Raw genomic sequence first — 222045 nt, 5'->3', positions numbered from 1 at the left:
CCATTCAGGCTTTTAATTTCATAATTTAGGGACACCATGTCATCTACTTAAAATCTACAAAAAGCTTTTGTAGTAGCTTAAAAGCAAGGAAATGAGGGATTTCAAATGTTTTGCATTGCCCACATAAGCAGGGTTTTTTCTCCTGAAGTACATGCATTTATTCACAATGCAATAACCTTCATGTTAACTCAAAATTAATACTGTCGTGTCAACCACAAGGCTGAGAAGGAATGCAGATGTACCTTCAAGGGTTATGATTGCTTCTAGAAACAAACTGGTCATTATGACAGGACTGATCTCATGTAACTTTAGCCATATGAAAGATGACTATCTAGTTTAAGTGTGCCCAAAAGACTGTTTTTCTTCAGCTATGCTGACTGATCTGTAAGTCAGATTTCCCTCGCTTACAACCCTGCAGTGCCCTGGACCTTACACCCTCCCACCTACAACACCACTGCCAATAAACAAAAGAAGTCATCTGGGTTCCCTCTGTAGCTGGAGGCAAGAGTATGCACTTCAGAAGACCTTGTTTGTCTTCTGAACCCAGGAGCAGCTCCTGGGTCGGTCAGCATGAATGTCCCTCTGGGGTACCTGGGTACCTCTAACATCAGAGGGAACCTGGACAAGTTGCAAGGAAGGCTGCTTCCCTTTTAGATAGCTAGGGATGGCTGGGAGGAATTGCTTTGTTCATCAAGCGTTGGGAAGCTGCTGCTGCTACACCTTGCTTAGTGCATAGCCAATTATTTCTTAAAGTAAGCTTCTCACATATGTTGTGCTTGTTAGACTGCTCTAAGACCTTCCAATTATCCATACTGATCATGAAATGAAAGGCAAAATAAATCCCCAGATGCAGGAGTCTCTAATTATATATCACAGTTCTTTATAGGGAAGTTCATGGCCCACATTTGTTTACCCTTCCTTTTATGTTTCTTTCGGGGTTCTTGCAGGTAAAGGTAGGTGGTGGCTTCAATGTGTCTAAAATGACCAACATATCAAAACAAACTAATGGTAAGCTGTGCTAATGTGGATATACCTTATACCAGTTAATTCAGAGCAGGCAGTTTCTTTCCTTTCAGTTTTTTTGTTACCTGGCCACACAAGAAATTCCCAAGTTCTCCAGCAGCACTATACTTGCCCAGCCTTTTTGATAATTGGTGTCCCTCATTGTGCAACATGAAGGTCACACAATTAAAGTACCCACCAGTCAACAAAGTGGGACGTTCGCATTCCAGTAGTAGCATTTTGTTTACATTGCACTTCTTGAGAAAACTGGGGTTTATACTTGATGGTGTAAACAACAGATACTCCTTTACATAGGAGAGGAATAGAAGTCCCTGCATAGCACGTGTGCGATATGGCTGAATTAATTGTAGTGTTTGAGCGCAATGGGTTTTATCCCTATGGTTCTACTGATAAATCTCAATGGTCATTAGTCCAAAATCAAACTTTTCCCACAAAATAAAAAAGAGAACTTATTCAGATCTGAGGTTGCATTTCTGGTGTCTCTTGTGACTCTGACAAACCCCCATCACCTTCATATTGAAACGAAGGAATAATGAGTTTGCACATTTAGAAAAAAAAGAAATTAATCCTAAAGAGTAAGATCTTAAAATCTAACTTCGAAGTAGTTTCCCCGTGATTTCTGGCACAGAGGGATTTTTGAACTCAGTTTATGCAGCACAATAGCAACAGGCACTGCACTGCAACTGAGAAGTGGGTTGCTATGCTGAGGTGCTGCAAACTAGCCTGCAGATGCTTTCTGACTCTAAAAGAAAAATATTCCAATAACTAAGAGAGGCGTTGTTTCACTGGCACCAAAATCACTCTGCTGCCTTCGGTTCATTACCACTGTGCAAATACTGCATGTGTAAGGTGGTTTATACCATGTTCAAATTTGGAATGCCCAAATTTAACATAACGAGCTGGGGAGAGATCAGTTTGAGATTGTTGGTATTAGGCATTTTCTTTGGTGGTTATAGTCTCCGTGTGACCTTAGGTTATAATACCAAGAGGTGTAAACTAAAAAACTTGGAGGCAATCAAATCCAAACTTATGTAGTGAAAACCTGTATGCTGGAAAATACAACCTGAAAAAGGAAAATAAATCAGACTGGCTTCTTTTGATAAGGAATGTGGTCATATATGTTGAAATGACTGTCAAGTACAGATTTTTAAAAAGCGTGCAGTAACTGACAGTTCCTCTCTAAGCAGACAAAGCAAATTCTAGAAGTTCCTCATGGCTGTGTGCAGGGGAGCGCAGGATATCTGTTTCCTCTGCAACAGACTGGCTTTTGAAAATATTTGAGAGAAAGAGTCATTTGCCTGTGCAGGTAAGGTTTAATGTCAGTGTGCCCAGCTGTGCAAGAAGCGGTGCTGAGTGCAAGCAACTAATACATTTGCCAGCACACCAACTGCAATGTCTAATTTATTGCTGTGTGGGCTGTCTGTTTAGCTCAGCCCTGCAGCCTTTTATTCTGCCAGATGCTGATCACCTCCTGAGAGGTGCTAAGACATCTCATTTGTCAATGGGTGCTTGGCGCCTTGCAGAAAGTGATCAGCGCCTCGTTGGGTTTGACCCACGAGTACTGAAAAATAAAGGTTATCCATCCTCTTGCATACAGAGACAGCTAACACAAAGCCGGTGCCCTTGAAAGAGCCACTGTGACCTCTGGTGTGAGCAATTTAGAGGATGAGACATCACTCAGTCGGCTGAATCTGCTCATTAGCTGCTGGAACAAAGATTCACTGTGAATAAATAGTCCTCTTAGCTTCTCCTACTCCACCATTTCAAAGCTAGAAAGTATTTTTCTGGAAGTGGCATAATGGAAATGAACTGAGTGCCACCAGCTTGAGGGTCTCCCTGGGTAGCCTCAGGCATGGGGCAAGCTCCAAGGGAGGCTGTGGAAAATCACCCTCATGCTTTGCCCTCCCGCCTGCCTGCATGCATGGGTTGGTTTGTGCTGGGGAGGCCTCTTTTTCCTGCCAGAGAGCCCCAGCTTGTGTGTAGCACCAACTCCATTGGAACACATCACCTGAGGCAGGGGTCAGCTGGATTGTCTCCCCATCTTCACTAGAAACTACACCAGCAGCTTGTACCATGCTAATTAAACAAGTCAGTGCAGCTTTCAGGAAAAAAACGGATGCTGATGTCCTACAAGGAGCATTTAAAATGAGTTCATTTGCCAACCTGTGTTGCTGTTCCTTTGCTGATTGTAAGAAAAGTACTTCTTTTAAGTGAAGAAACAAACAAGTATATTTACTATTTTCTCCCTTCTGCTAGCAAGCATTTCTGCTGCAGGTTGTATGGCTTGCAGCATCAGCCGGTGGGAAAAACATGGGGTTCCCTGAAAAAATGCTGACAAAGGAGCAATTTATTTTCTTGTTTCTTTGCCCTCTCCTTGCACTGTGAGCCTTAAACAGTGGATGAATCTAGGAATTATTTCCGTAGCTCAACAGGGACGCAGGGCAGGGTGCTGCCTCCCTGCCATCAGCACCTCCAGCAGAGCCAGCTCCTCTTTCTGGGTGCCAACCGCATGCAGCACATTTGCATGGGACTGCCATGCTGCGGCACCATAGCTGGCACCCTGGTGCCGGGTGACTACCTGGTATTTATCTTCTTCCCATGGAGGGTTATTTCCACCCAGAATTTCATAGGACTTGGAAAGGGACTGAACGTTTAAAGGCTAGCAGGGGTTTCCAGAGCAAGGAAGAAAAGCCAGTACATGCGTGCTGTTAGATCCATCACCAGTTGTGTGATCCACAACTGGTTGTGAGCAAGTTGTATGGTTTCACTTACAATCATTTATATTACAGTACTGTCTAAACCAGCACCAGTCAGTGAAAGGATTCCAGTAGGGAATCTCAGTGAAAGCAAGTTTTGCCTGGTTTCACTATGAGACTTGTCCTGCAGTCCTAGAGGAGATCCCAGATTTCTTTGCAGTCTCCCAGTCACTTCATTGTGCTCCTGGCTCTGCTGCTGCTGCTGGCAAACAGGCTGCTGAGTCCTTCTTTTTTTTTTTTTTTTTTTTTTTTTTATGTACCTAGCAAAAAACCATAGGTTCAACAAGTTTGGTCTAGATGCACTGGCTGAGATCAGAGTCCTGTTTCATTAGGCTTCATATAAAGACAGGATTATACTCAGCCTGTCTCACAACGTGCTTGCAACTTGACAAACTGGAAGGGAAACAGCTATAAAGAGAAATGCCTTGCCAAAATTCATGCAACAGATCAAATGCTGAGCCAGAAACATTAGCCAGGTAGAAACATTAGCCACAGACTGGGTAGCAGGTGGATCTGTGTATTTATTCATACCAGTGGCTGCTGCCTCTTAAGAAATGTGCTCAGAAAATTACACTGCTAAATTAAATATATTTCAGAGGAATTGCTGGCCCCTGGCTGAGCAATACTTCAGCCAAGGAACAGCTCTAGCAGCAGCTGCTCATGCTGGATGATTAACATCACCTTCCCTGAATTTTGCAAAGCTAACAGCATACAAGGACCTACCGAAGGGCCAGATGGCACCATTCACTTCTAGTCCACATTCACCCTTGATTTCAACAGAGAATTCTACCTAAAAATAATCTCTGTGACTTGGCCCTGGCTTTGGAGAAAAAAGATGCATAGATTTTTCAAGCTATAAGGCTAATTCAGTATTCTAACCACTCGTTCTGCAGGAGGACAAATCACTGGATTTTACCTAGTCATTTCCACATCAAGATCATGACTTTTGGTCATATGAAAAATTATACTGCTATAGTATGCATGCTAGCTGAGAGCCTCTCACTTCAGCTGCGATTAAACTGTGGGAGTGGAAGTCCTCCTCCCCAGCCCCCTGTCCTCCTGAGTGACTGTGGTTTGTCCCAAAGTATCACAAATTATTTTAGCTCCTTGTATATGTGACAGATTCTAGCTGCTCTGGACCTTCCACTTTATTAATCAAAATCAGCTCCCTGTGAAGGAGGATTAGGTCTAGCATTTGCTTTTGACTGTGTTGCCCATTAGGCCTGCCAGAAAAGAAGTACTGCTGTAACTCAAGAAACAACCTTGGAGAGAGATTGATAGACTGGATCCCTGGACAGACACTTAGAATTATGTACTTAAGAGTTCTGTTGTGGTTAACCTGCTGCATTTTTAGTAAGGGAATTCAAAGTCCTTAATACTAGTCAATCTCTTTTAAGACTATTTTGCAATGAGCTGATCCAAATCATTTCACCTCAGCTTGCAGCCTTTTTGGACAGTACCAGGATATAGTGCAATGTGCCAGTGAGACAGACAGAGGGACAAAGGTGAGGTCCACAGAATGAAAAGGAGGGAAACAGGGATCTGAACTATGGAGGTTACGTACGGTGTTAAAACCCCACAGCCAACTGAGGGAAATCAGGGGTGATCCTGAAGATGATAACTGAGCAGCTTGGCTGGAAAAAAAAAAGAAGAAAAATCAGAACTCAAGGGTTGCCTGTGCTGAGAAGGTGATTTTTTTTCTGTGATACATAGTAATTGGGATTGGGATTGCTCAGCAAGGTTTAGCTGCCCTGTAGGGCTAGCGCTACATGGGTTGCTGGTTGCTGTACTACCCAGGCTGCCTTGACACAGCTTCCCCTGAGAAAACTGTTCTTGTGGCCATGGCACTGAACAGTTATAAGAAAAAGATGTGTGCGGGACCAAAATGACGTGTTTCCATCTACTTCATCAGCTCAGGTAAGGAGATGTCGTATTTCTGAACCAGACAGAGTTTGCAAGTGTCTGCCAGGAGCGCAGAGAGCAGAGCAGGCAAGCAGCCACGTGCAGGGGAGCCCCGCCATGCCGTTTAATTGTCATAAGGCGGGCACTTTCTCATGCCTCAAGTAGAACAAATAAAGTTTCTATCAAGAAAGTGACTTGCTGCCAAGAGGGACAAGGAGCACAGTTGTTGATACAGCAACAGAAAAAGACTTGAAGTAAAACTAAGTCAGCACCCCACTGAGTGACAAGTGGTGATAATTTCTTCTGCTGCTGCCCTTCTTTCTAGGTTAGTGAAAGGGACAGGTCTGGTTTCAGGGCCGTTACATCCCCATGTGGCCAGATTATTCTTTTTTCTTATTTGGGTGCCAACCATCGGAAACAAGCTCTATTCACTGCACAACTTTTACCATTTTGGGGTTCTTTTTGTTTGGGCTGTTATAAAATTCTGTATGGGATGAGCATCAATAGGGCAAGAATCACACTTGCCAGAGGCAACAGCTGTTATGATTGTGCTTGAAGAGGAAGAAGGAAAATCTTTTTCCAATGACTGCCAACAACTTCTTCCTGCTTTTTGGATAAGTGAAAAAACAGCTGGTGCAGACACGTGTTGCTCTCCCTCCTCATCTGGCATTATTAGCAACTGTTAGTGCAAGTCAAAGTAATAGTCATTTACTGGTAATAAGTAATTTTATCTGAAAATAGTTTATTCCCTACATGTGCGAACACATTCTCAAATAGAAAGGTACAAATTAGTCATGGTAATTTTGCTGAAGTAAATGGCATTTTAGGCTGTTTGGACTGAAACTTGCACAGCATCTGATGTTTATGGCTATAGCAATAAAAGAATCCTGATATTTTCATCAAATCATTTGAATGAGAGGTTAGAAACTTGTAATGCTCTGAGAAACCAGTAACGTGACAACACTCTGCATTAAGCAATTGCAGAATTGCAGTTGGTAGGAAGTGAGACTGTCGACATCTCCTCAGACTGAGGGACAAAAACATCACCAAAACACACTTTGCTGTGACTGAGAAATCCTTCTGGTGAAGAGAAATAAAAGACAATACCAAAGGGTTTCAAACCCAGCATCAAAAGCAGGTGACACGCAGCACTTGGCATGACTCAGGCAATGTGCTACTAATGAGCCGCTCCTCCAGCCACCTGCATTCTTCACTCCTTGCTCCTCAGAGAGGAACAGGCCCAAAACACCTTTGCTTTCACCATTTCCACTCAGGATAATATATCATTGCTTCTGTTACCTTTCTCAACTCAAGCAAGGGAGGCGGAGGCGGGGGGGGTATAAATCCATGTCCTATCTTGGGTGCCTTTTTTTTTTTTTTCCAGGGGAAGGAGTCTGCTTTACTCTTTGAGCTCTTCTGAATACGTTTCTTAGCCCTTCCTGCCATTTCCCATGGTAGCAGCTGGGCAACATGTTTTCACACAGAAGGACTGTCTCCAGCAGGATGGGGAGGGCATTGCATCCACCTCAGGAGAGTGAGTGTGCATCTGGCTCTCACAACAGCTTCCCTATGACAGGTCTGGCTGGAGGATGGTACCAAGAGCTGAAGCTGAGGAGTTCTCCAGGCTGGACAAAGCCTCCACAGGAGGTCCTTCCAAGTTCCACAGAGATACCTTGAGCAGGTGTCATGGGTGGTCACCATGGTGCATTAATCAACCACAGGACTACGATGAGTACCCAGTGTGATACAGATATGAAACAAGGTAAATATAGTTGTTGGATGTGTCAGGCTGGGCTTTGGTGCTATTGCATAAAGGCAGAGGTTGAGCCCTTGCCTGCAATCCTGTGACTAAACTTGGTCACTTGTGTTCAGGGAAGATTAAGTCAGATGGAAGCAGGTGAACATTTGGGACATTTTTTAGCAGAGAATGTGCTAAAGGTTGCCAAGAAGAAGTCACTGCATCCTTTGTCGGGGTTGCTAGTGAGGAGAGTGTGCTGGGAGCTTCTCCAGCTCCAGCACTGCCTGACTCGACCACGGCAGTCCTGTGATATAAGGCTGCAGCGGGCCTGTGAGCCAGCTCCACCGCTGAGTCATTGCCGGGTCTCCAGCATTGCCATGAGTCATCCCTCCTTGGCTGTTCCTCCTCTCAGAGTTTAAGCACGGCAGGAAACCCCAAACAAAAGGGTGTTGGGTAGAGGAAGTGTGGTGCTCTTGTCAGAAACCATCACACACTCGCTGCCCTCCTGAGGGATGCCCAGACAGACTCGCTGCCGCGGTTAAGATCTTTCCCTCTCTGTAATGCACCAATTGCCCAGGGCATCTGGCATAATCAAAACCATTCCTTTGATTTACTCAAATTCCAGTTTACTCAGATCCCAGTCACTGTTTCACCCAGGGGAGCAGGGATGGCTGGGGCTGGCGAAGATCTTGTCATGTCCTCTGAGCAGCAGCAGTGACGCAGTGTCAGTAAGCCTCAGACGAGATGTGCTCACAGCTAGAAAAACTGAGGAAACACGGTGCTATGGCACCGGCTGGCCCGTAAAGCCAGGGCTTGGCCAGAAGGTGGGGATCGGTTTTACAGAATATTGGTTCCAAAGTAATGATAATGATTAGTTAGATATTGCCAGATGATGTCTGGATTACAAGAACAGAAGAAATTTAGACAAATGAGTAAGTTTGGGGCAGCATCAGAATCTACCTTATCTTATAAAGGAAGCCCAACTAGTAAACATTTTCTTGGTAGCCTTTCTAGCCAGGAGTCATTCATCTAGTCTGGGATAAGTCAGAGATAGACTGAGTCTAAACAGAGCCTTGGCCAACAGAGAGTCTGTTGTGGTTTAACCCCAGCCAGCAACTAAACACCACGCAGCCACCCACTCACTCCCCCTCACCCAGTGGGAGGGGGTAGAGAATCTGAAGGAAAAAAGGTAAAACTCATGGGTTGAGATAAGAACAGTTTAATAGAACAGAAAGGAAGAAACTAATTGTGATAATAATAACAATAATAAAATGACAATAACAATAATAAAAGAATTGGAATATACAAAACAAGTGATGCACAATGCAGTTGCTCACCATTCACCGACCAATGCCCAGTTAGTTCCTGAGCAGCGATTCCTCCCATCCTCACTGCCCCCAGTATATATACTATGCATGACATCATATGGTATGGAATACCCCTGTAGCCACTTTGGGTCAGCTGCCCCGGCTGTGTCCCCTCCCAACTTCTTGTGCCCCTCCAGCCTTCTTGCTGGCTGGGCATGAGAAGCTGAAAAATCCTTGACTTTAGACTAAACATTACTTAGCAACAACTGAAAACATCAGTGTGTTATCAACATTCTTCTCATACTGAACCCAAAACACAGCACTATACCAGCTACTAGGAAGAAAGTTAACTCTATCCCAGCTGAAACAAGGACATAGTCCCAGGAGACTCGCAGCCCAGCATCGACCACTAGCATCACCCCGCTTCAGGGAACATAACAGCATGCTCAGAGCAAGGATGATGCCCTGAACACATGGAGCTGTCCACTGCTAGCCATCAAAGCTGACGTTAAAGGTGCTTCTTCATCCTTAGCCTGAAGAGCTAAGTCTTGGGTTGACTTTTCTGGGCGGGGAGCACTGGCCCTACCATTGCCTTCACGCCATCCTGAACTCCCTTCTCAAAGTCCCCAGTGACCTTCCCAGCCACGTGCATGTAGCTTTTCTGTTTCTTACTGTCATTGAACCTTATATGGAGCTCCTCATCTGACCTGGACTGACCTCCCAAGCAAGCCGATCCTGCCACGGTCCATCTGCCCTGGTCCGGGAGCTGACCATTTTGTGCCCCCCAGGGGGTACAAGGAAGTCACCCCTGCGTTGTCCTCCTCCATGACCTGCTGCAGGGTGGAAATTCAGCTCTTTCATGGTCTCTTCCACTTCCTTTTAGAGCAGGAAACTCCATTAGTTTTCTTTCCTTCACTGGTTTATATTCAGCACCTGAGATTGCAGGCTGCATGCTGGGTAGGTGCATAACAGAAGTACGCAGGGTGCAGGCTTGCATTTCCCAGGGTGGCAAAATCCCAACTGCAGCATCCCAGAGAGCCTGAAACTCAAATCCTCCAAGTGGAGGGCAAATGCTGAGATCCATTTTAAAAGCAGCAGGGTGGGTGGCAAGAGGTGGCAGGGCATCGACCCCACAGAGCCAAGCCACAGCTCAGGGACTGCCAGCTCAGGTGGGGTCTGAAGTGTGACACTGGACTTGCTGACACAGACCCAAACAACACACCACGTATTTGCAAAGACTTCAGAAACCTTGGAAGGGATTGAAGGAGAGGAAACTCTTCAAGGAGGTTGTTCTTGGCACATGAACAAGAGAAAACCAATGCAAAATGTAAGTTAATCAAATAGGATCAAATGGTGCAAGGCTTTGCCATCATGGGATGCTGAGGGAGGAAGAGCTGTGTGGATTGGCCTCCACCCTGCCAGAAGGGCAGATACTGTCAGCTGGGTTGCAGGAGTGGCAGTCTATACTTGAGCTGGTGGCTAAACCAGACTGGAAAGCATTGCTCTGAAAACAAAAAGCAGGGGAAGTGTATTGGGTCTCTGTGGCCAGGTTTTGGTAGCAGCGGGGCTACAGAGGTGACATCTGCAAGAAGCTGCTGGAAGCTTCCCCTATGTCTGACAGAGCCAATGCCAGCCGGCTCCAAGACGGACCCGCTGCTGGCCAAGGCCGAGCCCATCAGCGACAGTGGTAGCGCTGCTGTGATAACAGATTTAAGAAGGGAAAAAAAAACATGGTGCAGCTGGAGAGAGGAGTGAGAACATGTGAGAGAAACAACCCTGCAGACCCCCAGGTCAGTGAAGAAGGAGGGGGAGGAGATACTACAGGTGCCAGAGCAGAGATTCCTCCGCAGCCCATGGGGAAGACCCTGGTGAGGCAGGCTGTCCACCCTCAGCCCAGGGAGGTCCACGGTGGAGCAGATGTCCACCTGCAGCCTGGAGACGACCCCACGCTGGAGCAGTTGGATGCCCGAAGGAGGCTGTGACCCTGTGGGAAGCCCGCACTGGAGCAGGCTCCTTGCAGGACCTGTGGCCCCATGAAGAGAGGAGCCCATGCTGGGACCCATGCTGGAGCAGTCCGTGAAGAACTGCAGCCCATGGGAAGGACCAACGCTGGAGAAGTTTGTGGGGTCTCCTGTCTCCTGTGGGAGGGACCCCAGGCTGGAGCAGGGGAAGAGTGTGAGGAGTCCTGCCCCTGAGGAGGAAGGAGCAGCAGAAACAACATGTGATGAACTGACCCCAACCCCCATTCCCCATCCCCCTGTGCCGCCGGAGGGGAGGAGGTAGAGAATTCGGGAGTGAAGCTGTGCCCAGGAAGAAGGGAGGAGTGGGGGAAGGTGCCTTAAAATTGGGGTTTATTTCTCATTACCCTATGCTGGTTGATTGGTAATAAATTAATTTTCCCCAAGCCGGGTCTGTTTTGCTCATGATGGTAATTAGTGGGTGATCTCTCCCTGTCCTTATCTTGACCCATGAGCCTTTTGTTATATTTTCTCTTCCCTGTCCAGTTGAGGGGAGTGACAGAGCGGCTTTGGTGGGCACCTGGAGTCCGGCCAGGGTCAACCCTACCACAGGAAGGCATAGGGGTACAAGCTCCTATTCTACTCTCCCTTGTAGGTAATGCATTGAAAGACCAAGACTTAGGCAGAGAAGAAATTCTGAAAATACCTGTAAAACAGCATTTCTGTCAGAAATGGGGGAAAATGGCAATATTGCTTTATGAAAAGAAGCTTGCCTGAGTTGCTATGGCTAACACATGGCTGGATGCTGGGTAGTAACAGTGCTGAAAATTACTGGCTACAGGCCACTAATATGTCTGAACAGAGAAAATGCGGGTAAAACCAGAGCCTTGCTGAAGTCAGGGAGAATTTCACCATTTGATGTGCTGCAAAGCACCAGTTGCCAAGCCTGAGTTCACCCAATGTTATTAGCACAGCTCCAGGGTGTCTATCTCAGTTTAGGGACACTCACTGTGTTTTGCTGTTTATGACTTTGTCTACAGATATGTTAATAACCACTTGGGCTCAGGCTCTAGCTTGCTGGCTATGAAGCTGAAGTTGTATCACATATAAAAGGACAGCTGGACATAGCTCAGTTAACACCCCCAGAAACATTTCTCAGTGTGCGAGCCTGCCAGTACACACAAGGGTAAGGTTTCACCCCACCGCACAGAAGACAGGATTAGTACTTTCAGTGCTGAAATACACATTTTCCTATTTACTATCAGAGTGCCAGTTCTAAATTCCCAGCAGAGGGAAAAGAGGCTTTATATCAGGCAGCTCCATTGATGCAAATGTATTTTAACTCCTCCAAACCAGCTTTTTATCCCAAGAGTGATGTTTGCTGGTATTTTAAAATTATCTGTAGGCCTGCCAGAGCCAGCTTCCCACATCTCCAGAAATCCACTGTGTTCCTCTATGTGAATGCTTTCCAAGTTTGTGATTGGTGAAAGGACAGGTTTTCTGTTCCTACAGAGATCTGAAACACAGATTTTCTGGTCAAACAGCAGAGATACTATTTTGGCATGGGCAGATTTCCAAATCATCTTCAAGCTGCTCTCTTGCTGGGAAGACAGGAGTCATTTCAGGAGCTTCCATCACAGAAAATAAATTCATTCGGGGCTGCGTGCATGTACCTGGCTGTGCTGGGCAAGGAGGGCTTTGCTCTGATGTAACATCCTGAGCTGCAGCAGTCCCCTATTAGGGAGGACAAGGATGAGGAAGATGAGAAAAAGGATGTGGATGAGGAGGAGGACTCTCACGGAGTTACCAGAGAGCTGAGTTCCCCTTCACAGGTGTGATACCCAGCACCCTATGGGCAGGGGGAGCCTGTGGCCAGCTCCCGAGGGCCGGTGGGCGCAGCACGGGGGCACAGGGGGCTCGTGGACCTGCTCCCCCTCTTACCACTTGGCCAGGCAGGGGAAACCCACTCTACCCAGACTCAGTTTAAGGCCAAGCAAGACTGCTGTGAACCTGTTAAAATGAACCCCCCAGCAGCCTCCTCATCTTTTACCACACAGCATAAAAATGCAACACATCGCTATATAGTGAAAGGCCTTTCCTCGTGGCAGCAACACTGCAGGGTGAAAAAAAATTCGGCCCAAACAGACATGGTGTGTTTGGTATAGTAGGGAAGTGTGGCTGTGACAATATTATGTGTAATCTCACATGGCAAACTTGGGGAAAGTAAGAAAGTAGACTGGAAGGCAACTGTGATGCTGGAGTTGATATGAGAAGCGTTCACATAGGATAACTCAGTTTCTGGGAATGACACTGCGGGTCAGAGTGCCCAAATACAGCTGTCTCCCACCTGGCCACAGGCACTGCGTATGCCATCAATGGATGGATGTGGGCTTACTGGGGTGTACTTCTAGCATCCCTGTCTCCTATGTGGGATTGAAGGCTTCCAGCCTGGGTGTTGTGAATCACTGCATGGCGGAGCTCATGTGTCCACTGGCTCTGCTGGGGGCAGAGGCCTCTGCACCTAGCTGAAAGGCATGGTGGTAGGATTATTCCAAACATTGCATCAGTTAAGGTCAGTCTGTTCTCTTCTGAATATGCAAAGGAACTTAATGAACTTCTGAAAACTGTGTCTTTGCCTTTTACCTTTTAGACTTAGAGTGCTAAAGACAGGTTCATTGGAAAGGCACTTGTAACTTGTGGTAACATAAACCAGAACCAGACCTCAACATCTTCCTTTACTTTTCCAGGTGTTACCATTAGGCACTTCTTGATATCTGCCCACCAACTTTGCTCCCACAGAGATCAAACTATCTATTTCTGTTTGTAGTGAATAATGACATATTCTTGAGCAGCTCAGTGGCCATCAATGCCTTTACTCGCAGACTATGGTAGTACTCATGAGGAACCAGCAGGCCCTGGCCCTGAATTAGTATCAGATATTTGTGTTTCCTAGATCACATTACTCATGCAGGCACAGCAGTGTTTGGGTTTGAGAGGAGACGTCTCTAGAAAAGCCTGCTCTGAGAAATTAGACCAGTTCAGGAGGACCCCAGAGGTGGCAGGAGAGAGGATATGAGGCTTCCAGGATTATGCTTGGATTTAAATGAGACCCTATGGTCATTTGCATTAGAAACAAATTTCTTAATTTGACAAATGAATCAAATAGAGGCAGGTAATCCCTCTACTGCCAGCAAGTGATCCTAAGGTTCAATGGGTGACATGTATTAGCCTTTTTCTGTGATGTAATATCACGGAAATATCTCCTTAAGATGCATTTCAGTGCATTTGGATATCTTACATGTCTTTAGGATATTTTGCAATATTATAATAACTCTGTCTCCCTAATAATATGCAACAGGATGTATCTTATTTGTGTTCTATCAGTACCTACAGGCCTCAACTGAGTTTTGGACTGCTTTGCCAAGTACTATGAAAACAAATCCTGTCCTTCAAGACCATTGCCAGAGACAAGAAATAGAAAGGAAAATGACCCCAAAAGTGGTGAGTAACTTGCTGAGGTTCGTCAGTCCATCAGTGACACCGTCGAGAGTACAAAACAGATATTCTTGAGCCCAAGGCATTAGAGCACTCTATCTGTCTAGGGAGAGTTCCTCAGTGTTTGTGGTTCCAGGACACACCGTGGTTTGGTATTTCTGCAGAAACATTCAGAGCTTCTGGCCAAGCATCAGAGGCTTCATGTTCCAGGTGAGTAAGGGAGCAGGAGTACAGCTCCCAGATGAGTGTTTTTCCTAAAGACAGTCACTCAAAGGCCAAAATTGGTGGGGTTTTTGCCTTTTGTGTAAATATATTATGTAAAACATGTACTTTAAAACAATAGCTACAAATGCCCTACGTTGCCTGGAGCTGGTTTTCTATTGTCTTGAGTGACATCTCATCTGAAGCATGGATTAAAGCCACACGAAGGCTGAAGTGTGTGTGGCACATAGAGATGGGAATGAGGGCTGGCAAGTGCCATTGTTCTCCTCTTTGCCTCCCAGTGAACAGTGTTTAATTCTGGTTTTGGCTGTCAGAAGAGATTAGATATCTAAATCCTGGTATCAATAAGTGGTCTGTCTGATCACTTAAGTGCAGAAAACACATTTCACAGAAGAAACCTTCAGATGCATGATTAAGCCATTTGTGTATTACCACAGCTGTATAGCTCATGTTTACGGAAAGTCAGCTTTTGAAAAAAGCACTCAAACAATACAAAAATAATTAAATTAACAAGAGTCCTGGGGATAAAGGATTAATCTTCCCAGCAGGCTGTCAGTGAGGATGAAGGCTGGGTTACCAGCTCCATGTAAGAGAGGTCTTCCTAGCACAGCAGCAACACCCAGAGCTGTCCTGAGGAAGGCCCTCTCCAGTGGAACAGCACCCGAACATAAATGTTCCTCAAAGATAAATGAAAACTAAAATGTGAATGATGGGAGAAAATCAAACAGAAAAACAGTATTCCAAAAGGGGGAGGAAAGGAATGAGCTATTATTTTAAATGCTTACCAGCAGAGGACACTTCTGTTAGCTTTTGGCAGAGCAAAAGGACATTGCAAAGAAAGTCAGAAAAGTGCTGCTTTTCAAAGCACTTTACTGCCAACTCTGAAATCATATGTGTACATAGCCTCCAGAGGCTTGAGCAGAGGGATATGAAAATCTCTGCTGTGTTTTTTCTCCCAGAGGCAAGGGGAATACATTTTTCCTTATAAAAATAAGGAATCATGAAAGAAATTTCTCAGGAGCATTGTGGCCCCAGGTGTGCTGCCCTGGGGCATTCCTATGCCCAGTGGGGCAGGCTGGTGTCTCTGCAGGGAGGGCAGCAGCCATCAGCCTCAGGGGGCAACTTGACATGGGGAGAGCCTTTGTCTCCTCTTCATCGCAATTAACTGCAATCATTGCTCGTAGGGAGTGTAAAGCACATGTGTGTTGCCTCTGCTCTCCAAAAATGACACGGGAGGGGGCAGAAGGAAATATGCTCCTTTCTCCCCTGCAGCCCTTTTCCACGCAACATGTCCAAGGCCCATGACAGAGAGGAAGGAGTTGCTCCTGCAAGGCATCCAGCAACTCGAGGCACCCTGTGCTTGTCCAGTACAGGGGTGACAGGCTGTGGCCCCCCCCAGCCTGAAGGCAGGCCATCTCCCACCTTGAGCCAGTACTGGTTCTCCCACCCTGATCCCCAGCTCCTTGCAATGGATATCTGGGTCTGGGACCAACAGTGGCAATAATGGTCCATCTGGTGCAAATATTAAGCAAGACAAAACAAATGCAGGGAATAGTCCTGTTATGATGGGAGGGGTATGTAGGAGGGACAAAGAAGTCTCTACAAGCCCTGTTCTGGTCCAAAGGGTGAGGAAAAGTTTGGTCCCTGCTCTCCCCCTGGCTCAGAAACAGATGGAGGAGACAGCAGCTAGAAACACTGGCACCCATGGGCTATTTGCTCTCTCATCACTTGCAAGGCTTTGGGGGGAAAAAAGCACAAGGAGGAATCATCAAGGAGGGGCTCCTGAGGTGGGGACCTCTGGGGAGCACAGCTGCTGCTCACACTCAGCATCCGCTCCCTAGGGAAGAGGCCATTCCCTCCCACCCGGCATCCTCGTCGCCTCCAGCCTTTCTGTCCCTAACTTCACACCTAGCAAGCCCCTTCCCAGTGTGTTTCTACACAGAGGATTTAAATAAAGAAACAAAAGGAAAGTATGTTTGTGGTGCTGTTGTGAAACTCACAGCCCATGCAACAACAATTCTGCCTGCACCTTTTTTCGTCCCTCCCTTACCTTTGCCTACACACAGCAAAGGATCTGGCTCTCCTGTGCACTGTACAGGGACTACTACAATGGGACCCAGCCTCAGCTGGCTGCTCTGCTCTTCGGTGATGAAGACAATTAATAATATGAGCAAAGAAGGGAGAGTTTGCCCAGAAGGAGGAAGCCAGCATGAGCAGGACCTGGAGAGCAATATCAGAGACTTGTTTTGGCAAAGAGTAAGTTATAGGCTAGCACAGGTCTGTGTTTTACATAAATTTTATTGTGTTTTGGAGAAGACAGTGTACAGTCAATCAGGTTACTCCAGCAGCAGGTAGTATGTTTAGTATGTGTGGTCTGGTCTTTTTCCTTCCAGCTGCTCAGCATAATTCTTAGCAGGATTTTATGCTCTAAAGGGTATCTAAAACTACCAGCATCTGTGGGGACGTCTTTTCCTATTGGCATTAATGACATTTTTGGGAAAATTCCTAACTGTATTCTGAAATAAAGAAGAGCCATCCTGTGTTTTTGTGAAAATTCAATAACATCTCCCTATCATTTTCTAATACAAGTATCTAAAAATGTTTTCCGTAGACAAAATGTACCGCCAGTGTTGGAGAACATTTTCTTCAACACAGAGCTTTTTATTTGTTGTAGTTCTTGTTATACATCACCATCTCAAGTCTTTTTATGAATAACAATTGAGTGGTTTTGAGTGGACAGGTTTTTTTATTCTGAAAAGAGCTCTGGATTTGCAAGAGAAAAAAACTCCTAATGGAGCTGCAATTGCTTTAACAAAGTAAATTTAAAAAAACAAACCCTGATGGCTGAAGATTAATCATCTGACAGTGAGGAGAGTATTGCTTAAGGAAGGAACACAGACATTGTGCTTGTGAGTGCTGGCTTAAGATACATCCGTCTCCATGTACTTCACATCACCTCCATACCATGGCACACTGCTCCCAGCCTTGTGCCAGCAGAACTATCCTCATGTTACATTATGGTTCTGGGAGCTAAGATGGCTTTTAGATTAAAAATAATGGGTTGAGTTATTTTCCTGGCAAAGGAGACCCCCTGCTCTTTTAAATTGTGGCAACACCTAGGGCAGTGCTGGCAGAGCAAGGGCACATGTGCTATGGTATGGAGGCAGGAAGAAGCAGCTGCAGAGGTGCTATAAATTGGAGTGGCTGCTGAAGACTTCTTCTGAAGTCATGGTCTTACTTTCTACTTTTCTGCATCAGTTTTTAGCCAATGCTTTTTCTCTGATGTCAGTGCAGTTATATACCTATTTTCCATAGGCAGAACTCCACTGACAAGCAAACATGTTTTTTGGGGAGTCCCTTTGCCCACAACTATCTGCAATTTCCCCTGTAATTCAAAATAAGAACTTCAGTTCCAGATTACCTTCTTGTCTGTTACAACCCCAGGTTATAAATTGTACAATTATTATAGTCAGACCTAACATTAAAACTAGGAATTGAAAAAAGCCCTATATAAACATAACACAGAGTCCATATTTCAGTCATTAAAAAACAAAAGGAATCAAGGCTTTCCTTGATTTTGGATAGTCCGTAAATGTCTTGAGATAGTACCTGAAAGAAAATAAGCAAGAGAGTGAACCTGCACATACAAGGAAACTGCACAGTTTCAATACAGCTCAGCTGAGGAACCTTAAAACTCCTCCAAACTTCCTTGCTTTGTGACCTCTGTGTGTTACTCTGCAAAAGAGCGTTCTGAAACTATTTACACCAGGTTATTTAATTAAGTGAAAGCTGATAATACTGTTAAGGTTCTAACAGACCTAAAGTAGAAACTTGAGGAATTCAGAGCAGAGGACCATACCTACTCCAAAGGACTGCAGAGGTTGCAAAGGAACCCTTAGGAAAGGTTCACATTTACAAGGCTCAATAAAAAAAGGCTTTAACTCAGCGGAAGCAGTGATGTAACTCATGTCAGATTAAATGACTGTCAGGCCCACTTAACTCAACATGGGCTCCAGCCAACTGCCTTACTTTCACCCAGTCACGAATAAACCGATACACTTCATGTACATCATATTCAATTTCAATTTTATCTTGAGTCCTGGCTCTGTTCCTCTGTCCCTCCCTGGTATTTTGCAAACAGCACTCCAAGAGCAAGCAGCAGCATATGGCAAGAAACAGTTTGATACCTGTGGTGGTGATAAGCACGTGGCCCAATGCAGCAAAGAGTAAAAAAGGCAAAGGCGAAGGCTGGTAGGGACCAGGTTGCTATGGCAAAACCAAACCATTCCACAATTTCTCCAAAGTAGTTGGCTCCAGAAATGTAGGTGAACAGTCCCCCTGCATCAACAGAGAAAATACGTAATTTTTACAGTCATCTCATGAACATGGAAAGTTCTTTCCCATAAAGTCAGCAGCAGAATATGCTACCTTTCTTGTTCGTAGCCCGTAACAGCAACCTAAACCCACTGCCCTGAAGCCAGTGGGGCCATGCCAAAGGAGGATCTTGTACAAGATTCGTGTACAAGTACAAGAATCAAAGGTGACTAACCCAGAGGCTTTCAGCACTTTCACAATCATTTATTTTTATTTGAAAAAGGACTTAAGAAATCCCATTATTAGATTTAAATTAAAATTATTAACATTAGTCAGTTCTCTTCAGGCCCCCAAAATATTTTGCAACTCCACTACCTTTGCAGAATGCAAAATCTGGATCTCAGTTTTGCAGTTTAGCTTGCAAATCACAGCATCTACAACAGGTAGGGATTGGAAGTGAGAAACTCTGGGGGAGAGATATTACCATCTGTAACAAGCCACCACAAGGAGTCAACACCAAAACCAGGAAACTCCTGGATCCCCGTCCATATTGCTCTACAGAGCTAGACATTTCCTGGTTCACAGCTCTAGCCCACAGCTACTCTTCCTCACCAAGCCCCACCCTGAAGGAGACGGAAAGGAAATTCTGCACCTTGCATCTTTAGTGTTATTTTTTCCCCAATTTTTACAACTTAATCTCCCTTTTGCAGTGTAAGAAGTCCACTACTTCTTCCTGGGCATGGAGAAGAATATTTCCTTCTTTGCAGTTGCCGTTTACAAGGCTAAAATCCTCTTCCTTTGTCCCACTTCAATCTTCTCTAAATTACCCAGCCCATTTCCTAAAACCTCTCCTCACAGCTCGTGTTTTCCAGATACTCTTGTTGCTTCTCATGGACTGTCTGCAGCCAGCTCACACTAATCCTCGCAGCTCAGAGGGGCACCTAAGCTGAGTACCTGTGCAATACTGGCAACTCTGCTATTGTCGTTGCTTTGCCGCGAATTCAGTCAGAAAACATTATCTAACCTGCTGCCCTACTTTCTCCAAGGAGGTGGGGGATAAGAAGAATATACCTTGAGGAATCTTGTAAGTGACTTCCCCGGGTTTCCTCAGCTGGCGCAGCAGGAGATCGCTGTGAATGTTGATCCCCATTCCCAGCAGAAATAAGAGGAGGCCTAAGAAACAAACAAGAAATGGATTAGAAAGACAGCTCTGCCTAGTTATCCTTACTCAAGCACATATGTGAGGTTTATCTTTGGAGCAGGCAGATAGGAGACCTAATGTGAAGTGGGTGGATTCTTTTTCAAGTCAAAAGATGCGCTGCTACTGAGAAGGCTACTGAACAGGAGAAGCATATGCGACTGGTGACAAATTACCCTGTATCTCTGTGTCAGTTTGGGGATCACGGTCCTGTCCTCTGGGAGCACCTGCATTGGATAGCTTCAGCGTGGGGAGCAACTCTGGACAAAATGATGACCATCCTGAGCACGCTGTTTTGCTGGTGAGATCAGAGCACTTTCAGCTGGTGTGAGAAAAAGCTGAACTTCCCAGCTGGCCATAGTTACCATTTATTGAACATCAATGGAGGGGACAAAGTACCCAACTGACACTGCTGGCTGAGGCCAGCCCGCCACAGTTGTTGGACGTTACTGCAGAGTAACCACTGAGCTGTAGGCAAGCACCATTACTCCCATTTTACAGCGGGGCAAAGAGGAGCACAGGGAACACAAACTTGTCCAGCACATCACTGGAGCCAGGAAGGGAACCTACATCTCAGCAGCAGCGCAGCGCAGCTCAGTCCACTGCCAGCAAGGCTGCTTGGACAGAGCTATGGGCATGCACATGGAGCAGTTACTCGCTGAAGGATGCTGACAGCTTCTGGCCAGAATAAATCATTGACCATACTCCATTTAGCTGACAAACGAGAGGCATTTGATTGAGAAACTCTGCAGGTGACATGCCCTACATTTAACGCCACATTAGGCTCTGAGAAAACCACCTCTGATAATGACTTGGAAGCACGGAAAGAAATAGAGCTGGTATGTGCTATGAAGTATAAAAAAAAGACTAAGTGCTGATAAAACCTCAACAATTCCAGTAGCAACAGAAAGTTGATAAGAGTGTAGAACAAGAATATACTGTTTGCTTTTTCTTTAATATTTCAAGTACTGCTAATGCTGATTTCCTTTTTTTTTTTCATTAAATACATGTTTTATTTATCATGCAAATTATGTGATGTGGTGTTTTCTTTGTTGTGTATGGGAGGTCTTTCTAAACAATGTCCAGGATTTTTAATGTGTGATGCTGTCTGAAAAGACTGAACTTGCATCCACAGCCTGAAACAGGGTACAGAAAGTACCTTGGTTATTTTGTACTTGTCATTTCCAAAACATTTCCTCAGACCTCCATGTTAATCTTAATTTCTATATGTGCATTTAAAAAACATTCTCTATGCTGCACCAAATGTGTAATGCCACCTAGCTGCTCTTGCTCAGTTATTCTCTCAGGGATTTTACAGGGTGAAATTCAGCTAGGCTATTAAGGAATATAAAGGAACCATATTAGCATACAACGAGGCTGTGCGTGATGCCTAATCTTCCCATGTGCCTCACATGAGAAAAAAGAGCCCTTTGTCTCTAAAGCCTCATTTATGCTGGGGTTTTGCCCTTCTTTTCACTCTCAGTCGGAATAGCTGCATCAAGTGCAAAGCTCCCTGGCAGGGAAAAGAAAGCCACAGTTTGCCCTTGCACACGGCCACTGCTGGGTGGACACTTCTGGCTGAGCAAGGGCACGTCCCCATTCAGCTGAGGCCTGAGATCGCATCTCTGCAGCCTGTAGCGGCAGGAGACTCTGGAGCGGTGTGAGTAAAACAAGGCTGGTGATTTGAGACTAACACATAACATCATAAGGCTTCAACGGTGGCTGCCTAGCAAAAAAAAAAAAGTCACTGCACATTTATTTGTTTTATCTGGGCCAGCAGGCAGGTTTTATGCTGATTTCCATCACAATTGATTTGACTCACATGTTCAGTAAAGATTAGGACATAGTTCAAAATGCTTACAAATTGCTTGGAGATTAGATCTTGGGAATCCTGCAGCTGTAATTACCTGATGTAAATCTGATGTCGGTGCACCAATCGTTTGGATATTCAGCACAGTAAATCAGGTAGTACCCCTGGAGGAAGCCATTATAGATACAGAATAACATGCCAAAGAAAAGCAATTGCAGTGGGAAAGGTCTGCCTCTAGTGAAGAAGGGGTAAATAAATGTCCTAAGGTAAATAAGAAAACAAAGTCAGCACATTACTCATGATAACATTGTATTTGCAATTTCTCTGCTGTAGGAAAAAAACTTTAACAAAACACAAAATATAAAAAAGGGCAATAAAGATAAAAAAAACCCCAAACCTGTAACAAAGTAAAATCAGCAACTAATGGGAACAAATAATACTGCAGATACCCACATTCATCTGGTCCTTCAGGACTGAACACAAGGGGGGAAGCTAGAAATCTCATCCAGAGTCACTGCCGCCTTGGAAATGTCTCTCTGCCTTCCTTCTCCCTTGTTGGCAAAATGAGGAACTTCTGCCCACAAACAGCATTTTCGTTTTAAGACCTTGGCTGCCTTTTGCTGTAATGCTGCAGAGCGCAGAGCAAAGGATGCTGTGGAGGCACATGCGCATGCTGATGTTCAAACCGAAGCATTTCAGGGCAGTACTAATTGCAATATTGATTCCCCAAATGAGCACTGCTATGCCACAAGCACTGTGGAGGAGTTTTGTTATGGAGAAAACGTTTCTGTTCCCACTACGAGGACCAAGCCCTGAGGGCTTTAGCCCCTGGTGCCAGATGGAGTCGAAGGCAGTGTTGAGACCCCTCTGGCTCTCTCATCCCCTGCAGTGTATAGCCTGAGATGTAATCCCCTTTCCCAGACTCTCCTGCTCCACTCAGAGACCTCTGCTCATCCCCAACACACAGCTGCTCTGTCCTGCTCCGCTTGGACACTTCAATGCAGAGGCAGAGCAATGTTGTTGGCTGCTTGGAGAAGCTGCTTTGCCTCCAGTCCCTGCCTCTCCTCCATGCTTTCAAACTTTTCTTTAAAATAAGAAGAGCTAAAAACCTAAGTTTAATATGGTAAACACCAAGATTTCCATGCCGTTCCAGCACCTAGGGCTTCCTTAGACAAAAGCTGTGCTAACACTAGCATTAACATGTGTAGGGGCAAATAGTCTGTGCTTGTATAGTTTTAATTTTCACATATCTTTGCTTCAGGTGGGTGTATCCCTCTTGACACATTGGACAATCCATATCAACCCTGGGAGAGTGAAATGGAAAAGTTACATTTATATTTGTTAGGTGTTTTCTTATCTGGCCAATTAAGTTCTGCATGTTATAAAATGTACACTCTTAATTTCTTTCTTTTGCCCTGTTGGGCTTTGGATGGTGCTCAGCATATCAGTATGTAAGCACTGTTGATAAGTAATCCACATTCCAGGTTGCCAATATCAACTTAAGCAAGCTGGGGCATAAAATTTCATCACATTATAAATCTAGATTAAATCATACTGAGTGTGTCTGAAAGTGAGTAAGCAGAATACAAGCAACAACATGTTAACGTATTCACTGCTTTCCAAAGCAAGGTAAGCCAGATTTCTAGCAATTAAGGCAGTTGTGATGCAGAAGTTCTAAATATTTCTAAATATAGTGAAATCTAAGAGGTATGCAAAAATATTTTTTAGACAGTGGTATCACATTTGTCACATTTATTACAGTATAGAAAGGAATGCTCTTTGGAGTAATGTTACCAACAATTATCAGTTTTGCCCTTCGGGAATGGGATGCTGGAGTTACAATTAGGCAAGGCCAGCTTTAGGACTCCAACCTGCCTGTTGAAGTAATATTGACAAATTGGACCTGAACATCCATGAGAAAAAGTGGGAAACTTGCTTATGGAAGCTTGGAAAAAGCAAATTGTATAGAAGAGAGAATAATATCAAACTGCACAAGGTTAATTTAGGAGGAAAATTTATACAGCAGATTGGAGTGGGACTCGCCCTGCTTTATCCTTTGTCAAAACCAGTTATGTTTGAGAGTCTCTTCATTTTTACAGCTGATGCAAACAGAAGTTTCTAGCATAAGCTGGCATTTCTCAGCTCCCAGCAAAGTTGATTATTGCTGTGGTGCTTCCCAGTGCTGCTGTTGCAGGATAAATGTTATAGGCCCTTGAAAGGTGACTTGTCCTGCAGTAACAGGAGGGCAAAAATCAGCTGTAGACCTATCTACCATGGATGCAGTGGATGCAGGACAGAAAGAACCAGCATGTAAATTATAAGTACAATCGCAGGGGAACCAGGAGGCATTGCGGGGGGGCGGTGTTGAGGGAGTGAAATCCTGGCATTGCTGAAATCCTGCCTCATAGCACTTTGAAAATCCAAATCAGGAATTCATCCAAGAATCTTTGTTGTGGAACAACTTCTCCAAGGAAATCTGCTTGGGTCTGTAAATCCAGAGGCTGGATTTGTTTCTCTTTATCCAAACAATGCCCTAAGTCTTTGTTTTAATACAGTGCTTGTCAGCTTGTACTACATAGCTACTTGAGGGTACACAAACTATGCCTGATGGGTTTTGAAAAAGCAACTGAGATAAAGCAGGGACATTTAATAGGTTTAAATATTCCATGGAGGAGTCTGCATCTCTGCTAGAATTATTTTGCAGTGTGAAAATCAAAGGGGGACTGAAGGCCACCTTTTTAGAATAACAGAACAAAAACTGGCCTTTTGGATTTAGACCAATGATAAATTTGACCTTTTTCTTTCAGTGCAGTATTGATGACTAATCCTTTATTCCTTTATTGGTTTTGCTGGCCAAAGGCACTGCATCTGACTAAACCATTGCCAACAGCTTCTTTTAAATGAGTGAATAATAAATTATTCATCTTCTTTTCCATCATTTATTTTCCAGAAGAACAGGTTTTGGAGAGAAAATAATTTGACGTTGCATCAAATTTCATCTTAAAGGTATTAGTCCAGTTCCCTGAAAACTCCAGAGACCCTCACCCAAACTGGGGAAACTATAGGTTTGCTCTTCTTGCCACAGAAGGTGGAAATCTTTTCACAAATGTTACCGTAATACGCTAAGGGTGGGGTCTCAGTTCTCCTCCAACAGCTTGTTGATTGGCGATGTTTATGCTGCTGTTGTGTCTTCTCCTCTCCAGGTGCCAGATGCAGTAGTTCAGATAGTAGCAGCTCATGTTTTCCAGTCTGGAAGCTCGAGGTGTTTCCAGTGCTCATGAGGTGTTTTACACCTGGAGCAACCGGGTCAAGAGCTCAGGGCTGGCAGCTGGGGATGGGGAGCGCCTGGCTCCCTCCCACCCACGCACTACATCACCCTGTGGGACACCAGCCCACTGCTGTATCTGCCCATCTAGCCCTCTGCCACCAGGCCCTCTCCTGGGCCTAACTGGGATGAACTAGAGGCCAGGAATCAGAGATACTGCAATAGCAGGCAGGGTTGATGAGGTGTCTTTCCCTTCGAAGGAGGTGCTGGCCATAACCCAGCTTGTCCTACCCATGCCGGGGCACTGTCTGAATGCCCTGGCCCATCCACTGTGATGCTGGCCAGCCTCCAGAAGAGAGTTCTGGACTTGTGACCAGAGCTGCTCTGAGTCCCTGCTGGGATTTTTTCAGCTCCCCTTGGAGGAGGATCCCCTGGTGAGGATGAACCAACGTGCTGAATGGTGCCTGAGTACCGTTTCCACCGGGTCTGGACTCCACACGCTCCAGTTCCTCACTTGTCCCACCCAGATGCACAAAAGGTGAGGAGGGCTGGTGGTCCAAGGGGGACCAGGCAGCCAGGCCCCCGTGAGGGCGATGCCTTCAGGGCCCTCGCAGCTCATGTGTACGCTGAGCTGACTCCCCAGCCAGCTGGGGATGTGCATTGGAAAACGCTCCACTGAGCGGTGGGTATGGCCGCAATCGTTCCAGGGGTCCTGCAGGAGGGCGAGCCGTGCCCCTCCTGCGGGGGAAAGACATCGAGAGCACATGTCACAGCCCCTTCTCTTGCTCCCCGAAACCCCCTTGCTGAGGTGCCATCTGCGCTTCTCACCACTTTATTGGTTCCTTCTCAACCAAAGGCCTCTCTAAGTCAGAGGGCACCCTCCCCAGCTCCTTCCCCCGCTGTCCCTGGCCTTGCCAGCTGTCCAGGGCTCCTGGAGAGGGAAGGCTGATGGCAACCATCCTGGTGGGCAAGGCCTGATTTCCTCTCCCTGTCCTGCCTCTGTCTGGTTGGTCCTTTCAGGAAGGGATGGGTACTGTGGCAGGCATTCAGCTCTGATTTCACCTTTGGTGCTCTGTTTTTAGTTTTGACCCTTTGACTCACCCAGTCCTTTTTGTTGTCACTGTTTGGGACTATTATTATTTCCTCCATCATTATTTGGCCTCTCTCTAGACTCTTTGCTGCAGCTCCCTTCTTAGGGAGATGCTTTTGCTTTTCTTTGTTCAGATATCTGTACCACAGGAGATAGATAAGCAAAACTATGTGATTTGTGTTACGCTAACTACAGACCAGTCAGACCTGAAAGGACTTCCTTGGTATGAAACAGTGGAGTTCTCTTTGATCTGTCTTGTGAACAGGCTGGAAAGATTGCTGTCCACACCTGGGGAGATTATACCAACCTCAAAACAGTTATATTTGCAGTGACAATTAACAGCATAGGAGTCTTCACCATGGATTGTCACAGGAATCACATTGCTGGGGAGCTGCTGGCACCCTTGGCATTCCTGACCACTCAGATGAAGGCTCAAGATGTTCACAGACATGATGGACTTCTACCTGGGTGTCCTGGTTTCAGCTGGGATAGAGTTAATTGTCTTCCCAGTAGCTGGTACAGTGCTGTGTTTTGGGTTAGGTATGAGAAGACTGTTGATAACACTGATGTTTTCAGTTGTTGCTAAGCAATGTTTAGTCTAAAGTCAAGGATTTTTCAGCTTCTCATCCCCAGCCAGCGAGAAGGCTGGAGGGGCACAAGAAGTTGGTACAGAGCACAGCCAGGGCACCTGACCCAAAGTGGCCAACAGGGTATTCCATACCATGGGATGTCACATTTAGTATAGAAACTGGGGGGTGTGGGGGCGAGGGGATTGCCGCTCGGGGACTAACAGGGCATTGATCAGCGGGTGGTGACTAATTGCATTGTGCCTCACTTGTATGTTCTAATCCTTTTATTATTACTGTTGTTCATTTTATTATTTATTATTTATAAATAAGTGTTATTATTTATATTATTATATATATCTTTATATATATTATATATATTATTTATTATAAGTGTTATCATAATCATTATTAGTTTCTTCTTTTCTGTTCTATTAAACTGTTCTTATCTCAACCAACAAGTTTTACTTCTTTTCCCAATTTTCTCCCCCATCCCACTGGGTGGGGGGAGAAATGAGTGAGCAGCTGTGTAGTGCTTAGTTGCTGACTGGGGTTAAACCACGACACTGGGACATCTGTGATGTCCTGCACAAAGCTTCTAATTATTATGGAGAATTATGGATGTCATATGATATATCCCAAAGACACCTGCTGCTGAAGAGTCTGTGCTAAAATCTGCACAAACTTTCTCTTTTTAAACCCAATACTGTAGGCTATTTGTGGACTGCAGTCTGAGGTAACTTTTAACTTTTACTATTTTTGAGTTGTGTTACACTGACTCCCATTGAATACTTATAGAAGATGACTGTCAAGTCTATTCTCCATGTATAGTCAACACCAGGGCACAATCCGGCACCTAATTTTCCTGTGCCTAATTCAAAATGTTTCTATTATCCCAGATTGGGTTGAAACAAATGTAACAGTTAATATGTCAGTTCCAAGCAGTAGGCCATCTTGCTATCAGTTGAAAGGGAAAGTAAAACAAAATATCCCAATATCCTTTCAAAAGTGAAATGAAGCATTTTAACACTCACTCATCACGCCATCTACAGATGACCTGGTGTCACAAAGAGGGGTAGAGCCTCCTCACCCCTCACATTCCTTTCCTCAGACATCTTACCCTGCGATGCTCTGCCCTTCCCCACTTACTCTTATGAACTCTGCACTAGCCCAAAAATGTCAAGAAGCCAGAAGTATTTAAACAAGGAGAGCAAGTAGGATATTAGTAGCCACTTGTACTCTGCAGGATGAACCATGTCCCTCTCGCTGAGAAGGTGTGCACAGTGAGACATGGTCTGGCACAGCCTCGGGAACAAAATCTCAGCTGCGACCCCAGGTCACACACACACCAGCAATGCTGGCAGGCAGGAATGCCAGACTGACTGTTAAGCCTCTGGTAATACCAATTGCAGGTACAGGACAGATGACAGATCTCTTGACTGCAGTATTGCAGTTCTATCTCAGCTCCTGATGTAAGGAAGGCTGTAAATTCAGGAGCTGGGCTTCTTTCTGGAGTTGATGTCTAGCTGCAGCTGCCTGTGGAGCCCACCAGTGCAGAGGGTTCACACTAGCTGTGCGTGCCCCTTGGTGACTGCCAGCTGCAGGGCACATCTTCCTCGCTGGGGTGGGGGCCGCTTTGTGCCTGGTTTCTGCATTGCTGGGAATGTATGGAACCATCAGATAACTGTAATCACTTGCTGGTCCAAGGCCCGGTTTGTAAACTCATCTTAAATCATTGTCTAGTGACTGTGATGGGAGCAAGAGAACTCCGTTTTTATTTTAATCACACAGATTTACAGATCTAGCTATGACTTTCTAAACCACAAGCAGAACATCCTACTTCCATGTTCCTCCAAAGATCTTTGGACAAACTTCTGATGACTATAATTTAAGGAACAAGAAGGATATACATATTACTGAAAAGCTTACAATTCAGCTGTATCAAACAATAGTAAACCTGTCATGTCAGGTTCATTTCCAAGTATTCTGTCTAAAAAAATGTGCTCTGTCTACAGTCCTTGGGGTGTTTGTGGCTCACTTTTGAAATTCATCCAACCTGAAGCCTGTTTGTAGGGACACTCTTTCTTTGTGGTCTCTTAGTAGCAGGTTCAGGGTTGGATGAAGACTTCTGGCAAGAGCAGACACTCATCTTTCCTGAGCAAAATATGCAGGCACACGTCTGATCAAGGGATGGGAGAAGGACTGAGGAAACCCTGAGACAGATGGCACCATGCTTGGGTTTGAGGAGTTCTTGAGAAGGGCAATGGTGAGCAGAAAGTCTGGGGAGCACTGATTTAAAGCAAAGATGGCAGAAATGCAGAAGCATTCAGTGCCAAAATAAGAAGAGGAATGGAAGAGACTGCCATACTGAACCATTGGGGCTGCTGAATTTGGACTGGAGATTAATAAGAACAGACATATTAGAGATAAAAAATAACATACAGTAATATAAAATAATTTATTTGGGAGACCTGAATAGCTGTGACCAAGAGTTTTCGTGATACTGAACAGAAGTAAGTTTGAATGCAATGAAAAGAAATTTCTGTTAAATGTAATACAGAAACAACATTGAAGTAAAGAGCTTGGTAGGACTGGGAGAAGAAGGGGGATAACCACTGGTTACAGACACAGGCAGGTCCTTTAATAAAGAGAAGAAAAAGTCTAAAGGTTTGGAATGTGTATTCATTTTCGTATTTCAGGGGATAAATTGTATTCCATTTAAGACAGGCAGACGGTAGCAGCTGCCCTCGGCAACTGACCACCATTTACTGCACTTTCTTTTGAATGATCTGATATCAGCTTCTGCCAAAACAGAATGCTGACTGTGAAGGACCTCTGCTCTAATCCAGTAAGATAACTTCAGGGTTTCGTAATGTCTCACGAGTCATCTAACATTACGCACAGACCGAACGAGTTAAAAATTATAAACTCCCTAGAACAGATAAGCAATAGCTTACCACCAGCATTTAAGAGCAAAGCTCCAAAGTGATACTCACTGTCCCAGGAAGGCTGACACCATGGATGACAGCACTTGCAGAAGCCAACTTCAAAGACTGACAGTCAAAGGGAATCAGCAACTGTGCTTGACTTCTGGCCACGCAGTTAAATACAAACTTCAGATTGAATCTTTGGTGCTGGGTCAGAAAAGCTCAGTTGCTTACAACTGCATTTGAATAAAGTGCGATTATAGGAAAAAATATACAGATATTTGCAAAAGCATGTGCATCTGATGTGAATGGCTAGAAATAAAATGCTCCTTCTATATTACTGTCAATCACTGATGAAAAAAAAAACCCATGGTACATTTGACCTTGGATAAATTTAAGGAATCTGAGCTACATAACGCTCAGTTCCAACACTATAAACACCTAGTCAGTCAGTCTGATCATCTAGTACTAGTCAGTAATGCCTCATTGATTGCTACAAATTTTAGGCATGATACACAATTAGCAAAGTAAGAAGGAAAAGTACAGTTTAGGGATGAAATTGAGTCCTCTTCACATTGCATAGAGGAATTACTAGATGTGCTATACTTAATAAAATACAAGTGGTTGAAAAAAGGAAAGCAAAGGGAAGGGACAGGACCTAAAAATGGGTATTTGGTTTTAGTTAGTAAAGAAGAACTGTGTAGGCTTGACTGCAAGGCAAAAATTTTTGCTTTTCTAAATTCACTACAACAGCAGGCAGGTTTCGAAAGTGTTTTGCAAGTTTGTTTATAAATTACTTCCTTACTCCTCTTGTTCTTCTTCCATTATTTCTGAACCTGTCACTGGAAAAATCTGGTATCTCCCAGTGACTACCGGCATCCAGTTAGAGCCAACAAAGGAGAGTTCTTCCTGGTAAAAAAGGCATTGGACTGTGAAAAGCATTGATCTTTTCTACTGGCTTTAGCAAATATAGGAACAAAACCCTATACTTCAATTATTATGCATTTCTAAAGGGAAATCAAGAACAAAATTGTTGAGTTTAGTGCATTAACAAGCTGCATCAGCAAGTCGCAATCGTTCAGCAAGTTACACTCAATATGCATTTATATTGGTATATTTGTTTCTCAAATGTTTCAATTTTGGTGTACAAACACCAAATAGGTTTTAAACACCCTTAATTACAAAATATTATTTTATTTATAGTTACAGTTAGCTAACCACTTATTTCTTCCTTTTTGTTTGTAATGTGGAAAGGAGATCTGAACGAGAGCTGAACTAAACACTGGGAAAAATTGATTGAATGCCCATAACCAAAGGCAACTAAAGCAATAGCCTAGAACCAGCAGTTAGTGTCTTTCTCGCCATCACCTGCCAAACTGGGCAAATTCATTGGAAAGATGGGGATTTGTTTTTTAAAATATTTTGCTCTTTTATAGCCAAGAAGGTAAAGTGAAGCTAACAGAGCAAAGGAGATATGTCCTCTGTACAGATCCCTGTTGAAATCAGTACCATCCCATACAGACCCACAGTTTGTCCTCAGACACTGTACAGTCAAGTATGGGAGTCCAGGATGTACAGCATGATAGACATTTTGTCTAAAAAGCCAAATACTAATACTTGTAACAGCCTCCTTGACTGGGAGTGCTATATATCTGCAACAGCAGGAGGCAGGACTCATTTCTATATTTAACTTAGGTAATCCTATTTTCTTAAAATAGGTTTGTTTTGTGAAGGAATTAACATAAATTGGATATATTATAGGATAGGGACAGTAGCAGCAGCAGGTGTCGCCCGTCGTGACCTTAGTAAGATTTTTTACACTGTCTCACCTGTTAATCTTATAAGTAACTTGGGGTTTCCTGGTTTAGAGGATGTTATTTTAAGTGGCTGCAAAAGTGATTGATAAATTATATCAAGGGATAATTCACAATTGTTCATTATCAAACTAGAAGGATATTTTGAGAGAGGCTCTGCAAAAGACTTTTCTGATACTAGTCAGGTGTTTTTTTCATGACTGATATGCCTCTGGGGAAATGTTTGTGGCTGGCACAAGTCTGGGAGATGCTGAGCACATCAAGAGTGAGGGCTAGAGTTTACAATAATCTTGAAATACTGATTTTGTAGTTTTAAAACAGTACATTTGATTCGGTAAAGACAATGGCATAATACTACACTTGGGTAAGACTGACCAAATGTAAAAGACAAGCTGGAGAACAGGCTGGATAGTAGAGGGAGTGCTGGCAGGTAGCAAACTGAGCATAAGCTAATGACGTCAGACTGTTGTGAAAAAGGCAGAGGTTAAAATGTAATGTGGGAATGGGAGTACTGTTGGAGACACCAGAAGTGATCTTTCCCCTTTGCATGGTGTTAATAGGAACTTAAATTATACTGTGCCCAGCTGAACTCTGGACTTCAAAGACAAGGACAAAGTGGAAGCAGCCCAGAGAAAAACAACTGTGGTCTAGGAAATGTGACATGTAAAAAGACTGAAGGACTCGGGGTTGTTTAAGCTAAGTGAAAACCAGTGAAAGACATTATAACAATGTACAACTGTATAAAAAGTTGCTGCAAAGAAGAAAGGAGCAGAACATTCTCCTTGTCTACTGGGAACAAAATAAGAAGTAACAGGCCTAAACAGCTGTATAGAAAATGCAGCTTAGACGTTAGGGAAGGACAGAGAAGCACTGGAACACACTAGCTGAAGGGTTGGAGGAATCTCCATCAATGGCAATTGCTAAGGACAGGCCAGACAAATGTCCATCAGGAATGAGAAGAAAATTTGAGGACTACATATGGCCAGGAACTGGCTGGGAATGGGAACTTGGAGCTATCTTGGTGAGGGAGAGGCTCTGACAAGAAGCCGGGGCACAGGAACAAGATCTGGAATTAGCTGAAAAAACCCCCTAGCATGAGCAAAACCTCTTGCTCAGGCTACAGACTGAACTCAATGTCAGGCCAGCTATCTCAGTTGAAACCGTAACTAAACTTGGTCCAGATTTATACTTGTATGAGGATTAGAGGACAGGACAAGGGTCAACATGACTAGGTGGATTGTGGTGACGACAAATGTGCAGATCTCACGGTGCTTCATGATTACCTGTACTACTTGATAGTACCTGAAGGGCAGCAGTACTTAAAGATTATGAGAATATTTGTTGTTTTATCTAAGCAATGGTGTGTCAAAAGCTTAGCCAGCCAAAGCATATTTTTCAGCAAGGTATCTCACTCTTTTCTTCTCCAGAAATAACCACTTGATATTTATGAAGACAGATCATTTTGTTCCTATTGCTAAACTGTGGGTGTCTGCCAAAAGCATGAAACGTGTGCCAGAGTAACTTAACCAGACACTACACTATGCACTTCAAAAAGCTCACTGCTCCACTGGAGCAGAGACTTCAAAGAGTTCACAGAGGCTGAGAGTGTGAGGAGAACAAAAGGACGCATCTACATGAAAAATGGTACAAAATCCAAGGATGCACAAATCTGTGCTCTTACAGCTGCACTTATCAGAGAAAGGGTAATTATTTTCCAGAACTGGTCCACGTGGGGCTGAGAAATGACCAAAGGAAGCCTGACATTTGGTAAGCTCTCCCTCTCCAAAGCTAAATCTTGGTCAGACCAACAGACACTAGACTCTAGAGTTACAAGACGCATTGCTAGTAGTCTTTAAAATACTCTTAACTGGCTTTTTCTACTCAAGTAATTCCTTCTTTTCCTCTTTTATGCCTGAACTCCTACTCTGTCTCTATTTTGCTCTACCACCCTTCCAGACTTCGTCCTTTCTTTGTCGTTCCTTCTTCAGATTCTCACATCCTTTATGGCTCTTTATGTGGGCTTTTTCCGATTAGGAGTTGTCCTTGTCACTGCCCTACCACTGCACTCTGCTTCTCTTTCATTGTAGTTCTTTCACCTTTGTCCCTCTCCCTTCGCAGTTACGACTACGTATCTTTAGCAACAGGGCTCCTCTTGGCCTTCCTAACAGGTCTTTGTTCCCTCTGCAGCAGGTTTTCTGGATCCTCTAGCTGGACAGGACTCAGCAAGGACACAGGATTAGTATGGTTTATATTGACCTGTACATGAAAATACATCACACTTCTTCTACTATTTAATTCCACATTCTGTTGGCTTTGCACTGCCTCCATAGTGTCATGTTTCAATAAACTACAAACTCTTTGCACAGTTGGGACATATAACAGCATTGATCCACACAGTTGCTACAATACAAGCTGGCTTTTTGTTCCAGAGCAATGTTGGGCACTTGTGGACGTCAGGGGAGGTGCAGACCTCGTGGGTTTCCTCTCTCCCAAATGCCCATGCAATTGGTTTGTGTGAGGCAGGAACAGGCGCGGTACTTGGTGGTAGAGGGTTTCCAGTGCCAGTCTCTAGCTGGGGTGCATGTCCACCCTTGGGGACCTGTAAGCACGTGTTCAGGATCAGAGGCAGCATGCTCACTAGTCCCACACACAGCGAGCAGGCTCCCAGCCTCTTTGCTGGTCAGCCCAAGTGGCCGTGTCTGGCAGAGGGGGTCACAGAGCAGGACCGATGATTTGGGGCTACAGGAGACTGAGATACACACCTAAGGACATGGGCGCATGAGGTGACAGCCAGCTACAGAAGTCTCACCCTCAACATGGGAGACTTGACACATCTGGGTTGTTTATTCTGCTACGTGAAGTAGTTTGAGATTATAAGCTATGTGTTGCTGTAAAAAAAAAAAAAAAAAGTCTGCGAGAAAACTGAGGTTGTAAACTAAAGCAGTTTCTCTCTAGCTCTGTTTTATAGATGCTTGTGTCAAAAAGTCTTAAGTCCTGCCTCTGCTGAGAGTGCTTCTTTCACCATGCAGCAAGGTAATGGTAGAAGGATTCTTGACCATTTTACCACAGTCCACAGAGTTCAGAAATGCATCACTGGGTCATCTTCTTCCTTATTTGTTACTGTGCAAAGAAATGCTCTAAGAAACTGAAAGATTGAGCAATAAACCTCTGCAGCAATTTAGGCCTGTTGTGTGTTGGGAAAGTCTTCTTCACAACTGAAATGGCCAGAAACACTGCATACATTTTTTTCCAAAGCAGTAAAAAATGTTAAAGCTGAAAATTATAATTTCTAAATCCTTAGGCTCACATTTCAAAGAACATTGGTTGAAATGTCTTACATTTGGAAAGGTAGTAATCCAAATTTCTTCTGAACCTGTATGAACTCATGGCATCCGTGGTAGTACATAGACACAGAGAGGAACAAAATTTGAATTGGCCAGGTCAGGTCCTGAGTTTGTGCTCACATTAAAATGATCAGAGGGCTAAATGTCCTCTTTTTTTCTAAGGAAAACTACTACCATTGGCTGACTCTGAGTCACAGTCATCTTTGCTCCCTCCCAAAATGTGTCAAAAGATTTCCTAGCACTGAAAGTTGCTACGTGAGACACTCAACACATAGAAAGTGTCAGTATTAAAGTGTCTCTTGATGTCTGGATACTAGCCTCTCACATCATCTCCTTTTCCCTTTCATTTTTCTCACTCTTGCCCCACCTTCTGCGTAGCTGTTTTTAACAGTTCTCCTACTTGTCCCTTCCTGTGCTACTCTCTTTCACCTGACCTTTTTATCTCTCCCCACCTTCTAGCCCTGACTGTAAGCCTCACAGTGCTTTTTACTTCTCTGCATTCAAGACAACTTATATTTTCCTAATCCATGCTGCCAGAACTCCAGCTAGGAGGCCACTTCTTCCCTGTTGAGTACCCTACCAACCAGAAATGCATGAAGAGTTCTGCTCTGCCCCTACAGTGCCGGCCTCGACAATACTTGGCTGGATTGCAGACTCACACACTGTGGTCCTGCTTACAGCCTCAGATGAACTAGAGGAACCGCTCTGCATGAGCAGACTCCAAAGTTGTTAGCTGACAAACTTTATGTTTGAACAGATACAAATGCATTTCTCAGAAAAATCTCTGCCAAATTTAAATTGCTTTTCCTGGGAACAGCCAGAGACACATCTCTACACTTCGGCAACCTTAACCCAGGCCAAGTTTGAAAACATGAACACTTCAATGATTCCTTTTTTAAAAAAGGATTCTAAACAGAAGCAAAACCCCACAAATGTAAATACAACTATTTTTTTCCTCTCCTTCACTGTTCTCAGGGGCCGCAAAAGTTTCAGAGATGCACATGCATTGTCCTGCCCCAGATGTGCGACAGGAGTCACTGGAAGGTTTACTTAGGACTACACTGTCCAGAGGTATTTTCATGTGCATCTCTAGCATGAGACCACGCTCATGTGACTAGACCGCTTTGGGTAGCCCAGCTAGCTTATTCAGAGCTCTCTTTAGACTTCCTGCCCCACGCCAAATGATGCCATGAAGGCTTAGCTCAAGGGGATTTGGCTTTCTAGGAAAGCCACCCAGCCAATATTTACCAGTACATCAAAGCGCTACAGGTCATCACTCTGCCCCAGGATCTGCTCCAGCATAGTCCTGCCTGGGAACTCAACTGTTTCTTAACATCTTTGATAGGCAAACCCTCTTTCTCTAGTAGACAACACATCTCTTTGCAGACAACCTTGATACAGTGACATTTTCCAAAGACATTTCTGTGAGGCAGTCTTCCAGCATGGGAAGTGTTGGATTAAGTTGGTTAACTCTAGCACAGTTGTAAGCAAAACAGTATCTTATATATGGCAAAAGTTGACCGTGGGTGTTGCTACTCTATTATGTGTTTATAAAGAGTAATTAGGAAGGAGGAGCTCAAAACCAACTTCCTTCAAACATGACCTTTTTTCATTGTTATTGCAGGTCACATTTTGATGCACCTTTCTAGGAATGGTGAAACTTTCTGCCCATCCTTAGGTATTAATATGGCAGCAATTGATGTTTCAAAAGTTCACAGCTAGATAGAATTTAGTTGGGTCTTAAAATTAATTGGGTCTATAGAAAAATATACACATTTTTCTTCTTATCAGTTGACTTTTCCCATCTTCCTGCACTGAATATTTTAACCCAGTTTTAGTATTAAATTTTTTAAATGAAATTACTTAATTGCTATTGTTGCATCTACAAGATGTTCTAAAAATAATTACAATGTCAGCTGAGTGTTCAGCAAAGATTAAAACAGCTCTTCTGTTCAAATGGTGTAGATGTACATGAATTTAATTATTTGATCAAACTCACTAAGGATCACCCTACTGATCAATTAACTTGCCACATCTAAATCAACATCTAGAGGGAGAGAAGGACACTTCAATGTGTGTAACTTAAGAATAGTCTGTTGACTTATAGTTTGAAAGTATTTATCATAATTCTTCCTGACCAAAATTACTTTAATTTTGAAGGACATACCAAGAATATAACTTACACTGAGGGAAACAGGTGCAGTGTCTGGGATGGACATTTATTTATAATCATACTACTAGGAGGTTATTTCATAAATTTTTATTCTTAACTGAGCTCCCCAAAACTGGGAAATGACCTAATTGTATAAGCTTTTGAGTACACAGAGGGGCTTGTGAAAATTTGTCCTTTTGTCAAACTATATTTATTGGCTTAGTAAAAAAAGTGCTACCTCCTCCCACAATGGCTGCTTCTCTTATGATAGGAAGTCAAACAAATAGACTTGTGGACCTTGAAAGAGCAAGGTCCATAACAAATTTCCCACTGTGCATATGGAATGAACCCTAACACTTTCCCCCTGCTTTTTATATCCTACTTAAAAAAGCAACCCCAATAAGGGAATACTACAGACATCCCATGATTAAAACAAGTGATTTCCTTGTTTGGTAAAAGCATTATTATTTTTAAGTAAAAACATTTACTGAAGCTCCTGTATATAATTTAATCTTTTTTCTCTCTGTCTTAGTATAGCCCTTTATAACTCTGCTTTTCCAATATCAACAGCAGGAATCTGGTAATGCAAATCCAGATCTCTACATCCTCATCAATCTTACCAAAGCTCAGTGGAGTTTGGTGCTCAGAATGTATCTTCCAACAATGCTTTAAACTCCCAGGATGTCAAGTGTTGTAACTTCCTCACTGGGCCCAAACCTCATATAGGTGAGGTCAGAGGGGCCTCCTTGTGCCTTGGTGACAGCCTCCTGGCTGGGACTTCAGGTCTCTGCCCAGGGACTGCAATTTGAACAGCTCTCTGCAGAGCAGCTGGGACTGAGCACCCACCAAGCCCTTCTGTATTTATCAGTGACAGGCAAATAGAAGTGACAGAGAAGTTTTGGAGCAAACGTGAATACTCCTTTACCTATGGCCCTGCTCCAGGTAGCAGAGATGGAACAAAGAAAAAACTTTGGTGACATGCTCTGCGTGTACTGTGCCGTGTGTACTTTACTTCTGGAGGACAGAATAGACATTCCATGTATGGAGCTCAGGCCAGTGGACTGACTGCAAGACAACAAATGTCGTCTGGAATCATAAATTGTAATACTGTGCTGCACACAAGCATACAAAACCTTCTTGAACAACCAGAGTAGGGAATTATGGCCTTAAGTGGCACAGTAGGAGCAGTCGGTATGATGGGGAATGGAGAGCAGGAGCATGGCACACAATAATGCTTATCTGGGAAGAAAACCTGGAGTATAAATACAAAACCAAAAAGGATTGTAAAGCTGCCTGGTAATGAAGAAATAGCACAAATGAATTAACATCAGATAGAAATATACTGTTAATAGGCATGTTGTCTTGAAAAGAAGCGAAGAAAGATAAAAGTCTTAAGTTATCTTGGCAGAAATTCTTCCAATCCAAGAGATAAAAGGGAAAATTATGTGGGTATAGTTTGGGCTGGACAAAAACTATAGGTTTCTGCAATGTCAGCCCACTTTCCAATGGGAAAGGAATGTAGTGCTAATAGCTAGGAAGGCAATCAGCTAGTGTTCTATTTTGAGAGCATAATTAGGAAGGTATTTAATAATGCTAGAGGAGACTGCAAAAAAGCAAACTCCATACCAGCACTGGGAACATGAACATTTTACACTTCTGTGGCAAAGCATACAAAGAGATATTTTTGTTGACTATTCATACGTTAATTTGAGGAACCTGGGTAAAAATAGCAAAGAATCTAGTATTTTCAGTGAAGAGAAAAAATTAGATATTAGCATTTACTGAAACGCACTGGGATGAATCACAAAGTTAAACTCAGTGACTGGGGAGCAAGGAATGCACGAAAAAGGCAGAGCAAACAGCCAGCCTCTGTTGGGGATATCGCTACCAGACCTAGAGTTACTGCTAAGTCCAAAAGGGAGGAGAGAAGACACAAATGTATTACTGTGTAGCTGGTGAAGGCCAAAAGGAATCTGGTTAGGGTCTACTGCAAAGCGTTGAGGTGAAGCAAAACAGAGAATAGCATTTGTTACTTGTCAAATACCTGCATGTTGTGTATTGGGAGATTAATGATAGAGGTTTCATGAGGCCAGTATAAAAATGTCTTTAGTTATTGACACTTAATGATGGTAACTCTCTAGGACAAAAGGATAAAAGAACTATTTCTATGGGGGAGAAAAAATAATCTCTGGATTGAATCTGGTGATTATAATGTCTGATTATATTTGCTATTAGCAAGGAGACTACCACTTAGACATATATAGCTACACTTAAAACTTAATCTAATCTCTCTGTTTATCCCCTTCTTGTCTTGAAAAACTAAAACTCCTCATGAACTAATACAGAACACCTCTAAAAATTATGAACAAATAAATGACTCGCACATCTGGGGCCCACACCCATCTGTATTTCTCTGGAGGTTTGAGCTGCTTTTCTTACAGATCACAAGTAGGCACACCTACATAAAAAAATGACCAGCATATCCAGGTAAATGTTGCACCTGCCTGACCAAGCAGGCAGTACAGGTAGACTTAAAAAGGGACTACATTCTGCAGAGCTGGGGGAGAGGAAGTCTTTTTCTTTCTCCCCCCAACTTAGTTTTGGAGAGTGGGAAACTGGACAAAAGAGGTGTAAAAAACTTATGCAGGGATATTGTTTTCAAATGCTGCTGGTTTCCCATTCTTCTGCCATGAAGCCTGCTTTCCCTGATCTTTTTAGAAAGATGTCAATTCGTAGAAAACCATGTACAGGTACACAAAAAGTCACCTACAACCAAAGGGGTTTGGGGATCCAGCTGTGTCTGAAAGAGCAGCCTACTTAATGTCTGTCAGATTCCCCCGAGTGCACTTCAGAAACTAAAACACCAATTTTTTTTTTATATATATACTAACACAGTAAAAGATTATGGTTTTGATTGGAAACAAAGTTGCAAGAGAAGAAAATAAATAACTAAATGTAATTCTAGGTGGTATTTGAAACTGAAATGCCTCTTTAAATTGCTGGTGCCTCAGCTATTATGGGCAGCAGAGTGTGGAGCAAATGCAGCATCCTGCCTCTTACACGAGTATCTTCAGCATTAGCTTTGTAGGTCAGTGAGACAAGGCCTCAGACAGGGGGACCCTCTGCCACTGTGCATGGTGGCATTTCCTCTGCTCCCTCACTACTCCTTCTCACTTCTGAGAGAAATGCAGCATTAAGGTTCACGTGGAATTTGATTGCAATGGCTTCCTCTCATGACCTTATATTTGTTTCCCACCTTGGGTTTTCGAAGCTGGACTACAAAAGGGAAATGCAGCAAACAGGCTTCTCCCTGTCACCTGAGGGCTTCAGCTGGCATTCTCACTGTATTCCTTAACCGGCACAGCCCCTCTAAAGGCTGTGCTAAACACAGCCCACAGGAAAGGCTGTATTACAAACTACGTTTCAAAGCAAAATACTTCATAAGTCATTTATCACAAGAAGTATTCCTGCACATACATCTCATGCCACTTGTCATTTTCAGCTCATAGCCAGCTTTTCACAGAGATTGCACATACAGATGGCAGACTCGGCATTCAGTGGTTTTCTCACTTTCTTCCTCCTTTTCTCTGTCTACCCACCCTATCAGTGTTGGAGGCCCCACCATCACAGGCCCTACCTTATGAAAATGAAGAAGCCATGAGCTTACCTAAACCAGATGTGACAAATTCATATTTTTATAGGATGTTTGCCTTAGCACCATAGAGCATTTGGATTTGATTAAATTCACACCATGCTCCAGTAATAACGTGCACACTGAGACATGAAGAGCTGGCTAAGGAGAGCAAAGAGGCAGAGGGTGGGATTGGGGATTCCTCCCTTTCCTCCCCGAAGCAGCAGCAGCAGCAGCAGCAGCAGCAATCCGCCTTCAGCCCTTCATGAAAGCCTCAAGCAATGCACCATCTTGTGCCTGCCACAAAGAGAGAGGCTGCTGCCTAGTGGTGGCAGAGAAAGATGGAGAGCATACTGCTGTCACAGTTCACCACAGGCTGCTGAACTGCTGCTCCTGGGCTTCTGGCTCCATCCACCTCCCTCTTGCATCCTCTCGGGCAGCAAATCCTTGTATTGGCCTGCACTAGGGGAGGGTTGGCTCTTTGGCCAGCAGTTGGTACCCAGATGACCATCTCCTTTCTCTTTCAGTAGCGGGCTGGATGGGAGCACACCACCTGCCAGACCTGGCTCACAGGGCTCCACTGGGCAAACAGAGAGGTTCTACAAAGTCCTTGTCAATGAGGAGCCATCAGCATTAACCCAGGGAGTTTCTAGAAAAGGATTAGAATGATCCTTACAACACTGCAGCACATTCCTCAACAGCCTGACAATAAATACAAAATTACCACTGATAAAGCTGGCATATGGCACAAATTCTACACAACTGGTGAATATCAATGTGGGCAGGAAGCATTACTGAGCACTAAGCCCATGCAGAAAAGTTACTTTAAAACCAAATATAGCCATACAAACACAAACCATTCCTAAGGAGTGGTAGATTGTAACCTTGGTTACAATTGTGGTTACACCAGCTCCAGGGTGCTCAAAGTAGCCTGGAAACACAGGGCTTCCTAGTGTGATTCCAAAACAAAAAGCACTCTTCCAATCTGTAAGCATGGAATCAGCATATTACAACAGGAAGGCGATGTTATCTCTAGATATGCTACAACTCTGGTATTGTATTCTACACCCAACACTCATGTCTTCATTTTAAAATGGATATAGGAAAAGAGGAGAGGAAAAAAGCCACAGAAATTATCTGAGGACTGAGGGGAAAAAAGTGTCTTGCATTGAGGGCCTTCAGCTGTGGTTCAGTGACATTATAAATCTGGTTTAGGATACCTCAGATCAAATAAAAAATGTTGCAGCTACTTGACACCATGTCCAAAAGCAGGACAAATTAATTTTGCTGGTTTAAACCTGTTCCTAAATTTATAAAAAGGTAATTTTATCCTAACCAACTTCACGCTGCATGAATTATCATGTGTCTGCACCACTCTAACGCTATGTCACATCAGGCAATGTCTGTTCCCCTCTAGCTGGCATAAATCCACCATAAAAACATAAATTCAGCATAAACACCGTATCATGTGCAGTAGCTAATTCATCAGAAATATGATCATGTGCTCCTATATTCTCTGGATCACACTAGTGCAGATGGAGGACCTGACAGCTCTGTAACAAGCAAATCGAAAGTTGATATGATTACTGTATAAGTGACATTGTGGTAAGAAAATACTAAAGGATACCAAGGAGGGCTTTAAATTAGGACAGAGTGAGAAACAGCAAGCACCACTGGGAGAAAATCAAGGCTAGTCAAATTCAAGCAAGACATTTTAAACACATTGTTTAAGTGATAGTTAAAAGAGTTCAGAATACTACACTACCAAAGAAAACAGTGGATTCTCCATAGAAAATGATGGATTCTTCATCTTCAGGTGTCTTCAGATCAAGACTTGAAGTTACTCTGAAATACATGCTTCAGTCAAACACAAGCTACTGGGGCAGCACAGCTGGTCATAACATATAGGAAGGCAGAATAGCTAGCATAGCAGTCCTTTAAAAATCTATGTTTCTCCATTATGGACTATATTGTCCTTCTGAGCATACCTCTAACCAAAAGTTCCCTTCCGCATGCATGTTTGGTATAATAGATGAGACAAAATTAGGAATGAAAAAAGCTGCCCTGTGGAGAGAAAGAAGTCACTAAATTATGCAACAATATATGAAGAAACTTTTCTCTGTTTCATAGAAACATAAAGGAACACTTAAATACAGGTGTCAGATGATCAGTGTACATGTAGGAGTAGATTAACAAAATACATTTTTAATTAAAAGTAGAACAGCTTTATTAAAAATTTTAAAGTCAGAAAAACTGCTACATCCATTAAGTAAACATAATTTTATTATTGATCAATTGTGTGTTTTACACATTATACTTGCAGTCAAGTTTAATCACGAAAGTATTTAAAACTTGTTAGATTATTTCTAGTAAAGATAACAAACTGAAAAAAATATCAAGATAAAGTTTGGCTGTTATAGCAAAGTACTGAACTTCTTTTCAAATACTATATGCCAGTGAAATGCCCTAACCCAGTGTGACACCAGTTCCCCCCTGCTTCAAACCCCTGGTAATATGGTTAGCATAACCAATGCCATTTTATAAGGCAAACAGCCATAATACGTAAGCGCGCTGATCACATATCACTCCTTTCTTCTTTCTACCCCTTTTTCACCATTGCGATAAGACAGTTTGCCCACCAGCGCTGCCACCAGGATGTGGTGGCACCTGTTATGGAGCAGGGAAGCATAACAGCCCATGAGATACTGCCTATAAAATCCAGCAGCTGCAAGTGGGCTTAGATGGGAACCGCTGCTGGACAGCAAACCTCGTGATGCCCCAGTGGTCAGGGACGCCACCATCGCCATCATCTTCTTCCTCTGAGGACTGAGTAACTCATGTTCTTCTAGCTAAAGTCTGAGTCCAGATTACAATTACTGTATCACGCACTGATTATTAAGAACTTGACCTGATCTGCAGAGGGTCTAGGTAGCTAAAAAGTCTAGGTAAATAAAAAATCTAGATAATAAGGAAGCTATGCAACTTATTAGAAATTCTGTTTAACTGTAAGCTACACTAATTGCTAAAAATTCTGCGTAACAATAAGCTACGCTAACTGCTGGAAATTGTAAATAACAATAAGCTATGCTGATTGTTAAAATTTTTATGTAATAATAAAGCTCCGATTATAACCATAACCCTGTGGCTATTGGTCATTCTACCAAGGATACCTCAAAGAACCTGCCTGTCCCAATAGCTTCAGGTGACACCAAGAAAAACTCCTAATTTTTTATTTTTGTCGCTCTTTCACATAAAAATAGAGCACTAATATTTAATACAAAACATTTCAAATATTAATTGATTCAATAGAATCTCAGAATAGCTTGCATGAGAAGAGACTGCACACTGTAAGAATAATACTGGAGCAAGATGCAGTATTAGAAACAAAATTGTTTGTTATACAGACTTGGTTAAAATGAGGGCTTTTATTTTTACAAGGAAAAAAGTATACTCTGCCCACAGATAAGAAGACCCCCAAACTATTTGGGAAAGGAAATGTATGAAAACACAGTGCTTCTACCTAAGTCTAGCAGTAATGTTGAAAAAGAAGCCAAATATATATATATAAAACAAATATATCACTAACATAGTGGTTTAGCACATTAAATCATTCTCCATTTTAAATTTATCTACAACAGCCTAGAGTTTCTATCCCTAAACTGTCTGTAGAGATACTGCGGCTGGATTTTCAACATATTGATTTTGGTTGAGTTGCAAATAATAACTTCTGATCAATTATTACATGAATGTCTTCTATTTCTAGGAAGCAAAATAAAAAACAGGAATAGGAATTGGGGTAAAGGCAAACCAAGTCAGAAAAAGTTTTGCCTCAGAAGCTACATAGCTCTTTACCACGTAATGGCATGACGTTGTCACATGCACGTGCCATTTGTGAAAAGCCAGTTTTTCCCATGAACAGAGAACCAAAAGGCAAATTCCTCATGAAAGAACTCCATAGAAAATGGAAGTGGAGCAGAAGATAAAACACACTCAGCTGACTATGTCAGAAGGTATATTCTGGTGATACATTCCAGAAGCAAGTCTGACTGCAGAACCAGGGGACAACTGTAGAGCTATGTCACTCGAAAGGTATCGCCAACAGTGGGTCAAAAGTCTACTTTTTCTTTGAACTCCTGATTAGTAAATACAGAATTAATTAGAGTTACACTGTTCATTGACATCTGATATGACAAAGTTTCTAAAAAAAAAAAAAAAAAAAAAAGAAGAGGGAAAGGGAGAGGATAAATTGGTACTTTGGTAGTAAAGTGGGAATGACGAATTGAGCGTAAAGAACAAACTTTTTGTTCTTGAGAGCCTGCAGTGACTTTGGTTTTTCCTGTGCTAACTGCACAGCAGTGCGGCTCGTTCAGTCCTTGCTCTCTCACTGCTGTAGTGGTTTTGCATTCGGGCCATCCTCACGCGTGTTCCCACGGCTTGCTTTGGCGGCCAGCGCTGCTCCCGGCGCTGCAAGTGCTGCGCTTCTCCTGCCCGCCTTAAGCGCTTCGCATGTCCCTTTACACAATATTTGGATTAGTTTCATCCAAAACTTTGCTCCATCTTAGCGAAACCTCGTCCTCTTCTTTTTTTTTTTTTTTTTTTTTTTTAAGCTAGAAATCCAAAGCATACGCCCTCTCCCCTGCTTCTAGTACCACCTGCTCCTTCCCCCGGCGGCCAGGACGGGGCGGGGGGGAGACGCCGACCCGACCGGCCCCCACGTTTCGAGCAAAGCCCGCGGCCGCGGAGCAGCCGCTCCCGCGGAGCAGCCGCGGCCGCGCCCTCCCGCCGGCTGTCATTAGAAGGACCGCGTCCGAGACGGAAGGGAGCGATGCTGCGAGCAAGACCTGCCCCAGCCCCACCGCCCAGCCGGCCCCGGCTGCGCCCGTTCCCGCAGCTTCCCCCGCTGCCCGAGGAGAGGCCGCAGCTCTCCGCGGCCGCCGCTCGCCCCCAGAGCGCCGCGGGCCGGCGGCGGGGCGGGGGAGCCCTGCCCGGCGGCCCTACCTGTAGAAGTAGTGCCAGCAGAAGAGGCAGCAGAGGAGGCGGCAGCCGAGGGGCTCGAGGCGGGGCGGGCTGCGCAGCGCCAGCAGCAGCGCGGGCACCAGGAAGGAGGGCAGCTCCTGCAGGAACCAGGCGCAGCGCGCCGGCAGCCGGCCCCGCGGCCGGCACAGCCGCTCCTCGTGCTTCCCGTAGCGGGACGGCACCCGGAGGTACAGCGAGAGCTGCAGCAGCGCCAGGGCACCCAGCAGCGAGCTGAGGGCCAGCACCAGGCTGGGGAAGCACTGCATGCTCGGGGGCGGGCGGGGGGGGGGGGGGGGGGCGCCGGGCAGCGCGGGGCACCGAGGCGAACAGCCCTCGGCCAAGCGCCGGCGCCGGCCTTTTTAGAGCCGCGGCGGACACCCCGCCCCGCCGCGCTGCCTCCCATCGCCCGGGCTCGTCAGAGGGCGCAGCCCCTCTCGCCGGCGCGGGCGAGGCGCCCCAGCCCGTCCCGGGGGGAGCTGCCCCCCGCGGGGGCCCGCGCCGGCCCCTCCCTCAGCCGGCCCGGTTCGGCCCCGCGGCCCGGTGGCGGCCCCTCCGCCGGGCGCGGCCCGGGGGCGGCGGCGGTTGGCGGGCGGCGGTTGGCGGCCGTTGGCGGCCAGCGCGAGGGCGGCGGCTGAGGGGCGCGGGGCGCGAGGGGGCGGCGCGGCGGGGCGGCTGAGGGGCGAAGGCGCAGGCCGGAGGTGTGGGTGCGGGACTCCCAGCAGGAGGCAGTTGCTCCCGCCAGGAGAGGAGCGGCGGCGCGTCCGTCCCTGTCTGCCTCGGGGAGGTGTTGCAAGGCTTGGCTCATCGGGGCCTGGCGGCCCCACCCCGGGTCGCTGGGCGACTTTCGGGTCACCGGGCACGAGGCTCTGCAGGCCGTGAAGCGGTAACTCAGCCTGCAGTGCTTCTGTCACCGCAGATGCCACGCCGCGGCTCGCCCGGTGATCGGTGATGTACTGGCCGAGCAGCCTTCGGGTAGCAGGGAGCGCCGCTCCCTTCGCATGCCGGTGGAGAGTAAAGGCAGAGGGGTGCTGGAGGCCAGATGAAGGTTAGCAAATGCAGATGCCCGCGGCGGCACTAGGGAAACCCAGTCCAAAACCTACTCGTCTGACAGCTCCAGCTCATATTTGGCACAACCGGACCATGCTTAAACTTTTTAAGTGCCCCCAAGTTTTAGCGAAGGTGGTCCTAATGTCAGCGCTAGCTTTGGGGTATGCTCAGAAACCCTTCAGTCTCAATGACGTGAAGCAGTTTTGACAACAGTTTGCCTAAAACTACAGTCCAGGAATTAGACTTTTCTTTGCCTTTTCCTCAGGGATCTTCATTTGGTAAGGATTGTCAGGGTGTTGTTGAATTACTTCGGGAAGGCTGACAGAACATTAAACTCCGTATTGTTGCTGGCCGTTACAACCTATCACCTCAAGGCCATGAATTACGGTTGCATCCATGTTGTTTTGCAGCTTTGCTGAGAAAGCAATTAGATCCAGCTCCACAAAGGATTGGACGCCACATGAAATGCTCTTGTGGAGCAGAGGTGGTAATTGCTTTTTATTCAAGGTCTGAGTGGTGAATGCACTAATCTAGGATGCGGGAGACTTGGGTTCAGTTGCCTCCTCTGCTTAAGGGGATTCTCTTCCTGCAGAGGCTGACCAAACCACCAGGCTACAGACTACCCTGTAGTCCAGGAGGCACTTGTTCTGTTCTGCTGGCTATTCCACGGGGCAGTTACTTAAAACAGAGGAGCCGAGCTCTTCTAGCCATGGACAATTTCTCCCTTATCCTTGTAGAATGCTGTAGTCGCTGAGGTCATGTTTGTTGCAGTAAGCAAAACAGGTCGAGGCTTTTCTGGCCTCAGAGATGTGTGGCATATTATGGCTGTCAGCCACATGCCAGAGCACTCTTCCCCCCCAGAAGATGCTTGTCTGCCTCCAGGCTGCCTGCTGGCACATGCCATCTCCCAGCTGTGTATAAAAGAGGGCTAGCTGGGCTGGACCAGAACTGTGCCAGGCATGCTAGCTGTAAAACAGCATAGATGATAGCAGGCGAGTGGCATCGGCACCTGTGTTCAAGCAACAGTTTCTGGCTGTGAACCATCAGTGGAGGAGGGTACCTGTAGGAAGGATTTTAGAAATCTAAGGCTGTATCTGAATTAGGAAGAAGCGCAGTCCAGAAGAAATGGCTCTGTAGCGAAACAGGTGGATATGAGGAGCCAGCGTCAATAATATGCAAGTTTCATGGGGAATGACTTCAAACTACCTCTAGTCTGATCCCATGAATTGAACACACGTTAGTGATAGAAGCACATTAGGGGCATTCATGGAGTGCATCTTCTGGCTTAGTTTCATCCGAAGCAGAACCAATGATGGACTCAGACTGTTTCATGAAGCAAAACAAAGCTTAGCAGTTAGCTGGGGATGACTGTGGGAATCGCTTCAAAAGTATGCTTTGGATTCAAACTGAAACTCTAAAGGAGGCACAGCATAAAAACTAGAGGGGCGTGTGATCTCAAACACAGCACTGGTAGCTTCAGGTAGTCCCCTGCTCATCGTCCTGGTTGGTTGAATTCAAGCTGAAGGGGCCTGGTTCTACTCATTTACAGGGGCAGACAAATGGGGTGGGAATACTAATGTTTAAACTGTGAGCTAGTCACATAGAAACCATTTCCAGTCCATGGAGAGGAGGCACTTTTAAGGTGAGATTGATTTAATCCAAAGAGGTAATAAAATGAATAAATTAATCATAATGTAGAAAAGCCTGTTTCTCTCCATTGGCTCTAAAAGATGTCTAGGTAAATGTGTCTAGGAGAACCAAATCCCACTCTTGCTCTATAAGTTAGAGCTCTGAAGTAATTTCTGTGGACAGACACTTCTCCAAGTTAAGTATCACAGTGTTTATGTTCATTGTTGGAAACAAACACTGCATGATTATTCATCACATCAGCCACTGAACAAATCTTCCCCTGAGAATTCCTTCTTCCTGCATAATGTCACATCAGGGATTGCGATGAGAAAGGTGAAAGCAGTGCTGCAGAAGCATTCTTTGTATACATCAGTGGGTTTTGAGAAGGTCGCAAGGTGCAGTGCTGAAAGAATGTGGTCTGTATAGGATCACCAAAACTTTATTTTAAACCAAACTTTATTTCTCCCATGCGTGCATGTGTCGATGTTCATTTCACCAGCGCAAAGGAGCATCAGGCAGTAATGAATCTTGCCCTGAAATCGTCTTGAGCCAGCACGATCAAGCTATAAAACACAAATGATTTAATTCAGACTTTTTCTCCTCCAGTAAATTACAGATATTCTGAATGCTTTTTTATGTCTCAACAGTAAATAATTCAGTGGGAGTATTTGTTGGAAAAAATGCTTCAACAGTAAAGTGTTTGCAGGCCTTCTGAATTTGAAGGGAGAGGGGAAAAGCATAGAGTCTAAGCCCTGTTTGCATATCTGATAAAACTTCAGAACTCTTGGCTTATTTTATCTTTGAAGAGAAAAATCTAACTCTTCTGAAGAATTGAATTGTACAAAATACACAGGACCTATGAAATGAGGTATGTGATAGGTATAAATTTATAAATAGGACTCATCTGGAGAAAAACCATGGGTAATTCATAAATCTAGAGGTCTGTGGATTTAAGAGGCTTTTTGGAAGAAAGTTATAGCTGAAAATCAAGACGGTTTTGTACTACTGCAGGTCTCTTCTCTGAGTTCAGGAAGTTGCCAAGAATCAGTATGGCCCACTGCAGAATCACAGAATGGCTGGAGTGTAGCATTCCCAAAGCACAGCCTGCCTTCTTCTGACACACCTGTGGCTCGTCTGATCCCATGCTGTATGATGTCCCTGCTCTGGTAGCTCTGGGTGAGAACAGAATGGCTCTGTTTGATTGCCTTTCTGCGGTCCAGAGAAACTTCTTATCTGAGAGCGCTCCTGTAAACCAGAATCGGAGCACAGTGGAAGTAAGAAGTGGTCTGTCACTTTTACCAAAAGGACCTGGAGCTTGGGTGTAGAGAGTACCATTAGGTGTGTAGTCCTTGCAGTTGCACATATATAATCTTTAGGAAGGGCTGCAGGATTAAGTTCTGAATGAGAACACTCAATAAGATGAACAATTGCGTAAGGTTGTTCCTTAGATCTCCCAGAAGTTATATGTGCACTGGTGCAATTTTGAACAAATCTCCTTCCAGTGCTGACATGAATGTAGCTAGACTGAAGTTAGGAAACATTGGAAGCCATCAGCTGCTGTTGACACTTCGTTTTACATCACATGTATCCTGTGCTGAATAAGAAGCTGTTCATCTCCTAGTAGTTTATTTCCTATTGTGCTATCCTCATATAATACTGCAAGAGCACAGAGTTAATAATTTGATGTAGACGTTTCCCTCTCAGTCACAAGCAGTCTTTTACTACTTAGCAGCAATTGTCATCTCCTGACATAAGAAGCTGCGTGACTATATCACTTTGCATCACATGTTAGATCCAGCAGGTGAAATTCAAAACATTTTAAAAAAGACAAAATTATTTTCATTTTCCTTAAGTCAAAGATGTTGATGCATAGAAAGAGTAGGAACCAAACAACATCTGGTTGTTTACATTACATTACTAAAGGCCTGTTCTGTGACTTGTGCAAGCAACTATAGAAAAGCAATTAGAACTGCAGAAGTATGCATTAACTTGGCTTGAGAAATTTAATAAATAAGCTGCTGCTGTTGCTTGTACTTCTAACACTGATGGAAGTGTGAGAATAGATTTTGAGGAAGACAGGGCAGATTACTCCAGCATGTGTGAAGAGGGAGGAATAAATCTCTTGCAGGATTAGCTTTAACTTAGCGCACACAGAGTTTTGCAGCAAGTTATTTTTCATAGTGTGTTTGCATCATGACTGGAATGAATATAAAAACTATGACAAACAAAACCCCACAAACAATAGGGAGAGAGTTAATATTTTAAGGCTGGCTTTCCTTTTACTTCAGATTTTCTTGAACAGCATCTATATAAATCAGCCATAAGTTCAGAATCTAACCCCCAGTTCTCTCCTTTAATTTATCTTATTTTATCTAGTGACATTCTTGCTGTGTTGTCTGGTTTTTGTATTCTGATCCCTGAGAACACAGTTCTTTCGGCAGAGAAGGAAGATATATTTACACCCACACTGCCCCACCTATTCCAGTTTGTTAGCGCTAAAACATCCTAGCCACTGAATGTTACAAGAAGATGTGGAAATACACTCAAGTTAACTGTCTGGCTCATTGAAGCTGAGCCAGAGAATCACAGAATGAAAAGCAGGGGGAGCTTGAGGAGCACAAGAGAATCTTCCTCATCTGGTGTCTGGTGTAAAGCATGGAGTCCACACAGCACAGAACTGCAGTTTCTGTGCTCACCGGAAGCTGGGATGTTGTCATTGCAGGGAGTTTCTCCCGGGAAATTAGCTATAAACTCTAACATGTTTCTCCTGATCATTGTAAACCACGTATTTTCAAAGATTTCTTGCTCGGCATGTCCCAGATGGGAAGGCCACCTCCTGACAAATTCCATGTGAACGCTGCAGAGCTTGGGGGTGCTAGCACAGCTCAAAGAAAATGTCACTATTTTTTTTAATGTGGTTAGTTACTTTCTTTTCAGAAACAGTTGAATTGTTGGCTGACCTTTTCCAAAAACTTTGAGCTGGCACCAAACTTGGAAAACTGCAGACCGTATGGTGTAGAGCTGGCAAAGTTATAAACAGTGTAAGATGGGGCCTAACAATGGGAAATGCCAGGCATCATTAATGATTTTTGTTATTTTTTCCCCCTTCCTGCCAGGTATGGAGGTAAAAAATGAGGTAGAGCAGCCCCTGTGCTGCTGCGTTTCCCTTCCTGAGTCCCAGCAGCAGGGGTTGCCCCTGTACCACTCTTGTTGCCTGCCCAGCCTATGACTCAGTGGCATGGGAGGTCTGAGCCAGCAGCACATGCACCCTGTGGAAACTCCGGCTATGCTGGATGGCAGGGCAGATGCCTTCCCTGGAGGCCCTAGGCCCTTTCCTCTTAAAATCAGGGACCTGCCTGGAGTCTGCCACAGATTCCTGCTGATGCAACTGGGTTTCTCCTCCGTGGAAATGGAGAATCCAGGAAGCGGATAGGACCTGCGCAGAATAGGGCTGGCATCCTTACACAGAGTTGGTTAGGTAGTAAATTCTGAGTACCCAGGTCCTGTAGATACATATTTATACCTCAGTTGCCTGTGTAGGGTCTGTTTCCAACCAAGTAAATTAAGAGAGGTTTGGGGTTCTGAGCTCTTATGATGGTTAGCAAGTTCAGAAACAGGAAATTTGATGAATATTTTAGGTCTGTGCCTTGCTTAACATCTAGCAATTGTTTTGTGTGACTGGGAGGCATGCAAAGTTTTCTTTTCTCACCAGCAAGCACCCACCTTCCTAGCTGGCTGTACTGTTTCGTTCTGCCTGTTTGCTCTGCACTGAGGCAGCAGTCCCACTTTGGCTTCTCTCAGCCACTCCGGTATCCAAATTACCTCCTGAAGGCTCTCCATATCTAAGGACACTCCACAGGTGGAGTCTGAACTGCAGCAATCCTCAGACGCTAGAAAACTGTAGGTAGCCTGCGACAAACCAGGGTAGACCAAGCCCTTACTCAGAGAAAGACAGGATGGGCTGCTTGGGGTAATTCAGTGTGATGCACAAGACCAATGTCATAAATATCTCTATATGATCATCTGTTTGTATTATATATATAGTATCTTGAACTCTCAGAACTGTGAAAGCACAGCAGTATTAGAGTTCTGCCTGTCAGTACTGTATGGCAAGTCAGGTCTAAATTGGGCCCTTGCGGCCAAGAAGGCTGATGGTATGTATCCTGGGCTGCATTAGGAGGTGTGTTGCTAGTAGGTGGAGGGAGGTGGTCCTTCCCCTCTCTTCAGCACTGGTGAGGCCACATCTGGAGTGCTGTGTTCAGGTCTGGGCTCTCCAGTGTCATAGAGACGGAGTTACTGGACAGAATCCAGCAAAGGGCCAGTAAGATGATGAAGAGACTGGCACACCTGTCGTGTGAGGACAGCCCAAGAGGGCTGGGACTGTTCAGAGAAGAGAAGGCACAGGGGGATCTCATCAATGCATATAATATTTGAAGGGAGGTTATAAAGAAGATGAAGCCAGGTACTTTCCAGTGGTGCCCAGTGCCGGGACCAGAGGCAATGGGCACAAACTGAAACGTGAGGCTCTGCCTGAACACCAAGAAACACATTTGCACTGTGAGGGTGACTGAGCACCAGACAGGTTGCCCAGAAAGGTTATGGAGATATCTATCCTTGGAGATAGATATTCAAAAGCCATCTGGACATGGTCCTGGGCAGCCTGCTCTAGGTGACCCTTCCTGAGCAGGAGGGGTTGAACCATATGACCTCCAGAGGTCCCTTCCAACCTCAACTATTCTGTGATTCTGTTAAATTCTGTGGCAATTTATTTAACACAGAGGTAGGGAAGTTACCAAGTGAGCCATTTACTATTTGAATGTTGTTATCACATTTATTTTAGTAACGGGATGGATTTGTTTGTGCTTTCAGTGTGTTTTCATTTTACCACAGATTTTGTGATTATAATCACAGTATATATAATACATTTATACATAAAGACCACTAGTCTTTCACTGTATTTTGTTTTCCATTTCCAATTGTTTACTCTGCCAGAATTACAAGACTTGAATGAAGCTAATGTCTTCATGTAATCTCTTGATCCTAATATTTAGGGCATTATGACAAACCTCAATTAAAGTAAAAGTTGCAATCAAATTAAGATGATAATCCTGTATCACTGATATAAGTTCTTTAGTTTGGGCGAGTGCATAAGCCTCATCTAAATCAGGATTGAAACAACTATTAGTGAAGCAGCTGAGAATACTGGCATGTGAATTGCAATCTCAAAGTATAGCTTGGAGTATGACCTGTCCCATTGAAAGGAATGGCACAGGTTGTATCTTTCAGTGATGATACTCCAGGCAGTCTGTAGACTCCTGGGCCTATTTTGCATGCAGGCTGTCTATAGGGAACAGACCCTTGCCAACACTAACTGCCAAAGCATGCATTATAATCCCAGCTGAGAGTTATTTGGTTTAGGCCAAAACTGTGCCAAGGATCGTTCTAGCAATTTAACAGTTGCCTTCTAGTGCCATTCATGGCATTCAGCAGAGTAGATGCAGCCAAAGATTGCCAGAATGTGTTTATTTTTCATGAAAGACTAAATTCCTCTACATCAGTCTGAAGCCATTAACAGTTTCTAAAACAAATTTGATAGTCACTAAATCAACATATTATTGTTTGTTATGTTTTTAAAGAGGTGGGACAATTGGCAATTTAGTAAGTCAAATCAGCAGAGTGCAAATAGTAAAAGAGAAATTTCTCCTTGAACCATATATCTGAGCAAGAAGAGTAATTACAGGTGTCTCTCATTCCAGCCTCAACTTCTGCAGAGCCACTGAGGCCCCATGTGTTAAATTGACTCTTGAAACCCGGATATCTTCCCGCCTACCTGGCAGCATAGCTCCTTGCTGATTTTTGGCTTCTTATGATCTTTTGCAAGTTTGGTCTTCACAAACTACGTAAGATCAGCACCTCGCTTGTTTCTCTAAAGAAAATATAAACAACTGTTTCAAATAAATTTGCTTTCTCTTGGTTAGACCTAATGGGATGCCTTGTAAGGTGAGGACCTTTGTTTCCTGACCTCGCAGGAAACAGAGCAAAGTTCTGTTTTCACCTTCTCAACTCTTTCCACCTTCTCAACTCTTTCCACCTTCCTCTGAGTTACTTTGGGTACTTTTAAATCCATATGGTACTTACAAGTGATTGTGACAGTTACAAGGGGAATTCTGTTTCCAAATCTGTCATTAACATTATTATAAAGAATGTTTCCAAAAGTGCTGAAATAAGCTATAAAATGACTTTAGGACTGAAAAAATCATACAGCAATATTTTAAGATTACTTGTTTTTTAAGATTGAGAGGTAACTTTATACATGTGAAAGTACCTTCACAGAAGTAAAATACTTGGTGCTAAATGGCTCTTTAGCTTATTAGAAAAATGTGTAACAAAAAACAGTATCTGGAATTAAAAACCAGCCAACTTCAAGAAAAAAAGTCATATATTTTTAAAGCTGGAGGTGGCTCTTATAGAATAAACTTCCAAAGAGAAGCAGTTGATTCTCCATTGTTTAAAGCTTTCCAAGTAAGACTGGCTGCATTTCCACAAGGTATGCTTCAGGTGAATATAATTACGGAATTCAACATGTGGGTAGTTGGATAAAATAAAGTGGCCTCTGTTAGGTACTCAAATAAGGTGAATTACGTTCTTTCTGGCCTTGAAATGAGTGAGTCTATGAGAAGCAAGAAGAAGCCATTGCTGGATCTAGTAAATCCACTTCTGTTCTGGTTATAAGCATGAGCTTATGAAGCTGCACTGCCCATACCAGAAACATTGTTCTTTGGCTATTCAAGAAGTCAGGATACAGCCTAGAAATAAAGTATTGTCCAGAACAATGTGACATGCTAACAATACCCAGCAACCTCCATCTGTCATATGGAGCATGGATGAGTTTCTTCAGCAGAAGCCAGAGAAAGTAAATAGAGGCACAAAGCCACCAATGCAACTACCAACACATATGCTTACCAGCCCAGCCTCTAGAGTTCAGCTTTTCACATACTGCATTGAATGGTTCAATTAGATTTGCAGCAACAGTAAAGATAATATAATATTAGATTATTTAAGAAAGTTTATGTGATGAAGTAATCAGGTGGATTGTTGCATGCTTACGGTTGTATACCTATTTGTAAATAATTGAATGTATTTAATTTAAATAGGGTAGTGGTGACAGTAAAGATTGTGTGATGTAGAAGATGGAAAACCAGTCTCATTTGACTCTCCTAGAGTCTGACATCCTTGATTATACCTCTAATTGTTTCTTTGCGTGGTTTTTTATCCTCACAGGTTTTTTTTATTTTGGCTCATTTACTCTTTGGCACTGATCTAGTAACAGGACACCACATGTTGCTGTGTTGTGACTTCTAAAAGCCTGGCTGGAGAATCACTATTTGCCAATTTCTACTAACTTTCACTTCTGTCAATATAATAAGCAGTGGATAGACCCTTATGAAAGTGTCATGCAGAATGAGAATCAGTTGTGTCTGGCAGTTACAGTAAGAATCTGGGTAACATGCCATCTCGATAATAAAAGGCACCCAGACCCTTGTGTTACCTTTATACAAAAATCTGGAAAAAGTAATTAGATTTCTGTCATTACAGCTAAAGACCTACAGTCCAGCATCTGAAGTGTCAGCAGGAACTGGAGAGGAGACACAAGGAGTGTTGGTCCTGGACTGAGCAGAGAGCAGTAGCTGCTAGGTCTCCAAGGGGTAAATGTGAGGAAGGAAAGGTATGTGACATGGGGGCAGAGCATCTGTGTACTGAACGTATGATTAAATATGTTTGTGGATTCAAGCAGAACGTTTGAAGTAGCTGGTATGAAGTGCTCAGTACAGGGTTACCAGGTGAAATGATTTAGCCAAAAGGACTGTTTCCTGAACTGTAAGCTAACACCAAATGCTAGGCTTTTTTTTATGTACGTGTCTGTGGTTTTCATGATTTAATCAGCATGGCATCTGTTTAACATGCGCTTAGTCTCTGCTACATGCCTCCTCCCTGCCCCCATAAATTCATTGAGGTTACTTGGAAAGACTCCTCTTGACTTCAGAAAGGTTGGATATGGCCTTTTCTTAAATGTCAAGGGAATATTATAGTAGTCACTGGCTACCATTTTGTGTTAGATTTAATCAGTACCATTCAAGAGGAGACCCTGGGGACATGTATTTTCTCATATTGTTTCTTCAGACTTTGCTGTTGTCCTAAGTAAATGCTTGAGCAGACAATAAAAGTTTAGCAAGAGAAAGAATTGTTCAGTATTTTACCCAGCACTTGGGAGATCTACATTTACTTCTCAGATCTACCAGAAACTCCCCAGGTAGTTTTGAGCAAGTTATTCAGTCACTTTTTCCCTCAGTCCCTGTTTTGTGAAATGGCAATTTTAGCACTCTATTAAGTCATGATTCCCTGGTTTATAGGAAGGCTAGTGTGTTCAGGACTATGAGTTTCACAATACTATGAGCTTCTTGTTTAAGATAGACCACAAGGAACTAAAATGAAGGAAGTATGGATCACCAACCTTGCAAGACCTTGTTGTTAGGAGCAGTGCTTCATGGCACAGCCCATACACGTATCCTGGTGCACAAAGCAAGCTGTACCAGTGATGAAGCATTTCTGACTTCACAGCCTGTGAGGCTGACATATTCCTGGCACGACCTTAAACAACACAGGCCACACTGATTTTATGACTCTACTATTGAAACAATTCTTTTATTTTACCCCCAGCAGTATTCTTTTAGGAATAGTTTGTAATTTTTCTTACTTATGTTATGAGCAGCTTTGGTTGTTCTTCTATTTCAGCATTTCCCTTTTGTGTGCTTGCAAGCCGGGTACACAAGTGCTGGTAACGGAAGGGCCATAATACTGTTTACCTGTTTTGCCAGGCTGCTCTGACTATCATATAGGAAGTAGAAATCTGTATGTTCGGTTTGATTGCTTTCTGGTTGCTTCCTTTCTGGTGCTGATGAGCATGCCTACCTAAAGTATTGGCTGTAGCTAAGGGGTGTGTCAAGCTTACACTGACTGTTCAGATTGCTGTTTTGTTTGATGTGCTCCTGATGGGTCTCATGAGGGTGTCCAGTGACACCATCCATCCTTCTGTCCATTTGGGAATTGCAAACTGCCCCAACTCTTGCAGAGTCCCTTCCACCCAACACTGACATCCTATACTCACTGCAAACATGCTGCAGAGCCCTGGGGAAGGTTCACTGCCTGGTCACTTTCACTAACCCCCAAGGACTTGTAGCAAAGGTGGGGTGAGTGGAAAGCAACAAGAGGGAGGAAGCATGTGAACCAAAAATTGCATGTCTGGAGTAGTAGCTTTAAAGTCACGTTGTTCCCTGTAAGCAGATTTCCTACCATGTAAAATGGGCTTGCAAACAGCCATCCCCAGCCATCCCCAGAGGCTTGGCTTACCTTGAATGCCTGAGCAGAGCAGGAAGGCCCTTCCTGCCAAGCCTTCTCTTGGGTCAGAGTGGCAGGATCTGTGGCTTTCCTCTACCATCTCCCTATCAGCTGCACTCTCCCTCGCAGTGAGCTTACAGACCTGGTCCAAAACCAACACAGCTCAACAGTCTCACTGAGACTTGGCATGGCCTGGGAGAAGAGAAGGGCACATGACCTCTTCTTGGGGTTATTCTGGCAACATACTCTTTAAGTTGTATCTCCTCCATGGTTGGAGACAGGGACTTGCTATTTGGGAGTACTTGAATCTAGGCTCTGTTTTAGAAATGTGGCATTTGCCATTCTCTTGAAGATCCACAAACATTTGTTCAAGTTAGAAGTGTTGTTATCATTAACTAGAGCTAAAATCAAAATTTATGGCTTTTATTAAGAGAATTAGAATAAGATCAACAAGATTCTGGTAGAATTAGAGGACAACTATAGCTGAAGTACTGACCTACATGAAGAAAAAGAACAAACTAAGAACATTTTTACTTGGTGTTATTGACAGGAGAGAAGCAACCTTGCCTGGGTTAAGCCATATGCCAAGTCCCATAACTTAGAAATTCTACATATTGGCAAGCATACAGAACTCATACACTTTTAAAACTTAACAAATGTCTGCTTACAGCTTTATAGAAACTCTAAAAATGTCTAATTGTAATAACAAGTGGAATATGAATTCCAATGGACTAAAACTAAAGTTCTAAAACTAGAACGAGCACTTAAACTTGTACACACCCAGGAACAGTTCAGGACAAATTTTAGTTTCTCTTAGGAAAACATTCTGAATTCCTATATTATACATACAAAGTAGCATGTATTTTTACAAATATGCAGGCAATTCAACATATATGAAATTGTAAATATGTGTTTCTACATGATACTTTAATATAAATCCCATCAGTCCCATTGAATTTATCTAATTGTTTACTGCTACCAAGTGAGTGGCTGACTGACCTGTGGACTTGCCGTATTGACTCAGTATGAAACCATGCCTTTTCCTTGCTATAAGACAGAACTGGATACAGAAACATCTACTTCTCTTGGACAGGCACAGACGGGCTGTTCAGTCACCAGCCAGCTGCCTGACTACATATGTCAGCTGTAGTTTAATTAATGCACATAGCTAATAGATAGCTTCTGGCTGCATTAAGAACTGGATGAGAACGGATCTGCACACAGGATAGAGTATGAACTGGAACCAGTTCATTACTCTGGAATTAAAAGACTATGATTGGAAGCCTTTGGGAAAAAAATCTGATTTAAACATCCCATTCTAACTTGAACACTGAAAAAGACAAATGTTTTCACATGGAACTAACTGAACTGCCACAAAGGCAATCAGCACGATTGGGATCTACAGAGCCACAATAACTGAATGTGCCTTTGTTGCTTGTGTTGATGGAACCAGTGTTGCAAGTAGCAGGTAGCTTTTGGTGTTGACCTACTGCCTGTTGAGGAGGGATGGAGGCATCCACACTGCTGTCACACACCATAGGTGTTTGGCAGACTCCGTGAGAAGGATGAGAAAGCTCCTATGTAATTTTCAGGCATGGGACAGAGGCTGTTGAGCCGTTTGGTGGACAAGTATATTCAGCCTGCTGGGAGGGACTAGGCCATAGTCATTACAGACAGGTGTTTGAAGAATTAGCTAGCAAACTTTAAAAAGTTTCTGAAGAGCTTACAAGTCATCGAAAGTGTGAAACTGGGACACATTTCACTATATTTCAGTGGGGATTGGCACCAGGATAAATCACTGCCAAGCGAAAACTGCCAGCCCTAAAATATGGAGGTTTTTTCTCTATTTAACAAACTAGTTTTAAGAATTTTCTATGAGGGAAAAGACATTCATTTTCTCTTCACCTCATCCTCAGAAAGTCTGGTATCTTTCTCAGAATTGATTTTTGAATGATTTTACTTTAAATTACCGTATTTTAACCAAAATATTTTGGTTTTCCTAAAACTGGAGGGAAATGTATTGTTTTTCCCATATGAATGATGTCCCCAAAAGGGCTGAACATTTCACCTATTCTTTTAATCAGTCTTTGGCAGATACCAAGCAGGGAAAATATAGGAAGAAAGAAAATAGAGAAGTATCAGCAACATTAAGCAGAGGCATTATTATTGGCATTGCTTATAACAGCTTCTGGAATAGTGGAAACAAGCTGGGTCTATGTATTCCCTTTTCCACTACACTTATTTTATTTTACTTAGGCAAATTAGTTTTCTTCATCTATGTTATAAAATTAAAATTTGAACAGAGAAGAGATACTGCTGAAACGTTATAGGCAACTAAAAAGGAACACAGTAGTAACTGGATTGTTTTTTCCTGTAGGAAAAAAAGGACTTTTACTGATATTGTCTCTTTTTTTCCAAATTAACCCATATTTTCTTCTCAAAATAATTGGAAAGAACTCTGCTGCTTTGTTAGGAGTTGAAAGCAAAATATAAAAAAATGTCATGCTGATGTGTATCCAAGCTTGAGCAACTGCTGCTACAATTATTCCTCCTTCTTCCATCCCACAAGGCCTTAGCTTGTACTAGGCTTGCCCTGCCTAATCACATTGTTCTGGCACAGCCTGGGCTGAATGTCCCACTTTTTATGAACATTATTGGCATATGCCAAAGAGTTCATGGAGGAACTTATGGAAGATCAGACTCTATCATAACAACTTGTTGAAGGGTCTTTCCATGGAGATATGCCTCCCCATTGACTTCTTCCCAGCAATCACAGAATGCTAAAATATATCAAGAGCAGTAAACCATATGTGGGATAAAAACCACTCGTGTAATGCACCAGGTGTTGTGATGAAACCAGTGAACTGCATTAGGTCTGTACAAACAAATAAGGATAATGTCATCTAATCTTCATCATCAGAACACCTCCAGTAGAACTCTTCTGACAAAGGAGTGTTAAATTAGGGCACATAACAATGGTAGAAGAAGTTTGCCAGGAGATTTAACTGGAAAAATGCCTTTCCATTTTCAGGCACTCCCCACAATGGCAAGAGCAAAAAGAAATTAAATTCCAAAACTGAAAAAAATTAACAGAAAATAACATTTTATCTATGCTGGCAATTGGCTAGCATTGTTATGCCATGTAACTATGTGGTTTCTCTGTTCTGGTAACCTCTGGCTGGGCATGGCCTATACAGAAATGCTTGTTGATCTCATGAGTCATTCCCAAGAGTTGGCAAACATGACTAAAAGACTGGAAGACAAGACACTCGCTACAGAATGAGAACCAAAAGAACTGGAGGATGATTGAAAAGCTGTCAAGAGAATATCTATGCAGTGACTATGCAAGGAAAAGGACATGAAGGAAAGATGCAGAACATGATCACAGCACCCTTTTGCTCCCATTCCTCTATAGCTGCTGTTCCTGTGCAGGGAATCCTTTGCAATCCCACGTAGAACTGAGGGGAGAGACAGTTGTCTCACTTGGTCCCAGCCCCAAGACAAGGAGACCAGCAATGGTCCCCCTGGCATATAACTACCATTCTCCATTATACACGTACCATAGCACTTTAGCAAGCTCTGCAATAGTTTGCTTGGCTTAGGATTGACATTGTCTTGCTATTTATGAAATCAATAAAAGCTTTTTGTTTATTGAGCATATGTTCTTGGTTAAAAGGTTTATTGAAGCACACTCATCCTTCATAAAACATGTGGATGTCTTTTGGGACAGACAGTCAAATTTTTAATGTCACAGGAGGTCATATTCAATTACAAATACCATGGCATATTAACAACACATGTATAGCAGCTTCAGAATTGATAATGTGCCATAACAATCTATTAAAGTTCATTAAAAAGGTTGGATGCTTTTTGTGAATCCATGCATGAAGAAGTACTGGGTCATATTTAATACCCCTACACCCTGCTTTTGAAGATAAAAGTGTCTCCACACTTGCCCAACTAACAGAGGCACTGAGTAGTCACCTCTCCTCTCCTTCTGTACTCTACTAGGAAGAGCTTTCTGCTATTCTGCCACCCACTGAGTAGGCATTTGCCTTTAGAAACTTCTGAAACACAATATGCATTGGTAACACAAGGCAGAAATTTCTCAAATGCTTCAAGCCATGCCCTGACATGATTCCATTTTTCTTTCCCTCTTCCAGAATTCATGGCCATTCTTCAAACATTGGTACTGTAGCTCAGAAGATATTTTTCTCAGATTTCCACTTACTGAAAAGCTTATCACCCTGTGAGCAGATAAAATCAGCGTTCTTAGAATAGTAGCACTATTAATATACCATTTAATGTCTACAGTAGGGGCTGTGGAAACTGGGGGGGATGCAATATTTATGCAGCCAAATGAGCTTCGAAACATCTTGGCATCAGAGACTATTCCAGTACTTTGTAGACCATGTAGCTTAAAGCAATTCAGGAACAGAAATATGAAAACATGTTTTCAGGTTCAGTTCAACATTTCAACAAAAGAGAGGCAAATGAAGAGAAAAAATTAGTCAACGTAAGTCAATTATACATTTCAAAAGAATGTTTTCATTTAAAATCTGAAAAAATAGTGTTAATACTAAAGTTGCTTAAATCTACAAAGCATAAGTTAATATATCATTCAAATTTTTTAAAAAATCCTATTTTGCCAAATTTTTGTTTTGATGAAAAAGAAAAGCCACTAATCAATTATTTGTATAGATCTATCTGAGGCTGGCTGCTGTATGACATTTCCTGTTCCTGTTTCAGTTTTAACACCTTTTTTGTACTTTCATAAACTCCATCCTATTATCTCCATCTCATTCTGCAACTTTCCTTTTAGATAAAAAAATTGAATTTTTTTACTTACTTTGAATCTAGCAGTGAAAGATGATAAGAAGCAGCTATTTTATATGGATGTGTTTGGTTTTTTGCTTGGACAACAGAGATAACATTCTCAGCTATGTTCTTTAAAAACAGTTCCTCACCCAGAATTCTGTGTAAAAAAGCAACATAAAAGTTGGCATTGAGAATTAATTCTACATTACCAAAAACAAGTTTTAAAAATACAGCAGCCTATTGTATAATATGTTATTGTATTGAGTAACTTCAGCCAGTGTGGGCTGTTGATTTTATGTTATAAGATTTTGAGAGGTGACAAAAGTATACTAACTGTATTAGAGATAAACATATTACCATTAATTTATTAATTTTAAAATGCGGATCAGTTGGAAAAAGATCATTTTCTTTTTCTTGGTGCAAAACATAATAAGAACAGATTGTAATAGATCTAAGCACCTGCTGTGTTTTGTTTGTTAGCACAATTATATTCAAAGCTTTGTCTTCATTTCCTAAAGGCCAAGTTATACATACATTCAGCCATGGTGTCAGTGGATTTCCATTTCTGTCAGTAGTACAATCAATTGAAACATTACCACATTCTTGCATTTTTCTTTGTGGTAGAAAGAAAAGCAGATTTGGCAGTAAAGGAATGTCGCAGCAGAAAGGTTCACAAGATAATAAGAGCTGGATGAAAACCAGGGCTGTCATTGTGACAAAAAAGTAATCTAAATTGTTTTTATTTCAAATGTGGTTTAAATTTAATTGCATGTTCAGGGCAGAATTTCTTTGCTTTATGTAACAGTGACTAGTAATAGTGAGTTTCACTTTAGAAAAATAAACTTGGTTTTACTTTGGGTTTGTGAAGACTTTTTTCCTTACCATAACACTGTCAGTATGGACTGAATAGGGTTTCCTTTTGTATTTTTCCATGCTTTTTGCTCATTTGAAAAGCGTCAAAGAAATTGTCGTTTTTTGAGAGACTGGCATTTAATGGTCACTGTTACAAGTCAAATGTTAAACAAACTCCTCCTCCACAGAGAATTTTAATTTTTCTAATTACAGTAATTTCTGTCATGTGTATGGCAGGATGCTGAAATAAGGTTTGCGAAGACTTCCTAGCTCTAGTAGATGTTAAACATAGGATGACTTTACATCTTTTGTTTGTTTCTGAATTTACAGTGCTTTTAAAAATATTTTCTTTTGGATTCTTAGAAAACTCTGAGAGTATGACCTGAGTCCAATAGGGATACCTGTGTGGGAGAAGGTGACACTGGACTTCAGCTTTGTATTCCTGTTTCCTGGAGTAGTGGTCATGAAATACGTGTACCTACACCACACTAGCTCCTGTGGAAACCCTGTTGACTCCCTCCCTGTGAGTGTCCCAGCGGGTGGCCTTTCCACTGAGGTCCCAGGGCTGTGCAAGCCTGAGGTGCAGGGACAGATGTGGGATGATGCAGTGACCATAGCACTCCGTGCTGACTAGTGGACACAGGGGACTGCTGGATCTGGGGCACCCTGGCAGCTGAGCTGTCCTAGACCCATGTGGCTTTACCCTCCTTTGATAAGAATATTAAGTTGATATTCCTTCCCACGTCAGAAGGAAACATGTTCCCCCTGCCCAAAAAAAAAATAAATGTATTGCCTCTTTCCGGTCATCAATAGCAAAGATGTTGAAAGGATTGCAGGAAAGCAACGTGCCATAGTCCCACTGGATGCCAGTGGGAAGTGGGTACCTAACCACTCGAGGTGCCTGGGAAAATCCCAGACAATTACGAAATCAAGCGACACTCAGCTGTCATCACACATTCCAACAAAGGCTGTACGTCTCTCATTTGCAGGCTCCAGACTGTCTCTAACAATTTGTCTCTCTCTTTTTAGCATGGGAACAGTGCTGCTTCAAGGAACAACGACACGTTCCTGGTGCATTACAAAGTAAACCCCTTGCTGTTCTGAAAGAGCCTATGGCCTGCAACGTGAGGACAACAGATCCCACTAAAGTTAGGTTCATACTCTGGGTGTCAAAATGTTTCTCAAGGACTGGGCTTCCTGTTCAAGTTTCTGCTATATTCCCTGGTTTGCATTTTGCCAATCATTTTTTCCATTCTTCTGCTACTAGCTATTTTTCATGAATATCTAGTCAGCAGGAACCTACCCTTGTTCAACTTTACAAGAATTTTGACAATTGAAATTCACCCCATCATGTGTTTCAAAGCAAATCTCAACAATTCTTCTTCTATTCCTAGCTGTGAATTGCCCAGACATCTGACCCAAATTATGGCTTCAGCTGGCAAGAACAGGAATTTGCTGAATGCAAATCAATTGCTTCCAAAGACTTTGTTTCATCCATGCAACATTTTAAAATGCAAGTTTGAAGACCAGATTGGTAAGAACTCTTTGTTATCACTTATTACCAACTAAAGACTGTGATATCCTCCACTATTTTCAAAACAGATGGAAAATTAATTTGCCTGAAATTTTATTTTTTTAATGGGAATGTATCAATTCCAATGCAGACTTTCAAAAGAATAATATTGGAATGACTTAAAATGAAAATGGAAGATTGCAGCCCAACCCTCTCAATTTATTTTCAGTCTTCTCATTTCCCTTTCACTGTTATATTGCAGGGTTTTTTATGTCAGAAATGCTGTTGTAAGGTTGTTTCTATGTTTTTGGATACATTTTTCTCGTTCTCTCCAAATTTTTATTCTAGATTTTGTTTATTCATTTAAATTTTGCCTTTTCATCCTAAATTAGAATGAAAACAAAATTCAAAATGCAAGAATTTGTCTTGGGATTAAATTACTTCCTTTCACCAGCTCTGAATTTGATCACAGATGAATCATCTCAGTAACAGGTCTTGTATCACACATCAGATTCCAAAGAACTGCCTGCAGTTCATCTCCATCTCCAGATAAATGCGCTATCTTCATCTTAGGCTGTCTGAACCTGGGTTAGTACCCATCTGCCATACTGAGGAACTTTTAGTGAGTGTCCATGTGCCTTGAGGCAGATGGAGTGCAGTTATAGCTCATCACCGATTTCAGCTCTCGGGTGCCTTCTGCCAACCTTTTCTTAGGATGTGAAATGCCATATTCAAGCTCTCCCATGTACTGAAACTAGTGGCACAAGTCACTTAGTGCCCTTCTTGCCTCATCTCATTTCTTGGAGATCCACCTATGCATGGGAATTCACATCTCATGACTTATTTCCCCCAGGATAACAGAGTAAAAAAGGTTGCAAGGCAGGTGCAACAAAGGATGCCTTAGCCACTTTAATATCCTAGGAAATTATACACAAAAGTATCCTGAGCTGTGATGTCCCGACAGCAGTTCTCATCCCTGTCTGTAAGTCTGAGACAGCAGGCATAGCAAGAGCTGTGATGGACACCTCACTGTACAGTAAAGCACCATTTACATGCCCTGTGCATATGGACAAACTCACTGAAAAGTAAACACAGTTCTGCAATGACTGTTCAGATCCTCAGGGTTTAACTGTGTCCTGCATCTCTTTTTTATTGGTATCTCAGTGTCTCGATAGTTTGTCCTGGGTTTCCAGAGAGGAGCTCACATTTTGCTCAAATGCTCTTCTTTGTGACAGCAAACAAATCCTAACACCTTGTAAAGTCTTGTGAAAGCAATACTGTCAGGTGCACCTCATTACCTGTCCTGACAGCTGTAGCCTTAGGAAAAGACTTGATCTAGCACCATAAATACTAATGTAAACAGAGCAGGGGCTGCCACAGTGTGCAGCCAGAGTGAGACAGCATTGCTGGGAGGGCCACCCGCACACAGAGGTGGAGTAACATGAGCACCAGCATTTCTTAGCTCTTTGCCCTCTTCAAGTCAGGATATCTTTGGAGGTTAGAGGAAACTAGGAAGTATAGGAAGGTTGGGATGCAGGTCCCTAAACACAGGTGTCTTCTGCCATTTTACACATAGGACCTACATGGGCTTGTGCATGACAAATAGACATAGGGTTTTATATGTCTCTCTCCCTCTCTAGCACACCTGTCAGTCCCACTTGGCTTTAATCCACCTGCACCAAACTCTAGCTACATGCCACCCCTCGTGCTTTCACAGCATGAGTCCTCCACCAGTGATAATGGCTTCCTGGTGCCAGATCAGGTGCTCATCAATACTCTCCCTGCCTGTATGGGATCAAACCTTTCCAAATCATGGCTTATCTGCCAAGGATCATCATCCAAACAATGAACAGAGGTTGTGGCTGGCACAAGGAATGGTATTTGGTGACGCCACTTGCATTTCTCTCTTCCCAGCCCGCCTCCATGTTTCTGACTGCCTACCTTGATGCATGGATTATTCTCAAACCTATTTCAGAAGAACAGTTCCACTAAGCATGAATTGAAGAGCTATTAATTTACTTGTGCTGCAATTATAAGGTTTAAAATTAACTTGCTCAAGCAAATCCTAGTACCAACTGTCAGCATCATGTTTCAGCTAACAACTGGTGCCATGTCTTACCTAGATCTCCAAAGCAATTTTCCAGCATGTTATTTACGAGTGAAGGAATTGCTGCATGGAAGAAGGTCCAGAGTCCATTGGCCCCCGACAGCAGGTGGTGCTTGGTGCATCTGAGGAAGCCTGCAACTCGCACTCCTCACACCCACCCAGGGCTTCTCTTGACACATGAGATATGAGAGGTCTGATTTTAATGGCAAGGCCCAAGGATGCTGCTTTAGAAACTTCTCTTGTGATTAATGTTAATGAAAGTATTCTCCACATGTGTCCACTCAGTGTCTAATTTCTGCATGAGTTGTGAGTTGCTGGTTTGGGTGACAACTGGCTTGGCAGAGGCTTAGAACTCTGAGCTTGGGAGCAGGGAATCAGGGATGCTTTTCGTCTCACCATGCCCTGAGGAGGATATGCTCAGTTGGTTTTTTGGGTGGATCTGAGGGTGGAATAGGCATGATATTTATTTCTGGATTTTACCTTGTTTTATTTGCCCAATCAATGTATTGTGGGAAATGTATCTATACCTAAAGCCTGGCAACTAGAAATGATACAGGCTAAAGAGAATGATAGCTGTCGTGCCTGTTGGGCCAGAGATGATGCTGGGGATTAGTGACTATCAGCTGTTTTAGTTTCAGTAGTTTGTCTGAGGCTTGGCAGTTGGCTCCTTTTTAGTCTCTGTAAAAAGTCTCTTGTGAATAACTCAAAGTATAGGTCTCTGCACATATGTCTTTTCAGAGAAACTCTTCTTTTCATAACACATGTTCCAAGAGATGATAGATTTATGTTTTGTGCCAGAGGTGCACTTGGGTAAAGACAATTATACTGACTGGTTTACTGAGTAGGGAAGGGAAGTTTTTCTTACTTGTGGTGCAGAGATTGCAGCTCTGGCTTGATTTAGTTTCTGTTCAGGAAGATATTCCAGGTTGTTTATTGGTGGTTTGAGTTCCTCTTTTGATCAACATAATATTTTCTTTAATTAATGTTTATGTTTCTTCCATAGGGATAATTCATTCTTTTGGCAAATTGTTTAATGACTGACCTTTTATTCTGAAGCAATTATTTGAAACACTCTTAACTAGATGTTACACAGGAAACATTTGGAACTGTATCCTCTCTGCTCAGTGATTTAGTCTTGGCTGATGTTTGGTGACATTTCCACCCCGAGGAAAGACAATATAACTCAGAGTTTTAGTGCCACTCTCTTTGTGGACCATTGGACAGGTTTTAATGCAATGGTAGATAATTTATTTCCTATCTTTATTGTCTCTAACAGACCTGTAGGTAAGAGTTTGAACTGGTACTTTATAGCTTGTGTTTTCTTTCAAACCTTTTCCTTACATGACTTTCTAAGACTCACCTTATGTAAAACATGTAATTTTGGTACTGTTGGGATTTCTCCTAAAGAGAGGGGTTTGCTTTGAAGGATTGCTTTTCCTCCATTTTAGCAGTGCTGGGAAGTAGGAAAGCGAATACTAATTTTCTGTAAGCAGCACATGGACTAGACAGCCCTGGTTCTTTGCCACCATGTGGATAACTCCTGGGATTCATAGAGCTAACAAAAAAAACCATTTGATGTAACCCTAGGCAGTACTAAGAATGCACAATAGCAAAAAACAATCTTATAGGAGGTGTGGTATGACAAAGTTTGAGGTAAGTGGTCTGGGCTTGGCTCCTGAGCACCGCAAATTTCTGCACCAGCTCCCTTCTGCCTTCTCTGGGCTAAAGTGTGGAACACAGAAGGCAAATGGCTGTCAAGGGCCCTGGGAGATCAGCTTTTCTTGGACCTACATTTTGCAGAATGTGTGTCCACTGGTGACTCACCAGAGCTCATCAAGGTCCTCACAGTATCTCAGCTTTGGACCTGTAAGGATTGGATGGGAGTTGATTCTCTCCGTATTGACCCTTGACTCAAGCAGCTGCATTCCCGGGATGGCACCCAGTGCTAGTGGTTTCCCACTTGAGTTTCACAAGATCTGTTAGTCTCTTTTTTCAGGCCATATGAAAGAGACTTGGAAAAAAGTTTTGCCACTTAGTTATCACCAGGCCTTTATCCTGAGGCTTAAGGAGAGATAGAGGAACCTCTGGGGGATGAAGCAGTGAGGGGTTTTGTCCCTTCTCTGGTTGTCATCTTTAGGCAAAGAATTTGGCAAATACACTGCAAACTGTGTGTGGTTTGGCTATAAACCCTCATAATTCCTTCTTTGTTCTCAGTTGGGTTTTCTCTCTGGAGCATGCAGCTTCTGCCTGAAACACATGTGGTTCTTCCACTGGGTTGACTTCTGTTGATGGTGGCTGTGTTTTGATTATGGGGATTCAGTGTTCTTGGTCTGTATTCCAGGTGCTTTTGGAGTAAAGGCTGCATTTGTCTCCTGTGTTCAGTTATTGTATAATGCCTAGGAAATGAGACAGGGCTTGGCCCTTACTGAGTTATTACAGTCTCTTTTTAACTGAGTCTTGGTTAGGAATATTGTGAAATTGCCTTTGTGGCCTTTTCATATTGCTCATTTTAGGTTGCATCTGAGTGAGCAAAAGTATCTGAAGCAGGTATCTGAAGAAAACACTATCAGCTGCAAAGGAGAAAGTTTTCACTCTAAAATAGGCAAAGAATGAGTTAGAAATTATTCAGATAATCTAGAAGTTTTCAAATGGACTAGGACTGATAAATCTCAACCTGAGTTATCCTAAAGACCTTGTGGAAGTAATGTCAGAGTGATGCAACCTCTGCAAACCCACTTAGGGCAAACAAGGTGGACTGAAGATGAGAAAATGGAGAATGTAGTAGATAACTTTAAAAAGCGTAGAATGGAGATGGGAAATCATCCACTGACCAAAGGAAATTTTCTCTAAAAAAGTCTTGATGGAAAACATTGAACAAACTGTATCTGGAAGACAAAGAAGACGAGTATCAGTTAATATAGGTTTGTCAAGTATAAGTAACATTAAACCAGTTTGCTTTGCTTCTGCAATAAGGATAACAGGTCTTGTGGAAAGTGCAAAAGCAAGAGTTCCCACATTCCATGATTCTAGCCAGGCCTTTCTTAGCACTGTTTCATTTGATATTCTCGTTATAATTTAGGGAAGCATGGTTTAGATGAGTGGTTTTCAGTCTTTTCTAATGTAGATCCATGAGGAAGCTCACAATCCTCCATAGTAAACTTTAATTACTGAAAATATGCCTACTTCTCTTTGCTATATTTCAGAAACCCCTTAAAGGTAGCCTATATCAAAGCCTAAGGACAGTAATTTCAAAATCACTGGTTTACACAGAACTACCATAGGGCCAGTACAAAGCTGGTTGCACATGTGACTACAGAGTAGCCACTGATGGCCCACTGTTTAAATGTAAAACATATGGAGGTGGTTTCTTTGGAATCTCTTCTAGGTTTGCTCTGTCACTAGGTAGTGAACCAAAAGTACATAGGTCTCTAGAGTCACAAATCGTAGCTGGGAATGCTATGAAGCATTCTAGCCAGGCCTTCCTTAGCACTGTTTCATTTGATATTCTCGTTATAATTTAGGGAAACATGGTTTAGATGAGTGGTTTTCAGAAAATATTAATAAACTAATTGGAGAAGCTTAACTCGTATCAACAGTGTTGTTCTGGAGGCAATAAAGCAAATACTGTTCTTGTAAAAGCAAGACTATAGACCGTAAGACATATGAAATGACCACTCTGCTCTACTCAGTGCTCTGTACCAGCTTAGCCTGTGCTGGTCTGGTTGCATTCCTGCAGATGGAGAAAGTCAAGAGAAGAACAGCACAAATGACTACTGATCCAGAAAATATGACTTAAGAAGAAAGATTGAATGAACTGGGTTCTCAGGCCAAAGGAAAAGAAGACTGAAGAAGTCATGAAGATCTTTTATGCCCTTAAATACAGATAGGGTTGCTGTATAAAGAAAAGGAATAAAGTTTCCCATAGTCACAATGAAAAATAATAGGCTTAAGTTCTGCGAAGGATATTCAAGATAAATGTTAAGAAAAACATTACAATACTAAGGGTTACAAAGTGGAGCCTGTGGGTTCCCCAGTGCTGCAGGTCTTTGAAACACAAGCTTGTCAGGAAAGGTGCAAGTACACTTTGATGCAGCCTTAGGGCAATGGACTGACTGGTCTCAGAAGTCCCTTTACAGCCCTAATTTCTAGAAGCCTGTGAAGTTGTCCAGTTTAAGCTAAGATAATATTTGATAGTGGATTTCATCCAGCCCACATGACCAGCTGTCTCCAGTTTAAAGAGACAGAATAATTTACAATAAGCAGTTCTTTATAATACAGATTTATAGTACTACAGTCAGGTTCGTAGATGATTTTACTTGAAAATTATGTAGACGACACCATTTATAACTCCAGATTGTAGCTGCTATTTGTTTTGCACCTGGGTTATATTTCATTTATGTCTTGAACTTTTTATTACTTTGTGCATTTTCACTGTTAAGGATCTGCTTGTAAACCATTACGTGCCTTGAAAACCTTGACTGAACTCAGATGGGCATAGTCCATCTGAATAGCTTTTATAATCAACAAACTTTGTTGCCTCACTGTTCACACGCTTATGGTTGTTTATGTGTATGCTGAAGAGCACAGGCCCTACCACTGATTCCTGAGAGATTCCACTGATGTCCTTTCTCCATCAGGAAAACTGTCTTCTATTATTCAACCAGTTACTAATACATAAATTATCTTCCTTCTAACCTCCTAGCAATTTAACTCTTTTTTAAAAGCTTCAAAGGAATCTAACACACATCCTGACTTTTCTCTGCACAGTATGGGACCTTTCCCAACATACCACATTTAACTATGTGACTACTTCTAGTCTTATCTTGTGCCATGTCCTTGAGTGGAAGTCAGGATCGCTGATCTGTTTCCTGGATTAAAAATTAGTGTCACATCTGTCATCGACCATTCCTGTGGCATAGCAGCTGGGGTATTACACCTGGATAGATTATATGTCTAAGTAATAGTTTCGTGACTTTGTATCTGAGTTCTAGCTATATTCAGAACTCCGGTGTGAATACCTTCTGGCCAGACCGGCCAGTCATTATTCATATTATCAGCTCTGAGGTCTCATTTATTCATTCTTTAGTTTTAGGAAGTTTATTTGCCATAAAGAAAGGCTAAAGTCCAACGTAGCAGACAGCAAAGTTTTTTCTGCTAACCTTACTGCCATGGCCTCTTACCTGTCTTGCTTGCTGCTTTTACTCCTTGATATCATATCAGTTCCATAGACTTTTGGCTGGTTTCTGTTAGAGGAAAATATATCATTCTGGATCTGACAGCTCGAGACAGGCGAGGCTGCCACAACTCCATGTCCCAGGCCAAACCACTAGCGAGGCTGAAAATGTATTCCCAGTAGGTACATCCACACAAAGCACCCCAGGTCACCTAAATCCCTGCCTTTTCCCACCTTTGGTTTCTCCCCTAAACATCTGGTAAGATGTCACATGCAGTTCCAAACCGCTCTTCCCCAGCATCCCGTGATGTGTCCTACAGCCCCAGGCAGTGACCTCCACAGTCCGAAAGGAGATCCAGAGAGCTGTTCCCATGACACCTTGTGATGGGTTTCAAGCCTGGACACTGGGGCTGAGGCTTTCCTGGGACAGCCCTGTGAGGGGCCTGGAGAAGCTGCTCCCTTATTCCTTGGGGATCCTTAATTTGGGTTCCCCACCTGCCCTTGTCCCTTTCTGCTCCACTGGTGGAGATGGGCCTTTGGTGGGCTGACAGCTCCTGTGATGGGCCTGGGAGGAGCCTGGCAGGGTGTTATATGCCCCTCTGCCACGTCTCTCTGTGCTCCTTTGTGGGTATGCAGACAAGCTTTTATTACATAACCTAACAATTTCCTCCTTCTGATGTGTTTAGCAACATTTAGTATTAGCTTTTGCCTTTAGTGATTTGCTCTTTAAAATCTTTTTTCTGGCCCAACTTTTTTTTGTTTTCACATTTAACTTGACTGCTGTCATGCTTTATTCCTTGCTTGAAATAACTTATCTCTCTTTTTTTTTTTTTTTTTTTTTTTTTTTTTAACCTTTGCTAGCTTCTGCTGTTTAACCACACTGACTTCTTTGGCTTATCAGGGGTCTTTCAGAGTTTTTATTCATTAGAAAGGCACGTTTATACTCAGCTTCTAAAATAGTGTTCTTAAGCAACCTCTGTGATGCCTATAAGCATATTATCCTCAGTTTCCTTTTAATTTCTTATCAAACAGCTTCTTCACTTTTACATGAATCTCTTTTTTAAAAAGTTTTAAGTCATTATTGTGGGATTTGTGTTTGTGTGTTTGTCTTTTTTGTTCCTGCCAGAAGGCTAGATTTAATACATTATGATCCCTTGTAAGGGGTACTACTTAAACAGTTACCTCTTGAACCACATGCACTGCTCAGGACTGAATCAAGAGCTGTGTCTTTGCTGCAGGTCCTCTAAGGTTGTGGCTACAGTGTGACTTCAATAACTTTAATTAGTTTGCACTGCCACTGAAGAGGGTGGTCTTGCCTTTCCTCCCTGCTGCTGCTCCTTCCCTCTGGATCAGGAAACAGAGAACTAACTCAGTAAAACTATGTGACACTTTTAACAGTGCTGTTTAAAATCTGCTGCCTTTCACTTTGGGAACAGTGTGTTAAGCAGGGGGTTGAGCTGTCAAAAGCTCCAGCTCAGATCCCTTTCAGGTTTGGCTGGGGCTGAAAGTGTTGCCAACAGCAAAACTTTAAAAACATGGCTTAGGCTCAGCTCTGGTCCAGGGTCTTGGTCCTAGCTTACTTCAGACTCTGGGCAACATGTCTTTTGATCTGTCACTTGCCATGCTTGAACAAGAGTGCCTATAACTGGCTTCTAAAAAAGCCAGTCTAAAAGTAGAGAAGGTTTATCAGGAAAAGGTTCAGCACCTCTTGGAGGAGCAGCCTTTTGCACTCTTCTGCAGTTGGCAGGGAAAGGCTTCGGCCTCTGCAGCTGGTAATTTTATTACAAAGAGAAGGAGATAGATAGAAAACATCACACTTCTTACCAGCTTTGCCAAAAGCACTTGAAAACCACTTCAAAGAAGGACACCCCCCCCCCCCCCCCTCCATGCTCAGAGTGCAAAACATCCCTTTGCAGGGAGTTAAACCAGACCAATGAAATGGGGGAGAGACATCTTCTTTGATCATTTGTTGCACAAACTCCTCAGTAACAGTTTCTAGGTTAATTAAATGTTACTTTTGTACTGACAACAGCTGAGCTTGTGTTCAAGCCTCAGAATTTGTTTCTGTGGCTGAAAGCTTGCACTCCCTCATAGTCACAGCATAAGACACAAGCCTTCCAGCTAAGTAACACACAAACATAACAGCAAACAACAAGGTGCGAGACCTGCCTTCCTAGCTTAAGCATTGGTAGTGGGGGAATGAGCTTCCCATGTCAAGAATCAGTTATTTTCTCTAATTTATAATCATGAATGCATAACTCTCCAAAATCCATTTCTTTTCTATAAGGGAAAGAAGCATGCATTCAGTTTTTATGAACTTTCCCTTTTTTACCCAACTGCTCAATTATCACACTGGCTCGGTCAACTCACTTCCTCTACACAAAAGAAGAAATGGGGAGAGAAGAGAAAACAAGTCTTGCCTACTCCTTTTACGATTAGGAGTAAGAGGAACGAGTGGATATGTGTGGAGGGCTCTGTTACTTTCCCATGTCTGTATGTCAAGTCTTGCAAAGCTTAATGATAGCACAAAAATCCTGCTGTCATGGGAAAACCATTATTTCTATGAAGTGCTACTTAGACTCTATCTGAAATAGTTCCTGTCATAAGGGAACACTTAAGACAGAAGGTCAGCTGTCACTTCGGCAGCCTCTCCTTTAGCTGTACTTTGTTCTGGGCAGTGGTTCCAAAGATTTCAAAAAGGCTTCAACTACAGGAATGAACTGAGCTTAAAAATACCCTGTGGTGCTATGAATGTCAAGCCCCTATATTGCCAAGCCTGACTGTGAATGCTACCCCTGGAAAAGTGCTTCTTTCTATAGCTAGAGACACCACAGGTAGCATCTGGTGCTACAGTGCAAATACTGACTAATGCCCAGCAGCATCTCCAGAACAGATTCAGTGCAGCCAGATCTAGGGAGGTTTAACTGACAAATGGACATCAGGGTCCTAATTTCCAAAATGTGCATATGGTGAAGCACACACTAACTCAACTAGCATATGCAGGGTAATCCTATTTACAGAATTGCCAACTACACATGTCCAAAAATCACAAATCAGGCTTTTCCTTTACATAAAGGGGCTAGTTTTAAAATAATGAGATTAAAATTGAAAATACTAATGACCTTTTGCTTGTTTGAACCCTTTAATCAAAACCAAGTAACAATTTCCAGCTTCTCTCCAGCTCGTGACAGCTAGAAACTGAAATATTACTTCTAATCAATTCTGGGCTTGTCCTGTGTTCCCTGGACTGTGGGAGTCGGGGCTCTAAGATACCCTCCAGTAGCACAATAATTGCAATAAAATGCCTCAGTTCCACAGAACACACTCTTGGCAGCAGAAGGGCAGATCTGCTTATGAATTTCATTCTAAATAGCTGTTGGATGAAATTCTTTTATCCTTCAGTTATCTAAGTTTAGGAAACTGTGTGCATCTCCAGGGATGGGCTCAGGCCTCTCACACCAGCAAAGACAGTTGAGCTTTCAGTCTGACCATTGAGGGTCATGAAAAACCATTACTGGCGTTTGTCCCCACTACAGGGCAGGATTTCTGCTGTCTTTGCGCTTGGGAAGGCACAAACAGCTGACAGTGCGGCTTTCACACAGGACCTTTTCCAATGGGGCCAGTCTCTTTTAAAGTATCTGAGTGCTTTGCAACCCTTTTGAGCTGGTATTTCCAGAGAAATGAACTGCAAGTCAGCTTTTAAATCAATATGTGGTGAACGAAAGCCTGCTGATGTTATGACCACCACTTGTGTTTTTACATAGAGACATGGAGCTCAGGACATCTGTTTCAGTGAAGGTGAAGTGCCAGTAGTTTTTACTGTAAAGGTAATAGATGGCACTAAAATGAGGGCTGTGAGCATGTGGCCAACCTCAATAACTCATACTCAGTTACAAAGCACTTGTTCCTTTTCTCCATGAGGTTTCTATCAGGGCAGTTTTATTCCAAGGCAACAATTTTAAGTACCTGTCACAGGGTCAGGAGCCACCTCCCTTGGGCAGAGGCAGTACAAACGCAGCTCTCCAAAGCACAGAAGAGACCAGGCAGGAGGAAGTATGACTCAGAAGGCCAATGAGGCTCCAATCTGTGTTTGCAAATTATTTTTGCCTTTCATCCAGAGTCTAGGGTGCCATGTGTAAGCAGACCTGCCCTCTGTGCCCAAGTGTACTCGCTCATCCCTCAGCTACAGACTTTCTTGCTGGTTCTCTTGAATGCAGGTTTGAATATTCTTCAGCTGAGAAAGGCTTAAAATTTATGTGTCTCATTTCCTGAGCATGTGTTCAAACCACTAATTTAAAATTTAGGCATTAACACCAATGCTTTTTTTTTTTTTTTCTTTTAAAGGATGCAGTGAGCATTGTTTGGTTCTGAAAATGCAAGATGTTACCACCAGCCCTGAGGATAGGACCCAGGTTTGGGTGCCCAATGTGTGGAGAAGGGCACTAACTCTGGACTTTTCCCAGTACATCTGGTAGCAAACTGTAGAGACTCTCTGACCCATAATATGCCTGGTTTCCAATCCTCTTTAAAGGGTGCCAAACTTTCCGTGTCTCCTGTATCAAAAAGGATGAGCTCCATGTTCTGGCTTTCATGTTAGTAGCCCTGACCGACTGCTGTAGCCTCGCAGTCTTGTAACACGCTTAGGAGTTTAGAGACAATCGTGCAGGCAGAGTATGATGGACCATGGATCCACTTTCAGCTCCTCCGATTCACAGGCCAGCACCCTGATGGCTTTCCCTCAACATCCATTGCACAGTGAGGCTTGGCTTTGAACAGAGCAGCCGGGAGCTATTATTTCTCACTGCCAGGGAATAACCATAGAGCATTTAAAAAGAAATAAAGTGTGTTCTAGAGCCTTTCAGATCATCCCATTGAACTTTAATAGAAATGATGCTTCTGCTGGGAGGTACTCTATAATTAAAATACCACCAGAAAAATACATGTTTAGTGAAATTATACATTTTAATAGATTGCTATTGCATAGCAAGAGCCTGATTAGTTTCCTTTTTACTAAATCACCTAAGACTTTTCCATACAGATTTAAGAGGCTAACCTGACATGGAAGTCTCAAAAAAGAAAGCACTTTCTTAATGCAAAGCAGTCTTATCTAAGGATTTAATTTTAGGACACTGTTTTTGTAGAAAAAAAATTACCGTTGCTAAGAAAACCTTGTGTATTGTCACTCTAAACATAGATCTGCTTGCTGGAGGAATGCTGAATACTCTGTTCCTATCTTCAGGGCAAAATAATATTTTTACTTCAGCATGAAACGATACTCAAACTTCAACCCCTTCATGGTTCAAGATAAGACAATCATCTTGCCTGTTGCAGACAGAAAGAACTTCTGCTGAACTGACATAGAATAAAGTTTTCTTATTCTGGGACAAATTTTAAAATGGTATTCCTTCTCAGGTTGAGTATTTGATGATGCTAAAAGAAGAAAAAATAACAGATAAATGTTTATTTTGTCATAGACAAAATGTTGCTTTATTCTCTGAGCATGACATCACATCCAAATAACATTTCAGATTCCCAGAGCAGCGTAACAATCCAGTCAAGTTCCCCAAAAACTTCAAGAGGATTCACCACTCAGGCCACCATGAGAGTGGGATCATGCTCTGAAGATGGCAAATTCCGTGTTTTATTAAAAACTCCTGTGCAACTGTTTGTTGCAGTGTCTCTCCTGCCTTCTAAACTTTTCTGAAGCTGATGCCTGCACGAGTAACATTGCTCTGTGAGTAGCAGGACTGATAAAGCCCGGTTTCAGGTGTGTTCACCTCTCTGCCTGACCCATTCTGCAGACTTTCTGGAGGGTCCCCATCTCCTCCTCCTCCTTCTCCCATAGTGCAGGCACGCAGCCCTCTGCTCCTCGGCTGCGGCTGTGCTTGGCTTCCCCCCACTGACCTGCTCCAGGCAATGCCGTGGGCATCCCAAGCTGCTGGGGCAGTCGGCAAGAGCTTCACCCCTTTGCAGCAGGTGGGATGAGTATAAAGTTGCTAGTCTGGTGGGGAAAGTAACGACAGTGGTCCATCATCATCCCTTCAGGTGTTGCACTGAGCTGGGCATGCTTGGAGCCAGAATCTCCAACTCTGCCTTTCCTCCAGGGATGCCCTCTCTCATACCAGAGACCAAGGCAGATGCTGATATGGTACCTTCCTTCAGCACTAGCCAGAGCTTGTGCAAATCTGCCCGTGAGGGGTATTGTGCTTTGTTCACAGGATTTTTTTCTTTAGAAGTATTTCACAACTATGAAAGGAGAAAAATTGCTCATGCCATCAGTTCTGTCTGCAAACTCTCTCCCACTTCTTGGCAGTAGAATTTATTAGTGGTGCTTTGGCACCATCATGCACTCCCAGGATGAAAAGATCAGTTGTTTTAGTTGTTTCTAATGAAGATACAATTTTAAATAAGTTTTCCACATAAATTAGACTTTTACACTCTTCAGTAGTGCCAGATGGACAGAGCCATCTGTCAGAGATTAACACTCATTAAAGGACCACTTAGTATTAAAAAAAATAACAATAATGTAGCAGTCCAAGAAAATTTTTGCTTTGTACATTGGTTGAACTAAACAATTGCATGTGAAGCTGCTCTTGTTTTCAAAGATCAGCATTTATGACTGCTTGTATAATACTTTACTGAATTGGAAACAAGAGATCGTTGGATGATTACCCCATTTTTACAGCTTGGGGACATTGCTGAGGGTCTCTGATCTGGGATGATGCTGCAAAAAAAAATTGGAAAGCGCGAGACGGCACGGCCATCATACAGCTGTGGGCGAGCCATAAGCAAATGGGGCATTGTTGCAGGAAAGGGAAGCCCTGAATAAAGTGTCTTTCCCTTTGAATTGAGAATAAAAACCTGTATGAAAGTTAGCAATAACATTGTTTAGCTGATGAGCATTGCTGTTGTCCTGCAGGCTCCCTCCTGGAGATCTCATTTGTATTTTCCCTCCTCACTGTCCCACTACCAGCCCAAGTCTCACACCAAGGGAGCCCAAGCCCAAGCCTTGCATCTCTCTCACTTTGCACCAAGAGCTGAGGGAAAGGCCCTTTGGCCGCGACAGCCTATGCTGGGGCTGCACTCCTCAGGCCACCACAGCCACCTCCTGCCTTGGGGACCCTTCCCCCCAGCCTCCCTTTCCAGCCACAGCCCATTTTGCCACCCAAACACTGGTGCCTGGATGCTTGCAGAGGCTGTCCACCTGGCGGGGCAGTAGCTGAGAGCACGCTGGTGCTGCAGCAATGAGTAGGAACGTAATCCTCAGCAATTAGGAAAGGCAAAAGGTAAAGCCCCAGGTCTCCAAAAGCTCAGTCTGCCTTTTCAGTGTTAGCAGTGCAGGGTAATAACTTCCTGGCAGGAACTTGTTTGTTAAAGGGGGTTTGACTTGTTAGGTGCAGCGATGTGTGTAGTCTCTGCATTATGTTATACTTTATGGCCACTGGAGGTGGGACTTACTGAACCAGGTAGTCCTTTCCCTTCCCACGTTTTTATCACTTTAATCTATCAATGCCAATAATGACAGTGTTTTTTCTGTTTCCACTGAAAGGGTGAACTGTGATCAGACAGTTGACAGAACTGCCATCAAAAGACTGAGATTTCAGGGTACTAAAAAAAGAGAAAGCTAGCTAAATTTATCTAAAAAGACCATTTAGATAAATTATATGTTTCCAAACTGGTTGTGCCTAATGAAATTCCCCATAGGTATTTCTACCACTGGCAGAAGCTATCTCAGAGCTGGCTGAGGTTACCTGAGAATTTGGGGAGGGTGACCAAGGTCACGCAAGACTGACCAAGGGCAAACGGAGTGCCTAGCTTTATAAAGGCAGGACAGATGAACAAGACAACAGGAGACCAGTTGGCTTAACTTCAGCACCCAGAAAAACACTGCAAGAACGAACCAGGCTACTTGCAAATACATGAAAGATGCCAAGCAGATGAGTGATGGCAAATGCAGATTAATGAGGAACTAATATAAAACCCATTTCAGGTTCCTCCTGTAAGAGAATAAAAGTGGAAACCATCATTGTACATAAGCAACAGATGTGCTTTGACTACAATAAAGCTTTGGCATTTTCTCACACAGTGTGCTTGTAAGGGGAGGTGACTTGAGTCAATGTGACACTAATGTAAAGAAAGTTCAGAATTGGTTAGAAAACTTGTTTCAAAGAGTCATTGTCAGTAAATCCCTGGTCAAACTGGAAGGGTGCACCAAGCACGGATTCACTGAAGCCAGTCTATGGTACTGTACTGTATCTTCATTAATGCTTTGGATACTGACAGCCTGGAGCACAATTACTAAATTTGCAGATGACGGCTAGGGTGGAAGGACTTCCAGTACACAGGAGCCAGCCTAAGAGTTCAAAATGATCTAGCCAAACTGGAGAAAGTATCTAAAAACCAGAAGGCAGTTTGATAAGGACAAGGGAAAGGGCAAACCTGGCATGTGTTTCTGGATGAGCAGACATTTGACAAGGCAACACCTGGCTACACAGCCGTTCTGCTGAATTTAGGTGTTAAGTGTGTGTCACGGCGCCTTGCTGCTGCAGGGAAGGGTGAGCATCATACTAGGTCACACCATGCAGTAGTGAGATGTGTGAAAACACAAAGTGATACTCCTCCCATTTGGCACTGGTCTGGCCTCAGCAGAAATGAGTCATTTGGGATGCTACAGTTTGAGGAAGCATTGACCAGTGGCCTGGAGGGAAGCAGCAAGAGCAACTAGTCATGGTATAGGAAAGGATGGAGAGAATTAGGGCTGTTCCTGCCAGGGAAGAAAAAAACTGAGAGGAGATGCAATAAGGCTTTCACAATCAAAAACAGTAGCTGCAAAGGAGATGGGAGACTTTAACAAGTCTGCTGGGATAGCAAGACAAATGGAATTAAATTGCGGAGAGGAGATCCCAACACAAGTGCCCCCCAGGAAGGACAGCAAAGCCCTGGCAGGACCATGCTGGGGGACTGTGGGCCACCGCACCAGAGGCTTTTCATGGACACATTGGAAAAACATCTGCCAAGGGCTATTTAAGTGTGTGGATGCTGAATGAGAGATGGCGTGGCAGACCTCCCAAGTGTCACACAATATAACACTGCCATCTCTCCACATGCCTGTGAGCAAGAAAAAGACTCTGGTAGCTGTGGTGGAGGTCGCTAACATTTCTCTCTTGCTGCTACTGAAAGGAAGTCAAGTACCATGGTTTCTGTTTTAAAGATGAGGAAACTGAGGCACATGTCCTTGCTTGGATAGAAGTTTGGCATTTGGTTGAGCACAGAGCTCAGCAAGAAGGCCAGCGCTCTCTCCTCCAGGATGTACAACCCTGTCACCAGGGATCTGGTGGAGCAGTTGCCCAGCTGGAATATGCTTTTTGATAAAATTATCAAGATGAGAGCCAGGGCTCATTTCTGTGTCTATGTTATGTTGCTCAGGGGAATAGTTAAGAAAAACATTGTGTTTTGATTTATAGAACACTTTAGAAAAAGTTTAATCCCTTTCATGAAGTGTATGCATAAGAGAAACCTGAAGATTTCATTGCATTTCATTTGTCTGTAAAATTGATGCATCCTTCTTTCTCTCCAAGGGGGTCTTTTCTACCCTGTAAATTTCTTTCTAGAGTCACACATTGCAAAAGGTGAGGTATTTGTCTGTTATGCCAAAAGGAAGAGGGCAGTTAAAATAATAGACTTAATTCTTCTGATCTGTAGATGGAAAGGCTGAAGAAGCTTTGACCTCCTTTGAAAAATCTCAGGAGGGCAGAAACTGAGAGCTATTCCTAAAACGTCCTTACAAAGCATTTTGAAATCCCTTGATGACAAATACTCTACGGCAGTGACTGTGTCAGTACCTAACTGTGCTGTATCAGCAAGACTGCAGCCAGCGATTGAGGGATGCAACTATCCCACATCACACCTGGGCACTGTTTCTGGTTTGGTCCCCCAAGGTCAAGAGGGACACTGAAAAACTGGGCAGACCCCAGCAGAGTTGGAGGGGTAAGCACACTGAGGTGGTTATGGGGTGGGAAGATCTTGGCACATGAGGAAAGGCTGAAGGGATTGGGTTCATTCATCCTAGAAAAGCGAGGGCTCAGCAGGATTTCATGCCAGTCTTTCAGTGCTGGAAACATGCAGAACTTGGCTTGGCAGTGCCCTACACCACCTAACCTAAGGCCCTGCTTTCAACATGCATTGGGCCAGCTGCTCTTTCTGGCCCTGGCCAGGCTGGGTTTTCCCCCAGTTTTTGTTTCTCTCAGTACAGCAAGTTGCTGGAGAGTCAAAGAGGCAGCGTCTTCACAGGATTGTCTCTTACCTCTGCTTTACCTTTCCTCCTACGGAGATACAGATCCACGGTAGCAACAGCTGGCAGCAAAAGGGCATCTTTAGCATCCTGTCAGCTACACCCATGCAAAGCAGCTGTATACAACACAGACACAGTAGCTACACCACCCGTTTTAACATACATCTCCCTGCTACCAAACGTAGAGCTACACCAGTGCTAGGTCTGCAGTGGCGTGTCCACAGAAAGCACTAGTGATGGCACGCTACAGCCATATGAGGTGCCAGGGCCTGGATGCTGGATGCTCACCAGTGGCAAAAGCAACTCTGCAATGGAAAGTGAAGAATATGAATTTCAAAATGTCATCATTGGCCCAATACTGTTCCAGCTGGAGGCAGTTGGAAAAAAGTGGACACTGTCTCTTTTTTTTTTTTTTTTTTCTCTTTTTCAGCCCAACTTTTTAGTCCCTCACCTTCTGACTTTATTTTGGAACGCTGCTTAAGTTATAAAATAAGCTGGATCCGGCCTGAGATTTCTCTCTCGGATAAGATCAGTTCAGCTAAAAGAAACTCTAGTAATGGAAAAGCTCATATGTCAAGAAAATGGAATCTACCAGTATTTAAAAGAAAAAGAGGGGGGGGAGGGGAAAAAAAAAGCAGCAGCTTGTCTCCTATTCCTTTTTTAATGAACAAAATAATCTCGTAAAAATCAACTAGCAGATCAGATAAATGAAACTTCTGCTTAGGGTTAGAAAGCATGGACATTTGTGTCCAGATACAATTTGCACGCATCTTCATCTCTGGTTTTGTTCCACTGCAGGAGCTGCCAGCAGCATCCTTCCACAGCCTCTCCCCAGGTTACAACAGCCAAGATATGGCTCCCTCACCACCTTCATAGCAGCTCCATATCTCCTTAAGAGTGCAAAGTTTGATCCATCTCCTACTGACTTCAGCGAGAGCTTGGTCAAATGCAGAGGTATTTTTTCAAGCTTTGAAAAAATAAGTATCTGTGCAGAGGTAGGATACTCTAACACATGTGGCTGAGTGGGTGCCCCTGGGGTGGCCGCCCTCCACTTGCCAGGCCAAACCAAAGCACACAGACCAAAGTCCAGGGACCGTCCTGCCCCCGAGTGCAAGGGTGGGAGATGCCACGGAGGATGCTTATGTCCATGCTGCCTCCCTCAGCTCAGGTGGGCGACAGCTCCAGCTGCTGTCTGGGGCCCACCCTGCTGAAACCTGGGAGACCTTTGCCACAAACTTTTACTCAAATGGGAGCGCATCCTTAACAACCTACCTGAAACACCACATGCAGCGGAGCTTGGGGAAAACCTTTCCCTTTCCTCACGCAGCCCACAGCCCAAGCTCCCACCTCACCCCTAATGGAAGAAGCCTTGAAATACCAGACAAACTCAGTGAGGTAATTTTGCATGACTTGCTAAACACCGAGAGATTACGAGAGAGCAAGAGGGTCCGTGTCCAGAGACACAGCTGGAGGTGCACCACCACTTTCCTTTGAATGTTTGCTCATGAGCTTTGTCAACAAAAAAAATTGTATGTAACAGATGCCGTTGCTATTTTTTACTGTAGCTGCTGACAGAGATAACTCATGAGGTGATGATCTCCATTGTAAAATTTTTTTTTAAGGGAATTTTTTTTTTTTTTTAAGTAACCACAGCATTGCAAAGTGACTGTTGAAAAAAGGAGCTCTTGGATATGGCCACAAAGTTCAGGACAAACTGGAAAACAACGAAAGGCTGCGATATTTTAGAAATATAACACCAACTGCTCCCGCCTCTTTCGGGCTAGAAACATTGCAAAGTGACTGTTGAAAAAAGGAGCTCTTGGATACGGCCACAAAGTTCAGGACAAACTGGAAAACAACGAAAGGCTGCGATATTTTAGAAATAACACCAACTGCTCCCGCCTCTTTCGGGCTAGAAACATTGCAAAGTGACTGTTGAAAAAAGGAGCTCTTGGATAGGGCCACAAAGTTCAGGACAAACTGGAAAACGAAAGGCTGCGACATTTTGAAATATAACACCAACTGCTCCTGCCTCTTTCGGGCTAGAAACATTGCAAAGTGACTGTTGAAAAAAGGAGCTCTTGGATATGGCCACAAAGTTCAGGACAAACTGGAAAACAACGAAAGGCTGCGACATTTTAGAAATATAACACCAACTGCTCCCGCCTCTTTCGTTCTAGAAACATCGCCCCCTCCCCGCCGGGGCCCAGGGATTTCTCCTGCCCGGCAGCTCCGTCCCGCCCCGCGGCCCGGGCGGGAGCGGCGGGAAGCACGACACTGACACCTAGCGTCGGCCAGCCCTCCCCCGCCCCAAAATAAAAAACCCTCTCCTTTCAGAAAGAGAAAAAACTCACCGCGGGGAAAACCCCCTTCTTTCCGCAGTACTTTGCTGAAGAGGGGCGGCCGGGGGCAGCCCAGTGCCGCTGGCTGAGGGCAGGGCTGACCCCGCTCGCTCGCACGAAGCCGGTCGCTGCTGAGGGCGGCAGCGACTGCGGCGGTACCCGGCCCACATTTGAGAGGGGCTTTGACAGCTGGGAAGCGCGTAGTCGGGAGAGGGAGAGGAGGTAACGGCAGCAGGAAACTCCCGTTTTCCAGTCAACGACTGTGCAATGGTGGGAACACGTCCCAGGCCCCCTGCACTTTCCATCTTGTTCAAGACCGCGCTTGCACGAGACTCCTGCTGAAGGCCTTTCTCCAGTACGAGCAAAGGCAGTTTTTCACAAGACTCGCTGATCAGAAGAGACTTCACCTGCATTTAGCGGAAAAGGCCTTTCCCTCTGGACCAGGAGCCCCGAGTCTGCCCCGAGGATCGCCTGCTCCAGCGAGACCCGCCGAGGGCACCCACCGCTCCGAGGGCTCCTGCTGCAGATGCGGAGTAGGAAGCCTCCCAACCCAGGTTCGTCCCAGCCTTTGTGAGGGGGTTAACCTTCTGGTTAGTTTTCCCTACTCTTCGTAGAAAAATACTTACACATTTTTTGAGTTTTAGGGCCTTGTTTTCCTGGGGTTTGGTCTTTTTAAATGAACAGGAGAATACTCTTGCGGTTTCCATAAAGTACAGGTTTAGACCTGCCACAATGCATCTGCTATCCACTTTACTGGAATTATTTTCCCACACAACTTCAGTGCTTTGGACTTGGCTTAGAAATACACAGGGCACACATCAGTAACGCATCCCGCTGCCCTGCCACCCAGGTAACTTCTTTGATGGTTGAAACACCAAGCGCATACCAGAGCTAAGCACTTACACACAATAACCAAGTCAGTTTATTTCAGAACAGCTTGAAAGCAGCATTTGGTTACATCTCAGCCCTGCAAGCAGAAAACCATTTCTTACAATGCAGAAAGTGTGATTTCTCCCTGAAAGTAGTTGTGACACCAGTCAGCATTTCCAGACCAGCCATTTATAGCAGACACCCTACTGACAGGTTGTTTGTAACACTGGCTCTTTGGACTGTGATCCTATAGGAAAATAAAGATTTTTATCATAAAAAATATGCATGGGCTCAACACCAGTTCATCACAGCTGAGCTTAAAGGCTCACTCTTCAGACCTTTATAACAATTCCTAGAGACAAATGGAAAGTCAAATTTTAAGTATCAGCTGACACGTCCCAGGGGACACCTTCTCCTACCTGGCCCTGCAGCCCCGCAGCTCAGTCAAGCCTCTGCCTCTGCAGCCCAGGCACTAAGACGCTAACAGTCCACTTTGTGCTCCGAGAGTTCAGCAGAAAAACATAATAAACACCTTTTACCAAAGAAGGGACTTCACCCAAGAGCACTGCTGTTTTCAGTCTTGTGAAGCTGTAGTCACAGGCTCAGGAAAGTAATTTCTCACTGTTTTAAAATTCACTAGAGAAAAAAAATCTGAGAAATTTAGGTTAAGAGAGTTCCTAGTTTAATGCTTAACACAATGTTTTATTCCTCTTGTCATTTAGGTCTTTGTCATACGCAGAGCAGATACTGTATCACTGAAGTCTAAAGTTTCATTAACAGCTTCACTCACAGCAGATCTGAGGCCCTGGATAATTCTTTAATGGGATTTAAATTAAATTACTAGAATTAGGATTATTTTTTTTAAAACAGTGATTAACTAACTTTGGTTTCACAAGCTTTGAAAAAGGTATATAGAACTGTTTGCAGTGAATACATATTTACATTAATGTCAGTGGGGATCAGAGGGCTGAGATAATTATTTCTCTTAAATCCACCAAGAACAAAACACATTGCCTTAAAAACCTGGGGGCGTGGGGGGTCCATCTGTCACCTTTAAGTAAAGGCCAAGACACCTTTATTTACCTGTAACTTAAAGATATCAGCATAGGATTCTCACCCTTGAGTTTCAACAAATTGAGCTACACTTGACCAAATACCTCCAACGTTTCTTCTCTTTGAAGTAGCAGTAACAGGCTGTCCACCACTGCATCCAGCCCACAGCTGCACTGGGCAATATTTTGCAGCATGTCAGCTCCCAAACAGGATAGCAGAACAGTTCCTGACATTAAATTGGAAAAGCAACCATTTTATTCCCCATCTAATGCCCTTTCTCCTCATTTCTCTGCCCTCTCCAAAAAAGATCCAAGCCTCTACCAAACCCACCTCTGAACCAACCAAAACCGAAAACCAGAAGCAAACAAACTGATATAATCTCTTTCTTAATTCAGAGGCATCACTACCATGGCATTTTCATTCCTGGGGTATAAGCAGTGGGAGAGGTGTCTCTGACCCTGACATTAGGGAATTCACACACTAAAGAGGTACCAGACAAACCAGGAAGAAGCCAATGCTGAGTTTTCAGCTAATGCTGGAATAAGATAACCCCCAAATGACACCAGGCATCTGGAAGTTGTCTGCAGCATGCATCGACAAATTGTTTTCAGAATTAGACAAAAATCAAATAAGAAAAAAAAAAATTGAAATAAAAGCTCTAGGCAGTTAGAATAGAGGCAATAGATTTTGCATTACTGAAAGAATAAAGTCAGTTCATCCCTACAGATCAATTCCAAATCATGTTTTGCAACCATCTGTTGAAAAGCCATCTGGCTGCACTGTGGGCCCCGAACCATCTCACATCTTTGGGGTGCACTAAACTGCATCCTGAAATTTGTTTTTCTTCACACTGAAGATCTTTTCATAGGCTAGCTTCAAGGGTTAATTTCAGAAAGTTTCTCAAAGTAGGAAGGCAAGCAGTGACCTATACAAGGGACTTTCAACATTTCTCCATGAACGTAATAGTTTTGGGCACTTTTTGAGAGTGGGTCAGACGCTAGTTAGCACACTGAACTCAGCCCAAGGAAATAACAACCGCAAATCATGGTGACTGATGTCATTTGACAGCAAAGCTTCCTTTGATGCAGAGGAAAGCATTCTTCCTGAGGGAGTAAGGGGAAAAGGACAAACACAAAGTGGAAAAACCCTACACCAACCACCAAAACGACATGCCGGACTACTGGGAGACTCCGCGTGCAGGCAGCGGGCGGAAAGCCCCCATTTCAGCACTTGAAACGCCAATTCAAAATTCCCAAGCAAAGCCTACAGAAATACCCAGAACCCCTGAGACACAGCAGGGAAACGGCGAGAGCAAGAGCTAGGCCTAGAAATGGGGCGAGCTCGGCATTTCCAAAGGTTTCCAGAAAGAGACTGCACTGGAGTAAGAGTTCAGTTCAAATAACAACATCGGATCAAACCCACTCGAGTCACGATTTTTAGAATAAATAAATGAAGCCAAACAGCCGTTATGAACTGGCAGCAATCTCTAACCAGCACCACACAGGCGTTCTCACGCTTGGTGAAAGGCGAGAGGTGGCTCCTGATGCCCACAGAGGCATTCACCGCCCAGGAACTGCTCACACCTGCGCTTTCTCCTGCTTCGGCCCATCTGAACCCAGAGCAACAGAAGACCTACTGCTCCATTTCAGTGTCAAAAACATCAAGCTGAAAAATTAAGAATTCAGTAGATGGTATTTCAAAAGCACTTTTTAAAGACAGTATTTACAAAAAATAAAATCCATTAAGTTCTTTAGTGAATAACGCAAGAACAGAAGGAGTATTTTAATCAACATCTCCACACGCTGAACATTTCTCTAAAATGCCAAAATTTTACAACGAGAATCACATCCCTGGCTGGAGTAACCGCACCAGAAGAGTGGTCAAAGCTCAGTCATCCTACGCATAGGAGAAACCTCCACAAAAGTGAGCAAAACTGACAATATTCAATATTGTCTAAAACAGACACTCCTTGTCCCAAAATGCTATATTCAAACATATATTTAAGTGAGAATAAAATGTGTGGTAAAGCTAAAATAATGAAACTATAGTCTTGAGTGAAAATCTTTGCAGGAGATTATTTACTTTTCCTTCTGACACATTTTAAACTGACACACCAGGAAACGGAGCACTGAAGTAAACTCCGTCCAACCCCACCAAAAGAGGAAAAAAAAAAGATTAGTTCTCTGAAGCTAGATTATTTTCTGCTTTCAAACAAACAGGGTTTTTACAACAAATCCTTCTAAGTTAGAACAGCTTTCACAAAGCTTTAAATTTCTCTGAGTGGGCTTCTGAACTGTTATTGCTGGTTATTATTAGTAGGCACAGAAATTCCCATTTTAATTAGAAACTTTATTTTGAAATACATTACACAGTTTACATGTGAAGTGCTTTCACTGTAAGATATTTCATAACATTGTGCTGAGCAAAATGGCTGACCAATTTCCTTAAAGCTCTTCCAGTTATGTTTTGTTTTTATTAAAACTATCTTACAGAACTAAGATGCAACTTAGGCATTTGTATTCATAAGCTAATTACTATGTTTACCTTAGGGAAAAGATATCTACTTAACCATTCCAATTAACTATGTGTTTCAATAATGATGTTAAGCATTTGGCATAAGACTAAAAGAAACTTGAGTCCTAATTAAACCTGTATTCACCAAAGATTTAAAAAAAAAAAGAAAATCTTCATGATCAAACTACTTTTTTTAATAAGGCACAGTCAGACAAGTATTTATAAAGACTGCCTACCAATTCAGTTTTACCTGCACAGCCTTCCTGCTGGTCCATCAAACATAATCTGAAAGTTGTTTGCCCTGTCTGCTGCTGAGACTTTTCAAGAACAAGGCAGAGCAGTAAGGCAACTAAAAGAACAAACATGCAAAGGACTTTGGCATTTGGGATGGATTCTGAACATCTGCAAAGTAGTTCATTTTGTAAATGGAGCATTCACCTCTTGTTATTAAATGGTGGCCAACTGTGATAAGGAAAACAGAAGTGGTGCAAGCAGTGCCTGTTTGCAAAAGGGTATTTTAATACGAATAAACAAGATGTCTGGTATGCTTTCAGGTGAAGACTTTGCACGCAGCAATTCCCATCACTTTCAGAGATAACCTAAATTGAATTCTGAAATTCCCCTCTGCCACTCAGAAAAGCTGAATGTACCAGAAGGTTGCTTGACAGCAGGTGAAATACCAGGGAATGAAATCTCCATTTAGATAATGAGCCAGTACTGCCATCCTACTTTGCATTTCTTATTAGAATGAAAGGAAGCCTTCAGGAATGGTAACTCAAATAATTACACCATTATTTTGGCTGGAAGAAAGTTCAAGAACTCTTAAGATGTGATGATGTTTAAAGAACATGAAACAATTCAACCCACAGTCAAAGAATAAAGAATAAAAAATAAAAATAAGAGAAGCCTTACTTTCCCCTCCCCATTAAATCTTTGAGGAATAACTGCTTGAGCTTAGCACTGTATGGCTTTTGTTGCCTCTGAATGCTTGACAGATACTCTTAAGAATTATCATTTTCAAGCTACTGGTTTCTTTTCAGTTTTAAGTCTTTCAAATAAAAATACTGCATCTATTTCACTTTAATAATCAAACAGCATAAAAACTATTAAAAGTGTATTTCTGATACAAATTTGTATCACACACTAAAATACTATTTTATAGCTAATTGTAAAACAAGAAGAATTAGAATTATTATATAAAAGTTTCTAAAAAATTCTTTTGCACAGCTGAACTCATAGTGCAGGTTTAAGATTTAAAAAATCTGTAAATGAAGTAGTCATAACAAATGCTGAATATAAAATACATTCTAAAATATTTTACAGAATGGCTGAATTACCAAGCATAAGAACTGAGGATAAAGGATGTTAATGACAAGCAGCCACATACAGAACACAAAGCAATAAGTTTAAATCAGACTATTTTGGTTTGTGTAGCCCTTTATTAGCAACTAAAATAGAAGATATCTGTTGTACATCACGGGTAGTAACTGACTATACTGGAGTTTTATTATATTCTAATACAGGATCATTTATAAATGCGTTGTTTTCCTTTTTTTTTTTCTTTTATTAAAAAGCTTCCACCCCTTTTTCCGTTTACAACTTGCAAAACTATTCTGAAAGCTGAGTACATGTGCACAGGTCTGCAAAGAGTGCAAATTTAGGATATGGTAAATGCTTTACATGTTGTATTTGTAGGGACTGTCTACCACCATGCCTTCATAGCCATCATCATTTAAAAAAAAATAAAAATTAAAAAAAAAAAAAAAAAAAAAAAAAAAATCACAAAATGTTTCGATACCAGCCTTCCTTCCATTGTCCTAAACAAGAAAGCATTTTTAAATGAGTTGAAACTAAGGAAGGACTACACCTACTAGAAAAGAAGAAAGTTCTATTAGTTTGAGGTTTCAGTATACCCAAAGACCAGGGACTGTATCTTTGTAAGGGCTAGGCTGGGACCCCGTATACAGAGCGTGTGCAGGTGCCATCCCTGAGCATTCAGCGGTTCAGTGGACCATAAGTGCTCCAGCTGCATAACTCACTGAGCTGTCTTGCCAGTTTCGACACTGGCTTGACTGAGCATAATTCAAAAATGAAAAGCTCATATTCATTCCATTCTTCTGGAGCTCGTTGATAGCCTGAAGAGAGAAAAAACAGGTGCTTAAAAAAAAAAGGTATCTGTGAAATTATGACATTTTCTAGATCTCAGTCCTCTCTCCTCCCTCCAGGGGTCCTTGCACATCTCTAATAGTAATATAAGCACCTCCAAGTAATTTGTGGACCTAACCCATTTCTGTGCCATTTCATTTACTGACACTCCCCCTGCTGCACTATGTACATCCATGCAGTTCTATCAAGCAATACTAAACAACCTTTCAAAATAGATCCTTTAGAAACAATGCTTTCAGTTCTATAGGGAATTTATACAGAAACACAGATGTAACAGAACAGAATCCAACTTTTTAGATGGCATTTCTGCCATTAAGGAAAAAGAATGTATGAAGATGATTTATTAAAGTGTAACAATTGGCAAAAATGAACAAACAGAATTTAGCTCAGATTCACTGCAAAACTAATCATTATCTGAGGTTAAGAGTTGGATATTTTTGAAGAGTTGTCATAGTACTGAGTTTTGATATATGCATCCCCAATATTGATATTGCTCATACAAACTTTTATATACTCCACTTTAAAAGGTTCCTCTGTATGTTATCCATATAGACTACATTTCCAGGGAATTAGGTTTTCCCTTTTAAAAAGGTTAACATGCTTCCTGTTTCAGATTTGAATTACAGTAAAAACACAGTAAGAGTCACTCAAGCAATATGACAAATCTGCAGCACTCCAGCAGTGCTGTAAAGCAGCTGTGACCCAATTTAGACAACTAAGTTAAACCAGGTTTATGTCTGCATTGCATCACCAAAGAAGAATACGGTACCAGTTAATCTGAATTCTACTTGCCATTAATTTATGAATTAATGGTGCACTGCACTAATACTTACAGATGCAATCTCTCATCATATTTGCAAAACTCAAAAACGCTGCTAGACATCACAAGACACTCACAATAGCTAGCTAATAGCAATACAGAAAAAATATATACGTTTGTAAGTACTGATTCAAAAAAGTAAATATGTACTTCTTCAGGGAGATAGATTTATATGTTTGTTTATTTAGGGCCAAGAGAAAGTGAATTATTGTATTTCATTGAAATTCAAAAGGAACGTGGTACTGAAGACCCTCAGCCCTTGTAAGAGCTTACATTTGTCTATATGCAAGACATGGAAATTGGAGACCAAATTGAGAACACTTGGAAAAATAAATTAAGACTTGTCATTTTACAACTAAGGAATACTCCAGCAATATTGTGTTTAAAACAAATGTAAGCATTTTGCCCAAAGTTACATTTTTCAACAAATCAAAAGTTACTTACGTTTAATAATACACCAATAGGATGTCTTCCACATATTGTATTATGGTATTTCTTCAAGTAATTGCTAAAAGATACAGGATCTAGCTGCTCTATAATGCTCATACCCTGAAAAAAAAATTGATAGCAATGATTACTTCACACATTCATAAGCAGGTTTATACACCACCTATTTATGACAACACAGAATACTTCAGGAGGAAAAAACCTCCACTTTCTATCAAGGGTATCAAGGGAATCTCAGCATTTGAGCTCTAGCTTGTAGTCATCTTGTTGCCATCCCTTGCCAAACTAAAAGTGCAGGAGCTCTTCCAAAGCTGTCAATGATCCACAGATCTGTGAAGCTATCTTTGCAGATACCAGTGAAGCTCATGTTAAAAAAGCTCCTCCCGCAGACTAGCTGATCCCCACCTCCAAGGATGCCCTACTTCCATGGGATTTTGTACAGCAATAACCAGATAAATTTACTAAAAGGGCAAAGCAGGAAGAAGTTTTGCCTCCATCTCCTCTACCTGATAACAGGGCTCAGGGCTGAGCACTTGCCTGGGACTTCTGGATGTCCAAAAACCCTAGACAAATCATCAATATACACACATGCAATTCAAGCATGTAGCAAGTGTAATATATCCTAGACACATCAAGCTTGCAAGGCAGTTGTTCTGGGCACAGGCTGGCCATCTGCTCAGAGCATAAAAAACAGATCCAGAACATCTCTAAAGCACTAGAAAGTTGGTGCACAGCAGAAACATAAAAGCCAGGAGATGACGCTTCCACTTTACAAGAGGCAGTCACATATATACATCATTTTCTCCATCCACAGTAAGACCCATGATCCCATGGAGTCATACTATGAAAACCAGCACACGTATGGAAAACAAAACCTTCCACATAAACATTTGCATTCTTAAAAGCAAAAAGAATCCTACAACTCCAGATACAGCCTACTCTTACCCCATTCCACAGAGTAGATCAAATACAGTGAAAGTAGTTTAAAACAAGTCTAAACCAATTATTCTCCAGGTTTTCTCATGGCTTTGCAATTTTGCCTGTATTAGACTCCATTCTCTTGTGTTTTTCCTTCATCTGAAAATGATTAATTCCCTTCACCAGGTAAATGAGCTCCAGATACTCCCTAATTCAGTAAGAGACATATCTGTGCTTCTTATATGTAGCTGATGAAACTGGAAAGTTTTCCTTAGAGACTGAAAAAAAATCCATACACTTTGCATGGGAACAACAGGAGATTGATATTAGAAAGGGAGAGAATTTCTCCTAAGGTTTCTGCAGTTGTCCCAGCCCCTTCCCCTGCTTTTGGAAAAGTATGGGTGATAAAAGGAGAAACCACAGTGCAGGAAGCAGTCAGTCTGTCTAAAGACTCCACCTCAAGAGTGAAACCTCTTGAGTACTCTGCAAGGGCGTTGGCTGATCTGGCAGATACACTTAATTATTCAGACTGGATCACAGCTTACAATGGAGGAGCTTGAGATTCCAATAAGAGTCAGGGAGGATTAGGAAACAGCAACCATAACCACCACCTTTATGTACTTTTAATTAAAAACAGACATAAGATGAATTCATAAAGAGATAAATTTTATGGAAAAATAAAACCAAACTATGCTGACCAATTGCTGGCAAGAGCTCAGTTCTTCTAGGGTCATGGAGGGGGTGTTTGGACCCCTGGCTGGTAATTACAGCTGTTACTCACTCCAGATCTACAGAACCTAAATGAGTGCCAAAAAAATAAAGGTAGCTATTCTCTAACTAGCAGTCATTACATACATAACCATTGCATTTCTAAAGTTTAAACAGCATGTCTTTGAACCATTCATTTACTTGGAAATTGTACATGTCAATACACAGCTAAAGAAAGCAGAACCAACTTAACTATATACTCAAGTGCAACTAAACACGCATTATTCAAATACTGAACAGCTCAAGAGAATATATTTTATCCATTTGTAAATCCTTTCATGACTTTTTAAAAAATGAAAATGGCTGCTCCATTGAGAGACTCATTTTATAGCTGTAAGTCACTGGAACATACTGGGCAAAGGCATTTGAGCATTTGTCTCAAATGAATGGACATGGATTTATCAGAATGCCTAGTAAGCTTATTTCAATGCACAGTTCAGCACTGCAAAACATTTAGAGCTATGCAGTTCATCCCAGAAAATGCTAACAGAGCTCCATACATCACAGATTGGAGAAAATCCATAGGAAATGGCTATTAACACATATCTGATAAGCACTCAGCTGTACTGAACTTTTCAATTTTGGGGATTTAAAATTCATTGTGGCAGAGAAGCAAAGACGACCAAGCTTGTTCCTCAGTCTAAAATGGTGTTGAGGAACAAAGGAAACATTTTTGTCAGGTTGTATTTTATTTTTCTAAAAAGCAGAAGTATGAAGCTAATCATTTTCAGTATTCAGAATAACTCAGCTGGGCATTGTTTAAAACAGTTAAAATACATGACAAAACCCACATGATAAAAATGCAAACCATCACATGGTTCTGCAGTTTATCACATGGTTATTATGGCACCACATAGAAATTGCGTATCTCAATTAACCAGACAACTGTAAATGGCATCTACAATATCCTAGCACAGTGCACATAATACGATTAAAAGCAGTTACATTCTTAAATACCATCCCCTATAGGATCAAGTATCTACAAGCTTACAAAAACAAAACAAAACACCCACCAAAAAAACCAAACCAACCAAACAAAAACCCCAACCCACAGGCTTATTTTATACTATACTCCAATACTTCTTTGGCTAGTTAAGTTTAAGTTTGCAATCAGTTACTTCAGCTGCTTCTTCAGACTTAAAAAAAAATATAAACCAGTAGCACGCTTATGGAAGTAGAAACAAACTTGGTCTTAGCACTAGCCATTCCAACTCTCTTTGCATGTGTGAGTCACTCAGACTAGAAGATAAACAACCAACAGGAAAATTACTGGCTGGGCACAGCATAGAGAGCAGGGTGCTGGCCATCCTGGCAGAGAGTCATGGTCTTGCATTATGCCCAAGCTAAGAAGCCTTCCCAGGCTGGAGCACTGTGGAAGGTGCTGACACACCGTAGTGGCACTTGCAGAAGCCACCAGAATTCAGCAGTTCATGAGAGTCACCTGAGAAGCCACTCGTGCAGAGCACGGCTCCTGCACAACTGCTGGCTGTTCCTGCACAGCTCTCCTCACCCGCATTATCCTCTCCCTTCAGCATTCAGGGTAACAGAATCCTCCTATTGACTCAAGTGAGGCATAAGGTTTCACAAATAGATATAAAATGAGCAACCTGGCAATGAAGACTGAAGCGAGCAGTCTGCATTTACTGGCTGGCCGTAATCAAAAAATAATTACTCTTCAACATCTTACAGAATACTCCCCGCTTTTATTTAAAAAGATGGTAGGTATCAGGTTATGATATACAAACAAATTATTGCACATCAGCTGCTCAATGTAACTCTTCATTTGAGGATTCTTCCCTCAGGTATCCCTATTAACCATGGGGCTGTTTACTCCTTTCACCATCAATTCACAAGGTACACTGTGGTACCCCCAGGGTAACAGTGGTCACATTAAGAGTTACCATGGAGAAACCGATGTCTGCCCAGCAATATTTACTACTCTTTTTTTTTTTTTATGCTGGAGTCTAAGGGCTCTAACTTAAAATCACAGCAAATAAGATTTCTCACAGCGGTTACCAGATTAGTAAATCTTCAATGCCCAAAGCGTTTAGCGTTGTTTATACACTAGCCAGGAAAATCATCGTGCATCTGTACTTAAGGTCCAGTCTAAATAAAATAAAATAAATAAATAAAAAAAAAAAAAAAAAAAAAAAGAGAGACCATTGTCCTCCCACAAAGGCATTTCTAAGGAAAAAGAAATTTCACCTTAACCCGGAATATCTTCCTGCTTACAAAGCGCCCACCCAACTGCTTTCCTAGTTAGGTCCAATAAAATTATTGGGCCAGTAATAGTAGAGGTTAAAACCTCTGATGGTTTTAGTACAGTTTTGTCTCTATCTTAGTATTATTTTCTCTGTGGAGAGGCCTAGTGGTTACAACAATATGAGTTTCTTTAGCATGCCAAATGACATTAAAAAATTCAATACTTATGTAAGGAAACAAGAAGTAGCTGAGTGGGGCATACAAAATTGAATAAACTCCTTCCAAAAGCTGGAGAAACATGACAGGGAGATCTTTATGGCATTGTGGATAGCGTCCCAAGTGCACCCACAATACTGCTAAAAAGAAATTTCTGAAATTCATGGAAAGTAAAACCTACTCTGTACAAAGTTTGAATACGGAGTCATGTGTTCAGACATGGCGTTATATAAACAGGCAAAAAACAACCACAGTAAACTGCTATGCAGCATGTTTAGTTTTCCAGTTAAACTTAAGACTGAAAAAAGTATTTTCATAGTTATTAAACAGTAGATATAATTTTCAATGTTACAAAAAATGTCATCTCCTTTTGGCTGAATAACTACCAAAAGAAAGAGTTGGTGCAGCAACATATTCACTAGAAGTAATTAAATGGCAAAGTCCAGTCTTTCTACAAGCTTTCACCACAGAAGTTAACAAGGGGACACTAATGTTTGCTAATGCACCTTAATCTGTTCTCCTGCAAAAAACACTCAGAGCTGCAAATTCTGGGACTTTCTAGAAAAAACACTTTTCTTTATAGAGAAACTTCTCAACTGACAACAAGAATTATTAAAAATGGGATAAACAGAATGAAGGCAAATTATTTACTGTTTCCATTCCAGTGATGAATAGTGGAAAAACAAAGAGATTAATATGGATACACAAAGCAAAAAACTCCAGAGATCTCTCCAGCAGATAGGATTTATTCCTTTCAGACAAGGAAAAAAATTAACATGCCCTGAATAATGACAGTTTTCTCTTCTAAACACATTTTACAGAAGTTACATAAATGATCCAAATAGTTTTAAAACCGATTTTAAGGTTACATATTTCCAGAAGAATTACTTCTATTCCGTGCCTTAAGTATAGTCTTGAATGCTAACACAATTTTTTCATTTAAAAATAAATCTTTGATTCCTGTGACTGCAAAGAAAATGCAACAGAATTGGCATCGTGATGTTTATGTATTTAGCATTCCTTTCAGCCATTTGCCAAACCCAGAATGAAGTATGGTCTACTGCTTTTCCCCACCACCTAGTACAGAATAAGTGGCAAGGGGAAGACTGCTCCCAAGGAAATGGCCCTACAGTCTCTCCTCCTCAAAATGGATGTTGCTGAAACCATTAGCATAATCACAATGCTGTTTCAATATGCAGGTATGATAGCTATCACGCCTGAACTAACTACCACAATAGTCAATTCATAACTCTTACTGTTTCTCTAAAACATGAGAGGGTATGTGGACAGGAATTATATTACACTAGGGCATTTTAGGTAGGTGAACATGCATTTATTCTCATAAATTATGCTTACTAGATTATACCCGCAATATATTGTGCGCAGTCAGTAAAATGGAGGATACTAGCTAAAAACAACAGCTAACTTCTTATTGTGGTAAACAAAGGAAAAGTATACATTCAATAAAATAGCTAATCTATAATATTTTGTTAGAGAAATTTCTAAAGTGTTCAAAGAAATGTAATGTACAGGAGAAATTTGTTAGTTATTTCCACCAAATCTGAAAACTTACCATTTTATCTAGGTGCTCAATGGATCTATAAATTTCTCCTTGGGATTCATCATAGTAACTGTAACGGAACCTCTGACCTTGAAACAAAAATCATGTATAAAATAAAAAAGGGAAAAATCGTAGCTAAAACACTCCCTAATACTTACTAAATAATTGAAATTATAGTATTTGTAAAGTAGTAATCTTCAGTTATTTTATACTTTTTAGCTCCACTGAGAAAATTCTAGGGCAATCATGAAAGTAGCAGCCCAAAAGCAAAGTAAAAAATACATGATGGGCAGCCATATTCCTAAAGAAAAACCTACTATGTAGAACTGACACTGCAGTATCACTTATGAATTGCCTGTTATTGCCTTGGAATCCAATCTATAAATTAAAAAGTAAAGCAACATTTAATTTTGCTATCCCTCTTGACAAAGTCAACCCTGGAGTCAGCTACTTCTGCTTTCACAACAATACCCACAGTAAATGAAGGTTAAAAGAAAAAGTTCATGATAATTCAATGAACAGTTCTAGATGATTCATTAGCCACAACAGAACTCAGGTCATTCTTATATACACCTCCACCTATTCCACAATTCAAAGACGAGTAAAATATGCACTTAATTACGTAAGTCGACCAAAGATGACAATAAAAAAAAAAGGGAAGAAGGTCTGTTGTGTAACATAAAACGTATCTTTCTGAAGCAGTCCCTTTTCCAGCTATTATCACACTTAAAACAAAAATAAAGTGTTAAAGCAGGACAGAAGTCAAGGCTTCTGGAGTCTTTATAGCTCTGCCACCAAGATGAACTGGGATAGCTCTGGTGAATTGGCATAAATACTCCATCTGCTATCTTACCCAGCAGTAAAATGTACAAAACTTAATTCCGTCAGAGGGATGTTGCCATGTCCAGTGAATTTTTAGCTAATTAGTTTTGCAAGTTGCTTTGAGGTGCTTAAAAGAAGAGTAAAAAGAGCAAGAAACTTCAGACACTTACTTCATTGCAACAGTAAAGAGATGCATATGAACCCATACACCTTCACCATTTATTTCCTCCACTACACTGAAAACACATTAATATTTTTCATCTATTGTTTCAGATTAAAAAAGAAAAATCCTTTTTTAGCTTTACAGAGGCATTTAAGTTTGAAAGATACATTTGGCAGAAGTTAAAATGTTCAATGTTTAATAAAATACTTTATTTGAAAATCACTACAAAATATTCATCATACTATTATAATGAAGAGATGTGCAACTTACCCCAATGGCAAAAGTCAGAAGAAACCACAAAGAGGTTACTAGGATCAGCTAGGTATTTACTGAAGAGTTTTCCAAATTCCTGCTCTTTTGACTCACTCAGTGCTCCGACCAACACAGGAATAATAGTAAACTCATCCTTATGGCTTATAAGCAAAAGAAAAGAGGTTGTAATTCAAGTAACAGCTGAAGTTTTTTCAGGGCTTGTTAACTGAAATTGCAGTATGTTTTAAAAGGGCACTACAGAGTTGAAGATACAGTTAATTTGGTAAGGTCATACTAGGAAGTTGGTTTAGAACCTAAAACTACTTCAATTTCAGGAAACAAATCCCCCCCACCAAACAGCATTTCTCTTTGCTGCAAAGTGAAAACACCACGTGAACAAAAAGACAAGACATAATGAAACCAGCACCAAAATAAGAATGAAATTCTCCTTGTAGAGATGCTGTACAAATGTTGGGTAATTTTCCAACGCACATGAAAATGCTGAAGATAGCACCCAGATGTACACTGATATTCCAGGGCAAATTAAAAATACTATGAAAGACAAGTTAAAAAAAAAGATTGGGGGGGGGGGGGGGGACAAAGGGGACCCAAACCTCACCACAAATTGACAAAAATTATCACCTTTAAAGAAAAAGTACTCAAAGTACTCATCTGAAAGAACAGGTGTAAACAGAACCTCTATTTCAAAATTAGTATTAAGGCTCCAAACAAACTTTAAATCCCACAGAAAACGCCTATTAGTATTTGCACTTCCTTCAGAGATGCCTTGCAAAGAGCTATTGAGAAAGATTCATGAAAGCATGTCTAATATTAACTCTATTAAACCAATATAAACATACAAACTTGTTTATAAGGGGTGTTCCAATTTCAACATTCAGGTGTTTGCTCCATTCACAGTTTTATTCCAGCAACTAATCCTAGTCTCTGACCGTCTCCTCCCTCAAATTTTTATTGGGGGGTGGGGAAGTGCGAGTATTAGACACCATATAGAGTATTATATAACATAAAGGGTATTACTTCCTACTGCACTTCACATGTAGTTCAAACATTTAATGCACATAATACTCATAATTCCTGTAGAAGAATTAATTAGCCTTATTACCTTTCCATGGCTTTAGCAGTGTAAGGCAAATGCATTTCAATACTGTGTTCATCTTCATCTGTCTGTAGGGACATACGCTCAAACATTCCAGTCTTCCACAATTCTCCATAAACTGAAATGAATTAAAGATTAATTTTTACTACTTTTTTTTTTAGACACTGTAAAGCAAGCTAGAGTGCATCTTTAGCAGAACAAGCCCACTATGCCAAATTACTTGCCTCCAAGGGCTGTCATCATAAACCACTTGTTTTTAAATAAATTCAGGATTAAGATTTTGTTCAAGTCATTAATATACAAACATTAATTGATTCAGTTTACAAAATAAGTGTGTTAAATCAGTGACACCTTGTTAGTATATTAAGAAAAAAATATCAGTTATGATACAAAATATAAGTAACACAAATAAAACACATTTGAAAATATGCATGCATTTGCCTAGTCACTGAATTCTTATTTTCACAAACTATACCATCATACGTTTAGAAAAAAACAAACAAAAAACCCTGCTGATCAGCTGAGCCATTGCTGGATGTGTTACTATTTAATACAATTTATTATTAACTGAATCATGAAATCTAGAGACAGTGAAAACTGATTACATAATCCACATTTGTAAGTTATCTTTTCTGCTCTCAAATGCACTTGGTGGTATGCAGACTCATTATGAAAACTCTCCACTTGATGAAAAATTTGATGTAGGGCTGTGCCTCCTTCTCTACTCCATAAAGGAGTTCTACAGAAACCGAAACATTTGTTACCGAAGGAAACTTCTGCAAGCACTATGTGGAAAGCCTGAACTAGCTTGCTTAATCACAGTTATGATGAAATAGCAATACATCTGCACTAAATGAAAAAGATATTGTATTATTTACCTCAAAACACATGAAAGTCAAAATATCAAATTTATCTTCATTGCACTTTTAAGCTTAGTCTGAAAAACTTGTATTTCATGGATTAACAGTTTTTAAGTTCTGTAGGCACTCTGCCAGTTGAAAAGAGTCACATGCAATAATGCACCCAAATAAAAGCAGCTTTTTGTGCCTCTATTATTCCTCTATCAGAAATAAACTCAAACCAACTAAAGCACTATTTTTTTTTTGCAGACAGAGTACTTCACAGAATAATGGAGCATGTGTGTAGTGGGCTATTATTCAAATGTAACACTTTAGTTTTGAGATCCCTTTTAAAGATCACTTGTCAAGAGGCACACACTCATAATGGAAAAGATGAGCAAAGATTGAGAATTCTTTACTTGCAAAGGCAAGAGAAATGATAAGGTTATAATATAGCAATGCCTGCAACTACCCTTCTTTCAGAAGTTAGCTTTCATTGCAGTAAAAACAGATTTATACTTGTATGCCACTTAAAAGCAATGAAGTGCCCAACAACAAGAGAGTCCTTGGCAGTGCAGTACCACAGTTAATACTCAAGCCTCAGCAATCTTCAAGACGTAAGCTTTATCATGCACTTACTCTTTTGGTCAATTCGGAGATCATACAGAGGTGTTCTATAAATGTCCACACTGGAAAGTGCACATCGGGAAAGGGGCACGTGATGGGAAGGCCCAAGAATGAAAATTTTTCGGCTACAACAATTAACACAAAAGCCCACAATTTAGACAACTGCAATTTGTAGTACAGAGACTTGGTTTAGAGTAACAAGTTTAATAAAAATGTACAAAGTGATAGTTTCTGGTGGTTACCAATAGTTTTACTTTGCTGTGTGTAAGGCCACAGATAATCCATAGCCTAGCCTTGCTTGGTAACTCAGAAATGATCATGAGATCAGTTCAATAATGCTTCCCGTAGCCTTAAATCTCTTAAGCAGGTTATACATCAGAGGACAGTCATCAGCTAGAAACCTGTCTGACTGGACTCATTTGGAGGCTGAATGATGTGCTATAGTACCTTAGAACAGATCTTTGGATTCTCTCTTTGGACCAACACAAACTTCAGTTACACACCACTTTCAACAACTACACGTATGCACCCTCAAATGAGGATTATGGATTTAACATCTATTCAGAGCTTTTCACTTATTTACTTGATTACCCTTACTTCAGATTTCACCAAATTCAAATTAAAGTCATTCTCGAATGCTGTTTTTATCCAGCTGTTGCATCAACAACAGAGACTTGGACCTGCACATTTGTAGCTTTAGCTGATACTGCAAGCTTTCACATGTCATCATGATGTTATTTCATCAAGTCCTCAGTTCCTGGCTGTTGATTAGATGTTAAGGGTCTCCTGCCACAGGACTTAAAGAAAAGAAAAAAAAAAAAAACAACCTATAGGAAATTCAGCTTTTCAAATTCAGGATCATATCATCTTGTTTCTGGCACTGAACTAAAGGGGTGGGAGACACATAAAGATTTTTTTTTTTCCCCTTACACATGAGTGCTATACTAAAACATTTTTCAAAGCTCATAAAAACAAAATATCCAAATGTGCAATACTTCGGCTGAAAGATGAACTCTAAACATCCCATGCGGTAAAATAGCAAATGATCCAAAAAGTTCAATCAACTCCATGCCACTGAAGCTGGGGAATGCAGCTTGTTCTAGAAATTTTAGAGAAACTAGTTATCTGTCACACTGTAAGTTATCTTTACTTTGTTCACAATAGTTTGAAACCTATTGTCTTTGGAAAGCATTCCAACGTGTTATCTCATAAGCAACTGATAGACATAGCCAGTTTTTATATTAACATTGCAAAATACATACTTTGAGTAAATACTGGAAATGTTTTACATTTTTGTCATTTAAAAAAACGTTGCGGTCAGCACAACACAAAAGAATTATGTTCCTTTAACCTAGAATAACTGGATTCGTATTTTCAGAGGCAGGCACAGACTACAGTAGCGTGCTGGGTTTTTTAGTTTTTCTTTTTTTAAACTGTTGTACTGTTAGAAACAAGTCCATTTAAAATTATTACAACAAGTAACTTTCACTAACTTCAAATATTATATACACACACTGGTCACTTTCTCCACAGCAGAAGAGAATCCTGGTAGCATTCAGCTCATAATCCTGCACTGAAAAACCAATGCAGAATCATGATCAAATATTTTAATACACTTAACAACCAAACAAAACCTCCCAACAAAAACAAAACAAAAAAAAAGAAACAAAGACACCCTGCGACCAGTAAAAAAACCCCACAGCTTGGGCTTTTGTAAAAGCAGTGGAACATCAAGCAATAAAGTAAATTAAATATTATTACCTGCAAAAAGAACACTTTAAACACCTCCCTTCTAAAACGTTAGTTACCAATAATTCCTCAATAATTTTTGAAAATACTGCTTTACATTTTCAATTTCAACAATATTAGTTTTTTCTTTTGTAACATCCAAACAATTTGAACATTTGTGATGTTAAAACAGAAAGGATACATAAAAGATTAAAAAGAGTATAGAATTAAAATTTGAGTACTTCAAGATGCAAGAAAGTACAAGAACATTCAACTTCTCAGAGAACTGCAATGGCATTGTCTTATACTTTGTAAAGTAAAACTTCAATACTTACGTAATATTAGGATCCACTTGTTTGTAAGCATGGGCTGCACAAGATCCACAATAGGTATATCCTGCATGGCTGCAAATCAAGGTGTACAAAATGTTAACATGTTAAATATTGTTTAACATCTTAAATATTTTGATATTGCTATTAGATGGTAACATCTTAAATATTATTTGTCCCCAGTGAGCTAGAAACAGTGATCCAAAAATCAACTCCTGAGAGAGCTGGAGGGCACTGTTGCAGTACTGACCGTAGGAGACACGTATCTGTCAAAGAACTATCCGCGACCATTTACTTGAAAGTTAGTAAGCCTCCAGGTCAAAGCACCTTTCATTACTCGTAAAAGATACCAGTAGGCACGCTACATAACTGCATATTCTCAGAAGCCCATGATAATGCTGAGCGCGCAGACAGGGACCAAGGGAACAGCAAGCTGCTGGAGAAAGCTCTGCTAACCGCACTCAGTAACTGAATACAAATGACAGTAGAGGGGTCTGGCAAAGAGAGACTACATGTTACAGCAGATAAACAGAGAATAAAAATGCTCTGCCATTGAAGAAGAATACCTCAGCATTAGAATGAACGGGCACAAGGAAAGGAGCAGAACGCAGCATGGTAGCTGTTACTGCAGAGAATGCAATACGTGCTTTATTGTTCCCCATCACTCTGGCCTGGAGCCTTTCTCCACCTGTGTTCCTGTGTGCGCTCCAAAAACATTAATAATTATTCTGACTACTTGTTTCAAGTATCACATCCAAATCGTAAGACCTATTCCCCTCCAGACTGTTAAAAACAGGAGAAGAGTCAGTTTACGCTGCTAAAAGCATTAATTCCAGAGAACGTTCATTCCCCAGGGTCCCAGGCCAAGCGGCAAAGAACAGCTCACAGTCACTCAGCAGCATGGCCACAGCAGAAGGCCATGCCCACATTGCACAGCGCTTGGGCAGTATCACCTCTGGAGCTCGGCTGGAGCACCTGTGACCCTAGCTCAATAGTTATCGTTTATTTTGAGTAAGTATGTGCAACAACACAACTAGAGCTTTCCAGATGGTCTTTCTATACAACGATACTGAGAACGAAACGTGCTGCAAGTCCTCGGACATACAGGATGTTTGAAGATACAAGTTCCCCATTGACAGGACTGGAGGATTTTACATTTATTTATACGTATGTATGCTCGCATGCATGTATATTCACCCACAGAGTGATACCTGGAGCAAGTTATCCTCAAAATTAGCCTGGGGTTTTACTTCTGTGTCACTTGCCTCACTCATTCTAAAGAGCTCATAAAGGTACTAACATACACACTAAGGGGATAAACAGGAGACTGGGACCTAGTGAACCAGCAAGGTATGTCATTTGACAATGTCAAAAAAGCCTTCTGAAATGCTTCCTCTGCTACAGCCTTCTTCAGTCTTTCACAAAAATATTATTAGCCATATCCCACTTTACAGGTGGGAAAATAAAGGCATGGCTAATGAAAAAATTTGGCGAGACCACAGGAAGACCTCCAGCAATTCTGGAAAAAGAACCCAGGTTACCTATTCTGCAGCTGAAAGGCCTCTTTCCTGACATTCCTGCGAGAAAGACTAAGGCAGATGTGGAACAATTTCTTCTGCACATATAATACTATTATGGAATACTTCAAACATTATGTCACTGCTATGTTAGCACAGGAAAAACATTGTATTTAAGGTGCTTTTTCTAGTGTTTCCTTCCAACTCATAATAAATTGGAATGACCAACATACTTTTCTTATTATACGTCTCAACTATTTTCAGGAAATTGCGTTCTACCTAAATAGTTTAGATGATCCCATTTCTGCTGTTGACAAAAAGCCCCAAACAAAACCAAACTAAAATAACAGAAGTAAACCATTTTGGATAGCTGAATAGTGTTTCATTACTTTTTGTTTTAAGCTTTGCTAAGTTTTGATTGGGGGGGGGGGGCAGAGATGCTGGAGTTTTGATTGGGGGGGGGGCAGAGATGCTGGAGTTTTGTTTGGTTTGTGTGTTTTATTGTTTTGGGGTGTTTGTTGTTTTTTTTTTAAATAGGTGTAGCTGTTCTATACTAGAAGTGCACTGAAAGAGCTGTCACCTTCGACTACCACTCCACTAATACACCTCTTACCTCTCTTACTGGATCACAAGTGAATATTATGTCTGCTGTCCATCAGCAAAAGGAAACTAATCATATACCAAAACGTGCACATTTCTTCCATTCTATGCCATATCCAAAATACTTATTTAGAAACCACACAACATTCCTTTCAGCTAAATACTAGCTTTCACCAGTTTTCAAAAATCACTCAAAATAAAGAAACATTTAACCAATCAAGTATTATATGTACTAAAAACAGATTTCAAACTTACGGTGCAATAATGGCTCTAGCAGGTCTTTTTGTGGACTGTACTTGAGAAAGCCAACCTTCTAGTTGTGCATTCAGCTGGGGTCCTATGAAGAGACAAGGAAATACTGAAGCCATAAAAGAATCTAAAATACCTAAAGAATTAATAAAGTCCCAAAATCCAACAGATTTAAAATAATCTTAAATATCAAAGCCTATGTTTAAATCTCAAAAAAAACCCCAAAATAAAACCAAAACCCAACCAAAACCAAACCAAACATGCCTGTAAAGTTGGAGGTTACAGTAGGAAAACTGCAATGTCCTAGTTCAGGAAGTTCATTTATTGCACATCCAAACACGCACTTATTGTTTCTTGCTCTGTGGACTGATGCACATACTATTTCATCATTAGAAAGGATGGCTGCTGGTCTCAAAAGAGAGGCTAACAGATGACTGATTCTTCTGGTAACCATATTTGCAGAATTCAAAAATAAAAGTTAAGATGACCTATACCAAGACAGCCCAATATGGGAAGATGATATAATACAAAGACCTTAGAGACTGACATGATAGCCAATGGCTATGGTATTTAGTACTTTATTATTATCAAGCAAGCATAACACCAGAACACAAAGGACACTGTAACCTGGAAAAACTGTAAATACACAGGAAAAAGCTAAAAGTGAGAAGACACCATGCTTATACTAATGCCTTAACAACTTCTGATCAATCAATATTTGCAAATACATCAACTTCTTGGCAACATTAACTTTGATAATTGGTCATCCAATATTTAACTTTTTTTAAAAAAAAAAAACTAAATTCTGTACCTCAACAAGTGGCAAACATTCTCAATTCAATTAGCTGACATGATAAAAATGCCTTCTAGAAATACAACATTAAAAATAAAACACATTTTGGTTATCTACCATCACAAAGAAAACTTTTTGCTGTAAAGCTGTTCCTGAAGAAGCAAGTCTGGCAAATACAGTGCAACATTCTTTATATTAAAGAACACAAACTTTCAAGTAAAACTCATTCAGCTGCTATTTTTACAAGTAACTTATCATTAACATAGAGAAAAATAGATGCACTTTTTTTCAGTTGACACTATGCTTTTGACAGAACTGTATGTCAGCAGAGTTTATCTGTAAAGTATGGTGTAGTAAGCCACTTTTCTTCTACCATGCATGTTGTAGATTTTTGTATCTTCCCCATGCAGGTGTAAAACCACCAACTGCCAGAAGAAGTCAAAACCAAATTAAATGCCTGAAACTGTTTCTCAGCTATGTTTCAAACAGCCCAAATCTCAAGCTGACAGCTCTCCAAGAAGCTAACAAGAACTACAGAGAACCAGAGCAAAGATGTCAACTTTTGCAGAATCCAATCAGTCACTCACCAGTGATAGCCAAAAAGCTTTCTCTAGAAAACCTGAGGGGGTGGGGTATCAAAGCCACCATTTTTAATACAAAACTTAAGTTCATGTGTTTCATTAAGAAAAAGGACAACTTCTGTGGTTGTAAAGAACCCTACCTTCTTACATGAACAAGGTGAACTCATGCAATGCTGTTTCCCTAAGCCTACAATCACCTTGAATGTCTTAGTTGCTGTCTACAGTTCTAACAAGGCAAAAGAGTGACGCTGATTAGCCACTGCCACTCCTGTAATAGTGACTTTGTGAAATTATTAAATTGTCAAAAAAAAAAACAGACACCAATTTTGCTCTGCTGCTTCTGTTGCTTGGTGAAATTACAAGCAGCAGAGACATGCAACAGAGATAAGGCTAATGACATCTTAGAAAATGGATGCTGTTGCGGAGGCCAAGTAAAAATAAATAGATCTCTATTTCCATCCTCTTTCTAAGTTACTAGGAGACAAAACAAACAGTACTCTATTATAGTCTTACCACTCTTATTTTTTATATACTTAAGAGTGAAGACACAAATCACTTAAAAAAATTTGACTCCCTAATTCTCCCAAAGGATGCAGAAGGATAAAGTACCTTCTGAATGAAGCTCTTTAGGACAGTTACTTCCTTTTCAAACACCTACTCCCCAGAGACTTAAACGGAACACAGCTCTGCCCCACCTGACCCTTTCTCCTCAAAGATGATGATCCACAGGCAGCACAACAGCAGAAGGGCCAGAACCTCTCAAGCAAAGCAAGACACCCTTGGGACTCTCTTCCCCAGCAAGGCACAGTGCTTGGCCCTCCTCCATCCCTTCTTTAGCAAGGATTTTTGATTAAGAAGGTGGTTAAGGCGATTTGCCTTTGCTTAAGACAAATCAGGTAACTTGCTGAACAGTTTAAAGACAAAGTTCAGAATGTCTGGTAATTTCCTAAAATTCCATATGAATATTCAAATCTGTCCAAAACTTCTGATCTGACAGTGCAGTAGCAAAGATGCCCAGATTTGCTTAGTCTGCTATTACAAACACTCTGACAAAGTAACAAACATTTTTGTCCTAGAGGGAGTAAAATAACAGATCTGTATGACCCAAGGGATGAAACTTCTGTCAGTGTTTACTTAAGGACCAGGCAACACATCTGGTTTCAGATTTTCTTCCCTTTAATGCAACTACAAGGTGCCTTTGTAAATCATTAACTCTGACCTCATCTAAGTTTCCATTTCAACTGATACTTATTTGGACTATTTTAATAAAACATGTAATCAAATCTCTCTCTCCAAAGGACTAACAGAAAGACAGAATGGAGAGTACAACATATCCACCTGACCTTTTAGCTAAAGAGAAGGAAAAAAAAAATAAATTAATTAAACAGCACCCACATGAACCTACAGGAGTGTAGCCTACCTGCAGCTTCCTATGCTTACAAATACTTTAAGGGGGATATTCTAAAACTGTAGTTTTCTTGTTACCAACTTAGCATCAGCTTTTTGTTGAAATGTTCAGAGTTTTTCTTCCAATTTCTCAAACATGGCAATGCTTAAGGCTAAAGTCAAAATATTTGAATTAAATAAAAATACAAATAAACCCACATTATCACAGTATATATGTTCTGCCATATGGATTTGTATTATAGGAGATGAGTAGCTTCTTCATGAAAAGCTCTGTAAGTAAGTTTTGTTCATATATAAATTAAGTTACACTGGAAAAATGTCTTTGCAAATAGTTACTGAGATAACTGCAGTAAATATCCATCTCCTAAGCTGACAAGCACAGATGAGGAATAGCTCTGCCGCCTATGTATCCTCCAGCTGCAGTGGTGGGAAGTAGGAGAGGTCCCTGCTCCTTGAGCCACAGGTGGAAAGCTCAGCTTGAGAAAGCTGGCAGGATGAGCGCAACAGAATTTTTAAGGCTAACCAGACAGAAGGACAGAAAGCCTTATGGATGCAACTTCTGGATGCAACAATCGATACACTTTATCATTAATACTGTAAGATCAGACCTTGTATTGATTAAAGGAAGATTAGGTGGCAAAATATGAGCTTCACTGAAGCACATAACATTCAGAACTGCATTTCAATCCTATGAAGTAAAGTATAAATGTAGGTATGTAACTAAAGAATGCTGACATTACTATCTGTGGATATTTCACATCCTGTTTTGTTTTGGAAACCGGCAGAAGTTATGCCAAATTAAAAATCATTTCAAGCACAGACCAAGCCTCCACCAGACAAATTTATGGATACAGCTACAGGCAGCATTTATTCAAATATCTTGCCTAAAAGGATAAATTATTTTTACAATCAATGTTATCCCCTCACAAAGCACTAAAGTAAGGAATCCTTCCTTCCATGTGAAATGCATTCCAGTGTTACCCAATGAATAATGGCTCAAAAGACATCTGGTAGTCACACACACTTAGGTTCATCACCTCAATTTACAGCTGTCATGGTCCAGCCTTTGTGGGTTAAGCCAAACCAGCACATTCTTTCCACAGCCAAGCTCACCTCGTCGCATGAGGCTGAAATGCTTATATGCCAGCTCTCAACACAAATATAATGGGAACTTGTTCCTGTCCCAGCAGCCACCATTACTAGTGCAAAACATAGCTTTTCAGACTGGTAGGGAAGACGCAGTGCTTGCTCCAAATCGTCAGTCTCAGTGAATGCTTTTTTTACTGGAAAAGCATAAGCCTCAACCAAAATTCAGAGCAGCACCAGGGAAAACTGCTCAGGTCTCCCTTGGTTGCACGTGTACAGCACTTGCAGTAAGGCAAGTAATGCTGGAGCACAATGACAGTAACACTGGAGTCCCCAGCTTCCACATTTCTACTTGACAGCTTTTACTTGTCTAAGCATATCTCCTACTGTATAGGAGCCAACATTTTTTTCTGAGCCTTACTCCTTTTATCTTTTAACTACCTTTACCCATTGATGACAAAGTCTACCCCTTAAAAATACTTCTAATAAATATTACAGCATATGGACTAAGAAGTAAATAAGTCTTTATTCTTGTAGGGTGTTAGAAAAATCAAGGTTAGTAACAGTGAAACCTTGGGGGCTAGCATACATTTAGTTTCATAACTGGAACTAAGGGAACTCCTCTCTCCACAACCTTGAAGGTAAATCCAAAACATTTAATTCAATTGTCAGGCAAACTCCAATCTGAAACATGACAGAGGACTAACTAGTTTTTCTTAGTTAAAATTGCAGAAAGTATAAGGATTGTTGTAAAGAACACAGGCCCCACTTAAAAAAAATAAATATCTCTTTCTCATTGCAACAAAAGCCAAATTCTTGAATAAAGAACAAGTTTTATCTATGCAAAGACTAGGATCTGTCAGGAAAAGAAGGTGATTTCCAACAACTCATGTTGATGGGCACATTCTCTTCCAATACTGAATACTGATGAAGCGGTAAAATCAGCCTATAAGCAAGGCAGAAATTTACTTATGCAAACTATAGGACTGGGGGAAAAAAAAATTAAGATACAAATAAAGATTACACTGATGCTACATAAGCTCCTATTCTACACGTTGTAAGATGAACATAAAACAGCAGGTAATGCTTGAATGGGGGAAGATAAAACTGAAGCCACAACAGAAACATTGAAATCCACTTTGGTGGCAGTTCTCACTTTTATGTCCCAGTTTTCCAGTATTCACTAGCATTTTAATTTCCCTTATGGAAGTTATTGGGAAATAAATAATCAAACTCTAATGCCACTCATTAAAAATTATCAACCAACATACACATACCTAGCTTTATAAAATATCTCAGCAGTTACGTCATTCAGAGGTCCAAACAAATGACCTTCTGTTTTATAGCTCTGAGAGAAAGTGATTTTGGCTCTAATACATGCTAAATGTAACCTGAATTTGTGAAAGTATTGTGAAGTACTTGCAGGCCCATTTTAATAATACCAGGAGTGCACCAAATGTAAAGCTCTTTTTCAACTCCAATTGTACAGTAAAAGTTGAACCTACACTCTTTACTTGGAATATCTTGATTCTGACTGTATTTAAGTGATTTGGCTAGAAAGAATAGCCTGGAAATTATATTTTAAATTATTCTGGTATACATTTGCCATATACAATGTTAAAAAATACAGTTTGCATATTAAATATTGTGTTCCATGATTAATCCATAAAAAAGCCAGTGATGACACATCCACTTTCCCCATAAAAAAGATAGAAGATCAAAGGGACAGAAACATTACATTTAGTATTTAACATTGCAAAGCAAATACCTTACAAATTTGCAAGACACTATGGTTGTTGTTGTTCACAGATTGCAAGGTAAGAACTTAAGTTAATAGCTGTATTTGCAAGGGTTCAGCTAATGTCACAACATTCAAGATTTCATGATCAGTACATTTAATTAATGCTACTGCAGAAAGCTCCTTTCACTGCAATAGAGAACAAGTTAAAACTTTCTCTCATTTCAGTGACCCTCACATCCTTTTTTATATTTTTTCCTGGATCCATTTGTCCGTGACCATCTACAAACAACACAGTGATTCATTACTTGTACGTTACATTTATGAATGAGCTGTGATGAGTTATTCCAATTTTGGGGAACATGCCAGGCGTCTTGGCACACCAGAGTTAAGCACTTTCATAAAAAGACTGGTTTATGATATAGTGACCATCTTCCTCATCTGCATTTATAGTCTAACACTGCACAAGACTGCACACATTATTTCCTTCTGGCCACTTCAGCTGCCACTTCAGATCCAACATACTACAGAGAAGGGTTTCTGCTCTAAGGTAAGGTAGGATGCAGCCCCTCAGAGGGTCAGTGAAAGACATCCCAGCAGCAGTGTTTGCCCTCAGAAACCATGGGCAGCAGGCCTGCTGAACAGATTACACATATTCAGCAACAGCACAGCAGAGCAGAAACAGCCGTAACCACTGTACACACTTTCTCTGATGCTGATGAGAAGTTCCAGCTCATGCCAACAAGCACACGAATTCTGGGATTACATCACCATTCATTAAAATGGACACTTTCATGTCACTCTCCAGGGCTCCCAAGCCCTGGAAGGTGCAAGTGAGAAAAACGGTACTATCTCAGAATCACACTGCTATTGCATGTTGAAACTGGCTACCTCAAAGAGCTATTAACAGAGAGTTAGTGTGTTTTGGAATCAGAAAAATCAGCATTTAGTACAAAGGCAGGAAAAAAAAGCATTAATGCAGGTCTTATTGGGGTTACAAAGGAGTAGAAGAGACTGCAAACATGCTAAAATACTGGCCAACTTTGAGAGAAACATCATTTCTAAACAGATCATTCATGGCACACAACTGCCTTTTTCATTTATTTTCTGATCTGCAGAAGTTCTTCAAAGTATTATCCTTTCCAGCTAATCTAGACACCATCATGCAGACCTCAGCCCGAAAGACAAGGTCTGAACATCCCTGGCCGCATGTTAGCCAGTCAGCAGAAAACCAACTCTGAACACAAGAGTACCATGAAGTTTAAACTCTCTTCAAACATTTATGTGGAGACAGACCATTTACTTGGCTCATCGTAAAAAACAGCTTTGAAGACAATAAGCACAATGGCCTTTCAAGTTGACACAGCAATTACTCTGCCAACTCACATTTGCATCAATAAGTGTATGGAAATTAAGGTTCTCCTAGTTCAAACAATTTGGCATAGGCTACCAGAAAGCACACCTCTGACCACTATGGCTTGGTTAAGGGAAACCGAGAAATAAGCCATACCTAATACAATGACAAACTCGTTTTGCAGGGCAAGTTTCAGATCATGTAATATTGTTATTCACACACACTCTCTCAATTCGATTTTAGTCCTGTGATTTGGAATAGCCTACTAAAAACCTTTGTGTTTTGTCTGTATCAGCATGCCCCTGACTGAGGAAAAGTTGAGACAAGAAGTCTTATCAAACACTTTAATGAAGAGTGGTACAGTATTCAATTAGCACTTCCAGGAGCCAGGCAAGGCAGCCCAGCTGCCAGTGGATAAGCCATGTTAAGCACCCTAATGTGTGACATCTCACTTGTAATGGCATGCTATACAGGAAAAAAGATGCACATAAGCTAATGTTTATTTTCATTTCAGAAATGTATGGATTGATTCCCCACAGAACTGCTTAGCACTTACAGAATCGACTCACATGGAGGAGTAAATCAGGAGAGAGCATCCACACACTGTCCTGCAAATAGTCCATGCTCGGGATAGCATGTTATTCCCATTATATTTCAGCTGCTCCTTTGGTATCTAGAAATGTATCTGTCCAGCATTCAAAATCATGGAAAATTATGCCATTTTTGTTTCAAACTGTCCTTAATCTTCCTCTTCCCCCTGCTGGTCAAAATCAATTTCTCAAGAGGTCTGGACACTAGGTGGCTGAATTAACCCAGCAGGAGTGGGACTTTCTTCCAAAAATAAATCAGTGTAATATTTTTCACCACACAACAGTGATACTTTTTTTTAAAACAATATATATGACAGCAGTGCAACAGGGCGATACTTCTGTTTACATGGTATGCCTTTATCTCATTTTTGCAAGTGTTTTTAGTGGCCACCATGCACCAGGCTGCCAGTCCACAGAAGCAATGGCATGCCACATACCATTTTTAACTTTTTTACAACCAGACATATAGATCAAGGTCTGCCAGTGAAAAAATAGGTTATTTAGACCAGTGGCCTACTATCAGCAATGGTCATAGAACTATGTCAGTTTGGAAGCTCAGCTGTAAAGCTTCCCATATTCAGTGCTGCTGCTAAGTAGGAGGAGGAACAACTGACCAGACTTCATTGTTAGTTTGCTGCCAGACAGACAGTCCACAGCTCCATATCTAAAGTCCATTAAGATGCTACACAAACTGACGTGGAATGAACATGAACTTCCACACACCAAGAATTCTAAACGAGAAGATACCGTGATAATTTTGGTCAAATTTTTCATACTGAACTCAACTGCAGAAACTTCTTACAGAACTTGCTTTTAAAATTTTTCTTTACAACAGCAGATTATGGATGGAGAACACATGAGATGTCAAATGCTAACACGACCGCGAAGCCCATCTTCCCCTCCCTGCTGCCATTCTCAGCTTCATCAAATGAGTAGGAAGCAGTGAGTTTTCTGCCTTGGGACCTCACTTTCCCTCCAGTAACAGAGTTGTTTACTTAGAGTTAGATGTGACATTCTAACATGTGAACATGCCTGGATGTGCATAATTGCACAGCCTCATCTGCTCTAAAATGTTAATTAGCATCATGCAATTAGATGATGTATTTGCACTAGAATGTAGTGCTTCTTTGTATTTTCCAAGGCTGAACCTAAGCAGTTCATATCCCATAGCTGGAGAAAATAGGGGAGTGAGGGTCTACCTTGAGCTGAAGCAATTGCTGCCCCACAGAAATCAGCAGTCTCTAAAGACAAGAAGTGGCATTTCTTCTAAACCCTCTTACATTGACCCTCCACGAAGAGCAGTAATTCCCTCTTACTTGGTTGTGGCTTCACCTCCGATATTGCTTCCACTCCTGCAGCGCAGAAGAGCCAGCTAATCCAGTTCAAGGACATCCTCTGGCCACGAAAGTTGGTTTGCATCCTGGATCCATCCTTTGTCCTCTTTCTCCCTCAGTTGGCTTTGGTCCTTATTTCCCAGAGCTGACTTCTATAGCCAGATCTCACAGATAAAATTTTTTTAAGCATAGCAATAGGTGCTCTACTTCTGCAGTCAACCCCACCCAGATCCAGGACGCCATTCATCATCCTGGATGTTTTGTTCATGTTTTACCCTCAGGTACCAGGCACCTCAGGATAAACTGCCACTTAAAAACCTCGTCCCCACATAGCCTCTTTAAAATGCTTTCAGCCATAATGATTTTGAACACATCCTTCAAAAATCATGTTTCTCATTACCCTTTCAGACAGGATCATCTTGACTATGGAGCAGGGTGAGGGTTTCAAGGGCATCTGCTTGCCCTGCATAATCAAACTCAGCTCTGGAGAAAGAGAGCAGTTTTCAGGAAACTGGAAGCTTAAATGCTAACCAGTTTATATATAACCCAGCAAATCGCTTCTGGGCCGAGACGGTAAGCACGAAGAGAATAGGTAGGAGGACTTGACAATGCAATCCCTGGAGAATCGTGGGAACGCACTAAAGAACTACCACAATTCAAACTCTAATCCCTGCCTCAGCTCCATCCTTGAAGCTATACAGGTTGAAACGACGTGGTAAAATCCAGATTTTCAAGTGGTACAATTGAGGAAACGAGCCTATGTTACAAGTTTGAAATAGCTGCCGACGTGTGACTTTGGACTAAAATACAGGAAGATTTTAAGTTAAGTTTCCATGGTGAACACATATCTTCTTGGCCCCCGTTTGTCTCCTCTTGAGTTTTGACGGACCCTCCTAAATGGCACACAAATACTAGCTTCCAAGCAACGAATAACAGGTAGTCCCTGTCTTGCTGAACAGGGAGAATTCCTGCTTTCACATAGCCTACGTAAACAGCACAAGATACTCTTCCTCTATAGGAAGAGACATAAATAATGCTCTTTTCTTGTTTAAGGAAAACCCTACAAAAGAAAACAAAACACACTTCCCAAAACTCCAGCCTATACAACGTTAACAACCACTTACCCCCACTACACACACTGTGACTGTTACAATTTAACTTGTCAGAAGTACAGTCTCCACAACTCATTACATGATTCAGTTTGGGTTTTTTCACACAGTATAAGTGTCTGGGCAAGCATCCCACACCTCCTCAACAAGCAATACCCAGGGGGCTGCCCAAAAGCAACAGGAGCAAAGTGCTTTTGGATGTCAGACAAGTAGTACTGGCCGAACTAGTCACACAGAATTACCAGGGTGTGGTCTAACAAAATTAGGCACTGAATTTGTATAGAAAAGAAAACAGCCAAACACAGCATCTACACCTCTTAAATTGATTATGGGGGGAAAAAAAATAAAAATCTTATTTGCAAGTATCCAGCAGTAACTTGGTATGAAGTCCAATGTCAAGCAAACTACAAAATTTATGTGTAAGGTCATCTAGCCATTCCACTTTGCAAATCACTTTTCTACCTTATTCATAAATGAAAATATAAATAGCACAAGCAAGCTGAGAAGCGTTACCACAAAGCTTCAGTGTTTTGATATCTTTGCATTGTGTTTAAATCTATACCTTTTACATGATTTTGCTTTCTGTAAACAGAGCACCACCTACCTTTCTAGACCACTGGAAAAAAACCCTGTAATTGCAAGCTATTGACAATGGATGAAGATTTGAGACCAGTTTTGTAATGGACACAACAGTTATGTTTGGAATATTACACTCGGAAGGAAAACAATCATTCTCTATTGTTGTCTCGAAACTGCCTACCCACCATTTGAAACCCAGCTACTTATCTCACAATCTGCCTCTTCCTGTGTTACCCTCCTCCCTACATTTCTTTCCTTCCCTTTCAATTTTTGCCTTATACCTCGTTCATTAATCTGTGGAGGAGAGGGGAAACTGCACCTATTATGGCCAAGAGAAGTATATGACTTTTCACATCTAGTTCTTCTTAAATGTCAGCTGAGGAACCCGAGTGCATCTCTTTATCTTTGTTTTTAAATTGTACCCCTCCCCTCCCTCTGAACTATTCTCTACCACAGCCTCTTGTTCATCTAAGCTTGTTCACCTGCAGTTTTGTAATGATCTTTACTCCTGAGGCCAGTAAAAGACCATCCCTTACAAATCTCCTTATTAACAGCTCTGAAAATACAAATGTGCATCCTATCCACAACAGCAGAGTTCTGCCCCAAAATCCAACAAAACTTATTTCCAAACATACGTGCTACCAAGCCATTATGACAGGCTTCTGTCTTTTTCTGGGAGGGCAAGGGGAGCGGTGGTCCTCCCTCCACCCCGCCACGTCTTTCTTCTTTTTCTGCAAATGCTACATTTTTAAATGGACGGAACCCATTCTGTACCACTGCTTTATAACTTTTGACTACTACTAGAGAAAGCGCTCTGGAAGAAAAGACAGAAGCTCATCTTGGACTACAAGAAGTGAAATAAACCTCCTTATTTCCCCCCCACCCCATCACCTGCCTTCTTAACCCTGCAGACACACCCCCCCCCCCAGACATCCAGGGTTCTCTCAGGAAAAAAACAAAACAAAAACCCCAAACCCAAAAAACCCACAAGAGCACTCCAAAATACCGAAATCCGTTCGTGGGCCCTCACACCGACTAAGTGCAATATTCGGGACGAGGCACGACGCGCGGGCTGGCTCCACCACCCCTGCCTCGAGGCACGGAGGGGCAGCGATGCGCGGCTCTAAACCAGGGCCGGGCACGCACCGAAAGCCCGGGGGGGGCGACCGAGCCCTGGCCACGATCAAGCGCCGGTTTTTCCGGCGACGGGTGCCGCTGCGCCGGTGCAGGCCCCCGGGCCGGGCCGGTCTGCTCAGCTGACCGAGGCGCACACGACGGCCACCGGATGCACGGCGGCACCCCCTCCCCGGTGCCGCCCGCCCCACCGGCTCCCCGGGCCTCTCTCCGCCGGCAAGCCGGGCCTGGCAGACACCCCCCCCCACCCCGCTCAGCGGACCCGGGAGGGCCGCGGCCCCCGCTCCCCCCTCGCCCGCCATGTGCACGGCCGCGCCGGCGGGGGCGTGGCCGGCGGCCCCTCCCCGCGGCCGGTACCGGCCCCGGCCCCGGCCCCGGCCGCGGCGCCGGCGGCGGAAAGTGCTGATTCAGCCCCCGCCCCCCGCCCCCGGCGGCGCTGCGGGCCGCGGCGCCGGTACCTGAGGCTGTGTACCAGCTGCCGGCGTGGCTGGCCTCCCGGCAGAGCACCCGGTTGGACATCTTGGTGCCGGAGCCGCCTATGGTGTTCGGGGGAGGCGGTGGGGGACGGGCCCGGCCGCGGCGGCGGCGGCGGCGCTGCTCCCCCTCCTCCCCCGGCACGGCCCGGGCCCCGCGGGCGGAGGCGGCGCTGCCGGTGGCGCCTCCGGGCGGGCGGGCGGGCGGCGAGCGGGAGGGGGGCGCGCGGAGGCGGCGGGCGGGGCGGCGCGGGCCGGGGGCGCGGTGCCGAGCTCGGCCGCAGGCGGTCGCCCCGCGGGGGGGGGCGCGGAGGGGGGACGCGGGGACAAAGCCCGAGGCCGAGGCCACCGCCGCCGCCGCCAACTCCGCGCTGGCAGGTGGGGGGCGGGGGAGCGAAGAGAAGAAGGCCGCGGCAGCGACTGGGTTTGGCCCGGCGCGGCTCCCGTGGACTAGGGGCCGCACTGGCGCCGCTCCCCCATTGGGCACGAAAGCAAAAGCCTCGCCGCCATTGGCCGCCCTCCCTCGCCGTTCCCGCCCACCGCTTTGACAAGCCCGGAATGGAGCGGCGCCGCCTCGTGGGGGAGGGGGCAGGAAGGCGGGGTTGGGAGGGAGAGTTCCCCTCGGATTCGCCGGCCGCGTTGCCGTGGCGATCGTTTCTGGCCCCGCTGATTGGCCGGGCTGTGTCTCCGTGGTGGCAGGGAAGATTACGAGCGCAGGTCAGATGAGGGGAGGCCGGTGCGGGGCGGGGGGAGGGGGCGAGCGGGGCCGGGGGGGCGGGGGGGAGCTCCGCCCCGCTCCGCAGCGCACCCCCCCCCCCGCCCCCCCCCGCCCCGGGTCGCGGAGGCTGGTGGCGGTTGCGCTCTCGTGGCGCCGCCGCCGCCGTTGGGGGCGCGCGGCCGCCGGGCCCTCTCCGCGTCCCCGGCCCCGCCGCCTCAGCGGGGCAGGGAGCGGGGTAAGGGGCGCGGAAGCGCGGCCGGCTGCCGGAGCTCCCCCTCTCTGGCGCGGCGTGGCGTGGCGGGCCCCTGCCTCAGGGGCCGGGGGAGGAGGTGAGGGTGGGCGGCCTTCTCGGGGACGAAGCGGCGCTTTCTGGTGCCTGGGGTTGCCCCCTTGCTGTGAGGAGAACATGGTGCCGCCTCCGCTCCCCCCGTGCCCGGCACGGGCTGCGGGAGCAGTTCGGCTTGTGAGGGCTCGAGGGGCAGAGCATCGTTTCCCTAAGGCAACGGTTTCGGGCTGAGAGAACGGAGTTTGCTGGGCTGGAGCTGCTCCTTTCTGAGCTAGCACAGTTCCTGCCCGTGCCGTTATGTCTTCGGTACCGTGGCATGCGGCGGGAGTACATCTGTGTAGAAGTCTCCAATTCTTCTCACCTTAATCCTTCCCCACCCCTTTAATTAAATGGACTGCAGACTTGGAGACATCAGGCATAGCTCAAAATAGCTAATAAGGCAGAACTGGAAAGGGGAGTGTGGCCAGTACAAAAGGGGGGAGGGGAAAAAGCAATTTTAGCCACTGACGTATGACATGCAACCAGGAGAGAGGGAAGCCACAACAGGAGAGATGAGGGGCTGCAGCCATTAAGGCTGACTGATGCTGTTGTGAGGTGGAGAACGTATGGGCCAGGTCAGGAACCGCTGTCCTCCCCCTTTATGTCATTTTATTCTTCGAAAACTCCAGCCAGTTATAAATGCATGCAGAATACAGAGCTTTTGTTGTTTTTTTTAACAGTAAAACAAAGGAAACGGGGGGGGGGGGGGACACAAAAGTATTGTTTGCAGTACGTCTTGAAGATCAAAAAGGCTCGTGTTGCAGAGATATGGCCGATGTAATTTTTATCAGTGAGGATCCTCTGCACCCATGACACTGGCCTCCCAATACAGCTGAGGGGCAATAAGGACTGGAGTCTCCAATTAATAATATTTGTAATAGGTTGTCATGAGAAAATGGGGCCCAACTATCCCAGCAAATGTCTAGTGTTTTATGTAGCCTTCACTGCTCTATCTATCCTTATAGTATTCCATTGTTATTTTACAAGTATTTTACAAGTGTTGAAAAAGGTTGATGTGGATTATAACTGCTGCCTAGACTGGAAGAACTATCCTGCCTGACTGCTTTAACATAAAACTGTATTGGCAGTTGCGATTACCCATTTATAATTCTCAAATCTTTTACATAAACTTCAGTACTGGGAATAGTTCCTGAACTGACTACTAATCACTCAATAAAGTTAACTAAATGCAGCAGAGGATAAATTCTACTCCATGGGGAAAAATAAATGTTGTGATGATATACTTACAAGAAAGGTCATGCCAGCGTGTAGTTCAAGTTTCTGATGCACCATTGTCCCAGAATCCACCAAGAACAGTTAGAGGAGGCTGCTAGGAGGAACATCTTAGGTGAACTGGAAGTTAAAATAATTTTTAATTATCTGGTATTCCTTTCTACCATTTAGAGGAAGAGCTTTCATCTCCTCTAAGTGCTTCCCCTCCAATGAAAATATAAGAACTTCCAAGTGGTAATCTAGATGGCTTAATGAGTAGAAACATTTTATAAGTATTTTCTTCTGGGTTTACCACCTTTCTTTATGTAGTGTTTTTTTCTTCTTCAGCTTGCCTTTTAAAATTTCTTAAATATATTTATTTTATTGTTTTTGCTGTATACCTCTTGTGCTGGATCCCTTTTCTCCTTATGCTTCATTTTTAAGTTTCTTTCTCCCTTGCTTTCCTTATTAACCTTTCTTTCCTCATGGGTAGTTTTTTCTCACCTGGATTAGGCATAGATTTGGATTAAGTTTTTACTTTATGTAATGTGAACAAAGCATCCATATAGATGCAGAGGAACAACTGCAGCTCAGTGTTAGCAGCCACAGAAAGCACAGGCTTTTTTGCTAATCCTTAGATTGTGACACATGCCACAAACACCGTGGCAGCCTGTTTTCCAGTGAATCTCTGTCCTTCTCTGTTATCAACTAGCACTCAATCCAGAGCCCAGTGAAACTGGAGCACATCCTCCTCAGTTTCTGCCTGTTCCTGCCAAAGCTTGTCATCCACAGTACTACAGGGGAAATTTCTGCTGTTTCCACTGGCAAGGGTGACGAGGATTTTTTTCTCTGTTCCGCATCACAGGTGGACATAATACCACTGAGCAGCGTTTAGTGATTTATGGTTCCTCTTTTTAAACTTCTGTCACCTCCTGATTGTGTGGATTGTCCAGCTCATAGTTCACAAATGAGTTTCACCATGTGTAGTGCACACAGGTGACTCAATAGGGGGTTACAAAAGCGACCCAGCCTTGGATTGCCTTGAGGCCCATCTCTCTGCAGAGACTACTCACAGGGAACTGTGTAGACAACTTCGCCCTGGGCTGTTTGACAAACCCTAAACTAAACAGGGCGGTGGCTGTGCCATTCAAAGAACCAAAACCTGAACTGAGCCTTGAAATCCCTTAACAAATAGTATGCCCTGAGTCTCAATCCAACCACTGTTCAGTTTCCTGAGGAAGTAAGGTTAAAAAAAACCCCAAAACTGGAGAGCTTCAGCTTCAGTTTCAAATTACAACCTTGTGTATTCAAACAATCACAGACCAGCAAAGGAAAGATAAGGGGAAACTCCACTCAGATATATATAATCCATTTAGGCATATATCATAATCCACTCAGACATGGTCATACACACCGTTCCACAAGTCGGGGGATAAAAACTCTTAAGATTCAGGTTGGAACTGAGGGAGTCACTTCTCCAACTATACAGTTGGCTTATGAAGGAAACCCTTCCCCCCCACACCTTGATTGGGACACCGGTCAAGGTAGCTTCCCTGGGATTGAGAGCCCTTACCTGGAGGGGTAAGTGAATATTGTTTATGCTTTAAGTTTGTAAACACGTGTGCTTGTGGTTGTAATAGTGTACTACTCTTCCCTTAAAAATTGCAATAGTGCATTCCTCCTTTGTATCTGTAAAACCTGCAATAGTGGCATGTTAAATCTGTAAGTGAAGTTCAAATAAATTGTTTGCTTGAACCTTGCAGTTAAGTCTTTCTCCATCACACTGATCATGGATTGTTTCTCTGTTTAAGGGCTGGTGCGCTCCCTCAGTACCACATAACGTAGGCAGAAACAGAAAAGCAGGCAGCTCTTCAGTTAAATAGAAGATGGCGGTGCTGGGCTTCCTGGTGCTCAGGGCATAGAGGTATGGAAAGGTTCTAGCCACAGGCTGAGAAACTTGGCTGAGCTTTCAGCTGAAGGCTGTGAAGCATGGGTTACGTTGGGAGATCCTCCTGCTTTGTCTGTAATGCTTCCAAGTACTGTTTGTGCAGGGAGAAGTAACAGGAGCACTTAACTGTTCAGAGCTATTATTTCAGTCATTTTTCTCTGATGTGCAGGGGAGAGTTCACACAATGCGTGGACAATCCCCCAGTCAGCGTACCCTTGAAGCACAGAGCACTGCTACACATGTATGTCTGTTGACAGTTTGTTCCTTACCTGGAAGAAAAGCATGAAGGCAGATTGTGGCAAGAGTGACTTGCCAGTTAGTGTGCCCTTAGCGTGCAGTGTTTTCCTGGAGTAACATCCTGTGCCCAGCATGGGTGGCACATGTCTTCAGCTGGCCCAGCTTTCAAGGTCTGTTGCTTTCTTGGTTTTTGCTCTCGTTGTCCTCTTGCATGTGGTTTATTTTGCCTTCTTTCCTATCGTGCTTTTCACATTGTCCACTTCCTGTCTCCTCCCTTCTCAGGAAGCTGTTCACTGTTACTCTAGGCTTTTTCTGTTTATGAACTGTCATTCTGCATCTGAGAAACCTGCTGTTCCTAGCAGTCTTTCCTTCTACTGTTAAAAGGAGGTCCCTCCAAACTGCATAGTCCTTACAAGGGAAATACCTCCAGTTCCTATATAAAGTAATAGCATCTAAGATAAAATCATGTAAATACATCAGTGTACACCAGAGAGAAAAGAAGGCCATGTGCTCTCCAGGAGATACTTCTCAACTACCCAGCAGCCTTTTATCAGTTTAGGCTCCTCTCAGAAAACTGGTTTATTATGCACAATTGCAAAGCAAACTTGAGAGAGAAAAGCACGTTGGGAAGAAGAACATGACACATTCCTAGTCAGTGTTGCACTAGTACTGCTGTAAACTACTCCATAATTATTCACACAGCATTTATATTTTGAGTCCTCGCTTAAAACTGTATTTGGATAGGCAACATTAGCAGAAGCGTTGCTGATACTGTTTTCATCATGCCTCTTTCTGTAGCAGCTGGCATTCTGTACTTCTGTGATCTAGGCTATGTAGTCACTCTTAAAAAGAATTCTGACTATGAAATAGAATAGGGAACACAAGCTAAGGCTTGGCTAAGAATAATTTGTTATGTAATTAGTACAATGATAAGAATAAATCAAAACCTGTATTCTATCAAGCATGGTAGGCATAGGGATTCTTCTCATATATTTCCTTTCCAATCTACTGGTTTCAACTGCTTGTATCTTTCAGAATTTTTCACATTTTTCATTTGTTTGAAAGCAGCTCTTTTATTTCTAGAAAGTCTGATGGGGAGAGAGAAGTTCTTTTGATCAGACTGCATTTACCATAGTGACAGCACCTCAGAAAATAAAATGGATAGCTCAAAGACCTGTACTGATTTTGGAGAAAGTCCCTGATAAATTGGAGATGCAAAAAAAGATTTGGCAAGTCAAACTTTATTTTTAGGTGGTAACAGGCTTGAGAATATGAAGATTTAGAACCCTTTGATCAGAATTGCTTTTAGTGGGAAATCCTTTCTTCTGTCACTGTCCCCTTCAAGGTAAAAAGATAATATTCTCGGTGGAAGCATTTAAAAAGGCAGACTTCAAAATACTGTGTATGAGTCACATATAATTCTTTCACAGTTACTGAATAGTAACTTCTGGATATTGGATCTAAAATAGTCATCTTGGAAGGTGTGCTGTGGTATTAACCAGGCATTCCGTTTTATTTTCTGCCGAATTTTACTGCCCTTCAGAGCATATACTGACTCAGCTACAGTAGTGTGGAGAAAACTGAAAAATAGTTGTTCAAGAATCAAGAGACAGTGGCTTTCAGCTACTTAGCAGGGGCCTGTCTAAGGTTGCCATTTTCAATTATTTCTTAAAGCTTTTATTCTACATCTATTAATAACTTGTAGCCCCTTACATCTGTTCTCCATTTTATTGATGAGTTCCTCATTTTTATAAATGTAAAATCACTTGGGTTTTAATTTGTACTTCAAAATTAAATACATTTTCCTTGAAGCCCTCAGAACTGGTGTTTCCTGTGGAAAAATAGTACTTCTTTCTTTCTGGATTAAATGGGGATAGCAAGTGCCTGTCAAAGTCTCTTCACAGAATTTTCATTGTTTTGTGGTGGGGAGAGTTTAAAACAAGTAAATGCTTTGATAATTTGGACTTTATCATTACTTCCCTAACTTTGAGAACTGGATTATTCAGATATGATCTGATTATCCAGATGATAGTAACTTGCTATCTTTTTCCCATTACAGAGTATTCTTGATGCAGCAGATCCCAATTGGTGAAGCCAATTTAATAAGTAAAGGAATATGGTTGCACTTTTCTTATTGACTTGTCATGCCTTTGCAAGAATCACTAACATTTATTTCTTAGAGCTGGTGAGTTCACTGCTGCTAGTAACATTTCAACTTATTTACTTGGAGGGAGCTGCCTAGAAAAACAGCTGTAGTAAATCTTCTAACATCATCACCTTGTGAACATGACTTTTTCATTCTCTTGAACTAGCTTAGATGGGAAGACAACAGCAAGTGACACTGTATACCAAAGGGTGGCACCAACAGCTGCGTCGGTGGCATGCTGCTGGCAGGGACAGCTCGCCTTAGGACTGGTACTCATACTTTAAGGTTGTAGGTTGATGCGAGAGCTGTCAGAAACCCAGCATGTTTACAAGCTTTTGTGTAGCTGCTTTGAGGGTGTTACTGTAAGCTGAGAAATCTGATGGTATTCTGAATTCAGGCATGGTGATACATTACAGGACAATTGCTCTGTCTAAGGAAGATTAAGAGTTGAGCTGCTTCTTTTTGTATGGTCTCACACAAATTCTCGACATAGAAATTGGGGATCAGCATAGATTTTTTTGTTCTCCCCATCCCCCACGTGTAACAATTCTTACAATCTTGTGATGTTGTCACCTATGGATGAAACCTTGGAATGCCGCTTTAGCAATAAAAATAGCAATACCAAGTCTTCATGGTGTCTCCTTGTCTTCACTTAAATTTTATTATTCATTCCAGAAAGTCAAAACACTGTTGTTAAAATCCTTTCAGTGTCTTTTTTAAGTGTTAGTGTTTGATGGAGACTGTGTTCACCACAATGCAATATAATTAGTAATCTCATTCCACAATTTCTTTGCATTTTCTAAAATGGAGCTTTTTAGGCTTGGGTTTGGGTTTGCAGGTTTCTTTCAATTTTTTTTGTTCCCTAATCTTGCCGCTCTTGGAATACACTAATTCAATGTTTCCCTCTTGGCATATTGTGAAATAATGTAAAATACTGAGAGCCTTCCTACTAGGAATAACAGCCAGATCTCATTCCAGCCCCTGCAATTTAGCAGAGAAATGAAAATTGAAGTTTTCTCCTTTGAAGGATCTATCTTCTGGCCACTCTTACACCCATGTATCTAAGCTATTAAAGAAGAAAAGCTGTTAAAACAAGTTAAAACAAACAAACAAAAATCTTAAGATTACCATAGGAAAGTAATCTAGATGTCAGAGAACTACGGGAAAATATCATTTGTGCAGTGGGCCACCTAATATACTGCAAATATAGTGGATGTCTTTAAGTCATTGCAGGAGCAAGTCAAATGAGAGTCCTAAGTCTCTTTTTTTTGTTAATTTATGCATAATTACTGAAAAGTTAGGCAGCCTTTAATGTCACACAGGAAAAACCCCAACCCTTGCAGCAAAGAATTTAATTTACAAGGTTTTAACTGCTTGCTATATTAAAGGAATTAGCTAAGAAATACAGAATGGAGATGGGAATGGTAAAATGGCAATATCGAAGTTTATTTGAATAAAAATTTAGGATTTTGATTAATTGAGCAACTGTTGGAAGCCAAGTTTACCATTTCTGTGACTGTCAAATAAATTATGGTCATTCTCCTGGTCTATTAAAAACTGGGCTATGCTTAATCTAGATTCCAGTATCCAGTGCTAGTGAGCAACATTGATAATGCTCCTTGTTACAAGTTTCAGAAAACAAAAATAGGAATTCTGAGGGGTGTGTCTAGTCCTTGTACCCATTGCCAATTACCTAGCAATCCAGTTCTCCAGCTACCATATTCCTGTTTTCAGAGCTTTGCTAGTATTTTTTCACAACATATTGTTTACTGTCTTAATTCTAGCTTTTTCTTCCAATCCCCAGTCTTCTGTTGCGGCTTCTTATATTGTACCCATGAGGTCTGTGGCCTCTACCCCTACTGAGATTACAGGAAAAATAAACAAGGGGTCAGAAAAAGATGTTAAGAATGGTGGGGCGGGTGCAGGGAAGAGGTGTTAGTAAACCCAAAGGAAAAAAAAATCAGAATACTTGCTATTTTACTGTGTAGATTAGGACTGTCTTGGACATTAGGAAAAGGTTCTTCAGTGAGAGGGTGGTCAGTCACTGGAACAGGCTCCCCAGGGAAGTGGTCATGGCACCAAGCCTGTCAAGAGTTCAAGGAGCATCTGGATGATGCTCTTAGTCATATGGTTCAGTTTTATGTAGTCCTGTAAGGAGCTGGGAGTTGGACTTGATGATCCTTATGGGTCCCTTCCAACTCAAGATACTCTGATTCTATCTTTGACACTGAAAGAATGCTCCAGCTAGGGGTGGTGTCGTGGTTTCAGCCCGGCCGGTAACAAAGGACCACGCAGCCGCTCGCTGACTCCTCCGCCCCCCTCCGGTGGGATGGGGAGGAGACGGAGGAGAGAAAAAGAAAAAAGAAACTGGAACCTCGAGGGTTGAGATAAAGGCAGTTTACTGGGACAAACACAAAGAGATTACAACAACAACAACGGTACTAATGAAAAAGTATACAAAAAGAGTGATGCACAGTGCAACTGCTCACCACCCGGGACCTGATGCTCCGCCACTTCCCCCACCAAAAAACCGAGACCACCCCCCGGCCCGCTCCCCATTTATATACTGAGCATGATGGCACAGGGTATGGAATAGCTCCTTGGCTAGTTCAGGTCAGCTGCCCCGGCTATACCCCCACCTCCCAGGTTCCTGTAAAAATTAACTCTATCCCAGCTGAACCCAGGACAGGTAGCAATACAGAGAATTGAATTACAGAACCTTTACAAGTCTCTTCAAGCTTTATTGTGTGTTTCAGTTAAATCCAGCACACCAGTCACAGGAGATCAATGACAAATGCTGAAGAGCACACCTCATTAATGTAAATATCTGAAATGTTGGACACTGTCTGCAGGTGATCTTTTCAGCTGCTGAATCTAATTGTTTAACTAAACCCATTTCCTGATGTTCTGAAGCAACTTTTCTGCTACTTCACAGAATAGAATCACAGAATGGTTTGGGTTGGAAGGGATCTTAAAGATCATCTAGTTCCAACCCACCTTGGCATGAGCAGGGACACCTTCCACTAGACCAGGTTGCTCAAAGCCCCATCCAACCCGGCCTTGAACACTTCCAGGGATGGGGCAGCCACAACCTCTCTGGGCAACCTGTTCCAGTGCCTCACCACCCTCACAGTGAAGAATCTCTTCCTAATATCTAATGTAAATCTACCCTCTTTCAGTTTGAAACCATTATCCTTTTCCTATCACTAGACTCCCTCTTAAATAGTCCCTTCCCATCTTTCCTGTAGGCCCCCTTTAAGTACTGAAAGGCCACTATAAGATCTCACCAGAGCCTTTTCTTCTCCAGGCTGAACAACCCCAACCCTCTCAGCCTGTCCTCATAGGGGAGGTGCTCCAGGCCCCTGATCATCTGTGGCCCTCCTCTGGACTCGCTCCAACAAGTCCATGTCATTGTTATGATGGGGGCCCCACAGATGAACACAGTGCTCCACGTGGGATCTAAGGAGAGTGGAGTACAGGGGGAGAATTATCTCCCTCAACCTGCTGGCCATGCTTTTGATGCAGCTCAGGATGTGACTGGCTTTCTGGGCTGCAAGTGCACATTGCTGGCTCATATTCAGTTTTTCATCCACTAATACGCCCGAGTCCTTCTCCTCAGGGCTGCTCTCAATCCACTCATTGCCGAGCCTGTATTTGTGCTTGGGATTGCCCCAACCCACCTGCAGGACCTTGCACTTGGCCTTCTTGAACTTCATGAGGTTCACATGGGCCCACCTCTCAAGCCTGTCAAGGTCCCTCTGGATGGCATCCCTTCCCTCCAGCACACTGACCGCACCACACAGCTCGGTGTTGTCAGCAACTTGCTGAGGGTGCACTCAATCCCATTGTCCATGTTGCCGACAAAGATGTTAAACAGCACCAGTCCCAATACCCACCACCCATGAGGAATGCCACTCATCACTCGTACTTATTACTTCCTCACAATAAATTCTAACTGCTCTTTATTTGTTTGCTTTCTGTCTAGGCGTGTTGCACATGGAGGGTGCTATATGAAATCCAATTAAGTTATATACATTATCACCCATGTGATTCCCATAATAAATTGTTCCCCTTTGTTTCATGCTTTCAGGTGATGTAGCCACATGGAAGTACTCAGACTTTCATCCAGCAGTGCAGTTTCAGTACTTTATTTTGAAAGTCTCTTAATAGCTAGTTTAAAACAAGTGAACAAATTAAATGTAAAGTGTTCTTTATTAAATAACTCAAACGGTAAAGCAAACTGTGCGATTAAGAAAGACAACATCATGGTTCCAAAGGATTTTTACAGCAGAAAACAAATTGCGGCAAATGAGCATTTCAGTCTAGCAGCCAAATTGTCATCATTTTTATGGAGTTAATTTCGGTCCTCAAATTGTGACTTGTTTTTTAAAAGATATGCTGCTAGAAATTCAATGGGATTTGGCGGTCTGTAAAGAAAAAAAAGTAAATCAAAACCAATTATTTTTTTTAATATTAAATTAGGTAGCTGAAGAACTAATCACCTTCCCTTAAAAGCAACATAACTCCTCGGAAACACTTCTAAGCATTGATTTAGGGATGACCAACTACCTAGAGTTACTCTGTAAGTTTCCAGCTTATGTCCGATAAGAAAGTTTTTAATAAGGAGTCTTAGTCACCCTTGGTTCAATGTTACTAAATTGCTAGAACAGTTACATACCTAGAACTAGGCTATAATCTGTAAACATAAGTACTGTATGTACATCATTGGAAGTTACATGCATTTGCCTATCTCTTTAACTCATGCTATATAAAGTAAAAAAATCTGTCAGTGCTTTCTTGCTTCATTTTCATCAAATGGTTATTGAGTAGCTTTGTGCTTAGAGCCGTTTTCATGGTTTCTGGCAACTTGTATGAACACAACAAAATGTCAACAAAAACTTCAAGCCTGAGAAGTGCTGTAAATTGCTAGTAGTCAATAATAAACACTTTTGATCACTGGCCTTAGTCTGTAAGTTTTTTTTAAAAAGCTCCTCCAGCCACAGTACATGAATCCTGCTAATCTGGATTCTGTCCACAGAATACATGACAAACTTACTTATTTCACACTGGGTCAGACCAAAGGTCTGGCATTGAGCAAATATGCCTATAAAGAACATTAAAAAAAAAAAAAAGGAAGAAGTGTGCAGAGATACTTCTCTGCACCATCCTGTTGGCTTCCAAGCACATACAAGTTTTCTGAGCTAGCACCTTTAATAGTCGTGGGTGGATTCCTCTACAACTTTGACCAGTTGCCCCCTGAGCCCAAATAAAATGTTAATGTCCTCAACCTGAGGCAAAAAATTATATAGCTTAATTATGTGACCTGTGAAGGATCGCTTCCTTTTGTTCATTATGAATTTACTACCTGCGTTGCTTAATTAGATTACTGTATCACAAGAGATAATAAACAACACATCCCAATTCATCATCTGATGATGACTGAACAGACTCCTAATATATTCTCTCACAGAGGTCTCTTTTCTAGGTATCATCTATTCAGTCACTTCATAAACAGATAGCAGTACATTCTTCTGACCACCTTGTCACTCTTCTTAATTTTTCACATTCTACCAGAAAACAGGAATTGGAATTACACACAATATTAAAAATACAAGAACATTATAAATTTAAATAGTGACATTATGCTTGTTTTTACCCCTTCAATTTCTAAGTCCTACCATTCAGAGTTTGTTTTTGATTGAGCAATGCACTGACATATACATTTAACAGTTTAAAGACTTTTTTTCACAGGGGTAATTGTCAACTCAGAATCTATCATCTTGTCACTTGCATTAGGGTATTTATTACCCTCCTAGGTGCATCATTTTCTGTTTATTGGTATTCAATCTTTCACTTTTTGTCATATTTTAAATTTTTCATAGCAGTCTTCCATAGTTTCACATCAAGTTTATGAAGTTCCTGTACAATTACTTATAACTGATCAACTTAAAAAAAACCAAACAGAAAACAAAACACAAAAAACCCCCCAATCTTATTCTGTAAAACTCAGTATCATTAATAAATTTTCTCAGGCACTTCTTCAAATTGTTATAAATGATCCTTTCCAGGATTCTAGTGTTGAGCTCATTTCACCATGAAAATTCACCATTTGCTTCTACTCTCTCTCATATCTTCCAGTCAGTTCCTTGTCCATATAAAGGCTTTTCCTTTAATCCCACAGCAGCTAACTCTCTCTAAAAGCTTTTATGAATGACTGTGCCAGAAACCTTTTGGAAATTTAAAGACTGTATCATTTGGATTCCTGTTTACGTGTGCTCACTGACTCCTTCAGTGAGCTCCAAGAGACTTGCAAGACCTGACAAAAGTTGTGTTAACTCCTCCTAAATATGTAATTTATCCATATGCTTACTATCCTGGATAGTAATTTCTACTGAATTCCAGGCATAGTCATCAGATGTGCTGGACTGTTCCCTGAACATCTCTATATTTCTTAGAAAAAGAAATCAGCATCCATTAGTTACTTTCCAGTTCAATTTTAAGCAGAAGATTATACAGCAGAGCCTGTAGTTCAGCTTTTTCACCTCTGAGGTTTTAATATGCTCAACTGAATGCCAATTTGACCTTGGAAATTTAATACTGTTATTTTTTTTTCCTATACATTCCCCAACCTCTTCTATCGATGTTCCAGTTTCACTCCTGTGATGAGCCCCCACAAAGAACAGCTCCATCCATAGTGAACAAAGGTTTAAAAAAAAAAAAAAAAAAAAAAAAGTTTGTCTGTAACACAAGTATCCAGACTGTAAGTGTGGGGTATCCACCCACCTCAGGCTGTGTTTTACATTCAGTCTGCAGTAGAACTCCCACAGGTGTCAACTGAAGATCTGCACACTGCTCAGGTGTACACACAGGGTGTACCTTCCTCGATGCACTTTTGCCTAATTAGCTGTCTGTACAATGCAGTTCAAATTCACAACTCCTTCTGAGGTTAAGACACCGTTAATGGTTGTTCTGGCTGTAGGTACTGTGATGCGATTATGGTCATCGATACCAGCTTTTGATAATGTTATTTCGGCAAAATTGAGAAATGCTTACATGCAGTATAACTCACCAATAGTTCGGATACACCAAAAGGCTAGAAATTAATTTGGATAAGATGAAAACCTGTTTGCTATTATTGAAGAATACTCTTCTACATTGACTAATAAGAGATTTTGGGCACCTTGACAGCATCACCTTTACTCAAAGGATAAACTACCAGTTTGCTTCTTACTGGGTTGACAGCGCAGGGTCTGCCCCATCCTTTAGAAAGTGTTTTAATCTCCGACAAAGATGCATGTCAGACCTGATGTGTCTGTCTGGTCTTTCTTTTAAATGGCAAACAGAACTCTTTACAATTCCACACTACAAAAATCTTGTTCAAAACTAGAACAACTTCTTGCTTTGTTTCTATAAGGTGAATTATGTGATAAAATTAGTAAAAAAACCCACAAACATTTTTCCCTCCAAAACCTTCGCAGTAGCATACCTCATTGGGTATTCAATAAATAACTCTTATCACAGCATATGCACTTAAGTGAAGAACATGTCCTGCGTGGTCATAGTAATTCATAGGTTCATAAACCTGCTCTAATGACTTTCTTACAACTAAAAAAACTAGCAAAACCACATCTGGGGTGCAAGGTCTGAAAAGGTGACATACCACCCAAGTTTGAGACCTACTTTCTTCCTAAGAACAAAAGGAACATTGAGGCATCTTACCTCTCTTTTGCCAGAACAGCCAGTCCCTGTAGCAAGATAGGTACAACCGTCTGATCCAAGTAGGCACGTGTGGGTAACGACTGAAGATCCACCTTCTGCTTTGATGTTTTCTCTGCATTTATTTTCTCATTTTCTACTATCCTCTGAAGTAGGGGAAAAAAAAAAAAAAAAAAAAAAAAAAAAAAGAATGAACATTGGTAATAGCAGCCACATCTACTTTGAAGAGTGAGTGCAAACAAAGTACCCATCTCTCTGCAATTCACTAGCAATAACTTTATTACACCTTTTAAGAATTCAAGTGCATATTTTTCCTTGCACAAAAACCTAATCCAGAGGAGCTTTCTGTTAAATTATTTTGGGGAAACAATGTCAGGAAGTCGTGAGTTTTCTAAAACAGAAGAGACCCAATCTCTATCATTTTTATTTCTGCTTTTGAATTCACAGATTTAAATTCCACACCACTGCAACAGGAGTGACTACTAACAATAGTGGTCTCAATTAAATGATTCCTGTATGCACGCACTTCTAACACAAAATGCTAAAAGCACAAGAAATTCAGGTGAAGTCTGACAAAGGGTACTATTAAAAGTCAAGCACTTTGAGACTGTGCTCTACTAAAGTATAGATGGACACTTTAAAGAAAACACATGCAAAATGTTTCCAGGTGCCTTTTGGTCAGAAAGTGCTGAATCATCTTACACCATTAACTGTAATTAAAAAAGGATACCCTACCACTGCTAGTAAACCAAACGTATTCAATGCAACATACATGAGTCTACCTATACGGAACCAACATATACTATGCATTATGGTTCTGTAGTGGAAGCTGAGGCATACAGACAAGCAGCTATCAGGGAGATGAGTCACAAAGGATGTTTAAGAAAAGTTTCTGCAAAAGCTTAGCATAGAGTAGGATCTTATAATGGAGAGAGAATGAAGGCATTTCTTTAATACAGAATAGTAAATACATGTCATAGAGTTATTATTCTAACCCACACCATTACCAAGAGCAGAGAGAATGGATTGTGGCTACTCTTTCTCAGCATAATTAAAGAAAGCTTGGTTTATTCTGATCCGGTATTTCTAACAATCCCTCCCTTTGATACGTCTATAGAAATGCCATCAACTCCTCCTGTTCCCCTCCCTGTAATAACATTCTGGCTGGCTTTTTGTGGCATAATATATTATATAGAGAGATACATATATATAAAATAGATAGCAATGGAATAGATAACAATCATAGGATACTTCCAAAAAACTCCACCTCATTAAAAGGTTCACTATTTACTTCAGTACCATTTAGTATAACGGAAGCAACACAACAGAAAATGTATTAACAACCAGTTATGACTCGAGACTCAACATTTTTCCCCTTGATCAGGAATGTGACTTCCACTGTACTTTACAGCAACAAAATCTTTGTTACCTCTACATTTTCAGTGAGACCGTATTCAGAATGGGGATTTTCTGGAACCTGTAAAATAACACACAGTCAGCAAAGTGAAAATGGTCCTTTCACACATGTAGTGTTATGCACATAAAACATTTCTTGCAATACCTGCGGCTGTCCCTCCATAATCTGTTCTGCCTCCATGATTTGAAAAGTGGAATTTGCTGGAAGTACAGTAATCTTGGAAAGCAATAAAAAAATTGGTCAGCAGGCTGAGATGAAGACCAGTGTTAGCTGACTTGATATTGCATCATTCGGTCACTAAGGCACAATTACTAGAGAGCAAACGGAGTGGCTCTGTGCTCCCCCCGCCAAACTTGTACCCGTTTTTCCCGCACGCAGCATCGAGAAGCGCCTTAAGGTTCGCGTGACGTCCGCGGAAGAAAACAGCACCGGGGTTAGAAAATACGGCATTTGTCATTCAAAACAAGAGTCCCAGCGGCGGCCCGCTCCCCTGCCCGGCCGGGAGCACCCGCGGGAAGGCGAAGACACCCCCTCCCTAGCTGGCTGCCTGCCAGCCTGCCTTCCCTGCCCGCCGCGCCAGGTTACGCTACAGCGCCAGTGCCCCGGGACCCCCCCCGGGCCGGGCCGGGCCGGGCCGGGCAGGGGCCCCGCCGCACCGCGGGCCACGTGCGGGCGCCACCGGGGGGCGGCCCGGGCCATACCCCAACCGACCCGCGGGGAAGAGACGACACCCCCCCAGCCGCTCTCACCCGCCGGTAGGTGCGGGGCTCGGCGGGGCGGGAGACCGATACTATGGCGGGACACCGAGAGCCTCTCCACAGCAACCCGAGCCGCTGCCGCTGTCGTAAATTGTTTTGACGTAAGTGAAACGGTCGCGCTGCTGCCGCCGCACCCCGGCAAACTGCGCCTGCGCAGGGCGAGACCCCGCCCATCCCTGAGAGCCAGCCTGCGGAGAGGGGGAAAATAGATGGCGAGTTCGAGCGGCCGGCGAATGATGTCATCCCTGGGCGGGGCCTTCTCCCTCCTCAGCGCCCTTCCCATTGGCCGGTGGGCGCGGGCGGTGCGAGACGCGCGGCGGTTCTTGAAGCGCTAGAGAGCGGCTGAGGGGCTGCCGGTCGGTGAGGTGGCTGGCGTTACGCTAAGCAGCGCTGACTGAAGCTTTTTTTTTTTTTTAAAGAGTCATTTTCCTCACTGAAGTGATGCAGAGGCTCTGGCCTGACGTCTGTTAACCGTTTTGAGGTGCAGCCGGAGGAGCCTTGGCTAAGGGCAGTCGTGGGGGAGCGGGCAGGTACTTCCGCTTGTAGGTGTCCTGCCGGGACTAAAACTGGCGAGATGTTCCTGTTCTCCAAAGACGCCTTTGACGAACACTGGCCCTTGAAAATTCTGTGGTATGGAAATCTACTGACAATCAATGCAGTCTGACGTCTGGGGAGTTCACTGGGACGTTTATGCAAAGTGACTTTGCTGAAGCTAACTTTGAACTGAAAAGGTGGCTCTGTTAGTGAAGTAACCCTTCAGAGCTGTGTACGGTTTGCAGAACAATGACTGTTGGCCATTAATTTTGCCCAGTTGCGTTATGAAAAATGCAGCTGCCCAGCTTTCTCTAGGTATCAGCTTTAATCATCCTGTCTTGACTTGAAACTATCAAGAAATGAAAAATTTACTGCTTCTTTGGTTGTACTGTTATGAATTGCACCAATGTTTGAACATCTATGCCTAATCTCTTCAGGGTTTTGGTTTTTTTTATTAGGAATTAAATTCTGTGTCTGGTAACATTTGTGCTAGTAGATTAAATGGGCCTTTAGAACCTTTTTATCTTTTTGGGTTGAGAAAGCAGTTACATTCCTGTAGTCTCTATTTTTTTTTTTTTTAAATAAACTTTGTTGTTGTTTTATAACAACATGTCTATTCCTTTTTCTGTCTTCTTGCTGCAGTGATGACAATGCATATGAATGATCTAGCTGATGCTTTTAAAAGATCAGTGACATGGAGAAAACAGAAAATGCCATGCTCTCATTAGATTATGCTCTGATGTAATCATCTAATACTTAATAGTAATGACGAAGCATGTTTACATCAGTGAATTTGAAATAACGTTTACAGAACTAACAGTGTTATCAGCGTGATAAGCAGGCTTAAAAATGGTGGTGTAGTCAGTTACAGATTTGATACTCAACTGAAGAACTTGGAATTGCAGTAGAACCGCATGCTGTCTTTGTGTCAATTTGAGTCCCTACTGCTGGCAACCTTAGCCGGTGTCAAGGAGGCTCAGTGAAAACACAGAAGGCAAAATCCTGAGATTTTTTTCTAAAACTTAAACAAAACAGGAATACAAATAAATTCTTAATGTGAAACAGGTGAGGGTGAAGAGGTGTGAGCTGCTCATTCTGTTCTGAGGCTCTCTTCTCACTTTTCCTTGTGTTCTAGCAATGATTTTAGAGAATTGCATTTAAAATACCTGAATTTGTTGTAGCAATGGCTATACCACAGGAAAAGAAAATCCTTTTACGCCAAGCCCCCTGTTTCCCCATTTATACATTTTCTATTATATTCAATTTTTGCAATGATGTCATGTTGGGAGCGAGAAAAGGTTTCCTAACTGCACCTTTTGTGCAGTGGTAAATTGTGGCATCAGGGTCGTTGCACCTTCCACAGTCATAGGAATTGGATGCTTGTCTGCTCTGATTCCAAAACATATCACTGAGATACCACATTGTACCTCCTGTATTTTGAGTCCTCAATCTTCAGGGCGAATTCAAATCAGGTGGCTGAGCTGATCTAACAATTGGTCACTCCAGAAAACATGAGTTTCACTCATGTTGTTCACTTCTTCCCCCACCCTTTTCTGCTATTCATCAGAACCCTTGCTGAGCCAGGACATCTCACTAAGCCAGCAGAAAGCTATCCATTGCTCTGATTTGTTTTTTTGTTTTGTGTTTTGTGGGTTTTTTTAGGCTTTTTTTTTTTAAGAAAAAACTGCGCTAATGTTATGCCAGATTATTAATTAGACTAGTTCACAGACAGGTCCCAATGAATGCTAGAGCCTGCTTAATATAGGAGGGTAGGGTGATTCAGCTTGCAGATCACTGCAATATTTAATTGCCGCAATAGTGAATTGATTCTGCGGGTTCTCACTAAAAGCGTTACCATTTGCTTACAATTCCTGACTGTTGCCTACTTCTGCAGCTGTGTTTTGGCTTAGCAAGCTGTATTCCCCTAACAGGTGCACTGTTTCCTAGTGCATGGGTCTATATTTTATTGCCATGGCATAGTCAGGTGGCTTACAAAGGTGGGATTCTAAATACTTTTTTAAAGTAAAAGTAACTGAATAGATTTAGTGGTCAGGATTGTTTGAGACTCATCGTCTTCCTATGGCCATGGCCATTCAATTTGTCCTTTTATTTATTAATAAAAACTTATTCCTTCACCGGCTTTTCTACTATTTTGCCCAGGAATGGGATGATACTTAGGATAGCAGATGGATAATGGAGACTGTAGGTGGGTGGTAATCTGCTGTCACATGTTTATTTCACTTGACTCCATGATATTAACACTGCTTGAAGTTTCTGGAGTTTCCTTGGTATTCCAAAACTTGTTAAATTTTTCAGATCGGCAAACAAGAGAGTTTGGGTTTTTTAAAGGACAGTTAGGTACAGTCAAAAACCCTTCCTATTAGATACTGAACTTTTTCCAGTTGTGAGTAGACTGAAAGTACTTTGTGATGTTTTCGCAACAGAATTACATCATCCTTCTTGCCAAGTACAGAAGAGCAATACTTAATGAACCTCACTGCATATTCTTTTTTCAGCTCTGACAGGTTTACGGTGTCGTTCTAATAATGGTTCTAGGTCGCGAGTAGTTATTTTTTATGTTGTATATTCTTATGTTACGTGCTGATAAAATTCTGTATTTTTATATGCAGTGATAAAATAACGAGGGTGGAAAAAGAACGAAGGTGGCTTGGGTTTTTTTTCCCCAAATGACGTATCCATGAAGTATACTCAATTACACCAGTTTCCTCCGTGCGAGGAGACAGTCTGTCCTTTCGGTTACAGCGGCGCGGAGCGGGCAAAGCACGGCAGCACGTTCTCCCGCGGCGGGCGGGCCGGCGGCCGAGGGCTTCGGAGAGGAGGAAGGCTCCGCGCAGCCTCCTCGTCCCCCCCTGGCAAACGGCTGCGGCGGGCGGGCGGGCGCCGTCCCGCCGCGGCGCTGGCGGGGGACGCGGAGCTCCCTCCCCGCCGAGGCCCGGCCGCCTCTTCCGCCCCGGCACCGCGCGCTCCTCCCGCCGCCCCGGGGCACGCCGGGAGCTGTAGGCGCCCCGCCGCGCCGTCCCCGCCTCCTATTGTCGCTGCGGCCCGTCCGCGACGGCGGCGCGGGGCGGGGGCGGCTGCGCACTCCCTCCCCCCGCCCCCCCCGGAGCCGCGCGAAAGGGGCGTCGCCGCCGCCGCCGCCATGGCCGGTTGTTGTCACTCCCTGGCAGCGGGTTATGGCGACGGCGGTGAATGAATTCTCCGGGCGGCAGAGGGAAAAAGAAGGGCTCAGCCGGCTCCAGCTCCGCGCCCCCGGCCGCCGCGGCCTCGCCCTCCTCGCCGCCCGGGCCGGCCCCCCCCGTGCCGCCGGCGGGGGCGGCGGCGGCGGCGGCGTCCCCCCACAAGCGGAACCTGTACTACTTCTCGTACCCGCTCTTCGCCGCCTTCGCCCTGCTCCGCTTCGTCGCCTTCCAGCTCGGGCTGCTCTTCGCCTGGCTCTGCGAGCGCCTCTCCCGCGGCGCCCTCATGGCCGCCAAGGGCAGCAGGGCCGGGGCCGGCGACGCGCCCGAGCCCGGCGGGGCGCCCGAGACGGTGCGGGCCTGCCACAAGCGGGCCTTCGAGTGCATCTCCATGGCGCTGCGCATCGACGAGGACGAGAGAGGTAGGGGAGCGCCGGCGGCCGCCCGGGCCTGCGCGGGGTGGGGGGCGGGCAGGGCCCTTCGGCCGTGCGCCGGCGGGGGGGGGGGGGGGGCCGGGGCCGCCGCTTTCGGTTGAAGACCAAGCCGGACCAAGCCCGCTTACGTGAGAAATACGGGTTGCGAAGGATCTGTGCGGGAGGGTGAACTGCGCGCCGGTGCTTTGCTCCCCCCCCCCCCCCCGCGCCGGGTCCGCCCCTGCTTCGCCGCAGCCGGCAGGCGCAGGCTGGATCAAAAAGCTGCGGCTCGGGCTAATTTCCCACGCAAACCAAGTCTTTGTATCTCGCTCTAACAACTTTAAAGTTTTTGATGCGGAGGTCTGGGTGAGGCGATTAAAGATCGGGGTGTGTGTGTGTGTGTGTGTGTGTATGGTTGGTGGTGTGACTGTAACTAGGTTTCAGTTTAACCGAGCCAGCCGGACAACAAAAGCAGCAGGGACAATAATAAAGGTGCATCCTTTAACGTACTGTCTGAAAAATGATGGAAGAAGTGTTGAAGGGAGGCTTCAGGAAACTTGGCTCCCAAACTGCTCGTTTGGAGTCATCTGACTTCTAAGGAAAGAAATATTTATGCCTATTTTGGCAATTTAAATAAAAAATATATTTCTTAAACTCTTTGACATGCTTGCTCTTAAGAAATCTATCACTATGTGACTAGAAGACCTTAAGGAGGAATTTTTCTTTTCTTTTTTTTTTTTTTTTTCTAGAGGATTGGGAAAAAAAAAAAGGCAATTGCTAGTGCATTTGACTTAGCCATTTATTCTAAATGCAGCAGCACAACTCTGTCAGCATCTGAAAGGTAGTCCTTAGGGGCATGCTGTGCTGGGTTTTAAAATTCTCTGGAAACATCAGAATACCTTATTATACCCTTTCAGTTGAGCTTCAGTGAAGCTGCTGTCCTGGAGAAGGGGGTTAAAAACATAGGAACAGGCCTTCAATAGAAGCTACATGCTGAGAGCACCATAAAAGCAAGGGATGTGTCTTGCTTTGCATCGACAATTTGGGAGTGGCAGTGGTAAGTAAGCTCTGGGAGGAAAAAAAAACCACGGTGTGCAGCAAGGTTAGTTCAGAACAGCTGTACAGCGTAAGAGCATTGAGGGTCATGGGAGCAAAGCATGAAAGAAGGTGAGGTAGCTTAAAACTTCAGTGGTGTTGGTGAGAGCTCTGAAGAGTAGCCACGGCTGAAATTATCAGGTGCCTGTTCCGCTGTTGTGGCTTGTAACTGTTGGTGGTTTGAAGGGTAAGCCTTCAAATACCGATTTTAATCATGGACTTGCTTTATAGCTATTTTTACAGTTGTCATATATGAATTAGCTGCACAGGTCATACATTTAGTAAGAAAAAAATCTTTGCTGCTAACACAAGCAAAGCTGTTACAACTCCGCAAATGCAATATTCGTTTCACTGAGAACTCACTTTGCTTTAATACACAGATTTGTTATTTGCTTATCTGTTTTTACTGGAATACATGCATACCTTTGAGTTTATTTTATATCTAAACAAGTGGGGTTTTTTATGACTTCCAACAGAAGGCAATTTATGAGGCATAGTATGTGAAATGGTTAGGATTTCTAGATTGCCTAATATCCTGTTTAGAATCATAGAATCATTTAGGTTGGAAAAGGCCTTCAAGTATGTGGCATTTTTGCTGTTCTGGAAGCTATGCATGCTTCAGTAATTATGATAGCACTTCTGGTAATATTTATGCTTCTGAATTATTGGGGAAATTGATATTCTTGTTTTGGTATTTTCAAAATCAAGCTTAACTTCTTTTCCTGGGACTGAGAAGGCACACGTGGTGGGTGACCCAGCCAGCAGCTAAGCATCCACATAGCTACTTGTTTACTCCCCTCAGTGGGACAGGGGAGAGAATAGGAAGAGCAAAAGTGAGAAAACTTGTGGTTCAGGATGAAGACACCTTAATAAGTGAAGGAAAGAGGTGGGGGAGGAGACGAGTGATGCAAAGGCAATTGCTTACCAATGCCCAGCCAGTTTCTGAGCAATGGCTGCCTTGGAGGACAGCCCCCAACCTGTTCTTCCTCTTCCCAAGTTATTACTGCTGAGCATGATATTACATGATGCGGAATACCCCTCTGGCCAGTTTGGGTCAGTCGGCCTGCTGGTGTCCCTTCCCAGCTTCCTGTGCACCACCAGCCTACTCACTGGGGATCTAGAGTCGGAAAAACTCTGGGACTGTGCAGGCTGTTCAGCAATAGCCAAAATGTTGGTGTTGGTCTGTGACTGTTTTAGTCACAGATCCAAAACACAGCACCATAGGGGCTGCTATGAAGAAAATTAACTCCATCCCAGTCAGACCCAGTACAGAAAATCAATTACTTCTAAGGAATGTAACTCTTTTTTTGGTTGTGCTTTTAATGTCTTAATCACTGAGAACTGGTAAACTGTTCTATGTGGATTCAGAGCACTACCTTTGCAAACAGCTCGGTAAAAGGTGGAAGTGAGGTTTTAGTGATGACCTTGGCATGTTTGCAACTGCTCTTCGGAATAGCAAAGCAATTCAGGCAATGGCAGAGGTGGCTGGGATCATCTCTAATTTGATTTCTAATAGCCATAATCAGGACTAGATTTACACTGCAGTCGAAACTGTTTCTATAGGTGATGGGGAGAAGCTTAAAGGAAAAAAGGCTGCAGAGAGGATCAAAGCCACTCAGCTTTGATGATTTAATTTACCTAGCTTTGTCCTTAACAGTCAGGATATATGAGGCTGGTGGAGAAAGGGCAGTAATAAAATGATTCCCAAGGTGTGTGAGGTACCTGACTGTAGGTAGGTGCTGCTCCTGTGGTTTGTGTCGGTAAGAAGAGCAAAGCGTGCAATCACCTGCACAGGGTGACTTGCCAAATGTTATTAAAAGATTTTGCATCTGGAGAGGAGCAAGAGAAAACCCTTAAGAGGATTCTAGAAATGTATTGAAATATTTTTACTGGCACTGAAATTTGCTAGAGAACAGGTTTGGGACTGAAGTTATCAAAAGACCTGAGTGCAGAAGCCTCACAGTCACTGGTAACTGGTACTTAGGAATAGTTTTGTGAAATGTTGTCTCTTCTGAAACTAGGGTATTTATATCAAGGTTTCATTCTACGCATTTTCGTTTTTTTCTAGCACTACCAGCTTTTTAATGCTAATCAGGTTTAAATTTTAATACCTAACATGCAGTATTCCTGTGTGGAAAGGCATAGCTACCTTGCAAAAGTATGTTTCCATATGCAGGCAAGTGTCTTTTTAATGCAGAGTATTTATAGAAGGGGAGGAATATGCAGTAGATACTCATATCTCTTCAATGGGTTATTTGCTGTCACGGTGTCAGATAGTATAGGTTAGTCCTAGGCACATTCATGGTTGTATTTGCTGTAGTATCCATGTAGGACATTGCTGGTACAGAGTCGTACTCTAATTATACATGTGTTGTACTTCATGTGAAAGTTGACATACACCTGCAATACAGCAGCTTCATGATAGAATGAACAAAGAAATACCCCCGTGACAAATGAGCTGATCTGTATAAAAGTCAACTGGAGGAAAAGTGTCTCTTGTCTCACTCATGGAGTATCTTAGACTTGTTGTTTTTCTTCTTGAGTTTCTGAGCTTCTAGTGTTACTTTGGTGTTGGCTAACACTGGAAAATTAAGAGGCATGTCTCAGTTTGATGTTCCAGAAAGAAAAACTGTTAATTTCACCATTTCTGTTGTAAATGAATACGTGTAGGGTAGCTTTTTTACCTTTTTGGTGTGTGGGTTGGGTTTTTTTGTGTGGGTTTTTTTTTAGGGGACTAATCTCTTTAAGGTGGATGGAGAAGTATTTCTGAAACAGGCAAAAGTGATTTGAGGCTGGTGTAGTACCTGTTTTTAATAGAAAAGCTTATTTGAAACTTAGTAGATGTAAAGTTGACAGTGTCCCTTTAAGTTTTTCTTTAAATCATAGGATTTTGTTCAAGTATCTCTTCCCTCCTCTTACTTGTTTTACGCAGCATTATATGGAACCATTCCTAAGCTTTAATTCATTACAGAAAATAATGGGTTCACTTCCTTTTTAAGCAGGACAAAAGGAACAAGCTGTTGAATGGTATAAGAAAGGAATTGAAGAACTGGAAAAAGGAATAGCTGTCTTAGTAATTGGTCAAGGTAAGCCAGTTTTGAGTTTTGTGGAAAAGATTTTGGTTTATGGCTTCTTCAAAGTGAGGAATCAATATTGCTGAATATGGTAGGTGCTAGGAATGGTCTGCTGTATGAATTCATTCGTAAGAGTGTTTCTTATTCCTGTTTTAGCTGTAGGTGGACACTGGTCCATTTCTGTGTTCTACCTTAATGGTCTGGTCTATAACACATGCAATTCTTGCTCCAAGTATTTTCAGACTATCCAAAATGATAAGCAGTCCATGATAATTCTAAAGTAAACCACTTGATTTCTTATATAATGGAAATGCCAAAATACTGAGTTCTGATTTGATTTGCCAAAGTTGACAGTTCATGTTCTCACTTATGCAGAATTTCATATTCCCTTCAGTGTAACTAAAAAAGAAACAACCCAGTTGGGCATGGTCTAGCATTGTGTTTCTGAATAGCTTATGCCAAAATACCTGAACATTTCAAACGAAGGAAGAAAGCCATCTGTGTATATGGAAACATTTTAAGCTGTAGTGTAGAAGCAGGTATGTACCATAGAGAAATAGGTATAGTGAAGGACTCGGAAGTAATAATATAATAGTAAACAACCCAAGTTCCCCACCCTCCTGAAACCCCAAACCTGTAACTGCTTTTGCAGACTGCTATTTTGTTCCTCAGCTATGTTTAGAAATGTTTGAACAGTGTGTGGTGACATGTTACTTATGCAGCAGTACCAGTGGCATTTGATACAGTCCATCTAAATTGCACCGTTTGGAAAAAAAAAAAAAAAAAGCTTGACTTGAACAGATATTATTTTTTAGGAAGTGGTGATATTAATGTCTGTAATTCTGTGTGTTTTGAAATGTAAAGGGACACAGTCAACTGAATTTAAATTTCTTAATTTTGGCAAAGTGAATTATTTCAAATTGTACTTGCCTCTCAGTCACTTTTCAAGCTTTTTAAAAATCTTTTTATTTGACTCCTGTTTAGAAAAATGCAGTGACAAAGAACTTATATTAGGTCAGCATGAAATGTTAGAGAATATGCAAAGCAGTGCTTGGGTTCCCACTGCTCTACGAGCAATAATGTAAAGCAGATAGTGTCAACTAACTTTAAATTCTTGATTAAACAGAAAGCTTTAGGATTTTTCCATTAGTTTTGCAATTATGTTCTTTAGTGGAGGGGGCAGGTAAGGGGTGGGAGAAAAAGGAGGGAAGGCTGGGTGTCAGTATTTTAGCACTTTAAAAAGTTAATTTGCCAGATTGTGTTTTAACATTGATTTTTCTTTATAAGGTGATCAGTGTGAACGGGCTCGACGTCTGCAATCTAAAATGATGACAAATTTGGCAATGGCCAAGGATCGCTTGCAGCTTTTAGGTACCAGTTACAATTCATGACTTTGGAAAGTTTGTCATTATTCGCACAACTTCATGTAATGCATTCTTCTAAAATATGGTTTTGACTTTTAAAGCAAAGGTGTCATTATCTGTGTAGGGTCTCTTAAGTCTGGTTTTTAGTTGAGAGTAAGTAGTATTTTTTTCAATGCTGTTGATGGATTTTGAAATTGGAATCTCATGACCCACTTGCCTATGCCTTAAGAAATTGGTGTAAAACTAACTGAGAAGTCTTTATACCATAGCACACTTGACTTATAAACTGAGGAAGTCTTGACTAACTCTTGTTGGAGTTAGTTTAGGTTTGCTGTGTTAGAGCTTTAGTAAAACTTACAATATATTGCTGATCATGAATGCTGAGTGTGCCTTCTGTGTAACTACTTCATGTTCTGTTAATTCTGTTGTCACTTACGTAATAATTCTACTGATTATTGGTATGTATTGTAATAATAATTCTTTAGCATTATGTAGACCGTAAGGTTGTGAAATCCTAATTCTTGTAATTTTTATCTAGTAGTGTTCCAGTTTAAGACTAGCGGGTAAGATCACTTCTTTCCAGAAGCACAGTTTTAGCTTTATCAAAATTAAGTGCTGTACATGAGCTCTTAATGGCCAGAGTAAAACAGGCAGGGTTGGAAATGGCATCTTTCTGTGCATGATAAACAGACAAAAATTCCCCTTCCTCATCAAACAACAAACCCACAGCTTTATGTAGTGCATCCTCTAAATTGAGTTTTGGAAATGCTTTCAGTTCAGGCAGTAAAATGAAAATAAAGATTTATTTATTTTTTTAATTGCTGTTTAAGGGAGAACTAACAAATGTACTTGAGTTCAACTTGTGTATCTGCAGCTTTAATCTTGCACTGTGTTGTTTTGAGTTCTACTAACTCCCTCTTCTAGGAGCGTATAGAGCAGACAGGAGAACTCGTGTTCTTTTCTTCTCTTACACTTTGTGATTTTGTGGCTCTGACTGGTGATTGACAGGGAAGTTGTGGCAACCACAAGAAGTGAATCCCTTTTGTTTCCCTTGAGTTCCTGGTGTCCTTAGTTCTTTTCGGGGGGGGGGAGTGAAGGTGAAGGGAACATGGGGTGAAAGAGGCTTCCAGCTTCTATGCTTTATTATGGGTGTTTGTTGGTAGAACCTTAGTATGTGCAGATATTTCTACTCATTAGGGTTAAAGGCTATCTTCTAGAGGTAATATAAACTAGAGAACAAAAAAGTGAAAGTGATTACGTGCTAGCAGCCTTTGATAAGGTAGGGCCTGTTGTTGACATCCTTAATTGCAAGTAAGTAGGATTTCTTTAAAAATTTGCTGCTGTTTGAACCTTGAAGTAGCAATGTCTGTATCTTGTGGGTAGTGCTTCATCCTTGCTTGTGTTATTGTAGTAGCACTTGCAATGTTGATAAGTTGATTGCTTGCTTGCCGTGCTCTGATTGAGAAGATAAAAAGGGTAAACACTGCAAAAAAACTAAAGTTGAAGCCAAGCTGGTACATTCATCTCTACTACCAGGATGTGTGATCGCATGCTATTTTACAAACGTTCATGTGCTTCAGAGTGCATATTGAAAGGTAAACAGAATAGTGTTTATTGCATAAGTTGATGTGAAATATGATTTTATTATATTTTTACTTTGAAATTATTAGAAGTTTAGGACTTTGTTCTACTTGGGTTCTTGTTCAGTTTGCACTAAGGATCTGCCTCAAACAATGTACCTAAGAGCAAAATTTGGATAGAAAGGAGCAAGTGAAGTCATCTGCCCTTTAGGAAGGAAAAAGATGTTGTTTGGAGAGATATTCCAGTGGATTAAAATCCCTGCAAGCTTCATCATTATGGATCTATTTGAGTAATATTTGTTACACCATCTAACAACTTTCAAGTATTGGCAACATCTGTTTCTATTACTTTATATGTCATTTTACATAGATTTTGTGGAAATTTAAGGTAATCTAGAGTTGAATTGCATGTGCAATAAACATAACTAAACATAACTTTTAGCTTGTTACTTACAGTGACAGATATTTGGAAGCTTTTAAGTGGTGTGGAGATGCTTTTGTAGTTGAACTAAACCTGAAGCTGTTAAGGTTCAATAAAGTGATTTTTCCTATGAATCCAGCTTTTAAGATCAAAGAGTAAGTGTTTTCCTCTAGCCCTGTGGAATTTTTCCATTTCTTAAGGTAGAATAGGTAAGTCCTTTATTGCATTAACTGTCAGGATAAAACAGACCTAAAGTAGACAATAATACCAATTATTTAATCCTGCTGGCTAAACAGAGATGTGATTGGAGACTGCCTAACTGAAATGCCATCCAGTCAAGCAAGTTGCATTGGTAATACATAGAAAGTGAAAATTAAATCAAATGGTTTATAACTGTCCCTTAAAAGTGCTCAGTGCTTTGATTTTTTTTTGAGGTGCATTGGATCATCAGTGTAAGTTTAAGTTGCATGACACCACTGATGGGGGTGTTTGACACCACTGATGGGAGTGTGATGTCTGATTACACCCATGTATTATCACCATGTGTCATCACACCACTGATGCTTTTTAATGTTTGACCAAGAGGATGTAGCTACTTACCTTGGATATTGGCTTTATCGTTCTGAGCCCTGTTTTCATCTTGAGTCTAAATTACTCTATTGTATTCTGTTTAAAGCTGTACTATGATACAGCCAGATAGCTGAAGTTACTCCAGGTGTGTTTCAGCGCACCTCAAGGTGACTCAATCACTTTGACAGTCCAGTGACAATATTGAGTTGTGCTAGCTGTTACGGGACTTCTGAGTTCTACCATTTGAACTGGTGGCGGCCCCTGTTTTTGACACAGTTTAGGGTGTGTTAACTGTGCAGTTATTTAGATGAGTGGATAAATCTTGCTCTAATGGTTGGTCTTTATAGACCTGGTCTCTCCTGGATGACTGATGACACATGTTAGAATCACTGTATTTGATATGTTTAGAATCAGAGGAGGATATTCGTTTCCTACAATCGATACATAAAACTCGGCAGTTTGCTGTTCCAAAGATAGATAACCACAATGTCCAGTGCAACGCTATTCAATTCTAATATTATCCATGTGTTGTAGCAATCTGTCTTCTCCCCTTTCAGAGAGACTTTCTGTAGGGGGACAGACTTCTGTCAGCACTAGTGCCTTTCTGTGTGCTATGTGTAGCTTCAGTATTTTGGTTGAAGGATGCACATGGCACATAATTAAAATTACTTTCATCAGTATCCTCTTTGGTAATAATTCTGCCCGTGTATAGACATGGGCTTCAGTGGACACCTTTTGGGATTATTCTGCTTTCTTGGAGGTCTTTTTGCTTCAGGCTTGTGTTACAGGGCAATGTTCTTTTTTGTTAGAAATCAGTTACTTTGAACTCAAAGTCTAGTATTGCCTGAATAAGACAGCAGCTGCAGTGGTTTATTTGGTAGATTTATGTCAACGTGTATCATCAAGGAGGAATAATGAATGGGATTCTGCAAATTCCCCCCCCCCCCCCCCCATGTCTGCAGACATAGGGAAAGCATTTAGATGGAAGGTGATAGGGTGTCCTGTTAGTTCCCTGGAAGGATATTTAATAGCTCAATTTATTTTCATTGTTCCAGAGGGCTCTACAGCTACACTGTCTCTCAAGAAAAGGGATACATTTGCTTTATGTAATTTTACAAGCACTATTAAAATTATGTGTTAATACATAATGTGATGGGAAGACAGTGTGTGAACTGAAACTGGACAACGGTTGGATTACATTTTTTTTGTTGCAGTTTTGGAGTTCCTGTATATGTGGAACTTGCTAAGCCATTGATAATTGTGGTAAAACCCCAGCCTGAAACTGTAATGTTGAAGCAAATAGCATTTCCTGAATTCCTGCCCAAGCCAGTTGATTTTATTGTGGTCACTCACTAGAAAGTTCTTTGTTAAGTTCAGAAATGTTCTCCAAAACTTAACTGATTATCTAATATCTTACAAAGTCTATTAATACTAATTTTGTTTTCGAAGCTTCTCTATGTGCTTTCCATTTAGATTGGATGCACTGGGCAGGGAGTAGACTATTCTGCTGTCTCCTTTGGTAGTGCTGTGCCCACTAAAATAGTACACTGTGTTTGTGGTCAGTCATACTAACAGGACTTTCCTTAGACTTTAGAGGGAGGTTTCTTAGGGTAACTTCTTGCAAGTTACAAAGCTTGTGGTTAGTTGTAGGCTGTTCTTGTGTGGCTGACTTTTTTTTTTTTTTTGCTTTACTGTACTTGACTCTTCATTGCTTTCGCTTTAAAACAAAGTAAACCCTGGGTACATGTACTAATCTTGAACTTTAGCTTTTCACATTTGCCTGTGGCTACTAAGTTTTCACTAAACTGCATCTTGTTCAGTCTGGATATTATTATTAAACCATCACTTAAACTATTGGGTCTAAAGATACTTTTCAGGGAGGTTAAGCGGTGAGTGATGACGAGCAGGCAGAAGAAGAAAGGAATGAAGTAGAAAGACTGGAAAAAGATTTGTAATAGACAAAGAAGCGGAATCAAGGAAGTGTTTACACCTGCTGGTTGTACAGTCTGCAAACTCTGAATGGCAATTCTTCCTCCAGTCAGGGCATTTATGAGCTTGGATGTGCACATTTTCAGTAGAATTCAGCTGCTTTTGCAGTATGTGCTTTCATGTTGCCAGACGACATCACTCCTCTAGCTGGCCATCTCTTTTCCTGCAGCTTCTTGGTACTGTTATCACTTGGGGAAGAGGAGGAAAAAAAAAAAGGTGGGGGGGGCTGACAATGTATGCCTTGCATCCTTACAAATTGTGTTTTGTTTTTATAAAAAAGGGGTGTGGGTGTGAAATAAAGGTAGGAGAGGCTGTAAAGTGCCCCAAAAGTAAGGCCTGCAGGTTTTTAACTGCAGTGGGAAGAGCAGGAGTGGTAGGTAAGCTGCAGAGAACAAATAGTCCCAAGACTTAATTCTTGTTTTGTGTCGTTTGCAGCCTTACACCTCTTTGACTTATGCTTTGGCTAGTTTATCATGACTTCTTAGAGTTAATTTCTTTCTCCTTAATCTTTAACCTTATAAATCTTGTGTTCAGATGTTTCTGAAGTTAATCCTTTTAAAGAACACAGCTTGCATGACAATCGTATTGATTTAATTTCAAGGCAGTTATATTTCTAAATAGAGATCTTGAAAGGCATCATCATAATGTATATATGGTGTTTTGCTTGAACAGTTGAGATTTCTGTAAAATGTTGACTGGCTGTTACTAAAGTGAAACATTTAATATGCAGGAAAGTGATGACTCTTTGCAGTTTGTCAAAAGTAACACCTTGGGGAAGACATTCAGAAATGGGTTATCAACACAAATATTTAGTAAATGAAGTTGAATTAATCCTGACCATTGCTTTTGAGAGGTAACTACAATCACGAGACTGGAAAGACTGTTGTAATTAACTCAGCTGTAAATGGCTAGTTTTAAAGCTGTTTCAGTCATGCTCACACTGACAGAATTTTCTTAGAAGCTTGCTAAACATGTAGAATAGATAGAAATATTCCTTTTATCTTTAACCCTGTATCAAGTATAACAAAGCCAAACTTGACATTTGTGTGTTCAACATACATAAATTTTCTTGGTTCATTTTTATTTTTTGTTTGTTTATTTTGTCCTTTTTCCTCCCTTCCCCTCTGTCTACTATGTAGAGAAGCTGCAGGCAGTTTTGCAAATTCCCAAGCCGCAAATGGAGGTCTATAATGACAGTACTAACCTGGCATGCCGCAATGGACATCTCCAGTCAGGTGGGTTTGGTTTTACCAGCGCCTATTGAGGGGATGTCTCTCAGTTTTTGGTGTATTACAAGGGAAAATATGCAATACTATGTTCTGGCCCCACCAACTTTTAAAAACATTGGTTTATATTTCTGTTTTTAAAGGCTTTATGTAAAATACATTCCATTCTTTCTATGACTTTCACAACACTGTGTTATTTTGTAGTATTAGGTTCTCTCTTACAATGACTGTCTTAGAATCCAAAACTATTTACTAAGACAATATTTTAGAAAATACTTCTCATTCTATTCTTAAAGGAATTAAATTAAACCTGTTTTCGAAAGTGTCAAAGTCAATATAGGATATGTAGGTTATATATTGTGCCTACATAAGTAGTTCTTCCGTTATGATAATGTGAGAGTGAATGTGCATTTGCATTAAGCTGCTTTAAATTTCAGGGTTTTTTACTCTGAGAAAGTGATACATGATTAAAATAAGGGGGAAAAAAACGCAGCTCTTGATTTTTGTCAAAGAAGGTTGTTTTTATCCTTTGCCAGAAGACTGCACCAGGTATACTAAGAAGTAAAGAAGTAAACTTGTTTGTCTATACACAAGTAAAATTACTGCGAGGTTTGTGAATTGTCTTCAGGGAATGTTTTAAGCCAGCAGTAAGCTATTGTCACAACTGCGATCTCAACTGATAATTCATACAGTAGACTATAATGAGGTTAAATAAAATAGAGAGCTAACGAGCAATGGAATTCATAAAATTTGTCTACTGAGTCAAGAGCAGTATTCGTTTTTTTAAAGTAACTAAACTTGAAACTTAGTGTAAACTACATGCTTCTCTTTTTTAGCTCCGTTTCTAGTTCTGAAGTCATCTTACTGTTTGGGTTTATTCTTTCTAATGTATGAGAAGTCAAAGTAGTGGAACAATGTCCCATTAGGCACCTTGAGATTGCTGTATGTGTGGTATTTTTGTTAACTGCGTTTATCAAAAAGCTGTAGTTAAAATGGCTCTTCAGTATAAGTTCCTGTGTAGACTGAGCTTGAGAACTCTTTACCTTAAATGATCCAGTACAACTCTTGTCTTTTTACCTGCTTGGCTAGTGATTGAATGAACAAATACATGCGTACACAAAAGTTGATAACATGCTCCATCTGATTCGATATGAACACCTTTTTCTTTAAACTCTTTCCTTTATATGTTTTTGTACCTTTTCCTCAATGTATCTCAGTATTGGATGCTGCAGGAGAAGGTTAGACTAAACGTTCACTCTTAAAACTGTTAATTTAGTTACTTAAATCTGTTAGTAGCAAAGCATAGAATATCCTTTGGCCTCTACTGGAAATGAAGAAACATTTTGCCAGTTCTGTCGCAGATGTTCTTATTTACAGAAATTCCTGGAGCGGGAGGTGGTCACTCTTGGTAAACTTGTGGAAATTGGTATTAGTCAATTTACCCATTTGGAGTTATATTCCTGGTGACTTACAGAAGATGGATAACTGAACCACTTCTGCAAAACTGTGGAGGAAAGGGTAGTGAAACAACTGCAAAGGCCTGTGGTCTTCTGGGGATGCTTTTTCCTGAGGATGTCTTCCAACTTTCTGAAAAGGAATGCAGGCTGACGGAGAAACTTTAATTTACCAGGCTCAGTGGGATCTGAGAAGAGACAGAAGAACTAAAGAGCCGGTCATTAAAAAAAAGTTAGGTACCAAGCATCTAGTGATTACTTTGAACAAGACTGCAGGAGGCTTGTTTCCTATTGCCCTTTGCATTTATATTGCCAAAGGTAAACTTTAGATTCATAACTTGTGGAAGTTAGTACCCAAAGTACTGAACTTCTCCTGCAGCTGTGGGGTAGTACCTGATAGTACCGGGAAAGTCAGCCTATTAACAGTCATCTGAATTTCTTAATTGGCTGGTGCCTATGCTCACTCTCTCTCTCTCGTGCTCTCTCTGTCTCCTTTTTTGGGGGGTGGGGGGAGGGAGTACTGTTTGTAAGATGCTGGTGCTACACTTTTTTTCTTAAAAGTACTTCCTTTATATGTGTTGTAATAAAGATGTTTTTTTCACTTGGACAGCAGCAATCATTTAAAAGCACAAAGTAGATGGCAAATTCTTAGAAAACTGTACAATATCAGCTTGCAGGCTACTTGAGTTAAGAGGGGTGCTGTTACTGAGAAAATAGAGGTGCTGCAGAGGTACTGAGCTACAGGGCTCTGGCGTAAGTTTCATTTTTCTGTCTACGTGAAGTATTACTTGGGCTGTTGCCTAATCAGGCTGGGCTTTTTAAAAGTCCAGGATTTTATGAAGTGTGAAACATTGTCATTCGTATTTTTAACATCAAGAAAGTGCCTTTTTGCCTGTTCTTTGGTCAAAAAGTGTTTTGCTTTCTTTCATTTGCCTTTGAAGGCCTAAGTCTTTAAAGATGTTTTTGCTTCTTAATTCTGTCTGATATTCTGTTCTCACAGCTATACTGCACATTTTTTATACTTCCAAAATGTTATTGAGATTATTCCTTCCAAGATACTACGTGTCAGTCTTTCACACTATTTTACTTGATTCTAGCACAAATGACTACCTATTCCTGTCATCTTCATTCATAGTTTCTTAACTTACCTGAATAGCTAGAGATTTTTCTTGAGAATTTATCTGATAGAATTATAATGATGTTTTATAAGACCTTATTACAGCAGTATCTCCTACCCTTCAGTTGCGGAAGGCTACACAGTAACTTGTCTCAAGAGTAGTAACAAGTAGCCTTGACCCAAAACTTTATTTTGAAATACATATTTATTGTTCAATATCCATCACTCTTATTCTCATAGCAGTCTTAAATTAGATGTAAAACAATTTAGCTGTTTGCTTTTTTCCCCTCAGACATGCATGTTTCCCTTTGCATTGTAGGTTGTTGGGTTTTGTTTCTAAACTAGCTTGGGAAGTAGATGATGCCAGTCTTGCCAAAGGCAGTGTTAATGAGTTTTATGAACTTACTGGGCATACAATACTGGTAGTATTACAGTAACTCCAGTGTACCATTTTGCATTTAATGTGTAAATCTCAGCATGATATACGATCAGAGAAAACATTACATTTCTCTTTCTTACTGCAACGTTAGCACTGTGCAAGTAACTCATATTTTATCTCAGTTTTCACTTGAAAGTATTTGCTGGCTTGTCTTTAATAGTAGGCATATATTGGCAAAGTTTTTCAAGTTGCAAAAATTCTACTCTTAATACCGAAGTATTTGAGGAATTTCCCAAGTGGAAGACCAAGTAGAAGAACAAGTATCAATAAGATAATTTTTAACACCATAATTTGGCCACAGTAGATCTTTGACACTGCTCTGTTGGTTCAGAAGGAGAACCACCATCCTGGATCTGTGTAGCTGTGCTACCATTCAAAACATGGACAGGCCCTTGTTAGTTGCTGACGTTTTCTGTTAGGTAGTTTTTATTACTTGAATGTACCTACTTGAAAAATCTAAATATAATCTTCAAAGGAATTACTCTTTTGGGGGCTATTGTGAATGCTAATCCTGAATAACTATTGGTCTTTCAATTGCATCATGTGTTTTGCTATGCAGTATTTGCAGAAACTGTATAGCTAAGCAGTTTAAAGATTTATTTTTTTAAAATGAAACTACGTACATAAAATTACAGACAACTTTAGACTTGCGAATTTTTTTTTTTTTCCAACATCATTTCCTTGATGATTTTTCAAGTTTCACAACTAAAGGCTGGAAACTGTTCTGCAATACTGGAACTGCTGCTGCTATTTTAAACTGGTTTTTTTATGCTTAAGAAGTTAAAAACAGCAGAAACTTGTTCATTAAGGTGCACCTTAATTGAGCTTTAGGTGCACAAAAGAAAATATAATTGGTTTGCATTTTAGAAATACAAAGCATGCTGTTATCTTTATTAAATAAATAAGCTAGAGCTGCATGTTTCCCAGATTGTTTCTATTTCCAGGTGTGTAGTACAATCAAGCTCCTCTTAAAGCTGTTCAAACATATCCTTAGTTCACTTCACCTTTAAAAACAGTTAAATATAATAAATGCATTTTAACATTTCTTTCTGTAAGGGAGTCTGAAATTGGGCACGTGTGTCTGCAGCTTATCACAATCTAACCGGCAGAAAACCTCAGACAAAATTTTGCTCCTTACTTGTTCATAATTTGTTTGTTGTTTTTATATTTGAATGACAGAGTAAAATTGCAGGGATGCTTTCAGGACCAGATAATTATTACTTCTCTATGATCTAGTGGCATTAGCTTGGAGCTTTGAAGTAAATTATTCTCTGCAGTCAAGAATTAAGAGGGTAAAATCAAAATGATCAAGCCCCTGTTACTATCCTTTAAGTATATATGAAGTAGAAAATTGAATTGTTCAGTGTTTCAAATACACTTGAAAAAATACCATGGTCTGTCTTTGTGATTAGAATGTATTTTAGGCACTTCCTACTGTTTTGTATGGAATGGTAAAACATTTGGCAAAAGGCTGCTGGAGATATTACAAAGGTTTTAAGGCCACTTGCAGCATATTTTCCGTCTTTCAGCAGATGACAAATACATATGGATAAGAAATGTGGTTTTGGGGGGGTGTTGCATTTGTTACAGCAAAATAAATATTTTTACATAATGAAATAATAGGGGCTATCAGTCTGATGAGAGATACATGTGTTCTTAAACACTCTTTAGAAATAGGTATACTTTGGATAAACTGTAATTCTGAAAAGTTTGATCACATTTTTATTTGCTGCTTCAATGAAAATTTGTGTATAAAATGAAGTTTCCCTCTGGACTTCACACTGAACAACTGTGTTCAAGAGTAGTTCATCAGTGCTACTTCCTGTGCCACCCATCAGGACTGACCACAGAACACATGTAAACTTAGTGGTCTTGATTCCTGGAGGTACAGCTAGAGTAAATCATAATTTGTATTTAAACCTTTCTCTTCCCCCACCCCCCGCCCTGTATTTCTAGCTTCCTGAAATACTCCTTACCTGTGCAATTTTATGATACTCAAAATAGTAATGTGTGTGTATTGTTCTCAATAAATGGGGGTAGTTCTGGGAAAGTGTCATAGTTGAGCAACATGTTAGGGTGAAGGAGATGGAGAAAAACTACTTCAGCTTTTTGAAACCTTCCCATGTTGACTTTAAGCTAGCTGTGCAGATGAGGCTGAAGGAAAAAAACCAACAAAACCCAACCAAACTGAGTGCTACGTTTTTGATTAAATTGGACAAAAGTGTTGAGTAGCTAGGTTAATAGATTCATATACTGCCTTTTGAACTTGAAAGTTACTAAGTATGCCTAATTTTGAAAAGTTTTTTACTTGGAAATTTCTGTGCAATAATAACTAAGTAAATTTAATCAGCTCTGGATCTGTGTGTGATTTAGTCATTAGGGGCTTCTTTTTTTTGTTGTTGTGTTGGAGGGGGAGGGCGGGAATTGTTTTGCCCTTTTTTTTGTGTTTTGGTTTTTAGGGTGTTTTGTTTTTACAAGAAATGTCTTGCAGATAAATGTAGTTAATCATATTCTTCAAGTTCTCTTGGTTTTTGCATGTTGATACACCTGCATTGTTTACGATAACCCCTGCAGAGTTTGTGTGATTCTTAAAAGGCATAGATTTGTGAGTGAAGAAAGGCTTTAGAAGCTTGTTAGCCAAGTAGTTCAGTGCATGGATAACTGCAGGCTGCATGAAGGTTTGCTCTTGGTAGTATGCAAGACTTTTTTATGTTTAAAGAGGCTGAGAACATGGTAGTAATTAATTGATCCTTCCATGTTACTGTTTCATTGAAGAATTCTTATTTGAATTTTTTAAACACAACATTCAAAATTATGAGGCTTTCTACTTAAAGTATTTTTCAATGAACTGCAATATTATGAATTAAAAATTCTTCGTCATTAACTTCCTTCAAAATCAGAGTTCTTTGGCCTCTTGCTTAAGACTAACAAGTCAAACTGAGTTGCAGATTACTAAAATCTTAGTGAAGAAACTTTTAGGTGAAATCCGTCTTGAGCTTCCTTACCTCTGACACCATATTTGTGTTATCTAATCAAAAGGCTTCTTAACCCTTTTAAAAGGATATAAAATAAGGCAGTATTTACAGTTTCCATCGCAGACGACAGTACTGTACTAGACAGTTTCCAGTACTGTATTCCCACCACACAAAAAAACCCAATCTGATGCTGTGCTCTAATCATTAACGAGCCTGACCAACCTGCGTGCTTGCTGTAGCATGTTCTTACTTCTTAGTCTCTGTTTTGATGTTTTATACTTGCCATTTCTGTGCCAGGGAACCTTATTTTATCGTGTATCCCATACAGAGCATGTTGAAATCAAGCGCTATTTCGGTTACTCTGGACAAAAATGGCCTTCCTAACTGAATTCAGTGGTATAATATAATATTTTAAGACTTAATTTTACATGTAGGAAGGTAAGCTGTTTCAGAGCTGTCTCTTCAGAATTTACTTACACCTTGAGATTCCTGAAGTACAATCAAGTTGTAAGAAAAAACCTCCTGGTAGTTGCTTGCAGGTATAACTATTTTAATTTTCCCAAATTAAAGTGCCTTAGAGAAGCTTCTGTGTGGAAGGTGCTGATAGTGTTAGCTAGCATCCAAAGTAGCTAGCCTGCTAACATCACTTAAGGAATGAATGCTCTGAATCTGAATTCAAGCTCTGAATGCTTGAATTTGGGGATTATTATAATGATTATTTTTAGGAGTTCTTGGGAAGGAAAATCTTATGGCTGGTGTTCCGTCATCTTCACTAAAGGAATAGATGGTGTTCTTCCCTTGTTACAGGATTTAGCTGTCTCCAGCTTTTCTAAGATGGCTAACTGGTGTTGGTTTTGAGAGCTCCTAAAAATTCAAAACTTAACTTTAGGAGAAAGCTACAGTTAATATCCCCTTAAAAATACTAAACCTCTTCAAAAACTTGTATTATTCTGCTATAATACTGTATTATATGTGTCAACAATACTGTCTTCAAGTTAGAATTGATGGTAGAAGTATGACTGCTGAAAATGTTCTCACAACATTGGTTTTCTTTATAGAAAGTGGAGCGGTTCCAAAAAAGAAGGATCCCTTAACACACACGAGTAATTCCCTTCCTCGTTCAAAAACTGTTGCAAAAACTGGATCCACAGGCCTTTCAGGTCACCATAGAACACCTAGCTACAGTGGGATATCAACTTCTTCTGTGTCTAGACCAGCACCTAATCCTGCAGCTTCAACTCATAAGGTATGATAAGGATAAATTTAATAGCAGTATACACTTTGAAAGTCAATGTAAACTCCAGAACAAACTTTGGATTTACTGCCTTTATTGCGGTATTGTAGTAGCAGAAAGTTTTTGGGAAAAAAAACCCTAAACCCCTAAATTTTTGGCCAAGCCTCTCGAGCTAGGTTACAGAGTGGATTTTAGAAATCGGGAGGCATTGGGTGGCTGCATGGGCAAACGGGTTTTAATTGTGATTGCAGTAATAAATGATAATACTTGTTTTGAAAACTTTATGGGAAACTAAGGGAAGCTTATCTAGGAGAAAAACAAATGTTAATCCCAGTATGTAAAAAAAACAACCCCACCCCTCTTAATCCAGAACTACAAGTTTTCCCCCTACGTGTTCCTTCTCTTCCAAAGCATGTATGCACAGGTTGTATTGCAACCACATTGGAAAACAAATTATGGTTAGATTGTGACTGAAATAAAAAATTAAGTTCTATACTAATAAGACACAAAAATGCTGCATTTCTTTTGACCCATCTTTTTCCCTCCCATCCTTATCTACCCCTGATACTCACACAGTAAAGTAGAATAAAGAGCAGTATGGACAGAACATAAATGTGGTTAAGCATTGCTGCTGCTATAATATGAAGGCTTTTAAGTGGCCTGTTAGCAAGCATGACAGCAGTAGAAATTCTTGCTTATAGGCATTGAGAATCTGAAACAGTTTGTGATGTTCTCTGACTAGACGATGCTGGGGGAAAATACCATAGTTAAATATAATGAATTATCTTTAAAAAAAAATTAAAAAATCCCCAAACCAAAATCAAACCAAAAAGCCCTTTCTCACTGGAGCCTAAGATGTTCTTCTAGTGGCTGAATATGATAATATGATTTGTAGCAAAATACAGCATCAGAATATCTGGTATGTGTTAATGTATTGGGTTTTACCAGACCATATGAAATGTAAAAGTAATTTTGTTAACAGTATCCTTTAAAGTATCAAGTTGGTTTTTGTTTGGTTTTTTTCTCCCCTGTTCTCCAGGCTGCTCCTAAAAACAGCAGAACAAATAAGCCTTCTACTCCTACCACTGCTCCTCGAAAAAAGAAAGACTTGAAGATATTTAGAAATGTGGACAGTAATCTTGCTAATCTTATCCTGAATGAAATTGTTGATAGGTAAGTCTGAGGAAAAGCAGGCTTTCCAATGCAGAAAACCAGTTTTTTGTTCAGTACAGTCTTGGTCCACTTGGAATGAAAATTAGTACTTTTTGTTTGGTTTGGGGTTTTGGGGGGTTGTTTGGGGTGGGTTTTTTTGTTGTTGTTGTTACTTTTGCAAAAGGATGAAAATTCATATCAGAAATGTTTATTATTTTAAATGCTTATTGTAAGTTGTAGATTTCCTCAAAAGGGTTCTGTATAAATAGTCAAATGCATTAAATTAGTCAGCTGCAGCTGAAAAAGAGCATCTCATTGTTAGACTAATTAGTATTCCATTTCTTTGTTAGTGGACCAGCTGTCAAATTTGATGACATTGCAGGGCAGGAACTGGCTAAACAAGCTTTGCAAGAAATTGTTATCCTTCCTTCTCTTAGACCTGAGGTAAGCAACTTATCACTCTGTCATAGAATCAAAGAAATATATTGTGCTTCACACATTAAGTAGTGATGCTTAATTCTTGTCTCTACTGGTTATGATTCCTATCGATAGCTGTGTGGTGATAGCTGTCTTGGAAAATGAGAATGAAGAATTTATGTGTTAAAATAGTACCATGAAATTCCTTGTCATCTGGTTAGTCAGTGTTGGAGAAAGTGACTGAGGCAGTAGCTTAAAATAAACAAAAACCAGCAAACCACAAACCCCTAAAAGACCAAACCAAAAAATTCCTGAAAATTTGTGAGGCTGACTGTTCCAGATAAATATAGCTGTGTCCAACCCTATATGGACATGTAAAAGACAAAGCTCATAACTGGAAGAGTAAAACAGATGAGATTTGTATAGGTAAATTAAGTCATGACACTATCTGATTTGAAAAATATTAAATTGGTATTGTGGTCAAGTTCTCTGTGTGGATGTTGGTTAGACATTCTTCTGCAGAAGGAAAATGTCATTGTACCATCTCAGTTATTACAGTGCTTTAGTGTGTCAACTTTGTTGTTCAGTAACACTATACAATGAGCTGGGTGGGAAGGACTTTTGAGATATGAGGCTTGGAATAGTTACAACTCTTTTGCAGTAACAGTTGATATTTTCAATAATGTTGTCTTTGTAGTACTGTAGTTAGCAATGGGCCTGACCTTGGCATAGGTTGAGATGTAACAAGGACAGAGAATCCTGCGACTTTTTAAACATTCCTTGGAAGAAAAGATGTTGGTTTTATTCCTTGTAAATGTACATGGTAGATGTGGCAACTATAGGGGAATGTTTAGTAAATTAAATATTAGTACAGTTTTAACCTTCAATGAGTCTTGAACTCAAATTCATATTTAAACAAGCCAATTAATGGCATTTTTTTAAGAGTGCTGGAGTTGAGGTGAATAACAGTGGCTGCAACCATTTCAGCAGTAAGATGCTTATAAAATGCTAGCAATTAGTTCAGACCTTGTTTAGTATGATTAGCCTGTTAACAAAAATTTTAAAAGCTTGGTGTGTCTCAGTGATAAATGGCAGTTGCAGCTGAACTGTGTAGGTGATGATCAAGGTGAGGGAGAGTTGTAGATTTGGTTTGGACTATCTGAAAATGGTGGAACTCCCACAGAATGATTCCAAAGAAAAAGAGTCCAGCAGGAGATGCACATGGTGGTGTGCAGTATGGAAGGCAGAAACATTTGACGAATGTAGTTATCCAGGTTAAAATGCTGCAATACATCTGTAAGATAAGTAGTATGTCTTAGTGAATAGGATCATGCTGCCTTACTATTTTTAGTGATCAAAGTCAAGCACAAACAAAATGCTGTGAATGATGAAATAATACAGAACATGCATGTTGGTCAGTTATCTTAGAAACACTACACTGGTAATGGAGCCATTTGTTATCATGGATATTGTAGAAAGGAGTGCCTGCCAACAGTGGTGTTTAGACATGATGCGTATATATAAGAGACTCCCTACTATTCCTTTTGGTTGGTTGTTGGAATTACCAGAAGCTGGAATGGAGGCCAAAAAAGGAACTCCAAAACTCTTGAGTAAAGTGGTAAAGACAAAACACTGGGGAAAACAGGCTACTAAACTAAGCTAACTAAAAGATACGTACTCTGAGAAATTGTAGATTTGCTTGCTGTGGTGTTGCATATGATGGGTGTAGTTCTACGGTGTAGGAAAGATGAATCCCATGCACAGGGAGAGGGAGGAGATTACTATCGGTAGCATTTAGGGAAAGTAGGTGGTGGTTAAGTAAGATTCTAAGTAGTTTCGGTCAAGGCCTGTCTTTTCAAGTTTCATTTAATAAAAAAAAAAAAGAGAAAGATGAAGGGGTCCTTCCATATGGAGTTAGTAGGAACATTGCTTTAATTCTCTTACTACACGCTTGCATTCCCCTCTTTTTAAATGCAGTTGGGTGCTTTAAACTTAATAGGCTGGTCTGTCTTGTGGAATGTGTTACTGCCTTTTATACTCTTTTTATAGTGCCTCTATGCACAGAATGATTATGACATAATTTAACTGTTGTGTTGGAAAAAATAGTGATGTGCATTAGGTCAAGTTAGTGATAGAATGTAGTTCTTTAAAAGTGTGTACTGTTGTAGCACTGCCTCTGTTCCTACCACTGCTAGTCAGTCAGTCTCCATCTTAAACCATTTTCTTACAAAGGTAAATCAACATCATCTTTAAGTCTTTGGAGGTAACTTATGATGATGTACTTTTCAGTTATTTACAGGACTTAGAGCTCCTGCACGTGGTTTACTGCTGTTTGGCCCTCCAGGAAATGGGAAGACAATGTTGGTGAGAAAATGTCTTCATGCATGTGTTAGTGGGCTTAAAATGTAACTATGAGGGGTCACTTTCAGTTTGGGTGTTGTAGTAATAAACCGTATATTCTTCTGGATATGTGTTATGGTGTCAATTTAATACAAAAATGCAAAATTGTTTTTAACTGGATTTTGCAGGGGAGGGAGTTGCTAAACTGTTCTCTATTTAACTCTTTTCAATATCACAAGTAATATTTTAAAATTTACACCAGCAAGTCCAAGTTTCATTTTCAGAGAGAGTAAAAGTAACATGGTTAATTGATTGTGTACAGCAATGATTAATCACAAATGGTCTGCTCTCTATTAAAACATACTAGAAGTGCATTTTGGAAATGGGGAAGGAGCGTAGTAGCAAGGGAGGAGGGGGTTGTCTCACTTCCACACTGCTGTGTGAAGAGTCTAAGTGCTGTGGAACTGTCTGGTTGCTGCTTGTTTTCTCACCCTGATGTGCTGGGTTTGGGGAACTGGAGTGAAATGGCTGTGCATCAGGCAGGGAACGTCGCATGTCCTGATGCAGCTGAGCTGGCCACATCATCCTGCATCACATGGCGTGGCTGCAGCTGCACTCTCCCTTTGCTGATACTGAAGCTGGACCAGCTCTGAAACGCAGGAGTGTGAATGTTGAGCAGCTTGCTTGGGCTCATCTGTTGTGTTTCACATACTGGAACATAATTGCTAATCACTAAAATTACAACTGTATAACCAAGGAATCATAATTTCTTGAATGTGGTGAAACTGTTAAAGAAGAGGGTGCTCTGTATGAGCATTCCGGCTGAACGGATTCTTTTTCTTAGCTTTCCTCTGAAAAAAGTTTTCTCCTTACCCTATGATAAAGATCAAAACCTCCATAATTTTTAATGTGATTTGATCCAACTGCTGCCCTAAATTACCACCCTAAATTAGTTAAAACTGTTTCAGATGTCTACTCAGGATACATTGAAAGGAGCTGGAGACTTGTATTCTTCAGTAAGCAAGTTGGAGTTGGCTATAGAGATGATGTGATCAGAGAAGTCCAAGGGAGCCTGCAAATTTCTCTAGTGGTTTGACTGCTTAGCTGTTCTTATTTGCAAGTGGCCTGTACAGAAGTTTTCTGTAGCATCTACAAAGTGTTCCCTTTGAAGGAATAGGGGTTTTCAAAATTGTCAGTCAGGACATGAGTGCTAACTACAGAAGCAGAGAGGTATCTTCAGTGTAATGTTTTAAAAAGTATTTTTTTTTTCCTCCCTCTCCTAGGCCAAAGCAGTTGCTGCAGAATCAAATGCTACTTTCTTTAATATAAGTGCAGCAAGCCTAACTTCAAAATACGTAAGTAGTAGCTGTAAATTATATTGATCTGAAAACACATGCTGTAATTGGGGCTTAAGAAGGCCAGAGACTTCTGATGAGTCCTTGGTGAACTCATAGCCTATAGTGAACAAAGTTTTTAAAAAGTGACTTATGAAGTAAATGTTGTTTTGTGCTTGTGATAACTCAATGTCAAAGGCTTTTGCAGTTCAGAATGACCTTATGAAGTAAATTTTGTTTTGTGCTTGTGATAACTCAATGTCAAAGGCTTTTGCAGTTCAGAATGACCCTGGCTGTCATATAGATGAGTGGTTGTGGGCTTTTTCTTCTTTCCCAGCTCCCTTTCACTCTGATAATTTAGGCACCAAAATCTCTTGACAACTCAATTCTGATCATAAGTGAAGTTGTAATGGTTCTTTTAAGACATAAACAATACTGTCGTATGTAATACTGAACTAGTGATAATCTAAGCGCGTATGAATGGACTGAATGTGGTTGGTTATCAGCTAGATTTTCTGTAGGTCCTTATGTTAGCGCTCTCGTAATAAACACTTTCTAAACCCCCACCAAAAACAGTTTATTGTTATTTTAGGTGGGTGAAGGGGAGAAACTGGTGCGTGCTCTATTTGCAGTAGCCAGAGAACTTCAGCCTTCTATAATTTTCATTGGTAAGACCTTAAATGTTGTTGGCTTTTGTGTATTTTCTTCAATATTTTGACTTATTAAATTGGAATAATCGGGTAAACCTCTTTGGGTAATTTCTGCAGTGCAGAGCAAGTGTCTTGGATATGACCTGCTGGCTAATCAGTAGTTCCATATAGAGCATGTTAGATTACTGTTGTGATATTTAATTGGTGTTAATAGTGGGAAGAAATGCTCTCAAAAACACAAATGCTATGCTACATTTACAGAGTAAGTCCATTTATGTATTAAATTTCAAACATTAAAATGGGTTTTGCTTGTCCTGAGTTGCAGTTTATTATCAGCAGATTTTTTTTCTTTCATCTGTGCTTGGTGTTACATATCCAAAGGACAACATGTTATACAAGCTTTTAAACTTTACTGTCTGTCTCTTAGGGAATAAAGATCTGATCTCTCTTACAGGAGCCCTGTATTAGCAAAAGAACTTAGACAAATATGAAGACTTGGATGTTGTATGCTTAATTAAGATATATTTCTTTGTTTTTTAGATGAAGTTGATAGCCTTTTGTGTGAAAGACGAGAAGGTGAACATGATGCTAGTAGGCGTCTAAAAACAGAATTTTTAATAGAATTTGATGGTGTAAGTATTTAGTCTTGGGTATTGTTTGATTTAGCTGAATTGGCTAATGTAGTGTAGTGGGTGCCAATACAAGCTACAGATGAAGCACAGAGGATTTGGCTAGCGGGGCTTAGCTCTGTCCACCTTCCCACCACCTGCATTGGCAAACAGCTTTTTTCTATTGCTGTTTATTTTTCACCTGCTTACTGTAATATTCTGTAAAACTCAGTCTGGGGTGAAAGGTAGTAATCTGGCAATGAGCTGAAATAATGGGTTGAAAGATTATGGACAGAGAAGAAAGAAAAACAAATGGCAATAATAAAGGAGCTGTGAGAACAAATGCCCTTACAGGGCAAGAGGGATGCTTGAGGGTTAGGTATAGTTGAATCCTTGCTTGCAATTGCATGTTTTGGTGAAGCACATCTCTTCATTCTGGCAAAGTAAACGAAGATTAAATGGCCTTTAAGTAGTGTCTTTTTGGTTTTTAAGGGCTACGTGTCGCAAAAGCATGTGGTCTCAAGGGGTAAGGCGAGACTTGAGGGATGAGAATTTCAAACAAACTAGTTCATATTGTTTGTATGCACAGCTCTGACACATCAGAAGGATTAATTTCTGTGTTAGTATGCTTTTTTATTGAGCTATAAATTTTTTCTTGGCATCATGACCTGGAGATGACAGAATACAGTAAGAATGTATTTATTAGCACATATATAATACCGAGGAAAAGGATCTGGGTTTCATAGGTGGGGGTGGGCAGAGAAACAAATTAATATCAGAATATTTTTCTGTCACATAGCACTGTTTTTTGTATTGAACAATCTTACTTTATATTCCACTAGCACAGTGGAATATTGCTAGAGTAGTGAAGCAATAGTAATGAGGTACAGGAGGAGAAGGTAACTATATAAAAGGACAACAAGATTGGGAAAAAATTCTCCAAAGTGAGGTGAATCAGGACAAATAATGCAATGTGACAATGATGTGCAGAAATTATTATACACACACACGGAGTTTTCCCTTAAAATGAACAGGGGAAAATTAAACACAATTAGTAAGTTTAGCAAACTTTGGATCAAGTGTAACTGTATCATACAGTATTTTTGTGGAACTGTTTGGACTCAATAAGGCAGCAATGAACTTAAGTCTATAAAGGATTGGACAGTAGGTGAATAATAACATCTTTGATACCCATATATTTTCTCTGAAGTCTGGAAGCAGTCTCCATATTCTTGGGTATAAAATCAAGTCTTGCAACTGAGTGAATTGGGGGGAAAATTACTGTGTCTGTGTACTATTGAATAGCTTCTCATTTTGATTACTAGCTTCTTGCGAGACACCTATTAGATGACTCTCTGATCTGAATTAGTGGTTCTGGCTGTACCTTAGTCTACAGTTTTGATTCGCTCTTTCTCTCTAGGCTTCAAAGCAATGTTTGGTGTTAAAACCTACAACAACAGAAAGTCTCTAGCTTTTTGAACCCATTAGGGTTTATCTCTGGATTACTAAACTTCTAAGTGCTTTTTGTAGTCTCAGTTTTCTCCCGGATTGTAACGTGCAATTCCACAGCAACATTTGTGCTCTTGCAAGACTCTTTTCAAGCATCATAATTTGGGCTTAGTGTCCTGTGTTTACATTGCTTTTTTTAATTTTTACTTCTTCCTAGTTTGCCTTTACATTTTTCTAAAGAATATTTTAAAGCTAACTGCATGGAAAAAAAAAAAAGCTTATATAGTAAGATCCCATCAGTGTGCTGAATACGTGGCAAAGTCTCTAACTGGTTTTGTTGTATTACTACCTGATGTAAACTGAAAGCTGTCTTGCCTTCCTGTATACAGGTGCAGTCTTCTGGAGAGGACAGAATACTTGTGATGGGAGCAACAAACAGGCCACAGGAGCTTGATGATGCTGTTCTCAGGTATCAAAATGTCTCTTCCTTTGTTTGAATACAGTAATACGATGTTTGTTATGAAGAGCAGGCTTTGTTACTTAGTGTTTTGGTTGTTTTAAGTTTTGGAATAAGTAGCAAAAGCTGTTTGGCAAGATTTATTTAACCTCTCAAAGAGGTGCCTGTCTTTTCGCTCTTGGCATACATCTGCATAAACATGATGGCTTTGGAATTGTCTAAAACAGCAGTACCTGTTGAGACCAAGTCAGCATTTTATAACCCTCTTGCATCTTATATATTGCTTTTTTATTATTTGGATTTTAATGGCAAGATGAAGGAAGAAATCTGGCCAGTGAAATCCAGTCTTTCTTCTATGTGAATATTGGACTTCTGATGTCCCATGCAATTATAGGTCTTGCTGTACATTTGCCTTAGGACTTTTTTGCTACAAGTTCTTATACGTTCTTCTCTTTTTATTCTTGATTGAGGAAGACGGACATGTCAGCACTGTCTGAACAAATAAAACAAGTTTTTAATGATTCCAAAGACTTTTTGTGCACAATGAAGAGATGCTTCATTTTGTTGCTGGTAGTTGGTGGTATTTCTACCCTTAGAGTGTTACCTCTCTGGGAGGACTCATATTTTCAAATAAGAGTAAGGTGACACCGGTGGCTCGTGCATATTGTTTGGTGGTTGGGGTTGTTTTTTTGTTTGGTTTTTTTTTTTGGGGGGTGGTGTTAATCTGTAGTTTTAATCCCAAGAATTTGATGATGTAAGTGAAATTTTGACACTTACCAACCCAAATATTAGATCTGTATGTGCTAAAAAGTTATAAAAGTGTCTGTGTATATATGTGGGTTTTTTTCTAGACGATTCACCAAACGGGTATACGTGTCTTTACCAAATGAGGAAGTAAGTATTGTTTTCCATGCATTTTCTTCATTTTAAGATCAATTTTATTTAAAAAACATAAAATATATTTCATAGGCTATTCTTAACTTGCCCTAGTGGATGACTACAATTCTGTGAATTAACTTCTGGCCCAGCTTGGCCTTAGACACTGTGCTTTATTTCTGGTAACTATCTTAAGTTTTTGCATATTTTTTTTTTAACATGTGCTAGTAGCAAATCTGGTAGTAGCTACTCAGTGTTTCCTGGCTAGTGGGGCATTGCTGACAAGCTGGCAGGCATGGACAAGTCTGAGGCAGGGCTTGCAGGAAAACGTTTGGTTGGCTGGACAAGAGTGTTTAGTGCAAAAGATGAAAGTAGCTTTTTTTAAAGTAATGTTGTTCAGCTCAACAGCCGATTAGGGCTTTTGATGAGGATTCTAATGTATTATTCTTGAAGCAGTTTGACCCTTGATCTCAGAACCCCGTACCAGCTACTATGAAGAAAATTAACTCTATCCCAGCCAAAACGGGCACCTTACCAAACCCCTCTCTCTTCCCTTGGGGAGACAATAGGGTACTGTCTAATCACAAAAGCACTATAGGCAAGTTTAAAGTAGTGAAGCACAAAAGCTAACCTGCCAAACACATAGTTTTGTTGTTGCAACAGAATTTTAAGTGCACCATGAAAATGAGTTTTACATCTGATAAATGTATCTTCTTTTCAGACAAGATTGATTTTGCTAAAAAATCTTCTAAGCAAGCAAGGAAGTCCATTGACCCAAAAAGAGTTGGCGCAACTAGCTAGGCAAGTATTTTGTAACAATACTAAACAAACATAGTCATCTATTTTAGTTATTAAACTGTTATTATGCAAAAAAAAAGAAAAAAATCCCCCCAAACCCAAACTAAAACCCAAATATAATAACGATAATTGTGATGAAAAGGAATATAACAAAAAGAGAGACCCAAGAAAAGACAAGTGATGCACAGTGCAATTGCTCACCACCTGCTGATTGATGCCCAAGCAGTGATCTGCCCCTTCTGGCCGACCCCCACCACCTTTATATACTGAGCATGACGTTCTGTGGTATGGAATATGCCTTTGGCTAGTTCGGGCCAGCTGTCCTGGCCATGCTCCCTCCCAGCCTCTTGTTACACCTGCTTGCTGGCAGAGCATGGGAAACTGAAAAATCTTTAATTTAGGGTAAGTGCTACTTAGCAACAATTGAAACCTCATTGTGTTTTCAACATTATTTTCATACAAAGTCCAAAACACACTGTACTAGCTACTAGGAAGAAAATCAACTCTATCCCAGGTGAAACCAGGACAGCAACTTGAGTACGCTTTTTTTTTTTTATAAATGGTTTAGCCAAAATACAAAAGCTGAGGGTCCTGCCTTCTTCATTTGCCATCTTTCTTTGTTTTGAAAGAGATAGGTATTTAACCCCCTGTGGCAGTACTCTCCCTTTGTGATTTTGTGTTCCTTTGCTCCTTTGCAACTTTTTCTATAAACTGTAACAGAATTATATCCAGAAGACTGAGCTATGAAGCTCTTGTTACAGCCAGCCACTGCTCTACAAGCTGGGTGGATGGGATTTTTTGTTTTAAATTTTTCGTTAGGCAACCCTTACTACTTGTTTTCACTTACGTTGGCAATATGTATTGGTGGCTTCCTGCTTCAGTGGAGGCAAAGTATTTCAGTGGTTAACTTGGAAATTAAGTCTAATTCTGGAAAAGCTTCCATAGAGATTGGGTCCTTGGTTTAATTCCACCCCCTCCCCCCTTGTGGTTCTGAGGATTTGAATGTCAGTTGAGTTTTTGGTTTTATATTTATCTATGGCAAATGATGACAAACTAGTGGTAGGGCATTCTTGTAAGAGAAATAGTAAATGTGCTTGAGATTAGTTTTCACCTACAAATCCTAGTTGATTGCTATCTTTTTGCTTTTCCTAGCATGTTAGTTGGGACTTGAATATATGTACTTAAATTTAATGTGGAAAAGACTTAAATATAGTTCACTTACGTTAAATGCACTTCTGATTTATTAAACTTGCAAAGCAACGTCAAAATAGTACTTCTGATTAAGTAACACTTTAATAACCTGCAATTAAAGTGAGATGGTTTGAAGGAGGTTTGGGTTTTGTTTTTGTTTTTTTTCCTCCTCCTTTCCCCCACTTTTTCCTTTGACAAAGAATGACAGATGGATACTCTGGAAGTGATTTAACTGCATTAGCGAAGGATGCAGCACTGGGCCCTATTCGAGGTAAGCTGCATAGCTTTTTATTTATGTTTTGAAAAAACTCAGTGCCCTTGATATTAGAGATATTCTCTTTTCCTACATCTTTTAAACTCTTAAACCTCTGAAATTAAGCTTTTTAGATTTGGATTTTGGTCTCTTCCTCATAATAGCATCTTTATAATATTTACCTTACACAAAACCCTTCAGTAGCTCACCATGTGAAACAGACAATTTATGTGTCTTAAGTGGAAAGCAGGGTGAAGTGTTTTTCACAGATTTGCGGGATTTTTAACTAGTGCATCTTCCCTAGGCTGATACTAGTTCACTTATATCTAAATTATTACTTGAATAGCAGTCTCTGACTGCATTACTTGTCTTATAAAGTGGGCAGATCTCCTTCAAGTCTGAAAGAAAGGAGATACTGAAACAGAAGCAATTTTGTGTTTCCTTTTGGTTTTTTAGATATGGTTTGAATGGCTTAGCTTTTTTTATTTTTAAATCTTCTTAATGTTGAAATGTGATCCAGATGACAATTGTGACTCAAGCAGAGTTTTACCTGTAATTGTTCTTCCTCTGACACTTCCAACTTTGAAAAAATAGATTTTAATGCCTCTTTTCCAAAAAAACCCCCAAAATCCCAACAGTGACACCCACCACCACCCCTCTTTGTTCTCTATTACTAGCTAGTTATGTGTCCAGTAGCCACATCTGAAGGGGATGATTTTGTGTAGTGGAGATCTGTAGTGGCAATTTGTAAATAAAAGATTGTGAAGATTTGATGTTAGTTTTCTGTTTGTCGATACATTGTCCTACCTGATAGAAAGGTACTAAAGGCAGCTGGCGCAGAAGTGTTCTGTAATATCAGCGTATTATGTGTAAATAAAAGTTGTTGCAAGTCTCTTAAATGATTTATGGGGAGGAGAGGTCTGTGCGTGTTTTGTGGGTGTGTTTCTTTTACTACTTTTTTTGAGTCAAAAATCCTATAGCATCCAGTTTTGCCAGTGTGCTATCTCTTTGAAAGCAGCTGCTGGAAAGTAATGGTTTTTTTACCCACTTCTAGCTGTTGAGAATGTAAGGCACATCTTCCAAAATCCTGCATAATAACTGGGAAACAGAATTGCATTAAATAGCTCTCGCAAGAGACATCATGTCTCCTAAGACTTTGAATATATTTATTTAGAGTGGTTGACTAAATAATGTATGCATTTAGGTATGCAGGCTTTACTTTGCTGACAAATCACTTCACACGCAAGTCCATTTTGAGAAGAGACCGTGAAATGTTGTGCAACCTGTTTCTTACCCCTGTTCCTGGCTTCCATAAAAAAAAAAAAAATAAAAATAAATTGGTTTATAAAGTCAGCCTTGCCAATCCTGCCTAGATTCTTTTTCTTGTGCCCTCTGAGCAAAAAGTTTGCTGTAGTATGTTGATGCCATAACAGTACTGCAAGTAAAAAAAAACCCCATAAAATGGTGAAGGATACAGGAATGATTAGATTCCACCAGTACTGTATGGGCAAGAAGCACTCCTGTGTGCCCTGCCTGGTTTTTATTTCTGTATTCTTAGCTGATGGTACCTTTCTGTTTCCTGAAAATTGTGCGTGTTTGAGGGGTAAGAGGGTTGCATGTACCAGGAATAATACGGGGGAAGACAGCTCTGTTATGCTTGTGTGCTGTTCCCCGTACTTTGGGAAGAAGGAAGCAGTTCTGCTACCACTTTGTACTGTATCTGCAGTGATTGAGTGTGGGAGCAGCCTGGTTGAGGAGCTGATAAATGAGGAAGAAGGAGGTAAAAAGATGATGTACCTCTCTGTACAGGAGATTATGTTGAGGCAGAGAGGTATAATCTCTACTTGTGGGTTTTTTCCAGAATAGAAGTGCTTTTAACATGCTTTAGTTGTCAGAAGTGATGAAAGTTTTCTTACGAATCTCACTGATCTTCCTTTATTTTTACAGAACTAAAACCAGAACAGGTGAAGAACATGTCTGCCAGTGAGGTATGCTGTTCTAGCAGTTTGAATAGAATGCATGCTTACCATAAACTTTTAGGGTCCTTTTATTTACACATAGTATCATACAAAATACCTAGCATAATTTTTGGGGGGTATTACCTTTTTGATTACTTCTTCACTGAAGAAAATTCTTCTGAGATTGAGAACCAAATCTGTCCTCAGATGTCTGAGGTTCTTTGTGTAGTTTGTTGGTTATCAGGTGTAAGAGTGCCTCTTCTTCTGACAGGAATTCTCTACTGTTCTTAGTTTCAGCTGACTGGTCCTATCTTTTCCTTCCCACTGAACTGCAACTTGATCTGTTGCCTATCAGATGATGTCAGAGGCCTTGCTTTTATTTTCTTGCAGTGTTACTCCCCCAAAGCACTCCCAGAAGTATTATGTCAAGTGATTTTTTTTTTTATTTTTTTTTTTTTATTTCTACCTTCCACCCCCATCTTTACGTAAAGCAAGTCATCTTAGGGAGAATCTCTTGAGGGATTTTAAAACATTTGTTTGTGTGTATGTATAATACTTAGATTCATTCATGTGGACCACCATAAAGCAAAAAAAAAAAAAAAAAAATTAAGGTCCTCACCACAAATTGCATCTGTAAACATCAAAAGAAAAGGAAGAGGTTGGTCCTGCATGTAAAAGTTTCTGTTCGAATGTGTGTGCATGTCACAGTTACTTAGGGGACAACGAAGCAAAACTTAATTCCCCTGTTGTTTTCTGTGTTTAGCCTTAGGTCATGGCTAAGGCTATGATAAGCTGAAAGGAATTGTTGCAGGAAGATGAGAACATCTGTGATAATTTGCTGTGAATGCAAGTGTATCTCCAATAGCCTATCAATGCTAGTCCCAAAGAAATATGGGCAATCTTCTCCAATTATAATGTTAATACTCCTTTAATAATGAGCTCATTTGTTCTACACACTTTGGTTATCTCCCATCATGTCTGGACATTTCTCTATAAAGGAAATGTCTGCTAATAATCATGTCCTCAGCAAACAACTGAAAGGCACGCGTTGAATCAGAGATGTTAGATAATCGGGATTACTTGTCTGACAGCATAATATGGTCTGAATACAGCTGTGGTAAGGGCAGGAACTTCCAGTGCCTTAATCTCCTGGTATGCAGAGGTATGCCATAAATGTGTTAAAAAGTCCCATGCCTTATCATTTACGCAGTTCTGTGCCCTCATGTGCACCAGCTTGCGCCACCTAGTGAAAAAGGAAGTAATAACAATCTCATGGGCTATTAAATAACAAGGCAGACATTATGATTACCAAATGTTACTTTATTAAAAATGGTAAATACCAATAGTTTTAAATTACAAGACTCTTGCACCGGGTCATACAATCATAGAACATCCCAGGTTGGAAGGGACCTTGAAAGATCATCTGCTTGGACCTTTCATGGGAAAGGGAGCCTAGATGAGATTATCTACCACCCTGCCCAATTACATCTTGAAAACCTCCAGCAATGGGGACTCTGCCACATCCCTGGGGAGGTTGTTCCACTGAATGACTGGTCCCACTGAAAAATATTTCTTTCTTATATCAAGATGAAGCCCTCATAGAATGTGCTTTGTTACAAGTGAATACTGAAGTACTTGAATAAACGGAAGTAAGTAAAGCACTTGTGATCCCGATGTCTTTCACTTTTTGTTTAGATGAGAAATATCAAACTATCAGATTTCACTGAGTCTTTGAAGAAGATAAAGCGCAGTTTGAGCCCTCAGACTCTGGAAGCATATATTCGCTGGAACAAGGACTTTGGAGATACCACAGTGTGAAACACTACTTGAAGTGAAACAAAGTGCTGCCTAAGGAGCAATTGGTACAGGCTACTGGAAAGCAGCCAGAGTTTACAGGACTTTACAGATCTTTAAGTATCTGCGTTAAAACTTGAGATTAAGAAAAAATTATACAATGTGAAATGTGTTCATCAAAGCCTCCTTGCCATTTAGTGAGGATTTACACACTGTAAGAGCACAATAGGACTTGAGATAAGATTCCTAGCAATCTGATTATGGTTTGAACAATAATGTATGTATTTTGTTTCAGCTAGAAGGCTCTGATGATATTGATCATTGGAAAACCTTTTCCCTATGTTGTGTGTGTGGCTTTTTGTTTTTATTTTTTCCATTACATTGATGTCTGGCTTGCTTCCTTATAACTACTAACTTACAATTGGAGGTTTATAAACTTTGGTTCAGTTTTTGACTTTTTTATCCTTAATGTGCCAAATAAAACAATTTCCCTATGCAGAAATGAGGAACAGCATTGGGGAATTATGGTTATTAAAATGGAAAAAGCAGCTGGTCTGTTATTATTTGTCTTTTTGTTTAGTTGTAATGTGACTGTATTGTTCACAGAACAGTTTTAAAGAAGACCTTTGATAGCAGAACAGCAAAAAAACTCAACCCTATAAAACCCATTCAAACTGTCTTTTAAAAAAATTACTAAATAAAAAAAAAAATAGACTAAGATATTCATTTACTGGCAGTATTTTCTCTTAATGCATTTTGTAACGCTTCTATTGGTAGAATGTTAGCTTACGCTTATGGTGTACAACTTGGAAGCCCAGCTGCTGTTTGAGAGAGTAAGTGATGCTAATTGTCAAGTTTCAGAAATGGCGTGTTTCTACTCTGTATTTTGGTCTGTTTATGATAATTGAAAGTAAAATTTCCATTGTGATAATTTTTTTAATCTACACATGTAAGCATTAAAATACGAGGCTACATGTTTAATACATGGCACACATTAATGTTTTTATAGCTTTCATATGTTTTGGTTTATATATTAAAGTATGAAACACTCAACTGATCTGCTTTTTTAAAAAGAAACTGCATCTTTGTACAAATACTTGTTTTTATTGTATAAATGACAAGCTATTTACAAAAAACCACTTAAGTGATAGCCTTTAAATACTGTAATAAAGGAAAACATCTTTGCCTTTACTTCTAAAGGCCTGACATCTTGTTTACAAATTCTACATGGATTAAACACAGATGTTTGCAAGGCAGAGCAGTAGTTCCTTTTTAGAGCAGGTTTGTGGGTTTTTATTTGGGTATTGTTGTTGGGGTTTTTTTTTCCTTAAAAAAAAAAAAAAGACAACTCTCCCAATTTAGTGATGTTACAAAAATGCATATTGTTTACAGTTGTTTAAACTAAATTGAGTTATAAGCTTTGTTTGGTTTTGGTCTTAACAGAAAATTCTGTTCTTAATTTTTCATTTAACTTATTTTTTATTGGTAGGAGTAAGTCAAATACTTCTGGGAGTACTCACCTGAAAGTTGACTATAAATAATATATTTTATATATATATAAATATATATGAAACAAACCCCTAGCTGATAGATGCAGGGTAAGTATAGTAATACCCAGAGAGGACTCTGTGCTCGCTGTGTAGTATTGGGTACTAAATAGCGGAAACTGTGTCAAACTTTTGAAACACACAGATGCAATATGTTTGCGATTCTTTTTTTTTTTTGACCCAGAGATGCTTTTAACTGATCTTAAGATTAAAAGCAATTAAATCAGAGAAGATTGTGTTACACTAGTATGCCTTTTGAAATAGTCTAACCAAACCTCTTCTAGCCTTCTAAGGGTATGACTCTCTCAAATGTATGTCTGATGTAAATGAAACATGTGACTTCCATTCCCCTGATTCACTTCCCTGGAGAAGTAAGAAATGCTAAAAGATTGCAGTTTCTTAAATCTCATGTATTGCTTGCTTTGCCTTGGTTCTGCCCTCAGTAGACCATATCTATTGTTGGAAATTCCTGGCTGACTTGATCTGTATTTGTCATAGACTTCATAGTGCTAAGGATGAATATTACTGTTCTATTAGCGTCTGCCAGATAGCTAAACAACTAAGAAAGGCCCTTAGTCTTCCTGTTCATAAAGCTTGTAAACTTTTCTTGAGATCCTTTGCAAATGAGAACTTTGAGAGTAACACTTCTGGTTTTGAGTCTTCCTAAATATTTGTTAGCAAATTCTGTCTTCCTCCACTTAGTTTTGAGGAACATACCAGTACTTATTTTAAATACACGCCTATTGGCATGTGATAGGTACCTGAGATGCAGAGGTACAAGTTCCCATCTGCTAGAGCACCACCAGCACGCAGCACAAAGGGTCAGAAGTCTCAGCTGCTACTTCAGAAAGAAAAGGGACTAGCCTTTTCACTTCTTTGTACAACCAGTTCAGGTCAAAAGAATCTGTGTGACTGGTACGACTGCTTTTTGGTTATCTGTTCTGCCCTGATTGTTTTCTGCATAATGGATGAACTACAACTCTATAAATTATTTCTAGAACACAGTAATAAGAACTTAATTTTGTTCTGCAACATCACTTTGCCCCACAGCTGCTGGATTTTTAACACATGACCAAGTGCCATTTGGTTCATACATCGCTTTTAAATGTCTGTCTTATGCTATTTTTTGAATAGTGTATTTTAAGAATAATTCTGTTCTCCTTAAGGCATTATCTTGTATATTCTGTTTTCTTGCTTTACATGTACTAAGTCCCAGCCCTGTGATTTTCATCTATGCATTGGATTAACTGTGTATAAAAGCCTATCTGAAAAAACCATACTAAACACCAAAAAAACCCAACCAACACCTCCCCCATATTTCCCAAATCTATGGTATTTTATACAGAACTTTGCACCTGCATTTGCCATAAAATCAGATTGTGTTCTAATACAGCATCTTGAATTAGGATAGGATAAGCAGGACAGCAGCTTGGATGCTTTTAACTTTTGAAAATATTGCCATTACATTAGCTCTCAAACAATTCCCCCCCCCCCCCCCTTGAATTGACCCACTTTTTCGAGATGATTAGGAAGCAGCTTGTCTGGCCCCTCTGCAAGTGTGTTCTACTGACTTAAAGTGTAGCAGTTACTGGAGGGTATAAAAAAAAACAATCCATGCCCGTTTTTTTTAACAACCTTATTCATACAGCTTTGCCTTTTTGGAAGAACAATGTCTTCTCAGGCAGTGGGTTTGCTGCTTTTCATGGCATAACAGGAGAGAACAACTCGGGCCCTGTGTGATGCTCTTTCTCCTTAAAACAAGAATTTGTCAAGTGTTAATGATGTTCCCTTTACTAATGTTGACTTTTCTGTAGAGTACACCAAACCTGTACAGGTTCTCTCCTTGTGGCTAAGACAAAACCAATGCTGAATATTAAAGATAAGCCTTAAAATAGGATATTTATGCACACATAATTCTCTGTCTTGTTAGTTTCTTAGATTTTACAGAGTTCGGTGTATTAGAAATAGGCATTCTGCCCCTGACTCTACTTCAGAAAATCAGTCACTAATACAGTTTTGTTGAATATGGCCCTGCAACTCACTTTATGTAGATAATAAATGTGATAGTAACACTTCAAAATGGAAAAGAATGGGATCTCTGAACTGAGAAGGAATTTGTTGTCGCTGTACTAATTGGAGGCCATTGCTGATTTCACTGCTAGATTCCCTCAAATGTTTTTAAAATGACAGTTCCTATATGTATAACATAGTTAACCTCACCTTCTGGTGTAGAATAAACAGTATTTTTTCTATTCTAAACAAGCGGGTTTTAGCACTGGCTGGCACTGCTGCCAAGTCCCTCTTGTGAAATTTAAGTACTTTTTACTGGGAATACTGAAGTTGGATATGCTGGCACATTTAACTGAGATGTCTCTTCTGCAACCAGTATGGAAAGCAGCGTTCTAGTTGGTGCTTCCTTAACCACCTATGGTGAAACTTTGTGCCCTAGATTCTTACAGTGCTTTCCTACCCAAGACATGGATAATGCATAGTTGTGCCTAAGACATGCTTATCTAGCTGCTCCAGCGCTTCAGTGATGCTTCTGCATGTGGCAGCTTTGGGAGGTGGCAAGCGCTGTTGTAGGTTACAGATCTTGATTCGTTGTCTGTGGTGGTCTCAAGCTTTTGTGATGTTTTTAGTGGCAGGGACTTATACGAGATATCAAAAACGGAATGAAAAGTAGCAAGCAGGTAGTGAATGCAACTAGGTATCTCGGTCATTGTGCTAATTAGAGGTGGTTGCTGATTTCATTGTTAGGTTCTCTTGAGCTGCTATTTAGTGTTGAAGGATGTTGTTTTACTCATCTATGTGAATTTTCATGCTTAGGGTGGTCTGCTGGTCATCCTAAGAGAAGACCAATGGATCAGTCATTTTCTTTTAGAGTTTTTTTTCTTTAAATATTCTTGTCAATATTTTTTCTTTTAAATACTGTAACTATGATTCCACAGGATGAGGAGGTTCCACTGTCACTTCCTGCAAATGCAAAATCATCTTCTGAAATATGGGGAAATGTGTATTGTGTTTTTCCTGCTTCTCATGTAAACTGTTAACTGTCTTAAAGTAGAAACTGTTTACTTTGTCAATAACTACCTCCTGAGTTTTGGCAATAATTGGCAAGGTATACACTCCTTCAGTGGATTAAATCTGTTGGCTAAATATTGTGGGTTCTTCAGAGTTTGATCTTTTGATTTGCAAATTCTTGACATGATGTCTGGAAACTACAGTGATCAACCTTGTTTTGCTGTAAGACTTTCCTTGCCTCCATAAGATGCACTTGTTAAAATCCTGTTTCAGAGAAGTGGCTTTGAGGAAAAAGGTCAATGTTCTTTGTAGTTGGTTAATATAGACATATTCTTCTAAGATACTGGGGTGTAGCCTCTTGGTTCTGTGGGGTTTTTTTACCATTAGAAGTGGGTAAGAAAGTACTTCATCTAATACTCGCACACCTGTCAAAGGGACTGGAAATACAGAAACTCTTTTTGCCACAAGATTCAATTCTTTATTCAGGTGAAGGGCTAGTCAGTATTTTTCAGAAATCTGGTTTAAAATGACAAAAACCAAAGGCGAAGACAAAACACTATACCCCACCCCCATTAAATATATTAGGCGACTCCAGTCTGGGTTAACTCTTGTATCTTGTTTTGAAGCACTTTTGTTTCATTGTTCTTTGAATGTTTTCTGAAATGTTAAAACACCATTTTATTAATAAGCAATGTAAAAAAGCACGATGAGCAGTCACATAGCTTTAGCTTCACAATAAAATGTTGCATTTGTCCTGTTCTTACTGTTTTGTTGTCTGTTTATCAGGTAAAATGCCCAAAACTAAGAGCCTTTTCATTAAACCTGAAGCTGGTTTAATTGCTGCTGGTTTTTAAAAAAAAAATAATTTTTTTTTTAAATCAGGTGTTGTATACCAGATGATGGAACAATAAATACGTAAATACCTCATTTAATTTCTAAAGGACATGACTCAAGTTCTTAAAACTAATGTAAACAGAAGTGCTAATTCCTAAATAAATGTGCTAAAACTGAAAGCGTGTGCCTATCCTCCTATCCTAGTCTTGCTAAATCACAGTGAAAACCAGGTTTCAGATAACTAATTCTGGTAGTCATGGTAAAGACCTGAAAATAGCTACTTAGAGCCAATTTACTTAATACCAAAACGTCACCTTTTGTTTTGCTGGGGGAGAGTGCTGCTGTTATTTTTGAGGTAACAATCTACATTCTTCACTTATCCTATCTCCTCACTGTTGGTAAGTCTTTCTAGCCATTGTCTTGAGGCTGCATCTGGACTCCTAACAACTACTGGGGCTTTCTGTTCTACAGTTACATCCTGATGATAAGATTAAAAAAAAAAAAGGTGGATTAGAGTAAATTTAATATTACATATCTGGCAGCATTAGGGATCTCTCAAAAAGCAGCCATGACCACTGCCTTCAACATGTCATTGTATCTATCACTGTTCAAGCAAACCAAATAAAAATCCATGCAGCAATCAGGAGAAAAAAAAATATTTTTTTTTTTTTTTGACTGAAGCATTAAGAGCTATTACTGCTTCTGTCAAGCATTAACTCCTTGGGATAGAAAGACAGCATTGTTGTCTATGCGGGATAATTATCCAGTATCTCTCTTTGGGTGAAACGTTACTACTTGGAGGCAGATTCTGAACCACTGAAATTATTTTGATTAGCAATTTTGTGTATAGGTTACAGATACTCAAATAGACTTTTATTCTTGTAGAGGAGGTGCTCAGATAAACTTAGTGAGGAAGCAAGAGCCTGAAAACAACATCCCAGCACTTGCTATGTTGAAATCGACAAAGGTTATGGACTTGGCAGCATACTCTGGCCTGAAGCATGTTAGACTCATTAAATCTTTTCCTATTCCAGCCAAGATGGTGTGAGACAAGGCTCCATGCCTCATGTCAGATGCAGGCATATTTCAGATTAAATCTGTTTATTTCTGTATTTTAATGTTTTAAGTTTGCCAGAAAAAGTAAGGAAAAATTAGTTTAAAGTTTTGTGGGGTTTGTTTTGCTTTGTGTTCTTTTCACTCAAGCCATCTTTCTGCAAATTTCCAAATACTTTGCAAACTTGTGAAATCCAGCCTGTTTCCTACAAGGGTGCCTACAGCTCTGGAACAGACAATAGTTATGCAACTTTCTCTAAGGCCATTTTTTTTATTCTGCATATAATGGTAATACAGAAAATACTATGTAGTGGTGAAGGCAGAAAGATATAATTCAGCTAAAATCCATCTCTCAACACATGCAGGTGTTTTATTGGTGCTGTGGTGTAGCTAAAAAAACCAAAAAGGTGGGAATTTCAGAAGCCTACAACCAACCTAATGAGCAAAGTGTGTTGTTTTTACCAAATGCTTTTGAAGATTCCACTTTTTTTGCAAATACACATTGTAAGCACAGTATGTTCTTTCCAATATTGTAACTTCTATTATTTTCAAATTTCATTTTAGTAATTTCTAAAAGGCCTCAAACTTGCTTCAGTTGTAAGATACCCCTGAAGACTGTGAGTTTTGTTATATGCAGCGTGCTCGTATCAGCTGTGCTATTAGTTGTAGTATTTCTCTTCTGTGAATTCTAGAAGAGTTGTAGTATTTCTCTTCTGTGAATTCTAGAAGTGCAATTTTATTATAACTGTTTTCCTCTTCTGGGAAGAAATATGCTAAGACATGAAATAATAAAAGACTGATAAGGTGTTGATAATGAAGTAACCAAACAACTTTGTATTTGTGGAGCATATCACACAGATAAAATGTTATCCCTGTGGTTCACCTGATTTCCTGGTTAAATTTGGGTGGAAGTAGCAGTTGCAGCCTGTGGAGAGTTTATGTGCTACAACAGTGCAGTTGGAATTCTCTTACCTGTCATGCAAATTTTACAGACTGCCAATATATATATTTTTTAATTGTTCCCACAACTACTTCTGTACACTGGAAAAAACTTCATTGTAGCCAACAGCTTAGACTGAGCAAGTCTGAGACACTAAACGTGTCTCATGGAATACAATTACCTGTCCAGTCACTCCCAACCACAGTTAAGTCTTGGTGTGGTTCACAGAACAGATTAGATGCAAGTAACACTTCTAACTACTCTTAACTATGGTCACTGACAACGGAGTAGACCGTTACAAGACTAAAGACAGGCAGTGTTACAGGAACTTGTTTCAAGTACCTTCCTAGGCACAATATCTAACTTCAATTTTTATTCCTACCTCTTTTCGCTTTCTTCCCAAAGGCACCAATAAATAGCCTGTCTTGTGACTAAATCTTTCTGTACATTAAATCACATGCAGGTGTTTTGTAATGCAGTTTTCCTTAAAAGGGCTAACCTACCTTCCCAGAAAACTTCAGTTTTGTATTTTGTTCCTTCTGACAGAGCCTACTGGGCATTAGTGCTCCGCCAGTCAGGTCACACAAGGAGATTACTGTCACCTTGCAGCCCTCGCCTCCCCGTGTTCCAGAGCCTCAGTAAGAGCGGTCACGCTGCCTTAAACGTGGCTCTGTGTTTTTCTTCCCGCACAGTCCCCTCTCTGCTTCGGACCACCGCAGACTTTGGGGTGGGGTTCGGCCGACTGTAGATCACGCTGGTGAACGGTAGCGCTTCCAGTATTTTAACACATTCAGAGCGACGGGAACAGTTCTCAGAACTTCAGCGCGCAAAGCAGTGACCGCGTTTTCAACAACAGCGTTCCTGTGGTTCTCAGAGCTACTGTCCTTTCCAAGGTTTGCGTATTGCTAGAAAAAAATCCACTCGGAGGTGCGTACTTGCTGCCGTTAATGCGGACTACAGCAGCAGAGGACCGGCCCTAGTGACGCTATCGCGATTTTGGGTGTACTTTTGTATGGCGGAAGCGGTGACACGAAACCGTCCTTCCTTGGAGTATCGCGACCACCGCGACAGGAGTCCGTCCTTGGAGTTCTGGCGGAGAGCGGGCAGGTAACAGGCAGAAAGGCAGCGGGATTCCACACGCAACCCGTGTGTCACGGGGGAAGGCGGTCGGGCTGAGTGAACCTCTGTCGCGCCCCCCCCCCGGCCTCCCGCCTGCGGCCGCCAGCAGACTGCCTGAGGCGCCGGCTGAGAACGAAGCGACGGGGGAGCGGGGGGTGTCCCGCCGCGCTGCCGCCGGGGGAGGAGGGGCGGGCTTCCCCGCCGCCGAAGGCGCCTCCCAGCCCAGGGGACGGGGCGGGCGCCCCTCCGCCTGCCGTCACATCCGCTGCCGCGCGTGGCCTTACGGGTCCGCTCGTTGCCGTAGCGACGGAAGCCTCCTCCGCCTCTTCCGGCTTCGCATGGCGCCGTCTCTTCCGGTGCGGGCAATAATATGGTGAGTGGCCCGCGCTTTGGGGGGGGGGGGGGGGGGAAAGTCGCGCGTGGGAGCGGGGCGAGGCTTAGGCCGTGTGGGGCGGCCGCTCCCGGGCGGGGCGGGCTGCCCGCCCGCCCGCCGCTGCGGCGGGGCCTGGCCGGGGCAGAGCGCCCCCGGGCCCCGGTGCCGACCCGGCCTAGCGGCGCGCCGCGCCGCCTCCGCCGTCCCCCGCCCCACTCCTGGCGCGAGCCCCGCCGAGCCGGCGGTGACGTGGCTGCGCGCGGGGGTCCGCCCCGCCCGGCCGGGCCTCCGTCGCGGGCGGCGTAACCCGTTACCCGCCGCCGAGCGCCGCCGCTCGCCGCCCGCCGGCGGGTCGCTGGGGAAGCGCCCCTCCCTCCGCCGCGGCGGGGGCACCTGCGGCGGGGCGGCCGGGCCTGGCGCGGTCAGTTAACGGCTCCGGCGCCCGCGGGGAGCGCGCGGGGCGGCCGTCCGCGGAGTACTTCCTCTTCGCGGCCCGCCTCCCCCGCGCTTTCCCCGGTCACCGGCGGCTCCCCGGGGCCCCGGCCGGTGGGCGGCGGAGAGGCGGCACTGCGGGCGGGGGCGGGGGGGGGAGGGTCTCGAAGGAGCGACCCGCGCCCAGGCCTGTGCTTTGGGCCTGGGCCTGGGCTTCAGGGCTGTCGTTCGGCACCGGATCGGCCGGGGAGCTGAAACCCGCATCGGGGCAAACGGGTTACGTTGCCCCCCGCTCCCGCGTGTCAGCGACCGCCACGGGACCGTCACCCCTGCTACGGACAGCTCGCTTCCCCGAGGGGAAAAGTCGTTCTTCTGGCAACGACCACCCGGCATGCTTGTTCTGCTGGGTGGCTCGACTTTCCCTTTTTATGCTGAGCACAACTAAGCTGACATCGGTATCCGTAACAGGTACCGTCACCTGTTGGCACTGCTGGAGCAGGCACTCGCGCTCCCTGTAGAAATACTTCTTGTACGGCAGTTGTAGCACCACGTACAGCGGCTGAGGTGCGGGACAGCTGCCCTCCTGCCCGGCACAGAGGTGTTTTCTCTCCGTTGTGTCGGCAGAAGTTTAGGTGCTCGGGACGCTTCAATGCCAGAGGGCAACATCGGCTGGCTTAGAGCTTGCTTCCAGGGGCGAGCTGCGGCTAGCGTGGGTTTGCACGAGGTTCTCCTCTGTTGGTGCAGCATACGCAACTTTAACGCACGGCATCCTTCAGTAAGCGGGGAGGTGTTGGCACAGTGCGGTTTGGCGATGGGCATACGGCTAACAGCATGGGAAGGCAATGGCTGCTAAGGTGACAGAGTAACCTTCATAAGCAGGCGGTCCGCTGCCTGTTAGAAAAGCTTTCCAAAGTGTTCTGTCAGCCTGTATGCCTCTATTGAGGGAAGAAAAAAAAAATCATTACGTAACAATTTGCTAGTAAAGAAAATAGTAAGTGCTAGCCTTTTGCCCCCAGTGAGCTAAACTTGGGTCTGTAGTACTGCTTTTTTAATTCGTGGCACCAAGGCGTACCTGTATGTCTACAGATAATATGAGATACAGCTGTGTCGACAAACATGTCTGTAAGTTAATTGAGTCTGTTTTGGTGACCTGCCCGTTAGTATGTCTTTTTGTTTTCTGCTGGCAGTTACAGATGCGATAGCTTACAATCAGACCTTATTTCATCCAGCCCCAAATCGCTGCATATGACTGACCATCCATTACAAGTCCACAAATTTCTATTGCAAATCAGAGGGGCTTTTCACGTGGCAAGCTTACGTCTTTGTGGGGAGAGTAGAAGGGAGGACAACTAACTAGAAGCATGGGCCCTCTGAGGAAGAGGAGCAAGTGGCATGGTTGATGAATTTTTCTGGTAGTCATAGAATCATTTAGTTTGGAAAAGACCTTCAAGATCATCGAGTCCAACCATCATCCATACCCACTAAATCATGTTCTGGAGTACCCTGTCTACTCGCTTTTTGAATACCTCCAGGGATGGTGACTCAACCACTTCTGTGGGCAACCTATTCCAATGTCTGACAACCCTCTCAGTAAAGAAATTTTTCGAATATCTTAACCTAAATCTCCCTTGCCGCAACTTGAGGCAATTTCCTCTCGTCCTATCTCCAGCCACCTGACAGAAGAGACCTGTCACACTTTCAGGAGAGCCACATAGCACCCCCTCGTCCCATCCCGCTCCCTGTATGCACATACGTCCTCTCCACCCCAGGAAAATGCTCATCTGCATGTAGTTGGAAGTTAGGAGAGGGAGACCTACAGTGACCGCATCTACTGTGCATGTTTATGTTAAGCTACAACGGAGATTGTTTGTATGTCTCATCATGTTACTGGCCTTGTGTCTACCACATTGCAGATGATACCAGCATTGTTTTTATTTCTCTGATGGGTTCTCATTTTTTTATACATATATATATATATATACACGCACACACACATTATTTTCCTGTTTAATAAGCCAGTTGGCTTTGGATAGGAAGTGAGCTTTGGTAAAGAAAAACATTTGTGTTTCCAGAACATCTGTAGTAGTTTTATTTAAATAAAAGTAAAAAAGCACTCTTTAAATGGTGTTTTGGTATGTTTTCCAGTAAACTTGAATTCTGGATTATATCTAAATGAAGCTTGATTCCAAGTAATTAATAATTTTCTAATGTAATAACCATGTAAAACGTAAAATACTGCTGAACTTAATGTTTATGGGCTATCTCTACTAACAAAAACCTCATTCTGATTCTTTGATAAAATTATGAAAATAGTTCATAAATGAAGGTTTCCTTTTTGCTAATTTAAACTATGGTTTAAGTAAAATTTTTAATTAAACTTTTTTTTTTTTTTCAGGGGACAATACACCTGTTCCGCAAATCACAGAGATCATTGGTTGGAAAGTTAACACATGAGTTTAGGCTGGTTGCAGCAGATAGAAGGGTAAGTATTTCTCTTTAAGAATGAATAATAATAAAAAAGACATCAACTGTGATAAGTTAAAATACATTATTAACTTGAGTATATTTTGAGAATATTTCTTTGAAATTTTCCAGCTGTGCTTAAAAAAAAAAATTCCGGCTGTGAAGCTGGATTCCTTCCTGTGCATTGTCCTTGTCAATTAGTGTTCTCCAGAATTGTACTTACATTTAATGTGTTCAGTAGAACTGTAAACTGAATATGCATAGATGTTTTGGGGACTTAAATTCCAGCACAAAGAAAGGAACCCACTAATATAAAGTTGTATAAAGCTGTCTTCAAAAGTCAGATGGTGTGTGCTGTATTTAAATGCAAATATTATACGGGGTGATTTTTTTAGACCAAAAAGGTATTTTAAGCATAGTGCACAAGCGTAGTTTACCAACAAGTTTTGAGACGATCTGTAGAGTTAAAAATAGCATATGGGCTTGCTCTGAAATGAATTGTAAATTTTTGGGAGGGAGGAGAAGCAAGTTCTGCTTGCATGATGAAGTACTACAATATTGTTTTTTAAAACCAGATTGATATACTTTTGTCTTGTAAATTTTGGAAGATGTAAAAAACATATTTATTCTCATCAACAGTCCTGGAAGATCTTGCTGTTTGGTGCTATAAATTTAATATGTATTGGCTTCCTGCTAATGTGGTGCAGCTCTACAAACAGCATAGGTAGGTGGCTCTCTTGTGCTGAAACTACAATCAACTGCCATGTGTTTCTTAGCTTGTGAAGTTTCAACATACTAAAAAAGCAAAGTTCAGCACGTAATGGAGTTACGTGGCTGCACAGCCAGGTTTGGAAAGTGCTTCCTTTTGATTTGCCACAGGCAGGTTAGAGGCATTTCTCACAGGCAAGTGTGGATGGGTGAAAGCCCTTCAAAATCTGCAAGGCTTTCCAGACCTGCTGGTCACTTTCCTCCTGCAGTACTCTCTTTAAGATTGCAAAAAAGTAGACTTTTAAGCTAGTCCTCAAACCTGTTCCTTACATAAATAGCACCAGTGACATACAGAGACTCTCACTTGCAGTTGAATCAAATGTTTGTAGTGTGGCAAAAGGCTTCTCTGATTCCAGGACTGCCCCTTTTCAGTATCTTGTATATCTTCTGCTTTTGTATAGGGGCTCCAAGATGCATCCCATCATCTGTGCTGAAAGTAGAATGCTTTACTTTTTTAACTTGGGACACAGGTTTTCTTGCAGTTTCAAGATGGGTTGGAGAAGCAAAACAAGTAAAAAATTCTGTTGAACCTACTTTTCACTGCAGTAATGCACATAAGAGGTCTCTTGCTTTGGCGGATGTTGTGTCGCTGGAAGTACTCCTGACTTTTCTGTATTTAAATTCTTAGTCACAATTTAGTTACAGGCTTAATACCTTTTGTATCTATCTGGGCATTATTACATGCTTTATTAGAATTAGGATTGCCATAATTAAGCTGTTGTTATGAAGTTAAATATATTGGTGTGTTTAGGACATTCATGTTATATACACGTAAAAAAGACAGAGACTTGCTCTATCAGCAGAGACGGTTTCTGTAGGTAGAAGATGGAAAAGAGCTGCACAAGAGGGACTTAGAAGAATACAAGTGATTGCTGCATTGAAAAATTACATTGTTTTAATATTTGCTTTTTTTACAGCTTTAACTGCTTACACATATTTGACAATCTTTGACCTTTTCAGGTAAGGTTTTTTTCCCATTTAGTCTTACTCTTCTTTTGTGCCTGTCTTTGTATATTTCTATACATAGGAAATTTATTTACAGATACAAACACATGTTATTTAGTTAACAGTATAGAAACACTAACTGGTTTAAATATAGCTTAAATGAGTATAAAATTGTACATCGCAATAAACAGATGACGAGAAACACCATAGCTATATTGAGAACGACTAGTAACAAATCAGTTCAGTCATGGATTTCTCTGTGCAGATGCGTAACAATGTAAAACAGAATCAAGCATCAAACTGTTATCCAATGGTTCACTCGGAACATTTCCCTAATGCCACAGTCATTGGTTCTGAAGTACCCCTCAGTTTTAGCATCAGGGAACAGGGAGTATGTAATCCTATTTCTATTTCAAAAGCTAGATCCCACGTGCTCTTCCAATAAGGCCATTGGATATTTTTAGTATTTTTCCTGTTTCCTAACAAAATTATATTAAAACTACTTTAAGCATGAAAGTTCTGAACACTTTTGATGATATCAACAATACAGACATGAAATATATTCAATTCTTACCCGAGTTGCAGGTTGGTAGCAGTGGTTGGGAAATAAACTGCATAAAATGCATGTAATTTTTTAATTATTAACCTACATCCTTTTCCTTGCTGGCTCACTAGCTTATAAAAAGTATGGATCAGCTACCTGCTGTCTGTTTTGCCCATTACATACTATTGCTTATCTGACTGACAGTAAAACATTTATAAATAACAGCAACAAACATGCGGAAAGGAAAACAAATATTTGATATAGACAAAAAAATATTTAATTTGATCTGTGACTGCATTAGAATTGTGATGTAACTTTAATGAATCTCATATTTCTCTTAGAATTTTGTATCTGCTGAGTTTTGTCATCTTGACTCAAAATACCTTTTTCACCTTGGGGAAAGTTTTGATGTTGTATTTCGTATTTGTATAGAATATTAATTTTTTTTTTAGTTTTAGGAGAAGATGGAATACCCTTGGCACTCACATATTAGGTTAATGAGGGGATGGACTAGAAGATTATTCTAACTCACAATGATCTCTTTCAAGAGTTTTGATTTGCTGGAAGGGAGAACAATGCTCAGTAATTCTGCTGCAAAAATCAATTTCTGGTTCTTTCATTTTTGTCATCTTCCTGGTCATTTATAGTAGTCTTACTGAGTATATAATTTACTATTTTGTATATGAGCAGTGTTATTTCCTCTGCTTTTGCTTTTACTCCACACAGCTGTGGATCAGGTTGTGAGGATATGATTATTCAGCAGATGTGGGGATGAATTCTTGATCCAGTCTGATTTAACATTGTCATTAATTAAGAAAGACCTGCATAAAGGCACAGATGGCACTGAATCTGGGTGGCTTCCAATAAAAAAATACTGTCCAAAGGGGTCAACAGAGGAAAAATAGGCAAAGGAAATTATATTCGTTCTAGAAAAATTCAGGCTAGTACCATGGGGATAAAATAATTGGAATTTCAGACGTTCAGTATGAGAGAAACACTTGGAAAGAAAACAGCAAGAGAGACCTGTGGCTGTCAGTGAATGGCCAGTTAGATTAGAGCATGTGTAGATGAAAGCAGCCAAAAAAGTAAATCTGTTTCGGCCATATAAGTATATAAATTACACCGTGAAAGAGAAAGGCAATACTTGGCATAGACTGAGTCTTATTCTAGAGTGCTACATCTAATTATATATCTCTCTATATATCTCTATAAGAAGAGTTTAATGGAGAGCTTTCTTTACTTTTTCACTGGCATACAAAGGAAGTGACAAAATGTGACAGTCCTGTCGTCTTGCTTGTCATGTTCCTTCTCATTTAAATGGCCTTTCTCAGGTTACAGTATTTCTAGGCAAGTTCATAAAACACATGTAAGAAGAGCATTACTGGGTGTCTAGTTTGATGCTTTTGCTTTGTACTTTTCAATACTGTATGACATTACTATGTGTGATAGCAGACAGTATTAAAAGGATTTTCTCAAACCACCTTTGCCTGTTAGCTACATGCTGGGGTACCTGGTCTCACATGCTCCAGGTCCCTTTCAGAAAAATTTGTGGAGTGCGTGCACTGGTTGTGCTGGTTTGTGTCAGGGCCTCAGTGGAAGAATGCATTACATTTGGAGTTAGGGTAGACTTGATTTAGGCTGAGTGATGTTATATTCAAGAAGGTTGGTGGTAGCCTTTGCAAGCACAGCATTAGGCTGTCTCCTGGTGTAAGGAATTAGACCGACTACGGTTCTGCTAAAATTGTTTGCTGCCCTTTTTATGGGAACAGCAGAGACGTTGTTGTACAGTCTCAGTTTTATTCCCAAGCACAACCTTTTCTGGATTCACTGGAAGCCTCATTGTGACAGTGACGGAGGGGTTGAGTTCATGGTAAGACGTGGCTATATTAATTTGCTCAGTTCTGATGGCTTAAGTATATATTTGTAGATTATCCAGTTTGTAAAGGCTGCAGTTATTTATCATAGTCTAATTCTCACCCTTTTTTCAGTTTGGTAACATGTCTAATAAGCTACTGGGTAATGATGAAGAAACCTAGCCCAGTCTACTCATTTGGGTAAGTACTAATAACAAGATCTAGTGTTTGATAATACAACATTTGATATGTTGCTAACTATTGTTGCCTGTCTCCGCTAACAGCCATGACTAATAATCTGTGTGTAAAAGAGCTTAAAAATAAGGAGGCCCAAGGCTGGTGCTGTAAAGAACAGTTATGGAATAGGGGAGGAAAGGGGAGGGACAGTAAAAATAATTAAGAAATGCTTAATTTTAAGCTGTTTGTGATAAGTGGAGTGTTGGCTTAAAAGAAATTGAAAATAATGCCTGTTCCATAAAACTACCAATTTCTTCCCATCTATCTGCTCTTGAAAGAAAGAATTGGAAATAGTAGGTCTGTCCTGCTGGGTCCTGTACAGACTAGAATGGATTTGATGCATTGTTCAATGTTCTGTGTCTCTAAACTTAATTCTCAAATTTCAGGTTTGAAAGGTTTGAAGTTCTAGCTGTATTTGCATCTACAGTTCTGGCACAGCTTGGTGCTCTTTTCATACTGAAAGAAAGGTAGGGTTATGTACTATTTTCTTTAATTTTTTTGTTACGTATGAAGATACCCCAGACTGAGCAAAAGTATATGCATTCTACAAATGGTATCTGTAGAGAGCTATTGTAGAAAAAACTTAAGATTTTTTTAAAACATTGCTAAACCTTACTGCTCACTTATATTGATTATACTACATGTAGGCTTTAGATATAATGATAGGAATTGATAAATGTAATTAAATAGCTTTCAAGGAAAATACTCTTAAGAACCATATTTTCCAAAAAGTTAGATATTTAATTTAATGCGTTTCCCTATGCATCTTGACTTTTTAAGTTCATTAATAAAACTTTTTTGACATTTTTTTTTACTTCAGTTACTTCATGAAGCAACTTCATAATGTCTTATGGATCTGAACGTTTAAACTATCAACTTCACCAGTCCCTCAAAATTTGCTCAAGTATTAATTTGACACACTATCTATGCATTTGTATTTCAGGAGGTTAGCCTAAAAAGTTATTTTAGTCTTTAAAAAAGAAGAGGCTTTTGTTAACATCTGGAATTTAAAACTGGGCCAGTGTGGCTTCCATTTTTCTATCCAAGGGCTCTATTTTCTCTATAAAGGGTTAAGAACTTTGCAATTTTATACTGTAGGTTGATCTGTTGTACTGACAATACACTGGAATGAACTCTAGTAATGATGCACTGCCAAAGCCTCTAAGTTTTTGAACATCAATTTTAGGAAATTCCCAAAACTTGTCATAGGTTTTTCTGTTACAGCTGAAGCTAATTTCTTATTTTACTGGTGGGTGGGTAAAAAAAAAGATTTATATCTCCACTACAGTATCCAACATCTACTTTATTTGGCCTTGCTTAGTGAGAGGCTGTAAGTCAGGGACTTCATACTTAGTTTCTTGTGATTACCAACACTGGTGGTGGCAGCAGCAGTGCTTTTTGGCATGTTCATTTACAAGCATTTTTTTTATTGTGTACGCAGCATTTATGGTAGCTAGCACCTATGTCGCCCAGTTTGGAAGTAGATGGAAAATTACAGCCTGCTTGATTTCAGTGTTAAATGGTTTCATCACTTATAAAAACTGCTGTGCTTATTTAAGCAATTCATTTTTTGCAGTACTGTATCTGTCAGGTTTTGTTTATGAATGGCAGCTAATTCTTCTGAACTGAAAAATCAACTTCAGGTATCAAGGTTTTATTGTGTGAATATAACTCAAATTTTCAATTATTTTTGTAGTGCAGAGCGGTTTCTGGAACAACCTGAGATACACACGTAAGAAATTTTTGACATGTAAAATGATGTTTTTTTCAGTGTCCCTTTGTGTTTCTAATTCTTAATCTAGCATGTGTTAATTATGCAAGTACATTCAACACCAAATTGGTTTTGGTACCTTGGTATTTGTTTCAAACTATGTGCAAACTATATTGTAAACAGTTTTTTCAAGGTACAATTGAAATGTAATACACGTGCTCTCTTAAATGATGATTTAACTATATATTGCTGGTTTTGCTAGTTTAGTTACTCTCATTTCTTATGAAGGCCTGGTATGTGGCAGGGGAGGATACTGTGATCGTTAGGGAACCGAAAGTGTTGCAAAGACGTTGAAGACTAAAAAGAACATGGGGAAAGGAAAAGAAGCTGTTATGGGGCAAAAGACTGGGACATAGGATGTATGGTGAAGTTATAGTTCTCCTAGGAAAGGGAAGGGGCATAGGGCATCATTCCGTAGGAAACTAAGCTTTTTTTAGCTCTACTGCTGAGGGGACAATGTATTTATATCTTCAAAGGACAAACATGTATTTGTGTGCATATATGCAATTAGTTAAGAACTGTTACTCAACACTAGGAACATTATGTACAGCCTAATGTGATAACACTAATGTACAAAGTTCAGTGATAACTGATAAAATGATAATACATTGCCAGTTATTAAGCATTACACTAGTTTATCTTACTCTGGTTTTCAGTCTCAGGGAAAGATACCAAGCAAAGTATTTTAATATTGTTGCTAGTAATTACAGCTTGATTTCATGTTTTGTGATGATGTGCAATTAAGATACTTTTTCCTCCCCCCCCCTCCTCCCTAGAGGGCGACTGCTGGTTGGTACTTTCGTGGCTCTCTTTTTCAACTTATTTACAATGCTTTCCATTAGGAATAAGCCTTTTGCTTATGTCTCTGAAGGTATGTGATAAATTAATCTATAACAAGAATTGGGAAAAGATTTTAATGTTCCTATTTTTATCAAGGTACAATTTGTTTGGTAACTTTCTTAACTAGTGGGTATATATTACTATTACCTCCATTAATATAACTTCATGCAGTTTAGAATTGCCATCCAAATTTCAACTCTAGTTTGCTTATAGGGCTCTCTGAGTAGTATGTAGTCATTAATATGATAAACTGAGTATCATTTTAATACTGAAGTGCCCTTTCTTTTCAGTCTTTTGGATTCAACCAGTGAAGGTCATCTGACAGATAGCAGAACTTTGAAGATATTTAATGGATGTATTAATGGATTAAAAATAAATTAATGTAATAATTCTACTGAATAGCTCTTTTACTTGGGACTTTCTCACTGTGAATTAGGCTTGTGATCATTCCCACTAACTGTAAATTGTTTGTAGTTATATATTATACTTTATATTACCAGAAGGATAATTATGTTGGTTATAATCTGCCATTATATTTGTATTTCATAAATTCAGATTATTATGAGAGATTGGCATTTTACTTACTGCCTGGAACAGTCAGACTTTGTTTTTTTTCAAGTGGCAATGAATCTGTTGAGATACATTTGTTCATTCACAGTGTATTGGGTTCTTCCCTTAAAGTAAAATTTTTTGTGTACTTTAAAATGGATACCTTTACTTGTAGTAACTTTGTTACCTTCTTTCTTTTGCAGCTGCCAGCACAAGTTGGCTTCAGGAGCATGTTGCAGATCTTAGTAGAAGGTAAAGCTTTATAATGCTTTTCAAAATTGTTAGCTTCTGGAAGGCAGTCTTGGTTTTTTGTGTATAGTAATGGTTTGGATGGGTATTGAGGCATAAACTGGTGTGTATTAGAGCTTTTAGAATAGCTTCACCTACAGTAGGTCTAGTGTATGAACTTTTGAGCAAAAATTGTCTCTCATGTTTCCCAGATACATCAATCTAATAAGAATATATCTTTCAGCATAACTTTCCCTTTGAATGCGTTCATTACATTGTATGTAATTCTCCTTGGATGATGTGAGGTAAACTAGCTTTGTCCTGTACAGACTTCAACTGCATTTCTCAACAGTCATTACCCAAGTGATATATTTTGTAGTAATCTGTGTTTGTTTACTCTGTGGGGTGGGCAAATTACTAGGATAGTTGCAGTTTAAATGTGATATATGAAACAGGTTACTCACTAAAGCATAGCTATGGAAACTCCTCACCTGTCCAGCAGGAAACTGGAAAGTCTGTGTCTTCTAGGGGCTGAAGCAGTGTTGCTCATTCGTCTTGTCTGTTAACCCTCCTGCTTGTATTGGATATCGGAATGTGAGATAACATTGTTGGTAAATAATTTTGTCAGATATCAGAAATGTTTATGTTGAGCCGTATGTGTTCATCCAAGTACTTATGCTGTCAGTAGCAAAATAAGAATGTTAAACCATATTGTATAATGTGTTAAGTACGCTGCAAGGCCCATCTGTTTCTGCATGTTGTGATTTTTGTAAACAGTTAAGGAATGCAGAGAACACACACTTGTTAAACAGAAGAATTGATTTGATATGGATATAAGGTATTACATCAGACCAATATTCTGCAAAACAGCTTTGGAAGACTAATAATAAAGTTGCCCAAGTACCTGGAGTTTCAGTGTTAAAAAAAAAAAAAAAAAAAAAAGTGGATAGCAATCACAGACACTATAAGGATGTGTTACAGGGAAGGACACGGATACTTTGAAGGGCTCCCAGATCTGCAGTCTAGAAATACTACTGGGTTTTGAGATAACCTGTAGGCAATTATACCAACAATTTTTAAAAAATTACTCAATTTGATTAGTATGTATACAGCTATTTCAAATGTGTTCTGTGAAGCACTGCTGATTAGAAAATGTCTGCACCTATATGTAATTATGTGATTAAAATTCTCATAGGAGCAGGTCAACACATGATGTCTAAACATAGGTTGGTTCTAAACAGAGCAACAAAACATTTCATGTTGTCTTTTCCTTTAAATTTTCAAGTATGTGACATGCACTTATATTCACTGGGAAGTACAGAAACCCTTCTCTCTCTTCATGCTCCCATTGATAGGAGATAACTATAAATAAATAGCTTTTCCCAATGTTCCCTCATGGGGTTTTGGGTCTCCTCTCATTCAGCTAGCTGGTCTTCTCCCTCTTTTCAGACTCCATGAATTAGTTAGCTTTGGCTTTAGAACACTTTTGCATACCAAGTTGGCAGATGGATTGAAGACTAGTGATATGCAAACCCCCCAAGACTTACATATATGTAATAGCAATATCTGAACCTGTGAAGTATTTGTGTTGCATAGAGCTGACACAGCTAGCTATGTTACCAGAAGAAAAAAAGGAGCACAAGATATGCATGTATAAAAACTGTATAAAGTTTAGTGTAATACAATGTTTTATAGATGCGAAGGTAGACTCAAAGCAAATTTAAGATGCAGGAGGTAAGTATTAATTTCAGATATGAGATATAATGTGATGTGGATCTAAACTTGATTAATTTTTGCTGACATCAGGCTATTATGGAACTTTGAGCACAATTAGAATGGCCTTTTCAGTCTCCAAAGACATGATTTGCTGTGACTGCAAGGTGTATTTGAAGTCAAATGCCGAAATAATGGCTGTAACTCTTTTCGTTTTTGAAGTAATGATGAACAGCTAGCTGACAACTGCTTTTTCTGGTTTGTTACAGTATTTGTGGAATCATCCCAGGATTGAGTAGCATCTTTCTGCCACGAATGAACCCTTTTGTCTTGATTGATATTGCTGGAGCTCTAGCTCTTTGCATTACATATATGCTCATTGAAATCAAGTACGTACAGTTGTTGCTTAAAAAAAGTAACTCTTTTTGTATCCAGTTTGTGGGAAATTGCATTTTTTACATGAAAGGAATGATGTCATCAAAAGCTGTATTTTTTTTTGAATGGGATTGCAACTCCATGAATATATTAATCTTTTTTCAAAGATGTACAGTTGAGATTAGCATGTGTAATATTCTGTAAGTGCATATAATTTAAAAGAATGAGAAAGAATCAAAATTCTTATGCCTTTCAAAAACGTCAGTACCTATTCTTCTTTAAAATTGTTCTTTTTCTCTAGCAATTACTTCGCTGTAGACACAGCCTCTGCTATAGCAATTGCTTTGATGACATTTGGTACCATGTATCCCATGAGTGTTTACAGTGGGAAAGTACTACTCCAGGTAAGGCAGTGTCACAAACCAAGGGGTTTTGTGGTTTCAGTTTTGTTAAATGTCCTTATTTTTTAAAAAACATAAAATCTATTTTAAGCATTTGAATAGGAGATATTCCCAGGGGAATTTGTGATGTGCTAGAAGAATTTTAAGGGCAGTAGAAATATGCATCATGAAGTCATAAGAATTTATTGTTTAATGCCATTGGTCTCTTGTGTAGGTAGACCAGACTTAAAGGCTCTCTCACTTAAACAGGGCCAGTTAATCTTTATTATAATTTTTTTCTTGGTTTTTTCCCCCCTCTTCTTTTTCTTGAAGACAACCCCACCTCATGTGATCGGGCAGTTAGATAAACTTCTTAGAGAGGTAAGTCAGTGTGTAATGCATAACATAGTGTGCACAGCTAACATTAAGTAAGCATTCAGGAATATGAAGAGTTTTTGTGAGTAGTCCAAGAAGATTGCTAAAGAATAATTTTTTAAAATATTTTTTAGCTGCATGTAGAAAATATGGATCTTGCTGTCTAAGATGAATAGTCTCATTCGGGTATCTGGAACAAATCTGTTAAAGTAGTGCAGACTGTTTTTATTGAATAAATTTGAGCTACTGTTCGAAGTGGTTTACAAATGTGAGTGGGGGGAGGAAAATGAGTACAAGCAGCTGTTGACTTACAGCATATTGAGTTGAGAAAATATTGCAATTTGGCAGCAAGAGTTACTTGAAATTAGTTACTTCCACTTTTTTGATGGATTTGGATGTTTAAGGGTAGCAAAAGTACAGTAGATAAGCATTAGCGGCATCATTAGCAGACATCGTCTGTTCTGTGTATGGAAGCTTTTATTTCACTACTGAAAATGTTGTATTATTCAGCTATGTGTACAAGTACATTTCTAAAAGGATTTGAAACATGATTTCTAATTTATTTTCATATTTCTGGATGTTTGTGTAAAATTAGGTTTCAACTTTGGATGGTGTCTTAGAAGTTCGAAATGAGCATTTCTGGACATTAGGTTTTGGCACTTTGGTAAGTTATGTCTATTATCTTTTTAGCCTTTAAAAAAGAGTTGTCAGTTACTATTTTAATTTTTTTATTTAAATAATGTATGATATGTCTCCTGAAATCTTAAATATAAAAAACAATTGCTGGAGTCAGTACTCAGTCCTTGTGATTTATTGCAAAACTTCTCTTCCCCTGTCCTTTATGGTTTTTTTAAAGCTTTGTATTTGGTTAATATCATTTAAGTATATCGGACCCTTGGATTAAAGCATGCATTTTGCAACTGTAATATTTGTTTTATATTTTGGCAGTGAAGAAAACCCAACATTTTTCAAATGGTATATTAGCATAAATTGTCTCAGAGGGGAGAAAAAGGAAACTGTAAACCTATAGGTACCAAAGGTCTACTGTAGAATCATATGTTTTCAGCATTTTGGGGCAGGGGGGAATAAAACAACTACAGTTGTGTTCTCATGTTCTGTAAGCTGAAAGAAAGCAAGGGTTTTTTTGTGATACAGAATGATTACACAGAACTCAGTTATTCCTAAGTTGATGCAGGTATGTTGTGACAGCCAGAAAATTAAGACTGTTAGAATTTTTCTCTACTTCTGAATTCTTCCAGTATGCTACCCTTCTTAAAAAAAGAAAAAGGCAGCAGCTCTGACTTGCTGATGTGAAAACAGCTTTCAGTTTACTATTCTGCTGCCCAAAATACTGGATCACTGCATTGTTGGATTGATCACAGATATTTACAAAACCTTTGTAAGCATATTTACCTATTGGCATCTTCCAGATTGTAGTAGAAACTTCCTGGGACCTGGATATGTTTTCAGCTGCACCATCTGATGTAAAAATGGCTTATATAGCACAAGGTGTGAACCATGTTCTTCATTAAATATGAACTGAAAATGCATGTGAGGGGTTCTGTTTTGTGTCCTGTTCTCTTCTGCAGCAGTAGTTCAAGGTAAACGAGATAGTGTTACTGAGAAGAAGGCAGGGGAAGCCCACAGTTATGGGCACATCCAGGAGAAAATCTTTAAGTCTGAGTTCCACAAGGGGCATTGCCTCTGTTCTTGCTAATGGTCCCGATTTGAGCGTGTCTGCCACGCATGTTGTCCTCTTATCTGCTCCAACAGCACAGTGATGACACTTTTTCCTAAATTTGGCCTATGGAGTTTGTCTGCACTTTGTTCTTTTGGGCCACTTTTTTTCCCAGCTGTTGCCTTTCCATTCCTGCTATCACATGTATTTTATAGTTTGGTTTTAAGTCTCACGTTTCCTGAATTATGATCTTGCTATGTTCATAAGAGTTTAACGCATTAGCAAAGATCAAATTGTATCCTAATTATGGAGTTACTTAATAAGTTTCTTAATTCAGTCAATAGTCTCCACTGTGAAAGGTCTTTGCATAATTCTCTGCAGGATAACTTACCTCCTCTTGAATGCATATGGAGAATCTTTATTGAAGTAACAGTTAACAGCCAACTTATTTTTATCACTTTCTAGGCTGGATCAGTACATGTCCGAATTCGGAGAGATGCAAATGAACAAATGGTACTTGCCCATGTCACTAACAGATTATACACATTGGTCTCTACCTTGACTGTTCAGATTTTCAAAGATGACTGGATCAGACCTACCTTATCATCTGTGCCTATTGCAAACAATATTCTGAACCTTTCGGATCATCATGTTATTCCAATGCCATCTTTGAAAGCTGCTGATAATTTGCACCCTGTTACATCCACTCCAGCTAAGCCCAGCAGCCCACCGCCAGAATTTTCTTTTAATACACCAGGCAAAAACGTGAGTCCAGTCATCCTTTTAAACACTCAAACGAGGCCCTATGGATTGGGCTTTAATCATGGATCCACACCCTACAGCACTGTACTCAATCAAGGATTTGGAATACCAGGAATGGGAGCAACTCAAGGATTCAGAACTGGTTTTACAAATGTCCCAAGCAGATATGGAACAAACGCTCGTGGTCAACCCCGACCATAATAAACAGCATTATTTATTGTACTTAAGGGTATTGACTTAATTCTTTTATTACCCAATTTTTATAAACATTTGGAATGTCAGATCATTCTAAATGGCTGGGAACAAGTGCATTGTTCATATTCATGAAATGGTTAAACTGCAGTTTTTTTCTTTGCATCAGCGGTAGTCTGTATAATGCCACAAATATTTTCCAGACTTATGATACTTTACAGGTAGTTTTTATAGAGTGTCTATTTCTATTCACCTTTTTATTCACTTTTCTTTATTTTCCCAAGAATGTATTGTGATATAGCACAACTCCATAAGAGAGTAAAATTGTGACCAGGTAGCATTTTTTTTCCTAATGTGAATTGCTTACTGAATGCTGAATAGCTGAGAGAATAGGAAATTGCGGAAATAAAAGTCCAGGTTTTTAGAGATGTTTTGATTGCTGTATTAAGCTGTCTTTTGGCAAAGTCACAATTAGTTTTTGGTTGCAAAAGTCCATCAATATTCATATTGTAGCCATTGTGAAGACAATCTGGCATTTCAGATTCCAATTAATTTTGTGAGACCATGTTTCTACATTTTTATTGATGCTTTTATAGAAATTCAGATGGTTCAGCAACCATTTTCTAGTTGTAAGTATTCCACATTCATCTCTGATATTTCTTCCTTTTTGGTTTAACTGCAAAATTATTTAGCAATATACTGGGAAATAAAATATTTCAAACTTAAGATTTTACAAGCACCTCTTTTTTATGATTAACCCTATTTAAGATACAGAGCAGATGGCTGTATTGTTTCTGAAGCCAGTATTTAATTTTTGACTATGGAAAGTATTCTCTGATTCGATTGTGACTTTGTATTTTTCCTCTTTGTATTTTTTCTGTAGCTTCAGGGGAAAAAGTATCTATTTATATTCCTGGATTATATCCAGAGTACAGGTCAGTGATCGATGACAGTTCTTAGTCATTGCTAGAGCACTTAATCTTTGGGGCACGCTTGGAACAAGACTGCCTACCTTGTCTCTTTTTTTGCATAATCGTTCTTCTGTACATCCAGAAGGCCATGTCTCTTCAGGGCCTTTCTCAGAGAGCTCTTCCCTCTGACTGCTGTCTGTCTTCACTGCTCTGATAAGAGGGAAAGAAATACTTCAATTTTCTTCTGTTCTCCTGTGCAGTATGTTAGCTTATAATTCCCTAGCCAACACCTCTTCTGCACTTTCTTCTGCATCTCTTGTCTGCTGAGGCATGGGTTGCTTATTCCTATTGTTTCACTTGCAACTCAGGGTGCTATATATTGGCTTCCACCTTGTAATCTGTATACTAAGTAAATCTCTCCATTTGTCCAAGGTCGTTACATGGAGCTGTAGTATCTCAGGGACTCCAAAGATATTATGTTACCTGAAGATAATGGGTTTGATAGAGAAATCTTTCTCTTGTAGAACTGAGTTGAGAAAACAGTCTTCATTTGAATTTTGAAGATCTGTGGCCTCTACACTGGCTGAGGATTTCTTTTTCTGCATAAGGACATTGCTTTCCTCTCCCCCCACCCCCCACTACTACCCGTGTTTCTTGCTCCAATGCATGGAGGAGGGTGTCAGTCTTGCAAACAAAGCAAGGTGACATTCTGCATGATGGTATCTTGCTGGGATGTTTTAGGCTGAGGGTAGTGTCCAGACTGCCACTGGTATACAGTCCATGTAAGCTACAAGTAGGGAATCTAGTTCTGTACTTCGTTTGCAGCAAGAGTAACAGTTCCACTGCTGTGTTAGAAAATGTAATGACCCAGAAAACTTGCATTTGAAGATTACAGTGGACTTACATCAGCTGGCTATGTCTCTATGAGGTCAGTATTAGCTCAGTAATCCCCTTCGTTTCATTACTCTGTCTTTATGTGTAGTCTTCACACGTGCCATCGCTGCATAGAAATTCACTGAAGTACAGAACACTTGAACAGATTCTCTGTACCTCTTGGGTGCTGAACTAGACTGCACTCTACAGCATCTGCAACACCTTAGAGCCAGCAGAATGTTTACAATATACTACTCTGGTGTGGCCTATTTGAAAATTGTTCCTTACTCCAGTTTCATAACCAAACACTTGCCCTTTTTCTGACATTTTAAATACATTGTATATATTGATTGCATGCCTACTTGTTTTTAGTAGAAAATTAAAGCTCCATTTTCGTAAAAAATGAAGCTGATCTTTGATTTAAAATGAGAAGAGAGAATGAGAATCTGAGAATTCTGAGTGCAATATAATCACTTTAACAAAATTATTTTTTGGAGTGATTGTTTACAATATATATCATATGTGCAGATGATAAAGATTCTTTTAGAGATTAGAACAGCTTTTTAGCTGCTTTATTGTTATGAATATATTAAGAATATTTGTTACATCAGCACAGAGTAAAATGTCTCCTTTTATATGAGGAAAATAAAATCAGTGTCATCCTTAAATGACAAGGAAAAAGTGGTAATTTGTGTACAAGATTTTATCGTTATCTTTTTATATATATTGATTAAGTGATGCTCTCGGGTGATACTTCAATCTCAATGAGCAGATGTGTGAAACTTCAGAACTTTTGCTTGATCTGCTGCCAATGTAGACTGGGTCCTTGTAATAATTCTACAGAAAGCATTTTTACTGCATTTTGTCTTTTCTAATTGTATTTTGCTGTTAGGTGGTCACAAGCTAATTGTTTATTTGAAATGTGGTGAATAAGAATTGCTAACTTATATCGTCTTCATTCCTCGTGATAGGAATGCTGCTCCAGCTAGAGAAAAAAGAAGACTGGTGCTCACTATCATTTCTGCCTACCAGAGGATTTGGCACTGTTAGTCCCTTAACTTGTTCCAGCTGTGATTGCAGAGGATCACTTCACTTATAGGCAAACGCATCAAGCTTTAGAGAATTTGAGGGGCATTCACTTAGGCTTAAGATTCTTGAGAAAAACTGCAATGTCCTGATATAAAGGGAGCTAGAGCACCTACTACAATACAAATAACTAATGTAATATGGGTTTTTTTTGCAGCGTTACCTATCGAGTACTGGCTCTTGAGTTCATTCTCTTCTGTGTTCCCCTTCACCCAAGTAATAACACATACACCTTTGGAAGGACTCTGACAAGCCAGTGACAGCCTCTTGCGGGTGGTAGATAGCTGATTTCCGCCCCCCCCCGCCCCCGAGATGTGACAAATCCTCTTAAAGGAGAGAACCTGTGCAGCAATTCTGCTGATTTGTGTTACTATTAGATTAGTTGAAGTCCCTCAGTTGATTTCTGTCCCTTACTGCCACCATCAAACAGGGACAGAGAAACTATCCAGAGATAGGTTCTTCAACATAAAGCCTGTCTCTGAATTCTGAAGTGATTATCTATACCGTGCATGTCTAGATCCTACAGATCTGGATACTTAGTGATAGTCAATGTTGAAAAAGAGAGTGGAAGAGATACCAGTCCTGGTCTTTTCACTTGTATTTTTTGTTTTCGGGGTATTTTATCAAATGGCTAGACTTTCTCCTACCTGCTTGTTCTCCTCTGCCTTAGCAGCAGTGAGAACCCACCTTGACCCATGTCTTTGCTTTACTGACTACTTCAGGTTCTTGTGCTTTTGGGAGCTTAGATTCTTGGATTCACATGGTTACTGGGCTGATGTAAGTCTTCCTTCCAGCAGTTATTTTTTTAAAGGAATGATGGATTGTATAAATTGCTAAGATGATGATGACCCTCCCCTCTTTAAGTAATCCCTTTTCAGGGCTCACATCCAGTTAAGAGATGGCTCTCTTTTCCTGTACCCTGCCGCTGCCCCCCAAAACCCAAGGGGAAAAAAAAATGAAAGCCACTTCATGTTTTCTTTATGTTTTTAGAACCATTGAATCCTACTACACCAACCTGTATCTCATTTCTTTGAACTGAGTAAACATAACTCAGGAGAACTGCATGCTGAGGCAGTGAGAAGTTGGTGACAAAACTGACGTACCAGAGGTTTGGTGTACTACATGGTTAAAGTACGGTTTCAACTAACTCTATTAGAAATTTTTAAAAAATAGGCTTTTCCCAGTTATAACAACCCTCTGGTCTCACATTTCATAATGAAGCCTATTTTAAGTTAACTTCCAAATTCTTGAAGAAGCAGAGTAGCAGTGCACACTGCAAATGCATACTGCATTTTTCAGAGGCCCTGCAAAGTATGAAGTACCACAAGAGTTCACCTGTAAAAATGAAATTAGCCACACAAACTCATGTTTAATATTTCTGTATATAGCAATTTTGTTACCTTTTTTTCACCACTTTGGAGGGTGCAGTAGGTGCCTTACATTGCTCAGAGTACTCAAACTTCAGAAGATTGAATTTAGTTGTTTAGAATGTTTTCTCATGGGCTGAAGTAGAGGCGAATATGATAGCAAAGAGTTCAAATAGCTTTGATGTACAGTAATATCTGAAAATAAACACATTGTCCAATTTTTAGAATTTTCATTGTATTCTATTTCAGAAGGTGCATGCAAAATAGAAACATTTCTCACAAATGTTAAAGTGATGGGAAAACATAAAATGCTTTTGTTTCATCTTGAGCAACAGAACCAGATTGAATTTCATTTTCAGGCTGTCCTGTAATAGTAAAATTTTACAAATTTGCATTGCTGTAAATACATATTGTGACTTCAAAATATGTATGTAAATATTGTCTTAGGTTCAGAAATGTTTGCTTTAGGAAAATGGCAAAATACAGGCCAAATCTGACATGCCCACAATTCCATAGCTTATTTCCTTTTTAAATCTCTTTGCCTAGGTATGGAACTTTCTAATGGAAGAATTTTGGAGTAGTAAAATACTGACTCTTTTTTCTCAGTTCATCCTTTACCAGCGTGGTTTTTTTGTTGCCTTTTTTTTTTCTTCAAACGCTCCCATCTTTTTCTCACCAGTGGAAACCATAATTCTGTAGGTAGCTTTTGAATACTGTTCTTCTGGCTTCTCCTATTGATTTCATTCCAGGGTAGATTTTTGCCAGAGTGTTAAACTAAATTTATTAAATAATTCCAGTAAAGAATGTAAAAGCACAGGGTTGTTAAACTGGTGAGTATCTTTTTCTGATACAGGCTATGGCTTGTCCTTCTTGGTGTTTAAGCTGTTTTCTTGCTTTTGACTCTCATTTTAAACCTTGATAGATACCACTTTGCCTTTAAAATTATATTTATATCAAACTATAGTTTCAAAAGTGATCACTTTCCTAATATGATTACTTCGGATGTAATCTGTATTAAAAACAGCAGTTTGGGTTTGGTTTTTTTTTTATTTTGGGTCAAATTGTGAATGATTCTCACATGAATGAATGGTGTGTCCTGGTGTATTGCTCCCACACACCACCTACTGTTCTGTTTGTATCTCCTCTGTTGCAGTCAAAACACGATGTAAACCCCCACATACCTTCCTCTTAGCATCACTCCCCACCACCCTTCTCCATCAAAAAGTATCCAACAAACAACAGGGAAAAAAATTGAATTTGGGTTATTTCTCTGTTTCCTGGTGGCCTGCTGTCTGCAGACAAGAGCCCTTGCAGCCCTCCTTATAGGGGAAGGAGGAGAGGGAGCAGAGAGAATTAAAAATCCCTTCTGTGTGTCAGGAGTTCTAGCAACTCATTTCAGTATGAGGTGGTTTAGTTCAACTCAAAGTAGAAGTTGGTTTTAGTGTGATTTTTTGCCTCTTGATAATGTATAAATTTCCACTGCTGAACACTGCAAAAGTTGGTCACACCTTGTAAAAACTGTAGGTAATGCTTAAGTAGGGAGGCGTTCCCTCCTGGGATCTTAATAGGTGACATAAAACAGTGATAACAATCCAGAAAAATCCTGGGTTTTTTTATTCAGAGGTAAGACATGGAAAGATCAAATTCTTTCCAGGCTGAAACTAATTCTTATTTAATGCTATCTTATTTGGCTACATGGAACATTGGGCCAGGAACAGTTGAATCTATAATCAGTCTAGCAAGAGCTATCATTATGTTTGGCTTCACTTTAGTGCTCTCCAATGCAGTTGAATAGCAAATGTGAAGGTGGGCAAACAGTATTTAGAATGCAGTATGATTTGTTGCCATTTTGTCTATCACAGGTTTAGATACTCCAGTACAAACACTTGCAGGATTTTGCTGAGATTGTCGATAGTGGTTTTGTCAAGGTTTTCTTCTGTGTCCTCCATGGTATGCCATACTGCCGGAAAAGGGGATGGAATCAGATGTAGGACTGGAACTCCTGTAAGGAGGAAAGTGAAATTTGGAGAAGAAATATTGGAGAAGTTCTGTTAAGCTAACTGATATGTCGCCATTTAGCAATAGAGTCAGGTAACTATTCAATAAGCTTACTTTATAGAAGAGTGTGTGTTACTGCAGCTTCCTTTTACCTTCTCTTTTTGTGAAGACTGTGACTGCATCCCATTTATTTCATTGTGTGTTTCTTAAAATTGGCACCTTCCTTTCCTTTAAGTACTTTTACCTCCTTTTTTTTTTGTTTAAGGCACCTGTAGCTAGTAGTTTTACTGTGATACTTGCCTTTTTTTTTTTTTTTTTTTAGATCCTTTGCATTGTAGTAGTTGATACCATGTTTAGGAGCTACAGAAGGGCAGAGAAACCACTGCAGCTCCTCAAACTGAAAACTATTTACCATGTTCTTGTGACAGTGTTAAGATTGAGCACTTTTTGAAGTATATTTTTTAGTCTTCTCTATAAATGGTAAAATTGGGTGTCTGTATTTTTACTCTGTAAAATAGAACCACTATTATCCTCAGATAAAAGAAATTCCACTTGAAAGGATCTGTATCACTGCATACATATATACATCAAGCCACCTATATGCACTGAAACTTTTAGTTAAAGGAGGACTTAAATCAGTCTTCTGCTTCTTGATCACTTTTTGCAGGGAGCATTGTTTCTCTCCAGCCTCTTTCCTGTTTTACTGCTTTTCCTCTCATTTTTCAGCTGCATACCACTAAGGAATCTCTTCACTAGGTGTTAATTGCGTTACTAGAAAAGGTTTTGAGGTGTTGTCCTGGTTTCAGCTGGGATAGAGTTAATTGTCTTCCTAGTAGCAGGTATGGTGCTATGTTTTAAGTTCAGTATGCAAAGAATGTTGGTAATGCTGATGTTTTCAGTTGTTGCTAAGTAGTGTTTAGTCTAAAGTCAAGGATTTTTCAGCTTCTCATGCCCAGCCAGTGAGAAAGCTGCAGGGGCAGAAGAAGTTGGCACAGGACAGAGCCAGGGCAGCTGACCCAAACTGGCCAAGGGGGTATTCCATACCGTGGGACGTCCTATCTAGTGTATAAAGTGGTAAACTGCGGGGGAGGGGGAGGACGGGGGATCGCTGCTTGGGAACTAGCTGGGTGTCGATCGGCAGGTGGTGAGCAATTGCACTGTGCATCATTTGTACATTCCCATCCTTTTATATTGCTGTTGTCATTTTATTAGTGTTATCATTAGTTTCTTCTTTTCTGTTCTATTAAACCATTCTTATCTCAACCCACAAGTTTTACTTCTTTTCCCGATTTTTCTCCCCCATCCTACTGGGTGGGGCGGAAGTGAGTGAGCGGCTGTGTGGTGCTTAGTTCCTGGCTGGGGTTAAACCACGACAGGTGTGGTCATTGTTTTGCCCTATCAGCTTCTCCCATGTAGGATTTCTGATATACCTGGACATGCATATTATGGCTGTGTTGGTCTTTTTGGACCTGGGCCCCGCCTTGGTGAGAAAAATGAGATTCATGGAATTGAAAAGCCATTGAGCAGGAGAGAGTAACCACAGCTCAGTGAAGAGAGCAACTTGCTTAGAAGTGAAGAGGTGTAGCTGCTCTTGTGCCTGCTTCCAGAGCTGTGTCCGTGTTTTACATTACTCTGGAGTTAACAGCATAAGCAATGGTAAAATTAGGGGCCAGATATGAAGACACCTCCCTCCTCTCCCAGGTAGATACCCTCTTTCTTGAACTACTGTTACATTCCTTTCTGGTTAACCATTCTCTCACAATATGACTCTTGGTAGTCCTTGCTGTACAGTGGAAAACTTCAATCAGAAAAGTTTACTACATCTACTAATCCTTCTTTGGCCCACCTTAGTTTTGAAGATGTTCTGCTGAGTGCTTGAACTGAGAAGGACATCAAGTCTGCATCTTGAACTTGGACAAGTACTTTAATCACTGACCTGTAGCTTGACAAGGTGGCAGCAGTAGAACAACTGCTTTCCCTTTCTTTGATTGCATCCCAAAGGAAAAGAATGAACACAAAGTCAGAGGCTATGGCGTAGGTGTCTGCCAGGAGAAATGCTTAGGTAGGGAATCCCAGTTTCAGGTATGTGCCTAATTCCAGGACGGATTTCAAGCATATTGTGTCCTTTGCTATTTCTGCTGCCTACTCTATGCACCTTTCCCACCCCTCAAGCTGACAGCTGTGACATCTCCATTCTCTTTAGGGTATAAGGATGTCTTGAGTATGTGAGTTTTTGCAGGAGTCAGTGCCTTCAAATTTGAACAGGTAATAGTGAGCATTACTGTGACTTTGACAACAGATCTTTGGAGATTTTTGCAGTCTTTGAAAATATGATCCTTGAGTGTTTCACTGCTCCTAGAAATAACTAGCTGGCTAGTGTAGTATGTAGTGATACCCCCTGGATCAGACCTGCTTATCTTCATAGGACACTACTGCTGACAGAAATTTCCATTATCTTTGTGCCACTGGAGCTGTGCTCATGCAAAAAGATGATGGGTATGTTTTATCACTGCTTTTGTTTAGGTGTGTTTTTCAAAGCTGTGACTTTTGGCCTGCGTAAAGTTGAATTTGGAAGCCTCAAGTTGGGGCAAATAAACTTGAAAAACAGGATCATATGCACTTGCTTGTTCACTAAATGATGCATTTGTTACTGAACTTATACTTTAAAACAGAAAAGCTTCTGGTACCTCTTAATAAAAATGGAACATGGTCATCTTCAACCAACCCTCGATGCAAAGTAGTCTGGAAATACTGCTTTTCAACAAGATGATTCTTCAACAGATTCATGTTGTGTAGCTTTTGCTCTGTAATTCACAATGGAAGTGATTATTACAACTTTTGGACAGTAAGAGGCATGTTAGCACATTTGAATTCTTTTTCCTCTCACATGGAAACTTTTTCCATCAAAGAAGAAAAAGGAGTTGGTGACTGTCTTTTGCATTTGTTTAGTACTTAGAGGACCTCAAGATTGGTGCTATTACCCTCATTTTACAGAAGTGAGAACTAAAACAGAAGTGAAGCAGTTCCCAATAACCGCAGAGTGACAATCATTAATGGAACGTTTCATGGCTTCCAAGCATCTGGGAATCTTCCTCAGATATTTTATTAATTAAATATTAAAATCTTTGCATAGGTTTAAGATGCACCAAATTTAACATTTCTGTTATTAAATATTATAACTGTAAAACAGAAAAGTAATCTAAAAATCTGATTTACTTAATACATTCAGGACTTAATATTTTCAGAAACTACACACTAAATTTTCAAATTCACCAAAAGCCCATTCCCCTCTCCTTACCAATTGCTTGCAGCCTCTGAAACCATCGAACAGTGTTAGGAAAATAATTGGGAAAGACTGGGTTTGGTGCACCAATTAAATCCAGTAGTACAAGCAAGTCCTAAAGAAGAAAGAACCTTTAATACAGAGTTCTTTACACCACAACCAACAGTAGCAGCAGCAGCAATGAAACCTCTTGGTTTCTGTATAGGTCATGACTAGGTCTTTGATAGCTCTGGCCAAAGATCTGGCTTTTCTACCATGGTGCCAGAAGAACTGATTAGCAGAACCCAATTCCAATCTGATGCATTTCGCTGTCTTTCTGAGGAGAAAACTGTAGGCTGTTTCTCTGTTCCTCAAGCTGAAGCAGACTGCATTGTTTTGTTTGCAGTTTGTGTTTTATATCCCTTTAAAAGAAAAACTATGGTAGGTGGGGAGAAAGAGGAAATTGCTTCTTCCCCGGAGAACAACAAGAAGTCTGTCAAGGTAAAGACATTTTATGAGTCACAAGATACAGTGACAGAAGAAAAGTGTCTCAGCGGTGAGTAGGGAAACTAGAAGGCAGTAGGGAGAAGGGAGCAGACAACCAGAATGTTCGTAGGAATCAGAGGGAAACAGAGAGCTTGCTGCAGCTTAGTGCTGAGCTAGGGGAGATTTGTTCATAGACTGATACGATATCTGTGCTCTTTCCTAATCACTTTGAATTATCTTTCTTGAAGAAGGTGGGTATCCTAGCTTATATTCTTATAAGTTTGTGTATTTTGATTTTTCTGACTCCTCCTCATACTTGCATGGAGGAAGTCTAACTAAGCAGATTTACCTGAAAAGCTCTTGCCAACTATTTTATCACATCTCAAAATTTCCACAAGCCTGCTTATCCTTTAACTTTGGTGGGGTTCATTGTCTCTTGGGAATTTGGCCAATTACTTACTAATTAAATATTTTAAAAATGTAATTTACTGTTACTCATTATGGAGGTGGAAGCCACTTACTATGCCCTGCAGCTGATTTGTGGTTGTTGAATCAGGTGGATGTGGAGTAGATACCATTTTTTGAGCTAAGTGTTGAGATCCATAGAGGGAATCGGAAGGGGACCATCGGACAAAGGCTTCTTCACCATCAAAAAAAATGAGCTGAAGTGAAAGGTCTGGTCTTGACGTTGAGCCGGTCTATTGGAGGAAGTTAAAAGATAACTAATTCTGGCCAGAACATTAAATAAAGTACAAATATTGTAATCATATAAGTAACATCAGTAGGGGTATATTTTCAAGGTAGCCTATGCAAACCTTCCTACGGTTGTTAAAAGACACATTACGCTGTAATAGTGGTAGTGATCAGTCATTATTATTTATCTAGCACAGTGACACGTTCTCCAGCCTGGAATCATTTTGGTTCTGATTAAAAGTTTCATTTCTGACTTTAGCGGACATGAGCTGGATATGTTGAGACAGGTCTGCAAAAGTAGGTAGCAGAAACATCATCTCAAATAACGAGGAGACATGTCAGCAACAACACCTGATGTGACTGCTAAAATTATTACTTTATAACTCCACAAAGGAGTAATATCTCTGCTACAGTTGTACACCAGTGGAGCTGAATTATGTGTTTGTAAAATTTCAACAACCAAAAATAACACAGCAGGAAAAACGGAGAATATATATGATTAATGTATTTAAGGTCACAAAGGAGACATCTGTGTGAAATTTCTTCCCCATGTAGAAGGAGCCTTTTTTCTCTCTCTCTTTACTCACTGAAGCCTTGTTTGCACTGCCAGCGTTTCCTAATAATCTACAACAAGGCTAAACCCAGTTCGGTTCTGCTATATGAACAGCTTGGGGAACTGTAGCCTTGGCAGTTGCTATAAATACATTAACCTCTCTATGAATTAATGCTACTTCAAGTGAAAGTGTATGATGGGGTTAAAAAGGTGGGGTCACTGGCAACAGTCATGTCCTGTGTGGGCTACCACTCCCAACTACTGGAGCTGATCCAATATAAACAGTAGTGGAAAACTTCTATAAAATGTCTCTCACATAAGCAAGATGATATTGATTATGCTCACAGCGATACATGGATTTCTCTAATGGCACTGCTTTGCTGCCCTTTGTCCTTTGCACAGGACACAAGCTCTTTTGATAGCAGTCATTTTGCATTATATTCTGGAGGAAACTATTAATGCCACTTGAATTTTAGAAAGTAATATTTTATTGTTATTATTATGACCATTTAACACATTCCCAGGTCTGAATAACATAGAGATGTCTTTGCCTTTTCATTTTAAACTTACTCAAAAAACTGGAGAAACATCAAGATAAAAATCACAGCTTCAAGTCAAAGTATAAATAGATTTGGCTGAAAACATAACAAAGTCTGTTATGCTACTATGAGCAGAGCAAAAGGGTCATAGCTAATGTATTAAGCAGATGGATCCAAAAGTATATTTTGTTAACAGGCTGTACAAATGGTATCCTGTGCAAACTAATTAGGTTGCCTTTGTCAAATGCTGTCATCCTACATGATGAAACAATTTAATCAAAAAATTATGTATTACTTGCAAAAAATTCCCGTCTTTAAGTCGGTGTGCAGGTTGTTCCATAAATAACCATCAGGCAAATTTATTATAAATGAAGCTTCTAAATGAAGGCATAGGTATTACAGGAGTGCTTTGTTTTGCGATTAAAAATATCGGCATACTCTTAATTTTCTAACTCTTAAATATTCTAATGTCAGAGTGCACCAAATCAGTTTCTGGAGACAACTGCTGACAGGTAATCTTAATACCTGAACTGAGTGTATTCCTGACACTTTGTAAAGCATTTGAGAGACCTTTTCCTGTGAAAGTTGTTAGTGTATGAGAAGTATTCTTCTGTAAACAGTGAATACTGGACCAGTAGATGGCACTCATGAATCTGTAATCCTACAAATTTGTAATCCTACAGGCTTTTAGAGCTTGTAGGATCAACAGATTTTTGTGCCTAGCAATGGCAGCACTTTGAAGCAGATTTTCATAGCATAGGTAACACAGACTGATAACATTATACGCTATTACTTGACTGTTTTCCTTTACTCAGCCATCACTTGTTTCATAAATATTCAAATTGATAAAGGAAAACAAGAAGAAAAGCTTGAATCATTATGGGATGGAGGGATGTGAGTGTAACTGTCCTGCACAGCAGTTAGTTCATCCATCTCCCAAAACAGTATAACTGAGAGATTTTTAAAATGCAAGATTCAGAAAGCAACAAAACTTTGTCAATGACCCTAGATGTCACTGGATATGATAGGAGCTTCCGAGTAGGGTTCTCACCAAGTCTATGAACCATATTATTCATGTATAAATTGTTTTTTTATATAGTATATATTTATTAGATAATTTTAGATAGCCATCCTTTGCATAAGGAGTTTTAATGTGATAATGTACTCTAAAGAGGGAGATAGAGATCTCTCTTCGGTTCTTCTTGAAGTCAATGGGAGTTTTACTACAGGCACAGCAATCAGAGATTGCACGCAGGCTATGGGAGAGAACGTGGAAGTGCCCTAAGGCCTGTTGCTGTTGCAAAACCAAATGAAAATGAAACAAGCAAACTACCTTGATTAATTGAAGCTTGTTATCCAGGGCACGTGCCAGCTCCAATATCATAGCACAAGGCACAGCTGAATCAGTTGCTCCTACAAACACTCTCTCCTGCCATTGTTGTCCAAAGAATTTTGAGTCGTAGTGGCAAGCAAGTACTAGATGGCGTTTTGCAGAGGGGTCGAGAGTACTGATAATATTTGAAAATGTTTGATATCCATATGGTGTGTATCTCTGAAAGGTATCTTCTTCAATTTCCCAACCAGCCTGTAATCTTTGAAGACGGTGCTTGATATGCTACAATAAAAAAAAAAATCTTATTAATATTGCTTGCTTCCCAAAGATATTGCAGACAAATTGTCATTAGCTAATTAACAGTGGCACTTAAGCTTATTTCTGTAATATCACGATATTTCTAGAAGATAAATTTTATAGCAAAAAATGTAACATCACTATATAAAATAAGCAACGTCTTTGCTACCTTAGCCTTTGACTGGCTCACTTGCTTTTCATTTCTCCCTTTTGTCTCTTGTCTTTGGAGTCTGAAGGTGCTTTGAATGACTGCCCATTAATATGACACATTAAGATCTTGATCTCTGAAGTTTCCAGGCCAGTGTTTTTTCAGGTGTAACCAGACAGATTTAAAGTTTACCTCTTCAAATGTAAACTCAGTTATGCCCTTAAATTCAATGTCAGAACTGGCTGCAGAGAAGGTGTGGCTATTTTGACAACTACCACACATAGATGCCACAGTAGTATTTAAAAAAAAAGCTGGCATGGGGGGGTGGTGGTGTTTGGTGTGGGTTTTCTTAGAGAGAAATCTGCCTTTCAAGTGACATAAGTTGTTTACAAGGCTATAAGAGACAGTCTGATTCCTGTAAATTAAAGAAAGAATTACACATTTCAGAACAATGTTTTAAAAATGAAATCCTCTAAGTATAGCTCCTGTAAAGATAAAAATTAAGACAGTGAGTCTATAAAAGAGATAATTCGTTTTAGGTATCTTCCTACCTAAAGAGAAAACCTTTAACAACCCCAGTTATACTTAGTACAGAGTTCTGGCTAACTCTTATTAGAGGGCCATCGCTGTTGAGCAACTTATTTTTATGGGTCCCTAGAGTGCTTCTTCAAGGCAGATTCCTCTCTCTTTAAATAAACATTAGGAAAAGCCTCTAAGGGGAAAAAAAAGAAAATAGACTTTGAAGACTTGTCCTGCTCTTAGTGAAGTCAGTGGGAATATTGCCATAAATTTTAGTGCTAGAACAAACTTCCATTTTGTTTGTGGTCACCCACTGAAAGCTTTTATGGCATTGTATGGTCTATCCACTATCTGTAGGCAGAGCAAAGGACGTCTGTTATGGATTAAGGGGAATATATAAGCCTGAATGGAGTTCCCAGTGTGCACTAGCCATGACTGCACTAGCCTTCTCCCTTAAAGGAGTCTGATGCTTTTTCTGTGTCTTTAACAAAGAAATGTCATCCATTTTGAATGCCATTGTGCTCCGATGATGGAGGACTCTTCTTTTTTTCCTTTGGCAGGGGTCCACTTTGGTACATGCTGTTACCTTGTAACAGGATAATCCTATTTTGAACATAATTTGTGGTATTCTAGCCTAGGCTCAGCTGGGGTTTTATTGTTTGCTTTTTTCCTTACTTTTTTCCCTTTCACTTGGCTGCCTTCCAGGGTATCACTAAAGAAACCACAAAACTAAATCTATAGAGACATGTGCGCACACGCATGCGCGCGCGTACACACACACAAAGCATAAAAAAGCTGTATTTTTCCAGTCTACCAACTGCAGAGTGGGAAATAAACTGATTGCAGTTAGGGCTATCTGGGAGCCGTTGAGTCACTGCCTAAAGGGTAAATGAAGGCTTGTGAGATGGTGTGAATGTCTTCTAGTAAACTCAGCTGTACCACTGTTTTAGCCTTGCTCTTGGCTAATGTAGTCCAGAGCCAGCATGGCACACAGTCCTGAAGATGCCCACGCAGTGAGTGCAGAGCAGAGGTGCCAACAGGGCAGCAACCCAGTCATGTGGTTGGTCACAAGTCAAGTTGTAACTCCTTGTGGCTCACATAAAATCTGCTGGAGCTTTTACAGGCTTGGGGCCAGGTGCAGTCTGGATATGTTAGGCCAGCATTAACATACTGCTGTGCTTGGGCCAGCAGAGCTAGCATGGTACTTGGACCAGTGCTGCACTTTGTCACGTTGACCATTTGATCTGCATGCCCATTTGGGCCCTTCTGATCCCTTTTTGTGTTGATACACCCATCTGAAGCAACACTACAGGGGAGTGTAACAGCGTAGGACCTCTCCAGAAAAAGGGCAGGACAGTGTCATTTATTTCATCACCATGTATGGTCCCAGGGGGTTTGAATGAGTGACCAAAAACCTGCTCATGTGAGGGAAAGGACAAGGGTTGTGCTGTACTTTGGGTAACAAACCTGAGGCAAGCTTTTAAACTTAAAACATAAATTTTTAAACAATTTTTTTTTTTCATCATGCTATGCAGCCCTGGGAAATAATGTCAGCTAAAGTGCAAGCTGTGTCATGTAGGCTCTATGCAGTCTAGACTTGAACAATGATAGAGTTCATCCTACCGAATGAAAGGAATGTGTCTGTCCCTTTAGCGGTCACAAAAGGCGCTACCAGAATATAAATAATAGATGTTCTTAGAGGTTTTCAGGAAATGCTGTCTTACCTGTCGTACGATATAATTTCCTGGTGATCCTGAGTATCTTTCTATCAGGATAGGGCGCAAATCATTCTCCCACATTTCAGAAACATCTGTGTTTGCTGCAACTTTTTGAATAGCATCAGAATGTAAAATTCTTGGTTGGTGAGAATACTGTAGAAGGGAGAAAAAGGAAAGATTGCTCTATTACCAGACCTTTTTAACCACAGTTTGCTTCAGAATTACAGTAAATGTGATACATTATTCTGCTTTGATTTACTGACAACAAAAAGTAATTTTAAAAAAAAGCTTTTATCTCAAAAATGATTGACACTTTTATGTTCTGTAGCTTCTGCATCTTTGATTTCCATGCAAAATACAGTAGTATTAAAAACATGGGGAGAAATTTTTACCTATCAACTAGCTGTAAAAACTCAACCTGTGTTTGGGTTCTCTTTTCTAGTACCCTAATTCTACATACATATAGTCATGTTTATTACCATCTCACCTTCAAATGAGGTTTCCACTGAGACAAACACCAGAAGCTTTTTTTATAGTAGTAATAATATTTAGCTTTATGCTGTGTCTACATTATGAGGTGCAGTACTGCAAAGAAATACATAAGCTAGCTCAGTCCTGGAAAGAGTGAAGCCTCTGCCTACTGTGGTGGTATTGGTGTGACTACACAGCATGGTGCAGCTCATTTAGGGCTAGCTGGGGTATGCATCAGCTTTGTGACACATGGCTTAACCTCAGACTTGGCAGCTCATCTCCTGTGACAGCAGATAGTAGTGCTAGGACCTCCCAAGTGGCTTCTTTTCTGTTGCCTAAACAGAGACCTTTAGAGCTATTTTGGGTGACCTAGAATACTTGAGACATCCTCATGGGGCTCGCAAATGCGTGTCCTTGATGTGCAAGAGCCTTGTGCTGTTCTGGAGTGGTAGCTGAATGCCAGGTGGGATCCCCAAGGGCATCTCAAATGCCCCTTTGGGCACCTGAGTTGAACCTATCCAATCTCTAGCAGTTGTCTCCTCAGGAACTTCCTGAGCCACTCCTGTTTTTATAGATTCCTATTTTGGGGACTATCATAGGATGCTCCTATCATATCCATTCCTTTTTTCTATCACAGGGACTTCCCTCTACTTCTCTTTTTCTCCCACTGAAAAATCTTGGTCTGTTTACTTGTTCTTCGATCAGAACTGCCTTATCAGACTTCCTGTCCTTCAGTGTACCCTGTCTACCTCATTCTTTCTGAGGAAAGGGAGGGAAACTGGAACATGAGTGCCCCATAACTTACAGTGTAGGATAATGGTATTTTCTATTTTATTCTTTTCCTTTCTTCAAACTGTTTAACAAATTACTTGGTTTTGGGCTGCTGCTGCATCAAACTGACGTTTTCATAGATGTATTTACTCTTAACTCCATCATTGTATATGTTACTAAAAAATAATCATTCCCCCTCCTTTCCCACTCACTCATGTGCATCTTTTCACATTTGTATGAAATGACTGCTGAAACTCATTACCTGGCCAGAAAGTATACTTACCTTGAGATCTTCTGCAGTCCTGTATAATGACCTGTTAATTATCATTATAATGATCTTAATTACCCTGACTGATTAATATTGTTAAAAAATGGGTTTTGCCTCACTATTTGTCTTCTTTTCTACTCCATTTGTGTGTGTGCTGAGCAAAGCAGGCACAAGCACAAGTATTTTCTAGATTTCACTGTAAACATTTAATTCTACCCTTCTCTTTTCCTAGCTGTTTATCTATGTGTAGACCTTTCCTCTAATTCCACTTCAGTTTACTAGTGAAATTAGTAAAGGGGAGACACAAAGACACTGAATCTTACCATGCCAATTTTACTATAGTGTTTAAAGCTGAATTTTAAGACTATAAGGACACCAAATTTTAGGATGTGCAGTTAACATTTTTAATGCTAGGAAATTTTGACATGGGTTAAAGAAAAATGGCATTTAATCTGATATAAAGAAGAACTTTTACAGGTTTGGAAATTGCATTGTAGAAGATGCATAAACTGTCTTTTGAAAGACCAGAAGTTTAATACCGTGGAATTTACACCAGTGTAGAAAACGCAGAGATGAGAAAATGTTGTTAGGGAGCTGTTCTGCTTAGGAGGAACAGGCTATAAGAGGAGAGAGAAAAGCTAAAGCTATGCACTTCAGAAGAGTGTAGGAGGACAATTTAATTAAGGAAGTTCAGAAAATATGCCTTCATTTGAATTAATAACGGGCTCAATTAGAACATGGAATTGTCTTGTTTCTAACCATAGAGCATGCCTGGTAATTAGGGTCATTGAATCACATCAAAGAAACACGATTCTTATTATTAAAGTACAAACGTATGAAAACAGAAGAGAGGAATAAATTCCCATTTCTAATAATGGAGATACTTTCAAATTCGGGAAGTGAAAGGAATTACAAAAGTGGTCATGAAATAAGAAAGAAACAGAATGAGATCTGTAGGTGACTCATTCCTTACAGCGTTGGTCAATGCCTATTTCCTCCATGGCCGCAGCAGGAAGGCAGAACAATATATTTATGACAGGGCTATCACTAAACCATTCGCACTAAGCTGCATAAAACTGAGAGACTTGAACTTCTACAAGTAGCCCAAGCTTACCTACCGATTTTGGTATAGTTCAGCTTGGTGCCAATGGAAGTTAGCTTCTAAGAACTCTTAAGTTTAGGACCTGGTTCATCCTCCTCAATGAGAGAAGGAGGGGAAGGTCTGTACACTGTAGGACTTTCAACTTCTGGCTCACACATCCCTTTAGGGAGAAGGAACAAAAGTTGTCAAGGGCCAAGTATTTGATGAAAAAGAGGAAGTCGTTCTTGGTTAGTGTCTGCACAAGCAGAGGAGTTCAGATGCTATGGTTCCATGGTTAGATGATACTACTTACATCATTGGCAAGTAGATTGACTAGTTGGAATGGAATGAGCTAAAGAGTGTCTTGGTGTGGCTCAAGAGGGCTGAAAAAAGGAGCAGGGGGGCTATAGGCTTGTACATTAACTAGTATGACTAAAGATTTAGCCTCATGTATTCTTATAGATGTATTATATATGTGCATATACCTGTACTGTGCATACTATAGAGTTATGTTACAGATATGTTGTCTATACAGGAGCTGTATATACTGTAAGATACAATTAATAGAACAGAATGACAAAGTTTCTCTTTTTTAAAAAAAAACACACCCAAACAACCCAGCACTTATTTGAATGGGGAGTGAATAAAATCAAGGAGAAAGGGAATGACCAAGGTGAAGTGAGTGGAAAGGTACAAGGGAAGCTTCATTTTGCCTGTTTGTCCTGGACACTGATATACTGGTGAAGAGAACGGTGCACTGGATTAGCGGAGTTCAGTCAAACACCGGGTGATGGGCCCTAGAAGTATATTTTCCCCTTGGAAATTCCTGAACCCTTTAATTGACTGTAATTCGCAGTTGTATGCTCTCCCATGTTCCACATGCTTTAGTTCTTCATGAAGAAACTATGTTAGAGTTTCATAATCAGCCACTAAGAGTTGTTAACACAGAGAACTCAGGGGTTCTTACTTATTACTTATTGCTTATTACTGTTTCATTAAATATTCATTAAATATTATCTCGAGACTGCTTTTTTCACTAGTTCACACAACACTTTGAATTAAAAACAATACAGTGTGGTTCTATGACATATTAGAGTATTACATCCTTTCGAAACAATTTTGAAGCAGCTATCAACACCGCCCCTACCTGTTTTTTCTAGCTAAATGTGCATTGCTGCTGGAAGGGAAGAGCTATTTGTTTCCTCAAACCAAGACACCGTCCTCTGAATCACTGTGATCACGCTAAAAACTGGAGTTTAATAGAATGTTATATGGAATATAATGTCAGATTTTGACCCCTCTTCTCCTGTTTGGGTTTCCCCTCAAGTTCACCAGCTGCCCCCGACAAAGCTTATCGCGCTAGCTGCCCATTCCCCGGCGCTGCAAAAGGCACCGCCGACACGACAGACGTGTGAAGAAGGCTAGTTCTCTGCGGCCATCAGCCCGGGGCAGAGGGAAGCCATGTTACCCACCCTCACCTGCGCTTCCCCCGCCGAGCGCGGGCCGGTGACCCGCCGCCGAAATCCAGGTTCGCCCCCGAGGCGGGAGGGCAGCAGGCTGCGAGACCTTTCCCGGCCTCCCGGGAAGGTGCTACCCGCCCCACGCAGCCAAGGGGAGAGGCAAGAAGCGGCTGAGAAACGCGAAGGTGACCCACCTTCTCCAGGGTCCAGTCCGCTCCGGTCTCCCTCCCGCGCACCAGCTGAGAGCAGGCGACGGCGGAGAGGCACAGTGCCCCGAGCAGGCGGGAAGCGGCCGCCGCTCCCTCGCCCCCGGCCATCCCCCTCCACTCCCCTCACGGCTCTCCTCGCGGGCCCTTTCCCTCCGCCCTTCCGAGGCCCGGGGGTGGAAAGGGGAGAGAGCCAGGGCCGGCGGCGGAGACGAGGCGGGAGGAAGGCTGCCGCAGAAGCGGGCGCCGGCTGTTGCGGTTGCGGCCGCGGCTCTCCCAGCCTCTCCCAGCTCGCCTCGCCTCCCCTCCGAAAAGAGCCTCGTCCCTGGCACCACGTCAGCAGTGCCAGGAGGGCTGCCTGTGACCAACCCCGGGCCCGCCGCCGCCGCCACCCCCTCCTCCTCTCCTCTCCTCTCTTCCCCCCCGGGGCCGCGGGCTGTTGCAAGAGGAGGCTCGCAGGGGCTCGTGGTTTTCGCCCCGAGAAAAGCCGTAGCCGGCGGTTTCCCCTGGAAGCCGGTTTTGTGTTTCCAGGGACGGCTCTGACACGAACCGAGGCTGCCATCTCCGCCCGTTTGAGCGCGGGTGGGCAGCTCCAGGCGCTTGGGCGAGGGTTCTCCAGGTGGCTCTGGGCTCCTGCTGAGAACGGGCCTGGATCACCGCTCCTTCCTGACGACCAGTCCGAAACGAGCATTCGTGAAGGGTCTCGAAAGGCAACGGCCTACAGAGTTGCGAAGTGGTTTCATTTGTTATTTTACGAGCTCTTCTTCCCATCTTTTTTAGGCCGAAACCGACAATACTTCCTAAAATGACAATCCCGTCTCCAGGCGTTTTACATTCTGTAATTATACTCTTAACTACCAATGAAGCAAAATTTGAGGTGAAGGCGATATTTTGCAGTAGACCAATTAAAATGATTAAACCAAAGATGCAAGCCTCTGAGCACACAAGCCCTTCTTTAGGTCACTTGACATCACCATCCTTCCTCTGTGGTTTTGTAGAAAACATATGACTATTCTGCATCACAGATATTCCATTTAAAGTCTCTGACTCTTACATCATTCTTAAAGGTCAGACTTAATGCTAAAACAAATTGAAAGAAAAAAAAGAAGAAAGAAAGGAAGGAGGGAGGGAGCAGGAGTAATCATCTTGCTGCTCTTCGGCCTCATACTGGAAAGCTGCATCCTGGAAACTACAGCTTCGCAAGTATTCAAAGTGTCTGTGAGGGTAATATTAGAAAAATGGAGCAATTTGTTGATTTGCAGATGCTTGACCCAGATTCCATAGATTTCCTAGAAAAGCTGGTGGATCTGCTGCCCAGCATACAGATGGGATCTCTGGTGGTGATAGTTTTACTGCAGATTCAGCATCCTTCTAGCTGATACTCATAATGCGACTATATCCAAAATTTTCCTATATGGGGAAACAAAGAGTTAATTTAGATCCATGCCTTTTTTTTTTTCTCCTCACGAAAGTCCACACATTGGTTTGCTAGGAAATTGTTCCAAATGCAAAGCCAAGTCACTGGTGAATAGGGAGAAATGGGCAGTCATTTGATTACCGAGAAAAATCAGCATGGTTTACAGATTCTTAGGCAAAAGCCCTGGCATGTCAGCAGAGATCAAGTCATGGGAAATTAGTCTAAATCCGCCTACCAAGATGACAGTGATCCTAACAGGACTACACAACAGAACAAAATTCTGTTGCCCCTCCATCACATTTCCTGTGGTTGACTATATAATCCAGATGCTGGACAAAATTTCTGGCTGATGTGCCAGGGTTCTCATACAATTCAGCAGAAAAGAAAAAATACAATAGCTACAGGAGAAATTTGCCAAGAATATAAGCTTGATTCAGGACTAGCTAACACTGTTTTCCCCTTAAGGGACTCTGGGCTCGCTGAGGGCTGCAATTCTTTGATAGCTTATGAATTTGGCAAGCATGAAGCCAGCTTAAGACAGCATTGGTCTCACCTACATGGGAAACAGATAAAAATGTAAGTAAGTGCCAGACCAGAAGCGTAGAGAGTTTGAACAGGATTTTTTAAAAGTGTTACTTCCAAAATTTGGAGGGGAGACCTTCCTCCCCTCCCCCTCATTACCACCCCAGAAAGTTCCTTGTCTAGTGATATAAAGAAGACTGAGAAGAAAAATAATCTATTGCAATGTGACAGAAGTCAGAGCAGTTCACAGCTGAAAAGAGAATTATGTAACTATTTTAAAAAATATTACACAAAGTTTAAAAAAATTATTCAAAGGTGATGAACTTTTTGTTTTTTTCCAGAGATTTATAAAGGAAAAAAACATGTTGTTTAGTCCTACTCCATACTACCAAATAGAAAAGATGCCAACAAACTGCTCAGTGGTCAACTGTTCGATTTTATACATTGTCAATAGTTGGGTTATTACCCTGAAAATTCAAATAGATGTAACCAGGTGTCATCTAGAGAGAGAGAGAAAAAAAGAGATTATTTGAAGAAAAGCATACATTATCTGTGAAAATACAATCTGTACATTGTTCCTTTCCTGTAACCCACTTGATGTGACAGTGCCATCTACTGAAGTCCCGAAGGATAGACGTTAGAGGCAGCACTGTCAAAAGCTTTTCCTTGTGCTGGCACTACAGCGTACAAGAGTTTCAGCCCAAACTGCCCCTTGGAAGCTGAGGCTGCGTGCTCTGTCATTACCTTGGTTATTAACCCTGGAGAAATGCACTGTCAAATGCTGCGGATTTAATGCATGCCTGTTTTCTCAAGAAGGGGGACTCCAGCACCTTCCACTGTTTCAGATACAGTTTTGATGCTCAGCTCTTTCAACTGGCAGGCCCGGGGTAGGGAGAAGAGAGTAAGTGTGGTTTGTTGTGTTTTGAATCTGCCTAATACAAGGCAATTTTGTGACTGAGCTATGGCTGATTTACCAGCAGTGGTAAGCCAGCAGTTACAATATACAGCCTGAGATTGCCAGTGTTTGGCAGCCTGGACTGCTGCATATTCAGAAATCCGTAGGCAATTTAGCCCAGCAGAAAAGGGTGGTGGGGCTGATGTTCACAAAGCAGCACATGGGCCTGCAGGTGCCTGGTGTTCATGTGTGTCCTGTAGGCTTGAGCTGCTGTTCTTCCCAGTCCACTTGTCCACCGTTGATCTCCGTGGGGTTTGGAACAGAGCCTTTATCAGGCTGTCGACGTACCGTGCTTGGTGATTCAGGTTTTAGACATTCTGTTTCCATGGGCTGATGTATTCACAGACAAGGTTTACTAACTGAAATGCGTGGCTGTGTCATGGTTTAATCCCAGCCGGCAACTAAGCACCACGCAGCTGCTTGCTCACTCTCTGTCCACCCAGTGGGATGGGGAAGAGAATCAAAAAAAAGTAAAACTCATGGGTTGAGATAAAGACAGTTTAATAGGACAGAAAGGAAGAAAAAATAATAACAATATGATAATAATAATAAAAAAAGAATTAGAATATAAAAAACAATTGATGCACAGTGCAATTGCTCACCACTCGCCAACCAATGCCCAGTTAGTTCCTGAGCAGCAATCCACCTCACCGCTGGCCAACTCCCCCCAGTTTATATACTGGACATGACGTCACATGGTATGGAATACCCTTTTGGCCAGTTGGGGTCAGATGTCCTGGCTGTGTCCTCTCCCAACTTCTTGTGCCCCTCCAGCCTTCTTGCTGGCTGGGCATGAGAAGCTGAACAATCCTTCACTTTAAACTAAACATGACTTGGCAACAACAGAAAACATCAGCGTGTTATCAATATTCTCCTCATACTGAATCCAAAACACAGCACTATACCAGCTACTAGAAAGAAAATGAACTCTATCCCAGCCGAAACCAGGACAGCAGGTGAACCCTAAACACTTATTTAGGGAAATAACTTCATGTTGTTTATTTCAGTCAGTACAATAGGACTATATGACA

The 222045-nt window shown here is 41.1% G+C and overlaps 6 protein-coding genes across 22 annotated transcripts; 2 read left to right on the top strand and 4 right to left on the bottom strand.

Annotated features, from left to right (window-relative positions):
* Nucleotides 1–17132: 17132 nt before the first annotated feature.
* Nucleotides 17133–45871, bottom strand: SRD5A2 (steroid 5 alpha-reductase 2). 2 transcript variants are annotated; one of them, XM_049830850.1, is made up of 5 exons: nucleotides 45511–45871; nucleotides 21821–21984; nucleotides 19787–19888; nucleotides 18589–18739; nucleotides 17133–18010 (listed from the first exon to the last, which is right to left on the bottom strand). In XM_049830850.1, the coding sequence occupies exons 1-5, from the start codon at nucleotides 45792–45794 to the stop codon at nucleotides 17944–17946; spliced, it is 768 nt and encodes a 255-aa protein (XP_049686807.1). In that variant the 5' UTR covers nucleotides 45795–45871; the 3' UTR covers nucleotides 17133–17943. The 2 variants fall into 2 exon arrangements, with proteins under 2 accessions (XP_049686807.1, XP_049686806.1); XM_049830849.1 differs by lacking the exon at nucleotides 17133–18010 and having other exon boundaries at nucleotides 18405–18739.
* A 44965-nt stretch (nucleotides 45872–90836) lies between these two features.
* MEMO1 (mediator of cell motility 1) lies at nucleotides 90837–118830 on the bottom strand. Of its 6 annotated transcripts, none has more exons than XM_049830770.1 (9): nucleotides 118638–118830; nucleotides 106481–106562; nucleotides 104115–104183; nucleotides 102064–102176; nucleotides 100592–100703; nucleotides 99487–99629; nucleotides 98244–98320; nucleotides 92564–92668; nucleotides 90837–91268 (listed from the first exon to the last, which is right to left on the bottom strand). In XM_049830770.1, exons 1-9 carry the CDS (start codon nucleotides 118696–118698, stop codon nucleotides 91137–91139), a joined length of 894 nt encoding a protein of 297 aa, XP_049686727.1. In that variant the 5' UTR covers nucleotides 118699–118830; the 3' UTR covers nucleotides 90837–91136. The 6 variants fall into 6 exon arrangements, with proteins under 6 accessions (XP_049686727.1, XP_049686728.1, XP_049686723.1 ...); XM_049830771.1 differs by lacking the exon at nucleotides 118638–118830 and adding an exon at nucleotides 106739–106995; XM_049830766.1 differs by lacking the exon at nucleotides 118638–118830 and adding an exon at nucleotides 102732–102848 and having other exon boundaries at nucleotides 106481–106501.
* A 10601-nt stretch (nucleotides 118831–129431) lies between these two features.
* DPY30 (dpy-30 histone methyltransferase complex regulatory subunit) lies at nucleotides 129432–135288 on the bottom strand. Its single transcript, XM_049831045.1, has 5 exons — nucleotides 135121–135288; nucleotides 134516–134587; nucleotides 134384–134431; nucleotides 132958–133100; nucleotides 129432–129665 (listed from the first exon to the last, which is right to left on the bottom strand). The coding sequence occupies exons 2-5, from the start codon at nucleotides 134549–134551 to the stop codon at nucleotides 129593–129595; spliced, it is 300 nt and encodes a 99-aa protein (XP_049687002.1). The 5' UTR covers nucleotides 134552–134587; nucleotides 135121–135288; the 3' UTR covers nucleotides 129432–129592.
* A 3484-nt stretch (nucleotides 135289–138772) lies between these two features.
* On the top strand, nucleotides 138773–173940 carry SPAST (spastin). 7 transcript variants are annotated; one of them, XM_049831032.1, is made up of 17 exons: nucleotides 138774–139282; nucleotides 143371–143454; nucleotides 144730–144813; nucleotides 150506–150601; nucleotides 157636–157823; nucleotides 158851–158984; nucleotides 159314–159407; nucleotides 161670–161744; nucleotides 163004–163075; nucleotides 163647–163722; nucleotides 164245–164336; nucleotides 166151–166230; nucleotides 167070–167112; nucleotides 167816–167895; nucleotides 169284–169354; nucleotides 171284–171324; nucleotides 172990–173940. In XM_049831032.1, the coding sequence occupies exons 1-17, from the start codon at nucleotides 138874–138876 to the stop codon at nucleotides 173110–173112; spliced, it is 1842 nt and encodes a 613-aa protein (XP_049686989.1). In that variant the 5' UTR covers nucleotides 138774–138873; the 3' UTR covers nucleotides 173113–173940. The 7 variants fall into 7 exon arrangements, with proteins under 7 accessions (XP_049686991.1, XP_049686990.1, XP_049686985.1 ...); XM_049831031.1 differs by having other exon boundaries at nucleotides 143368–143454; XM_049831034.1 differs by lacking the exon at nucleotides 150506–150601 and having other exon boundaries at nucleotides 138773–139282.
* A 7929-nt stretch (nucleotides 173941–181869) lies between these two features.
* On the top strand, nucleotides 181870–202431 carry SLC30A6 (solute carrier family 30 member 6). 5 transcript variants are annotated; one of them, XM_049831035.1, is made up of 14 exons: nucleotides 181870–181975; nucleotides 184803–184889; nucleotides 185510–185594; nucleotides 186556–186598; nucleotides 189116–189181; nucleotides 189604–189684; nucleotides 190914–190949; nucleotides 191765–191859; nucleotides 192581–192629; nucleotides 194588–194707; nucleotides 194995–195097; nucleotides 195407–195454; nucleotides 196044–196112; nucleotides 197592–202429. In XM_049831035.1, the coding sequence occupies exons 1-14, from the start codon at nucleotides 181973–181975 to the stop codon at nucleotides 198087–198089; spliced, it is 1383 nt and encodes a 460-aa protein (XP_049686992.1). In that variant the 5' UTR covers nucleotides 181870–181972; the 3' UTR covers nucleotides 198090–202429. The 5 variants fall into 5 exon arrangements, with proteins under 5 accessions (XP_049686992.1, XP_049686994.1, XP_049686996.1 ...); XM_049831037.1 differs by lacking the exon at nucleotides 181870–181975 and adding an exon at nucleotides 182548–182875; XM_049831038.1 differs by lacking the exon at nucleotides 181870–181975 and adding an exon at nucleotides 182882–183005.
* Nucleotides 202432–203908: 1477 nt separating this feature from the next.
* On the bottom strand, nucleotides 203909–218500 carry QPCT (glutaminyl-peptide cyclotransferase). Its single transcript, XM_049831044.1, has 7 exons — nucleotides 218109–218500; nucleotides 213870–214016; nucleotides 211182–211463; nucleotides 208585–208761; nucleotides 207614–207713; nucleotides 207003–207119; nucleotides 203909–204319 (listed from the first exon to the last, which is right to left on the bottom strand). The coding sequence occupies exons 1-7, from the start codon at nucleotides 218229–218231 to the stop codon at nucleotides 204174–204176; spliced, it is 1092 nt and encodes a 363-aa protein (XP_049687001.1). The 5' UTR covers nucleotides 218232–218500; the 3' UTR covers nucleotides 203909–204173.
* Nucleotides 218501–222045: the final 3545 nt, after the last annotated feature.

The sequence above is a fragment of the Accipiter gentilis genome, chromosome 28 (genome assembly GCF_929443795.1).
Source record: "Accipiter gentilis chromosome 28, bAccGen1.1, whole genome shotgun sequence".
Taxonomy (NCBI): domain Eukaryota; kingdom Metazoa; phylum Chordata; class Aves; order Accipitriformes; family Accipitridae; genus Astur; species Astur gentilis.
This window is presented reverse-complemented; position numbering and strand designations above follow the sequence as displayed.

Bases quoted from the DNA above. Each gene is read 5' to 3' on its own strand.
- SRD5A2 (XM_049830849.1), bottom strand. From the start codon at position 45,794: ATGCAGTGCTTCCCCAGCCTGGTGCTGGCCCTCAGCTCGCTGCTGGGT. The intron at 21,985-45,510 runs GTAGGGCCGCCG...TATTTACCTTAG, and splicing joins TGCTGGCACTACTTCTACAG to GACATTTATTTACCCCTTCT. The intron at 19,889-21,820 runs GTAATTACAGCT...TTTGTTTCTTAG, and splicing joins CGACATCAGATTTACATCAG to GCCTCCTCTTATTTCTGCTG.
- MEMO1 (XM_049830771.1), bottom strand. From the start codon at position 106,928: ATGGTTACCAGAAGAATCAGTCATCTGTTAGCCTCTCTTTTGAGACCA. The intron at 106,563-106,738 runs GCATGTTTGGTT...GTCTCTTCATAG, and splicing joins TGTAACCTCCAACTTTACAG to GACCCCAGCTGAATGCACAA. The intron at 91,269-92,563 runs GTAAGTAACTTT...TTCTCTCTTCAG, and splicing joins CTATTGGTGTATTATTAAAC to GCTATCAACGAGCTCCAGAA.
- DPY30 (XM_049831045.1), bottom strand. From the start codon at position 134,551: ATGGAGGCAGAACAGATTATGGAGGGACAGCCGCAG. The intron at 134,432-134,515 runs GTATTGCAAGAA...GTTATTTTACAG, and splicing joins TTATGGAGGGACAGCCGCAG to GTTCCAGAAAATCCCCATTC. The intron at 129,666-132,957 runs GTAAGATGCCTC...TTTTCTTTACAG, and splicing joins GCTGTTCTGGCAAAAGAGAG to ACCGCCAAATCCCATTGAAT.
- SPAST (XM_049831031.1), top strand. From the start codon at position 138,874: ATGAATTCTCCGGGCGGCAGAGGGAAAAAGAAGGGCTCAGCCGGCTCC. The intron at 158,985-159,313 runs GTAAGTCTGAGG...TTTCTTTGTTAG, and splicing joins CTGAATGAAATTGTTGATAG to TGGACCAGCTGTCAAATTTG. The intron at 171,325-172,989 runs GTATGCTGTTCT...CTTTTTGTTTAG, and splicing joins AGAACATGTCTGCCAGTGAG to ATGAGAAATATCAAACTATC.
- SLC30A6 (XM_049831035.1), top strand. The intron at 184,890-185,509 runs GTAAGTATTTCT...TCTCATCAACAG, and splicing joins TGGTTGCAGCAGATAGAAGG to TCCTGGAAGATCTTGCTGTT. The intron at 195,455-196,043 runs GTAAGTCAGTGT...GTGTAAAATTAG, and splicing joins TAGATAAACTTCTTAGAGAG to GTTTCAACTTTGGATGGTGT.
- QPCT (XM_049831044.1), bottom strand. From the start codon at position 218,231: ATGGCCGGGGGCGAGGGAGCGGCGGCCGCTTCCCGCCTGCTCGGGGCA. The intron at 211,464-213,869 runs GTAAGACAGCAT...TTTTTATTGTAG, and splicing joins GAAATTATATCGTACGACAG to CATATCAAGCACCGTCTTCA. The intron at 204,320-207,002 runs GTACCAGAAGCT...TCCTCCTTACAG, and splicing joins TGTTCCATTTTTATTAAGAG to GAGTTCCAGTCCTACATCTG.